Source organism: Elephas maximus, chromosome 6 (assembly GCF_024166365.1).
Source record: "Elephas maximus indicus isolate mEleMax1 chromosome 6, mEleMax1 primary haplotype, whole genome shotgun sequence".
Taxonomy (NCBI): Eukaryota; Metazoa; Chordata; class Mammalia; order Proboscidea; family Elephantidae; genus Elephas; species Elephas maximus.
In genome coordinates this window covers 42,258,672-42,547,029 of record NC_064824.1, presented here as the reverse complement: position 1 = coordinate 42,547,029, position 288,358 = coordinate 42,258,672, and positions in this window count along the sequence as shown.

Here is a 288,358-nt window from a genome sequence, read left to right as displayed (position 1 = left end):
TTTGTATAGGTCTTTTACATCCTTGGTAAGATTTATTCCTAAGTATTTTATCTTCTTGGGGGCTACTGTGAATGGTATTGATTTGGTTATTTCCTCTTCGGTGTTCTTTTTGTTGATGTAGAGGAATCCAAGTGATTTTTGTATGTTTATTTTATATCCTGAGACTCTTCCAAACTCTTCTATTAGTTTCAGTAGTTTTCTGGAGGATTCCTTAGGGTTTTCCATGTATACGATCCTGTCATCTGCAAATAGTGATAGCTTTACTTCCTCCTTACCAATCTGGATACCCTTTATTTCTTTGTCTAGCCTAACTGCCCTGGCTAGGACTTCAAGTACGATGTTGAATAAGAGCGGTGATAAAGGGCATCCTTGTCTGGTTCCCGTTCTCAAGGGAAATGCTTTCAGGTTCTCTCCATTTAGAGTGATATTGGCCGTTGGCTTTGGATATATGCCCTTTATTATGTTGAGGAATTTTCCTTCCATTCCTATTTTGGTTAGAGTTTTTATCATAAATGGGTGTTGAACTTTGTCAAATGCCTTTTCTGCATCTATTGAGAAGATCATGTGGTTTTTATCTTTTGTTTTATTTATGTGATGGATTACATTAATGGTTTTTCTGATATTAAACCAGCCTTGCATACCTGGTATAAATCCCACTTGATCAGGGTGAATTATTTTTTTGATGTGTTGTTGGATTCTATTGGCTAGAATTTTGTTGAGGATTTTTGCATCTATGTTCATGAGGGATATAGGTGTAAAATTTTCTTTTTTTGTCATGTCTTTACCTGGTTTTGGTATCAGGGAGATGGTAGCTTCATAGAATGAGTTGGGTAGTATTCCGTCTTTTTCTATACTTTGAAATACCTTCAATAGTAATGGTGTTAAGTCTTCTCTGAAGGTTTGGTAGAACTCTGCAGGGAAGCCATCTGGGCCAGGACTTTTTTTTGTTGGAAGTTTTTTGATTACCGTTTCAATCTCTTTCTTTGTTATGGGTCTATTTAGTTGTTCTACTTCTGAATGTGTTAGTTTAGGTAGGTAGTGTTTTTCCAAGAATTTATCCATTTCTTCTAGGTTTTCAAATTTGTTAGAGTACAATTTTATGTAGTAATCTGATATGATTCTTTTGATTTCATTTGGTTCTGTTGTGATGTGGTCCTTCTCGTTTCTTATTCGGGTTATTTGTTTCCTTTCCTGTTTTTCTTTAGTCATTCTAGCCAATGGTTTATCAATTTTGTTAATTTTTTCAAAGAACCAGCTTTTGGCTTTGTTAATTCTTTCAATTGTTTTTCTGTTCTCTAATTCATTTAGTTCAGCTCTAATTTTTATTATTTGTTTTCTTCTGGCGCCTGATGGATTCTTTTGTTGCTCACTTTCTATTTGTTCAAGTTGTCGGGACAGTTCTCTGATTTTGGCTCTTTCTTCTTTTTGTATGTGTGCATTTATCAATATAAATTGTCCTCTGAGCACTGCTTTTGCTGTGTCCCAGAGGTTTTGATAGGAAGTATTTTCATTCTCGTTGCATTCTAAGAATTTCCTTTGTATAACCCAGTCTTTTTTCAGGAGGGTATTGTTCATTTTCCAAGTATTTGATTTCTTTTCCCTAGTTTTTCTGTTATTGATTTCTAGCTTCATTGCCTTTTGGTCTGAGAAGATGCTTTGTAATATTTCGATGTTTTGGATTCTGGAAAGATTTGTTTTATGACCTAATATGTGGTCTATTCTAGAGAATGTTCCATGTGCGCTAGAAGAAAAAGTATATTTTGCAGCAGTTGGGTGGAGAGTTCTGTATAAGTCAATGAGGTCAAGTTGGTTGATTGTTGTAATTAGATCTTCCGTGTCTCTATTGAGCTTCTTACTGGATGTCCTGTCCTTCTCCAAAAGTGGTGTGTTGAAGTCTCCTACTATATATGTGGAGGTGTCTATCTCACTTTTCAATTCTGTTAAAATTTGATTTATGTATCTTGCAGCCCTGTCATTGGGTGCATAAATATTTAATATGGTTATGTCTTCCTGATCAATTGTCCCTTTTATCATTATATAGTGTCCTTCTTTATCCTTTGTGGTGGATTTAAGTCTAAAGTCTATTTTGTCTGAAATTAATATTGCTACTCCTCTTCTTTTTTGCTTATTGTTTGCTTGATATATTTTTTTCCATCCTTTGAGTTTTAGTTTGTGTCTCTAAGTCTAAGGTGTGTCTCTTGTAGGCAGCATATAGATGGATCGTGTTTTTTTATCCAGTCCGTGACTCTCTGTCTCTTTATTGGTGCATTTAGTCCATTTACATTCAGCGTAATTATAGATAAGTTTTTAGTGTTGTCATTTTGATGCCTTTTCATGTGTGTAGTTGGCCATTTCATTTTTCCACATGCTTTTTTGTGCTGAAACGTTTTTCTTAGTAGCTCGTGATATCCTCATTTTCATAATGTTTAACTTTGTGTTTATTGAGTCGTTACGTTTTTCTTGGCTTTTTTCTTGAGTTATGAAATTGATATTCCTTTTTGTGGTTACCTTTTTATTTACCCCTATTTTTCTAAGTAAAAACCTAACTTGTATCCTTCTATATCGCCTTGTATCACTCTCCATCTGGCAGTTCAATACCTCCTATATTTAGTCCCTCTTTTTGATTATTGTGATCGTTTATCTATTGATTTCCTGTTGTGTGTATTATTTTGTTTATTTATTTATTTTTTAGAATTAGTCTTAATTTGTTTGTTTTTGTGCTTTCCCTATTTGAGTTGCGTTGATATCAGGACGTTCTGTTTTGTGACCTTGTATTGTGCTGGTACCTGATATTATTGGTCATCCGGCCAAACAATCTCCTTTAGCATTTCTTGCAGTCTTGGTTTAGTTTTTGCAAATTCTCTAAACTTGTGTTTATCTGTAAATATCTTAATTTCTCCTTCATATTTCAGAGAGAGTTTTGCTGGATATATGATCCTTGGTTGGCAGTTTTTCTCCTTCAGTGCTCTGTATACGTCGTCCCATTCCCTTCTTGCCTGCATGGTTTCTGCTGAGTAGTCTGAACTTATTGATTCTCCGTGGAAGGAAACCTTTCTTTTCTCCCTGGCTGCTTTTAAAATTTTCTGTTTGTCTTTGGTTTTGGCAAGTTTGATGATGATATGTCTTGGTGTTTTTCTTTTTGGATCAATCTTAAATGGGGTTCGATGAGCATCTTGGATAGATATCCTTCGTCTTTCATTATGTCAGGGAAGTTTTGTGTCAGGATTTCTTCAACTATTTTTTCTGTGTTTTCTGTCCCCCCCCCCCCCCCCCGTTCTGGGATTCCAATCACTCACAAGTTATCCTTCTTGATAGAGTCCCACGTGATTCTTAGGGTTTCTTCATTTTTTTTAATTCTTTTATCTGATTTTTTTTCAGCTATGTTGGTGTTGTTTCCCCGGTCCTCCAGAAGTCCCAGTCTACATTCTAATTGCTCGAGCCTGCTCCTCTGACTTTCTATTGCATTGTCAAATTCTGCAATTTTATTGTTAATCTTTTGGATTTCTACATGCTGTCTCTCTATGGATTCTTGCAACTTGTTAATTTTTCCACTATGTTCTTGAATAATCTTTTTGAGTTCTTCAACAGTTTTATCAGTGTGTTCCTTGGCTTTTTCTGCATTTATCCTAATTTCATTTGTGATATCTTTAAGCATTCTGTAAATTAGTTTTTTATATTCTGTATCTGATAATTCCAGGATTGTATCTTCATTTGGGAAAGGTTTTGGTTCTTTTGTTTGGGGGGTTGGAGAAGCTGTCATGGTCTGCTTCTTTATGTGGTTTGATATGGACTGCTGTCTCCGAGCCATCACTGGGAAACTAGATTTTCCAGGTAGTCGGCTAAAAGAAAATGCAGTCAGATCCCTATCTGAATTCTCCCTCTGGCTCCGGGTATTCGGATGTTAATGGGGCCGCCTGGGGAGGGTGGGGGAGGGATCAGAGAGCTAGGAGTGTAGCACCACAGAATATAGAGCTGAACACCGCATTCACGCTCTGCCCCCGTTCGCCAAAATCCGGGCGGGACGGGTCCCCAGCTAGGATGCTGCTTTCCTTGCTCAGAGATCAGTCACCTCCTCCCGGGGACTTCTCCCTCCAGTGCAGCACCGCTCGCGAGCACTGGGTGGGCGTTTCCCGCACAAAGGGGTGGGCCCGCCCCCAGGGTCTATTCAGGCGATTATAATTGGGCCCCGTGGTCACGCCCCGCCTGTGCGCGCCCAAATCCCAAAGGGACGACTTCCGGGTTGGGACGCTGCTTTCCCCGTTCCGGAACCCGTCACTTCCTCCCGGGGACTTCTCCTTCCATGTGCCACACCTCTCACGCGAACTGGGTGGGCGTCACCCGCACGGCCAGGTGGGCCCGCCCCCTGGGTCAATTCCGGGGAATTAAAATGGACCCCGCGCTCACGCCCCGCCCACGCCCGCTCCCAAATCCCAGCAGGACGGCACCCCGTCTGGGACGCTGCTTTCCCGGCTCCGGGAGCAATCACTTCCTCCTGGGGACATCTCCTTCTGGTGCGCCACACCTCTCGCGCGAACTGGGTGGGCTTCACTCGCACGACCAGGTGGGCCCGCCCCCTGGGTCAATTCAGGGTAATAAAAATGGACCCCGCGCTCACGCCCTGCCCGCGCATGTGCCCAGATCCCAGCGGAATGGCTCCCCGTCTGGGATGCTGCCTTCCCCGCCTCGAGACCAGTCACCTCCGGGGATTTCTCCCTCCGGTGTGCCGCGCCACAGGCGCAGACTGGGTGTGCGTCCTCCTGCACGAACGTGTGGGCCCCACCCCGGGGTCACTTTAGGGAAATATAGTTGACCGCCCCCCCCCCCCGCTCGTGCCCCGTCCGCCTCTCGCCTAACTCCCGGCGGGACAGCTCCCCAGCTGGGACACTGTTCTCCCCACTCCCAGATCAGTCACTGCCTCCCGGGTGCTTCTTCCTCTGGCTGCGCCTCTACGCCGCCCGCGCCAACCAGCTAGACTTCCTCCCAGGATGGGTTCGGGGGGGGGAAGGGGTGGGCCCCCTTTCTGTGCCATCTGCCCCCCTGGGCTCTGCCCCAGATCGGGCTCCAAAGGTCACCTGCCTGGTACGCTGGCTCCTGGTTCTGAAAACGGTCGCTGTCTGCCTGTATTTGTTCATTTTCCGTCTCTAAGTCTGTGCTTGTTGTTCAGAGTTTGTAGATTGTTATGTATGTGATCGATTCCCTTGTTTTTCCAAGTCTTTGTTGCAAGAGGGATCTGCGGTACCGTCCACCTAGTCTGCCATCTTGGCCCCGCCTCCCTCGGGAAACACAATTTAATCCATAACCCTAGATGTTACTCGAGTAACTGGATCTCTATACTCAAAGCTGATGGTACCCAGCTACGACTCCAGACTATCACCTCCCCCAAGGGCAGAGTGGGGTATAATCATGGCACGGCTGCTGTCTATTCACAGGGCAATGGTGAAAACCTCTAACTCAAGGGAAGCTGACAGTGAGAATACACCAAGGGGAAGTAACAAGTGAGGCACAGGGAGGCAAAACACACAGGAGACAACTGTTACTGCCACTTCTGACTTGGCTTTGTCTAGTCATCTATATGCAGCTACTGGTTCCATAACTCCTTATCTAAAACCCTTGGTATAAGATGTATCTTGGAAAACAGATTTTCCCACTTAAAAAAGGTAATTTGGTGTATGTGCCATAGATGATTTGGTTTCCCCAGTGGAACCTGAGCAGTATCCTGTAAGCATATTCACACAAAGTAGGATCATTAAAGGCTATGAATAGCCTATTGCCAGTTTAGGTCAGGTTTTGCTATGAAATCAATTACTTTTTCCCAAAATGAGCTCACATGGGGTCACCTTGCCACTAAATGAGTTACAAAAAAAGTTTTTTTTGTACTTTAAAGCTGTTTTATTTCAGAATTGAGGAAAAGAGTTGTGTCTAATATTAGATATTGCCTGTATTTACAATTATCTGTACTTAACAATATGTTGTGTTATAACTTGAGGTGAGTTTTAAGAATTAATCACTAAAAGGTATGTACAAGATTATGGAGGATTTGAAATACCAAGGTATCACACAACTATGCAAAGACATTCGGCTATGTGGATCATAACAAATTATGGATAATATTGCATAAAATGGGGATACCAGAGCACTTAATTGTGCTCATTAGGAACCTGTATAGATCAAGAGGCAGTCGTTCAAACAGAACAAGGAGAAATTGTGTGATTTAAAGTCAGAAAAGGCATGCATCAGGGTTGTATCCTTTTACCATATGTATTCAACCTGCATGCTGAACAAATAATCTGAGAAACTGTACTATGTGAAGAAGAACAGGGCATCAGGTTTGGAGGAAGGCTCATTAACAACCTGCATTATGCAGATGACGCAACCTTGCTTGCTGAAAGTGAAGAGGACTTGAAGCACTCACTGATGAAGATCAAAGGCCACAACCTTCATTATGGATTGAACCTTATCATAAAGAAAACAAAAATCTTCACAATTGGACCAATAAGCAACACCATGATAAATAGAGAAAAGATTGAAGTTGTCAAGGATTTCATTTTACTTGCGTCCACAATCAACACACCTGGAAGCAGCAGTCAAGAAATGAGACAGCGTATTACATTGGGCAAATATGCTGCAAAGATCTCTTTCAAGAGTTAAAAAGCTAAGATGTCACCTGGAAGACTAAGGTGCACCTGACCCAAGCAATGGTGTTTTCAAACACCTCATATGCATGCAAAAGCTGAACAATGAATAAGGATGACTAAAGAAGAATTGATGCCTTTGAATTATGGTGTTGGTGAAAAGTACTGAAGATATCATGGACTGCCAAAAGAATGAACAAATCTGTCTTGGGGCAAGTGCAGCCAGAATGCTCCTTAGAAGCAAGGATGGCAAGACTTTGTCTTACATACTTTGGACATGTTGTTAGGAGGGATCAGTTCCTGGATACAGACATGTTTGATAAAGTAGAGGGTCATCAAAAAAGAGGAAGACCCTCAAAGAGACGGAGTGAGGCAGTGGCTGCAACAACGGGCTCAAGCATAACAACGATTTTGAGGATGGCACAGGACCTGGCAGTGTTTTGTTCTGTTATACGTGGGGTACCTATGAGTTGGAACCAACTTGATGGGACCTACCAAGAATAGTCAATTGAAAAAATTAGAAGTAACTAAAACAATCAAACTCTATTGTATTTTGAAAGTCTCAACATTCTGAATTGTTTTTGTTTTTGGCTCTGATTACTTCCTGTGCTTTTAAAGGGCTATACTTAAAATATTGGGCTGCTCAGAATTATGTATTTACTGTGACTGCTAACTCATTACTTCTTCATCTCACATGAGTAGCACCATCTCATTTCAGAAATAGACTGCACAAGCTGATCATTCTGAGAAGAGAGATCGTTTCTATTGCATTCCATTTTTTTTTTTTTTTTAAACAGCACCTTGTAATAGTTGGGCTTATTGCATTGAAACAATCTACTCTAAGGGCACTGTTTGTATCAAAAGCCTTCTCTGCATAATGTGAAAGTTTCTCCAATTGTGAACAGCACAGTAGTAGTAGTTAGGGCTTTATTACTTAGTTCTAATTTGTATTGATGGCCTAAAAAAAGTAGCATGCTTTGCAGTTCTATGAAAGAAAAGATTATAAATGGAGATTAATTATAATTTTGCTAGCTCAGTACTTGTAAAACTAAAGCAATTTATATTCTTTCTCTTAATGATCTCCATTCCTGATTGCAGTAATGTAATCTAATTGTGATTATGATAGTATCTGAATCATGTGGGCCTCAATGTGATTGAAACTACTCTTTGCATTAAAAAGTAATTTTGGAGTAATGATGAAAAGTTACTGTGGAAAATTGGCAAGCAATATATTTTACTCTGTATCTTAAGTTTCTGCTTTCATTTTTGATTAGATCTCAGAGCATGGATAAGTCTGATATTATATCAAGGATTTATTACATCAAAGCCTTATCGATGATAAGTATGAGTAACAGGGATAAACATGATATTGAAAGAGCAGTGCTATGGGTGAGTCAGGCAAGTAACTGAGGATTTAAAACACTAGGATAAGGTTTACTGAAAATAGAAACCAAATAAGGTGGGGGAGGGTTTAATATTGCTCAAGATATAATAGCTGGCTGAAAGAAAACCTGTGTGTGTTTTAGCTGACACAGCAGATACTGTTTGGATAGACATTAAGGAAAATAAGGATCGTCAGGTATTTTGTGAATGTTGAAATACACCTCCAGGGCATGAAGAGAAAATAGAGCAGGAAATGTTTTTCTTCTAGATAAAATATCTTTTCAGGGTTGAAACTTGTTCAGGAAACAAAGTACATATCACATTTGTACACAGTTAAAGAAAATAATTTGTGAAAGCATGCTCTAGAATTTGAAAGACAAGCAAATAAACTAATGTTTGAAAAACACGTACTGTTGAAACACCTAAACATGCAGCCATTGTGAAAATTGAGCAGTCCAAGGGAGGTTTCCCTGGTTAAAAGATATTTTGGAAAGAATGCAAAACCACAAAAGCATATGTATCAGAACCTCAGAACGCATGATGAATTTGTGGGAGAAAATCATAATTATAAAAAGGTAGTGATGCATTTAATATTCATTTAAATTATGAAGAAAGGAGAAAGCTAATATAATTTTAAAAAGAACAACCTAAGCAAAATCCTATTTAAACCATCCAGAAACAGATATTAAATACTAAGAATTGAATTGATAATAGATACAAAAAAGAGAGAAGCTAGCTAACAAAAATCTGAAAATATTTGAAGCACAGATTAACTCTTTTTTGTGGTTGTTCTTTCTATATGTATATATATAATAGAAAATATTTGCTAATCTCTCTAGTTGTGTAGCTGAACTAAGACCACCGCAGAAACAACCAAGCCAAAAAAAAAAAAAAACCCGTTTGCGTGGAGCCGATTCCGACTCACAGTGACCCTATTGTGACCCTACAGGACAGAGTAAACTGCCCCATAAGGTTTCCAAGGGGTGGCTGGTGGATCCGAACTGCCAGGTCTTTGGATTAGCAGTCAAGCTCTTAACCACTGCTCCGCCAGTGCTCGCCCGCAGAAATAACCTCCCCGTAACTGTGATTCCAGATGTGAGAAAGCAAGTCTTTCAAACCATCATCTCAGGGTACCACGGAAGAAAAAAAGGGGTGAAAAATAAAAAGGTAAACAAAGAATTAAAAAAAAAATTACAAACTTATTTTGTAGTTACAACTGTCAGTGAAAAAAAAAAATCCTCCATCCTTCAAGTCTGTGAAGATGCATTTTAAAAAAGCCTCTTGCAGCACTGAAGTGAGTGGAGAAGGAACGGAATCGCCTACATAAATATGGCTCACTGTTGCTAGTGGTAAGAAGTGCATTAACTCCTTCAGACTACTAGTGCCCATTTACCAAATTCCTCTTCTTCTTCTTCTTTCTTTCTTTTTTATTAGTGCAACAAATTGTGCTGAAGAAGTAATGCAACTCCATGAAGTGCATCATTTACTCCCATTCTGTCTTCGATGCTTATGTACAGATAAGTACATCACCTTTTGCCATTTTGTAGACTCTCCCTTTAAGGGGAAAACACTGTGAAATAGATATTCTCCAGGCTCAGTCAAGAAAAGAACATCTTGGGCTCCTATGGTACATTACAGCCAGTTATAATAGACCAGGGAGGGAAGCGTGCCTCCTGCCATAAGGACTGTAATATGATGACCCTGTGAACACATAGATGCATCAAAGGGCAATGCTGAAACCGTTACCGTTTTTCTTTCTCAGGGAGAGTACAGCTGTAAAAATTTCCAAAAGAGACAAAATGCTTATTTCTTTCCATGACGCTGGTGAATTTATATCCTAATACGGAAAGGGGATGAGTCTGCTCCATATCATTTCCACATTCTTGAATGAATCCCAAAGTATTCTAACTTCTGGAGAGAAAATCGATTTTTTTTTTTTTTAATGTTGAACTATGGGTCTGTTGGCCACACTATCTTTGTTAGCTTCTCTCAGAAGAGCATGACAATGTTCTGTAGTAGAACAGTTTTAGATTCTTGGGTGAAGACTCTAGATATATTAGACCTGATTGCAAGCTGTTGGTTTGGTCCAAGTCTTGGTGAGAAGAGCTCAATTATTTTTCACACTCTTAGCAAATGGTTATTAAGTAAATGCCTGCTACTGACAAACACTGAAATAAACAACAAGGAAATAAGAGTGAACCTTCCACACCCGGGCACTTTCTTTCATTGCCTACAATTCAGTGGGGAATATATCCCATTGGGTCCAGCAGTGCACCTTCATTCAGTCAATGCCGTGATGTAACAGTAGAATTGGAGAGCAATAGGAAAACACAGAACAGGCATATCTAATTTTCTGTTGGGGTTAGGAAGACTTCCCAGAGAAAGGGCCTGGATAACTTAAAACCTTAGTGGACACTGGAAAAAAGTTCAAAGTGAGTCCTCTGTCTATTTCTGCATGGTTTCTACACTCAAGAGAGAGTGTAAAGAAAAGGTTTTAACATGGTGGGTAGCTATACAATCATAAAAATAAAAAAAAAATACAATTTGTTAAATGAGACTGCCATGTGTGTTGGTTCTCAAGAGGACGCAGTGAGAAAATAAAAATGCAATTCATTGTTTTATACCTTGCAGTTTCTCCTAGACTTCAGCTGCTTTTTTTTTTTTTCTTCCTCCAGTGACTTAGTGACTGCTTTTTTGCAACATTTCTCCTGAAAAATTAGTTAAGGCTATTGGCATATGGAAGCCCTGGTGGTACAGTGGTTAAGAGCTATGGCTGCTAACCAAAAGGTCAGCAGTTTGAATCCACCAGGCATTCCTTGGAAGCTGTATGAGGTAGTTCTACTCTTTCCTATAGGGTTGCTATGAGTCGGAATTGAATCGACGGCAATGAATTTTTTTTTTTGGTGTTTATTGACTTGTAGCATATTTTGTGAGAAATGATAAGTTAATTAAATTTTCTTTATTAAGGCAGTGATGCTTAGCCCTGGCTGGACTTTTGAATCACCAGGGAAGCTTTTCAAAAATGGTGTGGTCCACTTACACTGATTAAACCATGGTATAGGAGAGCTGGCCATGTAATTTGAATGTTTTAGCATACAGAAGGACTACATGTGCTTGTCCAATGACAGCAATTTATTCACTTTTAAGATCTCGGATCAAGGCAGTTGCCAATGGCAAAGTAAATAAATTAAGTCTCTGTAACAACAGAAGGGTGGTAGTGTTAACATCTGTTCTTACCTGCTCCCTTTTGTTCAAGATCATTCTTTAGTAATCTTAGGTCTAACACGGGTTCCGAATGTGTCTCACAATTTCTCTTTATATTTTGACCAGGTTATCTTTTCATAACTATCATAGCTAAGGATTTACTTAGCACTGGGTAATAATCTCTCTAGTTTGGAAATCAAAACATTCAGTGTTTAGAGGTAGGTGGAAAACTGTAAAGTTCATAATTTTAAAAGTCTATATAGTATTTGAGTTTCAGTACCAAAGACTATGAAATCATGCAATACATTTGATAAATCAGATTAATAATGATTACTATTTATCAAAAATCTGTACCAATTACTATCTGGATAATTTTCATGCATATAGCTTCATTTAGTTCTCAGATACTGTTGGCCTTATTTAATGTACAAGGAAGTTGTATCTCAGAAAAGTTTCACAGTTTGTTGACACCACACAGCTTATGTGAGCTGGTATTCAGACACAGGGTATGTCTGACACCAGCGCCTATACTCGTCTCAGCCTGCCATACTGCCTGCCTCTTTAGAGAACATTGAAACAGTCTTTGGAAAAATCATGCAAAAATTCCTTCAAAAGCTAGGCCATCTCTCTATGACCAGGGACATATAACTGTAGTTATAGTTATAGAACAACCCGGTTATGTTCGACAACAGCCCATGAAAACAAGACCTCTTAAAGCGAGATTAATGCCATCAAATCCTTTCAACTCAGACCTACACCTGCTTATACAATTGGCCTTTCACATAGCAGTCGGTAAAATCCAGCCTCAGGAGAGAGAGACACAGGCAGTATTTATATTGCTGTTGAAAGTTTCACGGCCTTCAAACCACACAGGTTGGAATTGGATTTGAAAATCTGTCTCCTGACTTCTTTTGAGGAATCACTAATCTTCCGAAGGATGCCGTGCTTGCTCTGCACGAATGGTTTGGCTAGAGAAAGTGGTTATGCTGTGGTCGCTGAAAGAGGCTAAGTTGTTTTCTTCTTTAGTTAGAACAAAAAGATTGCTTGCCACATTGATGCTGTTCACAATCAATAATGGAAAGAGGAGAACACTTCCTTAGCCTTTAGAACAGTATAGTAGAATCCTGACCCTATCATTTTGACTTCTAAGAGGACATGTACAATAAGGAGAAATGGCTAAATAAAAGATTGAATTAAACATTCTCTTGATCTTGTAGACGTAGGTCAGGAACAGACGGCCAGAGCTGCCCCACCATTATTTCTCAACAAATGGGGGGTAAGCTATGGCGTCAGAGATGCTACTGTTGGCATTTTAAGTTAGTCACTGTTTAAGTTGTTTAAGACCAATCTCTTTCTGTATTATTTTACTGCAATATCCTAATTCCTACCTAGTTGATATTTTTACTCCTAAAACAAATACCAGGTAGGTGTTTTGATAAAATTTAGATACCAGCTGCTGAGAAGGATAAAGCATTAGGAAAATTTACATTACTAATGCTTTATCCTTCTCAGCAGCTGGTGCAAATACTAGAGTTAACTAATGCCCAAAATGCAGACATACATGGTAGGTTACTGGAGTCTGAAGAGCTATGTAATGATTCCATTTAACATTTTTTTTTTTATCTTGTTTTGTTAATAGACAAAGTTGTCTTTTTCATGTGAAGAGATGTAGCTTAAAGTACTTCCCAAAGTGGCAGAGTTGCAGGAAAAAGCCTATTGCCAAAGGCCAGTTTCTTAGCAACAGCACCCTCTCAATGTGTCACAAAGTCTGAAACCCTTTGGCCTCTCAAAGGAAGTTCCTTAGGTGTCTTTTACACATTGAATGCTTTGTGATAGTCGAGGCCTGCTGGCTGTCAACTCCGTCCCTTAAGGGAACTTGACAGATCTTAAAAAAAATCAATTTTAAGCTCACATGCCCCAGTGGGTGCCAAAGCCACTTCAGAGAGCCTGAAAGATGGCTGAGTCGACAGGATTTGACTTCAAGAGGTAGAAAGGTGACAAACTCTATCATGAGAAAGGGGCAGCTCGGGGCCTCAGAGGCCTAACCTGCTCCCAGGATCTGGGGCCTAGTGTTGTATTGAACCTATTTATCTCTTTCATGGACCTAAGGTACCACAGGGAAAGAAAAGTTGTTCAAAAAATGCTGGCAGAATTCAGGGGTGTAAATGATGAATTACTTTTCATCAGCTGAAAGGAAACATACTCCGGAACAATACTGAAAGGGAGCAGGAGCGGCTGACCCCCTGCTTCAGAGCAGCCAATATCTTCATTCAAGAAGACAACCATGAAATTACACAGAAAATGGGATTGTCATGAACAGCCCCTTGAAATCTCAGTATACAGTCATTACTGCATGGGAAAAAGCCTTCATCCACACATCATAACTTGTAACAGACAAGAAGGGGAAAAAAAGAACAGGGAAAAAAAGGCTTGGAGTTTCCAGTAGGAATGTGGAAAATATTTGTTGATTCAAACTTCCCCCCGTAACTTGTCCAATACTTTTACATTGCTTTAACAGTATATTTAACTTTATGCTGAGTGTTGATTTCTTTTTATGAGCTCTTTTGGGAGGGTTTGTATAAACAATTCAAAGAGGAGTGGCAAACGGAGAAAGAACTATCATTATATTCATAGGTCTTCATTCTATAAAATGATAATTCAGTGAGCCACTATAAAATGACCCCAAATTTTTGCTTAACTGATATTCTAAAACCCAATGCTATATCTTAACTATGATAGGACTTAATTAAGTTATCTATTCAACTGCCAATCTTTGAAGGGTCAACTAATTTTCAGGCCTATATTAGAAAAGTTTATGTCAGAATATAGAAGAATACCTCAGAATATACATACATGTAAATATGTATACATATATGTTTTAATAGAGTATAAAATCTTCAGTATCCAAAAACATTTAAGTAAAAATATTGCAGTTAAGTATTTTGTTTGTCATTCTGGCTACTTTCTCCAATGAGTTTAATGAAGATTGCTCTAGGCTTTTTTTTCCTTGAAACATTACTCATTGCACTATTTTCTTCCTCTGTGTTCAGTGGTTCAAATGACTACCGTAATTAAAATACAAACTACAGATTTTGTCACAAGTGCAGTCATAGGTAAAGGGGGACTATGACCAATTCATGAAGCACATTTCTTTCTGCAGGTGATAGCTAGAGGAAAGCAGATTACAAAGTGCCTCCGCTCAACCAGTAAGTTGATAACTTCTTGAAAACTACTGTTTGGGGTTCTGGGGAGTTCTTCATAGCCGTCTACCTATCTGTGTCCTTTACCATAAAACCAAAGCCAAACCCCTTGCCCTCGAGCCAATTCTGACTCATAGTGACTCTATAGGACAGCGTAGAACTGTTGCATAGCGTTTCCAAGGAGCACCTGGTGGATTCAAACTGCTGAACTTCTGGTTAGTAGCCGTAGCTCTTAACCACTAGCCACCAGGGTTTCCTTCTTTACCATTGTCTGTGTTAAACAAAAATAGGTAATTTATATTGATTGGATGAGGAGTACTTGTTTTTCCTGCCTATTTATAATTACCTTAAATTAATCAATTTAGACCATAAAACCAACTGAAAAGAGAGAGAATTCCCCAGCAGAGCACTTCAGTCAAGACAGTTATTTCCCAAGAACAACATTCCTTGCACTGTGTTCTTTAGTATCTAAGCAGGTATAAAAAGCAAAACAACCAAACCCTGTTGCAGTCAAGTCGATTCTGACCCATAGTGACCCTATAGGACAGAAAAGAACTGCCCCATAGGGTTTCCAAGGAGCAGCTGGTGGATTCAAACTGCTGATCTTTTGGTTAGCAGCCAAGCTCTTAACCACTGTGCTACAAGGGCTTCAAGCAGATATAAGCCAAAAAACAAACCTGTTGCCATCAAGTCGATTTGAACTCATAGCGACCTATACCAAGCAGATATAGATGGTAGGTATATCATTCAAAAGCTATCTTGTGAGTTACTATGTTTGGGAAATGCTGCCCTGCTGTAGTTGAAGGGTTGAGTGAATTCTGTTTAGTAAATTCCTACTCAGGGGTGTGAGATATAAGGAAGTTTCTAAGGAGTGAAGGAAATGTCTTATGCACTGGAAGCCAGGCCCTGAATCAAATCTGTAAGTAGAATGACTATGAGATCATCCTTAACCTTGCAAGTTAACCACTGTGAGCGCAGTAGCTGACAAAATACAACCATGTTCGAATGGTGATGGTTTTCAGAGCCCAGGGCTGTTGCAGCTATTCCTACTATTTCAGTAAATGCAATTCCCTGAAAGATGTTAAAAGGAGTTTGGAGAAAAAACAGATTCTACCCTAATTGCAGAAGCATTTCTTAATGTAATTGAAAAGAGTTCAGGACCTTACTTTTAAGGATTACGTGATGAGAACATGGGACTAACCATTCACTTCTCTAGCTTATTTGTAAACTCTAGGCAAAGACAGTGGTTTTTTTTTCCTTCTCTGTCATTACTCCTGTTTTATTTTCCGTGGAGCCATACCACTGAAAAACCTCATCTAGAACTGTGTTTATATAGTTGGCATTAGAACTGAAGAGAAAAGGTATAATAGTTTGATTTGACCCAACTACAATTTTCAAAAGTTAGATTAAATCATATAGTCAAATCTGGATAAGCAGAATTTCCCTCTCACAGACTTGGATTGTTTGTGAGGATACAACAAAACTTTCTCTAATATTTCGTGTGTGTGTATGTTTGTGTTTCCATGTGTGTGTATGTACACGGACACACAAGTTATAAATTCAAAATCATTTCTCTTCTTTACCGCTATTTTATTCTCCCATGCTTTTGCTGTGTGTGTAAACTTTTCATCTCTCATGGCAGTATTATATACTATTCCTAGCATATTTTGGCATTTAATAAATATTTATCACATTGTTTATTATATCATCAAGGCAGTTTTGAGCCTATCATGACTGTGATGATTCTAAAATATTGTTAACATCTTTCATTTGACGATTGTAATTCAAAACAGTTGAATATACCCTTCTTGCCCTACATTGAAAAATTAAATCTAAAATTCATTCACGAAATTTTTTTTTTGTCACATGTATAGCTCCATGTGTTCACCTAGATTATCAATTGTTGCTCATTTGTACAAAATGAAAGCAAAAGTATATCACAACTGTGCTCTAATAGGATTATTAAATAAGTAAAATCCTCCAGAATGAATACACCTTCTAGCATATAGCCCGGCTGATATTAAGTTAGTTTTAACATTTGTTTTTCATCCCTCTAATTAATTTTATAAAACCAGGTTAGAGAAACCAAAATAAAGTTTTTCTGGCAGATAGGAATCCTGTTTACTTTCCAAATCTGAACTCAGCAGGTTAAAGTAATTGGGCTGCAGAAAAGTTCCTCCATTCCTATTTCCAGCTGGTGATACACAAAAGGCAGGAAGTTATCTCATTAATGGGGCACCAGCTTTATGCAAATTATAGTAACAAAAAGGCTTCCCTTCATACTTTTTCATAAATTACCTAATAAAGTGGGAATAAATGGCCATATTCAAGAGCCTTTGTTGTATTTTTAGCACAAGACTCTTTCTGTTACTGCAAATATGACTAAATGTGCCTTGTTCAAAAGGGGTGTTTATGAAATAAGGCCACTCAAAAGCTTTTATTCCTTAACAGCCTTCAGTTACTTTTATGGCACAAAATTAACATAATTAGTCACAGAGAATAGATGACATAAGCAGCGTGCCATGCACAAAGGGGGAAGCAGTATCTAAGGAAGGTATTTTGAGAGATCAAAAATTTTCAAAGTGCTTAATACTAGAAGGTCCTTTTTATTTGTGCACAGCCTTAAGATACTTTTTTTTTTTAACTCCGTGAAATTCACATAATGAGATGCAGTAGACAGATGACATTAGCGATGTGCCATTAGAAAGAGGTCAGTTTCCTCTGAAAGACAGTCACTGTCCCTGCTCATCATTAATTTGCAGCTTCAAAGCACTGAACATATGATAGCCTGGCATGTTAAGCAAGTTGCAGTTATCTTTAAATAACCATTTTTTCCAGTTATTAGAAGCTAAAGTTTTTAAACTACCGACTGAAAGTAAAATTAAAACACGCAGCAGTATAAGGGGGAAAAAAAAGAAGGAAAGAAAGAAAAGCTGGAAGAAGGTTAGGAAAAGAAAATCAAATATATTTTAAAAATGAAGTTGGTGTGGTATTTCCTAGGGGTGGTCAGCTTTAACTCCAGTGTCAGAGTTTTGGAGGTAGTAAAGGGCCTCAAATATCTAAGCTCCAGCTAGCAAATGAAACAAATCGGAATTATTGGTTTCTGAGACCTTATGATGGCACATATTTTGAGGCTAAAAAGCCAGTTGTGTGGTTATTTATAATTCTACTGAGGGAGAACAAGGTTATTTTGAAGCCTGAGGGCTCTATGAGGTAGGAGGCTAAAAAGGGTTAAGAGCACTTGTGTTCCTGGTACATGGGTACTAATCAAATAAAAATGCATTGAGAAATATATCAGATTATTTTCTGATTTCAAAGAGAAGATCAATGAGAAAACATAGATACTCAAAGAATTAAGACTTTGCATTCATCCGAGTTCAAACCTTTTATTGTGAGACATCTTCTGTTTTAATTTATTTTTAAATAATTCAGTTTTTGAATAGGAATGCATACTTTTGGTACAAGATTCATAATATCCACAAGGACACACAGGCTCTGATGTTTCCAATTCCTGTACAGTTTCTTTTTCACTTGGACATTCTAGAAGCATTACATAGAGATTAAAAAAAAAAACCAAAAACAAAAACCCATTGCGGTCGAGTTGATTCTGACCCATAGTGACCCTATAAGACAGAGTAGAACTGCCCCATAGGGTTTCCAAGGAGTGCCTGGTGGATTTGAATTGCTGACCTTTTGGTTAGCAGCTGTAGCACTTAACCACTACATCACCAGGGTTTCCACATAGAGATTAAAAACAAAAAACCAAACCCAGTGCCGTCGAGTCGATTCTGACTCATAGCGACCCTATGGGACAGAGTAAAACTGCCCTGCTGAGTTTCCAAGGAGCACCTGGCAGATGTGAACTGCCAACCCTTTGGTTAGCAGCCGTAGCACTTAACCACTATGCCACCAGTGTTTCCACATAGAGATTAGCTACTTTAAAAACATTCTGATTTATGATTTCATCTCCCACCATCCAAAATAAATTCAGTCGTCATAATCTCTGGTGAGCACATGGTGACTGTATTTTTTTGCATTGTTTTTAGCTTGCGTGTCAGTGGAGGAGCAAGGCTGAATGGCACTGGGTGAATAGATATGAGCAAGGAAATGGCAAGCAACCTTTACTAAGCACCTCTGAGTTATAGTGACTATCCAATGTGTTTTCACATCTGCAGGGACATTTCACTAGTGTTGTTGTTGGGTGCCTTCCAGTCAATTCCAACTCATCGTGACCCCACGTGACAGGGTAGCACTTCCCGTAGAGTTTTCTTGGTTGTAATCTTTATGGAAGCAGACTGCCAGGTCTTTCTCCTACAGAGCCACTGTGTGGGTTCAGCCACCAACCTTTGGATTAGCAGCCAAACACTTCACCATCTGTGTCACCAGGGTTCCTATTTGACTATTAGAAGTATTATTTTTAAACATTGTCTAAATTGGTGAAAGGCATCTTTACAGTGCCTGGTTACTTGGGAAGGGGCATGTTTGAGGGGAAGAGGACACAGAGCCAAAGCTCCATGAGGGAAGTGGAAGCAGAACCCTGACTCAGCGTCATCATGCAGCTGGGCTATGGCAGAGGAGATCTGACAGAAGAACAAAGTATTAAGGAAGATTAACTCAAACTGTACTTTTTTCTTTTTTCCTAAAAGTTGGTTTTATAAAACATAATCTGCTTTTGTCTGCCTTGTTTTATTACCTTCATTTAGTTAATATTTAACTCTTATTTCTGTTTCATATGATACATTCTTCTATATCTTTGCTGCTGCTTTTCTAGAATCTTGCTGGAAACATTGACGCCAGAGGCACACAATGCTACATCTCAAGTAGTTTAAACAAAATAAAACAAAACCCTTTGCTGTTGACTCGATTCTGACTCATAGTGACCCTAAAGGACGGAGTAGAACTGCCCCATAGAGTTTCCAAGGAGCGCCTGGTGGATTCAAACTGCCAACCTTTCAGTTAGCAGCTGTAGTGCTTAAGCACTACGCCACCAGGGTTTCCAAGTAGTTTATAGTTGAGAAAATAAATGCCAGCAGATGCACAGAGAAGTGTTTGATGCTACAATAATAGGGAAGCTCTGAGAGATTGTTTCTATCTTGTTGCATCCCAGAAGGCTTTATTGAAGAATGACTAGTTCTCTAGAGCTAACAAAACTTAGACATACGTTCAAACGAGAGGAGCCTGGATACTTGAATCATAAATATGATCCGTGGTCCATGCAGGGCAGGTTAGGTACAATACTGATGAAGTTGGAAGTTTACTCAATTGATCTGAGAAATCTGGGATATTCCAGCACAGGCACTGTGATATTAATGGTGGTTAACAGTTGAAAAAGTGAATAATCTCAGTTTTTGCTGTTATTTAAAAACGGAATCTGGTAAAAATTCAGGCTGATTTAGACTATCTTTAGGCATTACTTTAGACTAGGAAGAAAACCTCATGGCGTAGTGCTAACCAAAAGGTCAGGGGTTCAAATCCACCAAGCACTCCTTGGAAACTACGTGGGGCAGTTCTACTCTGTCCTGTAGGGTCGGTAGGCATCAGAATTGACTCAACGGCAACAGGTTTGGTTTGGTTTTCAGTTTTAGATCAGCAGAGTAAATTAAAAAAAAAAACAACTTACCTTTACTGAGTACCTACTGCATATTGGACACTATACTGGGTTGGAGCCCTGGTGGTGCAGCAGTTAAGAGCTCAGATGCTAACCAAAAGGTCAGCAGTTCGAATCCACCAGCCGCTCCTTGGAAAGCCTATGGGATAGTTATATTCTGTCCTGTGGGGCCTTCATGAGTTGAAATCTACTCGACAGCAACAGATTTGTTTTTTTTGTTTATACTAGGTACTTTGCAAACATTTTCCCCTTTAGCCCTCATACCAATTCAATGAAGTAGATATTTTTATCCCTTTTTTTTCAGATGGGAAAAATGCAGCTCAGAAAGGTTAATTGAGTTGTTCAGCATCAGATAGCTTAAGAAATACCAGCTGAATTCAAATCCAGTTCTGTCAGTTCCAAGGATTATGGCCTTTTCCATTACACTATACATAGGGATTGTACATTTAAGTAACAACAGATTAGAATTCATCCTCACTTCCTACTCACTTCCAAGGAGAGCCCTCAGGAATCCAAGTAACTGAACTTCAATGACAAGACAGGACATTTGGATAATATAATATTAGAATTTTCAGAGACTCGTTTATTAATAGATTTCACATTCAGTTTTTCACCAGTTGAAAATGTCAGATGTATTTTTAAATATAATTGATGACACAGACTTTCCTTTAAGAATCTCAAACTACTAAATAATAAGGAATACATTTGCATGGCAAAAAATAAACAAAAACAACCAAAAATCCCCCAAAATCCATATCTATAATATATATTAACTGAAGAAAAATTCCTATTGAGTTCAAATATTATAATTGCCTTTTTGCCACTGTTCTTATCTGTGAAAAATTCGGTAGAATAATTACGTGTGTTTAGCTATATGTTAAAAAAAAGCAATAGTGGTTAATACTATATTTTTCTCTTGCAAAATGAATTCCATCTGCTTTTATTAAGGAGAATAGTTAGAGTAGAATGAGATACTTATTAATCTAGCTGGTCTAGGTAAGGTCTAGTTCACTCTAATTAAAAAGCTGAATTTCTAAGGAATTGAATGCATACAGACACACTGAGAGTGCCTTACGTTTTACACTTAACATTTTATTTTTATCCTGAGCTTTATATATTGTTATTTTACGTACATGTTAATAATATGCAAGCTGATGCTTTGAGAATTCTGAGATGTGGTTAATGAAGAGAAACTGCACCATAAATTGCATTCAAAATACGCAATCCATGCTGATGTAATTTTTTTTGAACTACAGTATTTTGCAATAAACATTTTTTAGCTTATTTGGATTTATTCTCTATTGTTTAGAAAAAAAAAAAGTTCCATCAGGCACCACATGCTTACAACTACACATAGAAATGGGCAATCTTCTTAGCTTAATAAGATCCTTTGGATAAAAATAGATTTCAGATCTTGTGCTAAGAGAATACAAATACTGATGAAACTGCACACTAATGTTTTTCATAATTTAAAGTTTGTCACATGGTATAATGCACTTGCTCACTTTCCCCTGAGCTCTGCCAGAAGAAGCACAGTGCCTTTGCCCGTTTGTGATCAATTGAGACCGAATGCTCTACAAGGTATTCTGGTAACTGTAGTTAACTGAAAACATTTTTCTTTCAAATGCATTTGTTAAAACAATGCCCAAAAGAGACATGATATTCTGGCGACTGTCAGAGTTCTGATGCTAAACCCCGCATTTTTCAGAGGGCTGTAACTGGCAATTTGGCCATTTCTAAATGGCACCATCTGTAACGTAGCCTGCAGGTTTACACAAACTGAGATGCTGTCGCCATTTAGGGAAGTGTATCTTTTAAAGATATCATGCAAACCTGAGTTAAGAAAGCCATGAAGGTAGTAGTTCTTTTCACTGATTTTGATTTCAAGCTGACCTGTCAATCCTAAAGAAGGTATGCTCACAGTGGGTAGGAGAGAGTGGGACCATTTTATCTCAGAATGGATTATTTTACACTTCTGCATGTTATACTGTCCATATTATATTATTTGTATTTGGGAGTGTGGGGGGAGATTGCCAGGAAGGAAATAAGAAAATATTCTATCTTTTCCTTGAGAAACTAAGTATTGTTTGGATCGTAGGCCATCATGGGAGGCAGAGGCTAAAATCCTGAGGGACACGGACATGTACAGGCGATGAAGGAAATGGGGCATTGGCAGCCTGGGGAGCAGTGCCCAGCTAACACAGGCAGCGAATTTGCAGCTCTAGCAGATGGCTGCTATGCCCCATGTTGCGAGCTGGCCCTATATTTTTTCAAGAAATGTCAGAAATATGGATTTTTTAAAACAATAGAAGATGGTTTAATGTTTAAATGTTGGCAACATGTTCACGGTTCAAATAAATTTAAACCTGTGCGAGTCAAACAAAACACTTGTATAAACCAGATTGGGCCAATTCACCTCAGTTTGAGAACTATATTTCACACCAGCCAGGTTTCAATGCCTTCTTAAACAAGCCAAAAAAAAAAAAAAAGCTGAAGAGATAAAAGAGGTAGGGAACAACCAAATATAATATTTTTAGGTTAATTAATCTGTTTCAGTACACCCAACTGCTTCTACTCTTTCAAATACATTGACTACTTTTAAATTATTCCAATAACTTTTTAATGTTCAATTCCCTTTTAATGTGTGTTTCTATAATTTATGTGTTCATATGCTAATGACATCATAGGCCATCAATACTTTTTATTTGTAAGATTGCTGTTGTTGTTTTGTCGTGTTTCTTGAGGATGGCCACAATCCCTGTATTAGAAATCACCATGGAGGAATTAAAATCACTAATTCTGAATAAAGTTACCCAAAAAACTCATTGTCATTGAGACTATTTCCACTTATAGTGATCCTATAGGACAGAGGAGAACTGCCCCATAGGGTTTCCAAGGCTGTAAATCTTTACAGAAGCAGACTGCCACATCTTTCTCCTGTGGTGCAGCTGGTGGTTTCAAACCGCCGACGTTTTGGTAATCAGTGCTTAACCTCTGTGCCATGAGGATTCCTTGAAAAAAGCTAAGGAACTGATTAATAAATGCATGTATGTATATTTGTGAAAAGGTTATTTTATAGAGACCCCTCTGGAAACTGAACAAAAGAAAGTGTTAGTTATTGGTAGATAAGCTTCAAAAGAGAAATTAATCTGTGATAACTGAGGTCAGATTTAGGTAGTTTCCAATATCCTAAACCGGTTGTGTAAAAACCGAAGTGATAAAATGGCACCGTGTCCAAAGTATCCCCAAGGAGAAAGCAATGCAGTTTTGGAGAACACAACACAATGATGAGAGTCTTCTTTCCTTAAAAAAATACATATGCACATATGTGAATACACAGGATTTCATTTTATATATTTAAAAATGAAAAAAAGATAAAAGCCTATTAAAGAGCGTGATTTATTATACTGAACGTAAATACCAAAATTGATGCATTTTATATTTACTATTAATGCAAAGGTTCTTATTATCCTGTATATTCTACAATTTCGCAAAGTGTGGTCTTTTTATTTGGAACAAATGTATCAGGCCAGCATATCAAATGACAAGCTCCCTGATAGGAATCGGTTTCCACCTTAAAATCATTGGTTTCTTTTGGTTTTGTTTTAAATCTAAGTGTGTTCCTTATCTGCCTTTTTTTAATAAATGCCTGTTGCCTAGTATGTTTCCCTTAAAAGCCTGGTGATAGCTGGGGTAAGAAAAAAAAAGAACAACAAAAAACAAAACAAAAAGTGCATGTACTCTTCACTGAGGCAGAAAAAGCTCTGATCGTAATGTTTCCGACCAGAACAGGGTCACCTACACTTAAATTTTCTGTAAACAAATAAGTGCTGAGACAGCACATTGACTTCCCTAGTGCCTTTTTTCCCCTAGTAAAATCAGTTTGAGATAAATTGCAAAATAAATAAATATCAAATAACAATTCCCATGACTAGTATCTGAACTGAATTTAATGATTATTATGAAGACAAAGCTGTGATAGGCCTCTGTGTAGAATGCTAAAAGGGTACACTCTGGAATGGTTTTAGATTGGAACCATTTTAACAAATGAATATATTTCTTAAATTGCTGCATCAACTGGCCCTACTATCTAATTATGGCCAGCAAGAAGGGCTACAGATTAACTATTCCAAAGCTTAAGCCATTATTTTCAGTTGACATTCCCCAACATTCAGTTAATAAACCCAAAAAGCATTTTGCTCCTTCAATATTCTAGGTTTCCATTTTGCAATTGGTTGAGACTGTAACAGGAAGTTACTTGTATTGCTCCAAATTAGAAATTCCCTGAGGACTGTGTTCAGACCTTATGGTCTTGTTGGCCATCAATACTTTAATCACTTTCTAGGCTAAAATTATCATGGCCCTGTTTCTTAGAGTACAACACTGAGCCATGTATCACTCATTATTTCAAAATAATTTCTTAAGAAGAGAATCTCTAAAATATCCATCCTATAACCTACATTCCACAGAGACGGAATGGCATTGAGAAAGTGTGAACCTCCAGACCCACATAGCTGCTTTTCGAAGCATGTGCCTCTATACTTACTCGCACACAGCAGGGCAGCACCCCGGAACTTGTCAGAGAGAACAATCTTGAACTCACATCTTCTCGGAAAGCATTTTAGAGAAACACAATATGTAAAAGTATTTATGTAGAGCATAGAAACATGCTTCAGACATCTGAGATCTATTTTAGTATTAGGTCTGTCCTTTGGAAAGCTGTGTATCTAGCAACATTAAATGGGTTTTCTGGTAGATTTACTTTTGGCATTTTGTCTGCTTATTTGGAGGGAGTTGTTAAAAGGTTGCTATAAAACTTGGAACTATAGTTCTGGGAGAAAGATATGGCAGTCTGCTTCTGTAAAGATTTACAGCCTTAGAAACCCTTTGAGGCAGTTCTACTCTGTCCTACAGGGTCTCTATGAGTCAAAATCCACTCAAGGCAGTGGGTTTGCTTTGGTTTTGATTTTGCATTACACAGTCATCTTTATTTAATAGCCACCGGAGAAATTTCTCTCTGCCAGGGGGATACACTTGTGTTTTACCTAACCAACACTGATAACATTTCCCTTATCTCATTGGCTACTAAAATGTTTAGAGCTATATATATATGGTCTACCTCTAGGAAATGTATGGGACTTCATGATGCTCCTGTACTTTAAACTTTGCCTTAATTTCTTCACCTAATTTTAGGGTATTCATCTGGTTGTATTGCATGTTTAGACACTGCCTTGAGTCTTATTCTGAACACTGTGGAGTTATGAAAATTAGTTTATAATATTTTCCTTTTGCTATACCACTTTTTTTTTTTTTTAACTGTGTGGATCATAACAAATTATGAATAACATTGTGTTCACGAGGAACCTGTATGTAGATCAAGAGGCAGTGGTTCAAACAGAACAAGGGGATATACTGTGTGGTTTAAAGTCATGAAAGGTGTGTGTCAGGGTAGTATTCTTTCACCATACTTGTTCAATCTGTGTGCTGGGCAACTAATCTGAGAAGCTGGACTAGATGAAGAAGAATATGGTATCAGAACTGGAGGAAGACTAACACCTTGTGTTATGCAGATGACACAATCTTGCTTGCTGAAAGTGAAGAGGACTTGAAGCACTTACTGATGAAAATCAAAGATTACAGCCTTCAGTACGGACTACACTTCAACATAAAGAAAGCAAAAATCCTCATAACTGAACCAAGAAGCAATGTCATGATAAACAAGGAAAAAGATTGAAGTTGTCAAGGATTTCATTTTAAATGTATCCATAATCAACACCCATGGAAGCAGCAGTCAAGAAATCAAGGGACACATTGCATTTGGCAAATCTGCTGCAAAAGACCTCCTTAAAGTGTTGAAAAGTAAAAATGTCATCTTGAAGACTAAGATGTGCCTGGCCCAAGCCATGGCGTTTTCAATCACCTACTATGCATGTGAATGCTGGAAAATGAATAAGGATGACTGAAGAAGAATTGAGGCCTTTGAATTGTGGTACTGGCAGAGAATATTGAATATACCATGGATTGCCAACAAAACAAAAAATCTGACTTGGAAGAAGTACAACCAGAATGCTCCTTAGAAGTAAGGATGGAGAGACTATATCTCACTTACTTTGGACACGTTATCAGGAGGATCAGTCCTTGGAGAAAGAGGTTATGCTTGATTAAATAGAGGGTCAGTGAAAAAGAGGAAGACTCTCAATGAGATGGATTTACACAGTGGCAGCAATTATGGACTCAAGCATAACAAGTATTGTAAGGATGGTGCAGAGCCGGCAGTGTTTTGTTCTGTTGTACATAGGGTCACTATGAGTTGGAATCAACTAGACAATACCTAACAACAACAACATACCACTTTTGGCAGACTATGGGTCACCTTGAAGACTAAGGTGCGCCTGACCCAAGCCATGGTATTTTCAATCGCATCATGTGCATGTGAAAGTTGGATAATTAATAAGGAAGACTGAAGAAGAATTGATGCCTTTGAATTGTGGTGTTGGCAGAGAATATTGGATATCCCATGGACTGCCAAAAGAATGAACAAACCTATCTTAGAAGAAGTACAACCAGAATGCTCCTTAGAAGCAAGGATGGTGAGACTGCATCTTACATACTTTGGACATGTTGTCAGAAGGGATCAGTCCCTGGAGAAGGACATCATGCTTGGAAGAGTACAGGGTCAGTGGAAAAGAGGAAGACCCTCAGTGAGGTGGATTGACACAGTGGCTGCAACAATAAGCCCAAGCATAACAAGGATTATAAGGATGGCGCAGGACCAGGCAGCGTTTTGTTCTGTTGTGCATAGAGTCTCTATGTGTCAGAGCCGACTCGACAGCACCTAACAGCAGCATGAGTTGAAAAAGGCATCTCCAAAAACCTTTTGAAAGTCCAGGTTCGTTTGTTTGTTTAATTAAAAACTAGTTCAGTGTACTTCTTAATCATTAATTATCCCTTCACAGACATTTGTAAAAACACAAAAATAACCACCTAATTCAGGCAAAGGAATAAGAGAGATTTTACACAAGTAACCTAATCTATAAAACGTAAATAATTCAAACAAGTAATTTTTTTAATTTAATGTAATACCTAACAAACTGTGCCAAGTAATTGCTTGATTGATTCTTCTCTTATTTGTATAGATGTCCTTTTTTGCAACTACTTCGTAGTTATTTCCAAGAAGATATCTCTTTTTAGTCTCTCAATTTCAGGGTGTCCAGGAACTGACCTTGTGGCCTCTCCATCCCTTCTCCAGCTGCTCTCCTGTATTATTGTCACCTAGCTATGAAACCTTATAAGGAAATCTTTAACTTATATTTGTACTTGCTCTATATACTCAACCAGTTGTGAACAGATTCTAAGTCTCCAAAGAGTTAAACATTCATCTTCTTTTCCTCATTTTCAATATGACTATTCTACTCTAGGGCATCACTACATTTGATTGCATGTTTAAAAACATTATGGCTTTATCCAAGGAAAAGAATCCCTCTTAATTAGCTCAAATATAAAGGATAAGCAGTCACTTAAAGATATGTAGAAGTAAGCTGGGAACTGAGGAAAAGTGAAACCAGGTCAATTGTGGGCAGGATCTGAGGCACTGACATGGAACAGTCATCACTCCCTTTAGCTTTCCTTCTTGCTCTTTCCTCTTTAGAATTTAGGCTCCACTAACCTTCTATTACTGAATCACTATACATATCACTACAAAGTGCTTTGCCCTAGCCTTCAGTCTGTATGATTTAGTCAGCTTATCATTATTGAACATTGTCATTAGGTTTCTTAGTTAAAATTCTCAAGAAAAGGAATTTAATTGACCCAAGTGAATGATCTTAAGTTCCTAGCCAGCTTGATATTCTTTTTGGTTGAAATTGAGTCATTTCCAACTCATGGCAACTCCATGTGTGCAGAATAGAACTGCTCCATAAGGTTTTCAAGGCTGTGACCTTCCTGAAGCAGATCGCCATGTCTGTCTTCCAAGGTACCTCTGTGTGGGTTTGAACTGCCAAGCTTTCAGCTAGTACTTAAGCACTTAATTGTTTGTGCCACCCAGAGACTATCCTCTAAAAATGACAGTCCCAGTTTTCAGGCATCTTGATGTGAGCAGTTGGTTCAGTAGACCCAACTCAGCAGATTTTGTGGTTGGCGATGAGGTTAGTTGAAAAGGAATGGAGAGTGTAGAGCACGAACAACTACAATACCATTACAACATATAGCAATGTATAATGTGCAATGTATACGAACTCCAGGTTTTTCTCACTTCACTCTAATGTAGAACTTGCTTAACATGCAGTTTTGAACAAAGGTATGACCTTGTTTAGTAAAACTTTGCTGAAGATTATTCAAAAGGGATTGTAGTAGTACATTGATAGGGAACTACCGGAAGCTCAAGCTGGATTCAGAAGAGCATGTGGAATGAGGAATATCATTGCTGATGTCAGATGGAACTTGGTTGAAAGCAGAGAATACCAGAATAATGCTAATCTGTGTTTTATTGACTGTACAAAGACATTCGACTGTGTGGATCATGACAAATTATAGGTACCTTTGCAAAGAATAAGAATTCCAGAACACTTAATTTTGCTAATGAGGAATCTGTGCATAGACCAAGAGACAGTCATTAGAACAGAACAAGGGGATACTGCATGGTTTAAAGTCAGAAAAGGTGTACATCAAGGTTATGTCCTTTCACCATACTTATTTAATCTGTATGCTGAGTAAATCATCCAAGAAGCTGGAATATAGGAAGAAGAACTGGGCATCAGGATTGGAAGATGACTCATTAACAACCTGCATTATGCAGACGACATAGCCTTGCTTGCTGAAAGTGAAGAGGACTTGAAGCACTTACTGATGAAGATCAAAGGCCACGGCCTTCATTATGGATTGAACCTTATCATAAAGAGAACAAAAATCTTCACAACTGGACATATAAGCATATCATGATAAATGGAGAAAAGATTGAAGTTGTCAAGGATTTCATTTTGCATGAATCCACAATCAAGGCCCATGGGAGCAGCAGTCAAGAAGCCAACCAATTTGTTGCATTGGGCAAATCAGCTGCAAAAGACCCCTTTAAAATGTTGAAAAGCAAAGATGTATCACTTTGAGGACTAAGGTGTACCTGACCCTAGCCATGGTGTTTTCAATCACCTAATATGCATGCAAAAGCTGGACAACGAATAAGGAAGACAGGAGAAGAATTGACGCCTTTGAATGATGGTGTTGGCAAGGAATATTGAATATACCATGGACTACCAGAAACACAAACAAATCTGACTTGAAAGAAGTACAGGCAGAATGGTGAGACTTTGTCTCATGTATTTTGGACATGTTATCAGGAGGGACCAGTCCTTGGAGAAGAACATCATGCTTGATAAAGTAAAAAAACAAAACAAAACGCAGTGCCGTCAAGTTGATTCTGACTCATAGCGACCCTATGGGACAGAGTAGAACTGCCCCATAGAGTTTCCAAGGAGTGCCTGGTGGACTCGAACTGCCGACCCTTTGGTTAGCAGCCATAGCACTTAACCACTACGCCACCAGGGTTTCCAGGTAAAGTAAAGGGTCAGTAAGAAAGAGGAAGATCCTCAGCTAGATGGATTGACACAGTGGCTGCAACCACCGGCTCAGGCATAACAATGATCGTGAGGATGGTGCAGGACTGTGTGGCATTTCTTTCTGTTGTACATGGGGTCTCTATAAGTTGGAACCAACTCCACGGAACCTAACAACAACAGCATGCCTTTGTTTAAACACTGTAGTAGTCAGGTTGGAGGCAGTAATAAATAATTCCAAAATTCTAATGGCTTGCAACAGACATGTATTTCTTGCTCACTTGTTCACCTTACAAGTGGTTGTCTGGTATTCTGTGTGTCTTCTTATATCATATCCATACTGAAGGAGAGCCACTATTTTTGACCTAATATTTTCATGGAAGAGGAACAAAGAGCAAGAGAGCTGATAGAAATGTGGGATGTCTCTTTAAGCTTTTACTGCTTTCAGTACGCGTTGGCCAGACCATATCATATAGCTAAACCCAGTATTGCTGTGGTTGGATGTGAATTTCTATTGGGAAGGTACATTGAGTCACCTGGTTGCAGATGACAGTGTATAATCCATTTATAGGCATGGATGACAGCAAGTAATGGGGGACAATACTACAATCTACACATAACTACAACAGTGACTCACAATTCACATTAATAAAATTAAATTCTTCCTTTGAGTGGTTTTTAAAATATTGTGTAGCACTTTGAGACTCCTTGGACATGCTGTGGTGAGGGCCAGAGAGGTTGAGAGGGGCAAGCCTCCCATATATAGGAGCTCTACTTTTAACTGTTTTATACATCAGAGCCCTGTGTAAGATTTGATTGGGAAAAAACAATAAGTTTCTTCACATTCAGAGAGAGGTTTAAAACCATTTTCTTTGCTAGACAATCCAGACCATTTCTCATAAAATGTTAATTTGGGTTTCAAAATGTATCTTCCCTATTAAGTATCATTCATTATACTTCCACTTAACTACTTATGATTTCTTCAATATATCACCTTTTCTTTTTCCCCCATGACTTTCTTCACACCATCCTATTCACATAGACTGTTGTTGTTGTAGATGGTGCAGATGGTTAAGCACTTCATTTGACTACTAGCTAAAATATTGGTGGTTTGAACCCACTCAGAGACACCTCAGAAGACAGCCGTAAGACAGCCATTGTGATCTGGTTTTGAAAGACCACAGCCTTGAAAACCCTATGCAGCAGTTCTACTCTGCACACATGGGGTTGCCATAACGTACACTCTAAATCAAACCAAAAAATCAAACCCGTTGCCATCGAGTCAATTCTGACTCACAGCGAGGCTGTAAATCTTTACCGAAGCAGACTGCCACGTCTTTCTCCCAAGGAGTGGCTGGTGGGTTTAAATAGTCGACCTGTAGGTTAGCAGTCAAGCGCTTAACCACTTGTTCCACTAGGGCTTCTTAACATAGACTCTAACCCCCTTTAAAGTAAACACTTTTCACTCCAACATCAATGCTTTACAAATCTCGTTTTAAATATTTTGGTAAAAATATTACCTTAAATCTTTTGTAATAGTTCAGAAGATTTTAGAAGTATACTAGATTCATCATAAGTATAATGCATAAAATCTAAGAAAGATAAGTATATACTTTAACACCTTTTAATAATTGGCTTTTTTGTCTTAGTTGCACAGGGAATGTCACATAAAGTTAAATTCTGCATGACTGGCATTCTGTCTCTCTCGTAGCTCAAATATCATGTTGCTGAAGAGACCTTTCCAAGCCACAAACTAAGGTACCTGCCTTCTTGCTCCTTTATATGCCACCTCACTTAAAGCAATGTGTCCTTTTATTTGTTTATCTCCCTTCCCCACCACTCTATTACCAACAGATCAAGGAGCTTCTCTGCCTCACATACCACTGAATCATTCATGCCAGCACCATACTGGACACACTGTAGAGATTCAGTGGTTATTTCTTGATTAAATAAATAGAGAAGAAGTAGCATCAGATATCAGCAAATTGGAACATAGGCAAAAATTGGGTTGTCAAAGAAACAATTCGACAAAGCCAGTAACTGAGTATTTCACAATAAATCTTAATTATTAATGTAATTTAAAGTAATATTTTGGGGAACAATAACATTTTTAAAGGGTAATTGTACAATCGCTAAGATATTAGGGAGTTGATTATAATTTAGATGAGAAGTTATTTTTATTACCTACAAATATTTTACATCTATGGAAGAAAATAACAAAAATAGTACCAACCTTCAATATATAAATCAAATTAAATATTAGAGTTTATTTTTTCTCTCTCCCTTTAACATTTAACATGTTCCACCTCCAAAAAAAAATACATATATATAGATATATAGACTATAACAATATATAAGCATATTATCATTAGTTGCATTTATTTAAATCTATTAATCTCTATGTGTATGTATGACATTATAAATACCATTAAATAGATAAATTGTCTATTATTGATTCTAACAAAGAGGGGTGTCACAGTAAATTTTGGGGAAGAAAATCTATGCCTTTAGTCCTGTATCCTTTTCATGAATCTAGCTCATTGATGCAAAATATTAAACCATTGAACAAGAAAATAGATTCTATGCAAGAGGTAATTTCTGTAGAGGTAGGAAATTTATAGGACTAAAGTCTAAATTGTCTGAGGACGAAATTCAAAGTAACCACTAAAGAAATCACAGGAGGATTTGATGACTCCCCAAAGGAAGCTGTAAAGCAGAGCAAATTATGTAACACTCCTTTGAAAGCTAACGAGAATTAACCGTGGAATAAAAATTTCCAGAAGTTTGGTGTACGTGTCATTTTTTGACTGTTTTCCTTTATCAAAATTACCAAATAGCTAAGAAGGTTTGTGCGTGTGTGTGTATACAATGCTTTGAATATCTCGCGTTAATTTTAAAATAATTATGCCTACCTATGGTTTTTTTTTTTTTTTTTATGTGTAGGAATGTCTTTTTGGACAAGCATGTTAACCCAAAATGTCTCATTCCTTCTGAGTTTAATAAAATAAACTCAAACTGAAAGCAAAAATGAGCACAGCAACAGGTGGAAGGCAGTGGCATTTGCTATTTGAAGAATATAAAATCCCTTATTGCATATCCCATGCCCCACTGTCACTCTTTTCTTCCTTGTAATTTATATGTTCAGATGATAAAAGTTAAGGTTTTTATATTATCAAAAAAAATACAAATTTTTAACTAAATTTGAAATTAAAATTGTGTCAAAGTGACTATAGTTATTGTTTCCCCCCTTGCCCTTATTTGGCACTGCTCAAAATGATTTAGAAGTATTTTCGATTTTATGTACAGTATATGCCAGTAGGTGGTGGTAGTATTTTCTACAAGCACTACAATGCTATTGCCATTAATAAATAACCCCAAAATAGAAACCATTTTCAGGTCTTCAGAAACTCCTAGAGCTTCAGAGGTAAGCTCTCCCAATTTGTATTCCCAGCTTCTGTTTAAGGGCAAAACTAGGCATTTTAATCAGAGCATCAGATTTTTTTTGGATGGGTGTCAGGGAAAGTGTCTAATAAATTTGGGAGGCTACAGATTTAATTCCACAGCATTGACCATTACATTTTTCTTTTCTAACAGATGCCAGGCATTAAATTGGAAAATTGAAATTGAAGATAAAAGGTGAGTTATGCAGAACCAGCTAGTGGGTGATTTTAACCAGATTTTCTCCTTTATCATGGCTCATTTGCATTGTGAATACCCTGAAAAAGACAGCTTTTGTGGACTCTGCTGTGTTTGTTGCCCCCACAATATGATGGTATTCAAAGGGTCTGATTGTGTATTCAGATATCACATACATATTGCCCAGGGTCTGGGATTTCCTGTAATTCTGAACGATAAAGATTCTTTCCTGTTGAATGTACAATTCCCCTATTGTCTTTGCATATGTGAAAGGTCACCTCTGTGGGACATATACAAGTAGGGAAAGCCTGAGAGATGTGGGGATGCAATACTTAAGCAGGAAATAACAGAAAAAAAGATGGATTTACTAAGGGAGGAGGGAGAGAGGTGATTCCTTCCATAAAGAAGCCAACCTTAGCCTGAAATAGGATGGTTTGGAAAGTAATCTGGGGTTTATTCTGAACTGCATTTTTAACGGGTTTTCCTAACTTAAATTTAATCCCACTTTCAGGAATAGAAAATACCCCTTCTAGCACGCATTCCAATTTTATTTTTAGAAACTAGAAGCTGGAAGAATGTACAGAGATACTATTCACATTTAGAAAACCAAGATCTCTTTAAACCTGGATCTAAGGGTAGGAGGAGAATAGAGCCACGTCACTCTCTTAGTCTGAAGCTGACAGCCTGACAGCCTCAACTTTATCTGGAAGCTTCTTAGAAACGCACAATCTCCCCGCCAGCCTCCCACCCCAACTCTTCAGCCAGAATCTGCAGTTTTGTGGATTCCCAGGAGGACCTGAATGCATGTCAAAGTTCGAGAAGCACTGATTTAGACCGTTTCTTCACGGGACCTACTTATTTAATTTTTTCTGAAAACGGAGATAGCAACCACTGGTGGAGTATTTATGCACCAGAAGCGGGGCATCCCGTCTACAGCATGAACTTCAAGCATTCCTGGTTCTGCTTTTCCTATCTTAACTCTAGTTAGAGGTTCTGTTTGTACTGGAATGAAGCATTTATAAACAAACAAATAAATACATATATACGTAAATACATAAATAGATACATAAAGACGGGACAGATGGCCAAAAAGGGAAAGAAAAAAAAAAAAAATCAGGAGGGTACTGCAATTTTAAGGATGACCGAACTTTAAAGATCATTTAGTTCCTTGGTTCCCCTGTCTAGGCAGCCGCTGGCAATGTTCTTACATAGTATGCCTCCATCAGGACTTGGTGACTAAAGTGTCCTCAAACACTTTGCCAGTAAAAACCGGTGTTGCAGTGCTTTTGAAGCTGAAAGCAAAAGACCACATAAATTAAGCACCAAAAATCTGGAAATGCGGTTTCGGCAGCAGGATAAAAGATAATGAAGCTTGTGGGCTACATTTTTTAGTAGTTCTGCAAGGTTTCCTGATTCAATAAGTTTGGAGATGTTTGAAATATATTAGCTGCATTTTAAAGCCATTTTAGTCAATTATTACTATCGCAAATGTCCATCTTTTTAAAAAGTGAAAGAAAAAAAACATTGTCATTGTATTACTTCCCACTTTTAAACATTTTGAGCAAAAGAAATTCAATAATGATTGATTGTATTCCAGTTTTAATAGCCTACATGACATAACAATGTCCCCAACATTTTTACCAAAAACATTAACACAACTTTAAAAGTTATAAAGTTTATGTAGTTCACTCATTTTTACTCATCAACAACAAAGCTTAACCCAAAGCTATTTTGCCTAAAGTATCAAGAGAGATTTAAACAAGTTGGAACAAACACACTATATTCTAGAACCGTGTGTGAGATGGTGCAGGTAGAAAAGAAATGCAAACAGTACCTGTTGTCTAAAATTTGAACAAAATGTTTGCAGTGATACTCAGTTCTGAGTTTACATGCATCATCATTGAAAGGTAGAGAGCTGCTTTCTAAAAAGAACTTGGGTCATTGGGAATGCTTTAAATTGGTCGTTTTACTAAGTGAAAAGATTATTGCAGTGGAAACATTCTTGGTTTTCCAAAGAGTCTTTAGGATTGGTGGCTAACACCCCAGGACTCTCTTCCTTATGGATTTTCTTAGTGGCCACCAGCATAGAGTGGTACCATTCTCCGCCTGCACAATCCTTCATACCTTCTCTACAACGGCTCTTTATAAATAACCAAAGGGACTGCAGTTCTTTATAAATAGTCCTCTATAAAGAAATCCTTCTGAAATTGTCAGATGCTAAGTGTGTCACATGTTTCATTTTGAAACCCTGACTGATTCAGGAGTAATGAAAATAATTTAAAATAAAAAAAGTTAAACCAAAGGCATTAAGGTACCAGGTCAAAACTGGAAACAAACTAGCTTCCCTGAGAATTGCTAGGTTAGGATTGTTTGAGCAGTGAAACCAGACTTCTAAGGAGTGTCATAGTTCAATTCTGTCAGCCTGAGGACTAAGAATGCAGATTTCTTTAATATTTCACCCTGGATTTGACTTAACATTAGTTCATGAAACATACACAGGACCAGTGACTTTTCACAGCTCTGCCTCTTTTTCTACTTTTTTAAAGGCAAGGCCAAGACAGAACAGAAAAGTAGAGATCAGGTTACTTTATAAACTCCTACATGTTATCATTGATCAAATATTATTCAAACACGTTTTTATTTTAATGTATTTTATACATATCATGCAATGAAGCCCTCAGCAAAGTAATTTTGAGAAAAAAAATTTTTTTTTGAGAGGGGAAAATAATTATCTACAGGAAGTATCTCCTTGTTAAAAAAAAAAAGTATATGTAAATATGTGTGTGTGTATATCGGTGTGTATATATAACCACCGCATGTGTGTGTATATGTTGTTAGCTGACATGGAGTCGACACCCAACTCATGGTGATTCTATGCAAAACAGATCAAAAAACTGCCAGTCCTGCACCTCCCCGTGATAGGTTGTGCACGGGAAAATTGTGATTTGCAGGGTTTTCATTGGCTGGTTTTGGAAGCAGATCACCAGGTCTTTCTTCCTAGCTCATTTTTACCTGGAAGCTCCACTGAAGCATATTCAACATCATAGCAACATGCAAGCCTCCACCGACATGAGTGGTGGCTGCGTGAAGTGCACTGGCCAGGAATCAAACCTGAATCTCCTACAAGGGAAGTGAAAATTCTACCACTGAACCACCATATATATACTTACATTACATATGTGTGGACACACATATACATATCTAAAAAACACACACACAAAGGTATATATTCATTCATTCGTCACACATCTTTTGAGAGGTACTACAGCTCTATACTAAGTTCTCTAGTTTGAAGATGAGTAGATAACCTCCATTTACAGAAACTTGGATAGTCAACCTTGATAATGTGCTCTTAGAAACTAAGGCAAGGGGAAGAGCAGAGTAACTCCTAATTAACACTTGATGATTAATGTAGAAAAATTCCTAGCTGTGAATTCTCTCACAAGCACTGTTTATCATTCAAACATTTTAACTTCATTATTTTACATCTTAAATCCATTTTGGTCTTCAAGAAGATTTTCTTTAAATGTATACACCAATGGAGATTATTAAACTTCACCAGTTAACACATTCTCACAATGATCTAATGACAGGGTAAACAGTCCCTATGACAATAAGTCACCAGGTATACCTCTGGGAGAAGACAGGCTTGGTGGGAGATGAGAGTTAATGCCCACTAAGTAAAACTTGACTTCTTCGCAGGATAGCCTGGGTCTAGAGCTGTGAGTATCTGAAACCCTAGTAGAAATTCTCTATGAAAAACTTAATTAAATGGATATGGAGCTCACTTTAAAGTTTTAACTTGGAAAAAATGTTGTAATTATTCTGTTCTTTAATCTCATGTTGAGGAGGTATAACCGCAGGGACACTCTTTGGTGTGTCCTCCCTAGGCCCTTTGAGTAACATCTGTCCCTGAGCCCATGAAGCTGGAATGGGCATCTACAAAGGAAGTGGAGGAAGCCTGGGGGTGGAATCATGAGATTGTGAGTAAGGTAGGCAGGCCTAAAAAGTCACTGTGCAAGAAACAATAAAGTCATAGAACTGGGTGTTTGAGCAGTACGTTGTGTGGGAGTAGGAGAAAAAGAGCCTCTTTTCTTGGTCAGGAACCAAGTTACCACTTTTGCAAAGACCAATTGAATCATCTGATATGAAGCAGTTGTTGCTGCTTTTGGGGACCGCTTGCCTTTTTCACTCAAGGTTTAGCTTATATTCTGCTTCATGGGTTTAGAAATAATAAAACGGAGTTTAAACAACAAAAATATTCTTCCTTGTCCACCATTGTCGACTCAGTTCTCATACCATGTCCCTTTCGGTTGGACTAACTACCTTTTTTTTTTTTCTTTTCCTTTCTCCATTGCCTTTTTTCCTCTAAGAGAAGGAAGTGGTAACCCTAAAGAAAGAGTATTACATCGAAAACTCATACAGATTCAGAGAACAATTAGAAGGGAACCCCAACTAATCGTTCCCCTACTTTGGAGAGGTATCCATCAATTGCATCATTGTCAGATATTTGAGAATGCATTTTTCCCCAGAATTATGTATGAATCCCAGCATACAAAAATTAGCGATTACACAACCATAGCCCTTTCAAAATTTTCCTATCTTCTTCCTAAACAGAGCTACATTTGTTAAAACTGGAAAACATGATGTCAAAAAAAAAAAAAAAAGAATGAAAGAAAAGACATTTCATTAATTATAACCATTTAAGGGTGTACTTTTTTACGTCCTCATTTATATTCACTTTGTTATCATATGACCATGGATGTAAGCACACCTTAAAAACATGTCTTAAACAATTTTTTTTTTTTAATTTTGGACTCTAATTACAGGTATTTGAAAAATATAAAAAGAAAAATAAGAGAATACCACATAATCCTACTCTTTGAGAATGCCACTGTTAATATTTCGATGCATTTTTTCAAATGTTTTAAAATTATCCCTATGTAACTTTTAAAGCCTAATGGTAATTAAGGTACATGTGAAATTTTATAAGCTTATATTCTAATTTATATGATTTTTTATAAACATTTATTTTATTGTACTTTAGATGAAGGTTTACATAACCAACTAGCTTCTCATTAAACAGTTAGGACATATATTGTTTTATGACATTTGTTAATAACCCCATGACATGTCAACACTCTCCCCTCTCTACCTTGGATTCCCTATGACCAGCTTCTCTGTCCCCTCCTGCCTTCTAGTCCTTGCCCCTGGGCTGTGTGCCCTTTTAGGCTTGTTTTTCTTTTAGGGGCCAGTCTAATCTTTCGCTGAAGGGTGAACCTCAGGAGCGACTTCATTACTGAGCTAAAAAAAGTGTCCAGGGGCCATACTCTCGGGGTTTCTTCAGTTTCTGTTAGGCCAGTAAGTCTGGCCTTTTTTTTTTTTTTTTTTTGAGTTAGAATTTTGCTCTGCATTTTTCTACAGCTCTGCCTGGGACCCTCTATTGTGATCCCTGTCAGAGCAGTCAGCGATGGTAGCTGGGCACTATCTAGTTGTACTGGACTCAGCCTGGTGGAAGTTGTGGTAGTTGTTGTCCATTAGTCCTTTGGACTAATCTTTCCCTTGTATCTTTAGTTTCTTCATTCTCCCTTGCTCCTGAAGGAGCAATACCAGTAAGGCATTTTAGACGGCCGCTCACAGGCTTTTAAGACCCCAGATGATACTCACCAATAATTTATCTGATTTTTAAATATTTTCTTTCATTTTGTCAAATATTTGAGAATCAATTTAGTTGAATTCAACCAATTACTCTTTTTATGACTGGGCATTTTGGTTTTTTCCAGGGGTTTCCTTTTATAAATAATGTTAGTTACCTAGTGCTGGGTAACAAAATACACCACAAGTAGGTGGTTTTAAAGAATATAAATTTACTTTCTCACAGTTTTGGAGGCTGTAAGTCCGAATCAGGGCTATCTAGAACCCTAGTGGCACCTTGTAGTCCCTTGGCATTCTTTGATGTTTGTCTTCACCCAGTGTGGGTCTCTGTTCTGCTGTTTTTATAACTCAGGAGTGATTAGGTTTAAGACCCGCCCCCCTTCCAACTCTTGTGTGAATGAGTTAACTTAGCAAAGCAAAACACTTATTTCCAAACAGGACCATATTTACAAGTAAAGGACTTAGGATGTCAACATGTGTTTTTGAGGGACACAGTTCAATCCACAGCACTGTATTTCTTATTTTGTGAATAGACTTCTTATTTTTTTGCTTAATTTTCAATTGGACAGTGGTCTTTTTAGTGAATTCAACATGCTTTCTATATATTAAGAATACCATCATGCCTGTTATATTTGTTGTAAAATATCCTATAGTTATTTATTGTTTACCTTTAACCTTTTACATATTGCTTCGGTAGTTGGAAATTCCATTTTATTTCACAGAATATATTCATTTTTCCTTGTGAATTCCTCCATTTCTTATATGTTCAGAAAGACTCTAAAGAGTAACAGATTTTATATTAATCTAAAATCTTTCTATTTAAGGTTTTAATTTAACATTTTAATCAATCAGGAAGTAATTTTAGTATTGAGTAATACAAATACAAATATGTGTTATCAAGAAATATTTAACTAATTGTCCCTGAACCATTTAGTAAGAATTCAAGAGGGAAACTATTGAACCAAATGCCACATTTATCATTTTCCAAATTCTTATATACACTGATTTTTTTTCCTCATCTCCAAATCTGATCTCTTGATCTTCTCATTGATTTTACATATTATTATATTTTATATATTGGTATATATTGATGTTGAGTAATACCTTTCAGTATTTTATGGCTCATGTATTCCTCATCTCTATTTTTATAATAATATAAAATAATATAACTCACTCATAAGAGTGAGTTTTTTTATGGATATGCTTAAGAAACCAAAAAAAAAAAAAAAAAAAAACAAACCCACTGCCATCCAGTCGGTTCCGACTCATAGAGACCCTATAGGATAGAGTAGAACTGCCCCATAGAGTTTCCAAGGAGCGCCTGGCAGATTCAAACTGCTGACCATTTGGTTAGCAGCCATAGCACTTAACCAATGCGCCACCAGGGTTTCCATATACTTAAGATTTTTTAAAAATTTCTAAAATAAATTTGATTATAATAGGTCTTGTTATTCAGAAAAACTTTCTTCCATTTACTCAAATATATTTATATTTATTTTATTTTATTTCAGTAAGCTTTTAGAAAGTTCTTCTTATGGATTCTGCAATTTTCTTATTAGGTTCACAGATTTTTTGTTGTTGTTATACATTTTTTATATTTTATAATAAGTGTGTGGTAGCTTTTTTAAAAATCTACTTTTTGCCTGCCTTTATTAAATTATCTTGCATTTGGTTAGTTTTGATGACAAAAAGCAAAAAAAAAAAAACTCAAGCAAACAAGCAAAAATAACATTTATTTAGCACTTATTATACAACAGGAGCTCTGCTACTACAGTAATTTTTATAAACCTTGTAAATCATGAAGATAAATATCCCATTTTATTTTCTATGAGTAAATGAGACTTGAGGATGTTAAGTGTCTTGCCCATCTCACAAGGAGATATGTGGCAGAAATGATAAAAAATATTAAAATTAAAGGAATAAAAAATATAAGGAAAATGGACAGATTTTTAAAATTTTTTTAAATAAGGTATAGGATTGCGATGAGTCAGAATTGACTCGATGGCATGGGTTTGGATTTTTGGTTTTTAAGGAGTCACTGGCTTGTGCAAATGGTTAAGTACTTGACTACTATCCAAAAAGTTGGTGGCTTGATTCTACCCAGAGGTACCTTGGAAGGGAAGCCTGGCAACCTACTTCCATAAAATCAGACACTGAAAATCCTATGGAGCAAAGTTCAACTCTGACACATGAGTTGGGTCACCATGAGTTAGAATCAACCTCATAGCAACAGGTTTTTCTTGTTGTGGTGGTGGGTCGTTGGTTTGTTTTTGGCTTATGAACCTAAAGACTCCATGAGTTTGGAGGTCCTATTTTATCCTGTGTGATTCTCAGAAGGGGCTCAATAAAAATTTATGTAACAAATTAAAGAAATAATGAATTCTCATAAATTGTCTGTGTAGGCTAGTAAATGTAATGATTCTATCTTCTCCTTTCCTGAAGTAAAACTTATTATTTCTGCCTCAGATTTTTTGACATTACCAGAATTTTAAGTTATAGTATAGGGAATGGATAGTTCTGTCTTTTACGAAATATCTCTTTGAAATCAGGGAATTTTTCTTTTCCTTTCTTCCTTTCCCTTTGTTTCCTTTTTTTGCGTGTGTGTATGTTTTTCTTCAAACATTTTTATTTTAAATTGAGGGTCTACTAGACTTCAGGATAAAAAGTCAGAACCAATTACTGAACTTGGCCTAAGCTATTTCAAGTCTAATGATGGCGATTTCAACCTGAGGTCAATGCCTTGAAGGTGGGCCACAACTTCTCTGTAAGTAAGCGGAAAGGCTCCTTTCAGTAAAGGAATCTTGTGTTTAGGAAGTTGCATTGTTGTTAAGTGTTTTCAAGTTGATTCTGACTCATATCGATCCCATGTGACGGAGTAGAACTGCCCCACAGGGTTATCTTGGCTGTAGTCTTTACAGGAACAAATCACCAGAAGGGTGAGTAAAATGCTCTAGAGATGTGGAGTAGGTGAGGACTACAAATAAGTGTAGGTGAGGACTACAAATAAGCCAGTGAATTGCTCGATGGTAATATGTGATATTACCCAGCACTAACACATGGCGATGAAGTGGTTCACAGCTTGGCTGCTAACCAAAAGGTCAGCGGTGGAAATCCACCAGCTGCTCCTTGGAAACCCTTTGGGGCAGTTCTACTCTGTCCTATAGGGTCCCTATGAGTTGGAATCGACTTGATGGTAATGGGTTTTTTTTTTTTTTAACACATATGCATGGTGCATTTAATTATAGTGTGTGTGTGTGTGTACTATGATTATAGAGTGCCCACATAGCCTTTCTGTTTTATTTTGTATATTTTTTAATAATTAAATTTATATTTTAGGATAACAAATTTTGCTATGATCAAATGTGTAACTAACACAGACTTCAAAATTAAACTTTAGAAAAGACACGTCAGTGAAGTTGTATGTCCATTGTCACTCAACAAGCCAGTAAATTTTGAGTCTGGAGTCAGAACTCGTGTTATTACAAATTTCCATCCTGATACTTAACCCTCTGAAACTCACAACCATATTGTTTATAGGGGGAAAGAAGGCCTGCTGTGGGGCTCCTGGCCCATAAGGAGCTTTTTCTGTGTACTGTGGAGAGCCTCCCTATTGGCTTGCAACCATTCCCTAATGCCTGGGTCCCAGAAAGGGAAGCAGCTTAGGACAATACCTTTGCCATTTTAGCCTATCTTTGTGAGTTAGAAAATAAAATCATATTTGAAAAGACCTCTGTGAATGCTGTTATAGAAATAGTCTCTCTGGGGGTAGGCTGGGGCTGAAAGGGGCAGGTTCCTGGAACATTATGGGGGCCTAATGATATGTCTGTGATATAAAACAGTTTCTGATATTTTCCAAATGGGTGATTGTTAGTGTTTAAGTGATTACAGCAGTGATTTAAGCCAAACTAAATATTCTCTTTCTAAGGTATACTTCAATTCATTCTAATCCCTCTTCATCCAAACTTGTCCAATTCTGATACTTATTCTTATGTGGGTATTTGATCATCAAGGCAAAACTTACCAGGTGAAAAGAATGCAGAAAAGCAATAAATAAATAAGCAATACAAGCAAAGCTGTGTAGCTGGTAGGAGGTGGGGGGCAGGATTGATTGCGAGCGATCTAAGAGAAAACTGACACATTGGACTGGGCATCAGGCATCATTTCTTGCCAATGAAATTTCTACAGTTGCGGAATCATCTCTAAAAAGAAGCAATTGAAACCTCTCACCTCAGCCACTTACAATTGCACCTAATAAAGCTTTTGAGAATTCTGTGCTGTTAGCAAGGCCTGATGACCTAATAAGTCCAGTCCACTGATTCTGTGACACTCTTGGCAAGATCTACTCATGGAACAACTTCATAATCAAATCTAAGACACCCTGCAAGCACTATATAAATTCGTGTCTACAATTTTTGGATGACCATTCTAACTCATTTTTGTATTTGTAAAAATACTTTTCCCTCACAAAACCAAGTGCTCATTTATCACAGGTGAAAGAAATGATTTGAAAATATAATATGAAAACAAAACAGTGATTTATCAAAATATTATATGCAGCAACACTGATGCTCGCTTTTAGTTGTAGGGGTTGTTATTTCAAGGCTAAAAAACCATGTCAGAGACCCCATTATTATTTTATCAAAATAAAAGTGAAAAAGTAAAAAGAAAACACTCTAAGCTGACAATTTACATGTCATATCAACATGATGTGATTTAAAACAGATGATCTATTAAATACTTAAATTAGACTTTACAAGCAAATAACCAATTCTACATCAGCTTTAGCATTGCCTCTGGCACCTTTATAATATGAATATCTGAACAAAATTACAAGAGCATCCTTTTTGGAGCCTGGGAAACTTTAACTCTTTGACATTCAAGGCTAGGACTTCCCGATGTGAAATGTTAGTACTAATACTTGATATTAGCCTGATTGACGGAGCCTTGACAAGCTCCTATAAAAAAGCTAAGTAGGCAGCTCCTCCCTTTTACCAACTATCAATCCCCTTTCTAAGTCCTTTTATGTTCTAAATTAAACCTGGGGATTTCCACCTTGACTTTTTTAGTTGCAATGAGAAATGACATGCCGAAACTTTACTGCTAACGTATCACGTGGGAAAGACTTTGGTTTCTGTAATCATATGCTTGGAGCACTGTAGAGAGCTTCTAAGCGTAAAGGAAAGGAAATTGGAAGGAGGAACTGAAGATATTTTACTCCTATGAATTAGCACAACTATAGATTTATAGCCTACACATGTGTTTTGTTTTTACTGATGGTTGTAACTAGGGACACCTGTAAGACAGAGCCAAAGGGGATGAATTAAAAATAAATGGAAGAAAAACGTAATAATAAGCTGCATGTCAGAGCTGATTCAGAGCCTGGTATGTGAGACTTTAAAATTCCCTTTTCCTGGAAAATGTTTTATCATTTAGCTTATGTAATTTAGCAGAGAGTATGAAAGCTGAAATATAACAACATTTTTAAAAGGTTCTTTCAGTATTTCCAACGGAAATGTTGAGCTAAGTGTAGAATTTGTGGGATCAGTTAGCTTATAAATAATGATCCTTTATGCTGGCATTGGGAAATCCCTGTTCCCACAGCTAGTTCAATAAAGCAATTAATATCAATAAATGCTGAAGAAAGCAAATCTCTATTCACTTTTGTCTGGATTAGTTAACATGAGAAAAATCCTCTCTCTCTCCTGGAGTATTTAACCTTCTCATAGGCAGACATTCTAATGAAAGGTAAATAAAGTATGTTTTTGACATATGTTCCTCTTCTCAGACATGGCCTCTTTCTTATAGGATGATTGACCTTTCTCCTCCCTCTAGAAATTTTCAACATGGTTTTCTGTTTAGACCAGGATCTTTTGTCAAACTTGTCACTATACCATAGCATTTTTTTTTTCTATCATGCCTAAATTTAGTTCCTGTTTGGATGAATTTCATTAACAGAAACATAACTTCCAAAATTCAGATGTAATATTTCTTTTTCATTGCATAGAGATTACACATTCCGTGCTCACTGGTACTCACAATGTACAGAGGATGAGAAGGCAATTTTTCTGTGACATTGCATGTATTACTGGAACTCTTAAAACGATCTACACAATGAAAAAAAATGCTTTGTCAAAGCAAGGCAATGGGTCAGGTTTAACTGACCTCATTGAAAGACAAAGATTTGTACATTCAAACTTTCATAGATCAGCATTCAGTAAACTAATGTCACGAAACAGCCCTGAATTTTCATTGCATTTGGCTATGTTATTTCAGATTTCACACACAAGCAGTAAAAAGTTTAAAAGACATTATCCTGTAGTTCCAAGAAATGTGGTAATAAGGTAAGGGTTGAAATGCATTGTTGGCATAAGAAACCCATGGCTCAGGCTTGATTTATAATGCACCCAGTTTTGTCAGAGTTGGCCTAAGTGAGCTCTTTCTGACAGTTTGGTGATAACATACTGCAAGAGTTGAAGCTGCCAATTCTTACACCTTCATTATACTGGCAAAGAATTCTAAATCAAGATTTCAATATTGCTACAATACAATAATCCTTTGCTGGTTCCCTAAAACTGGCAGACGCATTCTGTCTGCTTACAAATTTTAAAAAGGATAGATAGCTATCTTTTAATGCACTTATTTTTTTTTTTTATATGAATCCATGCACATGTTCTTATTAATTTTATATATGCCAGAGTATACGGTTAAAATCTATGGTGAGATGCCAAATCACCAAGTCATAAACAAGTGACAGTTCAGCTTTGGAGTGGAGAAACCAAAATCCAAACCCGTTGCCGTCGAGTCATTCCAGTTCACAGTGACTTATAGAACAGAGTAGAACTGCCCCATAGGGTTGCCAAAGAGTGGCCAGTGGATTCAAACTGCAAGCCTATAGTTAGCAGCCAAGCTCTTAACCACTGCACCACCAGGGGCTCCTTGAAGTGGAATAGCCATCTCGAATCAGTGCCTTAAAATTTAAGAACAAAAACATAAGCAATATTATTGCTTCCAATACAGTAGATTAACACTTCTTGCCATCCTCTCCATGGAATATGAATAAGAAAGATGCAAAATTTCTCATAGTAATTACATTGAAAAGTTATTTTACAGTAAAGCAAGTAAAGTGTTTTCACAAAAAGCTGGCTTTTACTTTGCAATATTAAAAGAATACACATGACGGAAGAAGGAGTATTGGGGGAAAATTAGCCAGTATGGGAAAATGAGAGGATTTTTAGATTTGTCATTTTTCAGCTTTCCCATAGTAAACGCTTTTAAAAAAGTTTTTGTTTTTAAGCCAATGAAAAAGCTTAAATTAAAATATTTTATATGTAAATTCAACCGTGTTCAAAGGTACATAATATTCTGAATGAACTGTTTATCAAGGGATTAATAATACATTAAAGCACAGTGTGTATTATTGAATTTTTTTTTAACCTAATTATAGATTAACACGAAGTTGTACAAAAATAATATTGAGAGGTCCTGGGCACCCTTTACCCAGCTTCCCTCGGTCGGAACAACTTGCATAACTGTTATACAATATCACAAGCAGGATAGGGAAATTGACGTTGATTCAATCCACTGATCATATACAGATCTCCCCAGTTTAATTTGTACTTACATGTGTGTGTCTGTCTCTGTGTGTATTACCTCTATGCAATTTTATCACGTCTAAGTTCATGTATCAACTACTAAAATCAAGATTGTAAAGAACTGAATCACCATAATTATCCCTTATGTTGTCTTTTTATAACAAAACTCACCTCCTTTTACTATTCTTATCCCGCTTAACCCATGGCAACTATTAATCTGTCTTCCATTTATAAAGTTGCCTCATTACAAAATCTTCTGTAAATGGAATCACATAGTAAGCAAAACTTTGATATTCCCTTTTTTTTTCACTCAGCAAAATTTACTTGAGAATCATCCATGTATCAGTAGTTTATTTCTTTTTTCTTTATCTGAGTACTACTCTATCGTATAGACATACTACAGTTTGTTTAAGCATTCACCTATTGAAGAACACTTTTTTTTTCCCTCAGTTTTTGGCTGTTATGGTGAGTGTACAGAGATTTCCGATTGTCTTTTTGTTATTGATTTCTTTTTTAATTCCATTATGCTCAGAGGACATACTGTGCATGATTTCAATTCTTCTAAATTTGTTGATGTTTATTCTTTAGCCCATGATATGGGTGCTTGAAAAAATGTTTATTTTGCTGTCTTTGGGTAGAGTGCTATATATATGTCAATTAGATCTTGTTGATTAATTGTGTTATTCAGATTGTCTATATCCTTGCTGATTTTCTGTCTATACTTTTATCAGTTGCTGAGAGGAGGATGCTAATGTCTCCAACAATAATTGAGGAATTTTCTATTTCTCCTCCTAGCTCTATCAGTTTTTGTCTCATGTTTATTGAGACTTTCCTATTCGGTGCATACACATTTAAGATCATTATATCTTACTGGTGGACTGACACTTTCATTATTATATAATGCCCTTCTTTGTAATCCACTGATTTTCTTTCCTCCAAAGTTTACTTTACCTGATATTAACACAGCCACTCCTGCTTTTTTGTTTGTATTAACATTGTCTTGTTTTCCTGTGAGTTACGCGAAGATTTTTTAAGGATCCCATCTTGATTTATATATTGAGTATTTCCCCTTGTTTAGTTTTCTTAGTGGTTGTTTTAGATACTTCGATAGGCATATGTGACCTATCACAGTCCACTGGTATCAACATTTTATCACTTTGAAGTGTGGAAATCGTACTTTCAGTTAGAACCATTTACCGCTTCCACTTTAAATTCCATTGTCTTGAATATCAGATGGTGTTATAATTTTTGGTCCAGTCATCAAATATAATTTATAAAACTCATGATGAGAATCTCAGTCTATTGTATTTACCCTTGTTTTTGCTTTTTCTCTTTTTCATCCTTCTTGATACTTCAAGATTCTTTCTTTTCTTTTCTTTCTTTCTTTCTTTTTTTTTTAATGTTTGAAGAATTTCTTGCAGCCATTCTCCAAGTGTACTTCTGCTAGTGGCAAATTATTTTACTTTTGCTTCATCCGGAATGTTTGTATTTTACCTCCATTCCTAAAGGAGGGTTTTGTCAAATAGAGAATTCACAGCTGACAGATCTTTTCGTTCAGTACTTGAATGATGCTGTGACACTTCCTTTTGGCCTTCATGATTTCAGGTGATAAATCTTCTGTCATTTTAAATTAGTATTCCTTTGTAGAAAATGTGGTATTTCTATCATGCAGCTTTCAATTTCTTTCTTTGTGATTAATTTTCAGAAGTTTAATTATGATGTTCCTTGGTGTGAACTTCTTAAGTTTATCTAGTTGTCATTTCTGTTAGCTTCTTGCACCTGTAGGTTATGTCTTCCACCAAATTTGGGATAGTATCAGCATTATTTGTTCAGATACTCTTTCAGTTGCACTTACTTTTCCCTCTCTTTTTGGGACTCCAATATTACCAATGTTGGATCTTATGTTATTGTCTCGCAAGTTTCTAAGGCTTAGTTTTTTTTTTTTTTTTTTTAAAGTCCATTTTCCTTTTCTTAATCAGGTTATACATCCTACTGATCTGTCCTCCAGTCAGCTGATTCTGTTTTCCATCATCTATACTATTGAGCACATTAAGCAAGACTTTTTATTACTGTATTTTTTGTTTTTTTAAATTCTATTTGATTTCTTTTATGACAATTTCTTTGATAAGTTTTTTTTTTCTCTTTGTTTCAAAGGAATTTTAAATTGCTTGCTGAAACATTTTTATGATGGCTTCTGTAAAATCCTTGTCAAATAATTCCAGTATCTAACTTCTCTTTGTTTTGGCATAGGTTTATTATCTTTTCTCATTCAAGTTGGGAGTCTTCTGGTTAATGGCATGTTTTTTTTTTTTTTTTTTATTGTTTTACTGTATCCTAGATTTTTTGACTTTTTTTTTTGGAGGGGGGGATCCACTGGGTCCTACTTACATTTTTTATTTTACCAGGCAATCACCTGTTTAGGTTTAGCACACAAGTCTTTGTCTACTTTTGTGGACTCTGATTCAAATGGTAATTTAATTTACAATCTCAGTTGGTGATATTTAGGAGCCCTGTAGATGCAGTGTTTAAGTGCTCAGCTGAAAACTAAAAGGTAGGCAGTTTAAACCCACCAGCCACTCTGAAGAAGAAATGTACAGCACTCTGCTTCTTTAAAGACTACAATCTTGGATGGTCTACGGGGCAGTTCTACTGTGTTCTATAGATCGCTGTGAGTTGTGATCAACTTGACTATAATGTTTGTTGATATGTTGGCCCAAACTGTTTATCTGTTGCTACTGTAATTCCCACTGGCCCCTGCTCATGCTACGCATGTTTATTCTATCCAGGATATTAGGTGTCTTTTAGAGGGATAAGAGAATCTCTGGCCTGCAAGGACAAAGTGGTGTCCCTGGATAGGCCATCTGTTTTGGTAATAATCCTCTTCCTGGTGCTACCCAATCATCTGGTGTCTCTTGGTGGAAGAAGTGAGTCTTAGGGCTGGTGGTAAAAGGAACAGTTTTGCTAGCTTCCCATTATCAGTGGAGTTGTAATGGATCTTCCTTGCTGGTGTTGCCCAACTAATCTGGAGTTGTCGACAGGTCTATCATTTAATCCAGAGGAGGAATGAGCCTACCTAGTCTGCTTTCTGCTGTTAGGTTGGTGGTTAGAAAATGCTAGGACTAAATCATCTTCTTTTGTTGGGTGGTGGTCATAAGATGCCCTGTTTTTTTTTTTTGGTTCTTCCAGGCTTGGAATTTCTAAGCCATTTTCCTTCCTCTCCCTACCCTTCGGAGTCTTCTTTTGATTGTCTATTGTATTATATGCAGGGTTTACAGTCGTACTTATAAGAGAGGACCACAACAAGATAAGCCTATGCCATCTTATATGGACAGGATGGAGCATGGATTGTATTTAAAAGACCCCCCCAAGAAAGCTGATAAACAGCATATCCCACAGTGTGTAGGGGAATCGTAGAAATAAAGGAATATGGAGAATAATAGATGGAGGAGACAAGGATAGGTTTGATGATAAGTATGAAAAACAGTAACTGAAAACAATATTTCAGCATCACAAGCAATCTGTATTATAAACAGAAAACAGCCAACATATTACATATATAAAGGGTAAAAGGAATCAGAGACTAGATAAGTTGACAAGTGTCAAGATAGTAGTAATGTACTACTTGTGCTTGTCTCAGTTCACATTAAAACCCGTTGTCATCAAGTCGATTCCAACTCCTAGTGACCCTATAGTTTTTCTAAAACCTTAAAAGCATGATCAGAACAAACTAAACAGAGGTAGCTTCCAGTGCAAAAAAAAATTTGTTGGGTTATGTAATTTTTGATTATTGCCACAATTTCAAAAATGAAGATTCTAAACTAACTAAATAATTCAACAGACTAAGAATACTATAGATAACACTAAAGAAAAGAATAAAATTGGAAATATATATAAAACACACATGATGGCTTTTAATAAATCTACAGAAATTAAAATGAATAGGGCTTAAAATAGACAAATGAAACAAAATAGATAGTCCGGTCAACTTTTATATTATAAAGGTGGTACTACAATTTAATAAGGGGGAAAAAAAAACTTTAATAAATGACATTGGGTCAATTGCACATTCCAATAGAAAACATAAAAAGAATCTTGAACAATATCTAAGAGCATATTCAAAGATCAATTCCAGATGGATCATAATCTAAATTTAAAAGGTAATACACTAAAGATAACATAGGAAAATGCTTTCATGAATTTGAGGCAGGCAAAGATGTCTTAAACAAAATAAAAATAGTAACTACAAAGAAAAAGATTGATAATTTGCACTAAATTGAAATTTAAAACTTTTGTTCGTGATAAGACAATGCTAACAGTCAAAAAAGGCAAGCCACAGAGTGGGAGAAGAAATTTGCAATTCATGTATTCAACATTGGACTGTTATCCAGAATATATAAAGGACTCTTGCAAATTAAGACAAAAAAAGACAGAAGACCCAATTTAAAAATTGTCAAAAGGCTTGAACAACACTTTACAAAAGAGATTGTCCAAATTGTCAATAAGCATATTAAAAGTTGTCCAACTTCATTATTCATAATGGAAATTAAAAGTAAAATGAATTACAATATACACCCACTAGAATGGCCGAAATGAAAAAGATTGAAAATATCAAATGATGGCAGTAATGTGATGAAACTGGAATTCTCAGACATCATATCTCAAAGCATAAATGAATTCTATCATTTTGTAAAATTATTTAGCAATACCAATTAACTGCTGCTATTCATGCCATATTTGTTCTGATTCCAAAGAAGGGTGACCCAAGAGAACTAGAAAAATATCAGACAATATCATTAATATTACACGCAAGTAACATTTTGCTGAAGATAATTCAAAAGCTGTTGCAGCAGTACATAGACAGGGAACTGCCAGAAATTCAAGTCAGATGCAGAAGAGAATGTGGGACAAGGTATATCATTGCTGATGTCAGATGGATTATGACTAGAAGCCCAGAATACCAGAAACATGTTTACCTGTGTTTTATTGACTATGTAATGGCATTCAACTGTGTAGATCATAACAAATTATCAATAACATTGTGAAGAATGGGAATTACAGAACACTAAATTGTGTTCATGAGGAAACAGCATTTAGAACAAGAAGTAGTCCTCTGAACAGCATAAGGGGATACTGTATGGTTTAAAGTCAAGAAAGGTGTGCGTCAGGATTGTATCATTTCATCATAATTATTCAATCTTCATGCTGAGCAAATAATCGAAGAAGCTGGACTATATTAAGAAGGAGGTAGAATCAGGATTGGAGGAAGACTCATTAATAACCTGTGATATGCAGATAACACAACCTTGCTTGCTGGAAGTGAAGAAGGCTTGAAGCACTTACTGGTAAAGTTCAAAGACCACCATCTTCAGTATGGATTACACCTCGACATAAAGAAAACAAAAATCCTCACAACTGGACCAATAAGCAACATCATGATAAACAGAGAAAAGATTGAAGTTGTCAAGGTTTTCATTTTACGTGGATCCAGAATCAACGCCCATGGAAGCAGCAGTCAAGAAATTGAAGGACATATTGTATTGGGCAAATCTGCTGCAAAAGACCTCTTTAAAGTGTTAAAACGCAAATATGTCACCCTGAAGACTAAGGTGTGCCTGACCCAAGCCATGGTGTTTTCAATCACCACACGTGCATGTGAAAACTGGACAATGAATAAGGAAGACCAAAGAAAAATTGATGCCTTTGAACTATGGGGAAACCCTGGTGATGTAATGGTTAAGTGCTACAGCTGCTAACCAAGAGGTCGGCAGTTTGAATCCACCAGGTGCTCCTTGGAAACTCTATCAGGCAGTTCTACTCTGTCCTATAGGGTCGCTATGAGTCAGAATCGTCTCGACTGCAGTGGGTTTGGTTTGGTTTTGTGTTTTTGAATTATGGTGTTGGTGGGAATATGGAATATACCATGAACTGCCCAAAGTACAAACAAATCTGTCTTGGAAGAAGTATTGCCAGAATGCTCCTTAGAAGCGAGGATGACAAGATTTTGTCTCATGTACCTTGGACATGTTATCAGGAGGGACCAGTCCCCGGAGAAGAACATCATGCTTGGTAAAGTAGAGGGTCAGCAAAAAAGAGGAAGACCCTAAATAAGATGAATTAATTCAGTGGCTGCTACTATGGGCTCAAGCATAACAACTATTGTGAGGCTGGCTCAGGACCCGGTGGTGTTTCATTCTGTTGTACATAGGGCTGCTATGAGTTGGAACCAATTCAGTAGACCTAACAATAACAGTAGAGATGGATAGGTTTGGTTACTTTGCACTAACAAATAATCCCAAAACTTCAGTGGCTCCTATGTGGATAGTTTACTGCTTTATGCTATATGTCCTTTGTGGGCTAACTCATTTACTCAGGCATGTGGACTCTAAGTGCTCTGTCTTGACATGATCGTCCATCATTGTCATGCTGAGGGTAAATCATGCAATGCATCTGAAACTGTTCCCTGGAAATGACCCAAGTCACTACCACTGATTTTCTTGGGGCAAATCACTCTGCCATACCTAACGTCAAAAGACATGAAGACAAGACATGAGAGCCTCCAAAATGCCTCCATAGAAAATCAGCTAGAATATTTTTGAACAGTCCTAATGATAACTTTGGGTCACAACAAGTAGGATAGTAAAAAGTCTTATCCTAAGTCTTTTGTTCAACAAAATGAGACAACGAAGGTAGGCTAGAGAAGGAAATTTAGTCTCAGAGCAGTGAGAGAATATGGCAATGTGAAATAAGCCTAACTGACAGAGTTGCTAATTCTGTTTCTGAGCCTTCCTTTCATACATCTTTTAAAAAATAATGTAGCTCACTGTTATGTCTTTCACGCACTTTAAAATGAGATCTGTAAAACTGATGTTCCTCTGGCTGTCTATGATATGTTATCCATTGTTTTGTTTCCCTCAGCCCTCCTCCCTCAAATAGTCATAAAATGGCCTGGATTTAAGGGTACCTTTTGTTTTTTTGTATTTCAAGCTGGAGCCCTGGTGGCACAGTGGTTAACAGCTACAGCTGCTAACCAAAAGGCCAGCCATTCAAATCCCCCAGGTGCTCCTTGGAAACCCTATGGGGCAGTTCTAGTCTGTCCTATAGGGTAACTATGAGTCGGAACTGACACAATTGCAGTGGTTTGGTTTGTTTTTTAATGAGTCGAAATCGACTTAACAGCGATAGGTTTAATTTTTTTGTGTGTTTGTTTTTGTGTACCAGGCCACCTTGCTTTCACAGGTACACATTTATCTTTGCAGTTACAAAAACTTTGGGGACCTTAAGTGACCTTTCCCGTGAATTATTGTCAGTATTAAAGAAAACAGTATTTTCTTGCTCCTGGAAAGAATGTGCTTAGCCTGTTCGGTTGAAATGGGCCAACCTTATGATGAGTTAAAACTTTTACCCCAAAAAGTGATTTTTAAAAACAAGTAAATACATTGCATTTCCCTCATGTTCTGCGTTAGTTCTGCAGTGGAACTTTAGCATCGCCCCGAGTCTGTGACTATTAATCCCCAGCTTGAAATGACAAGACAATCAAGTGCTTGAAGACTGATTCAGGAACAACTCTTCTTAGGGTTCCATTGAACTTTATAATTTCAGGAGTAAAAGACAGGGTTACGCAACCTGAAAACACATCACTTCCACATTTAGAAAATAATGCCACATACCGGGAATATCCACACTGTCTATACCCCCTTTTCTTCCAAATAGCTTATAAGAGATTAAACTCTGCTACTTAATCAATCACAATTTGCTAATGATATCAAAGTGGCAGATTCAAGTGCACTTTAGATCATCTGAACAGCCTTTTATTTTTCATGTACTCCTTTTGTCTGGTGTAGAATAACCTTTAAAACTCTGTCTCAACCTCTCTTCAGTGAACAGACAGAGACTAATCACAAATGGGAACTGATTGCTGCTCAGCAAACTTGAAATAAAATTCAGATCTAAAGCTTTATATGCAGAAAAGATGGAGTCCTCTTATCTCATATCGGACATGATTGCAGCCTCTCCCCACCCTTTGGCATCTATTACCGTATTAAGGACGTCCTTTTGGACAGGGGAAGAAACTGTACATTAAAATTTTGATAGCCATATTAGTTCTACCAAATACTTCTTCAATTTTTGTTTTACCTGATTTAACTGGTCACTAGCAGGATCTCTCTCTAGCTGCTATTCTATAAACCTGAAAATAACTTTAATGTCTAGAATGTTCATGCAAAAAAAAAGTTGATTAATTAGTGGTTGTTAAGTTTCTTGCTACTTTTCAGAAACACATGTCCAGACCTCTCTGTCATGCCCTGTACCAGAATTTGTATACAAGTTGCCTCTGGGGTATTTCAAGCCTACAATAGCTTCTAGTTAGCCTGCAAATATTTAAGCATCTTCCAAGTATACACGTATACACACATATTAATCTTCTAAAATTAATCATCCAGGAAATTTCCCATAACCATGCAGATTTTTGGTGTCTCTTGAATAGAATCTAAAACATTCCTTTGAAGAAAATGCTTATCTTATGCAGTGGCTGCCCCCTTAAGCTAGAGCTTATGTGTTCCTGTTTTTCCCATCTAGCCCTCTTCACTCATGAGTGTTTTCTTTCCGACCTCTATAAGCATTTAATTTGTCACTCCTCTTCTACAATAAAATTACCTGTTGGTCAGTAGCATGCCAAAAAAGTTGAACAGTTTTCGACCCAGTATGGAGAACTGGAATTTTGTACTTTGCCTAATTGGGATGGTACAATATAACATTTAGAAGATGATGTGCTTTGAAAGTCCTAGAAGGCACCACAAAAAGAGATGGGCTGTCAGAGACTAAGGTGCATAGAAAGGACCAAAAAACTCATTTCCATAGAGTCAATTCCAACTCATAGTGGCCCTAATGGACGCAGTAGAGCTGCCCCATAGGAGCACCTGGTGAATTTGAACTGCTGATCTTTTGGGTAGCAGCTGTAGCTTTTAACCACTATACCATCATGGTTTCCAAAGAAGGGACAGATGTGCCTTATTTACTAGTACACCAAGGACAGAGAATTGAAAGATTGCCTTCAAATATGAACACCACAAAGAATGAATGCACTGATTTGTTGTAGAGTTGCTTTTCACACGGGCAACTCTGTGTTAAAGACTTCAGAAGGAGTAAATCCTTACTGATCTTATGAAGTTAATGATCCTCAGGAGATAATAGCTAGTTGAAATATTATAGAGTAAGATTGCAACTGGCCAGTATTTAACTTTGTTGTTGTTAGGTACCATTTAGTTGGCTCCTACTAAAAGGACCCTATGTACAACAGAAGGAAACACTGCCTGATCCTGTGCTATCCCCACAATCATTGCTATGTTTGAGCCGATTGTTGCAGCCACTGTGCCAATCCACCTGTTGAGGGCCTTCCTCTTTTTTTCTGATCCTCTACTTTACCAAACATGATATCCTTCTCTGAGTACTGGTCTGTCCTGATAATGTGTCCAAGTGTGAGATGAAGCCTCACCATCCTCGCTTCTAAGGAGCACTCTGGCTGTAATTATTCCAATACAGATTTGTTCATTCTTCTGACAACACCAATATTCTTCAAAACACCATAATTCAAAGGCATAAAGTATTTAACTAGTGTCATTTAATATTCAGAAAATAGAAATGAGAGAGATTTGATTCCTTGTCCCTCTTTCTTTCCTCCTCTTCCCACTCCTGCCAACTAGGGCACTGCTGTTGGCAACTTTTCAGCTAGCCAAATCTATCCTAGCTCACATTCTGGATATCTCTGATCACTGTTTATGATAAAGCCTCCCTCCACCTCGTTTAACCTCTTCCTTATTCTCATTCCCGAAACATTCTGTGCTTCCTCTACTTTTGGCTACATTTTTCTCTATTCTTCTTTTTCAAAACCTTCCTATCCTTTGAAATAGAACCCTATAGTAAATCAACATCTCAGCAGGCCTGGCTACATAATTTACAGGGCCCAGTTCCAAATAAAGATATGGGATCACTCATTTAAGAAACAGGTAAAATTTCAGTGGAAGGTACTAAAATATAAAGTTTTTTCTTTTAAAAATATTTTATTATAAACAGTAACCTAGGCAATTATGTTACATTAGTGAAAGCATTTGTTGTTGTTAGGTGCTGTTGAATCGATTTTCAATTGCAAAATAAACTATGATTTTGATATCATAGTTTAGCATAATACAGTAGATACTTTACTAATGTGATATCTTGATTGATTGTAGTATTTTTCAGTCTCATTTTTCTTGAAATTCATATATGTATAGCTATTATTGCAATTTAGATGAATATTTACAGAACAAACTAGCTTCTCATTAAACAGTACACATATTGTTTTATGACATTGGTTAACAGCCCCACGACATGTCAACACTCTCCCTTCTCGATTTTGGATTCTCTATAACCAGCTTTCCTGTCCCCTCCTGCCTTCTAGTCCTTGCCCCTGGGCTGATATGCTCCTTTAGTCTCTTTTTGTTTTATGGGATTATCTAATCTTTGGCTGAAGGGTGAATCCCAGGAGTGACTTCATTAGTGAGCTAAAAGGGTGTCTGCTGGCCATATTCTCAGAGCACCATCCTCACAATTGTTATGCTTGAACCCATTGTTGCAGCTACGGTGTCGATCCATCTCGTTGAGGGTCTTCCACTTTTTAGCAGTGTAATGGTTAGGGACCTAGATTCTTGAATTAGATAACGTGTAAAATCCTGATTCTTCAAATTGATTAGGTTCAGTCTTATTTATTTAAACTAAAAAAAAAGCTCATTTTTTTTTTTGCATAAGCCAAAGTAAGAAAAAATAACAAAGATCCGATGTCATAAGGATGTTGAAAATATTAAATGAGACAAGTGGATACTTACCAAAGTGCCTGCCATATAATAAAACCTCAATAGTTATGAATTACTACTATTGTATGTCTTAAAAATCTAGAGTTAACCATATAGTCGTACTCCTCATACTTTGTTATAACAGCCTGCCTACTTGTCAGAATCCCTCCACTAAACTATAAGCTCCTCAAGGGTTAGAAAGGTAACAAAGTCACATACATTTATTCCCATCAATTTGTAAATGAATTGATGTTTGATTGAAGGAAACTCATATAAATTAGTTATAGAGTTCTCCATCTCTGGGAAATTTCAAGTATTGGCTGGATAATGACTTAGGAGGATATTTTAAAAAGGAAATTGAAGTAGATAAATCATTAAATATCTACCCCATGCCTTAACATCTGTTAGTAGCAACAGTTTTACAATCAAAATGTTTCAAAGCAATGACACTGAAACATTGCAAGAGTCTCAATTATCTAAATTGTCATATTATTTATAGGCTACTGGGTATATTAAAGCAGGAAAGTAGATTAACATACTTTATGAAATCTGTCAACATTGGTTGAAATCAGTGTTTTTCCCTTAACATTATATTCTCCAGAAAAATTAATTTACTTTATGTTACCTTTTCCAAGTATTTTAGTGTATCAAACACTACTATACCCAGGTAGAGAAATCAGAGATTTCAGATTAGTTTAGGGAGGATAATCTAATGGAAAGTTTTATTTATAAAAACAGAAAAAAAATCTACAAACAAAAAATTATATTGATAACCGTTATTAATAGTTACAATTTTTAAAGAGAAGCTCTGGGTCATAACTTCCTAAATAGCAATTTATCAATTTCCAGGAATATCTTCCAAGATATTTCCTGATTCTCATACTACCATAGTTGAACCATTCTTAAAATCCAGGTTACTAGGTATGTGTTTTTTCCTAACCAGAATTTTATATCACAAATGACAAAATCTTTTGTGATATTAGACCAAATCCATATCAATATTGCGGGAGAAACATTCCCCATTTGTGCAACATTTCTACTAATTCTGTAAAGCAGTGCTGTTCATTTGAAATTTCTGCAATGGTGAAAATGTTCTAAGTGGTCCAATGTGGTAGCCACTCGGCACTGAGCACTTGAAGTGTGGCTAGTGCACCTGACAGATTGAATTTTATAATTCTAATTTAATTTAAATAACCACATGAGGCTAGAAGCTACCATATTGGACAAGGCAGTTCCACAGAACATTCTCGTATTCTGCAATGGTGCACAAATTGATAGATATTTCTAATCTATTTTTATATTGCATCTGAATCTTATTTAACTGTTAGGTTTTTTCACATGCCGATCATGGCTCAAGAAGAGTAAAACTCTTTTCAAGATGCCCTTTTTGTAAACATGAATTGCCATGGAAAGAATCAGTGGTGGGTTTTTTCACTTCCATGAAATGTAGCTGGCTTGCATTATAAAAAAAAAAAAAAATTTTTTTTTTTTGCTTGCATTATAGCTTTTAATCATTTTTGTACAAAAAGTGTGGCATGATATAAGATAACATCATTGCATGTGTTCATAAGCTTATATTATGCCATCAGTTTTAATTGTTTATCTAAGAGAAACAGCTATCTTAAAAATGCAGATTAAAGTACTGACGTTAACACTCTGTTGGCATCCATTCTACTGGTGCTCAGGTGCCACTTCTGTAATTTCGTAAGAAACACAAATGATGAAAACAGAAATGTGTCAAGAAAGAGGAGTATGAAATAAAATTGATTAAAAAAACATACAAGCTACAACTCTGGCATTGCTGGAGCTGATGTTTCCTCACTTGGGAAAAATATTTATTAGATATCTTACAGGATACTATTTGTTAATGAAATTGAATTAAGTAATGCTTAAGTTTTGAAAATCATTCAAGTTATCTCATTAGCCTTTTAAAGCATGTATCATTAGTTGAGTATAATTTGTATAGTTGGTTTACAACTTTTTCAATAAAAAATATATGCATACTGATAAACTAGAAGAATAGTTATTTTACTATCTTTTTTTATGTGTATAACATCCATCACCATTTCAGATGTTCAAAGAAGTGAAGCTAACACTGAGGAGTCTGGGCAATTCTAGATGTTTTGTCTTTAGACAGAATAAACAAACTCTATGATTCAGGATATTAATGTTATGTTCCCAACAGAACAAGCATACTCCTCATTGATGTATATAATGTAGCAAAGCAAATGATATATTTTATCCCTGAACAATGCATTTTCAATCTATAGGATTCTTTTTAAATATTATTTTTTAAAAGACAAAATACATATTAAAACAAGAAAAAAATTGGAATGCATAGCTGTTTAGTTTCTCATTAATACTTAACTGTTGGAATTTCTTTCTTTTAACATGATTTCTATCCTGCCTACTTTGACAAATTATTTGAAGCAATTTAAATTGAAGTACACAGAAAATACAATTGTAAAAGTAGAAAGCTAAAATTTAAAACCACAAGAGTTGGGGAAATTAAATATTCCAAGAACTTAGACTAATGCAATTACTGTAATTGAGCATTAAATTCTTCTCAAAGCTTTCTGGAAGTAAAAATATTTCAAAAAAATGAAAAAGGAAACCCAAAATTCCACAAACATAGAGGGTTATAGATGGTTACGGTATTGGAGTAAAAGAGGATGAGTAATTTGACTTTTATAATACTGTCTTTGTTTGATATTAAAATATACACTAGTCTGTGACAATAGAAATCATGTTTTTCTCAAACCCAAATTCTGAAAGTAATTTATTAGTGATCTTTGCATAAACAATATTGAATAATATAATGGAACATTTCCTTAATGGTGCATTTCCAGAAGATGCAAGGATGTGCTTTCTATGACCATTTGATTTGAATGTTTTATTCTAGGGAAGTGAGCTAGTGATGTCCAGGTATATGGATTTCTGGTTCTGAATTGATTTATCATGAGCTTAAAAATTAAAAGAAAAATGAAGTTAGCAAGTATCTCAGCTATTCTTTTTCAAATATAGATTCCCTAACTTATAGTTTCAGCAGGAACATTGTGGAAGTTCAAGACTGAACTGTAGTAAAACTCTGGAGTCATATGCTGTGTGGTAGACTAACAATATGTCCACACTTTGAATACTATGTATGATAGTTACAGTATCTACTCTGCATCATGAAATTGAATACCTTGAATTATTTCATAGAAAGATGAAAACTTATTTTACATGTATGGAGGAGTTGATTACAAAATCCATTCAAAATTGACACAAATAGTCTCCAGGAAATAGTACTGGATTTGCTAGATTACCTGAATAAATTTTCACTTGAAAAGTGAGATTTCTACATTGTGGAGCACAGACTAAATTAATTCGTCCAGGAAAAATTGAGAGCAGGTATGATTATCCACTGTGACCCCTAAATTAATTAATAGTATTCATTGGAACCAATCAACCAGTAAGTCCAAAGATGAAGGAACTGAAGATTTTTACCAACTTCTGCAGTCTGAAATTGACTGAACACGCAATCAGGAGGCACTGAAAATTACTGCTAATTGGAAAGTGAAAAAAAGAAGAAACGGTAGCTGGAAAATATGACCTTGGTAATAGAATGATGCTGGAGATTGCATGATTGAATTTTGGAAGACTAGCAACTTCTTCATTGCAAATACCTTTTTTAACCAACATAAACAGCGATTTTACACATGGACCTCGACAGATGGAATACACAGGAATCAAATCGACATCTGTGGAAAGAAATGAGAGAAAACCTCAATATCTTCATTTAGAACAAGGCCAGGGGCTGACTGTGGATCAGACCATCAATTACTCATATGCAAGTTAAAGTTGAAACTAAAGAAAATTAGAACAAGTTCATGAGAGCCAAAGTACAACCTTGAGTATGTCCCACTTGAATTTAGAGACCATCTCAAGAAAAGATTTGACACGTTGAATGCTAATGACCAAAGACCAGAGGAGTTGCAGAATGACATCAAGGACATCATACATGAAGAAAGCAAGAGGTCATTAAAAAGACAGGAAAGAAAGAAAAGATCTAAATGGATGTCGGAAAAGACTCTGAAACTTGCTCTTTAATGCCAAGTAGCTAAAACAAAAGGAAAAAAATGATGAAGTAAAAGAGCTGAACAGAATATTTCAAAGGGCTGTTCCAGAAGACAAAGTAAAGTATTATGATGACATGAGCAAGGACCTGGAAATAGAAAGCCAAAAGGGAAGAACACACTCAGCATTTCTCAAGCTGAAAGAACTGAAGAAAAAATTCAAGCCTCCTGTTGCAATACTGAGGGATTCTATGGGAGAAAATATTAAATGACTCAGGAAGCATCAAAAGAAGATGGAAAGAATACACAGAGTCACTATACCAAAAAGAATTAGTCGATGTTCAACCATTTCAGGCGGTAACATATGATCAGGAACCGATGGTACTGAAGGAAGAAGTCTAAGCTGCACTTAAGGCATTGGCAAAAACAAGGCTTCGGGAGTTCATGAAATGCCAATTGAGGTGTTTCAACAAACAGATCCAGCACTGGAAGTGCTCACTCAACTATGCCAAGAGATTTGGAAGACAGCTACCTGGCCAACAAACTGGGAGAGATCCATATTTATTCCTGTTCCCAAGAAAGGCGATCCAACCGAATATGGAAATTATTGAACAGTATCATTAATACTATATGTAAGCAAAATTTTGCTGAAGATCATTCAAAAGCAGCTGCAGCAGTAAATACACAGGGAACTGCCTGAAATCCAAGCAGGGTTTAGAAGAAGATGTGGAACCAGGGATATCACTACTGATGTCAGATGGATCCTGGCTGAAAGCAGAAAATGCCAGAAATATGTTCACCTGTGTTTTATTGACTATGCAAAGGCATTCGACTGTGTGGATCATAACAAATTATGGACAACATTGTGAACAATGTGAATTCCAGAACACTTAACCGTGCTCATGAGGAATCTGTACATAGTTCAAGAAGCAGTTGTTGGGACAGAACATGGGAACACTGGATGGTTTAAAGTCAGGAAAGGTGTGCATCGTGATCATATCCTTTCACTGTTCCTATTCAATCTGTACGCTGAGCAAATAGTCTTAGAAACTAGACTATACGAAGGAGAATGGGGCATCAGGATTGGAGGAAGACTCATTAATAACCTGTGTTGCGCAGATGACACAATCTTGCTTGCTGAAAGTGAGGAGGACTTGAAGCACTTACTGATGAAAATCAAAGACCACAGCCTGCAGTATGGATTACACCACAACACTAAGGAAACAAAAATCTTTACAACTGGACCAACAAGCAACAACATGATAATTGGAGAAAAGATTGAGGTTGTCAAGGATTTTATTTTACTTGGATACACTATCAACACCCATGGAAGTAGCAGTCAAGAAATCAAAAGATGCATTGCATTGGGCAAATCTGCTGCAAAAGACTTCTTTGAAGTATTGAAAAGCAAAGATGTCACCTTGATGTCTAAGGTGCACCTGACCCAAGCCATGGTGTTTTCAATCACCTCATATGCATGTGAAAGCTGGACAATGAATAAAGAAGACTGAAGAAAAATTGATGCCTTTGAATTGTAGTGTTGGTGAAGAATATTGAATAGTCCATGGACTGCCAAAAGAATGAAAAAAATCTGTCTTAGAAGAAGTCCAACTAGAATGCTCCTTAGAAGCCAGGATAGAGGGACCGCATTTTACACACTTTAGACATGCTACCAGGAGGGATCAATTCCTGGAGAAGGACATCATGCTTGGTAAGGTAGAGGGTCAGTGAAGAAAAGGAAGACCCTGAATGAGATGGATTGACACAGTGGCTACAGCAATGGGCTCAAGCATAACAATGATTGTGAGGAAGGCACAGGACTGGGCAGTGTTTTGTTCTGTTGTGCATAGGGTCGGTATGAGTTGGAACTGACTCAACGGCACCTAAAAGCAATAACAACATTCATTGAAATATCTGGCATTTGCCTGGTTTTATAAGAACTTAATGAATATGTATTCCCAGACCAATGATTGGAACGATGCATAAAACAACAACAAAATATTGCTGTCAAATCAATTCTGAATCATAGCGACCCTAGAGGACAGAGGAGAACTACACCATAGGGTTTCTAAGGAGTGGCTAGAGAATTCAAATTGCTGACCTTTTGGTTAGCAGTTGAATGTTTAATCACTGTGCCACCAGGGCTCTAATTAGAATCAAATATCACTCTTTCTTTTATTTTCTCCTTTGTCATTTGAAATAGCTCACCTGGAATTTTCAATAGAAAGATAAAAATCTTCTTGGAGAGTATAATTTGTTCTATGGATATAAGAGAAGCTTGGCACCCAGGGAATTTCATGGATTTATTCATTTTTTCTCATTTGTCAAAGGCTGTGCTTTAACACAGGGCATTGGTGGTTCAGCGGCAGAATTCTCGCCTTCCATGCAGGAGACCTGGGTTTGACTCCTGGCCTAACGTACCTCATGCATAGCTAACACCTGTCTGTCTGTGGAGGCTTGCATATTGCAATGATGCTGAACAGGTTTTAGTAGTGGAGCTGCCAGACTACGATAGATTGAAAAGGAAGGCCTGGCAGTCAATTTCCAAAGATCAGCCAGTGAAAAGCTTACAGATCACAACTGTCTGGTCTGCAACTCATCATGAAGATGGCATGCAGGACCAACCAAGTTTTCACTCTCTTGTGCATGGGGTCACCATGACTTAGGGGCTTACTAGGCAGCAGCTAATTACAATGACAACAGACTTCAACAAAGTCGTAACATTCATTAATACAGAATTCTTTTCATCTTAAGAAAAATCGTAACTTTGTACTTCTCTCACAACTGAGAAAATACTCAAATTCATGAATTTGCTATCAATTTACCTCTAGGTATTTGTTTCTCTGTGTCTCAATAACATTAGCTATGTACTCCTGTTGTATGATATTTATTATGCTTCATTTTATTAGATTGTTCATAAATTATTCTTTCAACCTTGGCTGCAATTTGGAACCAATTAGGAAGCTTTAAAAATACTGGTGTCTGATTTAATTGGTCTGGGGTGCCATCTAAACGTCAGCAATTTGAAAAACTCTCCAGGTTATTCTAATGTGTGGCCAAGTTCACAATTTCTTCTCCGGACTGTAATATTCTTGAGGATCAGTGCCAAGGTTAACTCATGCTTGTATTTGCTTAACACAGTGCTTGCAATGTGTATTTAACCTTAGAACATGTAATATTGGATGGTATCCAACAGTGAAGACCCAATCATGTAGTTAACCTCACAAAGTTATCCCAAGTCTTTTTAAGGAATCATGTTTTTGCTATTCTCAAGTAAAACTTTAAGTTTACCTCTCAGCAGTTTAGATCGCCTTTATTAGGATCAAAATTGTTTCCTGGTTTTTCCTCTCATGGACAAAACAGAAAACAAGAAAAAATATATGATTTCATACTATCTATAATAACAAATATTAAATACCATGAATAAGTTCTCCCATTTAAAAAAAAAAAATACCCTTTTCCTTTTTAGTATGAGCTTACTTAATGTCTCATCCTTCTGTATTTATGTTACAATTAAATAAAATAAATTACCTTCCCAAATGTCATACACAGAAGACTGGCCTACTCTAAAGATAATTTCTTGTCTGTATAAATCAAACCAAAACCAAACTTGAAAACTTTAAATCACTGGTTCTCATCCAGGGACATTTAGCAATGTCTGGAGACATTTGTGGTTGCCCCAACTTGGGAAGTAGTGCTACTGGCACCTATTGGGTAGAAAACCAGCCATATTGCTAAACGTCCTACAATGCACAGGACAGGCCCTGACAACACAGAATTATTTGACCTCAAATGCGAAAAGTGCTGAGATTGAGAAATTCTGCTTTAAATGCAAATAAATTAAACATAAACATTTTTAAATGTGTTACAGTATCATTTTTCCATGATTAATTCCATTCTATGAAAACAAAAATCGATGAAATGTCCTAGATTTATGTTTACCAGAAGTGCAGAAGTATTAATGTATCAGAAATAAAAATCAAAATATTCCGCAGAGATGGAAACATGGAAGTGAGTCAGAACTCTCTACCAGTAAAACAAAAACTCACTAGTAGCTTCATGTTTTACTCTAGTGAAATGCAAATTTCAATACCAGGCCTGACCCTGGATATATTGTGAGATTTGGCACCGTTCTGTCTTCTTCTGTCAGTATACCTTCTATTTTCAACAGAATACCATTATTCCCAGGTATTCATTCATTCATAAATTTTTACTTCATTGCCTGGGTGTTCCCTACTACCTTGTTCATTGCCCTGACACTGGAACCTTCCACTAAATCATCTGTCATTTATCAATCTACTAGCCATAGCCAGTCTATAAAGTATCTTTTCTCAGAATATTAATGTTTCAGATGATTTCCCTTAGGTGGGTGGTGTGGTATGTTACTCTGATCCTGCTTTCAAATGGAGCTTATTCCACCAGCTGCCAAGAGAGTTGGCTGTTGACTGCTCAAAGTAGAACCTCTGTGGGAATTGCTTTTCCTGGGGCAGCCCTCATGGAATGAATAACAAATGAGAGACTATAAAGGCCTGGCCCCTTTGACTCAATTTAGGACAACTCTTGAGGGATCTTCCCAGTTCCAGGACTCTCTGCAGGATTGGCTGATGCCTCTCTTATTATTTGTCATAGTTAAACTTCTTTCTCTACCCAATACTGACACCTTTACTTCCTTACAGTGTTGTTCCTGAGAGGACTCCCAATAAAATTCCTGCTTATACATGCTAGTTTGTTTGTTTCCTGGAAAATTGGCCTAAGATGGTGATACATTGAAATGGAAGTTGGCAACTGTATTGACTTTTGACTTGTTGGCACGAGAACCTTATCACTAGTGGTAGACTGTAGGGTGCAATTGTTTTTGTGGTGGTTGTTCTTTTTCTCAAGACGAAAGGATTTAATTCAGATAATTAAATGCTTACAAAGCTATTGGTAGGGCTCAGGAAATAAAGGTCAGGAAAAGCTATAGATAGCTTTTTTTTTTTTTGACCATTCTACTGTTATTTATTGATTTATTTTATTGTGCTTTAGATGAAGGCTTACAGAACAAATCAATTTCTCACTAAGCAATTAATACACGTATTGTTTTGTGACATTGGTTGCCAACCCCGTGACATGTAAATACTCTCCCTTTCTTGACTTTCAGTTCCCCATTTCCATTCATCCAGCTTTTCTGTCTCCCCCTGCCTTCTTGCCCATTTAGTCGCCTATACATGGTTGAGCTACCAAAACCAAAAAACCCAGTGCCGTCCAGTCGATTCTGACTCCTAGTGACCCTATAGGACAGGGTAGAACTGCCCCACATAGTTTCCAAGGAGTGTCTGGCAGATTCGAACTGCCAACCCTTTGGTTAGCAGCTGTAGCACTTAAGTGCTTATAAATGCTAGTTTGTTTGTTTCCTGGAAAATTGGCCTAAGATGGTGATACATGGTTGAGCTACATGTATTGTTTATTTTATGGGCCTGTTTAATCTTTGGCTGAAGGGTGAGCCTTAGCAGTGACTTCAGTACTGAGTTAAAAGGGTGTTTATGGGGGCCATAATCTCAGGGTTTCTCCAGTCTCTGTCAAACAGGTAAGTCTGGTCTTTTTTGGTGAGTTTGCATTTTGTTCTACATGTTTCTCCAGCTCTGTCCTGGACTGTCTATTGTGATCCCTGTCAGAGAAGTCAGTGGTGGTAGCCAGGCACCATCTAGCTGTGCTGGACTCAGTCTGATGGAGGCTGCAGTAGTTGTGGTTCATTAGTTCTTTGGACTAATCATTCCCTTGTGTCTTTGGTTTTCTTCATTCTCCCTTGCTCCAGGTGGAGTGGGACTAGTGGAGTACCTTAGTGTAGTATGCAATTTTTAAAATATTCTTTGGTCAGATTGAATATTAGTGAGGGAGAATATAGTGCCCAATGCAATATCACAGATGTTTGAAAGAAACTGATGAAGTATTAAGCCTAAGGGCTTTGGAATTGGAAATCTTTTGCTAAGTGCATCAGAGAAAGACAATAATAGGCTGACAATGAGGGTTGGCACTACAGGCAGTCCCAGAGTTATGAATGTCTGACTTATGTACAACTTGTAGTTACAAATCAACCCCAATAAGGCCTATTTTATTAAAAATTCAAGGTACACACAATGATTCATAATAACAAATGGGCACTACTTTGTGACACAAATCAAAACATTATTATTATTACTGTATACTATGTTAATGGTGTTTTACTGTATCTGGAAGTGTTTATTTAAAGTTTTTATGTATAGAAAGGTACACTATACTATATACTAAGACAAGTATTTGACTGACTGACATTAGATACGAACTGTACCTAGCTGTTACTACTAATGTACAAATTTGACTTAAAGGCAGACTTAGGAAAGGAACTCTCTCATAATCTGGGGACTGCCTGCTTATAGTAAGACAGTTATCTGTGGCAGCCAGAAGGCAGAACAAGCCAAGCATCAGGCCCAGCACTTACTTCTACAGTAGAACTACCGAGAATGGCAAATTCTCAACTCTAGCAAATCTGCTACACCAGGATTAGAGCCCTAGTTTGAAAGCAGTGAGACTGAGATTTAGAATGGTGACATCTGGGTTGATGCACCTTAAATCTCAAAACCTTCTGAACATTCTGGGGCTACAGAAATAGCTCACTATCCAATTAAAAGCTAACTCTCCTCCCTTAGTGAAAACAATGTAGAGGCCTCTGCTTTGCATTACAACATACCCTTTTATCAGGCAAAAAAAAAAAAATTTTTTTTTTTTTTATGGCCCATCATCTTTTCTCTTGTCCAACAGACAAGATAATGTATCCCAGCCAGAGAGGTTCTGGGAGCTGCAGGTTCTAGCCAACAAGTAGCCAGGAAAGTATATATACGACCAGACCCTGAAGGTGCTGGGTCAAAGGGTACAGAATACAAAGCTGTATAAAGGAGAGATTATCCATATTGGATCACTCTTCCATGATATAGCATTTAACATGCTGGCAAGGACTTAAGGAGATGATGCTAATATGTCAGTAGGATGTCTGTGGGAAGCGTGGGAAAGCAATGGCCCATGCCAAGTGAAATACAGATGCTGAACTGCCAGGGCATAAAATGAAGGAAAAAATGGAAAAACTCAGAAAAGTGGGAATGCTGAAGTGGATGTATTATATAAGGCCAGAAAGTTACCAATTAGTTGATTGACTCAAGGACAGCCAAGGTCCCAAATGAGGAAGGACCCTACAACACTATGGAAACTCTCTATAGTAATGATTCTTTTATTCCTTCCATAAAGGGATTTATGACCATTTATTTTGATACCCGTATGATGGGAAAAGGGAGATACCCAGACATTTCAAGCACCATTGAACACAGGGTCTAAGTTGACATTTATACTCAGGGACATGAAGCATCACCAAGGGCTCAATGTTAGAGCAGGAGCATATAAGGATGAAATGATAAGCCCAGATTTAGCTTACAGTGGGCCTCCTTGGTCCACAGACACATTCAGTGTGTATTTCCCCAGTCTCCAAATGTGTAATTGGAATGATCACAGCTATTCTTAAAGAGAACCTCCACATTGCTTCATCGACTTATGGGATAAGAGCTATCATAGGGGAGAAGACACAGGGAAAGCCTCTGAACCTGCATCCTTCTCCAACCAATACTGTACAACAAAAATAATATTGCACCTTGGGTACAATTACAGAGATAAAGTTATCCTTAAAGGCTTAACGGAATCAAGGGCGATGCTTCACTCACTATTTAACTTACCAGTCTGTCCCTTAACAAAAGCAAATGAATCCTAGCAGAATAAAGTTGGCTACTGCAAATAACAGAGCCCTGGTGGCACAGTGGTTAACAGCTAGGCTGCCAACCAAAAGGTCAGCAGTTCAAATACACCTGCTGCTCATTGGAAATCCTCTGGGGCAGTTCTACTCTGTCCTATTGGGTTGCTCTGACTTGGAATTGGCTCAGGGCAATGGGTTTGGTTTGTTATTTTTTTACTGAAAATAACCAAGACGTACCTGTAGTTGCAGCTATGGTGTGGAACATATTTTTTCTAGAGCCAGTTAAGGAGAAAAATGTGGCAGTCTGTTTCAATAAAGATTTGCGGCTGTTGTTATTGTTAGGTGTCGTCGAGTCAGTTCCAACTCATAACGACCCTATGCACAACAGAATGAAACACTGCCTGGTCTTGAGCCATCCTTACAATCATTGTTCTGCTTGAGCTCATCATTGCAGCCACTGTGTCAATCCACCTCTTTGAAGGTCTTCCTCTTTTCCACTGACCCTGTACTCTGCTAAGCATGATGTCCTTCTCCAGGGACTGATCACTCCTGACAACACGTCTAAAGTATGTAAGATGCAGTCTCGCCATCCTTGCTTCTAAGCAGCATTCTGGTTGTATTTCTTCTAAGACAGGTTTGTTCATTCTTTTGGCAGTCCATGGTATATTCAATATTCTTTGCCAACACCACAAATCAAAGGTGTCAATTCTTCTTCAGTCTTCCTTACTCATTGTCCAGCTTTCACATGCATATGACGTGATTGAAAATACCATGGCTCGGGTCAGGCGCACCTTAGTCTTCAAAGATTTACAGCCTTGGAGACTCTATGGAGCAGCTCTACTCCATCCTCTAGGATTGCTATGAGTTATAATTGACTCGATGGCAATGGGATTGATTTTAGAGCCAATTAACGACCTGGGGTTCAAGGTATATGACCAGTGATCTGGAAGATGCATTTGTTTCCATCACTGTGAGAAAGGATGCTGAAAAACGAAAAGTCCACTTCATGGCTTAAAAGCCTATGTGTGATTTTCAAGGCCTGACCATAGGCAATTACAAACATCTTACATGGAAGACCATGGGGGAAAGGCGCCCACTCCAACAGACTTGATGTAGGGCCAATTCATTGCAGTCTCTAAAGGGAGTCAGCCAAGACTCTGTCACTCATCCTACTCTGGCCAGCCATGCTTTTTCACATATCTGCATCCCTAGCCCAGCTGCCTACACACAGAGGCCTATTTATTGGGACCTTCAGCTGAGGCCTTCCTCAGTGACCACTGCTGAAACCCCCTTATCAGAAGGAAGGGAGAAGTAGGCCTTGAAAACACCTTCCCCCATTTTGACATAGTACTCAGCAATTTTTCAGCACTAGCCCTTCTCTCTGGTCCTCTCCCAAGCCCTGGAGCCCTTGAAACTTCAAGAGCCTTTTCAGCCTCTGCGGTGAGATGGTCCCCAGATCGGGGTTGATCCACTTTACCCTAACCCAGGAACCGTTCATGACTTTTCTGTAAATCTAAATCTATTCTAAAATTTTAAAAAAAAGTTTATTTAAAAGATTAAAAATACTAACTGTGGAAGGGCCCACTCTGGAGACTGACATTTGATTTAAAGATCTCACTCACCAGCTCTCATTTCAGAACTATTACTTCCCAAGACCAATAGCATATCCTTTCCTATTCCATTGTTCAATAACCCTTGTTTTTTCAACTCTGGATGATTCAATGTGAATCCAATTTTTCATTGTTTACTTTTGATACTTCTTTCAACTCATAAACCTAGAATAAAAGGCCTGAAAACCAAACCCATTGCCATCAAGTTGATTCCGACTCATAGCAACCCTGTAGGACAGAGTAGAACTGCCCCACAGGGTTTCCAAGGACCGGCTGGTGGATTTGAACTGCCAACCTTTTGGTTAGCAGCCAAATGCTTAAACCACTGTGCCACCAGGGATGCAAACCTAGAATAGCTGAGTATAAACAGAGATAGACATATAACTAGATCCACAGAAAGAAATACATGCAGTTACAGACAATAACACATTTACTTATACATATACGACCTCAGTTTTGGGGTTTAGAGAAGTGAGTGAGTGAAATATTTTGAATATAGGTATATGATCAGTCATTTACTTATGGTGAAATTTTTATGTTACTTAATATTTTTCAAATTTCATTTTCTTATCTGAAAATGAGGTTGATAATATCTACACAGCAGAGATATGGGCAGTTTTTCCTCTTTCTCACTCCTGTCACTAGCCACAGGTACTGACCCTTCCAGAAAGGAAGGAAGAAAGGTCAAGTGTAGAGAGATTTTATAATTTAGAACCATATAAAGATGGCTTCCACTGTATGTGTCTGAAGACATTCAGAGCTGATTTTGCTATGCACACTCTTGGTTCTTCAGAGTTTCTCTTTTGGATGTCTCTAAATTCAGCTTCTTGACTTGATCAATGATTCTCCTTAAGCCGAATGCTCTCGTTCTCTGCCAAGTTTCTGCACCCAGCAATATAACTCACAGTATTTTATATCTAAGTCTACTTTCTCTGGCATCTTGACATCTTGGACTTTTAAAATAACCTCAAGTCAATATTGCCAGTGGGGATTCCCATCTTTTCCCTGGGGAGACAGATTTTGAATGGGTGTAGGTACTTGACACAGTAGCTCTTTCCTCTGTGCCACAGTATGCTTTATCTTCTCAGGTATAAACCAGGCACTGGTTCACTGGGAACGTAACTGAAGACCATATTCCTCACTCTCTGAGTGGTTTGACTCAAGCCCATCTCACCTGGTATGCAGGGAGATGCAGGAACCATCCGACTTACCAAACCATCCCGTGGAAAGGCATAGAAGAGAGCTCTACCGTCTTGTAGCTTTTCATCTCTCAGTGTAAGTGAGGGAGCCCCATAGTCAACTAAAGTTTATCTACTTTGAAATTCTTCATATGGTCTATCATCTTCTTTGTGATACAATCTTATGGACTCTTGGTGCCTAAGCACTAACTCCCTATTTAACATTCTGATTATTGTTGCAGTTTTGTGCTGTCAAATTGATTTTGACTAATATTGATCCTACATAAAAGAGTAGAACTGTCCCACAGAGTTTCCTAGGCTGTAAACTTCGTGGGAACAAATTGTCAAGTCTTTTATCCCACAGAGTGGCTGGTAGGTTTGAACCATTGACCTTGTGGTTAACAGCCGAGTTCTTAATTATTAAGCCACCAGGGCTCCTTTAACATTCTAGTATAGGTATTATATCCACCACCCATCTGTTAGTTTGTCATACTGTGGCGGCTTTTGTATTGCTAAGATGCTAGAAACTATGCTATCAGTATTTCAAATACCAGCAGGATCATCCAATGTGGACAGGTTTCAGTAGAGCTTTCAGACTAAGACAGACCAGGAAGAAAGTCCTGGTGATCTAATTCTGAAAATTAGCAAATGAAAACCCTGTGGGTGACAATAGAACGTTGTCAGATATAGTGCTGGAAGATGAACCCCCTAGGTTGGAAGTCACTCAGGATACATAATGACAGCAACGATAGACTTGAATGCACCAATGATTATGTAGATGCAGCAGGACTGGGCAACATTTCACTATGTTTTACATGAGGTCACCATGAGTAGGAGTCAACTTGATGGCAGCTAAGAACGAACAGCCATGCATACTGTATAAGTGGCCGTGCAAACTGGAGAATGGCAAGGTACTTTCCTTAGTGGGACTTTATTAGTACTCACTTATGTATGAGGGTGAGGTCTTGGGAATTTGGGGGACAATGTAAGCAATTTTGGGCCTGTTATGAGTTAAACGGGACTTTCTGTACTAATGTGAAGATTTCTCAAAACATGTAAATTTTTTAAATAAAATTTAAATTCTAAAGAAAAAAAGTTGACAAGTACAATTTTTAATAAAACGGATTTGTAAGTTGAGAACTTGCTCAAATTGGTGACTGACTTGTGACCGAAAATCTCAAACAATGACTTTTCACCTAGTGACACATAATTTCTAGATGCCTGGTTTGAGTCACGGGTGCAAACTGTGGTTTGAGAACAAATTGTTGACTTTTGAGAAATCTGACAGTTAGTCCTTGTCTACTAACAGGGACAGATTACCCAATAAGCAAGGTACTTACGGGTTTACTTTCCCATAGGAATAAATATAAAATAAAAATTGTATTATTTAAATGCTGCATGAAAACAGATAACTTATTCATATTTTGTATGATTCTATCTCAAATTACCCTGATCTAAATTTACACAAAATATGAGCCCATTTTATGTATATGAACAAGACAAGCTTACAGATGTGTGTCTTAAACACCTGAGGTTAATAGTTGTTAGCTGGTTTGTTTCTTAGCAGATATTAGTAATGGTAATCTCTATATGACTAATTCCAAATAAAAACAGGAGTGTTTTCTAGAGTCTAACTGTGTGAGAAATGAGATTGAATTCAGGGCACACATAATTCACCAAGCTAATCTGCTTTTAGTTATCTCCAAAGTGAATTAAAAGTCTTCCTGATTTCCAAGTTGTGAGCTTAGGGCCTGTAAAAAGGGGAAAGTCAAGTCTTAAATTTGCTTCCAATGTTGATGATTTCATCAAATATCTCAGGGAGGGCTGGGTGCTGACCTCAGACTCTGGCAGCCAAGCACAGAAAGCTTAAAAGAATGCCTTAATTCCATCAGAGTACGTATTTTTCAGTCGGTTAATATTTTGCAGTAAACCAATTTTCAGCTATTAAGACTTCCTTTTTTTCTCTCTCTCTCTCTCTTTAAGTTAGCTAATCATCAGGAAGCACTGACTTTCATTTGGAATCTGTTTGCATTGATTTTATTTCCTCTGGTATTATCTCAGACCCAGCTTTGGGAATTGATGTGGGAGGCAGCTGCCATGGAGAGTTGCTGGAAAACATAGCCTCCATCTTCCTTCCAGGTGTTCCCCCTTCACTCTTCCTTGGGGTCATGGAGTTAAAAATAGGAGGGTAAATGCAGACAACTGGGACCATACTCCTACTCAATTTATGTAAATAGACAGAACTGGGAATTGGCACTGGTTGTATCAATTAGGAAGTGGTTCTTCATATTAAAATACACTGATTTTTCTAATGTAGGTATATTGAAGTATTTTCTCCTTGAGTTTGAAATCCTTTTCTGAACCTCATCCTTGCTCTAATGGTTTAGAATTTTCTCCTTTATCAATCATGTTCAGAGCCGTGGTGGCATAGTAGTTAAGTGTTCAGCTGCTAACTGAAAGGTCGGCAGTTTGAATCTACCGGCTGCTCCTTGAAAACCATATGGGACAGTTCTACTCTGTCCTACAAAGTCCCTATGAGTCATAATTCATTTGACAGTAATGAATTATCAATCATGGTCACAGCAAGAAACATATAGTAAATTTAAAATGGTATAATTGAGAACAGTTTAATAGAAAGAAGAGGATTAAGAAAGTCAGGTAGGGATATTGAGGCACCCTGGTACCTACAAACAACAGGAAGTCATTGCTACCTCTAGACTTGAAGGAGAAAATGGAGGGAACAGTGTTACTGTTCAATGAGAGATGGAACCATGATACAGTGTCTCCCTCCCCGCCTAGTGGGGAATAACCAACATTTTTCTTCTCCCTATCTCCCCATGTCCTGCCTCTGTCTCTGCTTTTCATCCCCAGTGGCTGAACTCAACTGGAATCCATGGAACAATAAACAAACAAGCAAACAAAAAGAACAACAACAAAAAAGCCCACAGGAAAATGCTGTTCATAGAAGCCAATCTCACAGGTCATAGAGCAGGGCAAAAGAAGACAGAGAAGGAATCTGAGGGGGCAAATAGAGAATAATCAGCTCACCTGCCTTCTTGTTGATCTCAAGTCAATGAGTGCCTATTGTCTTGGTTTCCTAGGGCTGATGTAACAAACAGGATGGCTTTGAAGAAGAGAAATTTATTGTTTCACAGTGCTGGAGGCTAGGAGTATGAATTCAAGGAATTAAGTGGACATTGCTGTGTGTTCTCTCTGGAAAAATTTCTCCTTTGTTCCTTCCAAGTTCTGGTAGCCCCAGGCCCCTTGGCATTTCTCGGTTTATAAATGTATCTTCACATGCCCTTTTCTCCCTGAGTGACTCTGTCTCCTTGTCTTCTGTTCTCCCCTTTTATAAGACACCACTCAGAAGGGATTAGAACACACCATACTTTGGTATGACCTCCTTAACTTCATTGATAACATCTTCAGAAAAAAATCATATTTCCAGGTACAGGGTTTAGGGCTTAAACATATCTTTTTGAAGCATGCGATTCAATCCATAAAACCTGTGAATTCCCTTTATCTGGCACTCTGATCCTTTCGGTGGCTTTTCATCTCAAAGCAAGGTCGGTCTATTCATTAATTCTTTTACTGATTGATTGCAACTACTCTGTGTTCTATACTAGGACTGGGAATGCAAAAAAAAAAAAAAAAAAAAGCGGATAAACTCCGTAATCATTGATAGCTTATGGTTTATGCTCGTGAATGGTTTAAGCGCAGTTTGAATAGGGAAGCACTACTACTTCTCTCTCAACCAGACACCTCCACATCAGCCCATTTTGTAGCCAATTCTCTTTGTTAGCAACTTCCTCCACTCAACCCCCATTTCTTCACATGAGCACTGCCCCACTCACTATAAAAGATAAATTCCACCCTCAAATACACACACTCACATACACACGTGCACAGACACACAGGTTCTTTAGAAATCAAAATACAATACAATGTTAAGGCAGCCAATTATAAGTAAAATGAGAAAAAATGGTGAAAAAGAAAATATGAACCTTTTGGTTCTTTTCAATTTCCCCAATATTAGTGGGAAAAATATAAATATGAATACACACGCCCACACATGGCCATGCACATAACCCTAGGAAAAATCTGAAGGCAAAGTTTCAGTAAGTATTAGTAGATATGGGAGACCGTAGTCCAATTCTTTGCCTATTACATACATTTTTTAATGCACTGGCAGAAAAACCTACATCCAAGATCCTTATTTGGAACTACCCAAATCTATCAGTCACTGATTGACTGTAACCATGTCTTACAAGCTGCTAGAACCACTCCTACTTCCACTACCAAAAAAGTGCTGGGGGAGAGGAGAATGGGACATTCAAAAACTCCCATCCTGCCACACAATAGAAAGGATTGCTGTTGAACTCCAAAAACATTTTTCCATAGACACATTGTTTACACAACACAGCTGCTGGAATGACTTTGATGACGGGAACTTATTAAGGCCTTTGGGCAATGATGAAATGTGTTGAAATCATGATGTCTGTTTGCTCCCCTTGATTGACGCTCCATCACCAAATCTTTGCTTCAGGCATACTAAGGCTTACACAAGTTTAGTGGACTGAACTGCAAGCCTACCCCCACTATAAAAACAGATCCATCCCTAGTTTAAAAGCTTTCAGTGTCTTCTCCAGCCTCAGAAATAACACTTAAACTCCCTGAGAAGTACATAAGGCTTCCATGTTTTGGATCCTGCCTCCGCACCACTCCCTGCTGGAAACAAACGGTAATTACCCAATCAACACAAGTTATTTCTTTTCTCTCTTCCTATTTCTTTGCTCGAAATTCTACTCTATCCTTAAAAATTCCACCTTGTCTTTAAGACTTGTCTTAGGTATCACCTCCTCCATGAAGGTTTTCTTGACATCTACCCAGCTCAGCTTTATTGGTTTTTTAATTGATCTCCGATGGCACATTGTGTTTTCTTTTATCAGTGCTCTGAGCACATAACATGCTAATGGAGCCCTATTCCACTACCAGAGGCCCTGCTCTATCCCAGCCTGCTTCCTATAGGCTTCATTGTTCTGTCATGTGTCACACGTAAACTCAAAGTTTAGCCACTTGGGTCTGTGTCTTCTAGGATAGATTCAACCACACTCAACCTTTCATAAGTGTAGTAACTTTTCTAAGAATTTAAGGGGCTTCAAAGAGGAATATCTTTTTCCAACAACATAAATGGTGACTATACATGTGGCCCTCACCAAATGGAATACATAGGAATCAAATCAGCTACATCTGTGGAAAGAGATGATGGAAAAACTCAATATCATCAGTCAGAACAAGGCTGGGGGCTGACTGCACAACAGATCATCAATTGCTCATATGCAAGTTCAAGTTGAAGCTGAAGACAATTAGAACAAGTCCATGAGAGCCAAAGTACAACCTTGAGCGTATCCCACCTAAATTTAGAGATCATCACAAGAATAGATTTGACACATTGAATGCTAATGACCGAAGACCAGAGGAGTTGCAGAATGACATCAAGGACATCATCATACATGAAGGAAGCAACAGGTCGTTAAAAAGACAGGAAAGAAAGAAAAGGCTAAAATGGATATCAGAAAAGACTCTGAAATTTGCTCTTGAATGTCGAGTAGCTAAAGTGAAAGCAAGAAATGAGGAAGAAAAGAGTTGGACAGAAGATTTCAAAGGGCAGCTCGAGAAGACAAAGTAAAGTATTATAACGACATGTGCAAAGACCTGGAAATAGAAAACCAAAAGGAAAGAACGCTCTCAGCATTTCTCAAGCTGAAGGAACTGAACTAAAAATTCAATTCTCAAGTTGCAATTTTGAAGGATTCTGTGGGGAAAATATTAAATGATGCAGGAAGCATATGAACAGGAACTGATTGTACTGAAAGAAGAGATCTAAGCTGTACTGAAAGCATTGGCAAAAAACATGGCTCCAGAAATTGACAGAATACCAGCTGAGATGTTTCAACAAATGAATATAGAGCTGAAAGTGCTCACTCATCTGTGCCAAGGAATTTGGAAGACAGTTACCTGGCCAGCTGACTGGAAGAGATCCGTATTTATGCTTATTCCCAAGAAAGGCAACCCAACTGAATGCAGAAATTATCAAATAATATCATTAATATCTCACACAAGTAAAATTTTGCGGAAGATCATTCAAAAGCAGACTTTGCAGTACATCAACAGGGAACTGGCAGAAAATTCAAGCCAGATTCAGAAGAGGACATGGAAAGAAGGACATCGTTGCTGATGTCAGATGGATCCTGGCTGAAAGCAGAGAATACCAGAAAGATGTTTGCCTGTGTTTTATTGGCTATGCAAAGGCGTTCAGCTGTGTGGATAATAACAAATTGCGGATAACTTCACAAAGCATGGGAGTTCCAGAACACTTAGTTGTGCTCATGAGAAACCTGTACATACAATTAAGAGGCAGTCATTCGAACAGAACAAGGTGATACTTTGTGGTTTAAAGTCAGGAAAGGTGTGTGTCAGGGTTCTATTCTTTAACCATACTTGTTCAATCTGTATGATGAGCAAATAATACAAGAAGCTGGACTATGTGAAGAATGGGGCATCAGGGTTGGAGGAAGACTCATTAACAACCCGTATTGCGCAGGTGACATAATTTTGCTTGCTGAAAGTGAAGAGAGTTGAAGCACTTACTGATGAAGTCAAAGACCACAGCCTTCAATAAGTATTACACCTCAACATAAAAAAAAAAAAAAAAAATAAAGAAGGCAAAAATCCTCACAAGTGAACCAATAAGCAACATTATAATAAACAGAGAAAGGATTGAAGTTGTCCAGCATTTCATTTTACTTGAATCTAATATCAACGCCCATGGAAGCAAAAGTTAAGAAATCAAATGACACATTGAATTGGGTAAATCTGTTGCAAAATACCTCTTTCAAGTGTAACAAAGCTAAGATGTCACCTTGAAGACTAAGTTGCGCCTGACCCAAGCCACGATGTTTTCAATCGCCTCATGTGCATGTGAAAGTTGGACAATGAATAAAGAAGATGAAGAAGAATTGACTCCTTTGAATTATGGTGTTGGCAAACAATATTGAATATACATGGACTAGCAAAAGAACAAACAAATCTGTCTTGGAAGAAGTACAGCCAGAATGTTCCTTAGAAGAAAGGATGGTGAGGCTTTGTCTCATATTTTGGACATGTTATCAGGAGGGATCGGTCCCTGGAGAAGGACATCATGCTTGGTAAAGCAGAGGGTCAGCCAAAAAGAGGAAGACCCTCAACAAGATGGGTTGATGCAGTGGCTTCAACAATGGGCTCAAGCATAACAATGATCTTGAGGATGGGCAGTGTTTCATTCTGTTGTGCATAGAGTTGCTATGTGTTGTAACCAACTCTGCAGCACCTAACAACACCACCAAAGAGGAATGTGAATCCCTGGGTGGTGCAAAAGGTTAACACACTAAATTGCTAAATTGCCAGATTGAGCCCAGCCAGAGGCCACTCTGAAGAAAGGCCTGGCAATCTACTTCTGAAAAATCAGCCATTGAAAACTCCATGGAGCACAGTTCTACTCTGATACACATCAGGTCTTTGTGAGTCGGAATTGACTTGATATACTTTTTTAAAGAGTAATGCATCACATGACTCCCTGCTATCCCTCTTCAACACGACAGTGAACTACTCTGCCTCAGTTACTGCTGTAGCCTGCCTCCCTACCATGTGCCCCTCCCAGCTGTAAACAGATACCTGAGGACAAGGACAATTTATTTCACCTACTGATCTCTCTTCTAGGAAGTAGCTCTGCCAGTCTGGCCTGCCTTCTGCATCACCCAGAGGATTCTGGTAACCACAATTTTCTCTCTCTGTTGATGTTTTTATTTCTCCCAGAAGACCATGAATTCCTTGAGGGCAAAAATTATGTCTAATGTTTCCTTATATTCCCAATGTCGAGCATAGTACATAGCAGATAGTGGATCCTAATAATGAAAAAATAGTATTATTATAGGAGAAAATGATTTTTGAGCTCCAAACCGCTACTTAAAATGGACTTTTGGGTCTTAACCTCTTTGGCCATTTGAGAATGCTATGTTTTACAGTAGGAGAGAGGAGAATCACTGCCTTTCCTGGGGACTTCAGGAATCTCCTTAGCCACAACTATATCTTTTCCAGTTACCTTCCAATTGAAGATTCCTTTATATAACCAGAACTTTTGAGGGATACATATTCTGAATATATGTACTAATTGTATTGTTTATCCTCAACTTTAATGAGAATCTTGAAATTATCTGCAGTTCACAGGAGCTTTTACTAAAGGGAATAAAGAGGTAAAGTTTGTGTTATATATCGTCAGTGCTTTTCTTCAAATTTCCTGTCTTTGTTTTTCTCTAGCTTCTCCATTTCTGGGTTTATCATGAGTACTCAGAGGATTTTTAGACTGCAACTTCAAGAAACCCCACAATATCTTATAACACAGGCAATCTCCTAAATTTGCCTTATATATAGTAAGAGCAAGTATTGAAAATATGCATCAACTGATAGATATATCAAAGATGAGAAAAACAAGACTTTGTTTAAATATATTATCACATATACAATTTATTAGCCAATTTATGAATAATAAATTTAATATAAAAAAGTAGATAAATTTTTTTTTTCATTTACTTGAGAGCGAGACATAAAAAGAGAGTGATATATGCTTGGGGTTTACAGTGGGAATTAATTTAGTTATGAATATAAATAGTAAAAGCTTTATTGAGCACCTGCTTATTCATGTTGTTGTTATATGAAGAGAAATTAATTTTTTTAATTACTATGATTTATTGGACATGTGATAGGCGTCAAATGCTTATATAAAGCCTCCTCGGATGCCGTGAGCTTAAAATCTTAATAAAAATGTAAAGAAGTTGCAGAGCAGAAAAATAAATCTGCATTTTTTCTAATGCCATATTTAATAAAGGTCAAAGGGGGTGGTAAGTTTCCAAAAGTAAACCAGATTTCTAATACCTAGGAGAGAATGCTTCTAAATTCTTACTTTTCTTAACTCACAAAACCCACTTCATGTTCAAACTCCACGTGGCTTCATAATCACCAACAATAATTTCAGCTGCCTGAAACAGTATTGTATTCTGAATGGAGTATTTTTGTGACTAATTCCTGATAAATTCCTCCAAAAAGATCTATTCTTATTTTGAGTTTGATTTCATATTGAATTATTATTATTTTTTTTTTCACATCCAAAATAAATACTATAACTCATGCTTGAGAAACGAATCCAGTGTGGAGGTGCTTGATGAGCTCCTTGAATAGACCTGGTAAACCAGTAACTGGATTTTTTACTCTGCCTTAGAGGGAGCTGAATGTGAAATCACCGTTCCTGGTCTGGATCATACAGACTGGAGAAAGGTGCACAACTTAATACAAAGGATAAGATGCCCATTCAAAGGACTGGGCTTTGGAATGACTTGACCACTGTATTCTGGGCACATTTTGTCATGGCAGGAGCTCTGCCAAGCACATTATTATGATTTTTTTCCCCCAAAGTACCAAGCATTTCTGCATTATGAAATCTCTACAAAATTCCACGAAAAGTTACTTCTGTAAAATTAGACTCCATACTTCTGTACAGCTATAATACCTGGCAGCTTCTCTAACCCTGGGAAGCTAATAAAGCAAGCTACAACTACAACTATACTGGCTGTCAAAACCGTGAGCATGTTCTGGAAACGGCTGTGTGCTGCTGCTCTCATCACAGAAAACAGACAGCTCACCGGTTTTATTACCTGTGTAGTCTCAACTAGCAGGATGTTGCTAAATAAACAGTCAGAACAGTCGTTTATTACAGGCGCTCCTTATGTGCCTTGGTAGAAGCAATTGGTTTTTGTTTTCCTTTGCTAGAATCCTTGACCCTCTCAGCCAGGATGACTACGCAGTGTTAAACGAAGAAATCACTACTGTGCACTTTAAGCATGCTAGGGTTCAGTCAACAAAGATGAGCACAAGTGGCCTGTAAGAGCCACTCTCCCTTTTACCTCCTAGGAGAGTAATATGCCATCTTGTGAACTAGAAGTGTCCCTAACCGACACTGAAAATTAAAGATGAATGTTCTGCATATCAGCTGTAATATAAATCACTCTGTTATCCTCTTCGTTTGTAGAGAAGATAACTCTGCTTCATTTGCTATAGGGCAGTGGATCTTTCTGGCATCATCCCCAGCTCCGTGCCATTCTGGACTGTGTCCAAAGTCAACAGCTGAGCAGCATGATGTAGCCTATGATTCAAAGACCCAGGGCAGAAGGGAAATAATTCCCCAACGCCACTTCGTCTTCTCTTACTTTTTAACATAAATAAATCAACATCCTCTGAAAGATATTTGACTGTGTAGGTAGTAAATTTAAGAGGTTTGCTTCCTGTGAAGATGAAACAACTGATATTACGCCCTTTACAAATTGGTCACTGTTGAGAGAACCATGCGTTTCAAAAATTATTTTTAAGGTACACATCTGGAAAGAAAAATCACTGTTATCAGAATGTTAGGTTTGCCCACCATGGATTTTTTTTTTCCACAAAATATCTTTTTTTTTTTTTTGACTACTCTAAAAATATGGGTGCCTTAGAAAGTGAAATTGAAAAAAAAATTACATTTTGCTAAGTTTTGTATATTTCATTCATAAGGCTTAGCAAACAGGTTTTAAGATGTATAAGTAAGTTTCAATGCATTTAAAATGAACATTAACCTGGAACATACAAACCTGCAGCGAACCAGCTTTCTGTCTGTGCTTGAGTAATCTATATTGGATTAGACAAGGTACGTATAGCCCAATTCATGATTCTTACAAAAAGCTGACATTTAGTGATGGAAACATATAGGATCCATTGCTCCTTCTTACTCTAGAAAGGAAAATGACTCTTAAGTTCACTTTGAAAATTATAAGACACAAAAATTTTAGCATTCTGAAGACCCCTCCCCTCCTTCCTAATTTTGAAAAAAGATAGAGTATTGAAGAAGAAATCTTACTTTATGGTCAATTGTGCTCAACAGGATCTAGGGCAAGGATTCTCAATCTTGGCAGTACTGACATCTTGGGGTAGATTATTATTATTATTTTATTTTGATGAGGACATCATGTGTACCGTAGATGCATAGCACCATCCCCTGGCCTCTATCTCCTAGCTGCTGTAGTGCCTCTTCAGTTGTGGCAATCAAAAAAAGTCTCCAGAGATTACCAAAAGTCCCAGGTGAGAGAGGTAAAATTCCTTCTGGTGGAGCATCACTGCTAGAAGAAGGAAAATGGGCCAGCAACCTAACAAATTCTGATGAGCACTTCTCCATTCTTATGTAGCCTAATCCCTGCTGTGCAGCGGTGTCACTAGGGTCGATGTCACACCGGGTGTGCGGTGGGTCAGCGAATCCCCTGCATCGGGTCTAGCGCCAGGCGGCGCAACCCCGCCCCTCCTGGCCCTCCCGTTCCCCCGTCTCCCACGACTCCTGCAGCTTCTCCCAATGGCCAAGGCGGAGATCCTCCTATCTGCTCAGTGGCCTGGCCGCCAGCACCCTGAGTGGTAGGTGACTGCGGGGGCAGGGCGGGGTGATGAGTTACGGCACTGGGTTACACCAACCGTAGTGACTGGTGAGTGATGAAGGGGTGACAAGTTACCGCACTGGGTGACAGGTGACACCAGCCCTAGTGACGCCACTGCCTTTGGCCTCTCCCGTGGCAGTGCTGGCTCGCCCACTGCCACCGACCCAGATCCTGTGGTCATGTTGATGTCACCCCCTCTGACAGTGTCACTAGGTGTGGTCCGCACCCCCTACAACCCTCCTAATGATGCCACTACTGCTATGTTGACACTATTGAGTCTTCCAGTATTGAAAAGGTGCTCTTTCTTGCATATCTTACCGGTTATTCCTGTACTGTGTTTGGCTTCCCATTTACTTAATTTTCTCTTCTTTCATGTCAAACAATGAATCCATAAAATTAGACTCTAGATCCTTTCTCTTTTTTTTCTTCTCTCATCCACCTGGTAATTTCATCTATGATCATAGTTGCTTAATAGTGCTTCATTTCTAGTTCAGGTTTTCCTAGGCTCTAACTTCTCACCTATGTTCTGGAAACTATGCATTGATACTTTAAATCCATTGTCATTTCCACATACCTAAAAATGATCTAATTTCTCCAAATCCCTTTCTGCTCCCTGTTCACTTCACTATTATTGCCCTCTCCCATGTCCGGATGTCTTTGGTATTAAAATAGGGAGTTGTATCTTGACTGGATAATATCAAACCTGGTGCCCATAAATTCAGTTATATTTCCTGTCCAGTCATTTCTACCTTTCAAAAGTCCCTCATATGAACATTCTTTTTCTAGTAACCTCTGAATCTATTTTAATCCTTGCTTATGTTTTAACATTATTTTCCCAATTGTTCCCTGACAATTCCTGTCTCTCCCTCTCCACATAATTCCACAAGAGGATCCTTCCTAAAGCATAATTCTGATCCTGTTATTTTCTTGCTCAAAACTAATTTTAGTTGCTTCCTCTGCTCTAGATAACTAGTATCTCCACAATCTAGTCCAAACCTTTTGTTCATCCTTACCTCTACTAGTTTTTGTCACTCAATCCCCATATCATCTCTACCGTATTTTCTTTCCACATGCAATAGAAGACCAGTGAGTGTTACATGAATACCATCTTTTTCCCCACTTTGTTATCTTTGCCCAAGCTCTTTCCATTGGCAGAGATATGTTTGTCTCTCTCCCTAAACAATTATACATAAGTGTCAAGATTCATGTCATGATAAAACTTCCTCCAGATTCCCAGAAGATAATAATCCTTCCCTCTTCTATCCTCACCTAATTTCAACACTGTGTATTGTATCCATACACACGCATGCTTTTTTCCTGTATTAGAAAGTGAGTTCCTTCTGTTTTCTAAAGTACGTAGAAAAATGTTTTGGTTATGTTCTTAGTAGGTAATCAATTCATATTTGTTGAAGCTTGTTTTTATCAGGAAGGCTGGGCTTGCTTGGGCCTGGCTTAATTATCAGTAGGAATATGATATTACATGTGAATATTTATTCAGTGGCATATTTTCCCTAAAATTCTAAAATTTTTTTCATTGCACTTTAAATGAGGGTTTATAGAGAAAATTAAATAATTAATACACATATTGTTTTGTGACATTGGTGGGCAACCCTGCAACATGCCAACATTCTCCGCTTCTCAATCTTGGGTTCCCCATTTCCCTTTATCGAACTTTCCTTCCCCTTCTGACTTCTTGTCCTTGCCCCTGGGCTGGTGTGCCCATTTGATCTCATATACCTGCTTGAGCTACACGTGTTATTGTTTATTTTATGGACCTGTCTAATCTTTAGCTGAAGGGCAAACCTCAGAAATGACTTCAGTACTGAGTTAAAAGGGTATTTTGAGGCCATACTCTCGGGGTTTCTCCTGTCTCTGTCACACCAATAAGTCCAGTCTTTCTTTGTGAATTTGAATTTTGATCTACATTTTTCTCCAGCTCTGTCTGGGACCCTCACTTGTGAGCCTTGTCAGAGCAATCAGTGGTGGTAGCCAGGCACCATCTAGTTGTGCTGGACTCAGTCTGGTGGAGGCTGTGATGGTTGTGGTCCATCAGTCCTTTGGACTAATCTTTCCATTGTGCCTTTGGTTTTTTTCATTCTCCCTTGCTCCAGACATGGTGAGACCAGTGGAGTATCTTTGATAGCTGTTCACAAGCTTTTAAGACATCAGATACTACTCACCAAAGTAGAATGTAGAACATTTTCTTTATAAACTATGTTATGCCGATTGAGATAGATGTTCACTGAGACCATGGTCCCAGCCCTCAGCCCAGTGATTTGATTTCTTAGGTTGTCTGAATGTGTCTATGAAGCTTCTATGACTTTGCCTTGATCAAGTTGTGCTGACTTCCCCAGTATTGCTTGTGGTCTTACCCTTCACCAAAGTTACCACTTATCTATTGTCTAGTTAGTGTAAAGGAAACCCTAGTGGTGTAGTGGTTAAGTGCTATGGTTGCTAACCAAGAGGTCGGCACTTCAAATCTGCCAGGCGCTCCTTGGAAACTCTACGGGGCAGTTCTACTCTGTCCTATAGGGTCAGGGTCGCTATGAGTAGGAATTGACTCGACGGCAGTGGTGGTGGTAGTTAGTGTAAATACTTAAATTTTTGATGACAAATTGTATTTTCCACAAATGACCACAGAAATATTTCAAGTCCCACTTGATCTTTTAGAACCTTGCCACTTCCTTATCAAGAAGTGGGGTCTATTTCCCCTCCCTTTAAAATTGGGCAGGGTTATTGCCCCAGTGAAAAGAATGCAACACAAGAGAGGTGGCATGACTTCCAAGGTTAAGTCCTAAACGCCAATATGGTTTTAGCCCAGCTCTCTTTCTCTGGACACTCACCCTTGGAGCCCAGCCACTCTGCTGTGACAAAGCCCAAATTAGCTCATAGTAAGAGACCTCTCACATGGAGAGGAAACAAGTTCCCCAAGCTACAATAAGCATCAGTCACCAATCAAGTCTTGTGAATGAGGGAGCCTTCAGATGATTTCTCCAGCGCCTAGTCTTTGAGTTTTCCTGCTGAGGCACCACCGGACATAATGGAACAGAGAGATCAGCCATCCCCATTCTGACTCATGCAAATTCTTGACCTATAGCATAAATGGTCATCTGAGAATACAGTGTCTTAGGGAATTTATTACACAACCATAGTAGCTGGAACATACTTCCAAATAAACATAGCAAGAAATAAAATCATCATTTTTAAAAAAATCTACTAATTTATAGAAGATGAGGCTGCTCTTCCACGGAGAAACAGTTTCTACAGTGTATTACAGTGGGGAAGATGGACAAGATGACAAACAAATTGTTAGGAGCTGTCAGTACAGGGAAGAATAAATGCAAATTATAGCTATGGTTTAAAAAAAAAAAATCCACCTATTCATTTAAGTATGATAATGTTAGGCCTATAAACGATGTAAAAATTTAATGTGCTACCAACTTTTGAGAGAGTTTCTAAGTGGAGATACTTTGCAAATTCAGACTAAGAAAGGCACGGCTTTAGTTACAGGCATAAATCCCAAGAGAATGATTTTCAGGTAAATGTAAAGAAAAAAAAAAGTTCTCATCACTGTTCAATTCTCAGAGTTAGTTTTATGCAGTATTGCCTTTCATACAGATCGCTGGTATACATTTACTCTGAAGAAACATGTTGATCTTTTAAAGACCTACCACCAAGTTCTTCTAGCATAGTTTCTGATCAACTAACTGCCTTTTTATTACGGATTTTTGGTGGGTTGAATTCTTTTGGAGCAGTAGTCCCATTGGCTTCCCTGCTCTCATTTCTAGTAATTACTGAGGTGTTCAGTTTTAGAGTCTATGAAATTCAGGTATTAATTCATTTAATCTGAACAAGAACTCCATGGGATAGGTACATTAGCACTGCCCCCACCCTCATTTTCAGAAGAGGAAACAGAGTCACAGGGATTATATATACATATATATAAATACATATGTGTGTATATATATGCATGTATATATGTGGTCGCCAAGAGTCGGAAACGACTCGATGGCACTAGTTTTTTTTTTTGTTTGTTTATATATATATATATACCCACTGCTGTTGAATCAATTCCAACTCAGAGCAACCCCATAGGGTTTCCAAGGCTGTAAATCTCTATGGAAGCAGACTGCAACATCTTTTTCTTCAGAGCTGCTAAAAAAAAAAAAAAAAAAACCCCGTTGGCGTTGAGTCTATTTTGACTCACAGCGACCATATAGGACAGAGTAGAACTGTCCCATAGAGATTCCAAGGAGGGCCTGGTGGATTTGAACTGCTGACCTTTTGGTTAGTAGCCAAACTCTTAATCACTGTGCCACGAAGAGCTGCTAGTGGTTTCAAACTGCCAACGTTTCAGTTAGCAGTTGATTGCTTTAACCACTGTACCATCAGGGCTCCTTATATATATACATAGAGAGAGAGAGAATATATATACAAAGAATATATATATATATTCTTTATGTATGTTTGTGTGCTCTTTGTTAGTATAAACAAATATACCCATACACACACACATATATACACAATTATATACATAGAATAAATATAGCTGTGTCAAGTTTTTTTCTGGAGATCAGCTATACCATTATTTAACATATTTTCTTCTTTGTTTTACAGAGTATATAACCCAGTTCCTGTCTAATATTTCTCTTCCCTGAAATGCCCATTTTTCTCCTGAAATGGCCTTTGAGTCGAATGTTCTAGCTGAGGAGCTCGCTGTTGTAACGGTTCCCACAGCCATCAGTACATTAGCTACAACTGCTGCTGTAGCCATTGCCATTTAAGCTTCTCCCAGGAGAGTTCAGATGAAAAAAGGAAACTGTTAGTACTAAGTGTGTGCCAGGTTTGAATATAATCTCTAAGTACATTCTTACTGAGCCTAGAGTGAGAATGTTTTCTCTTATTTTTCAATGGGCGAAATACTATGTTACAGAATACAAAATTTGAGCATGTTGTAATAAAAACGGTATTACAATAAAAATAGAGAAATGAAAAGGTAGTACAAATAAAAAGATTTCATTTGAAACACTCATTTTAAAATAGGCTCTTGTTTTCCTAGGTTTAAATACTAGGAAGCAAACCCGAAAAACCAGACTCACTGCTCTCTTGTCGATTTCGATTTATGGTGACCCTACGGGACAGAGTAGAACTGCCCCAAAGGGTTTCCAAGGCTGTAATCTTTATCAAAGCAACAGACTAGCACTTAGTTCTCCCATGGAGCAGATGGTGGGTTCTAACTGCCAACCTACTGGTTAGCAGTGCTTAACCACTGCTTCTGCACTGGGAAGAAAGGAGGCAAAATCCAATTTAATTACTGAACATGGACTTTTCCCAGATTGTTTTTCCCTGACACCAGGTAACAAACATACTTGTTATATCAAGCAAGGAATTTGTGCTTCATTCAAAATGAAGATTTTGATAAACTGGAATGTTATCTTAACATTACCTCTTTTTAAAGCCATATATATTTGAATATAAACATGTACATATACATATATAAATTTCTTTGTCTATTATTACCTCTAAATATTTTATTCTTGCATACTTTAGTTTTGCTAAAGGTTGTGTTTCAAAGTTGCAAAGGGGGAGGGGCCATGTAAATCCTTAGCAGAAAAAAAAAAACCCTGAGAGTTGTGCAAGTCTTTGGAAATTAAACCCTTTATCTTCAGAGTGTGGAGTTATTGCTTCTGAACGGGAGAGTTAAAGGCTGGAACCTGCTGCTAAACTACCCTGCTCAGTATGTTTGTAGGTGCAGTTTAAAGGCAATCTAAGTGGATTCCTCCTTGTTTTTGTGCAAATGGGTGATGCCTCACAGTCAGGATGGTGAAGTCTGACATATTCTACAGAGAGGAGAGGCTGCAAATTGTGTCAGCTTGAGCACAATTGGGAAAAGTATAATTAGAGGCAACCAGAAGAACTGAAAAAAAAAAAAGTAAAGCATAAAATTGTGACTACAGATTCTTATAAAAAGAGCAAAACCAAGTGTAAGCCCTCCTAATAATACTCAGCACAGCCACCACAGCCTCCTGGAATTTGAAATCAGAAATTATTATAGCAGAGTAAACCCACACACACATGACTTCAGTTGCAACCCTAAAGTCTCACAATCCCACTCATCCATGCTTGTATTTATCAACTTGCTTATGCAGTCAGTAAACCAAAGTGAGTATTGCTACCCTCTGACAATCTGAAAGACCAGTAGTCAAAGTCTTTTTTAAATCAAAAAGGTATTATTAAAAGCAATATTGAAAAACCTAATGAGATGGGATAAGGTAAATTCTTGGCAAATTAATAAATGATGGGTGTGTTTTAAGATCCCTGGGTGGCACAAATGGTTTGTACTTGACTACCAACCTAAATATTGCTGGTTCAAACCCACACAATGGCACTGTGGAAGAAAGACCTGTCCATCTACTTCCATAAAAAAAAAGTTATAGCCAAGAAAACCCTAAGAAGCAGATCTACTCTCTAACATATGAGGTCGCCATGAGTTGGAATTGACTCAGCAATATATTTTTAAAATACTTCCATTGGGTTTAGTGCTTCTGGCATATTTATTATTAGTGTAATGTGCAAATATAATATTAAAGGAATTGTTTTCTCCTAGGTAATACCACCTCTTATGAAGAAGAGGTTAAAAAAAAAAAAAAAAAGAACTTTGTTTTATAACTCTTACCAATCTCTCACGAAATTTTCCTTTGTTCTCTTCTTATTTCTCAAAGTTGCAAACTCAAGAAAGTTGATGAATGAGTGTTTATGACTGGAAGTGCAATCAAACTGAAGAAATATTGAAAGACAGTAGTGAACCATTTCAAGGAATTATATTCTTTAATATAACCCTATTGAGTGTACGGTTAAGTTAGATTGATAGCATCGATGGCCTAAATGGCCTGAATTCTTCATCCATAACTGTATCCACACCCTTTGCCCTGTATATTTGTAATTCAATTAAGACTGTTTTCTAATTCCCCATTCCTTACTTCTGAGCATAGACGTGCAATTTACTTTAGCCAGCAGGATGATAGCAGGCTTCGTACAAACAGAGGCCTGAAAAATTGCTTGTACATTTCTTTTTCCCCCCTCAGAAGCCTGCCACTTCAGGAGAACAAGCCTGGAATAACTTCTTGAAGGATGAAAGAGCAGGTGGAACAGAGCTGAACCATTCATGTCAACAGGCTCTTCGATCAGCCAGATCCTAGCCTACTCAGCAGCTGACCACAGATGCAGAGATGAGCAGAATCCCTAGCCTACCTGTAGACATTTAAGAAAGTACAAATGGTTGCATTAGGCCATTTAAGTTTGGGGATATTTGTTAAGCAGCAATAGCTAACTCATACAATATTTCAACAATTTTACACTATGTCTTTAAAAGCAACATCATTTATAACTTTAATGGGGAATGGGTTTTGGTCCATGCAAGGTACCTCTTTAAAAGCATTAAGATATTAACATATATCATCTTCACAATCTGATAAGATGGGCAGTACTAAAGTCAACATTTTAAAATGAGAAAACTGAGACACAGAAAAGTTAAGTCATTTCCCAAGATCACACATCAGGTAAGGCCCATCGTTACACCCAGGCAGTTTGGTTCCAGAGTATGGAGTCTTAACCATTAAACCACACTGCTTTTCCAAGAAGACCCCCACTTTCCTGGTAGAACCTACCTGTTTCACACGTAGGCTGGGGTTATTGCTTCATTTATTTTTCAAAATTTTCTTCAATGTGACCGATTTTCTACTGCTCCTAATATTTTTATATAAGACAATGAGATAGATCTTTTAATTGTTTCCTAGCATTCAAAATAGTCCAACAAATGAATAAACAGCATTTAAAATAATTGGCCAATGTCTTCGTTACCTACTACTGCTAAAAAAAAACAGAAATACTATAAGTGGATAGTTTACCAAAGAGAAATTTATTCTCTCATAGTCTAGGAGGTTAGAAGTCTGGATTCAGGTTTTCACTCTCTGTCGGCTCTGGGGAAAAGTCCTTGATCTAGGAGCTTCTCAGTGCAGGGACCCCAGGTCCAAAGGATGGGCATGCTGCTGGCTCTTCTTGCTTGGTGGTAGTAGGTCCCCCGCTCTCTACTGGCTTCTCTCCTTTTGTCTCTTGTAAGATAAAAGGTGATGCAGGGGCCACACCCCACACCTCAGAGAACTCCCCTTACACTGTATCAGGGCTGTGATCAGAGTAAGGGTGTTATATGCCACCCAAATTCTCTTTAACATAACCTAATCTTGCCTCATTAACCACGGACAGATATTAGGATTGACAACACATCGGATAACCATGTCAGATTACAAAATGGTGGACAACACCACAATACTGGGAATCATTGCCTAACCAAGTTAATAGACAATTTGGGGGACACAATTCACTCCATAACATCCAGGACATTGAATGAAGACAGCCTACATTCCTACTTTAGCATCCTATGAATATGAACTTATCATTATATAAAAAGAAGAAAATAATGTCAATTCATTAAATGCTTCCCTTTACAAATGTTTAACATTTATATGAGAGATATAAATGTTAAACATTTTTTAAAGGAAAATATTTAATTTCATCAACATTATTTCCCTCTTCTTTTTACTTTTTTTTTTTTAAATTCAATCACTTTTGAGAATGAAGCTAGACCAAGTATCCTATCACAGGCTAGGCAAGTGTTCTCTCCTTGACAGGACTCAGAGGCCAAGCAGCAGTGAACCTCAACAAGCTCCCATCAGGGAATCAGACAGGAAATCCTAACACCTGACTGACTCCACCTGGTCACCCTAACTCGTTCCAGGCACAGCGGAGGTGATTTACAGGATATCATATTCAATTCCTGTGCAGGGTCTATTTCATTGCTCCAGGGATTTTGCCCTCCCCCACCACCCCTACAACTGACTTTCTGAATGATTATTTCCCAATGTTTCCAGGAAGATATTTACTTACACCTTGCAATATTGGTAGGAGATAGTGAAGAAAACATTAAAATATTAACTGGGGAAGAGGAGAAGAAAGATTCTGTATTTTAAAAATACAAAATGAATGGGTCTGTATTTTGGGAAGAGACCAGTTGTGAAGAACTGAGTTAGAGCTTCAGAGTCAAGTGACAGTTGATTATACCCTCCTATTTTTTTTTTTTTTTAATTCACTGCAGTGTGGACTACAGAGCAAAGGGACCAGCACTGGATTTAAAGGGCAATAAGTACAGGCCAAATAAAAAGAAATATTTTCTTACACAACGTATAGTTAACGTGCAGAATTTCTGGCTCGGGGGTCATTTAATTAAATAATCTACACAAGTAATATTAGATAATTTTATGACCATTTCAATGCTACAAAGTGAATATAGTAAAGGTAACTCAACCCTGATTCTTCAGGCATAAGTTAATTATAGAAGATAAGAAGACTTTTCTTTCCAATTGCAAATAGCACTGGCCACCCAGTAAACCCTACTGGCTTCCTTATGAGTAACAGGAGAGGAACTTGGAATAACCTTTCCTGTAGTTATAAAAGACTGACCTCTATTCAAGCTACAATGTTGATGCCAAAAGCCTTAGTGGTTGAATCTGTATTAGCACAGTTTCGGAATAACTGTTCTTTTCTATTATATTTTATATCGAAGTAAAGGTTTATAGTAGGAAAACCTACGAAAGTGAGGGAAAAATAAATTAGAGAATTAAAGGTAGATATGAACAGTTTTAATTATGCACTAAAAAGATAGAGTTTCATAATTCCCTGCTACCCAGAATTTAGTATATTTTCTTACAGACAGCTTTGGTCATTAAAATATCAGGAAACTACTTTTAAAAGGAGAATGAGGGGATACTAAATATTCACTAATGTCAAATTTAATCAATAAATAAGCAAACTTTCATTACAACCAACGTTTATTCTTGGTATTGGGGCACAAAATAAAAAAGGGGGGTTCATCTTAAATTGTGTTTTCAATACTAAAAAAAAAAAAACACCCAGTGCCCTCGAATCATTCCAACTCATAGAGACCCCATAGCACAGAGTAGAACTGCCCCACAGAGTTTCCGAAGAGTGCCTGGTGGATTCAAACTGCCGACCCTTTGGTTAGCAGCCGTAGCACTTAACCACTACACCACCAGGGTTTCCTTTCAATACTCAGGGAAGTATATATACAACGAAACGATTCCAATGCAATGTTCTAAATATTGCAAAGAGAGGGTGTATCTAAGGCTTTGGATCACAGAGAAGAAATTGGTAAGGCAAGCCATGTTCTAGAGAGTATGAGTAAGAGCTTGTCATTCAGACCGGGGTAGTCCAGGCAAAGTTAACTACAATTTCATAAACCTGGCAAGGGGAGAGAATACATCACATTCAAAACATAGCCAATAGTACAATGCAGCTAAATCATATTGCAAATGATAGGGAATTGATAATATTCACCTGAAAAGGTAGACTGAGATAAAATGTGAGAATATTTGCTTTCTGAAGAAAATAATATAATCTTATCTGTAAACTAAACCAAAAAACCAAACCCACTGAGGTCGAGTCGATTCCCACTCATAGTGACCCTATAGAACATAGTAGAACTGCCCCGTAGAGCTTCCAAGGAGTGCCTGGTGGATTCGCACTTGGTTAACAGCAGTTGCACTTAACCACTACGCCACCAGGGTTTCTAATAGTAAACTGGAATGGTGAATATTGCTGACCTGTCACTTTAAAAGGCAACTCTGAGTAGTTGTTTAAAATGTGAGAACTTTTTTTTTTTTTTACTAACTCAGTTCCCTTCTGCTTTAGATCTTCTAGCAGTAGTAATTTATAAACTAGAAGATCTAAAACAAAAAGGAACTGAGTTAGTAAAAAAAAAAAAAAAGTGTTCTCACATTTTAAACAAGTACTCAGAGTTGCCTTGCAAAGTGGCAGGTCAGCAATGTTCACCGCTCCAGAATTGTGGAGTGGCATTGCCAATAAGAGAATCTAGGATAGCTACACATGTGTACAGTGTCTACACAAGAAGCTAAATCTGTGATGGATATATGGCTATCAACTTCTGGGCAAGAAAAATAAAAGGAAGGATGGATTATGGGTCTTCATACAATTGCTGAAAATTAAGATAGTTATATATATATAAAAAAAAAAAATCCTCGGAGGGGCAATGATCACAATGAGTTGAACTGAACTGGAATGAGTCACTGAAAGTGCTTTGTGTTTTTTCATACACTTTCATACCCTACATACTGCCAATAAATTATTCCTTTGCCAGATACTATCCTTTCACCACACCTATTCAATCTGTATGCCGAGCAAATAACCTGAAAAGCCAGAGTTTGTGAAGAAGAATGGGGCATCAGAATTGGAGAAAGACTCATTAACAACCTGCAATATGCAGATGAGACAACCTTGCTTACTGAAAATGAAGAAGACTTGAAGTACTTACTGATGAAGATCAAAGACTGCAACCTTCAGTATGGATTACCCCACAACATAAAGGAAACAAAAATCCTCACAACTGGACCAGAAAGCAAAATCATGATAAAAAGAGAAAAGATTGAAATTGTCAAGGATTTCATTTTACTTGGATCAATAATCAACACCCGTGGAAGCAGCAGTCAAGAAATCAAAGGATGCATTTCACTGGGCAAATCTACTGCAAAAGACCTCTTTAAAATGTTGAAAAGCAGGGATGTCACCTTGAAGAATAAGGTGGACCTGACCCAAGCCATGGTGTTTTCAATCTCCTAATATGCATGTGAAAGCTGGACAATGAATAAGGAAGACCAAAGAAGAATTGATGCCTTTGAATTATGGTGTTGGGAAAGAATATTGAATATACCGTGGACTGCCGAAAGAACGAATAAAACTGTCTTGGAAGAGGTACAGCCAGAATGCTCCTTACAAACAAGGTTGATGAGACTGTTTCACATACTTTGGACATGTTATAAGCAGGGTCAGTTCCTGGAGAGGGACATCATGCTTGGTAAAGCAGATGGTCAGCGAAAAAGAGGAAGACCCTTAATGAAATGAATTGATGCACAGTAGCTGCAGCAATGGGCTCAAGCATAATATTGTGAGGATGGGGCAGGACCGGGCAGTGTTTTGTTCTGTTGTACATAGGGTCGCTATGAGTCAGAACTGATTCGACAGCACCTAACAAAAATGAAGACTTAGACATTTCTCAAAATACGTGCATGACAGTGCATTATGGATTGTTTTGAAAGTTCATTATAAGGTATTATCAGAAGAAAGGGAAATATACGAAGAATTATATAGTTCAAATGAAAAGGTAAAAATTAATCATAATTATGAGTCATCAGAAAGAGTATAAAATATTACAGACTATAAATGTGTCTTAAGTCTGTGATTATTATTTTTATAAGTAAAATTATCTGTAATTTTTCTCTTTGGTGAAGTGACCTTGATTTAATTATTATTAGCATTTAACATAATTTGTAATTAAATTTTCTTTTTTATGTGTTTCTTTGTATAAGACATGAAACAAAAAATTAAGGGCAGGTTCTGAGTATCTCCATTGTTTAATTGCATCACATTTGTATCTTTTAAGATTCTATATTTGGAATCCTGTTGTTTAAAAAAAAAATGGAAGCTTTTTCCTGATGAGAAAATCAAGTGCAGTCAGATGGTCTCCTATGAAGGAGAAAGTCATGACATTTTAGCAAACTGTTTTGCTCTCTTTACCTACCTCATCTTTTTTGAAGCTTTGGCTTGTTTCTTTGTTATACTCAAATAAACAAAAACATCCTAGAGCTATGTGTTCAAATAAAGCTTTGACTATTTGGCCTAAAATATATACATTTATTCCAGGGCTTCAAACCAGTTCGTTCCTGTTCAAACCCCTGCTAATTTGCATTTCCATCCCAGATATAATGAATTAGATTTACGGTTTAACAGGATCCCCAGGTGATTCTTATGTATAAAAAATTTTGAGAACCGCTGCTTTACTATGGTTCTCAGAATTTGTTCCTAACCAGCAGCATTAGCATAGCCTGGGAACTTGTTGGAAATGCAAATTCTCGGCAGGAGTTAGAACTGGAATGAACTGGTTCAAGCCCTGATCTATTGTCCTGCATGAAATGAGCCCTATCTACATCTGTGAGCCCTGGTGGCCCAGTGGTTAAAATCTTGGCTGCTAACCAAGAGGTCGGCAGTTCAAATCCACCTGCATCTCCTTGGAAACCCTATGAGGCAGTTCTTCTATTCTATAGGGTCATTATGAGTGGGAACTGACTGGATGACAATGGGTTTGGATCTATAGCTATAACTTATCTACTGGGGTAGTTTTCTGTAGGTAACACATAAGCACGTTTACCCTGGATTATCAATTTATGCAATTGTTTAAAGCCTTTCCCTTCCTCTTATTTTATACCAACTCGTGAAAATAGGTACAAGCTTTCATATTTATCTCTACAACCTAAAAGCATGGTCCTAGAAGGCTGAAATTTAAAGTGTCTAAGAAGATCATACAAAACAAACAAAAAATACAAGTCTCATTTACGAAGCAGAAATCACATTCACGGAGAATAAGTTTATATGGGAATAAGTGTTTTTAAGAGCTCGTCCCTACTCCTGCGTCTGCTGATTGTCATGCTTAGAATGTGCTGACCATAAATACAAAAAAAAAAAGTACTTATAGAAAACTCACCAATTGTTCCTTTTAAGCATAAGTGTAAAATTTACAGTACCCACAATCGTTCTCTTTTGACTGCCTGTTTCTTTTTTTTTTCTATTTAAACAGTGGATGCCATTAAAGAACACAATAAGGTTATGTAATGGAATTTAAACACACTTTATTGCAACAATATAAGTTCCATATACAGTTATAAGCAATATGGCTATACTTAATAATTTTACATTACAAGCATAATTGTGGTATCAGATTAGTAATTTTCACAAAGTACTTGCATTAGAAATGTGTATGATACAATATATTTCAATTCTCAGTGGCACAGGAAGATAACAATTTGTTTAATAGGAGAACTGGGGATAGAGTTATGCAAAGCTTAGACTCCTAGTCACAGAGTTTTAAAGCTTGAAGAGACCTTAGAGATCAAAAAGCCCAACAACTTCATTTCATAGAAAAGAAAGTAGAAATAAGGGAAGTTATTTTTTTTTTATTTGACTTGAACAATGCAACATAGAAAGTTAGCAACAAAGCTAGAATAAAACCCACTTTCACTTTTTCAGAACTGGGAAGGGAAATTGTCGAAGAGATTTAGATTTGGAAGTCTCACACCCAGAAATGCTACTCGAAATCATTTGGTTGGACACAGTCACTAAAGAAGTTAAGGGGAGGATCACCCCAATTTATAGGTGCTGAGCAGAACCAGAAAAGCAGACTGCTGGTAAAATGAAAAGAACACAGCAGAGTGTGGGATCATACACACCAACAGAAAAATAAGGGCTAGTTACGTACCAAGAGCCGCTACAAAATAAAGCAACAAACGTTAGTTTATGTGACCATTGGATGTAGCAAGGTGGGAGTCTTCACTGGTTTCCCTGACAAGTGAGCTTTGGTGGGGTAGTTAGGATGCACGTCTGATTGCAGGCAATAGAGGTGAGAAAGTGCTCAAGAGGATTTTCTATGGCAGGAGCTGCAGGGAAATGCAAGGTTAAACAACGTATTCATTAAACTACTTCTTCAAGATTGCACTCTCAGTAACAAAACCAACAATCAAGTTTACATTTCTTTGGGAAAGTGGCTTGAGGTTTCTTACAGGGGTCAAACGCACTTTTTTCGGTTTATGTGTTTTTTGTGGGGGTGGGGGAGTCATTGTAGGTTAACTGCACATCCTAGAATGAAATTGGTGCTCAATTCATAAAATGTTGTGGATCCCAGAGAGTGGGGAACGAAGCTCTTTTTTATTCTCCATTCTGCCTTAACCTAAAAGACCTGGCAAAACCCTCAGAAAACAATCCACGCTTCTCCTACCAAAGCCCTCCCTAAGACATTCCACGTCTAAAGCAGTCCACCTTAAAGACTGGTTTCCTTTAGCAGGGAGCTCATCAATATCTGCCCAGCCTCGCTGGCAGCTAGGAGGCCGGTCCATTAATGAAATGTTAATGACTGAATTAGACCTGTAATAACTGGAGTAGGATGCACTGCTGTGAGTCCATTAGCATCAGCAGAGCCTGCTGAGGAACAAGTAAACACAGCACACAATGAGAAAACTTTCAGGCAGAGGAGTTGAAAGTGTTACACAGGTGTTTTCAGATGGAAAATGACATTTCCCTGAAACAGGATTAGTTTATTTAGTAAAGCTAACCCCATTAGCCACATTTCTTCAGACACAAACGATGAATACCAGATGAGTGACGTACTTATTCAAGAGTGTTTTGGCTTTTAAAATTCCAATATTGCACAATTGTTTTTGTAAAATTTTTTTAGGATAGCATATTTTTCAGGTGCCAATTATTCCAACACTACTGTCCTTTTTTTACTCCTGTTTTGTTATTTTTCTGGTTGGTTTGTATTTTTCTTATACTCCCGTCTTTTAAACTTTCCTTGATTTAATGCTTCAGGTGAACCCTATAGCCTTTTCAATACCAGGTAGACATTTTCAAGCAGGGGAAAATATAGAGAGATTGAAGACAGGTTTTTCACTTTGATTAATATATTATGATCGTGCAATTCACTTCTGAGATGTAAATATAAATCACATGGTATATAAAGTGTAAACTGTTATGTATTAGCATCTAGCTCAGCTTAATAATGTATTGTTCTTGCAATAAGCTTGAAGATTTACCATTTATATTTAAACATAGATTGTAATTCAATAATACTTGAATTGTAGCAACTTGATGTGAATCAAAAATAATTGCTGTCTCAAATTATTATAAAAGACAGACTAGAAAGGCTAATTCTATTAAATTTCTTTATTACATCTACTGCCAGTCTTATTACTGTCCCATTTTCGTATTGGGATCCCTAACCACAGTTAAAAATAATATATATATATGGCTTGAGGATTGGACCTTAGGATATAGTAAGCATACATTTTAGAAATAAAAAGCTACAAAAATCATTAGCGGCTTTGTTAAATAAAGTGTTACTATATATCAAATAAAGTAGTTCAATAACGTATATTGCAGCTTATGTTTAACCTCAAAGGTTTTTCCAGGTCTTCAGTTCTGAATATGCTGATAACTAGTCGAGCGATACTAGGCAAGTCTTTTAATCTTTCAGGGATTTTTTTTTTTTAATCTTTGTAATAAAAGTTTTATAAAAGATAATATATGTAGGTATTTAAACTGTACACTTATATAAACTTAAAATTTATATAATTATAAAAGTTTCTGATATATTAAAAATAGAGGCACAAACAAAGTTAGGAGATGAGAGAGAGTGGAAATAAAAGGAGCATTAAAAACCTATCAGCTCTTATTTCTCTCAGTATATTCCTAGGAGTGTGATTGCGGGATCATTCTTTATCATTGCATAGTATTCCACTGTGTGTATATACCATAATTTGTTTATCCACTTTTCTGTTGATGGGCATTTAGGTTGTTTGCATCGTCTTGCTATTGTGAATAGTGCTGCAATGAACATGGATGTGCATATATCTATTCGTGTGACAGCTCTTAAAGAATGGTAAAGAACAATGATGAATCAGTGAAACATCTTACAACATGGATGGTTCTGGAAGGGGTTATGCTGAGTGAAATAAGTCAGTCACAAAAGCACAAATATTGTATGAGACCATAATTATAAGAACTCAAGAAAAAGTTTAAACATACACAAAAAGGATTCTTTGATGGTTATGAGGGTGGGGAGGGAGAAGGAAGGGAAATCACTAGCTAGATAGTAGACAAGGGTCAACTTCAGTGAAGGGATGGACAACACACAATACAGGGAAGTCAGCACAACTGGACTAAAGCAAAAGCAAAGAAGTTCCCTAGATACATCCAAACACTTCCTGGGACAGAATAGTTATGGCTGGGGCCTGGGGACCGTAGTTTCAGGGGACTTCTAGATCAACCGGCATAACATAGTTTTTAAAGAAAATGTTCTAAGTCCCACTTTGGTGAGTAGCATCTGGGGTCTTAAAAGTTTTCGAGTGGCCATCTAAGATACATCTATTTGCTCCGTCCCACTCGGAGGGAAGGGGAATGAAGAAAACCAAACATACACACACACACACACACACACACACACACACAAATCCCAAAGGACTAAAAGACCAAATGAACCAGAGACTCCACCAGCCTAAGACAAGAACTAGATGGTGCCTGACTACCACAAATGATTGCCTTGACAGGGAACACAACAGAGAGTCCCGGACAGAGCAGGATAAAAATGTAGAACAGAATTCAAATTTATATTAAATAAAAACAGACTTAATGGTCTGGCAGAGACCAGAGGAAACCCTGAACCTATGGCCCCCAGTCACTCTGTTAACCCAGAACTGAAACTATGCCCGAAGCCCACTCTTCAGGCAAAAAATAATACACATGAGGAATTTGCTTCTTAGTTCAATCAAATACATGAGACCAAATGGACAGCTCCTGTCCAAAAGCAGGATGAGAAGGCAGAAAGGGACAAGAACTGGTCGAAGGGACACAGGGAACCTGGAGGTGGAAAGGGGGAGGGTGGTGTCACATTGTGGGGATTGCAAGCAATGTTGCAAAACAGTATGTGTATAAATTTTTGAATGAGAAATTAGCTTGAGCTGTAAACTTTCACCTAAAGTACAATAAAAAAAATATGTATATATATATATAATCTAACTCTTCCCCACAGAAAAGGAAAAGACAAATCAGAGGAACACAAATTCACAGAAAAAAAAAAAAAAAAGCCTACATGAGTACAAAATAAATATTTTAACAGAATTCACAAAAACAACAAATCGTAAAACATATTTGTTTGAACAAACTGTACTCTAGTATGGCCCTTAAAAGATCAGATTTGGAAGGGACAAATGAAAATATTAACATATTTCTTCTCTAAAACCTAATTGTGGGTTTACTATGCAAATTATTTTATCCTTGATTTACATGTTTTGGCTAACTTTAGACCTTAAAACACACAGACACACCAACTTGAATCTTGAAATCTTTGTCAGTTTTATTTCATTTTAGCTTTGCTATCCAAGATCAAGGAAAAAAAGTTCTGCACAGTATTTTCAAATAGCAAGTGGGACACTTGAGTTGAAATCAGACCATGCAATGAATTGGCCTGTAAAGATGAGGTCAATGACAAACAGTAACACCTGACAAAAAGTATCATTTTGATTATAGCTAATGGAATGGGCTTCCTCATTCAGGACCTTCAGAATCTGTAACAGCGCTTTACACTTTCAAATGAATAAGAAAGAGAAATCCATCAAACACAACTGATACACTGAAAAATAAGAATACATAATTTACAGATAATCTATTGAAGGTATTCTCTGGAAGAACTAAAGATCATGTATGGTATATACTGGTAGCAAAAACACCATACACCCACACAACACCCACTGCCATCGAGTCAATTCCAAAATACCATATGAAACCAAAAAAACAAACCTGTTGCTGTCGAGTCAATTCTGACTCATAGTGACCCTATAGGACAGAGTAGAATTGCACCATAGGGTTTCCAAGGAGGGCCTGGTGGATTTGAACTGCCAGCCTTTTGGTTAGCAGCTCTAGCTCCTAACCACTACACCACCAGGGTTTCCAAATACCATATGAATTGCTACAAAATTATTTTGCCTTGTTGTTAGGTGCCATTGAGTCAGTTGCAACTTATAGAGACCGTATGTACAACAAAACAACACTGTCCAGTCCTGCGCCATCCTCACAATCATTAATATGCTTGAACCTACTATTGCAGCCGCTGTGTCAGTCAATCTCATTGAGAATCTTCCTCTTTTTCTATGACCTTCTACTTTACCAAGCATGATGTCCTTCTCCAGGTTTTTTATCTACTTTACCAAGCATGATGTACTTCTCCAGGGACTGATACCTCCTGATGACATGTCTAAATTATGTGAGATGCAAACTTGCCATCTTTGCTTCAAAGGATCATTGTGTTTGTACTTATTCTAAGACAGATTTGTTTGTTCTTTTGGAAGTCCGTGGTATATTCAGTATTCTTCTCCAACACCACAGTTCGAAGGTGTCAATTCTTCTTTGGTCTTCCTTATTCATCGTTCAGTTTTTACATGCATATGAGCCAATTGAAAATACCATGGCTTGTGTCAGGCACACCTTAGTCTTCAAGGTGACATCTTTGCTTTTCAACACTATAAGGAGGTCTTTTGTAGAAGATTTGCCAATGCAATGCATCTTTTGATTTCTTGACTGCTGCTTTGACGATAGCAGATCCAAGTAAGAAGAAATCCTTGACAACTTCAATCTTTTTTCTGGCTTATCATGATGTTGCTTATTGGTCTAGTTGTGAAGGTTTTTGTTTCCTTAATGTTGATGTGTAATCCATACTGAAAGCTGTGATCCTTGGTTTTCGTCAGTAAGTGCTTCAAGTTCTCTTCATTTTCAGCAAGCATAAAGCAGGTTGTTAAAGTGTCTTCCTTCAATCCTAATGCTTCATTCTTCTTCATATAGTCCAGTTTCTCAGATTATTTGCTCAGCATATAGATTGAATAGGTATGGTGAAAGGATACAACCCTGGTGTACACCTTTCCTGACTTTAAACCACGCAGTATCCACTTGTTCTGTTTGAACCACTGCCTCTTGATCTATGTACAGGTTCCTCATGAACACAATTAAGTGTTCTGGAATTCCCGCTCTTCACAATGTTATCCATACTTTGTTATAATCCACACAGTCGAATGCTTTTGCATAGTCAATTAAACATGTTTCTGGTATTCTCTGCTTTCATTCAGAATCCATCTGACATTAGGAATGATACTCTGGTTCTGTGTTCTCTTCTGAATCCTGCCTGAATTTCTGGCAGTTCCCTGTTGATACTGCTGCAGCAGCTTTTGAATGATCTTCAGCAAAATTTTACTTGTGTGTGATATTAATGATAATTTCTGCATTTGAGGGGCCACCTTTCCTGGGAATAGGCATAATTATATATCTCTTCTAATCACTTGACCAGGTAGCTATCTTCCAGATTTCTTAGCATAGACAAGTGAGCACTTCCAACACTGCATCCATTTGTTGAAACGTCTCAATTGGTATTCCTTTAATTCCTGGGGCCTTGTTTTTCACCAGTGCTATTCCCCCTTTCCTGGAACAGTATTCTTCAGGCAGCTAAGTGATTATGCATTAGCCCTTGTTGTAAAGAAAGTGTAATTTAGGAAAGTAAAAATCTTAACTAAATTTTAGTCCAGAAACCTCAGTGATGGTTCTCTCCCAGAGTTCCTTCTGTGTTATTAACACTTTTAGAAAATCTCTCTAACTCAGTATGTTATAAATGGAGAATAAGCTGTCCCAGCTAACCAAACAGCTGCTTCATTTATTCATACATTCTTTCTTTTATAAAATTACATTAAGCACCTACCATGTGCAACTGTTGTTAATCTCCTGCTCACAAAAATTTTAAAATCCTGAGGAGGGGTCCAGGTGGTGGGATAGACAGACACCTCTGGTGAGTCCTCTTAAAACAAAGACCCCAAAAAATAAGTGAAATGGTTATATTTATGACAAGCTGGGGACCCTGACAGAAACCCTGGTTGCATAGTGGTTAAGTGTTACAGCTGCTAACCAAAAGGTCAGCAGTTCGAACCCACCAGGCACTCTTTGAAAACTCTATGGGGCAGTTCTATTCTACTCTATAGGGTCGCTATAAGTCGGAATCAACTCAACAGCAGTGGGTTTTTTCATTTAGGAGCCCTGAACATCAAAGGCAAAGTTAGAAAATGGACTGAGTGGCAGGAGAAGGAAGAGACGGCTCAGAAGCAGAGACGAGTTACCAGCCCTGAATCGCCATGAGCCCTCAGGCACCATTTCTGGAAGCAGATGCAGCAGGCTTGTACTAGGGTTTTGCCATAGTTTCCTTAGGGAGAAGCAAGCAGCCGCACAGCCTACTCACACCTCCAGAACCAGAGAGGAATGGTGCTCTTGGCAAAAGCTGAGTACTTGCATATGTTTTACCAACCCCCTGCCCCCAAACTGGCATCTGTGGCTGTTGATTTTGCTGGGCCTGAGATAGGCCCTGTTGAGCACCTAGAACCATGCTCCAGTCCTTAGAAAAGGAAAAAATTTGCAGTTGGGGGAGAAGATAATTTGTCAGCTCCACTAACCTGGGGAGCTCAGGACGGAAGTGGCTCCTGTCCAGGCATATATGGTCTGTGGACCTTGAGTACCTTTCCCCCTTGCACGGACCTGTGTGGGCCTATTTCAGGAGAGTAGGCCTTGTTGGCAGACTACAACAGCTTCAGCTGTGCAGTGGAGAGGTGGGTGTTTGATGGTTGACATTGCTTTGCCTATTACAAAGGGTCCTTACCTAGCCAAATTGGGGCCTAAGGACTGGTAGCTCCACTCAGGTCACCCAGCCACCTGCAACAGGGGTCCAAGGATAACTGGTGCCTCCCAGTCCTTACAACTAAAAACTTTGGGTGCCCATGGTCCATCTGCAGAACCCACCCACTTGTATGCTCTAGTGCTGTAGGAATCAGGGACACACTTTCCTCAGAGACACATGGGGGATGATTCTCAGTCCCCTGCCTTATTTAGAGTGTGACCCCCTGCTGCAACGAGATACCGGTACCTGCACCAATTGCCCCTGCCCTTCTAAGACTGTAGGAGAGAGCCTGTACCACACATTTAATGAGCAGCTACTTGGACACCTGAGCTGAATCCATACAAGAAAAGTGAATGGACTGCCAGGCTGATATGACTGTTAACAGCTCTGGTCATCTGGTGACAGGATGTCAGAGCTTCAAAGGTGAAAATAATCAAGCTAGCTCACTCAAGCAACCTATCCAAGCATATCAAAACAAAACAAAGCAAGAAGCTAGGATACAGTGAGCAAACATAAAATAAATACATAACTTATAGATGGCTCAGAGACAATAGTCAATATCAAATCACATAAAGAAACAGACCATGATCACTTCCACAAGCTCTCAAAACAAAGAATCCAGGGATCTTCTAGATGAAAGTTCCTTCCTGGAATTACTGGATGCAGAATACAAAAGATTAATATACACAACTGTTCAAGACATCAGGAAGGAGATCAGGCAATATGTAGAACAAGCTAAGGAACATAAAGATGAAGTAGTTGAAGAAATTAAAAAGGTTATTCAGGAACATAATGAAAAGTTTAATAAGCTGGAAGAATCCACAGAGAGACAACAATCAGAAATACAGAAGATTAACAATAAAATTACAGAATTAGACAACTCAGTAGAAAGTCAGAGGAGCAGAATTGAGCAAGTGGAAGGCAGAATTTGTGAACTTGAAGATAAAGCACTTGGCACCAATATATTTGAAGAAAAATCAGACAAAAGAATTTTAAAAAATGAAGAAAACTTAAGGATCATGTGGGACTCTATCAAGAGCAATAACCTACGAGTGATTGGAGTAACAGAACATGGAAGGATAACAGAAAATACGGAGAGATTTGTTGAAGATTTGTTGACAGAAAACTTCCCCGATATTGTGAAAGATGAGAAGATATCTATCCAAAATGCTCATTGAACTCCACATAAGGTAGATGTTAAAAGAAAATCACCAAGACATATTATAATTAAAATTGCCAAAGCCAAAGATAAAGGCATAAATGAAAAGTTACCTACAAAGAAGAGTCAATAAGAATAAACTTGGACTACTCGGCAGAAACCATGCAGGCAAGGAGGCAATGGGATGACATATATAAAGCATTGAAGGAAAAAAATTGTCAGCCAAGAATCATATATCCAGCAAAACTGTCTCTCAAATATGAAGGTGAAATTAGGACATTTCCAGATAAACACAAGTTCGGGAAATTCAAAAAAAAAACAAACAAAAACTACAAGAAATACTGAAGGGACTTCTCTGGTTAGAAAATCAAAAATATCAGGTATCAACCCAAGACTAGAACACTGGAAAGAGCAATCAGATGGCAACCCAGACAGGGAAAGCACAAAAATAAATCTAGATAAAAAAAGCTCAAAATGGGTGAACACGGATGTTATTATGTAAAAGAAGACAACATTAAAACAACAAAGATGCACTAAGAAATGCAGAATTAGATTTTTCATATGGAGAGGAAGGCAAGGTGTTATAAAGAAATAAAAGTTAGGTATAAATTTAGAAAAATAGGGGTAAATATTAAGGTAAACACAAAGGAGACAAACTATCCTATACATCAAAATAAAATATAAGAAAAAAATAGAGACTCAGCAGAAACAAAATAAACAACAATGAATAAGAGGAAAAGGCTACATATAAAGATAAATTGCTCAGCACAAAAAATTAGTGGGAAAAAAAATGTCAAGAACAAAAAAAAAAAAGATATCAAAATGACAGCACTAAATTCATACCTATCCATAATTATGCTGAAAGTAAATAGACTAAATGCACCAATAAAAAGACAGAGAGTGGCAGAATGGATTAAAAAACATGATTTGTCTATATGCTGCCTACAAGAGACACAATTTAGACTTAGAGATACAAACTAAAACTCAAAGGATGGAAAAAAACATATCAGCAAATAACAATCAAAAAAGAGCAGGAGTGGCAATATTAATTTCTGACAAAATAGACTTTAAAGTTACATCCACCACAAAGGATAAGGGGGACACAATATAATGATTAAAGGGACAATATACTGGAGGACATAACCATTTTATACTGGAGGATATAACCATATGGAATATTTATGCCCCCAATGACGGGGCTGCAAGATACATAAAACACACTCTAACTGCATTCAAAAGCGAGATAGACAGCTCCGCAATTATACTAGGAGACTGCAACACGCCACTTTCGGTGAAGGACAGAACATCCAGAAAGAAGCTCAATAAAAATACAGAAGATCTAAATCTCACAATAAACCAACTTGACTTCACGGATATACACAGAAAACTCCACCCAATAGCAGTCAAGTATACTTTCTTTTCTAGTGCACATGGAACATTCTCTAGAATAGACCACATATTAGGTCATAAAGCAAGCCTTAGCATAAAGCAAGCTCCTTACAAAGCATCTTCTCTGACCATAAGTCCATAAAAGCTGAAATCAATAACAGAAAAATCAGGGAAAAGAAATCAAACACTTTGAAACCGAACAATACCCTGCTCAATAAAGACTGGGTTATAGAAGACATTAACCCACTGCTATTGAGTCGATTCCGACTCATAGTGACCCTATAGGACAGATGGAATAAAGAAATTCATAGAATCTAATGAGAATGAAAACACTTCCTATCAGAACCTTTGGGACACAACGAAAGCAGTGATCAGAGGTCAATTTATATCAATAAAAGAAACACATCCAAAAAGAAGAAAGGACCAAAATCCAAGAATTATCCTTACAATTTGAGCAAATAAAAAGAGAGCAACACAAGAAAGCCTCAGGCACCAGAAGAAAACAAATAATACAAATTAGAGCAGAACTAAATGAAATAGAAAACAGAAAAACAATTGAAAGAATTAACAAGACCAAAAGCTGTTTCTTTGAAAAAATTAATAAAATTGGTAAACCACTGGACAATCTGACAAAAGAAAAACAGGAGAGGAAGCAAATAACTCAAATAAGAAATGAGATGGGTGATATTACAACAGATCCAACTGAAATTGAAAGAGTCATAGCAAATTACTGTCAAAAATTGTACTCTAACAAACTTGAAAACCTAGAAGAAATGGATGAATTCTTAGAAACACATTACCTACCTAAACTATCACAAACAGAGGTAGAACAATTAGAACCAAAACGAGAGATTTAAAAGGTAATAAAAAAAACTCCCAACAACAACCACAAAAAAACCCTGGCCTGATGGCTTCACTGCAGAGTTCTACCAAACTTTCAGAGAAGAGTTAACACCACTACTACTAAAGGTATTTCAGAGTATAGAAAATGATTGAATACTTCCAAACTCATTTTATGAAGCCAGCATATCCCCGATACCAAAACTGGTAAAGATACCACAAAAAAAGAAAATTACAGACCTATATCCCTCATGAACTTAGATGCAAAAATGCTCAAGAAAATTCTAGCCAATACAATTCAACGATGTATCAAAAAATAATTCACTATGACCAAGTGGGATTCATGCCAGGTACACAGGGGTGGTTCAACATTATAAAAACAATTAATGTAATCCATCACATAAATAAAACTAAATACAAGAATCACATGATTTTATCAACTGGCACAGAAAAGGCATTTAACAAAGTTCAACATCCTTTCATGATAAAAACTCAGCAAAATGGGAATAGAAGGAAAATTCCTCAACATAATAAAGGGCATTTATACAAAGCCAAGAGCCAACATCATCCTAAATGGAGAGAATCTGAAAGCATTCCTCTTGAGATCGGGAACCAGAAAAGGAAGCCCTTTATCATCACTCTTCTTTTTCGGGGGGGGGGGGGGGCGGAGGGGCTTTAACAAAGAAAAAATTATTTCTTCACAGTAAAGTAGGCTAAAAGTCCAATTTCAGGGCATCAGCTCCAGGGTAGGTCTTTTTCTCTCTGCTCACCTTCTCATCCATCTTCCCCTGGACTAGGAGCATCTCTGTACAGGAGTTACCACGTCCACAGGACACGCTCTGCTCCCCGCACTGATTCTTCCTTGGTGGTATGAGGTCCCCCACTCTCTGCTTGCTTTCCTTTCCTTTTATCTCTTATAAGATAAAAGGTGGTGGAGACCACACCCCAGGGAAACTCTCTTTATATTGGATCAAGAATGTGACCTTAGTAAGGGTGTTACAATCCCACCCTAGCCCTCTTTAACAAAAGACAATCACACAATACTGGAAATCACTGCCCACTCAAAATGACAGACATATTTTGGAGGGGACATAATTCAATCCATGAAAGCAGTCACGAGTTGTGGTTGACTTAACAGCAGCTACCCATTTAATCTAAATGCTTTTGTCACCACTCTTATTCAACATTATGCTAGAGGTCCTAGCCAGAGCGATTGGGCTAGATAAAGAAATAAAGGGCAACGAGAATGACAAGGAACAAGTAAAATTATCTCTGTTTGCAGATGACATGATCTTATACACAGAAAACCCTAAAAAATCTTCAAGAAAACTACTGAAACTAACAGGAGAGTTTGGCAGAGTATCAGGAAACAAAATACACGTATAAAAATCAGTTGGATTCCTCTACACCAATAAAAAGAACATCGAGAAGGAAATCACCAAATCAATACCATTTAAGGTAGCCCCCAAGAAGATAAAATACATAGGAATAAATCCTACCAGAGATGTAAAAGACTTATACAAAGAAAACTACAAGACACTACTGCAAGAAACCAAAACAGGCCTATGTAAGTGGAAAAACATACCTTGCTCATGGATAGGAAGACTTAACATCGTAAAAATATCTATTCTACCAAAAGCAATCTATAAGATACAATGCAATTCTGATCCAAATTCCAATGGCATTTTTTAATGAGGTGGAGTAACAAATCACCAACTTCATATGGAAAGGAAACAGGCCCCGGATAAATAAAGCTTTACTGAAAAAGAAGAACAAAGTGGGGAGACATGCTGTACCTGATTTTAGAACCTATTATACCGCCAGAGTAGTCAAATCAGCCTGGTACTGGTACAACATAGACCAATGGAACAGAATTGAGTATCCAGACATAAATCCATCCACATATGAGCAGTTGATATTTGACAAAGGCCCAAAGTCAGTTAAATGGGGAAAAGACAGTCTTTTTTAATAAAAGGTGCTGGCATAACTGGATATCCATCTGCAAAAAAAAGAAACAAGACCCATACCTGACACCATGAACAAAAACAAATTCAAAATGGATCAAAGACCTAAATAGAAAATCTGAAACAATAAAGATCATGGAAATAAAAATAGGGACAACGTTAGGAGCTCTAATACATGTCATAAACAGTATACAAAACATTACTAACAATGCAGAAGAGAAACTAAATAACTGGGAGCTCCTAAAAATCAAACGCCTATGATAATCCAAAGACTTCACCAAAAGAATGAAAAGATTGCCTACAGACTGGGAAAAAGTTTTTAGCTATGACAATTCGGATCAGTGTCTGATCTCTAAAATCTACATGATACTGCAAAAACTCAACTACAAAAAGACAAATAACACAATTAAAAAATGGGCAAAGGATATGAACAGGCACTTCACTAAAGAAGACATTCAGGTAGCTAACAGATACATGAGGAAATGCTCACAATCATTAGCCATTAGAGAAATGCAGATCAAAACTACAGTGAGATTTCATGTCACTCCAACAAGGCATTAATCCAAAAAACACAAAATAGTAAATGTTGGAGAGGCTGCGGAGAGACTGGAACACTTATCCACTGCCGGTGGGAAAGCAAAATTGTACAACCACTTTGGAAATCTGTTTGGCCCTTCCTTAAAAATCTAGAAATAAAACTACCATACGATCCAGCAATCTCACTCCTTGGAATACATCCCCGAGAAATAATAGCCTTTACACGAACATATATATGCTTATCCATGTTCATTGCAGCACTGTTTACAATAGCAAAAAGATGGAAGCAACCAAGGTGCCAATCAATGGATGAATAGATAAATATATTGTGGTATATTCACACAATGGACTACTATGCATTGATAAAGAGCAGTGATGAATCTGTGAAACATTTCATAACATGGGGGAATCTGGAAGGAATTATGCTGAGTGAAATTTGTCAGTTGCAAAAGGACAAATATTGTATAAGACCACTTTTATAAGAACCAGAGAAATAGTTTAAACAACGAAGAAAATATTCTTTCATGGCTACAAGAGGGGGGAGGAAGGGAGCAAGTAAGGACGGGAGGGAGAGGGGTACTCACTAATTAGATAGTAGATAAGAACTACTTTAGGTGAAGGGAAAGACAACACACAATACAGGAGAGGTCAGCACAACTGGACTAAACCAAAAGCAAAGAAGTTTCTTGAATAAACTGAATGCTTAGAAGGCCAGAGTAGTGGGGCGGGGATTTGGGAACCATGGTTTCAGGGGATATCTAAGTCAATGGGCATAATAAAATATACTAAGAAAACATTCTGCATCCCACTTTGGAGGGTGGCATCTGGGGTCTTAAATGCTAGCAAGCGGCCTTCTAAGATGCATCAATTGGTCTCAACCCACCTGGAGCAAAGGAGAATGAAGAACACCAAAGACACACGGTAACTATGAGCCCAAGAGACAGAAAGGGCCACATACACCAGAGACTACATCATACTGAGACCAGAAGAACTAGATGGTGCCTGGTTACAACCGATGACTGATCTTACAGGGAACACAACAGAGAACCCCCTGAGGGAACAGGAGAGCAGTGGGATGCAGACCCCAAATTCACGTAAAAAGACCAGACTTAATGGCCTGACTGAGACTAGAAAGACCCCAGTGGTCATGCTCCCCACACCTTTTGTTAGCCCAAGACAAGAACCATTCCCAGAGCCAACTCTTCAGACAAGGATTGGACTGGACTATGGGATAGAAAATGATACATGTAAAGAATGAGCTTCTTGGATCAAGTAGACACATGAGACTATGTTGGTATCTCCTCTCTGGAGGGGAGGTGAGAAGGTGGATGGGGTCAGAAGCTGGCCGAATGGACGTGAAAAAAGAGAGTGGAAGGAAAAAGTGTGCTGTCTTATTAGGGGGAGAGCAATTAAGAGTATACAGCAAGGTGTATATAAATTTTTGTATGAGAGACTGACTAGATTTGTAAACTTTCACTTAAAGCACAATAAAAATTTAAAAAATGATAAAAAATTTAAAATCTAATAGGACATATTTATTCATGCATTTATTATCCAGCAAATATTTACTGAGCCTCTACCATATTCCAAGCACTGTTTTAAATGTTATTGTTGTTATGTGCCCTCACATTGAGTTTTGACTCATAGCAACCCTATGTACAACAGAAGGAAACACTACCTGGTCATGCGCCATCCTCACAAATCGTTGCTATGTTTGAGCCTATTGTTGCAGCCACTGTGTCAATTCTTTTCATCCAGGGCATTTCTCTTTTTTCCATGACCCTCTACCTAACCAAGCATGATGTCCTTTTTCAGGTACTGGTCCCTCCTGATAATGTGTCCAAAGTACCTGATGAAGTATAACTGTCCTTGCTTTCAAGGTGCATCCCGGCTATAGTTCTCCCAACACAGACTTGTTCGTTCTTCTGGCAGTCCAGAGTATATTCAATATTCTTCACCAACGCCACAATTCAAAGGCATCAATTATTCTTTGGTCTTCCTTATTCATTGTCTAGCTTTCTTTCACATGCATATAAGTTGATTGAAAATATCATGGCTTGGGCCAGGTGCTTCTTAGCTCTCGAAGTAACATCATTGCTTTTCAACACCTTAAAGAGGCCTTTTGCAGTAGATTTGCCCAATGCAATATGTTTAATTTCTTGACCGCGGTTTCCATGGGTGTTGATTATGGGTCCAAGTAATATGAAATCTTTGACAACTTAAATCTTTTCTCTGTTGATCCTGATGTTGCTAACTGGTCCAGTTGTGAGTATTTTGTTTTCTTTGTATTAAGATGTAATCTATAATGAAGGTAGTAGTCTTTCATCTTCCTCAGTAAGTTTTTCAAGTTCTCTTCACTTTCAGCAAGGATGGTTGTGTCATCTGCTATATTGCAGATTGTTAATGAGTCTTTCTCCAATCCTGATGCTGCATTCTTCTTCATAAGGTTCAGCTTCTTGGGTTATTTGCTTAGCATACATAATGAATAAATATGATGAAAGGATACAATCCTGATGCATGCATTTCCTGATTTTAAACCGCACAGTATCCCCTTGTTCTGTTCGAACAACTGACTCTTGGTCTATATACAGATTCCTCATGAGCACAATTAAGTGTTCTGGAATTAAGTGCTCCAGAACACTTGTTGTTAAATAAAAAAAAAAAAAAAAAAAATGTTAAGTACTAGTACATAAAAGAATGTGGCTAGCCTTCCTCCTTGGTTCCTGGAGGAAACCTCTAAATCCTTGGAATTTCACAAGTGGTAAGAGTGTCTCTTTTATTTGTGGTGGGCCCTGATGGTTTATGCTAATGAGGTGACTCATGGTGGGCCCTTGATAGTTTGTATTAGTAAGATGACCCAGGGTGGGGACTAGCCATGCTAGAGATACCAACCATGTGATTAGAGAGTTGGAGCATTAAGCCACACGAAGATGAAAGAGGGACTGGAGATTGAGTTCAATAGCATGGCTTATGATTCAATCAATTATGCCTATGTATGAAACCCCAATAAAAACTTTGGATGCTGAAGCTCAGGTGAGTGTCTGGTCTGCAATACTCTGCTTATTGTCATATTAATGTGCCATGAGGGTAACATATTTGGAGGACAAGGAAGCTTCAAATTTAGGATCCTTCCAGACCTCCTACTGTGCTTCTCACTCTTTGACTCGTTCTGTTTTGTATCTTTTTACTATAATAAAATTGAAAATTGTAAGTTTAGTGATTTCCTGAGTTTTACGAGTAGTTTTAGTGAATTATCAAATCTGAGGGGATAGTGAGAACTCCCAAATTTGTAGCAGCTACACAGAAGTGAGTTGGCCTTTGGAATCTCTAAATTTGCAGCTAGTGTCTGAAGTCAGGGCAGTCTTGTAGAGGACTGTCCCTTAAATCTGTGTAGTTTGCCTGATATACTGCAACTAGAGATACAATATGAAGAAAACTATCAGAGTCCCTACTTTCATGGAGCTTAAATTCTAGCTGTGGAGAGAGTAAACATCAGATTAAATGTCAATAAATAAAGCACATTTAATCTCAAAATGATAGGTATCAAGGGAAAAAAAAAAGCAGAGTGAGTCATTACAGAGTGACAGAGGTCACTATTTTAGTTAAGATGGTCACTATTTTAGTTAAGATGGTTGGAGAAGGCCATTTAGAGATGACGCTTGAGGAGAGACCAGAATAACATATTGGGAAAGAGTATCCAAGGCAAGGACAAAGCAAGTGCTGTGGACCTGAGGTTCCTATAGACTTGGCATATTTATGGAAGAGCAATTGGAAGAGTGTGGCTGCAACGGAGTGAAGGTAAGTTGGGAGTCTATTAAGATACAGCCTGTTAAGCAAAGGCAGAAAAGCCATATTAAACGTTTGGGGATTTTATTGGAAGTGAGATTAGAAGACACAGGCCACATATCATGTTTTCATTGTATAGTCCTTTAAATGCCATAAGAGCTAAAAATAAATCAACATGGAAATTAAAAAGAAAGATGACAGACGGTCTGATTTCACTAGGAATGTAGAGGTATTTATGAGTTGGAATCAAATCAATGGCAACAGGTTTGGTTTTGGGTTTGAGGAGGGTCAAGAAACAGTAATCAAAAGGAAACGATGACCACATTGGGCTGGTGATAAAAATGATAAAATCTTCATAATCCAAGGGTTTTCACATGGACTTTCTAAGCTATTCGACAATGTAACACCATCTCATACATATATTATTACTGTGGACTATTGTCAGGTTTATCATGGCTTGAGGCACAATCTTCATAATGCCTTCATTGGTCTCGGAAAGAGAAAAGAAGAACCTAGTCCACTGCATACTTGGCAGGAACAGAATGTCAAGAACGCAGGACAGAAGGCAGAGACTGGGAAAACAAGTTACTTCGCCAGATTTTAACCTGTATGCCTGTCATTTTCCAGAAACTGCAATGTTTTCTGCTTTCTGTCTCTGAAATTTTTAACCCAGGGGAACTTCTCATTTGATCACAGGGGCAGGAACGATTCTTTATCTGGTTAAGATTTACACTACCCAAGTTCATATTTACTTGTCTGTCCTGTTGTAGCCTGCCTACTGTAACAAGTACTTTCCAATTGCTCTGTTGTTTCTCAGATTCACATTTAGCCTCCAATTAGACTTTATTTTGTAAATGTCTCCCATTTCCTATTGATTTCTTGAGCTTGCTGGTTTATACTTTGTGAAAGGGAGCGGAAAGATTGTATTTTTCCCTCCAGGTTAATTCTACTCAGCTGAACTTGTCAGTGGTGACTGTGGCTGTGTTTTTAATCAGAATTCAAAGTCTGCAGGCATTGCAATTAATCAACTGGTTACTAAAGATGTGACTACTGAGTTATCGGACATGCTGGTTGTGTTCCTACTGGTAAGATATTTCAAAAACACTCTCTCAAGAAGTCAATCAATATAATTGTTTAAATATGAAGAGAAGTTCTTGGGTGAAGTAGACACAGATGGTTTTTGCATTCCACTTGAGTTACTTCCTATTAAAAAATATTTTTTTCTTACTTTTCCCCACTTTGCAAATTTAAGTTTAAAGTGCCTAATGCCTGCTGTCTTCTTCGTCTGTGTTCTCATTCGCACCTTCTAAATTCCACCTGAATATAAACCCAGTTGATTCTTGCTCCTATAAACAAATCATGTAGTTAGAGCATCTACTGAGAATAAAGAAGCTACTGAGTAAGGCCTTTAACGACAAAAACAAGGGAAAAATTCTCCCTCTTATGCCAAAATAGGTAGGCACTGCACAGGTCTCTCAACATGGAAAATGAGGAGGACAAAGCATACAGAACAGGATGAAGAGGAGATTTTTCACATTATGGACTAGGTGGCTTCAAGCTGGATGTGAATTGCAATCCTCCCACAGGAGTCCAATGATGTTTTGTTTGTTCTGTAGCATATTGTTTTCCTAGAGTTGCCATAGCAAAGTGCCACAAACAGGGTGGCGTAAAATATCAGAAATTTATTGCCTTACAGTTTTGGAGAAGAGGAGTCAAAATCAGGGTGTTGGCAGGGTTGGTTCCCTCTGGAGACTCTGAAGGCAAATCTGGCCCATGCCTCTCTCTTAGCTTTTGGTGATGGCCAATGACCCTTGGTGTTACTTGTCTTATAGATGCATCATTCCAATCTCTGCCTCTGTTCTCACATGGCCATCTTCCCTCTGTGTCTCTCTCTGTGCCACTTCTCCTCTTTTGTAAGGACACCAGTCAGATTGGATTAGGACCCACCCTACTCCAGTATAACTTCATATTAACTTAACTGAAAACATCTTCAAAGACTCTAGTTCCAAACAAGGCCACATTCACCAGTACTGGCGGTTAAGACATCAACATGTCTTTTTTGGAGGGAGGGATACTATTTAATCCACAACATGCACCTTTGGGCAAGTGGGACAAATTCTAGAAATGGAAGAAGGAAAGGTAACAGAAAAAAATCATATTGTCTCCAAGCAGGATTATTTTCCCTGTTTCATCTTTACAAACACCCAGACTCACCACAAACTCTGAGGAAAGGAAGGACCAAACAATTGCTGTGCTCTTACTTTCACTGGTTTCCTTATATGGACAATTTCATTTTATCTTCACAAATCCCTGTGAGTTAACATCAATTTTCACATGAAGAAACTAATGCTCTGGAAATTAACCAGTTGAGATTTGAACTGAAACCTACACAGCTCTAAAGACTAAGTCCTGCACATTAGGCTGCTGTCTATGGGGTAGTTTTGCAATGTGAGTTCCTGGGCCCTGGTCCCAAGTATTCTGACTCAGCTGGTCTGTCGTGGGTCCCTGGAGTCTGTATTTTTAACAAACTTTCCATACAATTGCAATAGCCTCTCAGAGAACAAACAGCTCATGCCAGTGTGCAGAAGGCAAAGAACCCAAGTGTAAAGGCAATGCATCAAGCACAGCATGTTATGAATAAAAGAAGTTATTTTGCTGAATTGCCAGAACTGCATCTTCAACCCTGTAGGGCAAGACAATGCATGAATATGCAATTCCAAAGGGAAAAATATAAATAAGGGTACCCCGTGACTATGATAGAGAGCTCTATAGGGACTACCTTAGAAGGCAGAGCAAACAGAATGAACGCTGAAGGTTTCAAATGGAAAATAGCTCCCTGGCCAAAAGAGGAAAGAGTGGACTTAGATGAGGTAACCCAACCCACTCCCGTCGAGTCAATTTCGACTCATAGCGACCCTATAGGACAGAGTAGAACTGCTCCATAGAGTTTCCAAGAAGCACCTGGCGGATTCAAACTGCGGACCTCTTGGTTAGCAGCCGTAGCACTTAACCACTATGCCACCAGGGTTTCCCGATGAAGTAAAGAGACATTAAATTGCCTTTTCTCCTTTCCAAGGTCAGTGACTTTTTAGCAGGTGGGGAGTAAAGGGACCACCATAATACCAGACCAATGAAATGGAGCTGATGCTTTGTAGAACAGCGAGATCAACTAGCTTATTATGAAAACCAAAAACCAAACCCAGTGCTGTCAAGTCGATTCCGACTCATAGCGACCCTGTAGGACAGAGTAGAACTGCCCCATAAAGTTTCCAAGGAGCAGCTGGTGGATTCAAACTGTGGATTAGCAGCTGTAGCTCTTAACCACTACACCACCAGGGTATCAGGCTGAGTTTTAATGCATTCATTGAAGTTCCTGAAACTGCTGGGAGGCTGAACATAGAAGCAAATGGAGTTGCAAGGCCTTGCTTGTCCATTGAAAAAAAGAAAATAAAGTTTTGGAGGTTGCAGGGGTTGTGAAATGATTATGGATTTTAACCTAGGAAGCTTTAGTATCTGCATGCAATCCTTACTTCCAGATGGTTACATGATACTTTCTTTCATCTAAATTTTATTAGACGTATGTGGACAGGGTACTTTTGCTGTATTTCAGTTGCTTCTGTGAGTATTCGGAAAGGGGAAGTGCCTCAGCTCTCTCTTTACAGAGCCCACTCATATTTTTACTAGACGACCTTTCTAGCTCTCTCCAGGGCAGAAACTACACCCAGCAGAACAAATGGTAGAGTAACTCCAGGTCAATTGGGCAGGGATAGACAGGGACTTATGATAACACCAAAGTCACGGCCATGAGAATTCTGTGACAGCAGTCCCCAACCTTGCCTGCAATTAGCATCACCTAGGAAGCTTTTTAAAACTCCACTGTCTAAGGAGCACTTAAGGCAAATTAAGTCAGAATCTTTCACAGTAATAGCCAGGCATCAGTATTTTTGAAAACTCCCAAGGTAATTCCAATAAACAGCCAAGCTCTTTCTCTCAGAGTTTAAAGGCTTTATCTATACCTTGTAATGTAGAAAATTGAATTTAAAGAAAACTATACCTTCAAGTATACAGTAAGTAGTGATATATTTGCTTTGTAAGCCAGAATGTATCCATGCATCTGATTATTTTACTTCTTATTTAATGCTTGTTTCAAAAGTCCAAAGTTACAGATGTAAAATGATCTTAGGTATTGTCCAAGAAGAAACATTTTGACATTCAAAAGCTTAACTGACAATGCACACATGACGTTTTGTTGCAACTAATACCTAAATGTAACATCTCTCCTGTATAGGCAATTCAGTACTATGAAATTTGAAATAAAAATAAGTTAAAAAAAGTTCTCAGTATTAATAATCATTAATTCAGCCCCAAATCTTGGATCGACAATGCCTTAGTTTCATAACATCACAGAGAGAGAGATTCTTTTTAACAGTGACTAATATTTGAAAGCACCTACTCCATTGAGATGCTAAAATGATTTCTATCTCTATTTTAGTGTTTAGGGTAAATGACTATTGTGAGGGGCCAGATAAAAGATAACATGGTCTCGACTGGAATTCATAACAACTCTTCTGTCCCTTGGGATGTCAACTTATTAGTTACTCTAGGGTCTTTGATGTTCAAATATCTTATCCACAAGGCAAGGGAAGTATTCCATTTAGGACTTTGAGACCCTTAGGTATTGCAAAAAGTTAAAGAGAAAACAAATTTAGATGAGTAGCCAGGAGATACGGTAATTAAGCCCAGCTCTTGAGTTAACAAGTACTATCTTGAGCAAACCACTTTACCAACCTTTTTGACATTAATTATTTTATCTGTCCGCTAAAGTATTTGGACAACACTAAAGGGCTTAGCCCCTTCGTACATGAACTTCTTATGGCATATATTTTAGATCTGTGACCTACAGAAATAATTGCATTTGGAGAAATTTGATGGTGATTCATTTCATTTGTTATAAATCAAATGTGGGATGAATAAACAAGTTATGTAGGATTCCCAGAAGAGATTGGAAAAAAATGAAATCTTTCCTGTAACTGTTTTTTATAATTGCAGGTTACACAAATTTCCATATTATTTCAGTTGAAGAATCTCTGCTCAACATTGATTGAAAGCATGCGGATTACATTAAATATGTAAGTTCTATGAAATGAAATAATACATAAACGTAATTAAAGATCCTGGTGTGTGTTTTTGGATAAAATATTGTTTTGCTGCAATAAAAAAGAAAAAAAAAAAACAAGCTGGGTCCAAAACTAAACAAAACCCCAAACACCAAAAGCTGCATAAATCACAGCTTAAAACCTGACTAGTAACAGAAGGACTAGATCCATGTGTATAAACTGATGGAGGTGTGGTTTCCAAAGCCGCTCAATCTACTTGTATACACAGAGCTTGAATTTATTGAGGTTTGCAGTCCTGGCCATTTGCTTCTATGGCTCAAGCTTTGTTTCCTTGAGGGTTTCCCAATCTGTCTCCTCTTGAGCAAACCACATGATATGTGTACTTTTTATCTAAGCCATTTGCATTCCTCTTAATCTTTCTCCTTTTAAGGTAAAACTCGTAGCCATCAGGTCAATTCAGACTCATAGGACCCTATAGGACAGAGTAGAACCATCCACAGTGTTGCTGAAGAGTGGCTGGTGGATTCGAACTGTTGATCTTTTGGTTAGCAGCCTAAGCTCTTAACCACTGTGCCACCAGGGCTCCTCTTTTAAAGTAAGTTGGATTTTAATTCATGTTAGTGCCAATAAAATTTGGCATACTCTTATTTTGGGACATGAAATTTCTTTCCATGTAGGTCTTGTATAATAATTATCTCTACCTATTGAAAGACAGAATAATTGGATTTAAAGGCTCACTAAAAGGTCATCCAATCCATCTCCCTGGTTTCACACATGTATACCACTGAACAGAGAATTGAGCTTCCCAAAGTTGTCTTCACTTCACTGAAACAATCGATATGAGATTTATCTAATCATTTTAACAGGATGCCACTACTTACTTATCCGTAGTACCTAAATCATGGTCAGAGGTATTGGATCACATAGAATGACATCAAGGCACACAGAAAACAGCTCTTGCATTGCTGTTTTGTCATCTTGACCCATATTACACAAGTGGGAGTTATGCTGACATGTGATTCACATTTTCTGATATGCGCATTTTCTCAGAGACAGTCTGTGCACTCTGTGAATGTTAAACTGATGTTGCACATAACTTGGGTGTTCAGAAGTTCAGCTTCATATATTCTGTTGATGCTCTGGGTCACAGTTCTTGGAAGGGCCTCTATTTACAGCTATCGGACAGAAAAGGCACTCTTTCCTACACGGTGCTTTATTGTACACATGCTGAAGAATTTGATTGATTTTTTTCTATGTTTACACTATTCTATTGAGGAATCTGCTATTCCATACCTATTAGGACCCAGGAGCAAAATAGTGTTGATTTTCAGACATGCTTTCATCTAGGGCTGCAAGCAGAAAATCAAAGGTTATATATCCTCTCTTTCCTCATATCTTAATCCAACTCCTCTCCAAAATTTGCATCAGAAGATATCATAAAGCCTCTTAAATAAAACATATGTGATAAAAGCATGCATGCAAAAATTTAAGTATTTTTATTGTCTGTCATTTATTGGACTTATCATTTCCATGGAAAGAATATCCATTAACATAGAAAAAACTTTCAAACTATTTACTAGTATCACAGATAAAAGTTAAGCAGTTTATCTCTTAAGAAATTTACTCAAAAAAATGTGCTGATGGTTATGGCCAAGAGTTGAAAGGGGGCAAAACAAACAAACAAAGAATATGTGTGTGTGTGTGTGTGTGTGTGTGTGTGTGTGTGTAGAGCAGGGTAAGGCTGATCCCATGATGTTAGGATATTGGGCCATATCTGATGATAAAGGACATTTGTCTGAGGTAAAAGAAGGAGCTTGGCTCTGAGCAGCTACCATTTTTTTAGCTCAAACTATTTGTTCTTTACTGGTATTTTTTTTTTTTTTTTCTCATGTATTTCCATTTCTAAGTGTATTTTATTCTTCAAAGCTCAGTACTTGTGACCTCTTCCATAAAACAGTTTGGCTGGTGTTTACAGGCAAAAACAATACATTCTTCCTCAATACTCCCTTATGCTTTATCTGTATTCTTTTCGTATTAGCTCCCATTTATGGTTTTATTTTTGCTTGTGCATTTGTTTGTATGAAATGCTCCTTGAAAGAATATCAATAATAATAAAATAATCCTTATTTCATCTCATTCATCTTTGTATCCTCCATAGTCCCCAGCAGAATACCTTGAATAGAGTAGATACTTAATGAATATTTTTGAACAAATGAAAGGAAAAGAAATAGCACTTTATTCTTTGTAACAATGAGGCAGTGCCTTTATTGCGTTCCTTGATATTCTGTTTCCAGCCTAAAAGTGGGAAGAAATTTTACCCCTCATTTACACCTGTTCCAGCATTTGGCCGTCAACTCAAGTTAAACAATGGGTTCTTCTGAACTGAGAATAACTTAGCTTTATTCTCTGGTGTCCTCAGAATCCTGAACTAGTTTGCAAGTTTCCTAGGATTCCATGAGATGGGCAATATCAGTGGAATCTTACAGAAAATCTTCACAAGTATTTTAGGAAATAAGCCTATAGAAGAAACAGCTGCAAACATCTGTTAATAATCAGAACATGGAATGTACGAAGTATGAATCTAGGAAAATTAGAAATCGTCAAAAATGAAATGCAACACATAAACATCAATACCATAGGCATTAGTGAACTGAAATGGACTGGTGTTGGCCATTTTGAATCAGACAATCATATAGTCTACTATACTGGGAATGACAACTCGAAGAGGAATGGTGTTGCATTCATTGTCAAAAAGAATGTTTCAAGATCTTTCCTGAAGTACAATGCTGTCAGTGATAGGATAATATCCATACATCTACAAGGAAGACCAGTTAATGCGACTATTATTCAAATATACTCACCAACAACTAGGGCCAAAGATGAAGAAATAGAAGATTTTTATCAGCTGCTACAGTCTGAAATTGATCGAACAGGCAATCAAGATTCATTCATAATTACTGGTGATTGAGATGCAAAAGTTGGGAACAAAGACGAAGGATCAGTAGTTGGAAAATATGGCCTTGGTGATAGAAACAATGCCAGAGATCAGATGATAGAATTTTGCAAGACCAATGACTTCTTCATTGCAAATACCTTCTTTCACCAACATAAACGGCGACTATACACATGGACCTCACCAGATGGAACACACAGAAATCAAATTGACTACATCTTTGGAAAGAGATGATGGAAAAGCTCAATATCATCAGTCAGAACAAAGCCAGAGGCCGACTGTGGAACAGACCATCAATTGCTCATATGCAAGTTCAAGGCGAAACTAAAGAAAATCAGAGCAAGTCCATGAGAGCCAAAATATGACCTTGAGTATATCTCACCTGAATTTAGAGAACATTTGAAGAATGGATTTGATGCATTGAACACTAGTGACCGAAGACCAGAAGAGTTGTGGAATGACATTAAGGCCATGATACATGAAGAAAGCAAGAGGTCATTGAGAAGGCAGGAAAGAAAGAAAAGAACAAGATGGATGTCAGAGGAGACTCTGAAACTTGCTCTCGGACATCAAGCAGCTAAAGCAAAAGGAAAAATTGATGAAGTAAAAGAACTGAACAGAAAATTTCAAAGGGTGGCTCGAAAAGACAAAGCAGAGTATTTTAATGACATGTGCAAAGAGCTGGAAATGGAAAACCAAAAGACAAGAACATGCTAGGTGTTTCTCAAGCTGAAAGAACTGAAGAAAAAAATTCAAGCCTCGAGTTGCAATAGTGAAGGATTCCATGGGGAAAATATTAAATGATGCAGGAAGCATCAAAAGAAGATGGAGGGAATACACAGAATCATTATACAAAAAAGAATTAGTTGATGTTCAGCCATTTCAAGAAGTAGCACATGATCAGGAACTGATGGTACTGAAGGAAGAAGCCTAAGCTGGTCTGAAGGCATTGGTGAAAAACAAGCCTCCAGGAAAGGATGGAATATCAGTTGAATGTTTCAACAAACAGATGCAGTGCTGGAGGTGCTCACTCGTCTATGCCAAGAAATATGGAAGACCACTTTCTGGCCAACTGACTGGAAGAGATCCATATTTATGCATATTCCCAAGAAAGGTGATCCAACCAAATGTGGAAATTATAGAACAATATGATTAATATCACATGCAAGCAAAATTTTGCTGAAGATCATTCAAAAATGGCTGCAGCAGTATATCGACAGGGAACTGCCAGAAATTCAGGCCAGTTTCAGAAAAGGACATGGAACCAGGGATATCATTGCTGATGTCAGATGGATCCTGGCTGAAAGCAGAGAATACCAGAAGGATGTTTACTTGCGTTTTATTGACTATGCAAAGGCATTCGACTGTGTGGATCATAACAAAGTATGGATAACGTCGTGAAGAATAGGAATTCCAGAACACTTAATTGTGCTCATGAGGAACCTTTACATAGATCAAGAGGCAGCTGTTCGGACAGAACAAGGGGATACTGATTGGTTTAAAGTCAGGAAAGGTGTGAGCCAGGCTTGTATTCTTTCATCATACCTGTCAATCTGTATGCTGAGCAAATAATCCGAGAAGCTGGACTATATGAAGAAGAATGGGGCATCAGGATTGGAGGAAGACTCATTAACAACCTGTGTTATAAGGATGACACAACCTTGCTTGCTGAAAGTGAAGAGGACTTGAAGCACTTACTAATGAAGATCAAAGACCACAGCCTTCAGTATGGATTGCACCTCAATATAAAGAAAACAAAAATCCTCACAACTGGACCATTGAGCAACATCCTGATAAACGGAGAAAAGATTGAAGTTGTCAAGGGTTTCATTTTACTTGAATCCACAATCAACAGCCATGGAAGCAGCAGTCAAGAAATCAAAAGACGCATTGCATTGGGTAAATCTGCTGCAAAGGATCTCTTTAAAGTGTTGAAGAGCAAAGTTGTCACCTTGAAGACTAAGGTGAGCCTGACCCAAGCCACAGTATTTTCAATTGCATCATAAGCATGTGAAAGCTGGACAATGAATATGGAAGACCAAAGAAGAATTGATGGCTTTGAATTGTGGTGTTGGGGAAGAATATTTAATACACCATGGACTGCCTGAAGAACTAATAAATCTGTTTTGGTAGAAGTACAGAATGCTCCTTAGAAGCAAGGATGGCAAGGCTACATCCTACACACTTTGTACATGTTGTCAGGAGGGATCAGTCTCTGGAGACGTACATCATCCTTGGGAAAGTACAGGGTCAGCAGAAAAGAGGAAGACCGTCAATAAGGTTGATTGACACAGTGGCTGCAAAAATGGACTCAAGCATAACGACCACTGTGAGGATGGCACAGGACCGGGCAGTGTTTCGTTCTGTTATTCATAGGGTCGCTATGAGTCAGAGCCGACTCGATGGCACCTAACAACAAGAACAACAACAACAACTCTGAGCTAGGTCAGGTAACAGAGGTTCACCCACAGGACTAATGAAGAAAGAATAACTAGGATTTCTACTTTGTCAACAATGCAAACAATAGACCAGCAGTACTCAACATACACATATGATTATGAATGTAAGTGCCTGCCTTTGTTCCTCAAGATGTCTTCCCTGTGATCAATAATATCATTGATTCTCACTGAGTTAATTACCAACGGGATCCGAGAAACACGGGAGTATTTTACTTTGCAACATCTTAGGTTAGTAAAGTACAACATTAACAGAGGTCTACCCTATTAAAATGTGAAGAAATGTTATCTATACAGCATACTCCTCTGAGGCACTTGAGATTTTGGTCCTGGCCTACCATAGTCCTCATTTAAATTTTTGCCAAAACTCCCATGCTTAGACATTGTTAGAATGTGTTTAAAAGAATAAATAAGATAAAAATACAAGGTAAAGATTGACACATTTGACTAAACAAAAGTTTTTAATGTCTTTACCTCATAAGAATGATTACAAAGCTAATGGGTTATTAGGATATTGGGATAAAATATCACATGACAGAGCCTAAACCATTACAATTGCAAAGCATTTCTACAAATCAACAAAAAATATTTTAAAGTTGGCAGAATACTAATAGGAAATTCTCTGAAAAATATTAGAAATAGCTAAGATACTTATGAAAAGGTGATCGATTTTAGTGACAAATTTAACTTAAAAAATCTTTTTTGAAACTATCAAATTGACAAATATTTTAAAGTTGTCATGGTGTGGTATTGTGGTGGTGGTAGTCACTTTCTTATACTGTTAATTGGGTAAATAGCTAATTATAGACATCTTGAAGAGAAATTTGAAAATAACTCCTAAAATAACTTCTTTGACCTAGCATTTCTACTGGTGGTACTTTTTTTCTATATAAATACCACCATAATAAAGCTCATTTTTAAGAGTTTATTTCAGTGGTATATAAAATAATAGAAAATTTTGAAGAGCCAAGTGTGTATCAGTGGCAGAAGATTAAGGGAATTGAGCATATACCCATGTCATACATGAAAATGGTGTATGGATATGTGGATACATACCCTAACTTTATCTAAAAGAATGGGCTAAACATGTTGAATATATTGTTATGTGAAGAATATTATGTTGAGAAAAAGTATAAATAGTATGATACCATTTTATGTAAAAATCAGGATATTAGTAATATTTAGGGAATATAAAAATTGAAGAAATATGCATAAAAAATGCATAAACCTGTTGAAAAAGGATTGTTATCATGAATTAGAGTTATTGAATATATTTGATTTCTAGGATATGCTTTTCTATTGGTAAAATTTTGCACAAGTTTGTATTATTTGTTTTAGTCTGAAAACAAAATAAACTTTTGTTCAAAGAATGCAAATAACGTCTATCTAACAAAGAACTGTGGACATTCAAATTAGTCCAAGTCATTAGAGAAATCTACTTGAAAACTACCTTTATGTACACTTTATGAGTATTGGTAGCTTAATTCATAATTTCTCATGTATTAATCTGTGGTAAGATGCCTAAAACTACTACTAAAGAATCAACATAATGCTTACTGCTTATGATTTTAACACTTAATAATACTTTTTTTAATCAAGAAAGTATCATGTTGTTTAATGCTCTCCTTATAAAATTATTAAAGATAATTTCTCACATTGAGTAATAAACCTAAAAATACACTGGGTCCCATGATAAAATCTTACTTCCTTGGAAAACTAATTAAAATAATTCTAAAAAACACAAGATCCAAGAAAAGACCAATGTTGTCCTTTTCCAAATCTTTCATAATGGTTACTCTTTTTTTTGGCTTGCTAAATTTTTAATGCATTTTACCCTAAACATTAAGAAAAAAATAGAAATTTAAAACCTATATGTATTTTATAATAAAAGACAATTTTAATTTCACTCTCCCTAAAATTGCTATGCTACCAGAAGCCAAAAAATCAGTGGTTGAATTTTAAGTTGGCAGAGGTTATTACGGTTCTCTAGTAGACGTAAGTTCATTTTGCCTTTAAGATTTCCTTTGTAATTTGTCTGTGAGTAACACATTATTCTGTCTTTTATTCTGCCAGGCATTAGATACAATAAAAATGTTTGACTTATCGTTTTCCTCGAAAGGATTCTATAAGACTCAAAAAATATATTTAAAAATATGTAAGATGAATCCAATACTCTGAATTCAACACAACTTCAAAAAGTAATAAAAATAATTTGGTATTTAAATTGGTGATAAATATGTCAATTACTTTAATGCTTTTATAGTCTATAGTGGAAAAAAAAAGTTACCTTCCATATATTTAATGCTTTGTAACCACAAGATAACTAGTTACTCTCATTTAAAAAATTCTGTCACTGAGACCGTACAAATATAAAGTGTAATATAATTTCTATTGGGTAGCATTAACCTTTACTCAATCATTGAACAATGAGAAATATTGGGCTGTTTTTGTTAAGGATTAAGAAAACACTTTTTGAAGCAGATAAACATTTGTCCCTGCTGGAAGCTTCTCCAGCAGTAATGCATCATTTTGCCTGACCAGCCCTAGAAACCTTGGAAAGACAAAATATGTACATGTTGGTTGTTAAGCATGTGTGATATGTTTTGCTTCGTCACCTGGCAACCAAAAGATTTTTGGACTTTGCCAAAATCCAAACTTTTGAGAATCTTAAGCTGCTTAATTTTTATATTCATAAAATGTAACCCAAGGTATGTTTTTCTAGGAGAGCTAATTGTATTTTTTGAGCGTTCGTAGATTTTTGCCAAGACATGAGTTTAACTTACTAGTTAGGCATCTTGACTTCAAATCAGATGAGCGTCCATGGTAGTATTCGGACCTGCATGAATGGTGAGGGATTTAAAAAAAAAAAAGAAATCACATCAATTTCATGTCTTTATCGTGTCTTGATGTAGCCATGAAAGTAGAATGACCACAGAGAGGAGAATCAGAGGATGAGTGTTCTAATCTTGCTTGGCTCTGTTATGTAAACCAACCAGGAGACTTCAGAAAATCTCATAATCCCTCTGGTCTCCATTTCTTCATTTGTAAATCAAGAAGATTCAGTGAAAAAGCTCATAGAGTCCTCAAACATATTTGAGGTGAATATTCCCTTTTTAAGGAGAGGACTGTAAAAGATTTTCTGTCTAGTGGCACATGGGTAGATAGGTCTCTTATTTTTACCTACCTACATCAATTCTTGACCTCACATTCCAACCACAAACCCTCCAGCATACCCTGAAAATTACCTAGTACTTCTGGAATATAAATTCTGCTGAAAATTCATGGAGGTATTTTAAAAGTTTTACAAAGTATTTCTATATCCATTGTTACTGTTCACTCTCAAGGATACTGGATCATTTTTCTTCTTATTTTTTAAACTTGTCAGTTCTCTCCCTTATTCCATTTTCAACATGTGCAGAGATAAGCCACACTACACTACTCCAATTTAATTTGGCTACCTGGATTTTCATAAACGATGGCCCCTGCTGAAAGACTAAACCAAATTGAGAAAGCAATCGATGATTGTAATTGACAGTGCTATAAATACCATCTTGATAGCCTCTGAAATAATACTTCAAATAAGAGTGAATTGTTCCACTATCTTTATCAGTGATGTTATATCACTGACTGTGATAGTCTAAAGATATGGGGCCAATGTGTAAATATTTGTCACTGGAGACCATCAGCCTATGGCAAAATAGACACCAGAGCACTACATAATTTGTGTTTGCTCAGAGAAAGACTATTCAGATTTTTATTATCCTAATGATAAAAAAATTGCTCTTGCTACTTGTTCAGTACAAAGGGAAAATATTCTTAAATGCTAAAACAATAGTGGCTTCTTTGGTGAGTGATATGCCACTTAGTAATAATGCAGTACATTTTGAACAGATCTGTAGTTTTTCAAAGACAAACATCAGATAGAAAGAAAAAGGTTATGTCACCTTCACCCTTGCAGCACTGTCATTTATATGCTATCAGCTCATTAAATTCACATTAGGATACTCCATGGGACTTGAGTTGCTATTAGTGCACCTAAAATGGCATAACAAAATCTCAGTTCACTTTAAGAGAGATGGCATTGTGACATTTTGTATTTCATCACTGAATTATTACAGTCTCAGATGCATTCTGCTGCGATGGTAATGGAAGGAGGAGTACAAGAGAGGAAAGCTGTTCATTTGTTGATCCCCTGGGAGAGAAACGCCAAAGTTTGATTTAAAAAAAAGAATTAAAACAAGTGAAATAAAGCATTAACAATTTAACCCCTGTATCAAGGCTGAAAATTGCAAGTACAAGTAAAGGCAAATATTACATTTTGAGATAGACTCTGGGGAACTTAAGGTAAAGTGAATATATGGAATGACTTAGGAACTTGGTTGGTAGCAGGTTTATGCTCACAGGTGTATGAACTTCTGGGTGGCAAACAATGTTACCTTTACAAAGTACTTACTAGTAGCACACACTATCTTTTTTCTATTACATTCTCATCAGTTACATCCTTGTGAAAAAATATGGGTAGTCTCTCAAAGGTAAATACTTCTGTGACAAATGTTGTGAATATTACTAGTTCTCTTTATGATAGATAATAGAACTTCTCACAATGACAAACAAAATCTTATTGTCTCCTATTCTGACCTACATGCTTCTATCCAAGATCTCATGAAACAATTTTAGCACTACTTACAATGACAAATTATGTATTCATACAAATTAGAATCACCAGGATGCGTGAAATAGCGATGCTTTGCCTATGATACCAGTATTAGTATTTGTCCCCAAAACCAGAATTTTGATGTATATCCAACTTTTTTCCCATTCCCGTCAGGTCAATTCCAACTCATAGCAAGCCTGTAGGATAGAGTAGAATTTCCCTATAGGGTTTCCAAGGAGTGGCTGGTGGATTTGAACCATGAACGTTTTGGTTAACATAGTTCTTAACCACTGCCCACCAGGGCTCCATATCCAACCAGCAGAAGTAATGTGAGTACATGGGGCTGATATAATATGCTCATCTTCTATTAAAAAACAAACAAACAAAAACATTGCCTTAAGTAAATCTCGACTCATAGTGATCCTGTAGAACAAAGTAAAACTGCCCCATAGTGTTTCCAAATAGTGGCTGGTGGATTCGAACTGCTGACCTTTTGGTTAACAGCCTGAGTTCTTAACCACTGTGCCACCAGGGCTCCTATCCTCTATAGAAACAGAGAAATAAACATGTCTGTTCATTATGAGATGCAATCATGCAATAGCACAAGCATGCTCTTTTAAAGATCACTTGGTAGTGATTGAAACAGAATTTGAATATGAAAAACAAGATTGATTTTAAATCTTTATCTTGTTTTGAATGCTTCCTAATAAATATCACTAATGTTTTATGACTGAGAGTTTATATTATATCACTCATTGTACAATACTTAAAACTGTATTTGTGCAGACACTAGGCATAATTATTCATATAAAGTAAAAACAAAAATAAATATATGAAAATATCATTACCTGCTGCTTGTTAGGAGATTTGGTATGTAACTGCAGCTCTGTTGCTAACTGTCCAGTTGGCAACTCCCTTGAATCCCCTAGGCCTTGTTTTTCTCACCTAAAAAATGAAGGGTTGGAATGTTGTTAGTAGCCTTCAAGTTGACTCTGACTCGTGGCACCCCATGTGTGTAGAATAGAACTCCTCCAGAGTTTTCAAGGCTGTGACTTTTCAAAAGCAGATCTCTAAGTCCGTCTTCCTGGTCACTTCTGAGTAGGTTCAAACTGCCAACCTTTTGGTTGGCAGTCTTGCAAGTAACTGTGCCACCCAGTGATCCAAGGTCAGGCTAGACAATTATTAAGATTCCCTCCAATTTTCAACATCTGTGTGTTGTAGGAGACAGAGTAATGTCAGGAAGACAAACTCAATGGGAAGCTGAAGTATTAGTCTTTGCTTTGCTTCTAACAACCTAAGAGACCTAAATAATCCATTTATTTACTTCTGGCCTGTGATGAATTGAAATGTGCTCCCTCCCCACCCACAGATATGTCGAGGTCCTAATCCCTGGTATCTATCTGAATGTGACTTTCCTTGGAAATAGGCCCTTTGGAGGTTTTATCAGTTAACATGTTCTTTTGTGCAGTTGAGTGAATTTTGACTCATGGTGGCATTATTAATCAGAGTAGAAATTCCTCATAGGGTTTCCAATGAGGTCATACCAAAGCAGGGTAGATCCTAATTCCATCTAAGCGGTATCTCATAAATGACAAAATCCCCAGAGACCGATATAGACAGAAGAAAGATAGCCATGTGACAATGGAGGCAGGTGTAGCTACAAGCCAAGGAACGTCAAGGATTGCCAAGAACCACTGGAAGCTAGAGAAGAGGCATGGAACAGTTTTTCTCTCAGAGCCCTCAGAAGGAATCAACATGACAGATACTCTGATTTAGTCTCCTAGCCTTCAAAACTGTGTAACAATTAATTTCTGTTCTTTAAAGCCATTTATTTTGTGGTATTTTCTTATAGCAGTCCTAGGAAACTAATACCAGGCCTTGGTTCCTTTCTACACAAAATAAGGCAAAAGACTTTTTTTTAATCTGTAAAATATCCTTAGATATAAATTTCTTTGACTTTGTGTTTCTTAATCCCTTGCAACTCTATCACAATTTTATCACGTGATATTGGACAAGGTGCTAAATCTAATAGAATCCCTGCCATTCTCCAGGGAGATTACATTTAATTTTCTAACTCACTCTCAAGAGTTTAGAAAACTTTGCTTAATATGATCCCAAATAAATGGCTACAACTAAGTCAGCTAGAGACAAACTTGTAAGGCATCTAGGCTTACCCTTGCCTCTTTAGTGCCACAATCCACTACAATGCTTTAGTCTCTTCGCCCACCCCAGTTGACTCACGAGATGATCTGCCTAACACACGTAGTCCATGACCATCCTAATACAATAAGGAAATGAGAACTACACAGGATAAATGAGTAATTCAAGGTCACAAAACAGAGGAGATCACAGCTAAGGCCAAGTCTCATGATGTTCAGTGCATTACTTCTCCAACAACTGTCTGAGGAGTCAGGGCTCTCACATAGTCTCCTTTTTCAGCTTTCACATGATGGACAGCAGGGTAAATTCTTTCACGGAAATTTGAATTAAGCCCAAAGTAAATGGTTTTTTTGAATTGCTAAATCTGTAATGGCAGGTTACATAGAATCAACAAGGATTGAGGGAGAATTTTTCAAGGGAAGCCAATTCACTTCTGGTATCCTCTGCAACTGGGGTGGTCACTTGTTTGGCCTAAGAACAAGACCTGAACCATATTCAATGTATTCAATACAGCCTTGGAGTTAACATTCTAAATCTTTTCCATATTTATATCCCCAAGCTAAATGCAATGCCTGGCATAAGGTAGACATAAACATTCTGTATTAAATCATCAAGTATGACCACCTTTGAAATCTTCCAGTGTTTGCATTTGGGTACTCCTTAATTATGCCTTTTTAAAAAAAAAAAAAAAAAAAAAAACTTATCTTGGTATAAAGTGTCAACATCAAGCAGCAACAGAAAGCATTAAGATAGAGTCTATTTTTTTAATTAAAAAAATCCTTTAGTAATATGTATGTAACAAAAAAATTTCCATTTTTAAATGTTTAATTCAGTGGCATTAATTATATTCACCATGCTGTGCAACCATCACCATGACCTATTTCCAGAAGTTTTTAATCACCCCAAGCAGAAACTCAGTGACTCCTAAGCAGTAACTCCCCATTCCTCCCTCTTCCCGTACACTGAAAACCGCTAATAAACATTTGCCTCTCTGAATTTGCCTATTCTAGAGATTTCATATAAATGGGATTATATAATATTTGTCTTTTTTGTGACTGACTTATTTTGCTCAGGATAATGTTTTCAAGGTTTATCCATGTCATAGCATTTATCAGAACTTCATTTCTATTTAAAGGTAAATAACATTCTACTGTATCTATGTGGAAACCCTGGTGGCGTGGTGGTTAAGTGCTATGGCTGCAAACCAAGAGGCTGGCAGTTCAAATCCACCAGATGCTCCTTGGAAACTCTATGGGGCAGTTTTAGTCTGTCCGATAGGGTCACTATGAGTCGGAATCAACTCAACGGCAGTGGGTTTGGTTTTTGTTTTTTTCGTTTGTACATATCACATTTTGTTTATCCATTCATAGGTTGATGGACACTTGGTTTGTTTCCACATTTTGGCTATTCTGAGTAATGCTGCAATGATAGGCTGTACTTTGAGATTATGCTTCTTAAACAGAAAGTACCCTAAAATTTATGAATATGGTCATCAATTGTCAATTTTTGAATTGAAGCTGACACAATTCAACACACACACACACACAAAATCAGATGAGCCATTTATAGAAGTAACTCTCCTTAAGAGGCTATTTTAAATGTCTTCATGATGAGGTAAACTGGGCTCCAATGATTCAGCAAGAATCCTATGGAACTTCCCCAAACCCTACATGGGGAGACTGTACTCAGACATGTAACTGATGAAAGATAACCTAAAATATAATTAATTGTGTGAAATATGATACAAAGAAATACTGTGACAGAATCTTTGGTTAATTAATAACAAACACAGATTTTTAAACAAAGTAAACACAAACGGAGGCGAGGCCAAGATGGCTGAGTAGGTAGAAGCTACCTTGGATCCCTCTTGCAACAAAGACTCAGAAAAACAAGTGAATCAATCACATACATGACAATCTATGAACCCTAATCATCAAACACAGATCTAAAGAGTTGACCTGAGTGACAAGAGAAAGAAAAGCTGCACCCTGAAGCAGTGGCCACCTCTGGAACTGGAGTCCTGCTCCACAGTCTTGAGCCCTCCTGGCTCCCTGGTGCTGAGTGGCGGGGCTGAATGCAGCTTGCTGAGGTGGGGCAGGCACGAGACACAGCCCTAACCCCTAGCCCCCTGGGGTAACCTTGGTAACGACTCAGCCAGTGCAAGAAGGCTGCACGCTGACACAGCTAACGAGAGAACAAGCAACCACGGGGAAGGAACGACGGTTTTCGGAGCCTGGAGCCAGCGTCCCAGTCAGAAAACCTTGGTGCCGGGCTTTGGACTGGGCACAGGGGATCTGAGCACGGCTTCCTGAGACGGTGCAAACATGGGATGCAGACCTAGCCCCCTGAAGTGACCTTGGGGGGAGCCCAGTCAGGGCAGGTAGGCAGCACAAGGACACGGCTGACAGGAGGAGAAGTCACCGGAAGGCAGCAACTGGTTTTGGAGCCTGGAGTGTGGCATCCCAGCCAGAGAACCTTGGCACTGGGCTTTGGACTGGGAGTAGAGGAGCTGACCACAGCTTCTGAGACAGCACAAGCATGGGATGCAGGCCTGACCCTTGGGGGCAATCTCACCCAGCCAGAGCATACAGTCTACACACCCCTTGGGAATCTCAGATAAAATAGTCACCACCAAGCAAGATAAATAACTTTGTCTATATTGCTGGGTGCTACTCTTTCCTATCTATCTGATCCCGCCCCTCCCTGCAGTAGGCGGCTTCATTAACATTGGAATTTCCTGGGCCAGGGAGTGAAGTGCTCTGCCATTTTTTTGTTTTTTGTCATTTCCTAACCCATTCTCCTGGCCTGAGAGAAGCAGCTGCTAAAAACCCAGGGAACAAAAATCCTTCCCTGACTTCCCTAAATTGGAAAAAAAAATATAGAACTAGATCCTACAGGAAACAAGGTGGCTATTATAATGCAAAGGCAATTCTGATAGAGATCTGACTGTAATTGTTTTCCAGGTCTGATATCTCTACCTATTCAACAGAGCCCTCACTGATCCACAAAAGGGAACTGAGGGCTGAAGCTCCACCCAAACCACCTAGCCACCTGCCAAAGGGGTCTGAGGATATTGACACTTACCAATCTTTAGAGGTACATGCATTGGGTGCCTAAGGCACAGCTGCAGAGCCCACCTACCAAAGTGCATTAGGAATAGGGATATACCTACCTCACTGGAACATGGGGGAAGTCTGTCAGCATCCTGCCCCCCTGGAGTGTGGCCCCTGCTGCTACTAGAATCTGGTGCACACAACTATCACCACTACTCCTCTAAGTGAATAGGTGACAGTCTACACCACACACTTGGTGATACAAAATCAGGCTCTATTCAAGAATAGTGAATGGACTCTTAGGCTTATACATCTGGTAACAGCCCAAATCACCTGGTAATAAGACATAAGTGATTCAAAGGCTACAACAATCAAGACAGCGCAATCTAGTAGCCTTTCTGCATATATTGAAAGAAAACAAAACAAGATAAGACTCAGTGAGCAAATATAAAATAAATCATTACAATAAGTTATAGATGGCTCAGAGACAGCAGTCTATATCAAACCACATAAAGAAGCAGACCACGATTGCTTCTACAACTCCCCAAATTAAAGAATCAAAATCCTTCCCAAATGAAGATACAATCCTGGAATTGCCAGATGCAGAATATAAAAAGCTAATATACAGAATGCTTCAAGACATCAGGGATGACCTCAGAAATGAAATAAGGCAATCTACAGAAAAAGCCAAGGAACACACTGATAAAGCGGTTGAAGAAATCAAAAAGATTATTCAAGATCATAGCAGAAAAATTGCTAAGCTGCAAGAATCCATAGAGAGATGCATTCAGAAATCCAAAAGATTAACAGTAAAATTACAGAATTAGACAACTCAGTAGGAAGTCAGAGGAGCAGAATTGAGGCATGGAATGCAGAGGGGGGAGGTGGAGGATAAGGCAATTGACACCAATATAGTTGAAAAAAAAATCAGATAAAAGAATTTTAAAAAATGAAGAAACCCCAAGAATCATGTGGGACTGTATCAAGAAGAATAACTTGCGAGTGATTGGAGTTCCAGAACAGGGAGGGATAACAGAAAATACAAAGAAAATAGTTGAAGATCTGTTGGCAGAAAACTTCCCTGGCATCATGAAAGACGGAAGGATATCTATCCAAGATGCTCATCGAACCCCATATAAGATTGATCCAAAAAGAAAATCACCAAGACATATTATCATCAAACTTGTCAAAACCAAAGATAAAGAGAAAATTTTAAAAGCAGCCAGGGATAAAAGAAAGGTCTCCTACAAAGGAGAATCAATATGTTCAGACTACTCAGCAGAAACCATGCAGTCAAGAAGGCAATGGGATGACATACATAGAGCACTGAAGGAGAAAAACTACCAGCCAAGGATCATATATCCAGCAAAACTCTCTCTCAAATATGAAGGTGAAATTAAAACATTTCCAGATAAACACAAGCTTAGAGAATTTGCAAAAACCAAACCAAAGCTACGAGAATTACTAAAGGAAATTGTTTGGTCAGAAGATCAATAATATCAGATACCAACAAAACACAAGGTCACAGAACAGAGCATCCTGATATCAACTCAAATAGAGAAATCGCAAAAACAAATTAAGATTAATTTTAAAAAGAAAAAAAAATGCTCAAAACAGGGAATCATTGAAGTCAATATGTAAAAGATCACAATAATCAAAAAGAGGGACTAAATATAGGAGGCATAGATCTTCCACATGGAGAGGAAAACAAGGCGATATAGGACGATACAAGTTAGGTTTTTACTTAGAAAAATAGGAGTAAATATTAAAGTAACCACAAAGAGGTATAACAACTCCATAACTCAAAATAAAAACCAAGAAAAACATACCAACTCAGCAAACATAAATTCAACTACTATGAAAATGAGGAACACACAATTTACAAAGAAAAACGTCTTAGCACAAAAAAGTAAGTGAAAAAATGAAATAGTCAACAACACACACAAAAAGACATCAAAATGATAGCACTAAACACATACTTATCTATAATTACACTGAACGTAAATGGACTAAATGCACCAATAAAGAGCAAGAGGGTCTCAGACTGGATAAAGAAACATGATCCATCTGTATGCTGCCTGCAAGAGACACACCTTAGAGTTAGAGACACAAACAAACTAAAACTCAAAGGATGGAAAAAATATATCAAGCAAGCAACAATCAAAAAAGAGCAGGAGTAGCAATATTAATTTCTGACAAAATAGACTTTAAAGTTAAATCCACCACAAAGGATAAAGAAGGATACTCTATATTGATTAATGAGACAATTTATCAGGAAGATATAACCATACTAAATATTTATGCATGCAGTGACAGGGCTGCAAGATACATAAAACAAACTTTAACAGAACTGAAAAGTGAGATAGACACCTTCACAATTAGAATAGGAGACTTCAAAGCACTACTTTTGGAGGATAGGACTTCCAGTAAGAAGCTCACTAGAGACACAGAAGACCTAATTGCTACAATCAACCAACTTGACATCATAGACTTATACAGAACGCTCCACCCAACTGCTGCAAAGTATACTTTTTTTTCTAGTGCACATGGAACATTCTCTAGAATAGACCACATATTAGGTCATAAAACAAACCTTTGCAGAATCCAAAACATCAAAATATTACAAAGCATCTTCTCAGACTATAAGGCCATAAAAGTGGAAATCAATAACAGAAAAATTAGGGAAAAGAAATCAAATACTTGGAAACTGAACAATACCCTGCTGAAAAAAGACTAGGTTCTAGAAGACATTCAGGAGGGAATAAAGAAATTCATAGAATGCAAGGAGAATGAAAACACTTCCTATCAAAACGTCTGGGACACAGTGAAAGCAGTGCTCTGAGGTCAATTTATATAGATAAATGCACACATACATAAAGAAGAAAGAGCCAAAATCAGAGATCTGTCCCTACAACTTAAACAATAGAAAGCGACCAACAAAAGAATCCATCAGGTACCAGAAGAAAACAAATAATAAAAATTAGAGCTGAACTAAATGAATTAGAGAACAGAAAAACAATTGAAAGAATTAACAAGACCAAAAGCTGGTTCTTTGAAAAAATTAACAAAATTGATAAACCATTGGCCAGACTGACTAAAGAAATACAGGAAAGGAAACGAATAACCCAAATAAGAAACGAGATGGGCCATATCACAACAGACCCAAATGAAATTGAAAGAATCATATCAGATTATTTTGAAAAATTGTACTGTAACAAATTTGCAAACCTAGAAGAAATGGATGAATTCCTAGAAAAACACTACCTACCTAAACTAACACAATCAGAAGTAGAACAACTAAATAGACTCATCACAAAAAAAGAGATCAAAAAGGTAATCAAAAAACTTCCAAGAACAACAAAAAAAAGCCCTGGCCCAGACAGCTTCACTGCAGAGTTCTACCAAACTTTCAGAGAAGAGTTAACACCACTACTACTAAAGGTATTTCAAAGCATAGAAAATGACGGAATACTACCTAACTCATTCTATGAAGCCACCATATCCCAGTTACCAAAACCAGGTAAAGACACCACAAAAAAAGAAAATTACAGACCTATACCCCTCATGAACATAGATGAAAAAATCCTCAATAAAATTCTAGCCAATAGAATTCAACAACATATCAAAAAAATAATCTACCCGGACCAAGTGAGATTTATACCAGGTATGCAAACAAAAAAAAAAAAAAAAAAATTTTTTTTTTTATGCAAGGTTAAAAAAAAAAAAAGAATTTTTTTTTCTTTATGCAAGGTTGGCTCAATATTAGAAAAACCATTAATGTAATCTACCATATAAATAAAACAAGAGACAAAAACCACATGATCTTATCAATTGATGCAGAAACGGCATTTGACAAAGTCCAACACCCATTCATGATAAAAACTCTCAGCAAAATAGGAATTGAAGGGAAATTCCTCAACATAATAAAGGGCATCTATACAAAGCCAACAGCCAACATCATTCTAAATGGAGAGAGCCTGAAAGCATTTCCCTTGAGAATGGGAACCAGACAAGGAAGCCCTTTATCACCGCTCTTATTCAACATTGTGCTAGAGGTCCTAGCCAGAGCAATTAGGCTAGACAAAGAAATAAAGGGGGTCCGGATTGACAAGGAAGAAGTAAAATTATTTCTATTTGCAGATGACATGATCTTATACACAGAAAACCCTAAGGAATCCTCCAGAAAACTACTGAAACTAATAGAAGAGTTCGGCAGAGTCTCAGGTTACAAGATAAACGTACAAAAATCACTTGGATTCCTCTACATCAACAAAAAGAACATCAAAGAGAAACTCACCAAATCAATACCATTCACAGTAGCCCCCAAGAAGATAAAACACTTAGGAATAAATCTCATCAAAGATGTAAAAGACCTATACAAAGAAAACTACAAAGTACTAGTGCAAGAAACTAAACGGGATCTATGTAAGTGGAAAAACATACCTTGCTCATGGTTAGGAAGACTTATAGTAAAAATGTCAATTCTACCAAAAGCCACCTATATATGCAATGCACTTTCGACCCAAATTCCAATGACATTTTTTAATGTGATGGAGAAACAAATCACTAACTTCATATGGAAGGGAAAGAAGCCCCGGATAAGTAAAGCATTACTGAAAAAGAAGAAGAAAGTGGGAGGCCTAGCTCTACCCGGTTTTAGAACATATTATACAGCCACAGTAGTCAACAGCCTGGTACTGGTACAACAACAGGCACACAGACCAATGGAACAGAATTGAGAACCCAGGTATAAATCCATTCACGTATGAGCAGCTGATATTTGACAAAGGCCCAGTGTCAGTTAATTGGGGAAAAGATAATCTTTTTAACAAATGGTGCTGGAAAAGCTGTATATCCATTTGCAAAAAAAATGAAACAGGACCTGTACCTCACACCATGCACAAAAACTAACTCCAACTGGATCAAAGACCTAAACGTAAAGACTATAATGATAAAGATCATGGAAGAGAAAATAGGGACAGCATTAGGAGCCCTAATACAAGGCATAAACAGAATACAAAACATTACCAAGAATGACGAAGAGAAACCAGATAACTGGGAGCTCCTAAAAATCAGACACCTATGCTCATCTGAAAACTTCACCAAAAAGAGTAAAAAGACCACCTATAGATTGGGAAAAAAATTTCAGCTATGACATCTCCAACCAGCACCTGATCTCTAAAATCTATATGATTCTGTTAAAACTCAACCACAAAAAGACAAACAACCCAATTAAAAATTGGGCAAATGATATGAACACACACTTCACTAAAGAAGATATTCAGGAAGCTAACAGATAGATGAGAAAATACTCTCAATCATTAGCCATTAGAGAAATGCAAATTAAAACTACAATGAGATTCCATCTCACTCCAACAAGGCTGGCATTAATCCCAAAAACACAAAATAATAAATGTTGGAGAGGCTGTGGAGAGATTAGAACTCTTATACCCTGCTGGTGGGAATGCAAAATGGTACAACTACTTTGGAAATCTATCTGGCGTTTCCTTAAAATGTTAGAAATAGAACTACCATACAACCCAGAAATCCCACTCCTCAGAATATACCCTAGAGAAATAAGAGCCTTCACATGAACAGATATACGCACACCCGTGTTTATTGCAGCTCTGTTTACAATAACAAAAAGCTGGAAGCAACCAAGGTGTCCATCAGTGGATGAATGGATAAATAAATGATGGTATAGTCACACAATGGAATACTATGCATCAATAAAGAACACTGATGAGTCTGTGAAACATTTCATAACATGGAGGAACCTGGAAGGCATTATGCTGAGTGAAATTAGTCAGATAAAAAAAATAAGGACAAACATTGTATAAGACCACTATTATAAGATCTTGAGAAATAGTATAAACTGGGAACACATTCTTTTGTGGTTATGAGAGGGGGGAGGTAGGGAAGGTGGGAGAGGATTATTTACGGATTAGATAGTAGATAAGAACTACTTTAGGTGAAGAGAAGGACAATACTCAATACAGGGGAGGTCAGCTCAACTGGACTAGACAAAAAACAAAGAAGTTTCTGGGATAAACTGAATGCTTTGAAGGTCAGCTGATCAAGGGTGGGGGTTTGGGGATTATGGCTTCAAGGGACATCTAAGTTAATTGGCAAAATAAATTCTATTAAGAAAACATTCTGCATCCCGCTTCGAAGTGTGGCATCTGGGGTCTTAAATGCTAACAAGCGGCCATCTAAGATGCATCAATTGGTCTCAACCCACCTGGATCAAAGGAGAGTGAAGAACACCAAGGTCACAAGATAATTATGAGCCCAAGAGACAGAAAGGGCCCCATGAACCGGAGACTTACTTCATCCTGAGACCAGAAGAATGAAATGGTGCCTGGCCACAACTGATGACTATCCTGACAGGGAGCACAACAGAGAACCCCTGAGGGAGCAGGAGAACAGTGGGTTACAGACTCCAAATTCTCATAAAAAGACCAGACTTAATGGTCTCACCAAGACTAGAAGAATCCCGGCGGTCATGGTCCCCAAAACTTCTGTTGGCCCAGGATAGGAACCATTCCCGAAGACAACTCATCAGACATGGAATGGACTGGACAGTGGGTTGGAGAGAGATGCTGATGAGGGATGAGCCACTTCTATCAGGTGGACACTTGAGGCTGAGTTGGCATCTCCTGTCTGGAGGGAAGATGGGAGGGTAGAGAGGGTTAGAAACTGACAAAATGGTCATGAAAGGAGAGACTGGAAGGAGGGAGCAGGCTGACTCATTAGGGGGAGAGTAAATGGGAGTATGGAGGAAGGTGTATATAAATCTATATGTGAGAGACTGACTTGATTTGTAAACTTTCACTTAAAGCACAATAAAAAATATTTAAATAAATAACTAAACAAATAATACACAAAAATAAATGAAACTGCAAACAAAAAAAGTAAACACTAAACTGTCAGTGTTTATTCAGCAATGACTCAGAAGGAGGGTATTCTGCTGGTTGTGATGATATTCTTACCTTCTTGGCAGGTGTAAACCTGAAATGCAGAAGGATGCATCAATTTACCATGACAGAACGCAGTATTTCCTATTATCATCCAATTCCCTTTGTTCCACCTCTTGACTTAACACCAAAAAAAAAAAAAAAAAAATGATCATATTTTGATTTCCCAGGAAGACTGTTTTCCTGGGAAGGAGCACCTACTTGCCAGCTGATGCAAGTATTCTGTTACACAGTCAGTGCATTTCTCAGTGTAAATGAATAAATTGGCATTCTGGTTTATAAATCTGTTTCCTATAAGCTTATTTAGCATTAATAAGTCCACTAGAGCCTGACTATCCTAGCATAACTGATAAAATAGTGTTCCTGACTAGGCAAAGCCAAGGTCGATACCCTGGGTCTGAAGTAACTCCAACGAATGTTACGTATTTGCCCTGCGCTTTTGCTGGAAATAGCAATTCAGCCAGCCTCTCTCTTTACTCTTCGTAATTGCAAGTAAGAACAATCTCTTAGGATGAAGACTCTCAAAGTGAGCAAGACTAGTGTACACCATACCCACCTTTCAGAGATTCACAATGTACCTTTGTATAATAATGGATTGTAATAAATAAATCCAAGTCATGTTGTACAACCCAGTATTTCTCAATACCCTACCTTTTTTCATGTGACCCATATTAAAATTTCTGGGGATGGATGATTGGGCATCCTGCCCCAAGGATATTAGAGTTTAAGAATCCTGAAGAGGGATTTCCTTCTCATTTGCATCTAGATGGAGTCCTAGGAAGGCAAATGGTTCATGCACTTGTCTGCTAACAGAAATGTTGGAGGTTCAAGTCTACCCAGAGGTGCCAGGGAAGAAAGGCTTGGCAATCTACTTTTGAAAAATCAGCCATTGAAAACCCTATGGAGTGCAGTTCTACTCTGACACACATAGGGTGGCAATGAGTCAGAATTGCCTAGACAACAACTGGTGGTTTGGTTGCATAAACATAAAAATAAAAGTTTCTCAGCATGTAAATGCCAAGAAGATAATATCAGACAATTTAAGAAGAAAGTTAGTTTCAGAAGGAACTGCCTTCACATTCATTCACCTTTTTAGATTCCTTTTTTGTAAGAAGCCCCATTTCAGCAAAGAACCCAGAATGTAGTATTTAGGGTAGCTGTAAAACATCAGTTAGGATGGTTTTGGCACCAAACTTTATTAAAGCTGAAAATGTACAAAAATCAGTCACACCTTACTGTGTTTGAGCCCAAGGGGGCAGTCAATAAATATCACCCCTCTTCCCCATCAGAATTCTGAAAAATAATGAAGAAAAAGAAGGGGCAGAGGAGGCCCAATTATCACCTTACTTACTTACTCATAGAGGTCAGGTGGGAGGCCCTTGCTTAGTGTGAGAGCCATTGGGACCTGCCTATTGAAACAATCTATTTAGACTGAAATTACTCAACTAGGCCTGGTCTACTGGACTGGGCCAACTTCCCAGTTTTAGGGAGTAAAGGAGTAGAGAAGAATATGTTCTTGCTCCGGAAAGAAAACTACCAAGAAGAGAGGAGTGGAGTTCTATGAGAATGTTTAACTTTTCCCAAATTTGTGGAGTGAAACGATTCCATCTGGGGTGGAGTGAGAAAAGGGTCGGAAGAGTATCCCTCCACAATGAAAGAAAAATCGGGAATGCGTAATATGAATTTCCTCTTAACATACTATTTTCAGTAGTACATACATAAAGTATAAAACCTGACATAAGCATTAAAAGTAAGAAAAACAATGCTTCTAAGATTGAAGCAAAAGAGCCCACTCTGGTGGCACAGTGGTTAAGAGCTTCGCTGCTAATCAAAAGGTCAGCAGTTCAAACTCAGCAGCTGCTCCACAGGAGAAAAATGTAGCAGTCTGCTTCAGTAAAGATTTATAGCCTTGGAAACCCTACTGGGCAATTCTACTCAGCCTTACAGTGTGATGGTTAAGGTTGTGTGTCAGCTTGGCTGGGCTGTGAGTCTCAGTGGTTTGGTAGTTATGTAATGATGTAATTTTGTAGTTATGTAAACATGTAGTTATCCTCCATTTTGTGATATAATGTAATCATCTCCACGATGTGATCTGATGTGATCAGCCAATCAATTGTAAGGGGAGTTTCCTCATAGATGTGGCTGGCATCCAATATATATGGATGTTCTTGCAAAGCTGGCTGGCTTTTGCTCACTCTGGATTCTGCATTCAGCTCGCCATCATATGACCTCTGGTTCTTGGGACTTGAGCCAGTGGTCTGCTGTATTGCCTGCAGATCTTGGGAATTGTTGGCCTCCACAGCCTGTGACCCAGAAGCCTGCCATCTGAACTGCTGATCTAGGGCTCTTCAGCCCTTGAAACTAGTGAGTCAGGAGAAGTCTCCAGCCTGGTGCCTGACCCATGGACTTGGGACTTACCAGCCTCTACAACCACATAAGCGATTTTCTTGAGCTAAATCCCTGCCTCCCCTCCTCTCTCTGTCTCTGTCACTGTCTCTCTGTCTATATATACAAGCTTCACTAGTTTTGCTTCTCTAGAGAACTCAGCCGAAGACATTTGGTCCTGAGGCTGGCTCTAGAGAAACAAAATTGTAAGGATGAATTTTCTAAACTGGTTCTCAAGTCTGGTTAGTCTTAAAGATATTGATGACTCTGCTTCCAGTAGCAAAGAGGGCAGTGCTAATCCATAGCATGAGATGACAAAGTAAATACACAAAATATCACCACCAATTGATCAAATATTTGTGAGAGATTGATAGTTTTCTACAATTTTGTCAGAATGAGATGTATAAAGAAGCTGGTTGGTTGGTCCTATTTTCACTAAACAAAGTGACGAAAGAAAGAAACGAGCTCAGGGCTTCAGAGTCACAACACAAGCACTTCATAAATGACATCAAATTTGCCTTTTATGTCCTGAAAGAAAGCTTTATCTCTTGTAGAAATAGAGCTGATATTGCTGAAAACCAAACCCAGAAACTTATCAAAATATTGGCTAGATTAAAATGCCAGTTGAATTCCCAACCTCAAATTGTGTCTGAAGTTAAAGTGAGGGCATTGACTGGAAAGAAATGGGATCTTAAAACTTGGAATGGGACCATATGGCCAATAATCAAGAAGCTGCAGACACTGAACCCCTAAATTCTGTTGAATCACTCCTGCCAACAGCACCAGCCCTCTCACTCCCAGCTGAAGAGATTACTCCATTTTTGTCTGCTAAGCCAACCTACCCAGTAATACCATTAGTCCCTCAACCTCCGTCTGATGAAATTGATTCAGCTGTGTCTCAAGACCCTTTGACTGAGATATACCCTGGGGCAACATCTGAATCATTGTCTGGAGAGGCAGTTCAGTCATTGCCTGAGGCATTGCCTGAGACAAATGCTTTATAAGACATTGCTGAATATACTCATAACACGTCCCCACCATCCATTTTGGCTTCACAATCTATAAGTAGACATAAGCCCCAGTGAATTCCAAAAGGTGAACAAAGCATGACCCAGGAGGTGGTATGCTGCACTCTAAAATAAAAAAAATTTTTTTTTTTAAATAACTACTTTATTTTTCTAATATGTACAAGCAGAAACCTGGGGAATATGTGTGGGAATGGCTATTAAGGGTGTGGGATAATGGTGCAAGTAACATAATGTTGGATCAGTCTGTGTTTATTAATATGGGCCTACTAAATACACATTCTTTATTCAATGTTTCAGTTCACAAGATTAGGAGAGGAACTAATACTTTATTTAGTTGGTTTGCTAAAACATGGATTACATGGGCTTACTCTAAATCAAGCTGAAGTACTGGGCCTATCTGGGTATACTGCTGAAGAAGGTTTCCAAAGGTTTGGGGAAATTGGCATGGTAGAGTAGATTTACTAGGTTAGACTCATAGTCCCACACATGGAGTGCCTTTTAACATAATGGTGAGGAAGAAATATGTAAAAGGAGCCCCATCATCCTTAAAGACTGCTGTGATTGCTATTTTATGCAAGTCATATTTGACAATGGAAACTGCCTTAACTGAATTAAAACACCTAACTACAGTGGGGCTAAGTGGGCCCCGTGGTGGTAGGAGCCAAGTGGTAGTACTCAACGGACAAAGACAATGTGGGCATGATTAATGTAATGAATACCAGAGTCAAAGTATAAACAAGAGTAGTCTGACTCATATAGATATGTAACTTGCCTACTTAGCCATGGTGTCCTTACGAGTGAAATAGATGGGAAATGTATTAAATTTTACTTGATCTGTATCAGTGGAAGAATCTAGATCAAGTGAATGGCAGCCTATCTTGAATCTCCAGAATAGTCACAGCCCCTCAATCAATTCTCACACTTGAGCTAGTTGGCAGACCCACAATCACCTGAATGAAATTTACACTGTTATTCTTTCCTCCAGCTTAGCCCAAAGTGATCTACAGCATTTTACAAGGGTGACTGTTCATTGGGGAAAAGAAAATAATGAGACTTATTGGGGATTATTGGATGCTGTCTTTGAACTAATTTGAGGAGACCCAAAATGTCACTGTGGCCCACCAGCCAGAGTAGGGGCATATGGAGGTCTGGTTATTAATGGAGTCTTTGTCCAGATTCATCTCTCCATGAGTCCAGTGTGTCCCCGAACTCATTCTGTAGGGATTACCCCGGTTCCAGAATGCATAATTGTGTCAACTGACAGAACTCCCACATTCCCACATTCAATCCCTGAAAAGTAGATTAAGGGCTATTATGCTAGGAAAAGCCAAGTGAAAGCCATTAGAACTGCCCTTACGTAGGAAAAAGAAAATTATAAAAGCAATACCACATTCCTGGAGGGATTTCAGAGATTACTGCCACCATCAAGGACCTGAAGGATACCAGGCTTGTGATTCCCAGCGCATCCCGATTCAACTTTACTATTTGGCCTGTGCAAAAAAACAGACTGATTTTGGAGAATGACAGTGAATTATCATAAACTTAACTCTGTGGGGACTCCAATTGCAAATGTTGCTCCACATGTATTTTCATTGCTTGAGCAAATGAATACACCTCCTGGTACCTGGTATGCAGCTGTTTATCTGACCTCATCTTTTTGTCAATTACAGTTTTTTTTTTTTTTTTAAATTTTTATTAAGCTTCAAGTGAACATTTACCATTCCAATCAGTCTGTCACATGTAAGTTTACATACATCTTACTCCCTTCTCCCACTTGCTCTCCCCCTATTGAGTCAGCCCTTATAGTCTCTCGTTTCGTGCCAATTTTACCTTCTTCCCTCTCTCTCTATCTTCCCATCCCCCCTCCAGTCAAGAGTTGCCAACACACTCTCCTGTGTCCACCTGATTTAATTAGCTCACTCTTCATCAATATCTCTCTCCCCCCCACTGACCAGTCCTTTTCATGCCTGATGATTTGTCTTCGGGGATGGTTCCTGTCCTGTGCCATCAGAAGTTCTGGGGAGCATTGTCTCTGGGATTCCTCTAGTCGCAATCATACCATTAGGTGTGGTCTTTTAATGAGAATTTGGGGTCTGCATCCCATTGGTCTCCTGCTCCCTCAGGAGTTGTCTGTTGTGTTCCCTGACAGGGCAGACATCGATTGTGGCCGGGCACCAACTAGTTCTTCTGGTCTCAGGATATTGTAGGTCTCTGGTTCAAGTGGCCCTTTCTGTCTCTTGGGTTCTTAGTTGTCGTGTGACCTTGGTGTTCTTCCTTTGCCTTTGCTCCCGGTGGGTTGAGACCAATTAATGTATTTTAGATGGCTGCTTGTTGGCATTTAGGACCCCAGGTGCCACAATTCAAAGTGGGATGCAGAGTGTTTTCATAATAGAATTGTTTTGCCCATTGATTTAGAAGTCCTCTCAAACCAAGTTCCCCAGACCCCAGCCCCTGCTTCGCTATCCTTTGAAGCTTTCATTTTATCTCGGAAACCTCTTTACTTTTAATCCTGTCCAATTAGGCTGACCTTCCATGTTTTGAGTGTTGTCTTTCCCTTCACCCAAAGCAGTTCCCATCTACAGATTGATCAATAAAAAGCCCTCTCCCTCCCTCCCTCCCTCCCTCCCCCCTTTGTAACCACAAAAGTATGTGTTCTTTTCCGTTTTTTCTATTTCTCAAGATCTTATAATAGTGGTCTTATACAATATTTGTCCTTTTGCAACTGACTCATTTCGCTCAGCATAATGCCTTCCAGATTCCTCCATGTTATGAAGTGTTTCAGAGATTCGTCACTGTTCTTTATCGATGCGTAGTATTCCATTGTGTGAATATACCACAATTTATTTACCCATTCGTCCGTTGATGGACATCTTGGTTGCTTCCAGCTTTTTGCTATTGTAAACAGAGCTGCAATAAACATGGGTGTGCATATATCTGTTTGTGTGAAGGGTCTTGTATTTTTAGGGTATATTCCGAGGAGTGGGATTTCTGGGTTGTATGGTAGTTCTATTTCTAACTGTTTAAGATAACGCCAGATAGATTTCCAAAGTGGTTGTACCATTTTACATTCCCACCAGCAGTGTATGAGAGTTCCAATCTCTCCGCAGCCTCTCCAACATTTATTATTTTGTGTTTTTTGAATTAATGCCAGTCTAGTTGGTGTCAGATGGAATCTCATCGTAGTTTTAATTTGCATTTCTCTAATGACTAATGATCGAGAGCATTTTCTCATGTATCTGTTGGCTGCCTGAATATCTTCCTTAGTGAAATGTGTGTTCATATCCTTTGCCCACTTCTTGATTGGGTTGTTTGTCTTTTTGTGGTTGAGTTTTGACAGAATCACGTAGATTTTAGAGATCAGGCGCTGGTCGGAGATGTCATAGCTGAATATTCTTTCCCAGTCTGTAGGTGGTCTTTTTACTCTTTTGGTGAAGTCTTTAGATGTGCATAGGTGTTTGATTTTTAGGAGCTCCCAGTTATCTGGTTTCTCTTCATCATTTTTGGCAATGTTTTGTATTCTGTTTATGCCCTGTATTAGGGCTCCTAGGGTAGATCCTATTTTTTCTTCCATGATTTTTATCGTTTTAGTCTTTATGTTTAGGTCTTTGATCCACTTGGAGTTAGTTTTTGTGCATGGTGTGAGGTATGGGTCCTGTTTCATTCTTTTGCAAATGGATATCCAGGTATGCCAGCACCATTTGTTAAAAAGACTATTATTTCCCCAATTGACTGACACTGGTCCTTTGTCAAATATCAGCTGCTCATAAATGGATGGATTTATATCTGGATTCTCAATTCTGTTCCATTGGTCTATGTGCCTGTTGTTGTACCAGTACCAGGCTGTTTTGACTACTGTAGCTATATAATAGGTTCTGAAATCAGGTAGAGTGAGGCCTCCCACTTTCTTCTTCTTTTTCCGTAATGTTTTGCTTATCCGGGGGTTCTTTCCTTTCCATATGAAATTAGTGATTTGTTTCTCTATTCCCTTAAAGTATGACATTGGTATTTGGATTGGAAGTGCGTTGTATGTATAAATGGCTTTTGGTAGAATAGACATTTTTACTATGTTAAGTCTTCCTATCCATGAGCAGGGTATGTTTTTCCATTTAAGTGTGTCCTTTTGAATTTCTTGTAGCAGAGTTTTATAGTTTTCTTTGTATAGGTCTTTTACATCCTTGGTAAGATTTATTCCTAAGTATTTTATCTTCTTGGGGGCTACTGTGAATGGTATTGATTTGGTTATTTCCTCTTCGGTGTTCTTTTTGTTGATGTAGAGGAATCCAAGTGATTTTTGTATGTTTATTTTATATCCTGAGACTCTTCCAAACTCTTCTATTAGTTTCAGTAGTTTTCTGGAGGATTCCTTAGGGTTTTCCATGTATACGATCATGTCATCTGCAAATAGTGATAGCTTTACTTCCTCCTTACCAATCTGGATACCCTTTATTTCTTTGTCTAGCCTAATTGCTCTGGCTAGGACTTCAAGTACGATGTTGAATAAGAGTGGTGATAAAGGGCATCCTTGTCTGGTTCCCGTTCTCAAGGGAAATGCTTTCAGGTTCTCTCCATTTAGAGTGATATTGGCCGTCGGCTTTGCATATATGCCCTTTATTATGTTGAGGAATTTTCCTTCAATTCCTATTTTGGTGAGAGTTTTTATCATAAATGGGTGTTGGACTTTGTCAAATGCCTTTTCTGCATCAATTGATAAGATCATGTGGTTTTTGTCTTTTGTTTTATTTATGTGATGGATTACATTAATGGTTTTTCTGATATTAAACCAGCCTTGCATACCTGGTATAAATCCCACTTGATCAGGGTGAATTATTTTTTTGATGTGTTGTTGGATTCTATTGGCTAGAATTTTATTAAGGATTTTTGCATCTATGTTCATGAGGGATATAGGTCTAAAATTTTCTTTTTTTGTAATGTCTTTACCTGGTTTTGGTATCAGGGAGATGGTAGCTTCATAGAATGAGTTGGGTAGTATTCCGTCTTTTTCTATACTTTGAAATACCTTCAATAGTAATGGTGTTAAGTCTTCCCTGAAGGTTTGGTAGAACTCTGCAGTGAAGCCATCTGGGCCAGGACTTTTTTTTGTTGGGAGTTTTTTGATTACCGTTTCAATCTCTTTTTTTGTTATGGGTCTATTTAGTTGTTCTACTTCTGAATGTGTTAGTTTAGGTAAGTAGTATTGTTCCAAGAATTTATCCATTTCTTCTAGGTTTTCAAATTTGTTAGAGTACAATTTTATGTAGTAATCTGATATGATTCTTTTGATTTCATTTGGTTCTGTTGTGATGTGGTCCTTCTCGTTTCTTATTCGGGTTATTTGTTTCCTTTCCTGTTTTTCTTTAGTCAGTCTAGCCAATGGTTTATCAATTTTGTTAGTTTTTTCAAAGAACCAGCTTTTGGCTTTGTTAATTCTTTCAATTGTTTTTCTGTTCTCTAATTCATTTAGTTCAGCTCTAATTTTTATTATTTGTTTTCTTCGGGTGCCTGATGGGTTCTTTTGTTGCTCACTTTCTATTTGCTCAAGTTGTCGGGACAGTTCTCTGATTTTGTCTCTTTCTTCTTTTTGTATGTGTGCATTTATCGATATAAATTGGCCTCTGAGCACTGCTTTTGCTGTGTCCCAGAGGTTTTGATAGGAAGTATTTTCATTCTCGTTGCTTTCTAAGAATTTCCTTATTCCCTCCTTGATGTCTTCTATAACCCAGTCTTTTTTCAGGAGGGTATTGTTCATTTTCCAAGTATTTGATTTCTTTTCCCTAGTTTTTCTGTTATTGATTTCTAGCTTCACTGCCTTGTGGTCTGAGAAGATGCTTTGTAATATTTCGATGTTTTGGATTCTGGAAAGATTTGTTTTATGCCCTAATATGTGGTCTATTCTAGAGAATGTTCCATGTGCGCTAGAAAAAAAAGTATATTTTGCAGCAGTTGGGTGGAGAGTTCTGTATAAGTCAATGAGGTCAAGTTGGTTGATTGTTGTAAGTAGGTCTTCCGTGTCTCTATTGAGCTTCTTACTGGATGTCCTGTCCTTCTCCGAAAGTGGTGTGTTGAAGTCTCCTACTATATATGTGGAGGTGTCTATCTCACTTTTCAATTCTGTTAAAATTTGATTTATGTATCTTGCAGCCCTGTCATTAGGTGCGTAAATATTTAATATGGTTATGTCTTCCTGATCAATTGTCCCTTTTATCATTATATAGTGTCCTTCTTTATCCTTTGTGGTGGATTTAAGTCTAAAGTCTATTTTGTCAGAAATTAATATTGCTACTCCTCTTCTTTTTTGCTTATTGTTTGCTTGATATATTTTTTTCCATCCTTTGAGTTTTAGTTTGTTTGTGTCTCTAAGTCTAAGGTGTGTCTCTTGTAGGCAGCATATAGATGGATCGTGTTTTTTTATCCAGTCTGTGACTCTCTGTCTCTTTATTGGTGCATTTAGTCCATTTACATTCAGCGTAATTATAGATAAGTAAGTTTTTAGTGCTGTCATTTTGATGCCTTTTCATGTATGTTGTTGGCCATTTCATTTTTCCACATGCTTTTTTGTGCTGAGACGTTTTTCTTAGTAGCTTGTGAGATCCTCATTTTCATAATGTTTAACTTTGTGTTTATTGAGTCGTTACGTTTTTCTTGGCTTTTTTCTTGAGTTATGGAATTGATATTCCTTTTTGTGGTTACCTTTTTATTTACCCCTATTTTTCTAAGTAAAAACCTAACTTGTATCCTTCTATTTCGCCTTGTATCACTCTCCATCTGGCAGTTCAATGTCTCCTATATTTAGTCCCTCTTTTTGATTATTTTGATCGTTTATCTATTGATTTCCATGATTTCCTGTTGTGTGTATTATTTTGTTTATTTATTTATTTTTTAGAATTAGTCTTAATTTGTTTGTTTTTGTGCTTTCCCTATTTGAGTTGCGTTGATATCAGGACGTTCTGTTTTGTGACCTTGTATTGTGCTGGTAGCTGATATTATTGGTCATCCAGCCAAACAATCTCCTTTAGCATTTCTTGCAGTCTTGGTTTAGTTTTTGCAAATTCTCTAAACTTGTGTTTATCTGTAAATATCTTAATTTCGCCTTCAGATTTCAGAGAGACTTTTGCTGGATATATGATCCTTGGTTGGCAGTTTTTCTCGTTCAGTGTTCTGTATATGTCGTCCCATTCCCTTCTTGCCTGCATGGTTTCTGCTGAGTAGTCTGAACTTATTCTTATTGATTCTCCCTTGAAGGAAACCTTTCTTTTCTCCCTGGCTGCTTTTAAAATTTTCTGTTTGTCTTTGGTTTTGGCAAGTTTGATGATGATATGTCTTGGTGTTTTTCTTTTTGGATCAATCTTAAATGGGGTTCGATGAGCATCTTGGATAGATATCCTTTCTTCTTTCATGATGTCAGGGAAGTTTTGTGTCAGGAGTTCTTCAACTATTTTCTCTGTGTTTTCTGTCCCCCCTCCCTGTTCTGGGACTCCAATTACTCGCAAGTTATCCTTCTTGATAGAGTCCCACATGATTCTTAGGGTTTCTTCATTTTTTTTAATTCTTTTATCTGATTTTTTTTCAGCTATGTTGGTGTTGTTTCCCTGGTCCTCCAGAAGTCCCAGTCTACATTCTAATTCCTCGAGTCTGCTCCTCTGACTTTCTATTGCGTTGTCAAATTCTGTAATTTTATTGTTAATCTTTTGGATTTCTACATGCTGTCTCTCTATGGATTCTTGCAACTTGTTAATTTTTCCACTATGTTCTTGAATAATCTTTTTGAGTTCTTCAACAGTTTTATCAGTGTGTTCCTTGGCTTTTTCTGCATTTATCCTAATTTCATTTGTGATATCTTTAAGCATTCTGTAAATTAGTTTTTTATATTCTGTATCTGATAATTCCAGGATTGTATCTTCATTTGGGAAAGATTTTGATTCTTTTGTTTGGGGGGTTGGAGAAGCTGTCATGGTCTGTTTCTTTATGTGGTTTGATATGGACTGCTGTCTCCGAGCCATCACTGGGAAACTAGATTTTCCAAGTAGTCAGCTGGTGCGCTGGCTCCTAGTTCTGAAAACAGTCGCTGTCTGCCCGTATTTGTTCGTTTTCCGTCTCTAAGTCTGTGCTTGTTGTTCAGAGTTCGTAGATTGTTATGTATGTGATCGATTCCCTTGTTTTTCCGAGTCTTTGTTGCAAGAGGGATCCGCGGTAGTGTCCACCTAGTCCGCCATCTTGGCCCCCGCCTCCTCAATTACAGTTTTGAAGGGGCATCAGAAGCAATTTACCTTCAACTGGCAAGGCCAGCAATGCACCACTGCTGTTCTACCTCAAGGTCATATCAACTCTCCAGCCCTATGTCATAATTAATCCATAGGAAACTTGTTCACTTTTCCCTTCCACAAGGTGTCACACTGGTCCATTACATTAATGACATTATACTTATTGAACTTAGTAAGGGAGAACTGTCAATGATTCTGGACTTATTGGTAAAATATTTGCATGCTAGAGTGTGGGAAACTAATTAAAATTCAGGTAGCTTCCACCTCGGTGAAATTTCTAGGGGTCCAGTGGTGTAGGACATATCCAGATATACCTTCTAAAGTGAAGGATAAGTTATTGCTTCTGGCTTCTCCCACAACTAAAAAGGAGGCACAATGCCTGGTAGGCCTCTTTGGCTTTTGGAGGCAACATCTCCCTCATTTGGGTGTGCTACTCCAGCTTATTTATCAAGTAATTTGAAAAACTGTTAGTTTTGAGAGAGGCCCAAAACAAGAGAAGGTTCTGCAACAGGTTCAGGCTGCTGTGCAAGCCCCTCTGCCACCTGAGCCATATGATCTGGCTGAACCAATAGTGCTTGAAGTGTCAGTGGATGATAGAAATGCTGTTTGGAGTCTTTGACAGGCCCTTGTTGGTGAATCAAAGACAGAACCTTAAGATTTTGAAGCAAGGCCCTGCTGTCTTCTACAGTTGTTTCTCAACTGTCCTTTTGAGAAACAGCTTTTAGTTCGTTACTGGACCTTAATAGAGACTAAGTGCTTAACCCTGGGCCACCAAGTCAGCATGCGGCCTGAACTGCCCATCATGTACTGGGTGTTGTCTGACCCACAGAGCCATAAAGTTGAATGTGTGAAGCAGCGCTCTATCATTAAGTAGAAGTAGTATATACAAGATTGGGCACAAGCAGGACCTGAAGGCACAGGTAAGTTGCATAAAGAAGTGGTCCAAGTGCCCATGGTCCCCACTTCTGTCATATTAACTGCCCTCTCCCATTCTGCACCTGTGGCTTCATGAGGAGTTCTTTATGGTCAGTTGACTGAGAAAGAGAAAACTCATGCCAAGTTTATAGATGGTTCTGCCTATTATGCAGGCACCACTCAAAAATGGACAGCAGCAGCACTACAACTCCTTTCTGGGATCTCCCTGAAGGACAGTGGTGAAGAGAAATTCTCTCAAAGGGTAGAACATTAACAGTGAACCTGGGTGTTCACTTTGCTTGGAGGAAAAATGGCTAGATGTGTGATTGTATACTGATTTATAGACTGTGGCCAGTAGTTTTCCTGGGTGATCAGGGACTTGGAAAGAACATGATCTACAAAATTAGAGACAAGGAGGTATCGGGAAGACTTATTAGATACATTTCTCTGAATGGGCTACAGAAGTAAAGACATTTGTGTTTCATTTGAATGCTCACCAAAGGGTGACCTTGGCAGAGGATGATTTTAACAATCAAGTGGATAGAGTGGTGCTATATATAGAAACCAGCCATCCTCTTTCCCCATTCTCTTTCCTCATTCCCAATGGGCTCATGAACAAAGTGGCCATGGTGGCAAGGACGAAGGTCATGCATGGGCTCAGCTGGTTTGGTTACAGCCACTGCTGAGTGCCCAATCTGCCAGCAGCAGAGACCAACACTCTTTCCTTAATATGGCACCATTCCTCAAGGTGATCAGCCAGCAACCTGGTGGCAGGTTGATTACTTTGGACTGCTTCCATCATGGACAGGGCAGCATTTTGTTCTTACTGGAATAAAAACTTATTCTGGATACAGATTTTCTTTCCCTGCATGTAATGCTTCTGCCAAAACCACCATCCGTAGACTAACAGAATGCCTTATCCATCATCATGGTATCCCACACAGCATTGCCTAGGATCAAGGGACTCACTTCACAGCAAATGAAGTGGGGCAATGGGCCCATTCTTATGGAATTCCCTGTTCTTACCATGCTCCTCCTCATCCTAAAGCAGCTGGTTTGATAGAACAAAGGAATGGCCTTCTAAAGACACAATTATGGCATCAGCTAGGTAGCGATATTTTGCAGGATTGGGGTAATGTTTTCCAGAGGCTGTATATGCACTAAACCAGTTTCTAATACATTGTGCTATTTCTCCCATAACCAGCGTTCATGGGTTCAGGAATCAAGGAGTGGAAATTAGAATTGTACTACTCACTATTACCCCTAGTGACTCACAAAATTTTTGCTTCTTGTCCCCATGACCCTATGCTCTGCCAGTCTAGAAGTCTTAGTTCCAAAGGGAAAAATGCTCTCACCAGGTGATACAACACTGATTCCATCAAACTGGAATTTACATTTGCCACCTGACCACTTTGGGCACTTCATGCCTCTGGATCAAGAGGCAAAGAAGGGAGTTAGTTTATTGGCTGTTATAATGGATTCCAGTTAGCTAGAGTGAATCAGATTGATATTGCATAACGGAGGTAAAGAAGAGTATGTCTGGAATACAGGAGATCCTTTATGACATCTCTCAGGACTACCATGCCCTGTGATTACAGTCAATGGAAAACTACAGCAACTTAATCCTGACATAACTATAAATGGTCCAGACCCATCAGCAATGAAGGTTTTGGTCATCCCACCAGATAAAGAACCACAACTAACTGAGATGCTTGTGAGGGAAAAGGGAATATGGAATAGGTGGTGTAAGAAGGTGGTTCTAAATACCAGTTATGACCAGTTGCAGAAACAAGGACTGTAATTAACGAGTATCCCTTTTCTGTATGTGTGTATCAAATATTTTTGTTTTCTTCACTTATAAAACCTAATATATAAACAGGGTGAGCATGTTTTCAGTTGTATGCAGGTTAGTTGCATCATGTTAGGTGCAAGTATTACTTTGTAATTGTATTTATTTAGAGACTGTGTATGGTTTAAAGAGACGTGTAGAAGTGCCAAGTTGACAAAGGTTGGACTGTAAGGGTTAAGGTTGTGTGTCATCTTGGTTTTGCCATGATTCTCAGTGGTTTGGCAATTATGCAATGATGTAATTTGGCAGTTATATAATGATATAGTTATCCTCCATTTTGTGATATAATGTAATCACCTCCATGATGTCATCTCAAGTGATCAGCCAATCAGTTGTAAGGGGAGTTTCCTATATCCAGCATATATGAACGTTCTGGCAAAGCTTGCTGGCTTTTGCTTGCTCTGGATCCTGCATCTGGCTCATGATCATCTGACCTCCATTTCTTGGAATTTAAGTCAGCAGCCTGCCATATTGCCTGCCATTCTTAGGATTTGTTGGCCCTCATAGCCTGTGAACAAGCACCCTGCCTTCTTACCTCCAATTCTGGATTTGTCAGCCTCCGCAGCCTGTGATCCAGCAGCCTGACATCTGACCTGCTAACCTTGGGCTCATCGGCCCCTGCAGTTGTGTGAGTCAGGAGAATTCTCCTGCTTGATGCCTGTACCACGGACTTGGGACTTGCCAGCCTCTACAAAGGCGTGAGCCATTTCCTTGAGAAAAGTCTCTGTCTCCCTCTCTCTCTCTATGCTCTACTGGCTTTGCTTCTTTAAAGAATGCAGCCTAAGACATGTGGGGTAACTATGAGTCGAAATACACTCAACTGCAATGGGTTTTTTGGTTTAAGATTTAAGCATAGTATACTCTGCCTAGAAAACAGAGGTGGCAGTAATTAGTTCAGTCTACAAGAAGATTACGTAAATATGCTTATAAAAAAAAAAAAAACTTTTTTTTTTAGCCAGTCTGAAAAAAAAAAAAAAAAGACTAACATTGAATGAGATAAGAACTTTTAAGGAGCTACAAAGGTAAAGGGACTATTCTTCCCACTAGTCTGAAACAATGGGATTTAAGTGATATGTTTTAGTATGTTTGGCATACCGTTTGTATTTATAGTATATATATACAATGTAATATATATAAAATGACATTTATTCTGCTTTCAAATCTTTTGATGAGATCACTTGTGTGCAAATTAGTGTTTGTTAAAATTTGAACATTTAGCATCCCCCACCCTAGTGCATGTTTCAGCTTAAACTATTGTTTTTTTTTTTTTAATTAATCAAAAGGTCAGCTTAAATAGGAGATGGACAGATGATTTTTAAAAATGAATGAAATTACAAATTTGCTAATAATTTCATTAATAGTAACTGATTGTCCTCCATGTGCAATATATATTCCTTTTAAACTTATACATCTATATGTGTTTACTCAATAACCATTTATTAGGTCCATAATTAGGCTCCTGGTGGTGTAGTGGTTAAATGCTCAACTAATCAAACGGTCAGCAGTTGGAACCCACAGTGGCTTTGCAGGAGAAAATACCTGATGATCTGCTCCTGTAAAGATTTCAACCTTGAAAACCCTAAGGGGCACTTTTACTCTGTCATATAGGATGTCTATGAGTCAGAATTGATTTGAGGGCACACCACCACCACAACGATTGTAACATGCTCTGTGCTATAATTTAGGACTCAAAGTCAAATATAACACAGTTTTTACCCTCAAATAGATTTGATTTTCCTAGGAAAAGAGTGAATCATTGATTATCAGTGTGAAAGACAGTCGTATAATGGCATGTACAGGGTAGGTTAGGCTTGGAGACCACAAAGGCTAGCCAGTGGTTCTTGAACTAAGGCTCTGGTTTGTGTGATTTTAGGCATGCATGCATGTATGTATACGTGAATGTATTTTTCTTAAGTTGGATTTTTATGAAATTTCAAGCTTATGGAACAATTTGGGAGTAAATTAGAAATGTCATATCTCTTTACCATAAATATTTTAATGTATATTTCCTAAAAGCAGGAACATTCTTTTACATAAAACACTACAATTATCAAAACCGGGAACTTAAAGACTGATACAATACAGTTATCTAAATTATAATCCATAGCTAAATTTTTGTCAGTTGTCCTAATAGTGTGGTATATTTATATTTTCTTCAGTCTAAGACCACACCAAGATCCACTCAAGTGTCACACCTTGCAATTAGTTGTCTATCTCTTTAGCCTCTTTTCTTCAGTCACTGTCTATCTTGATCTTGGCATTTTTTAGGAACATGGGACCATTATTTTGTGACTCGTTTTGGGTTCATTTGATATTTCACATAATTAAACTGAGATCATGATTTTTGGCAGAATCTCCACAGGAGGGGTGATCCTATTTAGAACAGGAGATCATGCTGGAGTAGGGTGTCTGTTTGTCCTAATCCCTCCTGAATGGTGTCTGATAAAAAGAGCAGAGCTGACACAGAGACACACAGAAGAGGATGGCTATGTATGTGACAATACAGACAGATGAGTCTAGAATGAGTAATGCCAAGGATTGTCAGAAGCTGATAGAACTAGAAAAAAAGGCATGGAACAGTTCCTCTTTCAGAGACTCAGAGGGAATCAACATGGCCGATACCTTGATTTTGACTTTTATCCTACAGGTCCATGAAACAATAAATTTCTGTTCTTCAAAGCACTAAGTGGCTAAGACAAGATTTGTTGCACTTTCCAGAAAGAATATAATATTCATTTACTCCAATATTTGATCATTTGGCTAAGGAGCTGTCTATTAGGTCTCTACATTGTGAAGCACTATTTTTCCATTTGTAATCAGGAAGCATCAAATATTTCGGCAGAAACAACCTGGACAGTTTCAGATTTTTTTTTTTTTAATACCTTTTTCCAGTTTCTGGCTATTATGAGTAAAACTGCTATAGGGAGTGCAAGAGAAAAGTTGGTATTTATAGTGTCTGGTCATTCAGAGTCTTCACTGATAAGAAGAAAATAAATGACAAGAGAATCCAGTTGCTGCCCAGTCAATTCAATTCATGGCAATCCATGTGTGTCAGAGTAGAATTGTGATTCATAGGGTTTTCAATGACTAATCTGTTGGAAGCAGATCACCAGACCTTTCTCCGAAGGTGCTTCTGAGTGGACTGGAATCTCCAACATTTTGGTTAGCAGCCAAGTATGATAATCATTTGTACTACCAAGGAACAACGAGAAGAGAATAAATACCCTTTAATTGGGAAACAGTTTGGGTCATGGATTCTTACTTAGATATGTTAGAATATATTTGGATTGAAGAACCAGAATAGGCAATCCAAAACTTTCTGGCCCTGTGCCATACTCACAATTGTTGCTATGTTTGAGCGCATTGGGTTATTTGTTTTTTTGTTGTTGAGTTTTTGCAGTATCATGTAGATATTAGAGATCAGGTGCTGATTAAAAATGTCATAGCTAAAATCTTTTTCCCATAACATGTTTTCCTAAATTATTTTAATCTGGTTATCTGGTTTCTTCTGCCTTTGTACATTGTAAAAACAACTCTTCTTATATAAAAACAAACATTCTTATGCAAATCATTTTGCCTATGTAATTTTGAAACGTTCACCTCAAATCTTCAGAATAAAAATTAGAAAACCACTTTTTGTGCTCAAATAAAAAATGAATGTTTATTTCATCAAAAATTATGGAACAATCATTTGTTTAATAAATGTATTAAGGACTTACCATCTATAAATCATGTCAAACATATCTGTAGATAATATTTTATGAAAGATAAATTGTGCTGTGTCTAATTCACAAGGACCATGTTCCAAACAGCTGAGAGGTGACTGAATTTAAATATTCCACATAATTGTATTAAAAACAAACAACAGCAACAGGAAAATAAAAACAAGCAAACAAACAAATAATGGAGAACCTAGAAATATCACTTTGGAGAAGTTAGTGAAAGTTTAACTATGGGCACAACAACACATGCAAATTTAAGCCAGATGGGATATCCCAGAAGTTTTACTATTATCTGGGTTGGTAAAAGCTCTAGCAAATACATCTAACTGCTTACTTGAGGGGATTTAAAATATTTATTTTATTCCATTGAAGCCTTTGGGTTTTTTTTACTATATTTTGTTCTAGGCAGTCTTTCTGAAACATGTCTCACACATTCATAGTGTATTAGAAAACACAAGGTAAGACGAACTCCTTTGGCTAGGGAGCTAGCAATAATTAATTTTTCAATGGCAGGCAAATGAAGAAAATTACCTCTCCAAAGAGTCTTCTATCTTGGAATACCATAACAATATGTGGTCATTAAATGGGCTTTCTTCATTAAATTATTTGTGATGCTCTCCAGGCTGTTGACATACCAAGAGAGTTGTGCCAACCATTTTAAAATAGGTGTTTTATGGATTTAATATATGTTGGACATTCATGGTTGTATTTATTTTACTTAATTATAATTTCTTTGAACTTTTGGTCTGATAGTTTTAAAGGGAAGGTCAAAATTTGAAACTTTTAGTGAAATAAATACATTTTCCTAGTAATATATTATTTTCCCGGAACAGCAAATATGCTTCTCAAAATAACTCACTTAATTATGGGTTTTTATAATGATCAACAGTATTTTTCAGTAGTTTTGAATTAAACTACTGAAAAACAAGTCCATCTATATAGATATCAACATATCTAACATATGCACAGACACAGACATACATACAAATTCAACAAACACATTTGAGTCCTTACTGTGAAATAAATTGAAATGTAAGAACGAACACATCTGTTGTGGTATCACCCTCATCCACGTTATACTATAGCGGGGATATGCAGGGCATATTTTCAATAAGTAAGAGACACTATGAAGAGAATAGGGGAAAGCCTGAGTAAGGAGATTTATATTGCAATACTTGTTTATTCACCTATAAGTTCCTCATAATGTATACTCTTGCTTTTCCCACTAGTCACATTTTAGAAATAATCTCTCCTTTTCCAACCAAACTCAATTATTGTAGTTTTCCAAAACTATGATATTTCACACTTCCAGACAGGTGATTTTTCCACCTAAAGGAATCACCCTGTCAGAGCCTTGTTCACCATTTAAGACTCAGATGTCACTGTCTGGCCATGACAGAGGAGTTGGTAATGAACTTTTCCTCCAATTAAAAATACATGTGGCAGGTGTTTTCAGACATTGGACAACAGGCAACATGGGAATCTGATTTTAAAGAGAAGAGAAATGCACAGTGAGCCCCAGTGCCACCCCAGCTTTCTGCTGGGGGGCTCTTGACTGCCTGAGCAGAGGGAAAGGAGCCAAGGTGAAGCGGAAAGAAATCAGTGTTCCAGGCTGCTGAAGTGAAGTGGTTGGCATTTTGGGGTTAGGGTTTCTGACAAAACAGGGCTGAGCTGTGAGTAAAATGCTGAATGAAGTTCTTTAGGCTGAAAGGAAACTATCCTAGATAGAAGGTTAGGGTCATAAGAAGTTATGAAGATCATCGATCAAAATAATAAACATAGTCATGCATCAAATAATGTCCATTCAGGCATTATCTTAACACATATATGCCCATGGTCCTATGAGGTTATAAAAGAGTTCAGAAATCCCGATCTGAGAATGGGATGTAGCAGATGTAACTGGAAGTAGGAATGCAACAGTTTCCTGCATTCACATGTGTATCTCATGTCTCTTGCATACAAAGCAATTGGACTGCCAGGAGTATAATGGTTCAGCGCATTATAACCTATAATACATATGTCTTGATAGTCACTATAAACACCGATGTTACTGCCTTATGTATGCACTGTACTGTACTTTCGATTATTATTTTAGTGTGAACTTTCCCTACTTACAAGTAAAAAGTTGACCATATAACAGCGTATGCTTCAACTCCTTGGCGGCAGCATCCAATCTCATGTATCGCGCATCTCTTGAGCGTTGAAGCGTTACATCTCTGTTTAATTTTCTTTTCGAAAATGTTACCATCAAGTGCATCATGGTTCCCAAATGCAGCAAAAACAGTGCTAGTGATAGCAGCAGCAAGAGGCAAAGGAGAAGCATCGATTTGGAAGTAAAACAAAAGGTTATTAAACAACACAAAGGTGGACAATCAGGGAATGCTACCGCTCGTGATTTAGGCACATTCACATAACATCCAAATCACATAACTTCCTATTTCACAGAGCGAATCATGGACGCTAAGTGATGCCTGACTGTAGAGTATTTCTCAATATTTGACTTATTCTATTTTTTTATTTCTATGTGTTCTGCCCTCGCAATGAACATAAACCATGTGAAGGGAGGAAATTTTGCCTTTTTTTGTTCACTGCTGTATCCTTAGTACAAGAGGGTCAGACACATACATTGTAAGTGTTTAATAAATATTTATTGAATGAATAATAAATTCCACTGAAAGTTTCAAGATAGGGAAAAAAACAAAAATAAATTCCACTGAAAGTTTCAAGTTAGGGAAAACACAAGGTAAATTAAAATTAAGACCCCAGCTCTGCTCCTCTATGACCCTTTCAGATCAACTCTTCCACACTTATCACTTCATTCTCAATTTGACTATCCCTGGCCAAAACATGATTGCCAATAGCCTCTGGGACATCATGTCTCCTTGTCTTCATCCAGTGGGAGAGAGGGAAAATCACTCTTCCATGTTTGGAATGAAATTCTTCTTTTCCAGTGTATTTGGACTGTAGTATGTCATGAGTCAACCATGGCATAAAAACAGTCACTCTTGGAGTGTCATGAACTGAATGAATTGAGCCTGGTTCCTGAACCAATCACTGGCTTGGGTGTGAAAACAAATTAACTGATTAGTCTAGACTGATCAAATTAACATCTGGGACTAGAAATGAACTCAGATTTCCCTGAGTCACATAGTTTAGAGGGGGACTAACCAAAAAAGCCCATTGCTGTCGAGTCGATTCTGACTCATAGTGACCCTACAGGACAGAGTAGAACTGCCCAATAGAGTTTTGATTGCCTGAATAGGAACCCTTATTTCCATGCCTTAAGCAGAATTTTGGAGCCCTGTTGGCACAGAGGTTAAGAATTCGGCTGGTAACCAAAATGGTCAGCAGTTCGAATCCACCAGCTGCTCCTTGGAAACTCTATGGGGCAGTTCTACTCTGTCCTATAGGGTTGCTATGAATCAACTTGAAGGTAATGGCAATGGGTTTACCTGTACTCTAATTCTCTTGTTTTGATTTATGATTTTAAATTACTAAACTTAAATCATGTGAGTTAGTTATATTTCATACCAAAAAAAATTAATATCTTAGAAAAAATAGATAACATTTCTGACTTCTTGTTAAACTGAAGAAAAACTAGTTTCTATTTTTTATGTTACTCATTTGCGATGTCACCATCTAGTGGCAAGTTCTTCCCATTGCAAGCACATAGTCCCTAGAGCCCAAGAAGAATTTCTACACCCACATGGCTAAGCAATGTATCTCAGTAATCCATCATTAAAGATGTGGTATCATGGTTTTGATTGCATAAGCAGCAATGCACAAGTGGTCATATTCCTCCTGGATTTCTAAATCAAGAACTAATAACTGAGTACAGGAGTTATACTGTATGATTACATTAAATAATTAGCAGAAAAATGAATAGGTGGTGTATACATATTTTTTCTTTTCTTTCTGCATCATTCATATTGACAAAGTGTCACACTCTTATTTCTATGAAGAGAGATTTTATGGAGTACTCATCAGGATGGATGCTAGGAATAAGGGTAGAACTCTGAATGGCTTTTCCAATTCATAGACTTTAGAAATTCTGCTTACCTTTATAACCTGGCAGAGAGAGTTCAGTATGTGCCCCTTTGCATATAATCTACACCTATTCCTTGCCTTTACTTATGTTCCTATCATCTCTATTGGAATCTTCCTGATTAGCAGAAACTTATTCTATGGAAAGAATATCACCTCTTTGATCCTACAACGCAAAATGTTTCCTTCAGCTAAAATTTAAGATGGACTCAGGGTCAGTCTGCTTATAGTAGAAGTCAGCAGTCACCTACATGTAGGGGAGTTTGAAGAAGGTACAGATATATTATATTAGCACTCACATTAAGATTCCATCGTTCCTGAAATTTCACTACCAGTAACAATTTACCATCTGAATTGATTCTGACACATAGCTACCCCATGTGTGTCAGAGTAGAACTATGCTCTGTAGGATTTTCAGTGGCTTAATTTTCACAAGTAGATCGCCAGGCCTTCCTTTCAAGGTTCCTCTAGGTGGCTGGAACCTCCAGCCTTCCAGTTATAGTCCAGTGTGTTAACAAATTGCACTACCCAGGGATTCCATTGTGCCTGAAATTCCACTAGTAAGGCTTAACTCCCACAAGCTAATGTCTTCTGCTTTTCAGGGATCCCTTAGTGCTGATTTCATTGAGTCTAAGATGCCATCAATTACAATACTCAACATTATTCTATGTATGACTAAGGGAAAAAAAAAATGCCAATTTAGCTATGACACGCCATCAATTGTAAGATGTATCACAATTTCAAATATGTTATCTTATGTTAAAAATATTTGAATCCTTGAAATATAGTAAATGAATAAAAGAGAGAATTGGGACTGAAGAGTATGGTAATATTAATTGAACATTTTAGCCTTCAAGTTAACCAACTAAAGCAGAGCCCTGAGGAAATGAAACATAGGGTAGATATGTTTTGATAGAAGAGGAAGAAGAGAAAGATAAACTCCAACTCCTTCCGAGGTTGACTAAACCTAGCTTTATTTAGACCATACAATCGCCTTTGAACAACTTCTCTTAGCAATATTTATTTAAAGAGGTCACTATTTGAAGTTAGCATACTGAATTCCATAGCTGTTGACCCTTTGGAAAAATAACTGACTCTGAGAAAGGTTAGGAAAGGTGGGAAAAGTCTATGAATAAAAACTTCTCCAGCTAGAAAGAGGTCAAAGTACTACTCGATCAAAGACACAGATGAAATGCAGAAGAATGAAGATAAAGGTAAAATAATGAGCGCCGGAACCACCAATAAAGGGAGAAATGCTCTCTTAAGTGGCTGGGTGTGACTGCCCTACCACGGAAGAGCTCTCAGAGGTACTGTTGGAAGGACTTAACTCATTCCAACCAGTAGGAAAGAAAACAAACCGAACAGAGCAGATGCTGAGTTTCAGTTCTAAAAGAGGCAGGCTTACACTGGATGTCAGAGCTCAGAGTAGAAGTATGGCAATCGACTCCTTTTTCTACTTGACCTTCATCATATTAGGTTCTACAGTTGCTCAACTTCTCTTCAACTCAGAGTAAAATGAAAGAAAAGTAACCTAGAAATTACCCCGTCTGTCCCTCCTCCCCAAAAAATCTTTGAAGTGGATTGAGGCTAAGGGCAAAACAGGGTGTTATATAAGGTTGTGTTTCAAGGGAATAACTATGTCCAATACTAGAAAAATTACACATTATCTACACGGTATCATTTGAGAGATTAGGGAAACATTTCCTACCCTTAAAAATGTCCTCTCAGCATTCTGAGTTTTACTGTCAAAGAATAATTCATTTGAATATATTGAATGCGTATATGGTCAAAACAGGATGAAAATTTTCTAGATACGAAATATTACATACCTCATCAGATTCCTAAATAGGTAAACCAGCTGCTGTGGAGTTGACTTCAACTCATGGTGATCCAGTCTGCGCATGTCAGAGTAGAACTGTGTTCCACAGGGCTTTCAATGGCGTTTTTTTTTTTTTTTGAAACAGATCGCCACACCTTTACTTCCAGGTGCTCATACGTCCAACCTTTTGGTTACCAACTGAGCACATTAACCATTTACAGCACAAAGGGGCTCCCCTTGGTAGGTAGGTTTGTTTTATTTGATAAGTTTCCCAGGAAATTTGGAAATAATGTACCATAACTACATACCCTGTATAATCCTAGGAGGTAAGAGTTGTGGGCGGAGGTAGAAGGACCTTGGCTGCGATCCCATCAGTGTATCAGCATTCTTCCCCTTTCCTTTATGCTCTGGGTTCCCTGTGCACATTCGCCCATTTTTCCTGTTCCTTTCTGCCTTCTTGTCTTTGATTTTGGGATAATGTTACCCATTTGGTCTTGCTTACTTGCTGAACTAAGAAGCATATTTCTCTCATGTATTATCGTTTGTTTACAGGCCTGTCTAATCTTTGGATGAAAGGTGGACTTTGGGAGTGGCTTCAGTTTTGAGTTGGCAGAATATCTGGGGGCTGTAGTCTCAGGGGTTTCTCCATTCTCTGTCAGTAAGTCTTTTTTTCGTGTGTGAATTTGAATTTTGTTCTATGTTTTTCTCCCACTCTGTCTGGGACCAGCTATTGTCATCCCTGTCAGAGTGGTCAGTGGTGGTAGCCAGGAAGCACCTAGTTCTTCTGGGCTCAGGCTGGTGGAGACTATGGTTTATGTAGCCCATCAGTTCTTTGGGCTAAAATATTCCCTGTGTCTTTTTTTTTTTTCATTCTCCCTTGCTCCAGATGGGATGGGACAGATAGATGTATCTTAAATGGGCCCCTTGAAAGCTTTTAAGACTCCAGACACTCCTCAGCAAAGTAGGATGTAGAACATTTTCTTTATGACCTATGTTATGCTAATTGACATAGAAGTCCCCCAAGACCATGGTCCCCAGCCCTAAAACCCAGTAACTTGGTCCCTCAAGATCTTTGGATGTGTCTGTGAAGCTTCTATGACTTTGCCTTTGTCAAGTTGTGCTGACTTCCCCTTTATTGTGTGTTGTCTTTCCCTTCACCAAAGTTAACACTTGACTACTATCTAGTTAGTGATTTACCCTCCCCACCTTGCCCTTCCCTAACCATCAAATTTTTTTATTTTCTGTATGTAAATCTTTTCTTGGAAATCCTGGTGGTGTAGTGGTTAAGTGCTACGGCTGCTAACCAAAGGGTTGGCAGTTCAAATCCACCAGGCTCTCCTTGGAAACGCTACGGGGCAGTTCTACTCTGTCCTATAGGGTCGCTATGAGTAGGAATCGACTAGACGGCACTGGGTTTGGTTTTTTTTTTTTTGGTAAACCTTTTCTTGGGTTTTTATAATAGTGGTCTTTACGGTATCTGTCCTTTTGTGATTAACTTATTTCGCTCAGCATAATGCTCTCCAGATTCACCATGTTGTGGGATGTGTCGCCTATTCATCATTGTTCTTTATCATTAAATAGTATTCCATTATGTGTAGGTACCACTACCCATTCATCTGTTGATGGGCACTTTGGTTGTTTCCTTATTTTTGCTATTGTGAATAATGCTGCAATGAACATGGGTGTTCATATGTCTATTTGTATAATGGCTCTCATTTCTGCAGAATATATTCCTAGGAGTGGGATTGCTGGATGGTATGGTATTTCTATGTCTAACTTTTTAAGGAGGCACCAATCCATAGTGGTCGTACCATTTTACATTCCCATGAGCAGTACATAACAATTCCAATCTCCCTACAACCTCTCCAATATTGGTAATTTTCTGTTTCTTTGATTAGTACCAGGACTGCAGGGGTGGGATGGTATCTCATTGTAGTTTTGATTTGCATTTCTCTAGGGGCTAAGGATTTGGAGCATTTCCTCATGTGTCTGCTGGCAGCCTGAATGTCCTCTTTGGTGAAGTGTCTATTCATATCCATGGCTGATTTTTTAATTGGATTATTTGTCTTTTTTTTGTTAGAGGTGTTGAATATTCTATAGATTTTAGAGATTAGGCGGTTGTCAAATATGATGTAGCCAAAAAAATTTTTTCCTGCCAGTGAGTTCTCTTTTTACTGTTTTGGTGAAGTCTTTTGATGAACATAATTGTTTAATGGATCTCCTAGCTATCTAGTTTATCTTCTGGGGTTTGTGCATTGTAAGTTGTGGTTTGTGCTTTATTTATTCCATGTTTTAGGGGCCCTGGTGTTGTCCCTATTTTTTCTTCCTTGATCTTTATAGCTTTTGGTTTTATATTTAGGTCTTTGATCCATTTTGAGTTAGTTTTTGTATATGGTGCAAGGCATGGGTCCTGTTTCATTTTTTCACAGATAGACATTTGGTTTTGCCAGCATCGTTTGTTAAAAAGATTGACTTTTCCTTATTTAGTGGACTTTGGTCTTTTGTCAAAGAGCATCTGAACTTAGGTGGATGGATTTATGTCTGGGTTCTGGATATTGTCCCATTGGTCTGTGTGTCTCTCCTTGCACCAACTGTGGGCTGTTTTTGACTACCATGGCTGTATAGGAGGCTCTGAAATCAGGTAGCTTGAGGCCTTTTATTATTATTTTTTTTCTTCTGCAATAATGCTTTGCTTATCAGGGGCCTCTTTCCTTTCCATGTGAAGATGGTGATTAGTTTTTTTTTTTTTTTTTATCTCATCGAAGGCTAGTGTTGGTATTTGGATCGAGATTGCATTATATCTGTAGGTACCTTTGGGTAGAATTGACAGTTTCACAATTTGAGTCTTCCTGTCCATAAGCATGTATATTTTTTCATTCATGTCAGTTTCTTTTGGTTTCTTGCAATAGTGTTTCATACTTTTTTTTTTTTTTTGTATAGGTTTTTTTACATCTCTGGTTAGATTTATCCCTAAGTATTTTATCTTTTCAGGGGCAACTATAAATAATATTGTTTTCCTGACTTCCTTTTTGAAGTTCTCTTTGTTGGTTTATAGGAATCTAACTGATTTTTGTATGTTGATCTTGTATCTTGTTACTCTGTTGAATCTTTCTATTAGTTCCAGTAGTTTTCTTGTAAAATTTTTGGGGCTCTCTATGTATAGTATTGGAGCCCTGGTGGCATAGTAGTTAAGAGCTCGGCTGCTAATCAAAAGGTCGACAGTTCAAATCCACCAACTGCTCCTTGGAAACTCTATGGGGCAGTTCTACCCTGTCCTATAGGGTTACTATGGGTCAGGCTTAATATCACCTTACAACAACAACATGCAAAGTATCATATCATCTGCAAGTAGGGAAAGTTTAACTTTTCCTTTCCAATATGGATGTCCTTTATTTCTTTTTCTTGGCTTATTGCTTTAGCTAGGACTTCCAGCACAATGTTAAATAGGAGTGGTGAAAAATGACATCCTTATCTTGTTCCTGTTCTCAGGGGGTATGCTTTTAGCCTCTCTCCACTGAGAATGATTTTGGCTGTTGGTTTTGTATAACCAAAAAAGGAAAACAAAATGAAACAAACAAACAAAAAAAACCCATTGCCTTCAAGTTGATTCTGACTCATAGTGACCCTATGGACAGAGCAGAACTGCCCCACAGGGTTTTAAAGGAGCAGTTAGTGGATTCAAACTGACAAACTTTTGGTTAACAGCCATAGCTTTAAACCACTGGGCCACCAGGGCTACATATCCTTTATTGTTTTGAGGAATTACCTTTCTATTCCTATTTTACTGAGTTTTTATCAGGAATGGGTGTTGGACTTTATCAAATGCCTTTTCTGCATCAATTGAGGTGATCATGTGATTCTTCTGTTTATGTGCTGCATTACGTTGACAGATTTTCTAATGTCGAATCATCCTTGCATAACTTGTATGAATCCCACTTGGTCATGATGTATTATCCTTTTGATATGATCCTGAATTCTATTGGCTAGAATTTGTTGATAATTTTTTGCATCCTATATTCATGAGAGATATTGGTCTCTACTTTTCTTTTTTTCTGGTGTCTTTGCCTGGCTGTGGTATCAGGATTGTGCTGGCTTCATAGAATGAATTCAGGAATATTCCTTCATTTTCTATGCCATGAAATAGCTTGAGTAGTACTGGCATGAGCTCTTCTCTAAATGTTTGGTAGAATTCTCCAGTGAAGATGTACAGGCAAGATTTTTTTTTTTGGCCGAGAGTTTTTTTTTTTTTTAATTCCCTTTTCAATCTATTCTCTTGTTATGGGTCTGCTCAAATTTTCTATCTCCATTTGTGTTAGTTTAAGTAGGTAGAGTGTTTCTAGAAATTTGTGTATTTCCCCTAGGTTCTCAAATTTGTTGGAGTAAAACTTTATTCTGTTATGATCCTTCTTACTTTGTTGGGTCTGTTATAATGGCCCCCATCTCATTTCTTATTTGGATTATTTGCTTCCTCTCCTATTTTTTTTTTTTTTTTTGTCAGTTTGGCAAGTGATTTGTCAATTTTGTTGATCTTTACAAAGAACCAACTTTTGGTCTTATCGATCCTTTCTATTGTTTTTCTGTTCTCTATTTCATTTATCTGTGGTCTAATCTTTATTATTGCCATTCTTCTGATGTCTGTGGGCTTTTATTGCTGTTCTATTTCTTTTTCTTTTATTTTTATTTTGCTTTAAGTGAAAGTTTATGGACCAAGTCAATCTCTCTTACAAAAACTCATATATACCTTGTTTTTTATACACTACTCCTAGTTGCTCTCCATCTAATGAGACAGCACACTCCTTCCCTCCACTCTCTATTTTCGAGTCCATTCGGCCAGCTTTTGCCCCCCTCTGCCCTCTCATCTCTTCTCCAGACAGGAGCTGCCCACATAGTCTCATGTGTCTACTTGATTCAAGGAGCTCACTCTTCACCAGTGTCGTTTTCTATCCCATAGTCCAGTCCCATCCCTGTCTGAAGAGTTGGCTTTGGGAATGGTTCCTGTGTTGGGCTAACAGAAAGTCTGGGGACTGTGACCTCTGGGGTCTTTCTAGTCTCAGTCAGACCATTAAGCCTGGCCTTCTTACAAGAATTTGAGGTCTGCATCCCACAGCTGCCCTGCTTCCTCAGGGATTCTCTGTTGTGTTCCCTGTCAGGGCAGTCATCGGTTGTAGCCGGGCACCATCTAGTTATTCTGTCTCAGGCTGATATAGTCTCTGGTTTATGTGGCCCTTTCTGTGCTCTTCTCTTTCTATTTGTTTGAGTTGAAAGGTCAACATTTTGATTTTGGTCTGTTCTTTTTTGATATGCGCATTTATTGCTGTAAATTGACCTCTGAGTACTGCCTTTGCTCTGTTGCAAAGGTTTTGGTGTGAGTGTTTTCATGCTCATTTGATACTAATAATTTTTTGATTCCTTCTTTTATTCCTTCTATTACCTAGTTTTTTTTTTAGCAAGGTGTTATTCAGTTTCCATGTATTTGATTTTTTTTCCTTTGCTCTTCATGTTAATAATATCTGCTTTTATGATATTTATGATGTTGGAATCAGAGAGAATGCTTTGTATTATTTTGATATTTTGGATTTTATTGAGAGTTGCTTTCTTGGCCTAAATCTTAGTCTATTCTAGAGAATATTCTTATGTGCATTGGAAAAGAATGTACACTTTGCTGCTTTTGTGTGGAGTGTTCTATACATGTCTATGAGGTAAAGTTGGTTGATTTTCACCTTTAAATCTTATCTTTGTTGAGTTTCTTTCTAGATGTTCTGTCTTTTACCAACAGTGGCATGTTGAATTCTCCTACTGTCATTGTGGTACTGTCTATTTCTCTTTTTAGTGCTGTTAGAGTTTGTTTTATGTATTTTGGAGCCTTGTGGTTGCGTGCATTGATATTTATTAAGGTTATGTCTTCTTGGTGGATTGCCCCTTTAATCATTATATAATGGTCTTCCTTGTCTTTTATAGCTGATTTTGTCTTAAAATCTATTTTATCAGAGAATAGTATTGCCACTCCTGCCCTTTTTTGGTTACTGCTTGCTTGGTATATTTTTTTCACATCCTTTGATTTTTAATATGTCTGTGTCTTTTTGTATCTTTGTGTCTAAGGTGTGTCTTTTGATAGCTCATGTTTTTTTTTTTTTTAATCTATTCTGGCACTCTCTGTTTCTTTATGGGTACATTTAAGCATTTACATTCAGTTTGATTATCAATAGTCTGAGTTTATTTGCTGTCATATTGTGCTTTTTTTGTGGTGCTGATGTTTTCTTTGTTCCTCTTACTTTCCTGTGCTGAGTTCCTTTTGTTTGTGGATTTTCTTTTCTTTTGTTATTACAAATTTTGTGTTTACTGAGTCTTTATGTTTTTCTTAATTTTATTTTGATGAATAAGTTGTTAATTTTCTTTGTGGTTACATAGAAATTTACCCTTATTTTCCTCAGTTTGAACTAGTTTTTTATTACTTGATATTGCCTTGATTTCCTCTGTATTTGAAAGTTCTATACCTACACTGTTTATTGTTTTGATGTTGTTGCCATTTACAGATTGATATCTCTGTTTCTCTGTTGTAAGCCTTTTAGTTTTATTTTATTGTTGAGAGTTCTTTACCTACGTTAGTATCTGTTTAATCCTTTCTTGTGTCCAAGACTCCAGTTGTTGTCTGATGTTGTTGGTTCTGTAACTGAAGGACTCCCTTTAACATTTCTTGTAAGTTTGGTTTGGTTTTTAAGAGTTACCTTAATTTCTGTTTATCTGGAAATGCCCTAATTTTGCCATTATATTTGAGAGAGAGGATAATTTCTGTTTATCTGGAACTGTCTTAATTTTGCTGTCATATTTGAGAGAGAGGATATATTATTCTTGGTTAGTGTTTTTTTTTTTTTTTTCTTTCTTTCAAGGTTTTAAATACGTCATCGCATTGCCTTCTTGCCTGCATAATTTCTGCCGAGTAATCAGAGTTTGGTCTTATTGTCTCCCCTTTGTAAGTGAATTTCATTTTCCTTGAGGTACTCTCAGAAGTCTTTCTTTGTCTTTAGTTTTGGCAAGTGTGTTTATATGTTTTGGTGACTTTCTTTTGGGATCTGTGCTATATGGGGTTCATTGAGCTTCTTGGATGGTCAGCTTTTTGTCTTTCATGTTATTTGGGAAGTTTTCTGCCAGCAAATCTTCAATAATATTCTCTGTATTTTCCATTTTCTTCCCCTGTTCTGGAATTCCAATTATTCACAGACTTTTGCTCTTGATTGTGTTCTACATAATTCTTAGGTTTTCTTCATTCTTTTCTCTGATTTTTCTTCAAACAAAGTGGCATCCACGGATTGGTCTTCAATCTCTCTGATTCTGTCTTTCATTGTTTCAAATTTGCTCCTAAAACCTTCTGTTGAGTTGTCAATTTCTGAAATTTTGTTGTTTATCTTTTGGATTTCCAGTTGCTGTTCTTGTTTGTTCTAATTTTTTGTTTATTTTGACATTTTGATCTTGTACTATTTTCCTGAATTCTTCTCTTTCTTTTTCTGTTTTATCCATGAGTTTGTCTATATTTTCTTGGTTTTGTCTGTATTTACCTTGATCTCTTTCCTAATCTCTTGGAGAGCCCTAAATATTACTCTTTCGAATCCTATATCAGGCAGTTCCACTGCTTTTCTTCTACCAGTAGGTTACTTGCTGTAGCCATCTTGTTGTTTTCTTTTTTTAATACATAGCTTGATATTGTCTGCTGTCTCTCCAAGACACTAAGGTATTATTTTCTTTATTTATTGATTGTATGTTTGTTTTTTTCATCCTGCTCTTTTGTTTTGTTTTGCTATGTCAGGGCGGGTGGGCCCTGCATGTTTTACTTCTTGCTCTTCTGTGATCACGATAGCTCTCACCACCTTGTCCAGTGGGCAAAGCAACAGCAGACAGGGTGAGCTCACTTTGCTGTGCACTTGTTTGGTGAGGGGCAGATGAGGGCAGACTGGGCAGACAGTGCCTGCCTCTCTTTGTTGGCCCACTAGTGTGGGAATATTCACAGCCCCTCACCAGTTGGGTGTGGGTGTTGGACAGGGAGTGATACAGGCTCACTTCTTACTGTTCAGTAGCTGATCAAGTGGTGTAAGGAGGGGCAGTGCTGGCCTGGTTCAGTGGTGAGCCTGAGCACTGGGGATGCACTAGCCATGGTGGCGTGTTAGGTGCTGGCAGGAAGGGGCGAGGTGGCATGTGGGGTAGGTGGAAAGGAGAAAGAAAAGAAGGAGTTGAAAAAAAAGCTGTGTGGCAGGAGGGGGTAAAGCCAAATGGGGGTGGGAGGGGCTTGTATTGTGGAAGCCAGTGGAAGCGGCTCCTGGGATGGGGAGGTTATTATTGCTATTCGCCAGAAGGACGAGGGATGGGAACACATGTTTCTCTAGTTACTCTAAGTGCTCTGTCTCTTTTTGGGAACTCCATGAAGTTGCCTTTCCATAGTTCAGAAGGGATCTCCACTCTTTCTGTTTCCTCATTTCTATTTTCCATCAGCTTCTTCTTCCATTCAGTGTTTGATCTAGTTCTTTATCTCTTCTTTTCATGCTTAGAGTTCCAGAATTGCCATTTGTATCTGTTTTCCTTAGTTTTTCGGGTCTTTGCTGCAGAGGGATGATATAGTGCATCTGTTTAGAGTGCCATGTTGGCTCCACCTTATCATTTTTTTTTTTTTTAGTTTTCATTATTGCCTTTTATTATCTGATCTTTATTTGTCTTTGGAGGTTGGCATGAGAATGATGACATCAACAAATTATGAGCTGCAACATCATATGTAGTACACATTACTAAAGATAAGATGTACAAAAAGAAAAAGGACAGCTGTACATAACTTAAATATGTCATTAAAGGGGGGTTACCTGTACTCAGTACTTTATATATATAACTTCTCAATTCTTGCCAGAGCACTGTTGCATAGGTATTATTATCATCCTTGTTGTACATAAGGGGAAATTGAATCACAAAGATGTTAAACAACTTACCAAAGGAAACACAACCAGTCAGTGAAGAAACTGGGTCACTACAATTCACCTCACCTCCTGTTTGTATAATACAACATCAAGATATGCGGAAAGAAAAAAGAATGGTGTGAAAGACAACAAAACTAACTGTACATGCATGACTTTTTTTTTTAGATTAGCCCATAAATTTGTAAACATTTTTTGATTTTTAATAAAATCAGCTGGTTTTTTACAGACTAAGCTTCCATTTACTGAATATTTGTGTTATGCTCAGAAAAAAATGTATGAGATGGATATTTTAATAACTTCCATCTCGGGTTCATAAACCTTGTACTTGATAGAGACAGAACTCTAGTCTATTTCTTTTGATTTCAGATTTTGTTCTTTCAATAAACCACACCACCTCTGGTGCATGTTTAACCTAGAGATTTTTAAAGACCTTATGAGCTGTTTTAAAATATTTGCTTTTAATATTGAATGGAGCAAGAATGTCTCCTATCCTTCCTACTGCCACTCAGTTCCACAGTGTTACCCTTGGCACATTTTCTTATGATTCATGAATATAATTTTTAATATCCAAATTCTATGGAGCAGTGTTGTCTTTATTATCTACACTTAATGCAAAGTTGATGGCCAGCACTCACTGTATCATCATGGATATTAATGTATTAATGTTATTAACAAGCTGAACTTTTCTTTTGCAGAATAAGTTATGCTGGAGAGTTAGTTATAAAGTTATGCACGGTACCAGGGGAATTATATAGGACCTACATGGTATTATTTCAAAGATTATGGAAATATTTCCTGTCCTTGAACATTAAAATTTTCAAGAAATATAGGTCCAGTAGATAGAGTCAGAATACAGTATCCAGCAGACATTTCTTTATGCATTCATAAATGCTTTTTGAATACCCTATGGGCTACGTGCTGTTGTAGGTGCTGGGAATAGAGCAATAAACAAAATTTTCAAAATCCCTACCCTCATGGAACTTACATTCAAGTAGAGAGAGACACACATAATGAGATAAATAAGTAAAATGTATTAATTATCACCGAGAAGTGGAGGGGGGAGCAAGGTTTGGCAAACTTTTTTCCGTAAAAGATCAGCTAGCAAATATTTCAGGCTTTGTGGTCCTTCAAGCTTCTTTAAGAACTACTCAGCTCTGCCACTGTATCACAAAAACAATCACAAACAAAGGTAAGTAAATGAGAGTGGCCGTTCCAAAAACAGACAGTAGTAGGATTTGGCCAGTGAGCTGTAATTTCCTAACTCTGAAATAGAGAAACGACAGAGTATAGAAGGGGTTAAAGAACAGGGTGCAGGTAGTCTCCAACATATCACAGGGTTCTGTTTCGAGGACTCTGTCGTAAGTGAGTTCTAACTTAAGTCAAATATCTCTTTTTATTTTTCCAATTTTCACTATTATTACATGAGTACAGATAATAAACCCAAAAACCAAACCCACTGCAGTCGAGTCATAATAAATGGTAATAATTCATTATTATTATCATTTATTATCTGTGCCTGTATAAACCCAATCTTTATTTGTCTTTGGTAGCTATAAACATTACATATAAACTTAAAAATATATTTTAATACATATATACATGCATAAAAATACACAAAACATGAAAATTTATCTCAATGATGAACAAGAGTTGGACAATATTGCATTTTGTCAGTTGTGGTAATAACTCCACTTGTGGAAGGTTCTGGTCCATTTGGACTATCCCTGGGAATGGGTTAGTATTTCTAGTGAGAAAATTACTGGAGTTATCTGTACGGTGCTTTTTTTTCTTCATGTATTTCGAGGTAACATCTCAGTGCTTCCTGAATCTGCTTGTCAACTTTAGTGAAGCAATCAGGATTTGGGTCTGTGTTTTTAAGCAACTGAAGCTCCTGCCTGATTTAGTTTAGAAAAAACTCCAGCTAATCCTTTCACTTTAAATTTTTTTGACAACTTCTCTCCTTTCTCTTCCACATTATTTCTTTCTTCTTCAGCATTTCTTTACTCTTCAAAATGCATTATGTCCTGATCTGTCAGTTGCCTTCTTCATGATCTATGAGCTATTCCACATTGGCAGTAACAAATTCTAAATTCAGTGTTCTTGCCATATGGGTGATTTTTCCACTGGCCTCTTCCATCATATTATTCTGATCAAATGTTGGAGCGTGTTCACATAACTCAGTAATTTTTTTTCCATATTTCCTGCATCCATTTTCATATCACTTCCTCCAAGGAAGATGTACTAATGACAAGATGTACAAAAAAAGTGCAGTCATAAGTGCAGTTCTTCATAACTCAAATACATCATAAGATGGGGACTATCTGCAAAGAAAGCCTCACTGAGATTATGACATTTAATTAAGAAAATGATGGAGTCAATCATCTGGATATTCAGGGGATGTGCATTCCAGGCAGAGGAAATAGGAAGTGCAAAGGCACTGAGGCAGGAGCTTGCCTTCTGTGTTCAAAAATCAGGAAATAGGCCAGTGTGGTTGTAGAGTAGAGAAAGGGGAAGTGAGCAGGTATATAACAGAACATATGGTCTGACAATGCAGGGATTTAGTAAGGACTTTAGCTTTTATTCTGTGTAAGCTAGGACACCATGAAGGATTTTGAAAAAAGAAATATCATGATGTGTCATGTTTTAAAAATAATCTCTCTGGCTGCTGTATGAACAGACTGAAGGAGGGCAAGCAGCAAGAGGAAGGATTAGGATGTGCTTGTAGTAACACATGTAATAGAACATGGTGTCTTAGACCACAGAGATGGTAGTTGAATTTATGGATTAGTTTTCGGTTTTGGATGGACTTGGAAGATATGCTGTTGGATTGGATATGCAGTGTGAGAGAAAAAGAGAAGCCAAGGATATGTGTTTTGACTTCAGCCACTGGGACAGGAGACAAAGAGGAGTGCAGGATTTTTTTTTTTTTTGAAGGGGTGTCACATATCAGTAGGTCAGTTTTGAGCACGTAAAATTTGGAAATGTCAAGTATGAGGTATCTGTTAAGATAAAGAGAATGCATCGATTGATCGCTGGGCTCCTCAGTACCTAGCCAATACCAGTGAGCAGGTATGACAATGGGGAAGTAGAGTCCAGAATTTCTTTTTCCATATCAAAATTTGCATAGAGTAGTGTCTTAAGCACCACTCTGGGATTTTTGAAGTAAGGCATATGTACATGAGACGTAATCTTGGCTCTGCAATTTAATGGATATGCAAGCATAGATTATCATTTATTTCCTATCTGCTTTAATATTCTCAGTTGTGAAGTGGGGTAGTAGTACCAAGCATGAGAAGTCAGTAGAATAAAGGAGATAATGAGCAAAAAGCACTTAGCATGATCTCTGGCAAATAGTAATGTTCAATAAATATTTGACATTCTTATTATTATCAGTAATGGGGAAGAGTAAGTATGCTTCAAACCCAATGCCTTTAATGTATGAAAAAAAAAGAATACTCATTTTAAAAGGTATCCAGGAATATGCAGAATCTGGAATGCATTAACAAACCCCTTTGGCTCTACAAAAATTGTGACCGAAGAGTTTATTCAGTGATTTTAGGAGAAGACAAAGATTCCTGTATTACTGAAAATATTTACTTGTTGCATTTTCACTCATTGAAAATTCAAGCCTTCCAAACAGGCTCATTATTACTTTTTTTAAAAAAAATTATTATTAAAGGTAGGTTAGATTATTGATGAATAATTACTAGCATGGAAGGAAGGAAAGAAGGAAGGAGGAAGGGAAGAAGAGAGGGAGGAAGGAAGGGAGAAAGGATGGTGGACAAGACGGTCCAGTGAAGAAGAAACAGATTTCTGAGTATTGCTCTACCCCGCACCTAAAGAATGACTTATATATACATGCATTTTTACAGAGCTTCCTTCTTCTCAATCTTCTGTCTCAGATTTATCCTATATAAGTTTGTAACTGATATCCTGGGTGATAAAACATGACATATATATTGTCTTATCTTCAGTACAAGCAATCTCTTGTAATGACTTAATAAAAAAAAAAGAAAAACATGAAAGCTACTTTTCATGAAACATCTAAGTATTTGTATCTCCATATATTAGAAGACATTAGTAATGTTATTTTCCTTTATAAACTCCTCATTTCCATATAAAATATAGTTTAGTCACATAATGCACAATATTTGAGTTGAAGCCTACTTATTCAAAGGATTTTTAATGACAAAACTATGCAAAGATGAAATAGACAACTGCTGAAATATATGTCGTTAAGCCACATGACTAAGACAACTGGGCTTCCCTGGGAAGAATCTGGACTAGAGGATGGGTGGTCTGTTTTTTTTTTTCCCAACCTCAGATGGCCCATGGTTTTCTCTGAATGATAAAGTATCTCTCATATACAGATTACTAAAGATACAGCAGAATAACAACCTCCATACTTGGTCTTGGCCCAGTCGTACTATAATACTAACTCATTGCCATCTAGTCATTTCCAACTCATAGCAACCCTATAGGACAGAGTAGAACTGCCCCATAGGGTTCCCACAGCTGAAATATTTATGGAAGCAGATCACCAGATCATTTCTCTCACAGGAGTGGCTTGTGGGTTTTAACCACTGACCTTTCGATTAGCAGCCAAGTCCTCTACTACTACACCACCAGTGTTCCTTATTATCCAATTAAGATACTAGCTTACCATTAATATCTTAAAAACAAACAAACAAAAAAGACCCTTTTAGGAAACTGGAAAAAAAGTAGAGAATACTGGGGGAAAAAAGTGTTTAGGATTCTGAGTGATGTTGCTTTGAATTTCTAGCTTCATGACTTATTATATTAGCATGTTATTTAACATCTCTGAGGCTTAGTTTTTATAGTTATCAATTAATTGTAACATATTGAAATTGAATGGAAGGATTAAATGAAACTACAGAAGTGAAATCCATTGTAGAAAGTAGTATTCTGTTCCATTGAATGATGAGTTATCATTCATTTTATTTAAGGAAATAGTTACCATTATTCTTATTTATGGAATATTATAAACCAAGGTTGGAAATCTAGGCCTAATAATTAAATTAATATGCATGCTAACCACTGTATTTGTTATAGCATTTTGAATAGGTTAAAGTTTTATTTCTTCCCAAGAAAATATTCCAGTATGATTATTTCTCAAAACTGGAGATTCCAATCATTACACACCTAACTTACCATTAAACTCTGGTCTGTTGCCCTTTCTCGCCAAAAATGGATGAAACCACCATTGACTTACGCAGAACAACATTTTAATTCAATATTTCTAATCTTATATGTAGGAGCCCTTGTGGCCCAATGGCTAAGTGCTCAGCTGCACTTTGAACCCACCAGCTGCTCTGTGGGAGAAAAGACATGGCAATCTACTCCCATAAAGACTAACCAAACCAAAAAACCAAATCCAATGTAGTCGAGTATAGAGACCCATAAAGATTAAAAAAAACAGCCTAGTAAATCATATGAGGCAGTTCAACTCTGTCACACTGGGGAGCTAAGAGTCAGAATTGGCTTGATGGCATACAACAATGGCAACAATCTTATCTGGATAGAAATTAGAACCTATGGATATAGAGCGTCTCTGTACACATATTCAAGGAAGCATGTGGACTACAGAGGAGAATTTTGTTCCATGATCAGATAACTGTGCATACGGTGCACAGAGTTATAAATATACATATATATTTTTTCCTTTTTTTAACAACAACAAAAAAAATCGTTTCATACCAAACTTCAAGTGAATGAGACAGTCAATGACAATTTACCTGTTCCCAAGTGCTGGAAAACAAAACACCAAACAATGGCATTCATAGAAAGATTAACATTGGATAAGAATGGGACAATAAAATTAACCACTTTTTGCACATATTCTGCTACATTCACTTCCATGTATTATTAGGATAGTCCATTACCTGAATAGTTCTTTAACCACAGTCTCAATTTATTTATTTTTTCCTTTCAGATAGGAAAAAAAAAAAAAATTCTAGTGGAAATTTCATTTGTAACATAATTTAATTTTGGGTTTTATTTTTGATTACAGGCAGGGTTTACTTTGATGCTTTCAAATGAATTTCAAAGACTATATATTCAGTTAATTTTCAAAGCAGAAACATACTGAAACTTTTATCCCACTTGGTAGGCAGCCATCCCTTAGTTTTATCCAAGTTTTCCCATGAAAATGCCAATCGGGAATAAAACTGACAAATATATTCAATCAAAGAGGGAATTTTTTTTTGCTCTTAAGTTGCAAATGGCCTCATTAAAATAAAAGCACCACCTCAGGGATTGCATAAAGCAGAGTATTGGTACCTAAATGGTATTTATGACCAAGCTAAATGTAAAGTGAATTAAAATTTAAAGGATTATAGTCAGGTAGGCCACAGGCATCTGTAGAGAAATGTCCATTAAGAAGATGAAAGAACCAGCATTCCCTGGTGACAGGCACATGTCAGGTTAGCGGTCAGCCATCCCTATATATATATATACACTTAGTGCTGACGCAAATGAGAAACACATTGCCCAGGAAAGAAAGTACTTAAGAGATATTTATTTTAGACTAAGAATAAAATTATGAAACTAACATTTTGGAATTTATATCCATCATTGTCATCAAGTTAAAGTCAAAAGAATGGGGAAAATAAGATGTGGGCTGATAATAAATATTATCACATATGTGTTTATAGACCCTGTATACACTCCAACCCACAACTGTATTTATAGAATCAGCCGAAAGCATCGCCCTTTAAGAGTGTCATTTCGTCTGTAGTGCTGTCACCACAAAGAGGTGCTGCTGCTCAGCTACAAATAAAAGCTTGTTTAAAAAAATTTTTTTTTGAAATAGCCTCTAGGGTTCCAATACACCAAGATACTCATTTCTTTCAAGATGTGAAGGAGTCACAAAACCAGTCACCATTTTTATCATTTTCAGGGTACACTGCACCCTATGCATGCAACATATCCCTTTTGTAGCTGCCTCATCAAAATCAAACCTTCTTTTAAATGGTTATCAAATGCTCCTCAGCAATGATGCATGGACTCGGATAATCTGAGCTCTTCATTAAAACGAACCACCTCTCCTCTCCTCCCTTCCCCTCTCCTCCCCTCCCCTCCTCTCCCCTCCCCTCTCTTCTCCTCTCCTCTTCCTCTCTCTCATCTATTGCATGAGAAACACCCACCACTAATGTTCATATAAACTACATTCAGCACAGTTACTTGGGAAATTCACTTTGGCGTTTGATATAACAAAAGATGGTATAAGTTGTTTATTGCAGGGTTCTCCTTCTCTTCATTTCTTCAGAATCCAAGCATAACTATCTTCCACTCTACTGTTTTAAACACATTTCAGAGAGAACATTTATTCCTACCAAGTTTGAAACTCATATTCCCTAGGATCCAGGGCTTCCAACTCCACTTTTAAACTAACTAGTCATTAATGACTAATGATCCCCAGATGTACCAATTCCCACGCTGAAGCTCCTTTCAAATCTAGATTTGCATTCCCACAAATACTGAAAAAAAAAAAAAAGTGGTGTTTTCCAGCTGAATTTTGCCTTGGAACGGAAAGTGTTTTATCATAAGTAAATGCTATTTGGGTAACCTTCCTTGTCTTTATGATGAAAGCAATCGAAAGATGCTATTTTCCTAGTTATGTATCTGTTTTCAGTCCACAGCCCTTTACATCAATATACTTATTTGGTGGATGAAATCTTTGAAAGTCGGAATATGAGTCGAAGGGTGACTCTGTTACTGTCAGTTGTCGTCAAGTCGATTCTGACTCCTGGTGCCCCCCGTGTGCAGAGTAGAACTGCACCATAGGGGTTTGAAGACTGTGACCTTTCAGAAGCAGATCACCAAGACTTACTTCCAAGGTGTCTCTGGCTGGGTTTGAACTGCCAGTCTTTCTGCTAGCAGTTCAGTGCTTAACCATTTGCACTACCCAGGGATCCCTAGGGTGACTCTAGAATCACTATTTCCCTAACCCAGGACCTTCTAGTTTGCCCTGCACTCGCACAACCTTCTCAGCTTTCTCTCTCTACTCTTTGTAAATTATCTCAACCAAATCCCAGATCATGTATCTGACTATCAACCCAGTGACACAGGATATAACATAAAAACGTGTTGTAATGATCATCTTTAGAATAGGATTTGGGGTAAAAATGTGATAAACTGATTGAAGTAAAGTGTGCTAGGTAAATATATTGGACATCGTAGTGTAATGGTATTCAGCTATATGCATCCCTTCCCTAATGGAATCAGCTTTGCTCTTCCCTGAAGCATGCTGGGGATGAATTCAGGATGGACTTGGGCTAAGATAAAAGGCCAGGAGTGGTATGACCGGGCCAGTGGCCAAGGCCGAAGAATGCCTTAGCAACAAGAAGGAAAACATCTGGGCCTGGACGTGAAGTCCCTGGTAACACTGACTACCCAAGGATGTGGGAGAAAAACGATGAGCCTTGATCCAGCCTGGAATGGTATATAAGCTTCAGTCCCTTGCTAGGTGGCTGCAGAAAATACTCCAGCCACCTGTCACTGGAGAGCAGCTGCTTGACCGTGTAAGTTTCCCTGAATAAACGTATGAATCTGGAAAGGGCTATGTATCAGTTCTTTGGATTATCTGCCAGGACACACAGCGAGGGTCTTTCCTTGCTGGGGCTGTCCCCCGACAACACGTATCAGTAATTCCTGGAATGAAATTAGGTGTCTAATGAGAAAAAAAAGTGGGAATAATACAACTGGGGTACTGCATTGGAGAAACAAAAGGTACTCCAGGTCAATTAGAGAAATAAAATTGGAATAATGAGATTCCAGCCAATAGGGGGGAAAAATATTGGTCCAATTTTTATAAATAGTGTATAAATTTTACAAATCTGTTGTTTTATGATTCTAGAAAAAATATTCTGCCACTTAGTTTCATTACACGCTTAAGTACCTCTTTCCTGAGATAGGAAACCCTGGTGGCGTATAGGTTAAGAGCTATGGCTGCTAACCAAAAGGTCCACAGTTTGAATCTACCAGGTGCTCCTTGGAAACCCTGTGGGGCAGTTCTACTCTGTCCTGTAGGGTCCCTATAGTCAGAATCAACTCGACGGCACTGGGTTTGGTTTCCTGAGGCCTGGCTTCTATGGCTTTACCACAGTACCCTGCTCTCAGCTTTGTTGGCTAATGAATATTAATTCAAATTATCAAAATAATGGTTAAATGAAGTGTGTGTTTCCTTCCTTCAGGGCCTGACATTGTAATATATGTAAAGAAGTTCTCAAAACTGAAAAAAGAAGAAAAAGCCAAATTAATTACTATCAAGTGGATACTGACTCATGATGACCTTGTGCGTTACAGAGTAGAGCTGCTCCATAGGGTTTTCTTGGCTGTAACCTTTTTGGAAGCAGTACCAGGACTTTCTTTGGGTTCACACCTCCAATCTTTAAGTTAGTAGTTAAGCACAAACAATTTGCAACACCCAGAGACCTAGACTAAGCAAATAGCTTCATCTTAAGAACTTCAGGTGGAAAAGCTGGGCAGCAGTGAAAGTAATTTGACACTCCAATCAAATACCATTTGCCATTGAGCTGACCCTACTTATGGTGATTTTTACCTCATGACGACCCCAAGTATGTTAGAGTATAACTTTCAGTGGCTGATTTTTTCAGAAGTACATCATCAGGCCTTTCTTTCTAGTCACCTGTTGATGGACTCAAACCTCCAACTTCTTGGTTAGCAGCTGAGCGCATGCAACCTTTGCATCACTCAGCAAACCTTAAACCATGCCCCATGCCGCTGACTATTCCTCCTGGATGCAGGGTTTTTGCTTCCAACTGATACAAACCTCAAGACATGCTCAGACACTGCACACTACTCTAAATTATTCCCTCTTAAACAGGCTGTCACTTCAGTATATGCTTTAGTATTTTTGTTCCAGAACTCATTTTCACTAAATAAAAGGTCCTTGAGAAATATCAGAAAGAATGGTGAATATATTTAGAAACAAGGGGATTTCTTAATGTGTTTTGGCTGTGTCAAAGCATGTGTGTTCAACAGGGAAATTTTTTCACATACTCCCATCCCACACTTGACTCTTGAGGGAGCAATCTCAGATGGTCTCATTAGAGAGATGTTAAATTTGGGCTAGTGTTTGACTTTGGCCTGTCATCTCTAGAGATTGTAATCTGAATCAGGTAAATTGGTTGGAATCTATTTCTTTATCATTTCTCCATCTAAAGTGTGTACTAAAATGGATGTAATGCTACACCTAAATAGAATGGGTAGTAAGAAAAGATCTTCCTCTGCTCATAAAAATAGTAGAACCCACAAACACCTAAGAAGAGCCTGCTCTAAAACATCTCTGTACAATTTAAACTTAAATCAAGAGGCTTAAACTTAGATTCTGTCAGACTAGGAGAAAGGAGGAATTCCAAGTATGAGAGAGTTCTCCACCAAAATAAATGTCCTTACTAGGTCTTGTGGGAATTCAGATTCAAGCTCAAGCTGATCTGTAAACCTTGAGGGTCAGAGGTTCAAGGGGAGAGGAGAGATGGTCATGTTCAGGTCATATATAGTTCGTCACCATTGTCCTATTTAAAAAATGTCAGGCATTTCCTCTTCATACCTAAGCAAGAGTCTAAAGAACCAAATGTGTGATTAGATCTTTAAAAATCTCAGCAAAAAATTAATTTGCCTCTGAGTTGAAAAGGACAATTAAAAAATGAGAGAAATCTAAGGGGGAAAAAGGAGTCTCTGTAAGTGTCTACCATTTTGTGCATATTTACAGACTAGTCAAACATACTCATATACATTATATTACAGGATGATGCATATCAGGGAAGACTCTGTGTATGTGTGTGTACACCTACTACATAATCAAGATGTTCTATAATTTCTAGCTGCTATAAAATACTACTTGGAAATGAGCTATGAGCTACACTTTGCTGCTACTCAAAGAAGAACTCCAGATCAATTTTATTTATTCTTGTCAATGCCATATTAATATTCTTAAAGTAGGAAATAATATGATCATCCTTTACATATATAGGAAGAAAATTTGTATCTTGCAATGAATCAGAAGTCCTCAGCATTTTTGAACTAGAATTGGCTGCAAAAATATCTACCAAATTGCTTGACACTTTATCGTCTCTCAATGCCCAGTGATTGGGAAGTGTTTTTCCCTGTATACAATCTCTGTGCATGGTACTATTGTCTAAAAACATATCTTTAAAATAGAGAGTAATTATTATTAAGATTGCAGCAGGAGGAGTAAACATGTTCCTAATGAAAATACTAATGGAATCTGATCCTGAAATAGCAAGGAAAAACCATATTATTTGTTACCACGTTTTTGAAAAAACAAAACCTGAAAGGTGTTAAACAAATGAACAAACAAAATAAAGTAGGCAATGTGTAGAATTCAGTATTCAATGCTTCCCTCCCAAAGCTGTGAGTTTGGATTGACTAGGGCACACCTGGATTTAGCCCCAAGGTTTGGGGTCCATTTCCAGGCCAAAACCCAAGTTTCCAGTTCAGGGCTCTTGGATTCCATTACGGTTCCCCATGAATCAGCCTGGGCTAATTCAGTCTTCAACAATCAATCACTCTCACTCTATTTTGTGAGTGGAAGTGATTGATGGATCTTCGCTGGTCATGGCTGACCTAGATGTGGGAAGCAGACCTGAGCACGATGCCTCATATGTGAGTGGCTTATTTGGAATCAGTCAGCTGCAGGGAACTCTCCTGTGTCTTTCCCGCCTTCTTTCCCTTGGTAGACATGTCCTTCCTCTATGTTTTCTTGTTTAAGCTATTGCCAACCTCTACTTCCCCTCACTCTCAGAAAATATCTGTATATCTGCACCCCTGTACTCTTTTTCATAGCTTTTAGATTTCATAGCCTTTACGTTTTTTTCACAAAATTCAATTATTATTATTATTTTGTTTATTCTTCACCTTTTTGAATCATATTTACTACTTTATCAGTTGCTCTTTTTTCTCTCTCCCAAAATCTGGGCTTTTAATGTAGGAGCTGTCCTTCTTCCTGTCCTTTTCTTGTACAATTGTTAGAGAAGAAAAAGGACAGAAACCTAATTTGAATTGCCTTTCTCCTCTGACGTTGTTCTTTTTGAGCTAGGGGAAAAAAAAAAAAAAGCTAGAAAGAGAAGAGCAGCTTCCTGATTTTATAAATTAATATGTTTTGTTTGCTGTGTTTGCAGCTGGTTATCTTCCATTCTTGGGAATATTTGTGTTGTATTTCAGAGACAATGTACCATTTTGTAGATGTTATCATTATAGCCTTTTAACTCAGAATTACCGCTGCTATTACAGTCACTAGGACTCTGGTTGCATAGTGGTTAAACACTTAGCTGCTAAGCAAAAGGTCAGCAGTTCAAACCCACCAGCCGCTCTGCAGGAGAAAGATGTGGCAGTCTGTTTCTGTAAAGATTAAACCAAAAACCAAACCTGTTGCCATTGAGTCGATTCCGACTCATAGACCTATAGGGTGAGTAGAACTGCCCCAGAGGGCTTCCAAAGAGCAGCTAGTAGATTTGAACTTGCTGCTGAGTTTTTAACCACTGCACTACCAGGCTTCCTTCTGTAAAGACTACTGCCTTGGAAACACGCTGGGACAGTTATCCTCTGTCCTATTGTGTTGCTATGAGTCAAAATCCATTGGAGAGAAATTTTTTTTTTTTTTTTTTTTAAATTACAGCCACTACAAGGAAACACTCTCCCACTAGTTTTTCTGATAAGAAGCCACCCATAGCCTCATACTTCCCATGGTCCAATAGCTGGGCTGAGACATTTGCAACAAGGATTTTCAAAATGAGGCTAGTAATGTACACAGTTTTCAGGGTTGTTATTTTACCCCCAAATCACTGAAGTTGTGAAAACTCTTATGAAAAATGAATAGAGAAGTTATAAAAACTTACAAACACAAGGCAAACTGAAAAGCAGTCTTTTCATCATTTGGTGAAGAGAAAAAGGGAGAACCCGCTCTTCTTTCCTGTCTCACGGCAAATCATGTTTCAGGAGTGTGGCCACATCACTTGCTTATGAAATTCTTGACAAGTCCTTTTAAAGGAGAAAGCACAATTTCAGTGATAACTCAGAGAAAAGTGGCTAGTGATTATCCTCTAAGTTACAAATGAAAGGACTGTCATTATTTAATACGTAATGGATATTCATTTATCCTTTCAAAATGAAGGATATGAATGGATGCAGGTTTATGAGACATAAGAATTTTAGGAAGAATATTATAAGAATATATTTGCGTGCCTTTTAAGAATATATATGTGTATATATATATTTATGTGTAAATATATATGTGTGTGTGTATTTTATATATATATATATATATATACATGCACATATATATACACACACACAAAATCTTCCCAAAAAACAAGCCCATTGCCGTTGAGCTAATTCCAGCTCATAGTGACCTTACAGGACAGAGCAGAACTGCCCCATTGGGTTTCCAAGGAGCAGCTGGTGAATTTGAACTGCCAGCTTTTGGTTAGCTGCCCAGCTCTTAACCACTGTGCCACCAGGGCTCCACAGGAGAGGTAAGGAATGAATTCATAGGAGTTAAGGTTTTGTTCAGATAAGGACATGAAAACAGATTCTTTTCTAAACTTGGTCAAATGTCTTTGTAGAAGGAAAGATTTTTCTTGAGGGACTTTTAGAACTTTATGATTTTGCTTAAATCAAAATAAGATAAAACCATTTTTAATCCCTTTTTTCTTTTCTCGTTTTTGCTGGGAAGTACAAAGGTGTAGTGGACTATACAACATGGTTATTGTTAACTGTAGTTGAGTCAGTTCTCAACGCATGACAACCCTATGCACAATGGGGTCAGGCTGCTGTGATTTGTACGGTCTTCATTGATTGATTTTTGGAAGTAGATTGCCAGGCCTTTCTTTCTCTTCCAGCGTAGTCTGGAAGCTCTGCTGAAACCTGTTCAGCATCCCAGTAACACACAAAGCTACAATGACATGAATGGGGTCTGTACATGAGGTGTATTGGCCAGTCATGGAACCTGGGTCATAAATTAAAAAAGAAGAAGGATAAAGGAGTCCACGTTCCCCTTGTCTGTCAGTATTTTCAGTGTGGAATGGTCAGTCAACCCAGTGGGCTCCCTGCATTGGGCTGTGGTGAGGGAGGAAGAACAGGCAGTGTGGCTGACAGCAGATTTTACTAAGTGGCAGTGTGATGTATTGGCCCCCCTAAGGGGCTCAGAGCGGTTAGGACAATTCTTCACACCTAAAGGCACTCCCAGGGCCCTGGTGGTGAAGTGGTTAAGATCTCAGCTGCTAGCCAAAAGGCTGGCAGTTCATATCTACCAGGATCTCTGTGGAAACCTTATGGGACAGTTCTACTCTGTTCTATAGTGTTGTTATGAGTCAGAATCGATTCGATGGCAATGGGTTTTTTGTTGTTGTTGTTAAGGGCACTCCCAAGAGTTGCCTTGTCCTTTTCCCTCTTGAAGGGAAGGATGACTTGGCTGTGCTGGGCCACAGCTAGCAATGCAGCATCAATAGTCATTCTTTTACTCCTCATGGCCACAGCACTGTCACCGAAGCAGCGTTGTCCAAGCCATGGCTGAATCACAAAATATACCCCTTTGCTGTCAGCTGTGACACCAACCTTGAATTGAGAGCTAGACTTACCCTCCGGCCATAAGAATAAGAGAATTTGGGAGTGGAAAGGAAACCAGATTTCTTCCATCATATTTGAAAGACTATATTGCTACTTCCCTCCCAGATAGGTAAGCACATTGTTGTTAACTTTCTTATTGACGAATAAAACCATCTTTTGAAAGTATAGTCACTAAAAGTATATGTGGCTTAAGCAGAGACCAATCTCATGGTTCTTAACTGAATAAGAACCAAGGAAGTATCTGGGTAGTTTTATATTAATATCTGTACATCAGAATGTGTGTAGTAATGGTATTTGGTAAGATTATTGTTAAGCAAGGAATATGCTGGGAGATATGATTGCTTTCACGCTAGGGATAGGCAGATGTGTACCAAATGTACATAAATATCTGAAAGCAGATAAGAAAATATTGGCCTTGCTTCAAATGAGATGGAAACAAAGATAGGCAAGAATTATTTATTAGAAATGGAGTGGAAAAAGATCAGGGCCAGGTATGTTGAACCTCCAGGGTCTGTAGTTATAAGCAAATGAACAGTAAAATTTTAGATGGAAGTTATCGAAATGTTGCCGCGCTTGGTTAAATAAACACTTAATGAAAGTATATGAGAGTTTAAAAGGTAAAGATGTTGCCCATTATTACATACAAAGAAAGGGTAATCGAGCAAATTTTGAAGAGCTTATCCCCGTTATAATTGTGAAGCAAGTTCAGTCAAACTTGGATTTCTGCATTAATGGGCTTAAATCCAGATTGTGGTATTCTTTCACAGTCCGAATAGTTGAAAACAAATTTTATGAACAGAATGCACAACACTGAAGGGGCAAATGAGTGGTCCTTAAAGTCAGGCATGGCACAGCTGCGTTGGGTAAAATTTATCACCTTTATAAAACATGTCCACAGTGTGTTTTGATGATATATTCAGTCATTAGATTGATGCTCTTTATAATAGGGGTCCCGGGGTGGTATAAATGGTTAATGTGCTCATCTACTAACTGGAAGATTAGAAGTTTGGATTAACCAAAAGATGCCTAAGAAAAAAGGCCTGGCAATCTTCTTGTAAAAAAAAAAGCCATTAAAAACCTTATAGTCTTAGTCTGGCTTCTCCAGAGGAGCAAACCTGTGAAATGTATATATGAATATATAAAAATTTACCTCAAGGAAATGGCTCACACAATTGTGGGCACTGGTAAGTCCCAAATCTGTGGGACCAGCAGCAAGCTGGCAATCTCTGCTGGCTCCCAGAGCCATAGGGGCAGGTGAATCCAAGATCTGCAGGTCAGGCGGCAGGTTAGAGAGTTCTGAAGGTTTATGTCACAAGAACCAGAAGTCAGGAGACAGGAAGAGAGCAGGGTCTATAGAATGAATAAGCTTGACCAGAACATCCTTTTAAATACTGGAGGCAAGCCATGAGAAAACTCCTCTTTCAACTGATTGGCTGCTCATATCAGACCACAAAATGGATTAAAAAAAAAAAAAAAAAAAACCACTGCCTTTGAATCAATTCTGACTCATAGTGACCCTATGGGACAGAGTAGAACTGCCCGATAGAGTTTCCAAGGAGCACCTGGTGGACTTGAACTGCTGACCTCTTGGCTAGCAGCTGTAGCACGAAACCATTATGCCACCAGGGTACCAGACTAGGTGCTCTTCCATAGATAATGTAATCACAAAATGGATAATGATTACATTATCTATGGAAGAACACCTAGTCTAGTGTCTGCCAAACCACTGAAAATCACAGCCTAGCCAAGATGACATGTAAGATTAACCATCACACCTGTGGAGCATAGCTGTATTCTGATACACACGGGATCACCATGAGTCAGAATCAACTCGACAGCAGCTTCTTTCCTGGTACTCTTATAATGTGATCCTTGGACCCCAAAAGATGTTGGTCTATCCTACGTATATGTAGAAGATAAGAAGAAAAAGAAACTATTTAAAAAATTGAACAGTCTCAATTTCCTAAAGGCTAAGGATTAGTTCAACTTGTTCTGAGAATAATACTGGAGAGCACCCTTTAGTTACAGAACTATTAAGAACGCGTCAATGTATTGTTAGTGAGAAAAACTCTGAATTCACCACTGAACTGAATGCAGGTGTTCAAATGGAGAAGCTAACAGTTGTGTTTGATAATGAAATTTGGGTATAAGTTTAGCAGAGCTTCCGCAACCCTTGTAACCTTAAGGAAAATGTTTCTTTTCTTTGTATGGATTTAGATTATCCTGAGCCTGTATGATGTTGTTTATTTTGTCGTAGTGTTGCTCAAATCCTCCTGGCCTAATATTTGCCTCTAACTGAAAGAAGGATATAGAAAAGTTCTGGGATAAGATTGTCCCACTTTGGTATAGACTGGGATATTAAGACTCTGAATATTGAAGTCAAGATGGACTAACTCAGATTTTAAAATATATTCTGCTTTTTTGAAATATTTCTGGGGCTACTGTCATGCATCAAAAGAGCAAATATTTCAACTACCAATTGTTTATGGACAAGGTCTACCTGATGATAAGAAATAAGGACTTGAGAGGTAGGCTTTAGAATGGAGTTAATGGTAAATTTTGCCTCTTTCTGTAACCTCTTGGGGTTGAAGCTTGAGCAAAGGGAAATACAAGTCAACTTGAGGGCACTTCCACTGGCTAGAAACCAAGACCATCTTAAGACTTTCTAGGCTGCATTTCCATGCTATTAGTATGAAGCCTTCATGAAATTTGACCTGGTCTTTGTAGTTCTACAAGGAATTAAATGATAGGCTTGGTCCAGCCTTGGGACTGAGTAGCAAAGGAGAAAGCAATGTCTCCTCCCTTAAACTCAGATTGAGGCAGCAGAAACACAGCACCTCCCAAAAGAGAAGTTACCTCTGGAAGATTCGTGGTAGCAGCAGCAGCAGGTAGAAAGTGAAGAAGCGAGGGAGAGACGCCATGACAATGTCCGTTCTTGATCTCCACATGGCAGTTCCAGGAGGAACCTATCCATGTTGGTAGGGGTGCTTGATGGGGCTGTTTCTTATTATTTAAAGGTAGTGGAAGCTGGAACCATTGGATTTGGACAGAAATCTGACCACGTCTGTAGTTATTTTGTGACCATGCTTGTAGTCAACTTGGTAATACTTAGGAAGCAGAAGTTACTGGTTTTTTTTTTTTAAAGGTAATTACTTCCTTTTTGGTTTTAGCACAGCTATTATAACAGGCTTCTCAACTGATATGTATATTCAAGTATGTGCCTGAAGCCAAGTGTGCTAGTCATGCGAATTTGCTCTGCAGGTCCGAGGACTTCTAATCGTCTTCCTGAGCTTATTCTGATTTCCAGTGATAGACCGTCTGTTTGCCTCAAGTATGTATAGCCTAAGCATGGCAAGCAAGCATTATGAGACAACAGGTTCCTTTGTGGAAAAGTTGCAAACTCGGAGAGCTGCAAATCATGTTTTTTTATAAATTCTTGTATAAACTAGACATAAAGTACAAAGAGTTGCTGGAGCTCTGCTAATCAGGCCATTTGAAAAGCAGCACTTTGAAAAAATCTCAAGGAAGACATTTTATTTCCCTGTATCTACTCCTAAGTGCATGCTCCATAAAATTAATCAAATTCCAGCTACGCCAAAATCTGTCTGGCATTCCCCAGATAAGGATCAAATGTATCAGAGGGTCATTTGGACTCAAGCAGAAAATGTGGATGCTTTCTTAGAAATGCAGAGAGTTCAGATTGTTGCTTATGGAAAACCACAGGTAGTACTGCATTTTAGGCAACCACTGGGTGTGCTGCTTGCTTAGTCTTCTTCTGGCTGATGATTGATGTTCCACTTTGAAGAGCTAAGACATATGGTACAGATGCTATTGCCATGCTCAGGAAACTGGCCAAAAGTAGTTAGTTTTCTAAGTTTACTCAGAAAGCCAGTAGCAGAATTAGGTGAAAAAGTCTCATATTTTATTACTATACTAAAGCAAGAACACCAGAAGAAATAATTAGACGGTTTCAGTACAAGGCCTTAAATTGGTCATTTTTATTCTTTTGTTTCCTTTTTTGCCCTTCAAGAAATCAAAAGACGCATTGCATTGGGAAAATCTGTGGCAAAGGACCTCTTTAAAGTGTTGAAAAGCAAAGGTGTCACCTTGAAAACGAAGGTGTACCTGACCCAAGCCATGGTATTTTCAATAGCATCATATGCATGTGAAAGCTGGACAATGAATAAGGAAGACCGGGGAAGAATTGATGCCTTTTGAACTGTGGTGCTGGCAAAGAATATTGAATATACCACGGACTGCCAAAAGAATGAACAAATCTGTCTTGGAAGAAGTACAACCAGAATGTTCCTTAGAAGCAAGGATGGCGAGACTATGTCTTACATACTTCAAACATGTAAGGAGAGATCAGTCCCTGAAGAAGGACATCATGCTTGGTAAAGTAGAGGGTCAGCTGAAAAGAAGAAGACCCTCAACGAAGTAGATTGACACAGGGCTGCAACTCTGGGCTCAAGCATAACAAGTGTAAGGAAGGCACAGGACCAAGCAGTGTTTTGTTCTGTTGTGCATATGATCGCTATGAGTTGGAAGTGGCTCGAGGACACATAACAACAACAACAATGCTGTCTTTTATGCCTCTTTGTAGCTCACAAATAGACTTATTAATATCTGAGTCCTTATGTTTTAGAAACTCGTTCATAAACTTCATTTCTTTACTTAGTTTACAAATAAAAATTCTTTTTAGGGGCTCAAGATCAGGGGGATGGGGAGTAAAGAATATTTTTTTTGCTCCCCGGCCTAATGCTCACTGATTTGTGATGCAAGCAACTAGATAATCTAGGTGTGGTTATGTTGTATGTTCTGATCCTAGTGTCTGCCCTTATTGGACTTTATTTTTCCTTTAGCACTCATGAATGGTAGCAAATGGTTTTTTCTTTATAAAACCAATTCAATAAGAGTTTAGAAAACAAAGAGAAAAGGCTGTGAATCTGTCTTCCCAGTTTTAGACTGTTATCTTTTCTGATTTTTCTCATTTTCTTATGATAAAACAGAACTAAATTTTATTTTATAAAAAGGTGATTTTAGGTCTTTTTTTTTTTTAACCCAAAACACATTAAGTTCTTTGGGTGCTTAAGAGTGCATAATTACAAATATATATCATTAAAGCAAAGCTATATTAATTAATATGAAGCTGCCCCAGGGCCTAGTAGTTTCTGGAAGCTCCAGCAAAACTACTTAGAAAACCCTTTTTTTCTTTGTCTAAACATGCTGATTTCTTTCTTCAATTTTTATTTTGTAACTTAACACAAAGTACATTTTGGAAACACACGCAGTTTGTGTAATGTAAGTCAGGCTCCTAAATTAAGTCAGGCTTCTAAATAATAAATAATAATAGAGTACAAATAATCACAATAGCTATGATTCTATCATTAACACACTTTTTTTTTTCCTGGATGATATACAATATTTTATAGTTATTTTAAAACAATGATTAAGATACTCATTTTTATTAAATATTATTTTCTCAAATATGTGCAACTTCTTCAAAATTCAAAGCAAATGTTTGTATGAACAAAAAAATTGAATTGAACTTTCTCTTAGATTATATTTAATGTAAGGAGGGAAACACAAGTCTAAATTCATGGACTGTGTGAATTAATATGCATTTTAAAAATAAATTCAGTTTGATATTTTCAACTACCATACTGCAGTTGATTTTATGGCCGCAGCTCCTTCACATTCCCATAACTAACCCGTATCTCCCATTAGATTCCTAATACACCAAAAAAAAAAAAAAGATAGACACATTAATGGATTTTATGTCATGAAGTAAGGTAGACCAACAAAGAATCTCCTAGTGGAAATTTAGGGTGCTACTTTAATGACTAAGGAGACCTCTTGGCTCAAAAGTTAAGCATATGGCAGCTAACTAAAGGCTGGTGGTTCAAACCCCCCCAGAGACTCCACGAAAGAAGGGGCTGGCAATTCCACTCCTGCAAAGATTGAAGCCTAGAAAACCCTATGGGATAGCTCTGCTCTATCACATGGGTTTGCTAAGAATTGAAAATCGACTTGACAGCACCTAACTAACCACAGCAATGATTAGGTAAGTGCCTTGGGTATCTAGTGCTGCTATAACAGAAATACCACAAATGGGTGCCTTTAACAAATAGAAAATTATTTTCTCACAATTAAGGGGGCTGAATCCGAATTCAGGGTGCTGGCTTTAAGGGGAAGTCTTTCTATCTCTGCTGGCTCTAGGGGAAAATCCTTGTCTCTTTTCAGCTTCTGTTTCTTGGTTCCTTGGAGATCTCATGAGGGGTGTCATCCATATTTCCCCATCTCTGCTTGCTTGCTTGGTTGCTTGCTCAATTTGCATTTTCTATATCTGAAAAGAGATTGATTTAAAACATACCCTACATTAATGCTGCCTCATTAACATAGCAAAGAAACCCATCCCAAATGGGATTATAACAATAGGTATAAAAAAACCAAACCAAACCCATTCAATTGCAACTCATAGCAACCCTATAGGACATAGTAGAGCTGCTCCATGAGGTTTCCAAGGAGTGCCTGGTCGATTCGAACTGCTGACCTTTTGGTGAGCAGCTGTAGCTCTTAACCATTAACACCACTAGTGTTTCTAACAACAGGTATAGGGGTTTTGATTTAAAACATGTATTTTGGAGGGGACACAATTCAAATCATAACAGTAAGCATAGTTTATAATAAGTATGTTAAAATGAAAAAAAATGGATATTTTAAGAGGTTTCTCAGCCTCAGAACTATTGACCCATTGGGCTGAATAATTCTGTGTTGTGGTGGCCTGTTCTGTGTATTGTAGGATGTTTAGCAACATCTCTGGCCTCTACCCATTAGGTACCAGTAGCATCCCTCCACCAGTTGTGAAAACCAAAAGATGTCTGCAGCATCGCCAAATGTCCCCTCGAGGGGAAAACCATCCCCAGTTGAGAACCGCTGTTTTAGAAAATGCTAGCAAAGAATTTTCATCCTACATTAAATATTTTAGTGTCCCTTCTGTGTAAAGTTTATTAATTCACTCAGCAAACACATTTCTCCCTGAAACATATAAAACCCGCTTAGCCCAGACTGAGTGAATTATCTCAATTTCCAAATTGATACAGTCTAAATTAATTCATTTTAGTGTATAAACTTAATAAACACTGCATTAACCAAAGGTTCAGAAAAGTTTATAATAATTTTTAGGCCTCTATCAATCAGCTCTAATTAGGATCTCTTAGTCTAAATAAAGCTTTGGAAACTATGTTATAATTTGTAAAACAAAGAAATACAAGGCAAAATGTTAATTCTGTTGTGGCTCAGCGTGTTTACCCACTAGTCATTCTTGACTATTATCAGATAGAGTAATTGGCTAGCTTGTGTAACTGTCATATTTCCAACAAAAACTAAAACAGTTATTGTTAAGGGAATATCTTTAGTAAGAGTATGCTGGGAGTTCAATGAAATATGTGTCATTTCTACTGAAATCAGCCAAGGGGTTGGAAGAAATCGTGAGAATGTGAATGAAATTAGAAGAGGAGTTGGGAAGAGTGTTGAGGTTGGTCATGTGAACAGCAGAAAATGTTGCTTTTCTCAGCTTCCCTCCTTTTTCTTGTGTCCAAAACAAAAGCCTGAGCTCATCTCTCTATTTCCCAGCTGTAATTACTTCCTCTTTTTCTCTGAATAACTTCACTGGCCCTCTATCTTTACAAGTAACTCTATACTTTTGTCTTTAACTCTAAATGCCTATATAGGCCATCTGCCAACAGATTCTTACATGCCTGTACTATTTTTTATAATCTCTTTATTGAGTTTTTTTCTAATTTCCCCTCTTAGTAATCTTAACATTATCAGCATTCAAATTTCAAAAGCACAGAGCTACTTACTTATTTACTAGATATTCTTTTTGACATTATAACAATAACTAAAAAGATTTGAAACCACTTACGTCTTAGCTCCAGTTTTTCAAAAAGCTTGGTGTAAGAGAACTGGAATAGACCTTGGGGACCATCTACTACAATTTTCTACCTAATGGGAGTTTTAAAAAAGTCATATGGATATGTATTCAAATTCTACCTTCATTTAATATTAGATGGGTTACCTTGAACAGGTTTTTAAGTTTTCTGGTTCTAAATATAAATGTATTAAATGGAAATAGTGTTCCAATACTATAAGAATTTATGAGATAACATATTTAATTACCTGACACACACACCATTATTGATAAATATCTATTTCCCTCTTATTAATTTCATTGGTATAAACCCTACAACAATATCCTCAACCGGGATTCCTTATTCACATGATAACACTTTAAATTGAATTTAAAAATTTTTTGATTAGGTAGCATATGCCTTGGTTAAAATTTAAAATAATGCAAATATATATTCAGTGAAAAGCAAACTTTTTCACTAGCAACTACTGTTTCCATTTTTTATGGAGCCAATTACAGAGAGTCTACACTCAAATGAACTCACGTATACATGTCCCTTTTTGACACAAGTTGTAGTATACTATGCATACTGTTCTGCACTTTGAATTTAACATGATAGCAATTTAAATTTTCAAGGTTCTTGTATTGTCCCTCATTTTTTTTTAAGGAATGAATACCAAGTTTTTCTAATTTACATGCATCCATGTGTGTATGTGTGTATATATGTATATGTGTGTGTGTATATATATAAAAAAAAAACCAAAAACCCCACTGCCGTCGAGTTGATTCTGACTCATAGCGACCCTATAGGACAGAGTAGAACTGCCCCATAGAGTTTCCAAGGAGCGCCTGGAGGATTTGAATTGCCAACTTCTTGGTTAGCAGCCACAGCACTTAACCACTACGCTACCAGAGTTTCCACACACACACACATATATATGTATATGTATATATATATACATATATATATATAAAACCAAACCCACTGCCATCGAGTCGATTCTGACTCACAGCAACCCTATTGGACAGAGTAGAACTGTCCCATAGAGTATCCAAGGAGTGCCTGGCGGATTCAAACTGCCGACCTCTTGGTTAGCAATCATAGCACTTATCCACTACGCCACCAGGGTTTCCATATATATATATACTAGCCAAACAAGTTACTGTCAAGTGCACTCTGATTCATGGTTACCCCAAGTGTGGAACTGCACTTCATAGGGTTTTCGAAGCTGTGACCTTTTGGAAGCAGGTTGGCAGGTCTTTCTTCTGAGCCTCCTATGGGGGTTTGAACTGTCAACCTTTCTATTAGTAATTGAGCAATAAACCATTTGCATCACCCAGGGACTCATAGGGCCTTGGGTGGTGCAAACAGTTAAGCTCTCAACTACTAGCTGAAAGGCTGGCAGTTCAAACCCACCCAGAAGTGCCTTGGAAGACAGGCCTGGTGTTCTGCTTCCAAAAGGTCACAGCCTTGAAAGCCTCATGGAACAGCTCTAATCTATGCATATGGGCTCACCATGAGTAGAAATGGACTCAAAGGGTGTGTGTGTAGTCTCTGGGTAGTGCAGATGGTTAATGCGCTCAGCTGTTAACCAAAATGTTGGAGGTTGGAGTCCATTCAGAGATACTTTGGAAGAAAAGCCTGGCAATACATTTCTGAAAAAATCAGCCATGGTAAACCCAGTGGAGCCCAGTTCTACTCTGACACACATGGGGTCACCATGAGTCAAATTGACTCAGCAGCAACTAACAGCAACATATGTGTATGTATACATATATATTCATGAGAGTGTGTGTGTGTGTATCATTACCCTGGTCATTGTCTCTAGACATATACTTTTTTGTATGTGATCTTAATCTTAATGTCCCAAACTGAATCCTATCTTAAAAGATTCAAACCACTATGGATCTATCATCTTAATCCCCTGTGTTTCTGATGTAACAATTTGTTAATAAATACAATATTGTATTTAGGTAGTATTACAGACTGAATTTTGTTCCCCAAAAGTGTGTGTTGTAAATCCCCTGGTGTTATAGTGGTTAAGAGCTATGGCTGCTAACCAAAAGGTCAGCAGTTCAAATCCACCAGGCGCTCATTGGAAACTGTACGGGGCAGTTCTACTCTGTCCTGTAGGGTTGCAATGAGTCGGAATCAACTTGATGGCAATTTTTTTTTTTAATACCTGTTGGTATAATCTCATTTAAGAATGGGTTTTCCTTGTTATGTTAATGAGGCAGTGTTGGTGTAGGGTGTGTCGTAAGTCAATCTCTTTTGAGATATACAAAAAGCAGATTATGCAAGCAAGCACAAATGGAGGAAAAGACACATGACACGTGATCACCAAGGACCCTAGGAATAGAAGCTGAAAAGAGACAAAGACTCTGTCCCAGAGTAGATAGGGAAAGAGAGACTTCCTCTAGAACTGGTGCCCTGAATTTGGACTTCTCGCCTAATAAACCATGAGAAAACAAATTTCTATTTGTTAAAGCCACGCACTTGTGGTATTTCTGTTGTAGCAGTACTAGATAACTAAGATAGTGTTTGGTACTGAGGAGGGAAGTACTGCTCCAACAAATTCTAAGAATGGCACAAGGGGGAAGGAGATCTAGATCAACAGACAAAGGATGATTCCCATGAGGCAGAGGTCAGATATGCCTCTTTTCTCTGCCATCTTTACCAGTTCTGATACTAACTGTCCCTCCTACAGCACTTTCTACTTTTCTGCTGGGTTCGATAATTCATTGCAATGGCCACACTGAACTCACAGACAATATTCACAATCATGGGGTTTACTAAGGAAGTAACAGCTTACAATTCAGGAACAGGAACACTCAGGATACAGTCCTTCCATCAGGACAGCCTCTTTTCAGCCATATTCACAGGCATGCCTTGGCTTCTGCCCTGCTCAGGCAAATGGTAACAAAGCTCTTTTAACTCTGCCAATAAGTGCCCCAAGGTACCCTATTCTGCTAGTAAACTTTGGGAAGAAGACGCTCAGCTCTAGCTCTGTGAGTCAACAAGCCTAAGTCCACCAAGTGCCTGGAGGCACCCTACTCTACCAGCAAGCCTCCTGCCAGAAGTCACTCAGCTGTTCTCTTGCTCAGGTCAGGAAGCCAACCTTGCAGTCTCCTGCTGATCTCCTGTTGGTCTTCTGACAGCCTCCTTGTTCTGCTGTCTCTACTGCTGTTGTTTCTCTGCTGCTTCTTCTCACTGTCTTGTTGTCTTTGGTGTTATAGCTCTCTGTCTTCTGCTTCTAGGAGGGTTTCAATGAAGGGATCCCAGGTCAAAGGATGCCCTCCACTCCTGGCTCTTCTTTCTTGGTGGTGGTGAGCTCCTCTCTCTGCTCTGAAAATGGCTCTCTTTTAAAACTAGCAGGAGAGCAAAACTGACCACTCCCCTTGGTGGGCCACAATTACCTTATTTGCACAGTCCTACCCAAGTAATTGGGTTACAAGACAGTGGTGCGAAAGGCCACGCAAGAGCGATTAATCACACTGCACAAATATCTGAAATGTGGAAGTGATTTGGAATTGGGTAATGGATAGAAGCTGGAGGAATTTTCATATGCTTCATAGTAAAGCCCTAGTTTGCATTGAAGAGACTATTGGTAGAATTATAGACATTGAAGACAATTCTGATGAGGGATCAGGAAGAATTGAGAGCTGTAATAAATAGTTCTATTGTCATGAACAGATGTTGTTAGAAATGTGGAGGTTAAATGTGCTTCTGGTGAGATTTTAGAAGGAAATGATGCACATGTGATTGGACATTGGAGGGAAGGTGATGCTTTTTACGCAGTGGCAAAGAGCTTGTCTGGATTATGTTCAAATATTTGCTGGAAGGTAGAACTTGTAAGTGATGAATTTGGATATTTGGCTGAGGATACTTCCAAGCAAGATCTTAAAAGTTTCTCCTTGCTTCTTACAGTACATGCGGGAGGAAAGAGATGGATTTATAAATGAACTTTGCAAAATAAAACCAGAACTTAAAGATTGGAAAACTCTGTTGTATAAAGGCCACATGCCCTAAAACTCTCATCATGGACTTGGTGACTCAATAATTTGTTAAAGAGATTAAGTCTGTGACTGATGGATCCACTCAACCACCAAAGCAAAAATTCTTAGACTGAAAGGGCAACAGACAGTACAAAATGAAAGAAAACTGCCAGACTCTTGGAATTCTACAGGCAAGAAACAGGCCAGTGGAGTGATCTGATTCTAAACATCTGTTGATCTCCAAGAAAAGAAAAAGACCATCCCTGCAGCAGTTCAGAGGTCTGCAGAACTACTGGAAGAAGCACGGGAATCATGGCTGCCTTGGCTGGTTGGAGCTATGGTCTCCTAGGTTTCAAAGTTTGGAGCCATGGCCATTTGGGTTTTAAAGAGTTAGATATCCACGAACTCAGTTCAAGGGTGTAAGGCTGCTGTTTGGGTGGGCAAAGAGGATGTGGCCACTGCCCAAAGTTGAAGAGGTGGGGCTGCCATGCCCAAAGGCCAAGGAATGGAGTCTTTTGTCAAAGTTGAAGGGGCTGGACTGCTATTACCCTACTGAAGTCCAAGGGGGTGAGATCACCACTCAGATGGACCTGGAGAATGGAGCAGCCCAAAGTTAAGGAGGCAAAGTTGCCATCCCAGTGGCTCTGGAAGGTGGGACTGAAGTCTAATGCCAAGGGGCCTCCCCCCCCGAATCCAGAGAGTATGACCACAACCCAGTCTGGAGGGTGAAGCTGTTGCCCAAACAGTCCCTCAGAAGAGAGGATTGCTTTCAAGCCTTGAGCTTGAGATTTGTTCTACTGGATTTTGGACCTGCTGGTGCCTGTTATCCCTTCTTTGCCTCCATTTTTTCCCATCCGTAATGGAAATGTCTACCTTGTGCTTGTTCCACTATTATACTTTGGAAGCAGATAATTTGTTTTCTAGATTTCACAGGTTCACTGATAAAGAGGAATTTTCCCTAGGATGAAATATGCCGAAAATCTCACCCATATTTGACTCAGGTGATTCAGAAGTTGAGATTTTGGATTTGGAATTGGCTTAGGACTTCTGGGATGATGTGACGGGATGAATGTATTTTGCATGTATGAAGGACATGGATTTTGGAGGGGGTCAAAGTTGGATTGTTATGGATTGAATTGTCTCCCTCAAAAATATGTGCTATAAATCCTAACCCATAAACCTGCAGATATAATCTCATTTGGGAATGGGTGTTATCTGTTATGTTAATGAGGCAGTGTTAGGGTAGGCGTGTTAAGTCCATCTCTTTTGAGATATGAAATGGGAAATTAAGCAAGCAAACTAGCAAAATGAAGGGGAAGATTCACACCACATAATAGCCAAGGAACCTAGGAATAGAAGCTGAAAAGAGATAAGGGCCTTACCCCAGAATGAACACAGAGAGAGAGAGCCTTCCCCTAAAGCCAGCAGCCTGAATTCAGATTGAATTCAGAAAATAAAGTTTCTGTTCACTAAAGCCATCTACTGTGGTATTCCTGTTACAGCAGCACAAGATAATTAAGACAAAAGCCATCATGACAAGATTTATTACATCTACAAAATAATAACATTAATGCAGGCAATTAGCAATAATCTATCTGATAATCACATGGCCACATTCTTTAGGGCATTATAGTCAACGGAAGTCACTAGTCATTTCATAGCTCAGGTACACCTGAGTGTTCTGCATTAAAAAAATAAGTGCTTCGTAAAATTATTTCCTCCCTGTCATGGACTGAATTGTGTCCCCAAAAATATCTGTCAACTTCGTTAGGTCATGATTCCCAGTGTTGTATGATTGTCTGCCATTTTGTCATCTGATGTGATTTCCCTATGTGTTGTAAATCCTATCACTACGATATTAATAAGATGGATTAACGACGGTTATATTGATGACATCTACAAGATTAGAGAGTGCCTTAAACCAACCTCATCTGAGAGATAAAAGACAGAAGCAAGCGGAGAGTCATAGGTACCTCGTACCACCACGAAAGCAGTACCAGGAACAGAGCACGTTCTTTGTATGGGTAGGTTCCCGTGCTGAGAAGCTCCCAGACCAAAGGAAGATTGATGACAAGGATCTTCCTCCAGAGCCGACAGAAAGAGAGACTTCCCCTGGAGCTGACGCCCTGAATTTGGACTTCTAGCCTATTAGACTGTGAGAGAGTAAATTTCTCTTTGTTAAAGCCATCCACTTATGGTATATCATTTATAACAGTACTAGATAACTGAGACACTCCCTATTGGTAGACATGAAAAAAAGATTCTCTCTTGTAGCAGTAAGAATGATTATGAAGAATTTCTTATGGGCTTTGGGGATAAAAGTAACTTTTTGAGAAAATGCTTTTGTTTAAATTAATTGTTTTTGTTTTAAATTATCTAGAATGATACAGACTAAGCTTTGTGTGTTGCTTTAGCTGACCTCGTCTATTTTTAAATTAACTCTTATTCGACTCACCACAACGTGTGATTGAGCCATGTACATGATAAGAAAACTTTAAAATAACATAGAGAATTACCTGCTTCTCAAATTTTTCATCTAGAGCAAAGGCTTGCAATCTAATGTATAATTTCCACTAAAGAAAATACCTATAAATTTTGTGAAATATTAAAGTTGTATATGTGGGTTTTTTGTTTTGTTTTGTTTTTAGGTACTCATAGATTTCAGCAATTCTCAAAGAAGTATAGATGAAACAAATGAAGTTAAAAGCCAGCGGTCTCTATTGATAATCTTATTTAGACAGGAGAGTCAAAAAGAGGAAGTGGTTCAAAGTTCTAGCCACATGTCTGGTAGAGACTGGAAAGCAGATTTCTAAAGAATGCAAACAAAATACTGTGGAGAATAGCTTTATTTTTGTTAGATTGGGATCAATGTTAGAAATAGAATATTGGTATAAACGATCAGTGCTTCTGATGAGAAATTCCTTTCAGAATCGTAGAAGGATTGTTTTTGTTTGGTGCCATCATGCCAACTCCAATCGATGGCAATCTCAAGTACAATAGAACGAAACTCTGCCCAGTCCTGTGTCATCCATACAATCACAGGCATGTTCTAGTCCATTGTAGTGGTTGTTGTATCAGTCCCTCTCACCAAGGGTCTCTCACACCCTTGTTGTCCCTCTACTTCATCAAACATGATGTCCTTCTCCAGTGATTGATCCTTCCTGATAATGTGTGCAAAGGTTTCCACTAGCCAATTTTTGACAGTAGATTGTCAGGCCTTTCTTCCTAGTATGTCTTTATCTGGAAGCGCTACCAAAACCTGTCCATCATTGGTGATCCCACTGATATTTGAAATACTGGCAGCATAGCTTCCAACATCACAGTAACACACAGGCCACCACAGTATCACAAATGCACACATAGATGGTAGCTAGCAGTGGTCGGGTCTTAAAAATACATAAATGAAGGAGAAGGGTTGTGCTATACATGGTGAGAAATAGGCTTCTCCTGAACAGGTATTCAGAAATACCTTCATATACCTTACCTGGTTAAAACCAAGAGAACCACTAGCTATTGAGAACACATCAGAGGACCTTAACTAAAATAATGTCCCAAAGCAGACAGCATCAAGCGGCAGAGGTTACAGTAAAAGACGGCTTTGGAGTCCCAGGGCCTGGAGAATTTCTACTTCACCTGTCATAACCGCAGGAGGCTGAGGCCTATGTTGACCATTATCATCTAAGTGTGATGAAACATTACCATGTTTTTTGTGGCACAATGAACACAGTGCATCTAACACAGTTTACTATACACACATAATATTTTCTCATAATTCTAAAATATCATAGCAGGAAGTTTCACAAGTCTAGAATAGTTTTCCCTTTTTCTTTGTGTGTCAGAAGAAGGCCCAATCAAGTTAAGTTTGTCAAGATAAGGAAAGGTGTCCAGCAGTGTTGTAAAACAAAATAATTCACGACATTGCATACACAGTTTCTGCTTGTTCTTGGTACCTGGATCATGAGAGGTACTCTGGGTAAGTGATGCAGCTCACTGTGACCACAAAGTCCAACTTGGAAAGATCCCATATACTTGTACCACATTTGGTAGTGGAGTTTCTTCTCCCTGAAACCCCTTTTACTTTTGTGACTCTTCAAAATTAACAGTATCCTGGCAGTTCTGCAAGGAAGTCCAATTAAAAGATGCCAAAAAAACACCATGACTATTTCTTAACATCAAATACAAGTCAAACCTGAAACTCAGTGCATTACTTAAATCAGCTATGTTTAGTGTTTGGGATAAGATTTGATTTTATCCTTTAATTTTTACAAACTAAAAATCTACTTTTTAACTCAAAATCAGAAAGCGGTACAAAGAGGTCACTACAGGGGAAAGAATTTTTTTTTTTTAAGCTGTCATTGTTGACTTTATATTTTTTCACCATGGGAGGGCTTTAATAACTGCATGGCTTTGTTGATAGCATGGCCGTGTTTGTATTGGTCTTTCTTCTGAATACCTAGGCAAGGCCCTTTCATCTTACTCACACATCGCTCAACCTTGGATCAGTGCCAAATTCTCCACCTTCATGAATGATTAACTCATGCTGCCTGTTGCTAAAAATGTGTGCACTTGTTGGCAGATGATATTTATTTTGGACAGAGTGAGTGCAGACCTAGGCTGTTTGATCGGGAAATACTGGTGCATAGTCTGTATGGCCACATGTTCCTGAGAAGAGATGGCAGGCCAGATCCTCAGGTTTCCCCTCATCTCCCTTGGCTCTGTCAAAGGAAGAGAGTTTTCAATTCACTTTATCATTCACAAGTTACCTCCAACTCAGCCTTGTCATTGCGATTCGTCACACTTATACTGTATCCTTTTATGTGCTGTATCTTACTGAAGTCTCCACACACCAGCCTGGTGCCACAGGGTACACGTCGACAACAAAGATCTCAAACATAGTTTAAAAGGAAACACCATAAAAGAGAAAAATAACGGTCACGGTTGCTACTAGAGGCCCATTCCCACAAACCCCGCAGGTTTTCTAACTTAAACCATAGCTAAATTACAAGGGCAGCTATCATCTCAGCTGCTTTAGGTATGAGGATATGTATTCACGCCATGGTGCTATCTTTTTTCTTCCTCTCCTTCTTTTATAACAGGGCCCTTCTATCTAAGCTTCTAAACTTATGGGTAAAGGGAATATAGTTTCTTTGTCTTCCCTTAGCTCACCGGTGGAATTGATAAAGAGCAGATGGAGCAGACTGCCTAGCCACCAGAAGAGGCAATAGTTCTGCCCTCTGCCATGTAGTAGGGCCACATCACCCATCTAGCAGATTCCCACACCTCAGTTGCTGTTAACTTTATCCTAATCAATTCTGGCATTCCCAAGCTGCATGATTCATGAGTGCATGTCCTGAGACTGCACAAGACTCACCTGGGGAATGGGTTAGAAATTCAAGTCTCTGGGAGCCCAGCCTTGGAGATGCGCACTCGGTAAGTCTGGGGTGGGTTCTGGAAGTCTGTTTTGAACAAGCAGTCCAGATGATGCTGATTCACTGCCTGGTTTAAGAATTCCTGGGTTGTTTTACAGCATCTTTTCAGATTGTATAATCCTGGAAATATAGAGGTATGGTGACACCAAGTAACAGCCTCTCTTGTTTCTGGTGGGAAGCAGGAGAGACAGGAAGAAGACTATCATGAATGGGGCAGAGAATGTAAGGGATGTACTAGGTGCTCATATTTAGTTCTCTTAAAACCCCTAGAAGTACACTTAATTACTCTAATGATGGGAAAAAAGAAAATTTACTCCTTTTTTATATCTAAATTAGCTCTGAGATGAGTTTTTAAGGGCTTTCACCTAGTTTCCCTGGTGTGCCCACTTTGCTGTAAAATGTAAACAGCAGTGTGTCGTGTCATGCACAGTCATCATCGTTTTTTATTGCTATAGAAGATGGTTCATTACATCCGTATTATTGCTCAGTGGTAGAATTTTTATGTTCCCTGTGGTGACCCAGGTTCCATTCCTGGTCAGTGCACCTCATGAGCAACCACCACTTGTCTGTCAGTGGACGCTCATATGTTGCTATGAGGATGAACAGGTTTCAATGGAGCTTCCAGACTAAGATGGATTAGGGAGAAAAACCTGGTGGTCTACCTCTGAAAATCAGCCAATAAAAACTGTATGGATCGTAACAGTCCTAACAGTCCAATCCCCTCGTTCCAGGGATCACCATGAGTTCGGAGCCAACTCCATGGCAGCTGAGAACAGTAACATCACTACCGTAAGAAATTTAGAAATTTTTAAAACAAAGGATTTATTTTATCACAGTTCTATAGGTCAGAAATCTAGGTGGGCTTGACTGGTTCCTTAGCTTCGTGTCACACGAGGCTAAAGACAAGGCATCAGCCAGCATGTGCTCACATCTGGAGGCCATGAGGGAGAATTTCCTTTTAAGCTTATTTAGGTTTTTGATGGAAATTGCCATCTTGTGGTTGTGGGGCTGAGGTTCTGGGATCCTTGCAGGCTGTCAGCTGGGAGCCCTTCTCCACTCTTTCAGCACACCTGCATTCTTGTCACGTTTCCCTCTTCAACCTCAAGCAAACAATGGTGAACTATTTTAATGCTTTGACTCTTTCTGACTTTTTCTTCTGCCAGATATCTTCTGTCTTCAGCCAGCAAAGGTTCTAAGGGCTCATATAGTTGGATTGGTGGCACCTGGATAATTCAGGAAAATCATCCTATTTTAAGGTCAGCTGATTAGTAAACTTACTTACATCTGCAAAGTCCCTTTTGTAGGTAATAAAACATAAATAACCATGGGGTGACACCAGAGAGCAAAGGTCCCAGGGGTTAAAATTCTGTCTACCATACAATGAACTAGAAACTTTTTTTTCATCAAGATCCTCTTCCATGTAACACTGATAAGTTTATAGAATTGTATCATTATCCTAAATATATAAAGAGTGAGCACAATGGATCTTTCTGGTACCTGGCTCATATTAAATATATAATAAATATATGTTTTGTTTTTAATTGAGCAAATGGTACATATTAACTTTGGAAGGAAGAGTAGTTCAACATAAAAAGAGTTAAGTAACCAAGCTCTCACACGTCTGGTCCTCTTTTTTCATTCCTCATCATGAAGTCTATTAAACGCTCTTAATTTATTTAGGAAGTATTTTCAAATGCAGCAAAGCAGGTAGAGACCTACATTCTCTCATGGACTTCTAGGACAATTTTTCTGCCTTCTTTAAACCCTCTTTCCATTCTCATTCTTTAAAACTTTAAACACAGGATCTTTGCTACATTCCAGTTACAGCTGGTATGAGGTGGCTGGGAAGGGGATTATGTTTTCTTTCTTTTCAGTGTAAAAATCTTTTGGAAGGGAATGTAAGGCTGAGCTTGCAGAACAGTTAGTGGACAGATCTGTCCCAGTGATTAGCTCTGAGGGTTCACGGGACTGTGTAAGGTGCAGACTGGGTAGGAAACTGTAGTCATGTACCCAGTGAGAGCCTGGGGAAGGAGACATGCCAGAAAGGGGTTACCTGGTCATGGTGGTGTAACAGCCTTTGGGGGGAAGAGGAGAGAGAAGGAAGACAGTTACAAAGATCAACTGCTTCATTTATTGTTAGGATCAGCTGGAATTACGTTAACATACAGCTCATCATTTTCAGGTTAAAAGCAAAGGGGGGAAACTCCAAAAGCACATTCTAAGTGATCTTTCAGAATAAATTAGCACTCCAGAAATGGATGGAGGGATGATATTGGGCAGCAGGAACACATTCCCATAATCCTTTTATCTTCTCGTTTCTCCCTCCTCAAATCCCCACATTCTTCAGGTACTACCTTGAATTGTCTGCACTTGGGTCCTCAAGCTGACCTCACTCAATTCACCCTAAGGTGCTCCGAATTTAGACCGATAAAAACTGGTTTCTGCCTATGGCTGAGGTATTTCTCATCCTCCTATAGCTGGAAATGATAACAAACAAACGAACTTTGTGTCCAACTCAGTCACAACCACGTTCAGATTTGAATGGCTAGTGCAATCATATCCTAAATTAGCTATTGAGAACCACACCTCCATCTCCATACACTATCAATGTTCAATGACCTGGTGAGAGTGGTTTGGGTTTTATATCAAAATTAGTATCAATTTCCTGGGATAAATTTGACTTGAAACTTGGTGGTAAGACTATCAGCAGCTATTTAATCAATGGTTTCTCATTTTATTTTAAAGAGTAAGCTCATGGTCCAGGTAAGTGGGAGTTATATTACTTTGCTCCACAACCAACAGAGATGTGGACATAGGTTAGTGATTAACAAAAATATGTAATGGTAATTATGAATGTTGAATACCAATGAGTATAAGGAATATACAATTATCTCATGCACGGTCTTTGCAAATATGCAGGCAATAGTGATCATTTTGGGTCATCTAGTCTTATGAGAAGGAGCCCTGGTAGCACAGTGGTTAAGTGCTGAGCTGCTAAATGAACAGTCGATTGTTAGAACCCACCAGCCCCTCTGTAGGAGAAGGATGTGGCAGTCTGCTTCCATAAAGGTTTACAGCCTTAGAAAACCTATGGGGTAGTTCTACTCTGTCCTACAAGAGTTGCTATAAGTTGGAATAGACTTGGTGGTAATGGTTAGTCTTATGAGCATATACAAGATATATATGTTCCCTCCTATTTTATTTTCAAAATGGAAGAAAAAGTAAAGTCACTTAAAAGTGGAATGGTAGTGGTGAAGAGATGTTTTTAATATATTGTTTTATTTTGAACATTTTGTTTTTTCCCAACCAGCAATACAAATCTATTCTACTTTCATTTCTTTAGTGGGAAAAAGTCTTATTAGAAAAAAAAAAAAAAAGGATAATGGTAAAACTAAGGAAAGCAATTAGCTTTGTATAAAACACAATGTACTGTAGTTGTGTATGCAAACTCTAAATAAGGCTTTTTAGTTTAGAGCAATGGAAACACTTATGCCAACCTAAAAATAACTTTCTTCTCATTACTTTGAGCCCACAGTCCGAAACACCTAGAAGGACAACAACAACAAAAAAAAGCCCATAAATGGTTTCATAGGTGTCCTGTGGAGAGGTTGAATTGTATGTTTTTAATTATCTGCATTAATGTCTCCTGGAAAAAGTGTCCAATAACAATGGTTTCTCAAAGGTAATAATACTCCAAAATAAGCTCCACAATAATCATTGAGCTGTGTAGTTTATAGGAGGTTTTTGAAGCAAGGGAACATTTTCTAATTATCTGGCAAATACTTCTAGAATACATGCAAACTTTGCTGTTGAATTTTATTCTTTAGGTTGTGAGGTTATACCTCATCACATATAATGCATAGTGCAGCTAATGTGAAATATGTCTGTGTAATGCATGATACTTAAATAAACACACGGATGAAGGATCATTGTCACACAGTGGAGAATGACAATGCCTACTTGGGAATATTTAAGTGTCGCCTGTAGGGTCCATGTAACCCTATAAAATATCTCCGAAATCACCCCCTACCTGGGTGCATAAGATGATTATGGTTTCATTCTTTCAGGATAATTTCTTTTCTTCTTCCTAAATTTAGTATCAGTTTAGAGCAATCCTTTAAACTCTCACTCATCACTTGCATTATAATAGAATAAGTCTATAGATCATTTCCAATCTGAAAGTCAACTTCTATGCCCTGATGTGGATCACATTTTAGAAGGAAGTGGAAGAATGGGGAACTTAAAAACATGAATAACTAAGGATGAGGCAATTTCAAGCCAAATAAAAGCTGCAGAAAGTCACTAGTTACGTGAGGGACAGAAACTTAAAGGGAAGATAGTGAAGAGAGAGAAGAAAAGTCCTTTTGCTACTTCAAGATTTACCTAGTAATGAACCTTCTCAAGTAGTGAAAAATCATGCTCCTACTTCCTGATAGAAAATTTAATAGTTTTGCAGTATAATACAAAATATCTTTATTTTGACTTGGTCTGAAATCTGAAAATAGCTGACTAAAAATAATTTCTACTACTTTTTTTTTTTTATTAACTTTTATTAAGCTTCAAGTGAACATTTACAAATCCAATCAGTCTGTCACATATAAGTTTACATACATCTTACTCCGTACTCCCACTTGCTCTCCCCCTATTGAGTCAGCCCTTTCAGTCTCTCCTTTCGTGACAATTTTGCCAGCTTCCCTCTCTCTCTATCCTCCCATCCCCCCTCCAGACAAGAATTGCCAACACACTCTCAAGTGACCACCTGATATAACTAGCTCACTCTTCATCAGCATCTCTCTCCCACCCGCTGACCAGTCCCTTTCATGTCTGATGAGTTGTCTTCAGGGATGGTTCCCGTCCGGTGCCAACAGAAGGTCTGGGGAGCATGGCCGTCGGGATTCCTCTAGTCTCAGTCAGACCACTAAGTTTGGTCTTCTTATGAGAATTTGGGGTCTGCATCCCACTGATCTCCTGCTCCCGGTCTCTGGTTCATGTGGCCCTTTCTGTCTCTTGGGCTCTTAGTTGTCGTGTGGCCTTGGTGTTCTTCATTTTCCTTTGCTCCAGGTGGGTTGAGACCAATTGATGCATCTTAGATGGCTGCTTGTTAGCATTTAAGACCCCAGACGCCACATTTCAAAGTGAGATGCAGAATGTTTTCATCATAGAATTATTTTACCAATTGACTTAGAAGTCCCCTCAAATCACGTTCCCCAGACACCCGCCCCTGCTCCGCTGACCTTTGAAGCATTCATTTTATCCCGGAAACTTCTTTGCTTTTGGTCCAGTCCAAATGAGCTGACTTTCCATGTATTGAGTGTTGTCTTTGCCTTCACCCAAAGCAGTTCTTATCTACTGATTAATCAATAAAAAACCCTCTCCCTCCCTCCCTCCCTCCCCCTTCATAACCATAAAAGTATGTGTTCTTCTCAGTTTTTACTATTTCTCAAGATCTTATAATAGTGGTCTTATACAATATTTGTCCTTTTGCCTCTGACTCATTTCGCTCAGCATAATGCCTTCCAGGTTCCTCCATGTTATGAAATGTTTCACAGATTCGTCACTGTTCTTTATCGATGCGTAGTATTCCATTGTGTGAATATACCACAATTTATTTACCCATTCATCCGTTGATGGACACCTTGGTTGCTTCCAACTTTTTGCTATTGTAAACAGAGCTGCAATAAACATGGGTGTGCATATATCTGTTTGTGTGAAGGCTCTTGTATCTCTAGGGTATATTCCGAGGAGTGGGATTTCTGGGTTGTATGGTAGTTCTATTTCTAACTGTTTAAGATAACGCCAGATAGATTTCCAAAGTGGTTGTACCATTTTACATTCCCACCAGCAGTGTATAAGAGTTCCAATCTCTCCACAGCCTCTCCAACATTTATTATTTTGTGTTTTTTGGATTAATGCCAGCCTTGTTGGTGTGAGATGGAATCTCATCGTAGTTTTAATTTGCATTTCTCTAATGACTAATGATCGAGAGCATTTTCTCATGTATCTGTTGGCTGCCTGAATATCTTCTTTAGTGAAATGTGTGTTCATATCCTTTGCCCACTTCTTGATTGGGTTGTTTGTCTTTTTGTGGTTGAGTTTTGACAGAATCATGTAGATTTTAGAGATCAGGCGCTGGTCTGAGATGTCATAGCTGAAAATTCTTTCCCAGTCTGTAGGTGGTCTTTTTACTCTTTTGGTGAAGTCTTTAGATGAGCATAGGTGTTTGATTTTTAGGAGCTCCCAGTTATCGGGTTTCTCTTCATCATTTTTGGTAATGTTTTGTATTCTGTTTATGCCTTGTATTAGGGCTCCTAGGGTTGTCCCAATTTTTTCTTCCATGATCTATATCGTTTTAGTCTTTATGTTTAGGTCTTTGATCCACTTGGAGTTAGTTTTTGTGCATGGTGTGAGGTATGGGTCCTGTTTCATTCTTTTGCAAATGGATATCCAGTGATGCCAGCACCATTTGTTAAAAAGATTATCTTTTCCTCAATTAACTGACGCTGGTCCTTTGTCAAATATCAGCTGCTCATACGTGGATGGATTTATATCTGGGTTCTCAATTCTGTTCCGTTGGTCTATGTGCCTTTTGTTGTACCAGTACCAGGCTGTTTTGACTACTGTGGCTGTATAATAGGTTCTGAAATCAGGTAGAGTGAGGCCTCCCACTTTGTTCTTCTTTTTCAGTAATGCTTTGCTTATCCGGGGCTTCTTTCCCTTCCGTATGAAGTTGGTGATTTGTTTCTCTATCACCTTAAAAAATGACATTGGAATTTGGATCGGAAGTGCATTGTATGTATAGATGGCTTTTGGTAGAATAGACATTTTTACTATGTTAAGTCTTCCTATCCATGAGCAAGGTATGTTTTTCCACTTAAGTATGTCCTTTTGAATTTCTTGTAGTAGAGCTTTGTAGTTTTCTTTGTATAGGTCTTTTACATCTTTGGTAAGATTTATTCCTAAGTATTTTATCTTCTTGGGGGCTACTGTGAATGGTATTGATTTGGTTATTTCCTCTTCGGTGTTCTTTTTGTTGATGTAGAGGAATCCAAGTGATTTTTGTATGTTTATTTTATAACCTGAGACTCTGCCAAACTCTTCTATTAGTTTCAGTAGTTTTCTGGAGGATTCCTTAGGGTTTTCTGTGTATATAATCATGTCATCTGCAAATAGTGATAACTTTACTTCCTCCTTGCCAATCTGGATACCCTTTATTTCTTTGTCTAGCCTAATTGCCCTGGCTAGGGCTTCAAGTACCGTGATAAAGGGCATCCTTGTCTGGTTCCCGTTCTCAAGGGAAATGCTTTCAGGTTCTCTCCATTTAGAGTGATATTGGCTGTTGGCTTTGCCTAGATGCCCTTTATTATGTTGAGGAATTTTCCTTCCATTCCTATTTTGGTAAGAGTTTTTATCATAAATGGGTGTTGGACTTTGTCAAATGCCTTTTCTGCATCAATTGATAAGATCATGTGGTTTTTATCTTTTGTTTTATTTATGTGATGGATTACATTAATGGTTTTTCTGATATTAAACCAGCCTTGCATACCTGGTATAAATCCCACTTGATCATGGTGAATTATTTTTTTGATGTGTTGTTGGATTCTATTGGCTAGAATTTTGTTGAGGATTTTTGCATCTATGTTCATGAGGGATATAGGTCTATAATTTTCTTTTTTTGTAATGTCTTTACCTGGTTTTGGTATCAGGGAGATGGTGGCTTCATAGAATGAGTTGGGTAGTATTCCGTCATTTTCTATGCTTTGAAATACCTTCAGTAGTAGTGGTGTTAACTCTTCTCTGAAAGTTTGGCAGAACTCTGCAGTGAAGCCGTCCGGGCCAGGGCTTTTTTTTGTTGGAAGTCTTTTGATTACCGTTTCAATCTCTTTTTTTGTTATCGGTCTATTTAGTTGTTCTACTTCTGAATGTGTTAGTTTAGGTAGGTAGTGTTTTTCCAAGAATTCATCCATTTCTTCTAGGTTTTCAAATTTGTTAGAGTACAATTTTTCGTAGTAATCTGAAATGATTCTTTTAATTTCATTTGGTTCTGTTGTGATGTGGTCCTTCTCGTTTCTTATTCGGGTTATTTGTTTCCTTTCCTGTTTTTCTTTAGTCAGTCTAGCCAATGGTTTATCAATTTTGTTAATTTTTTCAAAGAACCAGCTTTTGGCTTTGTTAATTCTTTCAATTGTTTTTCTGTTCTCTAATTCATTTAGTTCAGCTCTAATTTTTATTATTTGTTTTCTTCTGGTGCCTGATGGGTTCTTTTGTTGCTCACTTTCTATTTGTTCATGTTGTCGGGACAGTTCTCTGCTTTTGGCTCTTTCTTCTTTTTGTATGTGTGCATTTATGGATATAAATTGGCCTCTGAGCACTGCTTTTGCTGTGTCCCAGAGGTTTTGATAGGAAGTATTTTCATTCTCGTTGCTTTCTAAGAATTTCCTTATTCCCTCCTTGATGTCTTCTATAACCCAGTCTTTTTTCAGCAGGGTATTGTTCATTTTCCAAGTATTTGATTTCTTTTCCCTAGTTTTTCTGTTATTGATTTCTAGTTTTATTGCCTTGTGGTCTGAGAAGATGCTTTGTAATATTTCGATGTTTTGGACTCTGCACAGATTTGTTTTATGACCTAATATGTGGTCTATTCTGGAGAATGTTCCATGTGTGCTAGAAAAAAAAGTATACTTTGCAGCAGTTGGGTGGAGGGTTCCGTATAAGTCAATGAGGTCAAGTTGGTTGATTGTTGTAAGTAGGTCCTCCGTGTCTCTATTGAGCTTCTTACTGGATGTCCTGTCCTTCTCTGAAAGTGGTGTGTTGAAGTCTCCTACTATAATTGTGGAGGTGTCTATCTCACTTTTCAATTCTGTTAAAATTTGATTTATGTATCTTGCAGCCCTGTCATTGGATGCATAAATATTTAATATGGTTATGTCTTCCTGATCAATTGTCCCTTTTATCATTGTATAGTGTCCTTCTTTATCCTTTGTGGTGGATTTAAGTCTAAAGTCTATTTTGTCAGAAATTAATATTGCTACTCCTCTTCTTTTTTGCTTATTGTTTGCTTGATATATTTTTTCCATCCTTTGAGTTTTAGTTTGTTTGTATCTCTAAGTCTAAGGTGTGTCTCTTGTAGGCAGCATATAGATGGATCGTGTTTCTTTATCCAGTCTGTGACTCTCTGTCTCTTTATTGGTGCATTTAGTCCATTTACATTCAGCGTAATTACAGATAAATAAGTTTTTAGTGCTGTCATTTTGATGCCTTTTCATGTGTGTTGTTGGCAATTTCGTTTTTCCACATACTTTTTTGTGCTGAGGCGTTTTTCTTAGTAAATTGTGAGATCCTCATTTTCATAGTGTTTGACTTTATGTTAGTTGAGTCGTTACGTTTTTCTTGGCTTTTATCTTGAGTTATGGAGTTGTTATACCTTTTTGTGGTTACCTTATTATTTACCCCTATTTTTCTGAGTAAAAACCTAACTTGTATCATTCTATATCGCCTTGTATCACTCTCCATCTGGCAGTTCAATGCCTCCTGTATTTAGTCCCTCTTTTTGATTATGGTGATCTTTTACCTATTGACTTCCATGATTCCCTGTTATGTGTATTATTATTATTATTATTATTTTAATTAATCTTAATTTGTTTGTTTTTGTGATTTCCCTATTTGAGTTGATATCAGGACGCTCTGTTTTGTGACCTTGTATTGTGCTGGTATCTGATATTATTGGTTTTCTGACCAAACAATATCCTTTAGTAGGTCTTGTAGCTTTGGTTTGGTTTTTGCAAATTCTCTAAACTTGTGTTTATCTGCAAATATCTTAATTTCGCCTTCATATTTCAGAGAGAGTTTTGCTGGATATATGATCCTTGGCTGGCAGTTTTTCTCCTTCAGTGCTCTGTATATGTCGTCCCATTCCCTTCTTGCCTGCATGGTTTCTGCTGAGTAGTCTGAACTTATTCTTATTGATTCTCCCTTGAAGGAAACCTTTCTTTTCTCCCTGGCTGCTTTTAAAATTTTCTGTTTATCTTTGGTTTTGGCGAGTTTGATGATAATATGTCTTGGTGTTTTTCTTTTTGGATCAATCTTAAATGGGGTTCGATGAGCATCTTGGATAGATATCCTTTCGTCTTTCGTGATGTCAGGGAAGTTTTCTGTCAGGAGTTCTTCAACTATTTTCTCTGTGTTTTCTGTGTCCCCTCCCTGTTCTGGGACTCCAGTCACCTGCAGGTCATCCTTCTTGATAGAGTCCCACATGATTCTTAGGGTTTCTTCATTTTTTTTAATTCTTTTATCTGATTTTTTTTCAGCTATGTTGGTGTTGATTCCCTGGTCCTCCAGATGTCCCAGTCTGCATTCTAATTGCTCGAGTCTGCTCCTCTGACTTCCTATTGCGTTGTCTAATTCTGTAATTTTATTTTTAATCTTTTGGATTTCTACATGCTGTCTCTCAATGGATTCTTGCAACTTATTAATTTTTCCACTATGTTCTTGAATAATCTTTTTGAGTTCTTCAACAGTTTTATCGGTGTGTTCCGTGGCTTTTTCTGCAGTTTGCCTTATTTCGTTTGTGATGTCCTGAAGCATTCTGTAAATTAGTTTTTTATATTCTGTATCTGATAATTCCAGGATTGTATCTTCATTTGGGAAAGATTTTGATTCTTTTGTTTGGGGGGTTGGAGAAGCTGTCATGGTCTGCTTCTTTATGTGGTTTGATATGGACTGCTATCTCCGAGCCATCACTGGGAAACTAGTTTTTCCAGAAAATCCGCTAAAAAAAAAATGTACTCAGATCTCTATCAGAGTTCTCCCTCTGGCTCAGGCTATTCGGATATTAATGAAGCCGCCTGGGGAGGGTGGGGGAGGGATCAGAGAGATAGGAGAGTAGCACCTCAGAATATAGCCAGAGTTGCTTGTCTTGCTTGGAATGACTATTATATCTGAGATGTCCGTGGGGCGCGTCGCCTATGTGTGCTGGCTGTGTGGTGATTGCCCCCGGGGGGTCTGGCCCGCTGGAGTCACAGTCAGATTCTCTGCTGTCAGCCCCACGCCCAAAGTCAAGGTTGCCCTACTGGGACGGTGCACTTCCGACTGCAAAATCAGTCGCTGCCTCCCGGAGACTCCCCGTCCCGCCAGCCACGTCGCTGCGCCGCCACTGAGAACCGGCTAGGCCCCCCCCCGGGGTCAGCTCAGGCGAGCGGAGCAGCTCCCCACGCCTGCGCCGTGACCGCGCGTCCCGGCTGGGACGCCGCTCTCCCCGCTCCAAGACCAGTCGCTGCTCCCGGGGGACCTCCCCCACCTGCTGCATCGCCACGCCGCCGCGCAAACCAGCTGGGGCCCCCCCGGGCTAGTTCAGGGGGGTGGAGCAGCTCTCCGTGCCTGTGCAGCAACCGCACGTCCCGGCTGGGACACCGCTCTCCCTGCTCCAAGACCCGTCACTGTGTCCCAGGGACTTCTCCCACCAGCTGCGTCGCCATGCCGCCCACGCGAACTGGCTGGGCCCCCCCCTGGGGTCAGTTCAGGGGGGTGGAGCTGCTCCCCACGCTTATGCCGTGCCCGCGGCCTGCCAAAATCCCGGTGGGAAGGTTCCCCGGCTGGGACGCTGCTCTCCCCACTCCAAGACCAGTCACTGCCTCCCGGGGACTTCTTCTACTACTTTCTTGAGCATAGTGCTGCCCATTTTGCATACTTACCCAGAAAGGACCAAAGTCAGTTCTTCTTGAATAAATAGGTAATAGGATACTTTCAGGAAACCCTGGTGGCATAGTGGTTAAGTGCTATGACTGCTAACCAAAAGGTCAGCAGTTCAAATCTGCCAGGTGCTTCTCGGAAACTCTACAGGGCAGTTCTACTCTGTCTTATAGGGTCACTATGAGTCAGATTCGACTCGACGGCAGTGGGTTTGTTTTTTAGTTTAGGATACTTTTAAGGAGCTCTGTTGGCACAGTTTTTAAAGTGCTTGGCTACTAACCAAAAGATCAGTGGTTTGAACCCATCAACTGCTCCGTGAGAGAAAGATGTGGCAGTCTGCTTCTGTAAAGATTTACAGCCTTGGAAACCCTATGGGGGCAGTTCTACTCTTTCCTATAGGGTTTCTATGAGTCAGAATTGACTTGATGGCAATGGGTTTGGGTTTTGGTTTAGGATACTTCTGATTCAGTATTTTGTGACAGGAACTAAATGAAGCCATTGGCATATTTATATTTTCTACAAGGAAAATATTCAAAGACATATGGAGCATCAAAAGCAGACAGAAGAAATACAGAGTCACTGTATCAAAAAGCATTGGTCAAAGTTCAACCATTTCAGGAGGTAACATATAATCAGAAACCTATCATACTGTTATAGGTTATAGGTGTTTATAGGTTATAGGTGTTATAGGTGGTTAAGAGCTACAGCTGCTAACCAAAATGCCGGCAGTTCAAATCCACCAGGTGCTCCTTGGAAACCATATGGGGCAGTTCTACTCTGTCCTATAGGGTCGCTATGAGTCGGAATCGACTCGACGGCAACCTTTTTTTTTTTTTCTTATCATACTGAAGGAAGAAGTCCAAGCTGCACTGAAGGCACTGGTGAAAAACAAGCCTTCTGGAATTGACAGAATACCAAATGAGATGTTTCAACATCAGAATGCAGCACTGGAAGTGCTCACTCATCTGTGCCAGGAAATTTGGAAGATAGCTACCTGGCCAAATGGCTGGAAGAGATCCATATTTATTCCTATTCCCAAGAAAGGTGATTGAACTGAATGAGGAATTTATTGAACAATATCATTAATGTCACATGCCAGCAAAATTTTGCTGAACATCATTTGAAAGTGACTGCAGCAGTATATCGACAGGGAGCTGCAAGAAACTCAAACAGGATTTAGAAGTGGATGTGGAATGAGGGCTATCATTGCTGATGTCAGATGGATCCTGACTGAAAGCAGAGAAAACCAGAAAGAGGTTTAACTGTGTTTTATTGACTATGCTAAGGCATTTGACCTTTTGGATTATAACAAATTATGAATAACATTTAGGAGAATGGAATTTCTGGAATATTCAGTTGTGCTCATGAGGAATCTGTACATGGATCAGGAATCAGTAATTCAAATAGAACAAGGAAAGGTGTGTGTCACGGCTGTTTCCTTTCACCGTACCTATTGAATCTGTATGCTGAGCAAATAACCTGAGAAGCTGGACTATATGAAGAAGAATGGGACATCAGGATTGGAGGAAGACTCATTAATAACCTGCGATATGCAGATGACACAACCTTGCTTGCTGAAAGTGAAGAGGACTCAAAGACCACGGCCTTCAGTATGGATTACACCTCAACATAAAGGAAACAAAACTCCTCACAACTGGACCAATGAGCAACATCATGATAAATGGAGAAAAGACTGAAGTTGTCAAGGATTTCATTTTACTTGAACCCACAATCAACACCCATGGAAGCAGCAGTCAAGATATCAAAAGACATATTGTATTGGGCAAATCTGCTGCAAAAGACCTCTTTAAAGTGTTGAAAAGCAAAGATGTCATCTTGAAAAATAACGTGTGCCTGACCCAAGGCATGGCATTTTCAATTGTCTCAAATGCATGTGAAAGCTGGACAATGAATTAGGAAGATAGAAGAAGAATTGATAGCTTTGAATTTTGGCGTTGGTGAAGGATTTTGAATATTCCATGGAGTGCCAAAAATTGAACAAATCTCTCTTGGAAGAAGTACAACCAGAATGCTCCTTAGAAGCAAGGATGGTGAGACTATGTCTCACATGCTTTGGACATGTTATCAGGAGGGATCAGTCCCTGGAGAAGGACATCATGCTTGGTAAAGTAGAGGGTCAGCAAAAAAGAGGAAGACCCTCAATGAGACGGACTGACACAGTGGTTGCAACAATGAGTTCAAGCATATCAACAACTGTGAGGATGGCACAGGACCAGGCAGTGTTTTTTTCTGTTGTGCATAGAGTCACTATGAGTCATAACTGATTCAAGAGCACCTAACAACAACAACAAAATCTACACATCTCCATTCAAATATAGAAAATTTCATTATGTTTTTAATAACTGAACTAAAATTTCTTATAAGTCTGCACTCCCACTGATATAAAACAAATAAACAAACAGGAACCATGACAAAGCCACCTTATATTCACTCATTCAAGGAGTGTTATACCCCTTTAATTTATAAGAGTCTCCTGTGGCTATACATCCTCCACTGTGGTGTCAGTAGAGGCCATGGGGAGAACAATAATGCTTCATTCCCATCCCTTCTAGCCAGAGTGGTATTAGTTAAAATTTAATGTCGAGCTAGAGCTCCTAACCTGTCCAGCAGTAGTGAGGAATCCTTCCCCTTCCCGGGTGTCAACAGAGGCCATGTGGTGGAACCTGGACTATTACACACACTTGGCAGTAACAAAGTGGTGCTACCTCTCTCTTCTGCCAGAAAAATTTCAAAGAAAGACAGGAAAATAAATAAATAACACCCAAAGTCCCATAATATTCAAAATATTTGTTATGTTGTCATTAGGTGCCATTGATTTGGTTCTGACTCACAGAAATCCTACATACAACAACAGAACAAAACACTGCCTGGTCCTGTGCCATCCTCATGATCATTTTTACGCTTGAGCCCATTGTTGTAGCCGCTGTGTCGATACATCTCCTTGAGGACCTTCCTGTTCTTCACTGACCCTCTAGTTTACCAAGTACGATGTCCTCCAGGAACCGATCCCTCCTGATAACATGTCCAAAGTATGTGAGATGAAGTCTTACCATCCTTGCTTCTAAGGAGCATTCTGGCTGTACTTCTTTCAAGACAGGTTTGTTCTTTCTTTTGGAAGTTCATGGTATATTCGATATTCTTCACCAACACCATAATTCAAAGGCATCAATTCTTCTTTGGTCTTCCTTATTCATTGTCCAGCTTTAGCATGCATACAAAAAAAAAAAAAAAAAAAGGAGATTGAAAATAACATGGCTTGGGTCAGGCTCACCTTAGTCTTTAAAGTGACGTTTTTGCTTTTTAACACTTTCAAGAGGTCTTTTGCAGCAGATTTGCCCAATCCAATGTGTCCTTTGATTTCTTGACTGCTGCTTCCATGGATGTTGATTGTGGATCCAAGTAAAATGAAATCCTTGACAACTTCAATATTTTCTCCATTTATCATGATGTTGCTTATTGGTCCAGTTGTAAGGATTTTTGTTTTCTTTATATTGAGGTGTAATCCATACCGAAGGCTGAGGTCTTTGATCTTCATCAGTAAGTGCTTCGAGTCCTCTTCACTTTCAGCAAGCAAGGCTGTGTCATTTGCATAACACAGGCTGTTAACGAGTTTTCCTCCAATACTGATGCTGCATTCTTCTTCATATAGTACAGCTTCTAGGGTTAGTTGCTCAGCATGCAGATTAAACAAGTATGGTGAACTGAAACAACCCTGAGGCACACCTTTCCTGACTTTAAACCATGCTGTAGCCCATTGTTCTGTTTGAAGGACTGCCTCTCAATCTATGTACAGGTTCCTCATGAGCTCAATTAAGTGTCTGAAATTCCCATTCTTTGCAATGTTATCCTTAATTTGTTATGATCCAAGCATTTGAATGCATTTGTATGGTCAATAAAACACAGGTAAACATTTGAATGAAGAAGCTGTTGATATTGCAAAATTCTATCATGTGATCTGGCATCATTTCTTTCACCAGGGCCGTATTTTCCAACTACAGGTCTTCCTTTGATTTTGTCTCATTGCAATCACCAGTAATTGTCAATGCATCCTGATTACATGTTCAATCAATTTCAGATTGCAGAAGGTGGTAAAAATCTTCAGTTTCTTCATCTTTAGCCTTGGAGGTTGGTGCATAAATTTGAAGAATAGCCATATTAGCTGGCCTTCCTTGTAGGCGTATGGATATTATCTTATCACTGACAACATTGTACTTCAAGATAGATCTTGAAATGTTCTTTTGATGAATACCATGCTGTTCCTCTTCAATTTGTCATTCCCAGCATAGGAGATCATGATTGTCTGATTCAGAATGGCCAGTACCAGTCCATTTCAGCTCACTAATGCCTAGGATATCGATATTTATGCATCCCTTTTCATTTTTGATGATTTCCAATTTTCCTAGATTCATATATCATACATCCACATTCTCACTACTAATGCATGTAAAATATTCTGATTTTTTTTCTGCTTTTGTGGCTGTATTCACTCTTTATTTCATAATTAAAGTTTTTATGCATGACAAACATCTATCACATTAAATAAGACAAATCAGACCCTCTGCTTTGAGTATATCTGGAGTTTTTTTCCAAAATCTTTCATTTCTTAATATATTTCTCTCTTTCTTATCTAACTTTACAATAAGAAATTCTAGTTACCTTGTAATAATGCTATAAAAATTGGTGAGAGATAGTTTTTAATCTTATTTTGAAAATTATTAAACTAGCATACAACACTGGTTGGTATTTTTTTGCAAACTTCATAACCTAATTGTCCTGAATTGAATTATGTCCCCCCAAAACTGTGTGTATCAATTTGACTGGGCCATGATTCCCAGTACCGTGTGGTAGTCCTCCATTTTGTGTTAAAGAGGATTACGGTGGAATTGTAACATCCTTACCCAGGTCACATTGCAGATCCAATGTAAAGGGAGTTTCCCTGGTGTGTGGCCTCCACATATTTTATCCTTCAAGAGATAAAAAGGAAAGGGAAGTGAGTGGGGCGGGGGGAGGGAATCATACAACCAAGAAAGCAGTACTGTGAACAGAGTGTGTCTTTGGACCTGGGGTCCCTGCGAGGAGTAGCTCCTAGGCTATGGGAAAATTGATGAGAAGGTAGACAGAGAGAGAAAGCCTTCCCCTGGAACTGATGCCCTGAATTTGGACTTTAGCCTACTTCACTGTGAAGAAATAAATTTCTCCTTGTTAAAGCCATCCACTTGTGGTATTTCTGTTTTAGCAGCACTAGATGACTAAGACACTAATCAATTATGATTCAGAGCTGCTTTTCACCTAGTGGTCTCTAGTATATTGCATAAAATAATTACTCTAATATTTTTTATTTTAATAGTAATTTTCAGGTAACATATTTAAACAGTAACAAAACACACTCCTTTTCCTATTCCTTGAATACTCAAGCTGTTTTAGAGACTTCCTGTACATATCTCCAGAGCCCTGGTGGCACAAAGTTAAGCTAACAAAAAGGTCAGCAGTTGGAACTCACCAGCAGCTCTGTGTGGGGGTAGGGAGGAGGCCTTGTAATCTGCTCCTTTAAAGATTACCACCTAACCCCTATGGGAAGTTCTACTCTGTCCTGAAAGGTCTCTATGAGTTGGAATCAACTTGATGGCACACAAAAACAATAACAATATACATATCTAAAAACCAAACCCGTTACCATCGAATCGATTCTGACTCATAGTGACCCTATAGGATAGAGTAGAACTGCCCCATAGAGTTTTCAAGGAGCAGCTGGTGGATTCAAACTGCTGACCTTCTGGTTAGCAGCCATATCTCTTAACCACTGCACCACCAGGGTTCCATCCTAAGTGGTAGCAAAATTCTATAGCTTCGTCCATCGCAATCCCACTTTTCTCACTTTTTCTCTGGACCTTGGGTCATGTCCCTCATTTGATTATTTGATTCAAGTTCCCACTTGATGTGAAAGTTGTAACTAGATCCTTCTGTATGCCCACAATGATCTTTCAAATGCAAGGCTTTCTTTCTTCAGAACTCTCTGTTACTCAGTCTTCCAAGGTGAAAGCCCATCTGTCTTAGTTCCCAGTGCTGCTATAGCAGAAATACCAAAAGTGGGTGGCTTTAATGAAGAGAAATATATTCTCTCACAGTTTAAGAAGCTAACTCACTGCGTACAGTTGACACAAGATGACCCTGGAGGCTAGAGGCCCAAATTCAGTGTCCGGCTCTAGGGGAAGGCTTTCTGTCTCCCATTGGGCTCTGAGGGAAGATCCTTGTTTCTTTTCAGCTTCTATTTCTTGATTCCTTTGTCATCTTTCTGTGACATGGCATTTATCTTCCTCATCTGTGCTTGCTTCCTTCTCTGTGCCTAATCTGCTCTTTTTATATCTCAAAAGTTATTAACTTATAACACATCCTGCGCTAATATGTCCTCATTAAAATAACAGAAAACTCTATTGCCAAATGGGATTACATCCACAAATATAAAAGAAAAAAAAATTTTTTTTATTGCCAAATGGGATTACATCCACAAATATAGGGGTTATAAATTATAATACATTTTTTTGGAGGGGACACAATTCAATCCATAATTCTGTGTTCTCCTAGGCCATGAGTACCTAGGAGTAAGATCAAAATAACAACAACATTAAAAAGTATTTTGAAAGTTGTATGCCACCTGACCAAAGGGAGCTTTAGTCTACATAAAAGTTTCTGGCAAATAATTTCGGAAGTCCAGGAGGGTGGAACTACATATTTCTTGTTCAGAACTGTATCCCTAGATATAGTATATTGCTTGGCACAGAGTAGGTGTGTAGTAAATATATATTATCTGCCTGCTTTGCTTACCACCAAGGAAGGCTACTACGTATGTATCCCAGATGTCATCGAGTAGATTCCAACTTAGAGTGACTTCATGTATGTTAGAGTAGAACTGTGTTCCTTAGGGTTTTCAATGGCTGAATTTTTGGAAGTAGATTAATAGGCCTTTCTTTCAAGGCATCTCTGGGTGGACTTGAGCTTCAAACTTTTCTTTTAGGAACCAAGCATGTTAACTGTTTGAACCAGTTGGGAGGCCTGACTTAAAAAAATGATTCAGGCCTATCAGAACCTCTGTGGAGTGTAAACTAAGAAATACAGAATCAATATACCTTTTAGTGAGGATAAAATTGAAAGATCATAATGTAGACTGGTAAGGAAGGACCCAGTGGAGCATATATTAACTGTGGTTATCGTTACAAAAAAATTGTTACAAAGTAATAACAATAAATTATTTTTAGGATGATTGACATTTCTTAAACACTATGTGTTCTAAAAACAAACAAACAATGTGTTCTTCCTCATTTGATCTTTATAAGAATCCTATGAGAAAGGTACAGTTATTATTCCTTTTTACAGAAGAGGACATAGAGTTTCATAGAGGTGAGGTGGTAAGTCCAAAGTCAAAAGTGGTTGAGAGACCTAGGATTCAAACTCCAGTTTTTCTCATGGGAATACTGAGCTCTTAAACTATGAAGTACTGTATGAGAGGAAACTAGCTGGTGGTGGGATAAAAATAAAAAGGACTTCACAATGTAGACAATAAGTCAAAATGGGAAGCCTTACAGAGAAGATACCTAAGTTGAGGTCTTTATATTTTCCCAGGATTCAGACTTTGCAAAACCCTACTAAAGCTTTTGCTCTTGAACATTCAAGAGATCTCATTGTTTTTTTCATAGCACATAAGGGAATTTATTGGGGACTTTGGTGGGTCTGGTTGATCCCCTTACAACATAATTGTTTTGTGCTGTGGAGTTGATTCCAACTCACCACTACCTGTGCAACAGAGTAGAACTGCCCCGTAGGATTTCCTAGGCTGAGGGCACCGGGTTTTTTGGGTTAATCTTTAGGGGAGAAGGTCCCGAGGTCTGTTCTCCCATGGAACCACTAGGTGGGTTCAAACTCTTAATCTTTTGGTTAACAGCCAAGCATTTAACGATTGTGCCACCAAAACCAAAACCAAACCTGTTGAAGTCTAGTCGATTCTGACTCATAGCGATGCTACGAGGTCCCTTTAAAAAATCAAAACTTGAAATGACACATAAGATCTTTATTATAGAAAGTTTAATTACCCTGCCAAATAGGTCCATGATTGTCTTATTGTGCTAAGGAAATACTTCTCCCAGCTACTTCATCCATCTACCATTTCCCTTTCTCCTGGTCTGGATCTTTTCAGTGATATCAAAGCTGCTATAAGGTCCCCAACCCTAAACTGTCAACAATGGTCTCAATTTTATCCCGAATCATCAATGCCTGCCATAAAGTCTCCAAGACTCATCACAGCAAAAATACTATCTCCAATTCTTCTGCATTCCAGTTGTCAGCTGATCCACTGCTCAGATGTTGTGACATTTCATGCTCAATAGGAACCCTGAATAGGGAAAAGCATCCCACACCCTCCCCTCCTCTTGATCTCACTAGGACAGAGCTTGCAAAGTGCTATTGCCTTGGGCTTCCAAAATCTTTCAGAGATTCTAATGAAAGAGCTCTTTCAGCTTTTAGTCAATCTTTGTAATCTTCCCCCCTTCCCTGGGAGCGAGGCATGAGGCCAACAGAGCCAGAGGACAATCTGAGTGACCAATACCCAAACCAATGCAGGATTCAAAATTTCCCCTTTCCTCTAACACTGACCCATTGTCTTTGGAACACACTTGGGATTATTTTTTCTCTATATTATATATGCCAGTATAAAGATCAAAGGCATTCAAGGTTGAGTCCTAAGCTGCATTTTAGATGGGAAGAATGTGGCTTAAATGAAAGGTTAAGAGATTCTGCTTCTATCACGACAGATAGTTGGAGCAAAGACTAGGAATCTCACAGGTGAAGCCAGTTTGGACCAGATCCAGAGGTTCTTAAAAATGGTTTTAGTAATGGAACCCCATTTTTCCCGTTAAATTGTTATGAAGAACTTCAATATATAAAACATTTAGAAACACAGTTTGGCAATATCTTTTCTGTATCAGCAGTTTCTTCTTGCTCGCCACTAAATACCGTATTCTAGTAGGGACTACTCCAGTATGAAGAATTAGAATAAGAAAGAGAATATAACATTTAATGGGATATTATGATACATAGAAGCTCTGGTGGTGCAGTGGTTAAAAGCTCTGCTGCTAACCAAAAGGTTGGCTGTTCAAAACCAATAGCCACTCCTTGGGAACCCTGTGGGGCAGTTCTACTCTGTCCTATAGGCTTGCTATGAGCTGGAATTGACTCAATGGCAACAGGCTTGGTTTTTTGTTTTTATGATACACCAAGAGTCATGTACATTACCACAACTAATCTTTATAAAGCCCCTCTTACGTAGAAGGAAATTGAGACACAGAGAGATAAAATAATACTGAACACACAGCCTTGGCCTTCTCTTAACCTCATACTCAATGTCCTGAGTTAACTATACACAGAACATACTAGCATTTTACAGTAATTAATTAGTATAAAACTAACTTCATTTTAAAAGGTAATAACTTTATTTATATGGCATATGAATAAAAATTTTATTTTTAATAAGCCAAAAATGCAAGGGACATTTCAAAATAATGTATTTGAGATGTAAATAAGTCACATATGTGTAATTCCATTTAGCAGTATTTGAATTTTAAATGTATAGCAGGAAATTATGTTTAAGTGTATATGCTTATAGACCTGAATTATAAATCCTAATTTTCAAATATCTTGTTTATTTAATATATATATATATTGCTTGTATAATACTAGAAGAAAAAAGTGGCATGAGTAAAATTCATAAATTCTGAAAATAGGAACTTAAAATCTGTGTCACTACAATTTCTACTTAACCTAGTATACTTAAGGGTCAGAAAAATACTAAGTTACTTTGAAAACTAGATTCTAATCACCAAAATTGCTTAGCAGGTATTTTAGAATGTAGGAAAAACTCAACTAGCATTGAGCTTCTATTATATGGCTAACTGGGTAAGTAGGAATTATATCTAATATTATTCCAAAGCTCCCCACTTGCCTTTCTAGTTCTACTCTAATGGGTATGAATTCCTAATTGACACTTCAAATGCAAGAAATTTTCACTTTTATAGCCCCCAGTTTTCAAAGCTGGTGAGAAGTCCGATAGCATCCTTGTTCCAGGAGCTGTTGCTCCTTCTAACTTGAGTCATCCCAAACCTGGAGCTTTGGCTGATTAAGAAAATGGTGGGAGTGGGAGAACACCCCTGGCTGTTGATTGCATTTCTGACATATGACACCACTGCCTATTACTAGATTCATGAACCCTAGGTGGCCTCACGGTTGCTTTTCACAATAGCTTTGTTTGCAATTTAACCACAGTTGAACCTGATCATTGACCTCTTCCCTAGGAGTCTTGATGTCCAGCTTCCAATGCGCCCAGAAACCAGTCTCCGTTTTAGGTCCTGACACCACTTCGTACGGTCTGGAAAGAATCTGAATTTAGGTTTTCTTTTCTTTTTTTTTCTTTTTTTGAAGTGTATATTATTTTGAGGAATATTTAAGGAATAGACTATTAACTAGAAATCAAAATTGGTTATGAAAATATTTACTTAGAATGAGAAAATTTCTAGCAAATTATGAATTGGGAAAAAAAAATTCTAAAAATTAGAACAAACCCGCAAGAGACTATTGAGGTATAAAAGTGAAAATTTGTTTAGACTGAGGAAAGGATTTCTAACAAATTACAAATTGAAAAAGAAAGACTGACAAATAGACAAACCTAAAAATATCAGTAAAATAAAGTAATTCTTTTATTAATTGACTGGCTGACCCACCCTGTAATAATGCTTTTTTCCCTACACTGTTTGATTGAATGCATATTGATCACTTCTTCACATGCTAATGATTTTTATGATATTTTGTGACCATTTCTAAGTATTGAAAGGTAATTTGGTCTTTCCACAAGAATGGCTGATTAAAACTTGATTTTTAGTACAGTAATAACTTTAAAATTTTATCTGAGCATCACGACTTAGTATTGTTATGCAAAACTTTAAGATTGTTGCTTTTGATTTTCCACAGAAACATCTCTGAACGTTTCAAAGCTTGCTTTACATTCACCATTCTCCTAACTCTGGTGCTGTGTTGTTGTAGGACATGTTCGTGCTGCGACACAGTCTGTGGCCCTTTTTCTCTATGGCTAAAAAAAAAAAATGGCATAAGACTGAGTGAATTGATAAGATAGGTGGCAGAAGTATTCCTGGAAGACAATCCTATACCCGGATTCATTAAAAAAAAAAAAAGTTGTCTTCAAGTCGATTCCAACTTATAATGATCCTATTTAACTGTATTTGACTGTCAATCACATCAATATACCTACTAAGCCCACACTCAATGTAATCTCAACATAATTTCTTCTTAGTCAGATCCCAAACATATCCGTGGTCCTATTGTCATTTAGGAAACCCTGGTGGTGCAGTGGTTAAGAGTTACTGGCTAACCAAAAGGTCTGCAGTTCGAATCCACCAGGCGCTCTTTGGGAACCCTATCGGGCAGTTCTACTCTGTCCCATAGAGTCATTATGAGTCGGAATCGACTCTATGGCAGAGGGTTTTTTTTTTTTTTAAATAGCCATTTAGACATGAGCCCACATTAGAGGAAGTATGAAGGAAAAGAGTGGTAAATGCCACCGGCCTTATCTGAAGGCAGTGGAATTTTTTTACTCCTGAAAAAAATTTAAATCCTATGATCATGTAAACAGATTCATAGGGTCTTGGAAGGGGCCTTTGTATACGAGGATTATGAAAACCAAGATTTATTATTTCCAAATAAAATGCCCTGATCCTAATTATTCATTCTCTTTAGAAATTTTTAAGTTCTTATCTCCCCTCATTCTTTAAATTCTTCATATTTCACTAAATGTTTAGATTTCAGTGGGGAGTGGGGGGTTTGAACTAAAATTGTCCACTAGACTAATATTTAGGCACTAGAATTTACTTGGTTCATGGCCTAACTCTGTGCTTGGTTGAGTATTTAACTTTAACTACCAATGAGATAAAAAATGTTTGAGAAAAAAAATGTTATGCTATTGAGTCACATAGTGCTAAGTCAGCTCATGCTTTCTCTTGACCCCGAATTCTTTCCGTTGAAAGTAACAGAAATTTATCTCACACCAGTTTAAGCAAGAGGTTTATCATAGGGATATTGAGGCAGCTTACTGAATTAAAGGAAAAGCTGGGAGAACAAGGGAAAACCCAAGAACATCAGGAATAGGAACCAGAAGCTCAACACTGCTAAAACTACTTGTCTCTCAATTTCTTTTCCTTTCTCTATCGCTCTCTCCATCTTTCAGTTTTATTAGTTACTTTGATTTTATTCTTTATACAGGAAGATTAGCTTTCACCCACTTGTAGAGAAAAAAAAGCACTAGTAGCCCTAGAGACAGCTTTCTACTTGGATGATTCTGAAAGATACAAAAATAGTCTCTTCTAGTTTTACTAAAATTAAAAATTCTATAAATGAATTGATTGGGTTGGGTAATGCAACCACCCTTGGAAGGTGAAGTGCTACAGGGAAATATGCTCATCCCCACCCTACCTACATCTTGTACTGACCTCGATGATCAGCATGGTCTCAATGTGCCCTATGGTCACCACTATATTATACACGGAATGGGCTAAGGGTTGAAATTTATAAATATCTCAGCCTCATAATAAAGAATCCATAAAAACTGTATTATTTCTCACCTTTTTTTGTCTCTATATTTCTTTTCATGACCATAGTCTTTTCAGGTTAAGCCAAATGCTAAAGAGCATGCACTCTCTGTCTACCATTTAATTCCAAAATGCATAGTTTCTTTTTGGGGCCATCTTAACTGAAGTTACAATTTTTTTCCAGAAATCATGTATCCATTTCTCTGTGTCCTTTACTTTAAATACAACATATGTGGTTCTAGAATTTAAATTTTGAACAAATATTTTCACGTTGGGAACTTACATTATAGAAAACCTTGCTGGACAATGTGTCAGCATCATTAGTTAACATTCTGACCTTATGGTTTTGGTTAAATATTTATCTACAAGCCTAACTGTCATGACAAATTTATCCTTTGACTTATTTACGGTAATTCTTTTTTCCCTAGATTTTCTCTCCATAAATGCATTTCTGGAAGGAGAAACCAGATAAATATCACCAACCATTGTCTTAGGCTGGGTTTTCTAGAAAAGCAAAACCAGTAAAGTGTATAAATATATAGAGAGATTTATATCAAGGAAATTACTCATGAGGTTGTAGAGGCCAGAATGTCCGAAGCCCACGGGTCAGAATAGGGGCTTCTGCTGATTCGTTTAGCCCCAGGGGCCTGCGAACCCAAGATCGGCAGGTCAGAGAGCAGGGCTCTTGCTCACATGCTGTGAAGATGAATGAATCCCGAGATCAACAGGCAAGACCACAGGTAAGCTGCTAGCTTGAGTACCAACAACCAGAGGTCAGATGAATAGGAGCCAGCTGCAGGATTCAGAGCAAGTAAAAGCCCAAGCCTTGCCAGAATGTCCCCTTATATTTGATGCAGGCCACACACCAAAGGAAACTCCCTTTCAACTGACTGTCTACTCACAAAAGATCCAATTATGGAGATGATCACATTACATCAAATCTCGTCACGGGAATGATCACAATGTTATACAACTGTCAGTCTACATCATAACTGCCAAACCACTGAGAATCATGGCCCAGCCAAGTTCATATACAAACTTAGCCATTAATCACAACCATTAATAGGTGTACTTTTTCAATCTCTTCTTATTGTTTCAAACTGTTACAACACTTTTATTCTTTTACAGCTATCATGGTGTGGGGGACAGGGTTCAATGTACAGGTTCTATTCCTTTAGAGTTCTTACAGTTTTACATTATAGCAAGTAAGTGTGGGATGAACTGAGCGGTAGCTTTTAAAATGTTAAGTAGTACCTCTTGAAGTCTTGTTTACTCTTTTAAATATTTTAAGTTTACCCACGGGTAATTACAATTAATGATGATTGTTATTCTGTTAAAGTATTTTAAAAAGTATGAATAATAAAGCAAAGCAATAGCTAATAATGTGTATCCAAAGCGGAAAAGCAATTTTTATATGTTCTTCATACATGAATCTTAAAGAATATAATTCAAATGGCTTTTCAGGAACATATTTTAATAATCATTCTGTCTCCTGACATTTCCTCCTGAGGAATTGCATTCTATCCTAAAACAGACAAAATAGATGGCCTTAGAAAGAATCTTGTCCTTCTTACTAAAAATCCAAAAGACGTGACATAAAATGAATCTAGGAAATGAGCTAAAGTACACGATTAATCCAGAGTAGGTGCTATTTCTCATAGTTTTAGGCATCAGAGAAAGAATAATGTCTTGGGAACGAACTGGAGCTTCTGTTATCAATGTAAAGGTAATAATGGTATAGAACAGCTAAGGAATATGTCTACCACTAGAGGGTAATGATAATATTTACCTCTTGAGTTACTGTATAGATGAAATGAATTAACATATGTAAAGCAGTTAGATTCATGCCTGAAGCATACTAAGTGCTCAATAAATTTCTTTCTTTCTTTTCCTCATTCTGGTATAGAAGGGGTAGCAGGGACTGAGTTTACCTTCCTACCTGAAACATTTTAACACACACACACATACACACACCAGATTAAATATATGAAGCAATGGTTTTCAAGGCACTGAATATCAGGCAATAAAGGACAATGATCCCTGAGAGATGAGAAACAAACAATTTAGCCCCAGTTTGCTGGATTAATTTTTTGTGGATACAACACAGGAAGACAGGACTGAGAAACAGGGTGGAGCGCTCCCTGAGTGGAGGGGACAGAGCTCGGGGTTCAGGTAAACCCATAATTCATAGTTAAAGTTTAGAGTACAGAATACCAGAAGGGGAAATCTGCACAGAAGGAGAAGTCTAAGCATCTGCAGAAGCTCCTTCATCAATATTCAGCAGATCAGCCTGTGCACGCGAAGAAGCTACTGAAGTCTGGAGAAAGAACCATCTAAAAGGATTAGAAGGAACACTGCTGGGTGTATATATTGGTCCAGGAACATTGCCTGTTCCCACAAGACAGTCTGGAAAAGCTTGTAACTCACAGGGCACTGAGTAGAGTACTCAGGAAGGTCTTGCTTCAGTAAAAAAAAAAAATTAGCAGGGAATAATTATCCCTGAGTGGACACTCCTCCAGACTTCACTAATGAATCATAAAAGCAAGACCTGGAAGGATCTATTTTTTTCTTTTTTTCCAAGTAAGTAAACTGCATCTAGAACAAAGCTTAAGAAGATTTAAAGGAATGAAAAAATATCCAGCATCCTACAAGGTAAAATTTACAACGCTTGACATCTGATCATGGATTAACAGGCAAGCAAAGAAGCAAGAAAACACAGCATTTGCTGAGGAAAATAGCCAATCAATTGATACTGACTCAGAATGGACAGAGCTATAAAAATTAACAGGAATGAGATTAAAACGGTTTTTACAAAATGAACAACCAAACAAAAAGAGTTATCAAAATTCCATCTCATGTGTTCAAAATGGAAGATACAAAAATACACAGATTCAAACTATAGGAGTGAAAACTACAATGTCTGAGATGAAATACCTACATGGGATTATTCACAGATTAGACATTGCTGAAGGAACAATTAGTGTACTTGAAGACTTAGCAATAGAAACTATCTAAAATGAAACACTGGGAGAAAAAAAGAGAATTAAAAAAAAAATGAAAAGATTACCAGTGAACAATGGAACTTGGAGTTTTTGAATGAGAGGAGAGACAAAAAAAGTATATTTGAAGAAATAATAGTCAAAAACTTTCCAAAGTTAATGAAAATTATAAAACTACAAATTCAAGAAACTCAAAGAATCCAAAGCACAGGAAACATGAAGAAAAGATACTAAGGCATATAATAATAAAGTTGCTCACAACCTGTTATGAAAAGAAACTGAAAAACAGCCAGAAGGAGAAAAAGACGTTATGTACAGAGAGACAAAGATAAGCATGACATTAGATTTCTTGTTGGAAACAAAGCAAGAAAGAAGACAGAGGGTCAACATCTTTAAAGGACTGAGAGGCAAAAATTGTCAACCTAGAATTGTATAACTGGCAAAAACATTTTCCAAAAATGAAGGCAAAATAAAGACACTTTCAGACATACAAAAGCTGAGCAAATTCATCACCCAGACTTGCCTTAAAAGAAATGTTAAAGCAAGTCCTTAGGACAGAAGAAAAACGGTATTGGGTAGAAATCCATATATAAGCCAAGAATAAAGAGAACTAGAAATGGTGACTCTATGGGTAACGCATGTTTTCTTCCTTACTATTTAAATATCATTAAAAGATAACTGATTTTTAAAAAATAAAACTAATAGCAATGTATATATACACATATATAACATGAAAAATAAAATGCATGACACAATTGTAATGGTCCTCTAGAGATTCTAGAGACTATTTCCAGCATTAACCCTCCTTCTAGAATAATGACCCTAGATGAAGTCCTTGTACGCAAATTTTGAATTATAAAAATGGGAATGAGTACACCGCTGACACTTTGAGATCTTTGATATATTATCAAATATGTTGTTCAAGGGTCCTTGATAGTCTCTTGATTTCTAAGCTTAATAACTGAATCTCTAAAATAGCATTGAATTTGACCAACAAAATACATGATATTAATACAAATTCTATGGTTTGATTTGCCTCTACTGAAGTCTAGAAAAATAAGGGAAAGAATACTACACTTTAAATGACAGCCCCCCAGATATCATCACAAAGATGTTTTCCTCATGTCCTAAATCACAAATATGTAGAGAAAGAGATCAAATAGAGCAAAAGAGGGGAAGGATTTTACTTTTGAACAGTTGCACATGGAAGATTATAGGCGTACTGGAAACTGTACAAAGGCCTTGCAATTATAGCTTTATCTACCTGTATATTTTCAAAACCAAGTAAAGTTACCACTCCAAGGGGGAATTAAAAAAAAAGCATAATAGTAGGTTTTTTTTTTTTTTTTTTAGCTATATACAAATGATAAAAGCAAAGACATCAAAGTGGGTAGCCTTTCAATTCATGCTCAATTAGAATAAAAGTTTGGTTGCTGTTTTAAACATTTATGACTAACTGTGACAGGCTCTCAGCTTTGCAAACGAGATGATTTTCAATTGACTTTTGATCTGACTGACAGCTCCTTATACACTTCAGTGTTCGTTTATAACACACGAGCCCACATCTGAATACACATGTGACTAATTAAGGACTGTTTATGGACTATCCACGTACATTTAACACAACAGAATGAAGGCCTTTTTAAAGCACAGGTCATGTTTTTAATGAAATAGAGTTAATTAACAAAGGTGCTTGACCTATTTTTTATATCATTATTTTTTTTTTCAATGAATAAGATCTAAAGCGTGATTTACAAGCTTATCTGATGAGGCATATTAGGTCACTTTAAAAGCTAATATTGTGACTACAAAACAAAAGTTATTAAAATATTTTAACAATTGGATTAAGTATAATAAACCAATATTGTAGTCAAGACCCTGGGTCCTAATTTCCCAGAATTTTGTGTCAGAAATATGCTAAGGAGCATAATATATAGGGTTTTAGAAGATTGACTTTGGAACCAGCCGGTCAGGTCTGAATTCCAGTTCTGCCACTTATTAGCTGGAGAATCTAGGCAAAGTTACTTAATGTCACTGAGTCTTAATTTCCTTATCTGAAAAATGAGAATAATAATAACACCTACAAGAACATTGTAAGAATTAAATGAGTTAACATGATAAAACATTAAAAGAGTGGCAGTGCGTGGGAAATGCTCAATAGTTGCTATGTATTATTTAAGAAAAAAAAATGTGAACTGCTTACCTTATGTTTAAATGTGAAGTGGAAAGGCTTAATCCACACATAAGGGTGATTCTGTAACAGGAGATTCAGAAAAGCCTCTTAGAAGTCAGCTTCATTAGTAAAATATAATCAATTTAGAAGCATCATTGCTGCAAAACTCCAGTATGTCAATTTCAAGTGTGAGATCTCTGAAAAAGGAGACTACCCGTGGATCCTACAATGCAATAATGTGAAGGTCACCTAGGAGAGACTGCTCATAAGGATTCACCATCCCATGGACTGTAGGAAGCCCCAGCACTTCTCCAAAACTCTCCACTGATATTTGGGATAGCAGTGGTGTTCACGTTTCCTCTAGATACGTTTGAGTTTTTGCTTTGACTGAATTCATTTCATGCCCTGACGCCCAGTCATTTTTCCATACCGTATCACACAGTAATGGCTTTACTCCTAGCATTCTTTTGGAGCGCACATCACATCCCCTAAGCCCATGTCAGATTTCAGTTGTAGATTGGTGGACTATTTGGCCTCACCGGAAGTCGGCAGTGTCCACCTCAGGCACCCACATGCAAGTCACCACAATACTACAAACTATACTAGTTTATAATATATGCCACCAATACTGGGTAATAAAAAAAAAAAAAATACTGGATATTAGGAGTTAAAAATCAGGGTGTCAGCCATGTGTATTCTTTCTGAGGTTTGAGGGAGAATATGTTCCATGCCTGTCTTCTAGCTCCTGATGATCACTGGTAATTCTTGGCTCCCCTTAGTTTGCAGTTCCAATCTCTGCTTCCATCATCACATGGCCCTTTTTCTTCTGTTTCTGCCTCTTCTCCCCTTTTATAAGGACACCACTGTGATTGGATTAGGATCCACCTTACTCCATTATGACTTCATGTTAACTGATAACTTCTTCAAAACCCTTATTTCCAAACAAGGTCATGTTCACAGGTATCTGGGGCTACGGCTTCACCATATCTTTTTAAGAGGTATGACTTTAATCCATAACATTTTGTTGCTTATTCCTAAGCAATGATATCTTAGATATGTTTGATTTGGTTCTCTTTTATAAAATACAGTTTAAAATAAATGTGCAGCTGTTTCATTTTTTTTAATGATAAAACTCCCCATGCATTGTCTGAACTCATCTCATGAACCATCAGTGATTAGCTTCTTATACTTTGGGAAACATTGTAATAAGGATTATAGTAGGTGAAAGATGGGGTACAAAATAATAAGTGAAGTTGAAGATCATCTTTACTTAATTTTGCTTAAATTCATAGAATTCCAGATTGTGTGGGTATTACTAACTCTTTACTGACTCAGAAAAGCTTCGCTCATTTTTAGAAATATACCATGACCATGACCAGCAATGTAGTGATTTTACCAGGCCTAGGTAGTAAAATCTATAAACCCTAATGGCACAATGGTTAAGAGCCATGGCTACTAACCAAAAGATCGGCAGTTCGAATCCAACAGGTGCTCCTTGGAAACTCTATGGGGCAGTTCTACTCTGTCCTATAGGGTCGCTGTGAGTCAGAATCAACTCGATGGCAATGGGTCTGGTTTTTGGTATGTAGTAAAATCTATAGAGTTGTGTAAGTTCTGACTTGCCTAGACTGAAAATCCTTAGCGAACATCTCAATGTTATTTAGCATATACTTTGAAATCACCCCTTCCATAATTCCTTCATTAGGTTTAGGATTTTCAAACATGAATGCCTCTTATTCAAAGCTTTGGAATTTCTCTCTCTTTTGTAGACCAAAGCAAGCGAAACAGAGGGAAAGTGCTTATTTGAATTATTTCCTTAATTTTATATAATACTCAGGTGACATTCTAGCAACGTGTACTATGAAGTATCCATGTAACTTCCTCAGAACCTTCAATGGAAAGTATTCAATATCTAAGAATATAACACTTTCATGAATAAAATAATACTTCCTTGTCCTGTAAAATACAACTGGCAGCATTCCTTTGTAGGTTCTTCTCAAACTTAAGCATGGGTCCTTGACAGTTCTAGTATTCTCCTTAAATATCTTACTGAAACGTACTTAAACTCTGTAACATCTTATAATGGTTGGAAAGCCTTTTCTTTTTAAAGTTTGCAGAAAAGCAAGTATTAACAAATATTAACATTAGCTGCTGTTTTAGTGTTTTTTCCCTAAAGGTTGATCTTCCACTAGATCTAATATTTAAATTCATTTTAAGGCACAGGTACAGCAGATTACCTGGTGCTATAATGCAGATTTTGCAATAAAAGGCTATGTGGGTAGCTATGTCTTAAGAACAAAAATTTTCACTGCTCAGTCATTATCAGGATCAGGTTAACAATAAAAAATTTGCTCCTTTAAATATCTGTAGACTCAAAAGTTCTAAAATTAATAAAAATAATATTGTGCCCATATAATTTTAGCTTGTGTCTTAATTTAGCAATACTCAATAAATATTTATATATTAATTTAAAATTATAATTAAGTCCATGATAACACAAATGAAAATAATATAAAAGACCACACATTTTGGAGTTTCAATGTTTTATCTTGATGCTGCCATCATTCTCACTCATCATTAACTATGGTGACACAGTATTTAAGAGGTTGGCAGTTCAAATCCAACATCCACTGCTTGGAAACTCTATGGGGTAGTTCTCCTCTATTTTATAGGGTTGCTATGAGTCAGAAATGGCTTGATGGCAACGAGTTTGGTTTTAGTTTGCTTACCGGTGAGAAGGAGGCCCTGGGTAACGTAAATCTTAACGTATTTGACTGCTAACTGACAGTTTGGTGGTTTCAGTCCACCCAGAAGTGTCTCAGAAGAAAGGCCTCGTGGTTAACTTAAAAAAGATTAAGTCACTGAAAACCCTACGGAGCAAAGTTCTACTCTGACGTACATGGGGTTGCTGTGAGTCAGAATCAATTCAATGGCAACTGGTTTACCAGTGAGCAGGACAGGATGAAGCATCTATCTTCTATTCCAAACTTTCCTATGGCACCTGGTTCCATGATTTTACTTTCTTTTATTTTTGAAGTCATGATCCTGGTACAGGAGAACTATCAGAGTAAGTGGGAATATATTAGCCGTATTACTTCCATTAGCAGTTAGAGCATATCGATCACAGATCTTATCTAACACTAAGCCTGGAAAAATAGGTTCCCTAAGTAAGTAATTCTTAGTTTTTTCCTTACGGAAATGTCAGAGGTGTACTTTTAGTTTTTCATCCTCAGTGCTGTCAACTGAGCTGTACAGTATTTTTTAATAATCAGGATTACACAAATACCCAGAGTAATTATGTATGAAATTATTGGATACTTACTCATTCATGCCTAGAACTGTGCTGGGAATTATGAGAAACACAAGGGACATAAGGCATCCCCCTCCTCTATGGAGTCTACAGTCACATTACAAAGGTTAGGTAACATGGGGACAGAAACAGAACATATCAACATTGACTGCATTTGGAGAGAGGTAGGCATTGAAGAATTAAAAATCAGGATTTGGGATCATGCTTTCTTTTGAAAATTTTAGTGCTGCTAATTTTTTAATTTAAATATAGGGTTTAACTATCGGGGAATCTAAGGGATAACTCATTCTAGTTTTATAAATTTACTAATGAGACATGCATTATAGCTTTATAAGTATTATTTGCAATGTCTAACTTTGCCAACAAAAAATATACAAATATTTGATTATACCTTGGGATAGAATACATACAGACACAAAGGTGAGCAATCCGCTAAAAAGAATACTGGAGATTAGGTGTGAAAGCTAGTAGTGCCCTTTTCAAAACTGTATGCAAAATAGCAGATAATTTCTCTAACAAATTGCTTTTAACACAATTAGTTTCACTAAATTAGGAATTCTACCAGAATTTCATTTTTAGGTAGAATGAAATATAAAATATATAAAACCAAAAAACCAAACCCACTGCTATCAAGTTGATTCCGACTCATAGGGATCCTATAGATCAGAGTAGATCTGACCCCATAGAGTTTCCAAGGAGCACCTGGCAGATTCGAACTACTGACCTTTTGCTTAGCAGCTGTAGCACTTAACCACTATGCCACCAGGGTTTCCAATAAAATATATAGCCATCATTTAACCTTATCCATTATTACATACAAGATCTTTGCATACATACATATGTACATACCTACACACAGATTACCTAATTATCATACAAGGTCATTGAGAGACTTTCATTAAAGATATTTAGAGATCATGAGATTTTATTTATCCCCTCAATATTACAGTACTTAACTAAGTAAAGTATTAGCTTTTATCCATTAATTTTCCTATCAAGCTAAGGGGTTTTGAAATATGACCACTGGGTAACTCACTAGTTTTTATTCATTTATTGTCCTATCAAAATAGTGGATTTTGAAATTTCACCTTTCTTTGGCAAAACTGGTGTTAAAACAAGACTTGAGCAGAAATTGAATTGCTTTAGCACTAAAACAGGCAGATGCATATCAGATGTGTATAAACATCTAAATATAGATAAGGAAATATTGACCATATTTCAAATAAGATGCAAAAAAGATATTAAACAAAAATTTATCAGAAATGAAATGAAAAAAGATCAGAGCCAGATATGTAGACCCTCAAGGGCCTCTGATCCTAAGAAAAAGCAATTTAACTTTAAAATATTCCATGAAAATGACCTCATTCCTATGGTAGTTCTTAAATATACAGAAATATTAAACGTTTGAATTGTAGAAAAGATTTTGTTCTTCTATAGTATCTGATAATGAGAAGGCATTAAAGTACTTCCTTGGGAAATATTTCCTCTTCTCAAATGCAAGATTAGATATGAGTAGGTTCACCATGGAGTCGTTCACATTTGAGCTTTATAAAGGGAGAAATACTTGGTTGTCTTGATCAAGGTTAAACCTGATATCTGAAAGGAAGAAAGAGAAAAAAAAAAAAAGTGTCAGACAGCCTGGAACAAAGCAACACATTTTATGAGCACATTGTGAGTTCTTAACTAACATATAATAACTGAATTAAATAGGTTAGGATTAATTATTCCAATTCTTCTCAACATAATCTAGAGAATTAGAAGATTAATTGTTCTAATAACCCTCTTTTTAATCTAGGATATTAGAATCACCTGGGAAGCTTTCAAAGTATAGATCTATCTTCTGATATTTGTTCATCCAGTATTTATTTAGCACTTATTATGTTTGAGTCACCATGATGGGGGACTCAGATGAACATAGATGATGACTTCATCCACAGAGCTCAGTAGTAAGACAACAAAAAAAGACAAGAAAATTAACCAATATAATAAAAGTTATACAATTTAAAAACAAGGAGTTTGGGAATATAAAGACATCTTATAGAAAAGGGAACTTCTTATCTAGCTTAATTTAGGCTCGGTATTCAGAAAACACTCTCTAGAAGTTAAAACACATTTATTAGGTGGTCAAGAGGGGACAGTGTTGTATCAGAGAGGCTATATATGTCAAGAACCATATGAGAAAAATATACATTGTACTCAGGTAAGTGTGAGTAGGTCTATAATGCAAAAGTAAAGCACTCTGCTTGGGTTATATTTTGCTTCATGGCAAATCAACCTGGAACTTGATGAATTAAGTGATAATTTATTATTATTATTCATGGTTCTGTGGTTTGACTTTGGCACAGTTGAGCTGGTCTTTGCTTGGGGTGTCCCATTCACTTGCAGTCAGATAGAAGCTTGGGGAGCAGTCATCAGAAGACTTACGGGGCTGGACATCCAAGATGGCTTCTGCAAACACAGAGCTGGAGTCATCTGTGCTCTTCAACAAGGCCTTTGTCTTCAGCAGAGAAGCCTGGACTTCTTGCCTGACAGTGCAGGGCTCCAAGAGGGAGTGTTCCAAAGGCAAACATTTGAAAAAAAAAAAGCTTGAAGAGAGGGGAAAAAATTGCCAGTTTTCCTAAAGGCTTGTCCCCACATTTGCATGGAGTCACATCTGCCACATTTTCATTCATCAAAGCTGTCACAGGGCAACCCAGATTCAAGGAGGTAGAGTAGGGTCAGCTACATGGGCTGGCAACCTTTGGAGCACACACAGCCCCATGCTTAGAAGGGCTTCACACTTGGTTTAATGCTCTACTGTCATCATCTTGAAATGCTTAGTAAATTTTGAACAAGAGGCCCCACATTTTTATATTGCACTTAGTCCTGAAAATTCTGGGACAGAGGACTAGGCTTCACTTCTCAATGGAGAATGGCAAATACAGAGAGGAATGGAATTGATGGTGGCTGTCTTTGGAGATAAGTTGTTGTTTTGGGTGCCCTTGAGTTGATTCCAACTCATAGCAACCTCATGAGACAGAATAGAAATGGCCTTTAGGGTTTCCTAGGCTGTAATCTTTTTTTTTAATCTTTACAGGAGCATATCGCCAGGCCTTTTCTCCCATGGAGCCACTCGGTGGGTTCAAACCCCCAACTTTTTACTTAGCAGCAGAACTCTTAACCACTGTCCTACCATGGCTCCTTTGAGATAAGCTATCACAGCATAATTAAAGGCAGAAAGCCTCAAGATGGAATGGATGGCAGCTGGTTTATAGGTATATGACACTACAATGGTCCAGGTAAGTAAATATCAGGATCTGAATTACGGTTGTATTAATGAGGCTTGAGGGAAAGTTCTGAGAGATGTTTTTGAGGAAACTGTAAATAGCAATACACTTATTAGCACATTCTTTGCTGCTTTTTCTCATAGTCATCCTAGATACCCTACCCATTGCACAGACATTTGACTATAGAGGAGTACCTATAGAGGACAGTAACATGGGCTTTGGACTCAGATAAATTTTAGTACAAATTTTTATTGTGCTACTTCCTACCTGTGTGAGCTTGGGCAAATTCCCTTAGCTCTCTGAATTTCAGTTTTTTCATTCGTTAAATGAGAATCATGGCATTTGCATTTAACTCATTTAACACGTATTTTTTGAGTGCCTATTATATGACAGGAGCCCTGGTGGCACAGTGTTAAACGTTCAGCTGCTAGCCAAAAGGTCAGCAGTTCAAATCCATCAGTTGCTCCTTGGAAACCCTATGGGGCAGTTCTACTCTGTCCTATAGAGTTACTAAGATTTGGAACTGACTCGACAGCAATGGGTTTGGTTTTATTATATGACAGGCATAATACTAAAAGCAGTGGATAGAAAAATACTTATCTAAACAGACAGGTTCTCTTCCCTCATGTGACATATATTTCAAAGAAAAAAAAAAAATAGTTGCCGTGAGAGAGAACAGGGAATTTTTTTTTTTTAATGTGGCAGAAATAGTGGAATCTCCATACCACACCTGGCTCTTAAAAACCCACATAGGACCCTCACTTTCTGCTGAAAGAAAAAGACTCTGAAGATTTAGAGGAGGAAAGACCCTTAAGAAGGAAGGAGGCTTGGCCTCTGAATGATTGCAGGGAGCAGGGAGCTATCATTGACCAGCACTGAAATGTGATGTGAGCCAGGAATGCCTTGTTGCATTAGAATGCTGAGTTTCTTTTGTCTGTGCACGTGCGCGCGCTCGTGTGTGTGTGTGTGTGTGTGTGTGTGTGTGTGTGTGTGTGTTAAATAGCAGTTAGCCTAACCTTAGTTGCACCAATTAGGAGAGACTTCTCTGACAAAAGGGATTTTTAAGTTGAGATCTTAAAGGTGGGAAAGAGTCATCCTGGAAAAATATGTGGCAGAATGAGGGAAAGGAGTACAGAGTACAGCACTGGAAGGAAAGAACAAAAGTGAAAAAGGCAGAAAAAAACTTGGTAGATCAAATCAAAGAAAGTCAGTGAGGATGGAGCATAAGAGTGAGGTGCACATTGGATAGAAATTGGGTTAGAGATGTAGGCAAGTTCATTCAAGGTCATATTGAGGATTTCAAATGTTAGTTCAAATAATAGAGACATTTAACAGAAGAACATGATACAGGTTTCATTGTAAGGACAGGAATGCGGCTACTGTGTAGATAATGGATTAAGGATAGATGTTGGTGAGAGAGAAAAAAAGTAAATCAGGTAGTGCACTATTGCAGTAGGCCAGGGATGAAATGGAGGCTGGGAGAAGAATGTTGTGCAGAATATTTTCAGATTTCCCTGTCCATGGCCTTGTTGACTTAAAAATGCTGACAATAATATGTGACATCAAGGAGCTTCTTTGCTTTCTGGCCTTCAGTTTGGTTTGGCTAATGGGCAATAACAGCGTGAGAGAGGAGGGTGGGAGAAGAATAAATGTGAGCTCACCCTTCTTGGTTTGACTTTTTCTATCCCTCTATCAAAGGGCACAGCTCAAGTCAGGCAGCTTTCTCTATTGAGCTACGCTCTCTGGTTCCTTGTAACTGTCTCCTCCCTTTTTCCCTTCAGCCTAAAGTGTTAAAATTTCTTAGTGCTCCTAGCCCTGGGGTCCTGGCATATTTCTTGCTGTTTTTCATAAATCTCATCATAACTTTTAAATGATGTCTTGATTAAACTATCCTTTTTAAATTACCCACTCTGAGGGGGTCACTTGTTCCTGCCAGGAGCCTGAATGCTAAATGCAGCAGTATGGAGAAGAGGTATGGGACATTTGGGATATGCAGAGGGCAGGACTTAGTGATGGTTTAGAATTGGAGGCTGAGGAAGAAGGAGATATTGAGGATGACATCCAGGTTTCTGGCTTAACCAGTAGGTGAATGGAGGTACTCTTTGTCAGAGATGGGAAGACTTGTAGGAAATCTGTTTGGAATGAGAACAGATCAGGAGTTCAGTCTGGGCCCTACTGAGCAGAAATGTCCATTAGACAGTTTGAAATTAGTCATGAACTTAGAAGAGAAGGCTGGGAAGCCGATACACATTCTGTAGTGGTGAAAGGACCATTGGTTTACGGGGTACAGAAATGAACAAAATGGGCAGGGTTTTGTCCTCACCGAGGTTGTGGTCTACTTTGAGAAATAGACATTAAAGAAATAGTAAACTACAATGTTAAATCAACGCAACACCCAAAATGTACAGGAAAGGATAAGATAATAAAATGAGAAGAAAATCTATTTTAAAGGTTGAGAGAAATGACAGTTTAAACTACACCTCAATGGAGACATGTTGAGGAGGTGAAAAGAAGGAAAAAGAATGTTTCAGGAAGTTGAAACAGTATTTGTTTGCAATTTCTGTGGAGAGAAGGAACTTAGTTCATTTGAAAAACTGAAAATTGGCCAATGTGGCCGAAGATTAATGAGCAAAGGAGGAAAAGGCCTAAGATTAGGTTGCTGAGGTTGATAGAAGATCAGATTATTACATCGTGCTAAAGATGGGTCTGTTAGGCTCTGGCTACTAGGATTCCATTTGCTACCCAGAGATAAAGCAGCATAACTCTAATGCAAATCCTAAAATGACCTCAGCTATCATGAAATCTCCCCTATTAGGGCTTATCTTATGCACATCAGTTAAATTGGGATATTCTGTATTATTCAAGAGATTTTATAGTCAGGCAAATTGACTAGTCTATTATGTAGTTTAGGAAACCCTGGTGGCATAGTTGTTAAGAGCTACAGCTGCTAACCAAAAGGTCAGCAGTTAGAATCCACCAGATGCTCCTTTAAAACCCTATGGGGCAGTTCTACCCTATCCTATAGGGTCAGTATGAGTCGGAATCAACTTGATAGCAATAGGTTTGGTATTTGGTTTTTTTTTTTCAGGTAGTTAAGCACTTTTAGGTACGGGTATTGATAACAAAAAGAACATATTAGATATATTAAATCACACAAAAAACAAACACGTACAACTCTAATATTTGTATATGTCCTTATACCTTGAATGGAACTTCATAAACTGGAAATTATTTGTGTTTATGTTCCCTTGACTCTGTGTGAATTATTACATGTTCGAACCAAAACTATCATATGGAAACCTTGGGAAATGGAACCCCATAGGTTACTCTAAGCTTGCTTTGAAAACCTTCACTAAGGCTTTAACATTAAATTTAAGGATCTAATTTTCTTAGTAGAGGCTAGTGTTTTCACTAGTTTAGTGAAATGTGTTCATAGTTTAACCCCAGGCACTGCAGTCACTTGCTCTGGTATAGACTCCAAATACACAATGAATGAGTTACAGCTTCATTCAAAGATCACACATTTCTTCTTCAAATATAGAGAGAAGTAGAAATATTTTAAATGAAAACTCTTATAGAATACTGCTATATGCCAGACACTGCTCTAAACTCTTTGTATATATTAACTTATTTAATCCTTGTAACCATGCTATAAGGCAGGTACTCTTATTATCACTATTTTAGAGATGAGGAAGCTAAATCACAGGTGGTAAGGTAACTTGCTGAAAGAGTTGCAGTTACATGAGACACTCTTGCTTTGGAATCCCCAATCAGAGCTCTCACTGTTTTGTGCTTCTTTTAATTAAAAAAAAAAAAAAAGCGTCCTTTGGATGCGTGCAAACTATGATTTTGTTGAAGGTAAGGTATCTAAAAACGATTGAGTTAGTTCCTTATCAGTGATCTTTTCTTGTATGACAACATCAAAGAATTTACAAAATTATGCATGCTATAGAGATTCAAGAAACTGGTTATTACTTCTTATAATTAGGAATATTTCATTACACTCAGATAAAGTGATCTTCAAATTTGTATCTTCTCTAGTCCAACACCTGTAGAATTGAATATAGTAATGATTTTTAAGCAGTTGCTAGTTCGGCCTAAAATTTGTTGACGAAGCCAAATGGAATATTTACTCTTACTAGAGTGAAATTAACTATCTTTAACATGATGGGGATAAATATACAAAGGAAAAAAATTATCTATCTATATATCTATCATCTGTCTATCCCACACACATTTCTTTTAATGTTAGAATCAAATAAAATTTGAGTTTCATGAAAATCTAAGATATTTGGCTACTTTATTAAAAACAAAAAATTCTGATAATTTCCTAGAGTTGTTTCTTAATTTTAAAATGACTGTGAATACCATGAGTATATAAAGTCCATTTTGTAAGATGTCTGTTCAAACTGTCAAGGTGATTTGTTTTGAGAAGTACCTGAAAGTCTATATGCTGCCCACTGTTTTAATAAATCTGATTGTTCCATGTATCATCAAGTCACTTCACCCAATTTGGACTATTTGGACAGTTTCAATATATATAATTATAAATTTTACTTTATAATAAATTATTATAATTGAACTCAATGAGGAAATGTTAATCACTGCTAAAGAATGATTTAAAAAAAAAAAAAAAACTCAACAAAGCATAGATTTTAAGTATCCCAACAATATAATTACACACTTTTAGGTATACGCTTCCAGGTATGGTTCAAAGTATATTGCCACTAAATGCTGATTTGTCATTTAATATTTCCCTTTTTATTTTGTAGCTGTTAATATAAATATACTATCTAGAGAAACAAGGATTGGCTGTTGTTAAAGAAGTCTTTAGTAAAGGTTGCTATCATTTGGAGGTTCTTTTCTATGAAATATTTTGGTTTTCAGAATTTAATTCTAGGATAAAGTGTCAAATATGACGGTGCCAGCTACATAAATACTAACTCCCTACCCCCAACGCAATTTCAAAGAGCAACTCAGGTGAGAGTAAATAAATAAATAAAAGGTTTGGTTAATGTCAGACATTTGCTTTGAACCATGTCATGCAGAACTCCTTCCATTTAACAACAAAATTTGCATTGACATATGAATGATGTATAATGCAGTATAATTACTTACAGCGTCTTTGAAAAGAGAAGCCCCTTTTTTTCCAAGTGATTTAACTTTGAAAAGGAATTACTTCACATGCCCTACAAATACTATTAAAAGACATTTTATGAGGCTTTTTTTCTGCATATTTCTACACATGGACAGACTATTGTGTGTTCTAAAACCTGTGTTTACATGACACAGTTTTATGGTCCAGTGGGCAAACAGTACTTAGTCCTAAAATAACATCACAGTAATGACTACAGTGAAGACAGCAAGAACACTCCACCATTATTATCCATATCAGACTGTACCAGATGGGGTATCTGTGGTTGAATGCTGACAGTGGTGAACATTGAACAACTGTTTCTGGTATTTTTGTGTACTCTTAGGCACAGTAATATTGCATTCAAAATAAGCAGTAACTAAGCTGTTTCACTTGAAGATGTGTATATATTTTTTCCAACTGAATTTAGTGGAGAAAGAAATGACACAGAAAATTGAAAATGAGTTACATTAAGTGGGACTTAACCAAATTTCACTAAGTATAAACAGTTTCACAACCTCAACAGCAATGATATTTTTGGGTTGGATCATTCTTTGCTGTATGAGGCTGTCCTGTGTATTACAGGATGTTTAATAGCCTCACCTAGATGACAGTAATCCTCCTCACTTCAAGTTGTGACAAATAAAAATGTCTTCAGACATTGCCAAGTGTCCCCAGGAGGGCACATTTTTTCCTGCTTGAGAATCACTGATATAAGGGAATAAATGCACACATGCTCTTCTAACCAAGTAAATTATGCTACTTACTAGGCCAGAATTGGTTGACCTTCAACCATTTCAGGAGTTATCATATGATCAAGAATGATGATACTGAAGGAAGAAGTCCAAGCTTCACTGAAGGCATTAATGAAAAACAAGGCATGAGGAATTGACAGAATACCAACTGAGATGCTTCAGCAAACAGATTTAATGTTGGCACTGCTCACTCATCTATGCAAAGATATTTGGAAGAATCTACCTGGCCAGCTGACTAGGAGAGACCCATATTTGTGCCCATTCCAAAGAAAGGTGATCCAACAGAATGTGGAAATTATTGAACAACATTATTAATATTACATGCAAGTAAAATTCTGCTGAAGATAATTCAAAAATAGTTGCAGCAATGCATCCATAGAGAACTCTCAGAAATTCAGGGTGGATGCAGAAGAGGAAGTGGAACCAGGAATATCATTGCTGATATCATATGGACTTTGGCTGAAAGCAGAGAAAACCAGAAAAATGTTTACCTGTGTTTTATTGACTATGCAAAAGTAGTTGACTGTGTGGATTGTAAATTATGAATAACGTTGCAAAGAATGGGAATGCCAGAACACTTAAATGAGCTCATGAGAAACCTGTACATAGAGCAAAAGGTGGGCATTAGAACAGAAGAAGAGGACACTGCATGGTTTAAAATCAGGAAAGGTATGTGTCAGGGTTGTATCCTTTCACTATATTTATTCTAGTATACTGAGCAAATAATCCAAGAAGCTGGAGTATATGAAGAAGAATGCAGCAACTTCTGCTATTCAGGTGACACAACGTTGCTTGCAGAAAGTGAAGAGGATTTGAAGCACTTACTGATGAAGATCAAAGACTAACTCCTTCAGTAGAGATTACACCTCAACACAAAGAAAACAAAAATCCTCTCATCTGGACAAATAAGCAGCACCATGATAAATGGAGAAAATACAGAAGTTGTCAAGGATTTCGTTTTGTTTGTATCTACAATCAACCCCCCGGAAGCAGCAGTCAAGAAATTAAACAGGCATCTTCCAGCCAACGTGGTGCTATAGACGGAAGCACCACTGCATCCTTTCATAGCAAAGATCTGAAAAACTAAGTAAAACAGAGACAAACATCAAACCTTGAGCCCTAAGTGTCAAATGAAGAGACAAAGAACTCAGCCAAGCACCAAATGGAATAAAAATTAACTGATGGAAAAAAGAGAGCAAGGAATAATATGTGCGGAGGTCCCCTGTTAACTACAGCAGCACAGATTTGCCATCTTGGACTCCTGCTGGAGATCAGCAGACGGAGAATACAGGAAAGCAGCTTCATGGAGCTCACAGCAGGAGATGGGACACCCAGTAACCAGAGATATACACTTTCCCACCCCCTGTCCTTCTCCCTCCTGTTGCTCAGCCTCCTCTGCTTCCCACTGGCTACTGTCTCTTGGCCTTAAGCACCAGCTTTGGCATGTTGCAGCTGGGATTCGCCCTGCCCACAATGACCAACTCCCAGAGTGCCATTTGTTTGTTGCTTGTGTTGCTTTTTTCTGCTTCTTTTGGTTTCTTCCGTGCCTCTCACCACCTCCCCATCCTTTCTCTCCAGCACCTGGCTCCGTGTGCCATCTTTGCTTCTTCTTAAAAGGCTGTGAAGCACTGCTTGACTGGGGAACAGCTTCCTCAGCCTGATCCCTGGGGTTTTTATTTTATTTTATTGCTTTGTTTTGTTTGTTTTTCTTTTTCTTCTCAAGACTTGGGAGCCCCTTCTAGCCGGGCTGTACTGTGTGGCTTGGGAGCCAATTTTGCAGCATGTGATGTCACACTGGTGGGCTCCCTGGGGGCACTTTTTTTTTCTTTTTTACCTTTTGTCTTTCTTCAGTTCTCTATTTCCTATCTCTCTACACTTATCTTCTTTCCCTGTCTCCTGAATACCTGGCTCTGTGTGGTATCACTACCCCTTCTAGTGAAGCTGTACTGCACGGCCTGGGAGCCATGTCCCCAGTTTCACAGCTGCACCAGTGAGATTCCTGGAGGGTTTTCTTTTTTCTAATATTTATTTCTTATTGTTATTTTTCTTTTTCCCTTTTTTTTTCCCCCTCCATTTCTTGGTTTCTTATCTCGCCATTCCAATGGCAAACTCCCTTAGCACTTTTTGTTTGTTTTTGGTTCCTTTTTCTCTCTCTTCTCTTTTCCATGCCCGTTTTAGCTCCACACATCACAACCTTCCACCTCCTATCTGCCTATCTGCATCATGCACTGAACATCACACCTCCAAGCAGCACAAGCATGACCTATCAGAACCTGCCCTGCACTGATTCCCAGCCCTCCCTGTTGACCCTAGTATGTGCCACAAACAACCTATCCCATCTGCTCCCCTTCAGCTGGACCTGCCCTGCTGTACCATAGCTGAGCAACTGGCCTGACGACTGCACAAGGAGGTGAAAAGTATTGTACCCACAGATTAGCAAATAACAATGAATGTATAGCCCACCTGCTCAGACATAACTAAATTAAAAAAAAAAAAAGAGGGACTAAACAAACAAATCTATAATCAATAAATGAAGAAAATAACTACTGAATGTCCCAAAGACAGCAGGCAAAATCAAAACACATTAAAAAAAAAAAAAAGGACAGGATGATTTCAGTAGGCTTCCAAAATAAAACATCAGGTGACATTCCAGTAAAAGAAAAGGCACTAGAACTACCTGATAGGGAATTCAAATCTCAAATATTCAGAGTTATCTAAGAGATGAAGCAAAATGCAGACAAAAATGAGAAAAAAAAATTGACAAATTCATGGAAAAGGCAGACAAATTCATGGAAAATACAGACAAAAAATGGAAGAATTCAGGAAAATAACACAGGAACAAAATGCCAAAATAAATTCACAACTAGAAATCATACAAAAACAACAGCTAGAAATCCAAAAGATAAAAAACAAGATTTCAGAAATGGACAGTGTCATAGAAGACCTATGATGGAAATGATGAAATGGTGGAAGACAGGATCAGTGACGAAGAAGACAAACACTTGGATACAACTCTGTATGAGGAAAATTCAGAAAAAAAGAACAAAGAAAAATGAAGAAACCCTGAGAATTATGTAGGATACAATCAAAGGCAAAAAATATGATTGATCAGAATTCCAGAACAGGAGGAGAAAACGGAGAACACAGAGAGTATCATTGAAGAATTGTTGACAGAAAACTTCCCTTATATCATGAAAGATGAAAAGCTAACCATCCAAGAAGCTCAATGAATCCCGTATAGGCTAGACCCCAAAAGAAAATCGCCAAGACATATCATAATCACACACGCTAAAACCAAAGACAAGGAAGGAATCCTGAGAGCAACTGGAGAAAAACAAAAAGTCACATTCAGAGGAGAAACAATAAGACAAAGCTCTGATTATTCGGCAGAAACCATGCAGGAAAGAGGGCAATGGGACGACATATATAAAACCTTGAAAGAAAAAATTGCCAACCAAGAATAATATATCATGCAGAACTCTCATTCAAATATGCTGGTGAAATTAGGATATTTCCAGATAAACAGAAATTAAGGGAATATGTAACAACCAAACCAAACTTACAAGAATTATTAAAGGGAGTTCTTCAGTCTGGGAGCAAACAACATCAGACCACAGCCTGAAGCTAGAATGAAAATTGCACCAGCCAGATACCAACCTAGGAAATGAACTCTCAAGGAATATCCAAAACCAAAAGAAATTATGACAGGGAACTAGAGAAATTAATCTGTAAATGAAAACAACATCAGAACAATTCAAGAGGGAATAAACAGTGTAGGTATAGAACTTTCTAATGAAATGGAAGGCAAGGTGGTACCAAGTAATAATAAGAACCAAAAAACCAAATGTGTTGCTGTCGAGTTGATTCTGAAGTATAGCGACCCTATAGGACAGAGTAGAATTGCTCCATAGAGTATCCAAGGAGCACCTGGTGGATTCAAACAGCTGACCTTTTTGGTTAGGAGCCTTAACACTTAACCACTATACCACCAGGGTTTCCCAGGTAATAATAGACTGGTTCAAACCTAGGAATATAAGAGTAAGTTTCAGGGTAACCAGAAAGAAAGTTAACAAATCTACTGATCAAAATAAAGAAGAAAAACGTAAAGTCTCAGTAAAAACAAAATCTACAAAAATGAAATAAATTAAAAAAAAATCCACAAACAAAAAGAATTCAGCACAGGAAAGTAAGAGGAGCAAAGAAAATGTCAGCACCACAAAAAAGCATTACAAAATGACAGCGTTAAACTCACACCTACCAATAATTACTCTGAATGTAAATAGCCTAAATGAACCCAGAAAGTGACAGAATGGATTAACAACAACAAAAAAAAGATTCATCAATATGCTGTCTACAAGAGACATACCTTAGAAATGAAGACATAAATTTAGTAAAAATCAAAGGATGGAAAAAACTATATCAAGTAAACAGCTACCAAAAAAGAGAGGGATGGCAATACTAACCTCAGGTAAAATAGACTTTAAAACAAAATTCACCATAAAAGACAAAGAAGGGCACTATATAATGATTAAAGGGAAGATCTGTCATAAAGGTTTAACCACAATAAACATCTATGCACCCAATGACAGGGCTCCAAAATACATAAACTCTAAAAGCACTGAAAAGAGAAATTGACAATTCAATAATAACAGTAGGAGACTTCAACACATCACTCTCGGTAAAGGACAGAACACCTAGAAAGAAACTCAACAAAGATAAAGAAGAGCTAAAGGGCATAATCAGCCAACTTGACCACATAGACATATATAGAACACTACACCCAACAGCTACAAAGTACACATTCTTTTCCATTGCACATGGGACGTTTTCCAGAACAGACCACAGCTTAGGCCACAGAACAACCCTCAACAAAATCCAAAGCACTGAGATAATACAAAGTATCTTCCTTGACCACAATGCCATCAAGGCAGAAATTAACTACAGGAAAAGCAAGGAAAAAGAAAATCAATTATATGGAAACTAATTAACACCCTGCTTAAAAACCACTGGGTAATAGACGAAATCAGAGATGAAATAAGAAAAAATCCCTAGAATCAAATGAGAATGAAAACTCATTATACCACAACCTTTGGGACACGGCAAAGGCAGTCCTCAGAGATCAATTTATAGCAATAAATGCACACAACAGAAGAGAAGAAAGGGACAAAATCCACACATTAGCTACATAACTCAAACAAATAGAAACAGAACAGCAAGGAAAGCCCACAGACAACAGAAGAAAGGAAATAATAAAGATCGGAGCAGAAACAAATAAAATAGAGAGTAGAAAAACAATAGAAAGAATCAACAAAATCAAAAATTGGTTATTTGAAAGGATCAACAAACCACTGGTCAAAATGACAAAAGAAGAACAGAAGAGAATGCAATAACCCAAATAAGAAATGGAATGGGGGACATTACAACAGACCCAAATGAAATAAAAAGGATCATAACAGATTATGAAAAACTACACCTCAATAAGTTTAAAAGCCTAGAGGAAATGGGCAAATTTCTAGAAATACACTACCTACCAAACTAACACAAAATGATGTTGAAAATCTGAACAGACCCATTACAAGAGAAGAGATTGAAAAGGTAAAAAAAAAAAAGACTCCCAACAAAAAAAATGCCCTGGCCCAGATGGCTTCACTGGAGAATTTTACCAAATGTTCAGAGAAGAGCTTACACCAATACTACTGAAACTATTTCAGAACATAGAAAAGGAAGCGATACTTCTAAATTCATTCTATGAAGCCAGCATAACCCTGATACAAAAACCAGGCAAAGACACCACAAAAACAGAAAATTACAGACCAATATCTCTCATGAATATAGATGCAAAAATTCTCAACAGAATTCTAACCAATAGAAAATACAGTATCATATAAAAAAATAATACACCATGACCAAGTAAATCTAACCAGGGATGTAAAAGACCTGTACAAAGAAAGCTACAAAACACTACTTCAAGGAACCAATAGAGATCTACATAAATGGAAAAATATATCATGCTCACAGATAGGTAGACCCAGCATTGTGAAAATGACAATTCTACCCAAAGTGATTTACAAATATAGTGCAATCCTGATCTACATACCAACAACATTCTATTAAGAGATGGAAAAACTAATCATTATCTTTATATGAAAAGGGACAAAGCCCCAAATAAGTAAAGCACTATTAAAGAAGAGGAATAAAGTAGGAGGACTTGCACTACCTGATTTCAGAATGCACTATACAGCTAGGGTAGTCAAAAGAGCTTGTACTGGCACAATGACAGATACATTGACCAATGGAACAGAATTGAGAGCCCAGATGTAAATCTATCCACCTATGGTCACCTGATCTTTGACAAGGGTCCAAAGTCCATCAAATGGGGAAAAGACAATCTTTTTAACAAATGGTGCTAGCAAAACTGGATGTCCATCTGCAAAAAAAATGAAACAGGACCCATACCTGACACCATATATAAAAGCTAATGTGAAATGGAGCAAAGACTTAAATATAAAGCCAAAAACTATAAAATTCATAGAAGAAAATATAGAATCAATGCTAGAGGTCCTAATATATGCCATTAACGGGATACAAACCAACACCAACAACACAAACTTCAGAAGATAAGCTAGATAACCAGGATCTTGTAGACACTTGTGCTCATCAAAAAAGTCATTAAAAGAATAAAAAGATAACCTACAGACTGGGGAAAAATTTTTGGCTATTACATATCAGACAAAGATCTGATCTCTAAAATCTACGAGAAAAGTCAACACCCATACAACAAAAAGACCAATAATCCAATTAAAAAATGGACAAAGGAAACGAACAGACACTTTACCAAAGAAGACATTCAAGTGGCCAACAGACACATGAGGAAATGCTGATGACCACTAGCCATTAGAGAAATGTGAAATAAAACCACAATGAGATACCTTGTTACCCAGGCGTTACTGGCAAGAATGAAAAAACAGGAAATAAGAAATGTTGGAGAGGCTGCAGGGAGATTGGAACTCACACATTGCTGGTGAGAATGCAAAGTGATATAGCCATTTTGGAAAATGATATGGTGCTTCCTTAGAAAGCCTAAAAATAGAAATACCTTATGATCCAACAATCCCACTCCAATGAATATATCCTAGAGAAATAAGAGTCGTCACACGTGAATAGACACATGCACACCCATGTTCATTGCAGCATCGTTCACGATACTAAACAGATGGAAAAAACCTAGATGCCCACCAGCAGATGAATGGGTAAACGAACTATGGTACATACACACAATGGAGTATTAAGCAATGATAAAGAACAACAATGAATCTGTGAAGCATCTCATAACGTGGATGAATCTGGAGGGCATTATGCTAAGTGAAATAAGACAATCGCAAAAAGACAAATATATGAGACCACTACTGTAAAAACTCACGAAAAGGTTTACACACAAAAGGAAACAATCTTTGATGGTTACAAGAGAGTGGAGGAGTGGGGATGGAAAAACACTAAATAGACAATAGATAAGTGGTCACTTTTGTGAAGGGTAAGACAATACGCAATACTGGGGAAGCCAGCACAACTTGTACAAGGCAAGGTCATAGAAAATTCATAGATACATCCAAACTCCCTGAGGGACTGAATTGCTGGGCTGAGGGCTATGGGGACCATGGTCTCAGGGAACATCTAGCTCAATTGACATAACATAGTTTATAAAGAAAATGTTCTATTTTGGTGAGTAGCGGCTGCGGTCTTAAAAGCCTGTGAGCAGCCGTCTAAGGTACAACACTGGTCTCACCACTTTGGGATCAAGGTAGAATGAAGAAAACTAAAGATACAAGGGCAAGATTAGTCCAAAGGACTAATTGATCACATCTACCATGGCATCCACCTGACTGAGCCCAGTGCAACTAGATGGTACCCAACCACCACCACCGACTGCTCTAAGTTAGAAAGCAAAATTTAAACAGGGGTCAAAATAGATGGTCCCAGACAGAGCTGGAGGAAAATGTAGAACAAAATTCTAACTCACAAAAAAAGACCGGACTTACTGGTCTGACAGAGACTGGAGAAACCTCAAGAGTATGGCCCCCAGGCACACTTTTAGCTTAGTAATGATGTCACTCCTGAGGTTCACCCTTCAACCAAAGATTAGACAGACCCATACATAAAACAAAACGATACTTAAAGGGTACACAACCCCAGGGGCAAGGACTAGGAGGCAGGAGGGAACAGGAAAGCCAGTAAAAGGGAACCCAAAAGCAAGAAGGGAGAGTATTGACATGTTGTGGGATTGTTAAGCAACGTCATAAAACAATATGTGTCCTAACTGTTTAATGACAAACTAGTTTGTGCTGTAAACCCTCATCTAAAATACAATTAAAAAAAAAAAAAGAAATCAAACAACTCATTGCATTTGGCAAATCTGCTGCAAAAGACGTATTTATAGTGTTCAAAGCAAAGATGTCAGTTTGAGGACTAAGGGTCGCCTGACCTAAACCAAGAATATTGAATATGCTAGGGACTGCCAGAAGAAAGAACAAATCTGCCTTAGAAGACGTACTACAAGAATGCTCCTTAGAAGCAAGGATGGTGGTACTTTGTCTCAAGTACTTTTGACATGCTTTCAGGAGGGACTAGTCCCTGGAGAAGCACATAATGCTTGGTAAAGTAGAGGGTGAGCAAAAAGGAGGAAGACCCGCAACAAGATGGTTTGACACAGTGGCTGCAATGATGAGCTCAAACATAGCAAGTATTTTGAGGATGATGCAAGACTGGGCAGTGTTCTGTTCTGTTGTACATAGGGTCACCAGGAGTTGCAGCTGGCTCGAGGGCATCTAACAACACTACTTCCTTGGCCTTGTCAATACCTGATTATTACTAGTTTTCAGATAGAAGATATAATGCTTTTCTCACATCATGCTTCATCTACACTTTTTTTTATTTCTCTCTCTGTTTTTATTTTGCAGTCATTGCTATAGTATGCAAGCATTTTGCCATTTTTTTTGGTCCAAAATATTATTTCATATATTTATATGGATGACAAGAAAATAAAACGAGGAACACTAAGGGACAAATAATACAAGGACACATCTTTTAAGAGAAAGATCTCAAATGTCTGTTGAGGTGGGGAATCAGGTCTTGCAGCCCCCACTGAGCCATGCATGGGTCCTGGAGACCTGTGGCTCTGGGCTGATTCCTGCCCAGTATTATGAATAAGATCTTGACTGAAGAATATTTCATAACAAAAGCTGCTCCCTTCTTGAATCACTGGGCATTTCAGTTACTTTTCTCATCTTGTCATGTTTCTGAAATAAAGGCTGCTTCCAGGAAATCAGGTAGTTGGGAGGAAGAAAAGGGCAAGATTATTTACCACATCACTGATTATAAACATGACTTGAATTGTAATAATAAACAGAAAAGAATTCAGAATCCCAGCTTCTGCATCATTGTGAGTGTCCACCAGTGGGTCTAATTATCATGCTAGAACTGTCAATTCTGTCACTAGGTGTAGTCAGGGATTCATTGTTTCAGTTAATCAAATATTCTGCTTTGCTGCAAGTAGCCGTATATACATGAATTATCAATTTTTAAATTGCTAGAATATAATAAAAAGTCTGCTTATTATTTTTTTCTGATGTTATTTAACCTTTTTTCTCTGATAATTTAAAAAGTATTTCAGAGTGTTTTGTTTGCTTTAGGGTTATCATTATAAATCTAAATTATCAGTATTCTATGAAGAAGTGCCTTCTGATAAGGATTTCTGGCTGAGATAATGCTAGGAAAAACAGCTTTTCACATTCAGTATTGGCACTGAAATGTTGATAAGCACTAAATGAATACAATAGCAAATATAATAGTCTCCATTATACATGACATCCTGTATAATGTACATTACCTAATATTATAAACATTCAACAAATACTAAAAATAACAAATTTTAGTTCTTTTATAAATTCTTAGTAAGTGACCTCTATGTAGGAATTGTTTTGCTAAATATCACATAATACATGGTAAATTGATAAAAATAATTTAACTGTACTCCAGAAAATGCAAGTTTAACACTGGAAATTGTGATTTTAATACTGCACTGATTGTATGTATTTTTCTTTAAGCAGAATTATTCAATATGTGAAATAACTACCTGTCTTTCTTAATTTCTCAAGATTTTAACGTTACAAAACAATTTGACATATTCACTTAGGTTAATCAAAACTTTTCTGAAACTACAAGTGGAAAAACACAAAAAAGGCCTTAATTGATCAGAAAAGAGGATGAGACCTGTTTGGATGAACAAACATTAATTTCTTAAATAAATTTGTTGTGAAGAGAAGTAGCTATTGAATAGGCTTGGTCAATATCTAGATATACTTTAATTTTTAATGACTTTTTCTTTATGGTACTTAAAACATTTCTTTTATGGATGGGGAACAAAAGAAGAATCAGCCTGCAGTTAATTCTTATAATTTCATCAGCTGGTAGCAGAGGACTAGTCTCTTAGTGGATAAAGAGTTAGCTTTATATTCCAAAGGACAACTTCAAATCCTGTTAAGGTTATATTTTTATTAAAATTTCCATTAATTTTTCCATCGATGTGATTATAGATTAATATTAATTAATTCTCACCATTTTTTGAAAGAAATAAATGGAGCCATATCTGATTCAAAGTTAAACAAGACACACTACTCAGGCTTCCTTGGTAACCCTTTCCTGGGATTCAGAATTGGTTGGGGAGAAAGGGAATAAGATATCTTTAATGGCATTTTATTGAACTTAGCAATTTAAATGGCCTACCCTGATTTTTGAAGATATCAAATTACCATATGGATGATGTCTTTCTTATCAAATTTGGCTTTATTGTTTACTAAGAAAATGACAAAGGAAATTCTTAATGTTGGGTATAGTACTTACACGTATGAGTCGCTGATATTAATGAGAATTCTAGGCTGAGGTTTCTCTGTGCTAAAAACTGCTACATTGACAAATAGATTAATATTATCCAAACTGACAACAGAAACCCCTAGAATTGCTTCTTTAGAGTTGTAATTCTTTATTATGGCTAATGTATCCCACGAAGAGCTTTAAATTCATGCTCCTTGGGGAATTCTGGGGTATTAAGGTGGGCCACGAGGTGTCCTACTTGCATTAAGACTTTCTAAAACTCTCAGGAGAATGGGGAAAAGACTTGGGTACCAATGGGTTCACTGGACAAAAACCTTTACAAATAGATGTGTGACAAACTATTATAAGCTTCTCGGAGAGAAGGCTATTCAATGTGGGATTCAGGCTTAGCCTAACACTCTAAATTTTAGCAATTAGTTTGAGTGTTCCTTTTTTTGAAGTACTACAAGACCAAATAAAGTTTATGCTCAACCTCATTCTCATCATCTAACTGTCATGGTAGGTTTACATGGGAGCATTCGAGGATTTAGAGAGTGGTGCAGGGCTTAAGCTTTGGAGCCTGGCAGTATGATATTAAAAAATAAAGGTAAACTCTAAGTACCAATACTCCTGTATATCCTGCTGGTCTCTCTCTGTCCCTCTTTAAACTGTAAAGTGAAAGCAGATATTTATACCTTTAGAAAAAAAGATACTGTGGGAATATATTAAAATATAATCTTGAATATGATAGATCAGGGAAGGCTCCAAACACCAGAATATTTGTATTAAATATTTTTGATATTTATTGAGATGCTTTCACCATGTGAAAGTTTTTAAACTATTATTTTTACCAATAAAATTAAGAACCAAGGTTTATTGGACATTTCTTTGGTGTCAGGCACTGCCAGAGATTTTAATCTCATTAAAAACACACAGCCACTCTACCAGAAAGGCATTATTATTTCTTTTTTCCATTTCTTTAAAATAATTTTTATTGTGTTTTAAGTGAAAGTTTAAAAATCAAGTCAGTCTCTCACATATAAACTTACATACACCTTACTACATACTTCCACTTACTCTCCCCCTAATAAGTCAGACAGCTCCCTCCTTCCAGTCTCTCTTTCGTGACTGTTTTGCCAGTTTCTAACCCCCTCTACCCTTCCATCTCCCCTCCAGATAGGAGATGCCAACATAGACTCAAGTGTCCACCTGATGCAAGTAGCTCACTCCTCATCAGCATCTCTCTCCAACCCATTGTCCAGTCCAATCCATGTCTGATGAGTTGGCTTCGAGAATGGTTCCTGTCCTGGGCCAACAGAAGGTTTGGGGACCATGACCGCCGGGATTCTTCTAGTCTTAGTCAGATCATTCAGTCTGGTCTTTTTATGAGAATTTGGGGTCTGAATCCCACTGCTCCCCTGCTCCCTCAGAGGTTCTCTGTTGTGCTTCCTGTCAGGGCAGTCATTGGTTGTGGTCAGGCACCATCTAGTTCTCCTGGTCTCAGGATGATGTAGTCTCTAGTTCATGTAGCCCTTTCTGTCTCTTGGTCTCATTACCTTGTGACCTTGGTGTTTTTCATTCTTCTTTGATCCAGGTGGGTTGAGACTCATTGATGCATCTTAGATGGCCGCTTGCTAGCGTTTAAGACCCCAAACGCCACACTTCAAAGTGGGATGCAGAATGTTTTCTTAATAGAATTTATTTTGCCAATAGACTTAGATGTCCCCTGAAGCCATAGTCCCCAAACCCCTGGACCTGCTTTGCTGACCTTCGAAGCATTCAGTTTAATCAGGAAACTTATTTGCTTTTTGTCCAGTCCAGTTGTGCTGACCTCCCCTATATTGAGTGTTGTCCTTCCCTTCACCTGAAGTAGTTCTTATGTACTATCTAATCAGTAAATAAACCTCTCCTGCCCTCCCTCCCTACCCCCTCTTGTAACCACAAAAGAATGTGTTCTCAGTTTAAACTCTTTCTCAAGATCTTATAATAGTGGTCTTATACAATATTTGTCCTTTTGAATCTGACTAATTTCACTCAGCATAATTCTTTCCAGGTTCCTCCATGGTATGAAATGTTTCACAGATTCATCACTGTTCTTTATTGATGAGTAGTATTCCGTTGCATGAATACACCAAAATTTATCCATTTGTCCATTGATGAACACCTTGGTTGCTTCCAGGTTTTTGCTATTGTAAACAGAGCTGCAATAAACATGGGTGTGCATATATCTGTTCATATAAAGGCTCTTATTTCTCCAGGATATATTCCGAGGAGTGGGATTTCTGGGTCGTATGTTAATTCTCCCCCATGTGTCTGTCAGTTTGTTGTACTGTGGGGGCTTGTGTGTTGCTGTGATACGGGAAGCTATGCCACTGATATTCAGACACCAGCAGGGTCACCCATGCAGGACAGGTTTCAGCTGAGCCTCCAGACTAAGGCAGACTAGGAAGAAGGACCCAGCAGTCTACTTCTGAAAAGCATTAGCCAGTGAAAACCTTAGGAATAGCAGCAGAACACTGTCTGATATAGTGCTGGAAGATGAGCCCCCCAGGTTGGAAGGCACTTAAAAGATGACTGGGGAAGAGCTGCCTCCTCAAAGTAGAGTCGACCTTCATGACATGGATGGAGTAAAGCTTTCGGGACCTTCATTTGTTGATGTGGCACGATTCAAAATGAGAAGAAACAACTGCTAACATCCATTAATAATCAGAACCTGGAATGTACAAAGTATGAATCTAGGAAAACTGGAAAATGCCAAAAATGAAATGGAACGCATAAACATCGATATCCTAGGCATTAGTGAGCTGAAATGGACTGGTACTGGCCATTTTGAATCGGACAATCATATAGTCTACTATACTGGGAATGACAACTCGAAGAAGAATGGTGTTGCATTCATCATCAAAAAGAACCTTTCAAGGTCTATCCTAAAGTACAACGCTGTCAGTGATAGGGTAATATCCATACTCCTACAAGGAAGACCAGTTAATACGACTATTATTCAAATTTACACACCAACCACTAGGGCCAAAGATGAAGAAATAGAAGATTTTTATCAGCTGCTACAGTCTGAAATTGATCGAACATGCAATCAAGATGCATTGATAATTACTGGTGATTGGAATGCGAAAGTTGGAAACAAAGAAGAAGGATCAGTAGTTGGAAAATATGGCCTTGGTGATAGAAACAATGCTGGAGATCGAATGATAGAATTTTGCAAGACCAACGACTTCTTCATTGCAAATACCTTCTTTAACCAACATAAACGGCGACTATACATATGGACCTCGCCAGATGGAACACACAGAAATCAAATTGACTACATCTGTGGAAAGAGACCATGGAAAAGCTCAATATCATCAGTCAGAACAAGGCCAGGGACCGACTGTGGAACAGACCATCAATTGCTCCTATGCAAGTTCAAGCTTAAAGTGAAGAAAATCAGAGCAAGTCCACGAGAGCCAAAATATGACCTTGAATATATCCCACCTGAATTTAGAGACCATCTCAAGAATAGATTTGACGCATTGAACACTAGTGATCGAAGACCAGATGAGTTGAGGAATGACATAAAGGGCATCATCCATGAAGAAAGCAAAAGGTCACTGAGAAGACAGGAAAGAAAGAAAAGACCAAGGCGGATGTCAAAGAAGACTCTGAAACTTGCTCTTCAGCATTGAGCAGCTAAAGCAAAAGGAAGAACTGATGAAGTAAAAGAACTGAGCAGAAGATTTCAAAGGGCCTCTCAAGAAGACAAAATAAAGTATTATAATGACATGTGCAAAGAGCTGGAGATGGAAAATCAAAAGGGAAGAACATGCTCAGTGTTTCTCAAGCTGAAAGAACTGAAGAAAAAAATCCAAGCCTCGAGTTGCAATAGTGAAGAATTCTATGGGCAAAATATTAAACGATGCAGGAAGCAACAAAAGAAAATGGAAGGGATACAGAGAGTCATTATACCAACAAGAATTAGTTGATATTCAACCATTTCAAGAGGTGGGATATGATCAGGAACCAATGGTATTGAAGGAAGAAGTCCAAGCTGCTCTGAAGGCACTGGCGAAAAACAAGGGTCCAGGAATTGATGGAGTATCAATTGAGATGTTTCAACAAACAGATGCAGCACTGGAGGTGTTCACTCGTCTATGCCAAGAAATATGGAAGACAGCTTCCTGGCCAGTTGACTGGAAGAGATCCATATTTATGCCTATTCCCAAGAAAGGTGATCCAACTAAATGTGGAAATTATAGAACAATATCATTAATCTCACATGGAAGCACAATTCTGCTGAAGATCATTCAAAAACGGCTGCAGCTATATATAGACAGGGAACTGCCAGAAATTCAGGCTGGATTCAGAAGAGGACATGGAACCAGAGATATCATTGCTGATGTCAGATGGATCCTGGCTGAAAGCAGAGAATACCAGACGGATGTTTACTTGTGTTTTATTGACTGTGCAAAGGCATTTGAATGTGTGGATCATAACAAACTATGGATAACATTGCAAAGAATGGGAATCCCAGAACACTTAATGTGCTCATGAAGAACCTTTACATAGATCAAGAGGCAGTTGTTCAGACAGAATAAGGGGATACTGATTGGTTTAAAGTCAGGAAAGGTGTGTGCCAGGGTTGTATTCTTTCACCATACCTATTTAATCTGTATGCTGTACAAATAATCTGAGAAACTGGACTGTATGTAGAAGAATGGGGCATCCGGGTTGGAAGAAGATTCATTAACAACCTGCGTTACGCAGATGACACAACCTTGTTTGCTGAAAGTGAAGAGGAGTTGAAGCACTTACTAATGAAGATCAAAGACCACAGCCTTCAGTATGGATTACACCTCAACATAAAGAGAACAAAAATCCTCACAACTGGACCAATGAGCAACATCATGATAAACAGAGAAAAGACTGAAGTTGTCAAGGATTTCATTCTAGTTGGATCCACAATCAACAGCCATGGAAGCAGCAGTCAAGAAATCAAAAGATGCATTGCATTGGGCAAATCTGCTGCAAAGGACCTCTTCAAAGTGTTGAAGTGCAAAGATGTCACCCTGAAGACTAAGGTGCACCTGACCCAAACCATGGTATTTTCAATCACATTATATGCATGTGAAAGCTGAACAATGAATAAGGAAGACCGAAGAAGAGTTGACGCCTTTGAATTGTGGTGTTGGCGAAGAATATTGAGTATACCATTCACTGCCAAAAGTACGAACAAATCTGTCTTGGAAGAAGTGCAGCCAGAATGTTCCTCAGAGGCAAGGATGGAGAGACTGTGTCTTATATACTTTAGACATGTTGTCAGGAGGGATCAGTCCCTGGAGAAGGACATCATGCTTGGCAGAGTACAGGGTCATCGGAAAAGAGGAAGACCCCCAATGAGGTGGATTGACACAGTGGCTGCAACAATGAGCTCAAGCATAACAACGATTTTAAGGATGGAGCAGGACAGGGCAGTGTTTCGTTTTGTTGTGCATAGGGTCGCTATGAGTTGGAACCGATTCGGTGGCACCTAACAACAGCCACATGGTAGCTCTATTTCTAGCTTTTTAAGGAAACACCAGATCAATTTACAAAGTGGTTGAACCATTTGACATTCCTGCCAGCAGTGTATAAGTGTTCCATTCTCTCCACAGACTCTCCAACATTTATTATTTTGTGCTTTTTGGATTAATGCCAGCGTTGTTGGAGTGAGATGGAACCTCATCATAGTTTTAATTTGCGTTTCTCTAATGGCTAATGATCGAGAGCATTTTCTCATGTATCTGTTATAACGTGTATCTGTTAGCTGCCTGAATATCTTCTTTAGTGAAGTGTGTATTCATATTCTTTGCCCAATTTTTATTTGGGTTTTTTGTCTTTTTGTGGTTGAGTTTTAGCAGAATCATACAGATTTTAGAGATCAGGTGCTGGTCGAAGATGTCATAGCTGAAAATTTTTTCCCAATCTGTAGCTGGTCTTTTTACTCTTTTGCTGAAGTCTTGAGATGAGCATAGGTGTTTGATTTTTAGGAGCTCCCAGTTATCTGGTTTCTCTTCGTCATTTTTAGTAATATCTTCTATTCTGTTTATGCCTTGTAGTAATGTTTTCTATTCTGTTTATGCCTTATATTAGGGCTCCTAAGGTTGTCCCTATTTTCTCTTCGATGATCTTTATCATTTTAGACTTTTATGTTTAGGTCTTTGATCCATCTGGAGTTAGTTTTTGTGGATGGTATGAGGTATGGGCCCTGTTTCATTTTTTTTGCAGATGGATATCCAGTTATGCCAGTACCATTTGTTAAAAATACTATCTTTTCCCCAGTTGACTGACACTGGGCCCTTGTCAAATATCAGCTGCTCATATGTGGATGGATTTATATCTGGGTTCTCAATTCTGTTCCATTGGTCTGTGTGTCTGTTGTACCAGCACCAGGCTGTTTTGACTACTGTGGCTGTATAATATGCTCTAAAATCAGGTAGAGTGAGGCCTCCCACTTTGTTCTTCTTTTTCAGTAATCCTTTACTTATCCGGGGCTTCTTTCCCTTCCACATGAAGTTGGTGATCTGTTTCTACAACACGTTAAAAACTGTTGTTGGAATTTGGATTGGATTTTTTTTTTTTTTTTTTGGTAGAATAGACATTTTTACTATGTTAAGTCTTCCTATCCATGAGCAAGGTATGTTTTTCCACTTATGTAGGTCCCTTTTAGTTTCTTGCACTAGTACTTTGTAGTTTTCTTTGTATAGGTCTTCTACATATTTGGTAAGATTTATTCCTAAGTATTTTATCTTCTTGGGGGCTACTGTGAATGGTATTGATTTAGTGATTTCCTCTTTGATGTTCTTTTTCTTGATGTAGAGGAATCCAAGTGATTTTTGTATGTTTATCTTGTAACCTGAAACTCTGCCGAGCTCTTCTATTAGTTTTGGTAGTTTTCTGGAAGATTCCTTAGGGTTTTCTGTGTATAAGATCATGTCATCTGCAAATAGAGATACTTTGAATTCTTCCTTGCCAATCCAGATGCCCTTTATTTCTTTGTCTAGCCTAATTGCTCTGGCTAGGAGCTCCAACAAAATGTTAAATAAGAACGGTGATAAAGAGCATCCTTTCCTGGTTCCCGTTCTCAAGGGAAATCCTGTCAGGCTCTCTCCCTTTAGGATGATGTTGGCTGTTGGCTTTGTATAAATGCCCTTTATTTATTGAGGAATTTTCCTTATATTCCTATTTTTCTAAGAGTTTTTATCATGAATGGGTGTTGGACTTTGTCAAATCCCTTTTCTGCATCAATTGATAAGATCATGTGGTTTTTGTCTTTTGTTTCATTTATATGGTGGATTACATTAATTGTTTTTCTAATATTGAACTAACCTTGCAGACCTGGTATAAATCCCCCTTGGTCGTGGTGGTTTGTTTTTTTGATATATTGTTGAATTCTATTGGCTAGAATTTTGTTGAGGATTTTTGCATCTATGTTCATGAGGGATATAGGTTTGTAATTTTTTTTTTTTTTTGTGGTGTCTTTACCTGATTTTGGTATCAGGGATATGTTGGCTTCACAGAATGAGTTAGGTAGTATTCTGTCATTTTCGATGCTTTGAAATACCTTTAGTAGTAGTGGTGTTAACTCTTCTGTGAAAGTTTAGTGGAACTCTGCAGTGAAGCTGTCCGGGACAGGTCTTTTTTATGTTGGGAGTTTTTTGATTACCTTTTCAATCTCTTTTTTTTTTTGTTATGGGTCTATTTAGTCGTTCTACTTCTGATTGTGTTAGTTTAGGTAGGTAGTGTGTTTGTAGGAATTCATCCATTTCTTCTAGGTTTGCAAATTTGTTAGAGTACAATTTTTCATAGTAATCTGTTATGATCCTTTTAATTTCAGTTGGGTCTGTTGTGATATGGCCCATCTCATTTCTTATTTGGGTTATTTGTTTCCTTTCCTGTATTTCTTTAGGCAGTCTGGCCAATGGTTTTTCAATTTTGTTAATTTTTTCAAAAACACAGCTTTAGTCTTTGTTAATTCTTTCAATTGTTTTTCTGTTCCCTAATTCATTTAATTCTGCTCTAATTTTTATTATTTGTTTTCTCCTGGTGCCTGATGGATTCTTTTGTTGCTTGCTTTCTATTTGTTCAAGTTGTAGGGACAATTCTTGATTTTGGCTCTTTCTTCTTTATGTATGTGTGCATTTTTCGATATAAATTGACCTCTGAGCACTGCTTTCACTGTGTCCCAGAGGTTTTGATAGGAAGTGTTTTCATTCTCATTGCATTCTATGAATTTCTTTATTCTCTCCTTAATGTCTTCTATAACCCAGTCCTTTTCGAGCAGGGTATTTGTTCACTTTCCAAGTATTTGATTTCTTTACCCTGATTCTTCTGTTATTGATTTCTACTTTTATGGCCTTGTGTTCTGAGAAGATGCTTTGTAATATTTTGATGTTTTGGATTCTGCAAAGGTTTGTTTTATGACCTAATATGTGATCTATTCTAGAGAATGTTCCATGTGCACTAGACAAAAAAGTATACTGTGCAGCTGTTGGGTAGAGTGTTCTGTATAAGTCTATGAGGTCAAGTTCATTGATTTTAGCAATTAGATATTCCGTGTCTCTATTGAGCTTCTTGCTGGAAGTCCTGTCCTTCTCTGAAAGTGGTGTGTTGAAGTCTTCTACTATAATTGTGTAGGTGTCTATCTCACTTTTCAATTCTGTTAAAGTTTGTTTTATGTATCTTGTAGCCCTGTTATTGGGTGCATAATTATTTAATATGGTTATATCTTCCTGGTCAATTGTCCCTTTAATCATTATGTAGTGTCCTTCTTTATCCTTTGTGGTGGATTTAACTTTAAAGTCTATTTTATCAGAAATTAATATTGCTACTCCTGCTCTTTTTTGATTGTTCTTTTCTTGATGTATTTTTTCCAACCTTTGAGTTTTTGTTTGTTTGTGTCTCTAATTCTAAGGTTTGTCTCTTGTAGGTAGCATATAGACGGATCGTGTTTTTTTATCCAGTCTGAGACTCTGTCTCTTTATTGGTACATTTAGTCCATTTGCATTCAGTGTAATTATAGATAAGTATGAGTTTAGTGCTGTCATTTTGATGCCTTTTTGTGTGTGTTGTTGACAATTTCATTTTTCCACTAACTTTTTTGTGCTGAGACATTTTTCTTAGTAAATTGTATGTTCCTCATTTTCATAGTAGTTGAGTTCATTTTTGCCGAGTTGGTATCTTTTTCTTGGTTTTTGTTTTGAAGTATGGAATTGTTAGACCTCTTTGCGGTTACCTTAATATTTACTGCTATTTTTCTAAGTAAAAACCTAACTTATATCATCCTATATCACCTTGTTTTCCTCTCCATATGGAAGATCGATGCCTCCGGTATTTAGTCCCTCTTTTTTGATTATCGTAATCTTTTACATAATGAATTCAATGATTCCCTGTTTTGAGCATTTTTTTCTTTTTAAAATTAATCTCATTTTATTTTTATGATTTCCCTGTTCAAGTTGATATCAGGATGTTCTGTTCTGTGACCTTGAGTTGTGTTGGTTTCTGATATTATTGATTTTCTGACCAAAGAATTTCCTTTAGTAATTCTTGTAGCTTTGGTTTGGTTTTTGCAAATTCTCTAAGCTTGTGTTTACCTGGAAATGTTTTAATTTCACCTTCAGATTTGAGAGAGAGTTTTGCTGGATATACAATTCTTAGCTGGCAGTTTTTGTCCTTCAGTGCTCTATATATTTCATCCCATTGCCTTCTTGCCTGCCTGGTTTCTGCTGAGTAGTCTGAACTTATTCTTATTGATTCTCCCCTGTAGGTGACTTTTCTTTTATCCCTGGATGCTTTTAAAATTTTCTCTTTATCCTTGGTTTTGGCAAATTTGATGATAATATGCCTTGGTGATTTTCCTTTTGGATTAATCTTTTATGGGGTTCGATGAGCATCTTGGATAGATATCCTTTCATCTTTCATGATGCCAAGGAAGTTTTCTGCCAACAGATCTTCAAGTATTCTCTCTGTATTTTCTGTTAACTCTCCCTGTTCTGGAACTCCAATCACATGCAAGTTATTCTTCTTGACAGAGTCCCACATGATTCTTAGGGTTTCTTCATTTTTTTTAAATTCTTTTATCTGATTTTTTTTTCAACTATATTGGTGTCAATTGTCTTACCCTCCAACTCCTCCACTCTGCATTCCAATTCCTCGATTTTCCTCTTCTGACTTCCTATTGAGTTGTCTAATTTTGTAATTTTACTGTTAATATTTTGGATTTCTGAATGCTGTCTCTCTATGGATTCTTGCAACTTATTAATTTTTCCACTATGTTGTTGAATGATCTTTTTGATTTCTTCAACTGTTTTATCAGTGTGTTCCTTGGCTTTTTCTGTAGATTGCCTTATTTCATTTCTGAGGTCATCCCTGATGTCTTGAAGCATTCTGTATAGCAGTTTTTTATACTCTGCATCTGGCAATTCCAGGATTGTATCTTCATTTGGGAAAGATTTTGAATTTTTAATTTGGGGATTTGTAGAAGCAATCATGGTCTGCTCCTTTAAGTGATTTGATATCAACTACTGTCTCCAAGCCATCTATAAGATATTGTAATGATTTATTTTATATTTGCTCACTGAGTCTTATCTTCTTATTTTGTTTTGTTTCAGTGTACCCAGATCGGCTACTAGATTGTGCTGTCTTGAATGTTGTAGTCTTTACATCACTTATGTCTTATTACCAGCTGGTTTGAGCTGTTACCAGATATATAAGCCTAAGATTCCATCCAGTATTCTTGAATAGAATCAACGTAGGTGTCCTGATTTTGGGTCACCAAGTTTGTGGTGTAGACTGTCACCTATTAACTTAGAGGAGTAGTGGTGATACTTGTATGCACCAGATTCTAGTAGCAGCAGGGGGTCACACTCTGAGGAGGGCAGGATGCTGACAGCCTTCCCCCACGTGCCAGAGATGTAGGTGTGTCTCTATTCCTAGAGCACTTTTTTGGGTGGGCTCTGCAGCTGTACCTTAGGCACCCAATGCTTGTACCTCTAAAGATTTGTAGGCGTCACTATCCTCAGACCCCTTTAGCAGGTGGCTAGGTGGTTTGGGTGGAGATTCAGCCCTCTGTTCCCTCCTGTGGATCATTGAGGGCTCTGTTTAATAGGTAGAGAGGTATCAGACCTCAAAAACTTATCTTTACACTCTCTGCTAAAACAATTACAGTCAGATCTCTATCAGAATTGCCTTTGCATTATAATAGCCACCTTGTTCCCAGTAGGGATGAAAGCCAAAGACTGTGGATCTCTTATGCTTGGCTGGAGCTGGTTCTGTATTTTTATTCCACTTTAAGGAAGTCAGGGAAAGATTTTTCCCACCTAGGTTGTTAATTGCTGCTTCTAAATCAGGCCAGGAGAGTGGGTTAGGAAAAAAAAAAAAAAACACAGAGGACTTCACTCCCTGACCCAGGGAATTACAATGTTAATGAAGCCACCTGGGGCAGGGAGGGGAGGGATCAGATAGATAGGAAAGAGTAACGTGTGGCAATATAGACAAAGTTATTTATCTTGCTTGGTGATGACTGTTTTACCTGAGATTCCAGAAGGGCATGTAGCCTGTGTGTGCTGGCTGGGTCGAGACTGCTCCGAGGGTCAGGTCTGCGTCCAGTGCTTGTACAGTCTCAGGAAGCCGTGATCAGCTCCTCTGCTTCTAGTCCAAAGCCTAGCACCAAGGTTTTCTGGCTGGAACACTGAACTCCAGGCTTCAAAACCAGTCTCTACTTCCCCGTGATTTCTCCTTCTTTCAGCAGTTTCATTGTGCAGGCTGCATGTGCTGGCTGGGTTTCCTCCAAGGTTACTTCAGCGGGCTAGGGCTGCATCCCATGGTTGCGCTGTCTCAGGAAGCCGTGTTTAGCTCCTCTGCACTTAGTCCAAACTCTGGCGCCAAGGTTTTCTGACTGAGATGTTGGCTCCAGTCTCCGAAAACAGTTGCCGTTTCCCCGTGGTTTCTCGTTCTCTTGTCAGCTGTGCCAGTGTGCAGCCTGCTTGCGCTGGCTGTGTCTCTACCAAGGTTACTCCAGGGGGTTAGGGGTTAGGGCTGTGTCCTGTGCTTACCCCATCTCAGTAAGCCACAATCAGCTCCATCACTCTGGCACCAGGGAACCATGAGAGCTCAAGGTTGTGGCACAGGACACCGGTTCCAGAAGCAGTCGCTGCTTCAGGGCATGGCTTTTCACTCCCCTGTCACTCAGGTCAACTCCTTAGTTCTGTGTTTGATGGTCAGTGTTCATAGGTTGTCATGTATGTGATCTATTCACTTGTTTATCTGAGTCTTTGTTGCAAGAGGGATCCGCAGTGTCTTCTACCTAGTCAGCCATCTTGGCCCCACCGTGCTTTTTCCATTTTTAAAACAAGTAAATTGAAATTTAGAGAGGTTAATTAGTAAATATATATATATATATATATATATATATATATATATATATATATATATATATATATATATATATATATATATATTTGGAAAATAGCAGAATCAAGGAATTGCAATCTCAGAATATCTATTAAGAAGTTTTAAAATTATTGATTGTGTTGGAAAGGTCATTGAAAATAGTATTTACATAGAAGTCCAAAAAATTGCAAATACAGAGGTGGGGTCAAAATGGCAGACTAGTCAGATGCTTTCTGTGAATTCTTTGACAGCAAAGACCCAAATAAACAAGTGAAATGATTATGTTTACGACAAGCTAGAAACCCTGAACATCAAAGGCAAAGTTAGAAAATGGACTGAGAGGCAGGGAGAGGGAGAGATGGTTCAGAAACAGAGAGGAGCTGCTGGACCTGAATCTCAGGAACCCTCAGGCTGCAGTGGGCTGGTGGTAGTGTTCAGCTACAGTTTTCTCAGGGAGAAACAGCCAGCCACACAGCCTACTCACACCTCCTGAACCAGAGAAGAATGGCACTCTTGGCAAAAGCTAACTACTTGCGTATATTTTACTGCACCTTCAGCCCTCAAGCCAGCTTCAGTGGCTATTGATTTCCCTGGGCCTGAGATAGGTCCTGTTGCTTTTCCTGGGCCTTTCTCCCTGTCTTGGAGAAGGAATAAATTCACAACTGGGGAAAAGATAATCTGCCAGCTCCACTAACCTAGGGAGCTCGGGACAGCAGTGGCACCTATCCAGGCATAAATGGTCCCTAGACTTTGAATAACTTTCCCTCCTGCATGGACCTGTGTGGGCCTATTTCAGGAGAATAGGCCCTTGCTGTCAGACTGCAACTGTTTGAGCTGTGTCCTCACCTCCCACATCAGGGAGCTGAGGACCAGTGGCTCCACTCAGGTCACCCAGCCACCCGCGACAGAGGTCCAAGGATAGCTGATACCTCCCTGTCCTTACAACCAAAAGAATTGGGTGCCCAAGGTCTGTCTGCAGAACCCACTGATCTGTGCACTATAGGGAACAAGGACACGCTTTCCTCACAGACACCTGGGGGATGGTTGTCATCTCTCTGCCTTGTCAGAGCATGAAATCTGCTGCAACCAGACTGGGGTACCTACACCAATCATCCCTGCCCCTCTAACACTAGGACAGAGGCTCTACCACACACTTCATGACAAACTACCAGGACACCTGAACTGAATCCATACAAGAAAAGTGAATGGACTCTTAGGCTTATATACCTGGTAACAGCTCTAACCATCTGGTGATAGGACATGAGAGCTTCAAAGAAGAAAACAATCAAGCTAGCTCACTCAAGCAACCTATATGGACATATCAAAACAAAACAAAGAAGGAAGCTAGGATATAGTAAGAAAACATACAGTAAACTAATACAACAACTTATAGGTGGCTCAGAGACAACAGTCAATATCAAATCAAATGAAGAAGCAGACCATGATCACTTCAACTAGCTCTCAAAACAAAGAATCAATGGATCATCTGGATGAAGGTGCCTTCCTGGAATTACCAGATGCAAAATACAAAAGATTAATATACAGAACTCCTCAAGGCACCAGGAATCAAATCAGGAAGGAGATGAGGCAATACGCAGGACAAGCCAAGGAACACACAGATAAGGCAGTGGAAGAAATTAGAAAGGTTATTCAAGAACATAACAAAAAATTTAATTAAGTTGCAAGAATCCATAGAGAAGCAGCAATCAGAAATTCAGAAGATTAACAATAAAATTACAGAAGTAGACAACTCAATAGAAAGTCAGAGGAGCAGAATTGAGCGAGTGGAGGCAGAATTGGTGAAAATGAAGACAATGCACTTGGCACCAATAGATTTGAAGAAAAATCAGATAAAATAATCTTAAAAAAAAGGAAGAAACCCTAAGAATCATGTGGGACTTTATCAAGAGAAATAACCTATGAGTGATTGGAATACCAGAACAGGGAGGGATAACCAAAAATACAGAGAGAATTGTTGAAAATTTGTTGGCAAAAAACTTCCTTGATATCATGAAAGATGAGAAGATATCTGTCCAAGATGCTCATCAAACTCCACATAAAGTAGATCATAAAAGAAAGTCACCAAGACATATTGTAATCAAACTTGCCAAAACCAAAGATAAAGAGAGAATTTTAAGAGCAGCTAGGGATAAAAGAAAAGTCACCTACAAAGGAGAGTCAATAAGAATAAGTACAGACTTTTTTTTTTTTTTTTTATTCAGCAGAAACCATGCAGGCAAGAAGGCAGTGGGATAACTTATATAAAGCACTGTAGGAAAAAATTGACAGCCGAGAATCATATACCCAGCAAAGCTGATCTAAAATACGAAGGTGAAATTAGGACATTTCCAAATAAACAGAAGTTGAGGGAATTCATAAAAACCAATCCAAAACTACAAGAAATACCAAAGGGAGTTCTCTGGTTAAAAAATCAATAATATCAGACATCAACCCAAGACTAGAACACTGGACAGGGCAGTCAGATGTCAACCCAGACAGGGAAATCACAAAAATAAATCAAGATAAAAAAATGCTCAAAACAAGGAAACAGCAATGTCATTATGCAAAAGAAGACAACATTAAAACAATAAACAGGGATTAAGAAATGTAGTCATAGATCTTTCATGTGGAGAGGAAGACAAGGCAATTTAAAGAAATAAAAGTTAGATTTAAACTCAGAAAAATAGGGGTAAATATTAAAGTAACCACAAAGGAGACTAACAATCCTACACATGAAAATAATTTACAAGAAAAAAACACTCAGCAAAAACAAAATCAACTACAACAAATAAGAGGAAAAGACAAAGTATAAAGGTAAACTACTCAGCACAAAAAATTAAGTGGGAAAAAGAAACTGTCAACAGCACACAAAAAAAGACATCAAAATGACAGCACTAAACTCATACCTATCTGTATTTATGCTCAAAGTAAATGGACTAAATGTACCAATAAAGAGACAGAGAGTGGCAGAATGGATTAAAAAAAACATGATCCATCTATATGCTGCCTAAAAGAGACACACCTTAGACTTAGAGACACAAACTAAAACGCAAAGGATGGAAAAAAATATATCAAGCAAACAACAATCAAAAAAGAGCAGGAGTGGCAATATTAATTTCTGACAAAATAGACTTTAAAGTTAAACCCACCACAGAGAACAAGGAAGGACACTAATTAATGATTAAAGGGACAATATACCTGGAGAATATAACCATATTAAATATTTACACACTTACAATGACAGGGCTCCAAGATACATAAAAGAAACTCTAAAAGCATTGAAAAGTGAGATAGACAGCTTCACAATAACAGTGGGAGCCATCAACACACCACTTTTGGTGAGGGACAGAACACCCAGAAAAGAAGCTCAATAAAGGCATGGAAGATCTTAATGCCACAGTCAACCAACTTGACCTCATAGACATATACAGGACACTCCACCCAACAGCAGCCAAATCAATACCATTTACGGTAGCCCCCAAGAAGATAAAGTACTTACGAATAAATCTTACCAGTGATGTAAAAAACGTATACAAAGAAAACTACACAACACTACTGCAAGAAACCAAAACAGGCTTGCATAAGTGGAAAAGCATACCTTGTTCATGGATAGGAAGACTTAACATTGTAAAAATGTCTATTCTACCAAAAGCCATCTATAGATAGAGAAACAAATCACCAACTTCACGTGGAAAGGGAAGAGGCACCAGATAAGTAAAACATCACTGAAAAAGAAGAACAAAGTGGGAGGCCTCACTCTACCTGGTTTTAGAACCTATCACACTGCCAAAGTAGTCAAAACAGCCTGGTACTGGTACAACAACAGATACATAGACCAATGGAACAAATTGAGAATACAGACATAAATTCATCCAAATATGAGCAGCTGATATTTGACAAAGGCCTAAAGTCAGTAAAATGGGGAAAAGACAGTCTCTTTAACAAATGGTGCTGGCATAACTGGATATCCATCAGCAAAATAGTGAAACAAGCCTCATACCTCACACCATGCACAAAAACCAACTCAAAGTGGGTCAAAGACCTAAATATAAAACCTAAAACAATAAAGATCATGGAAGAAAAAATAGGGACAACCTTAGGAGCCCTAATACATGGCATAAACAGTATACAAAACATTACTAACAATGCAGAGGAGAAACTAGACAACTGGGAGCTCCTGAAAATCAAACACCTATGATTGCAACACTTATACACTGCTGGTGGGAATGTCAAATGGTACAACCACTTTGGAAATCGATTTGGTGCTTCCTTAAAAGCTAGAAATAGAACTACCATAGGATCCAGCGATCCCACTCCTTGGAATATATCCTAGAGAAATAAGAGCCTTTACATGAACAGATGTATGCACGCCCATGTTCATTGTAGCATTATTTACCATACCAAAAAGATGGAAGCAACAAAGGTGCCCATCAATGGATGAATGCATAAATAAATTATGGTATATTCACACAATGTGATACTGTGCATTGATAAAGAACAATGATGAATCCGTGAAAAATTTCATAACATGGAGGAGTCTGGAAGGCATTATGCTGAGTGAAATTAGTCAGTTGCAAAAGGACAAATATTGTATGAGACCACTATAAGAACTTGAGAAAAATAGTTTAAACAGAGAAGAAAATATTACTTGATGGTTACAAGAGTGGGGAGGGAGGGAGAAAGAGGGGTTATCACTAATTAGATGGTAGATAAGAACTATTTCAGGTGAAGGGAGAGAAAACACACAATACAGGAGAGGTCAACACAACTGGACTAAACCAAAAACAAAGAAGTTCCCTGAATAAACTGAACACTTTGAAGGCCAGCGTCGCAGGGTCAGGGGTTTGGCAACTGTCATTTCAACATCTAAGTCAACTGGCCTAATAAAATCTATTAAAAAAACATTGTGCATCCCACTTTGGAGAGTGGTGTTGGGGGTCTTAAACTCTAGCAAGTGGCCTTCTAAGATGCATCAATTGGTCTCAACCCACTTGAAGCAAAGGAGAATGAAGAACACCAAGGACACAAAATTATGAGCCCAAGAGACAGGAAGGGCTACATAACCAGAGACTATATCAGTCTGAGACCAGGAGAACTAGATGGTGCCTGGCTACAACCGATGGCTGCCCTGATAGAGAACATAACAGAGAACCCCTGAGGGAGCAGGAGAGCAGTGGGATGCAGGCCTCAAATTCTCGTAAAAAGTCCAGACTTAATGGCCTGACTGTGACTAGAAGGACCCCTGAGGTTATGGTCCCCAGACCTTCTGTTAGCCCAAGGTGGGAATCTTTCCCAAAGCCAACTCTTCAGACAGGATTAGACTGGGCTATGGGATAGAAAATGATACCAGTGAAGAGTGAGCTTCTTGGGTCAAGTAGACACATGAGACTACGTAGGCAGCTCCTGTCTGGAGAAGAGATGAGAGGGCAGAGGGTGTCAGAAGCTGGCCGAATGGACATGAAAATAGACAGTGAAAGGGAGGAGTGTGCTGTCTCATTATAGGGAGAGTATTTAGCCAGGAGTATGTAAGTTTTTGTATCAGGGTATATATAAGTTTTTGTATGAGAGACTGACTTGGTTTGTAAACTTTCACTTAAAGCACAATAAAAATTTTTAAAAAATTGCAAATATGTCAATTCTCCATATCATAAATTGGAAGAGGGGGTGCAGAGTTGTCCTGCAGCCAGTATTATTACATAAAGACTAAAATGTGCTAGCAATCCATAGATATTCCCCATGCAAAAGGAGTGGAAAAAAGACCATCGTGCACAATTCTCCCCAAACACATGCAATCCATATGGGGCCTTGGTGATCCTGAGCTGGGGGTTCAGCACTTTTTCTTAAGATTGGGTTTCATTGTGCTAACAGTGTGCTGGCTTAGTGCCCACTAGTGAGCAATTAAGACTTTGTGCTTGCCTGCATTTTAGTAGCTCTCCCCATGAAGCAGGCAGCCACATGGGAGCAGAAGCTTTGCCAGCATGGGTCACGGTCTGGGAGCAGCATCAGTAGAGCTTCTATTCTCTAAGGGCTAATAGCCTTCTGGGAAGTTGAAGAGAGGATGGATGATTGATTGACTGTGCCTGTGAAAGAATATTAAGAAGTGAACTGTTAAGAAATGGAGACTCTAGTGAGATATCAAAAGTGGAGTAGGAAGAAGAAAGCAAAACGCTACCAAGGAACCTAAAGAAAAAATGGGTGAGAAAACCACTTCATAAAATTAAGAAGTGGAGAGTTAAGTAAGTGGGGACAAAAACTGAACTGCAGATGAGAGTTCCTTACCATCGAAATTGGACCACGCTCTCATTCACCTTATTTATTTGTTTCTCTATCCATTTAATAACCTACACACCTATGCTGAGCACCTAAAATATGCCAGATACTGTGCTAGGGCCTAAGGAGGTGAAGACGAATGAGACATCTTCACGTGAGGATGAGTAAGGGAGAGAAGAAGCAGAGCTACCATCTCCGTCAGGTTCCATCATGTGCCATTTGCTAGATTCTGGTGCAGTGGTTAAGAGCTTGGCTGCTAACAAAAAGGTTGGCAGTTCAAATCCATCAGCTGCTCCTTGGAAACTCTATGGGCCATTTCTACTCTGTCTTATAGGGTCACTATAAGTCAGAATCGACTCGGCCGCAATGGGTATTTTTTTTTAAATACATAAACGGCATTTCCCTGAGTGGCGCAACATCTCAGCTATACTGCTTCCCTCTCTTTATTCTGTGCCTTGAAAGGACTCATGACTGACTTTGGCCTCAGGTGTGGCACCTAAGAAAAATTAGCAAGCTTTATGCAAAGATGAAATAGCTTCCTTGGGAGGGGACAAACTTTTCATTTCTAAAAACAAAATAGGCTCAATCAGGGATTTTAAATCTGATTAATTTTTTTTCAAGACATCGTGGGCATGATTTTAGTAGAGATTTCTGGTCCTTGCTCCAGGAAGTTTTGGTTCAACAAGTGTAACCAGACTGTTTCTCAGGATGTACACGTGCTCTGAGTAATTCTGAAAAACTCAAATCACAGACACAATATTTCTCTTCTTCCCAATAGACCTTGTTAGATTAAAATTAATGAACAACTGTCTCTTCAGATATATCTTTCACATAACCTATATAAAAGTCCAAATTTACTCTCAATTGTTCCTTAAAATATTAATCTGGCCACTTAAACCAGCAATTTTATTGGTGCATTAAAAAAAAAAAAGAAAAGTCCATACATTATTTTCAGGGATATATCACGGCATTAACTAAAGCATAACTATATTTAATTAGCAATTTGTACTTTTATACTATTTGGAAATTAGGCCATAAACTAAGTTTATATTGAGCTCTAATCTTATTACTGGCTAGGTGTCTTGACTCTATGGGTCTTTGGACAACCTGCAAAAATTATAACTTTATGAAAGTCATAGTCTGCATTAAACAGAGTCCTAAAACATTTTCAACATGCTCAAAAATCTGAACAATAGGAATTATTAGATTTAAAAGGATTTTTATTGGTGATATAAACCTTTATAAGTAATATTTTGCAGAAGATCATCCAAAAGCAGTTGCAGCAGTACACCAACAGGGAACTGCCAGAAATTCAAGCTGGATTCAGAAGAGAACGTGGAACCAGGGATACCATTGCTGATATCAGATGGATCATGGTTGAAGGCAGAAAACACCAGAAAGATGTTTACCTTTGTTTTATTGACTATGCAAAGGCATTCAACTGTGTAGATCATAAAAAATTATTGATAACACTGGGAAGAATAGGAATTCCAGAACACTTAATTGTGCTCATGAGGAACCTATACATAGACCAAGACATAGTCTTTTGAACAGAACAAGGGAATACTGAGTGGTTTAAAGTTAGGAAAGTTGTGTGTCGAGTTGTATCCTTTACAGTACTTATTAAACTCATATGCTGAGCAAGTAATCTGAGAAACTGAACTGTTTGAAGAAGAACGTGGCATCACAATTGGAGGAAGACTCATTAACAACTTGTGTCATGCAAATGACACAGCTTTGCTCGCTGAAAGTGAAGAGGACTTGAAGCACTTACTGATGAAGATAAATGACTACACCTTTCAGTATGGATTACACCCCAACATAAAGAAAACAAAAATCCTCACAACTGGGCCAATAAGCAACATCGTGATAAATAGAAAAAAATACAGACATTGTCAAGGATTTCATCTTACTTGGATGCATAATCAATGTCCATGGAAGCAGCGCTCATGAAATCAAAGGACACATTGCATTGGGCAAATCTGCTGCAAAAAACCTCTTTAAAGTATTAAAAAGCAAAGATGTGACTTTGAGGACTAAGGTGGGCCTGACCCAAGCCGTGGCCTTTTCAGTCGCCTCATATACATGCAAAATCTAGACAATGAATAAAGAAGACAGAAGAAGAATTGATGCCTTTTGATTACGGTTTTGGCAGAGAATATTGAATATACCATGGACTGCCAGAAGAACAATCAAATCTGCCTTGGAAGCAGGATAGCCAGAATGTTCCTTAGAAGCAAGAATGGTGAGACTTCGTCTGAAGTACTTTGGACATCTTATCAGGAGGAACTAGTCCCTGGAGAAGGGCATTATGCTTGGTAAAATGGAGGGTCAGTGAAAAAGAGGAAGACCCTCAACGAGGTGCATTGGCTGCAACAGTGGACTCAAGCACAACAAGGATTGTGAAGATGAGCAAGACTGAGCTGTGCTTTGTTCTGTCTTACGCAGGGTTGCTGTGAGTCTTAAATGACTCAACAGCACCTAACAGCAACAAAATCTTGTTTAAATAAAATATTATGTAAATTCCTGATATATCAAAAGATAAGGCTGGCCCAGGTCAGTGCAGAGGAGGGATGAGAGTCCAAAGCTGCCTGTTTTGCCAGCATGGTAGCTACTGTAGGAGCTCTAACTCAGAATTCTGGGGCAACACAGAACACAGATGGAAAGCAAAGAGTACCCCATTTGTAATTGCTTTTCCAAGTAAATTCCCACCAATTGGCATTATAATGGATTCCAGTAGATATATATGCTAATCCCTAACTGGTAATGCATTTGAGTTGTATCCTCCTCAGTGTCTGATCCAAGTTAAGGGACTGTGCACATATAGTGGGTGTGGAGTCAGTTCCCACTGATGGTGACCACATGTATGTCAGAGAAGAACTGAGCATCATAGGGTTTTCAATGGCTAATTTTTTAGAAGTAGATTGCCAGACCTTTCTTATGAGGTGCCTCTGGTGAACTTGAATCTCCAACCTTTTGATTAGCAACCAGACGTGTTAACTGTTTATACCATCCGTGCATGAACGTACTTGTCAAACCCAACAAGGGTTGAATCTCTAATCTCTGCCGGTCAAATTACCTCGAACAGGTTAGTAAAACTTTCTGAGTCTTCCTTACTTTACCATACAGTGAGGATAAAAAATGCCTACCTTACACTCTGGATAGGTTGATTTTTTGCAATGAGACTGGCTCACAATATTCTTTTCTTGCATTCTTGTGAACAAGTCAGAGAAGACTTTAGAAAATTGTTCTATCTCCTTCAGGTCTATCAGAGTTTATTCCTTTCATTTTTTTATGCTAAATATACTCACTGTAATACACAAGAATCAATAACAGGTTTGTATAAGCAAGGAATTGCCACTATTTCTATCATGGAGCTGAGGAGAACATTTTATTAAATTCCAAGTTCTCAAATGTGTTGGTCACACTTTATTTTACAATAATTATTTATCATGGTTTTCAGATATGTTTGTCTATTAAGGATCACATTAGACATATTTTGTTATAAATCACTGCATTTTCAATATGCTCAATCAAAAACACATTTCCAGACAGGTGTATCTGGAGGTCAAAAAAAAGAACGGGGTGAAACTGTCTAAATATGAAGTCGTGCGTGTGTATGTGTGTGCCCTATTTTCCCCTAGGGATTACAGGGAAAACAACAATAACAATAATGACAATGACAACAAAAACAACTGTGAATTCCCCACAGGTGAGAATTCCGTCTCATTTTTGAGATTTATTTTGCAACTGTAGGATTGCTTAGCTAGCACAGCTTGGTTGTTGCTATTGAGTAACCTGGTGTCCATCCCAACTCAGAGTGACATTATAGGACAGAGTAGAACTGTGCCGTAGGGTTTCCTAGGCTGTAAATCTTTACGGGAGCAAACGATCAGATCTTTTCTCCTGTGGGGCCACTGCACAGCTTACTGCATTTCCGAAGTCTTAGGCCCAAAGGAGCAGTATGAGATGTGCATGAGACGACATACCTGGGATGTATACAGCTTTTATACAATGACCAGGTTTTTGTGAAACTTAAATGCAATACTAGTGTAGCCTGATGCAATTTAAATAATTTAAAGATATTTCTTCCAAGTAGGATATCACTGCCTGTTTAATAAAATAGTTTCACATTGGGAGGAAAACTCTCCTGAAGTCTCCTCTACTAATGTACTTCGCAGGGATTTTGCAAGCACCTACTGCAGAGAAGCCAACGTTTTATTTTGGCAAGGGGAGCTTTGCAGAAATATTTGCAATGTTTTGTGCTAATCCCTCCACGAGTCACTTTGGCGTGGCAAATGTTTGTTCTAGCAGACTTTACTACAGTTACAGAGTACATCAATCTGTTGTTTTAACCTTTTGAAAACAACTCTTGTGTCTTCTTGAAGGAAATAAAGAGTCATTGATGAAACCTTTTAAGTTTTCAACCTCTTTGCAATAAGGTGCCTGGGAGAGGAATCAGAACGTTACCTTAAGGGAATGGATTAAGGGAATTGAGTGTGTCTCTGCTTACTTTCTTGACTCATCGCTTTACGAATATGAGGGACCTAAAAAGTAAATGGTGGTCAGAAAGAACAAACACATTTATTAGAGCAGTTCGAAGACTGTTTTGATGTTTGCCAAGTTCCTTCTCAATAACATGTTTGGCAGCTACCAAATGACATGGCCTGCCCAGAGTTGATTTTGATGAAGCCTCTGGGATGTGTTAAAAAGTAAAACAGAGCAAATCACGTACTGGAAAGCATAACTCAATCAAGGAAAAATGTATGATTAAGGGCGACATGGGCAAGGAAATCTTTGCCAGAGCTCAGGGTAAATATTTGTATCAGTGTGAAGAGAAAGCTTCTTGACGCTGATGTCAACCAGCTGGAATTTTCATTGTTTATAAACTTTTGTTGTTAGAGTTGAGCTCTGGCAGAAAAGGTACCAAAGAAAGAACAGTTTCCCAGCATGAACGTTTTAATTGTGATAAGGCAGCTCGACCAGATAGGAAGGCAAAGATGCGAAGTTTCTGAAACTTTTCCCTTCCAGAATTATCTTGCCAAGAAAAAAAAATTTTAAAAACATTTTGCCTTAATTCCCACCTTGATAAAATCCATCAGGATTAGCAAATAGACAAGATTTTGCTTTGTTTTGTTCTGTTCTGTGTTGTAAGAGTTTATGGCTTCTTTTTCCTTAGCAAAATGATCAGGAAATGAGAAAGAAATCTAAACTGATCCAGTGCTCTTTTTTTTTCTACAGAAGAATATTGTCATTTGAACCAGATATTTTAATGACTGAAAATAAATTATTGGCTTGGTATTAAACCTAGTTTTTAAAATAGTGTCCATTAACTTCACATACTAAGCTATATATATATATATATATATATATATACACACACACACATATATGTATATTTTAATCTCTTTGTAGGTCATTGTATATTTTTAAACCGAATAGTTTAGCTAGTTAAAGGATTTGGGGGAATTTGATTTAACTCACCAACTATATGTTTTCTCTTTTTTTAAATATTTTATTGTTGCTGAGAATATAAACAGCACAGACATATACCAATTCATGTTTCTACATGTACATTTCAGTGACATTGATTACATTCTTCAAGTTATCAACCATTCTTAGTCTCCTTTTCTGAGTTATTCATAAACCATTAAAATAAATTCACTGCCCCCTAAGATTCCTATCTAATCTCTTGAGTTGCTGTTGTCAATTTGATCTCTTAAAAATAGATCTTAAAACAGCGTAATGCTCAAGGCAGTCTTTACTATTTAAGCTAAACTACATATGGAAATCCTGGTGGTATAGTACTTAAGTGCTATGGCTGCTAATCAAAGGGTCAGCAGTTCGAATCCAACCAGGCACTCCTTGAAAGCTGTATAGGGCAATTCTACTCTGTCTTATATGGTCGCTATGAGTCGGAGTCACTTTGAAAGCTACGGATTATTTTTTTTTTTTGGAATTGTTTGGTTTTAAAAATGTTTCAGAGGATATTTTTGGCTTAAGGTTTAAAGATTATCTCAGGGCAATAGTTTCAGGGGTGCATCCAGCCTCCATGGCTTCAGAAAGTCTGCATCCATGAGAATTTGAAATTCTGTGCTGCATTTTTCTCCTTTTGATCAGGATTCTTCTGTAGAATCATTGATCAAAATGTTCAATAATGGTAACCAGGCACCACCCAGTTCTCGTCTCATGGTAAAGGAGGCAGTTGTTCATAGAGGCCATTAGCCACATATTCCATTTCTTCTTTCTATTTCTGACTCTTCTTCTTCCTCTGTTGCTCTAGGCAAATAGAGACCAATTGTTGTGCCTTGGATAGCTGCTTGCAAGCTTCTAATGCTCAGGCACTAGCTGCTTGCAAGTCTTTAGCATTCGGGCACTACACAGCCAACTGGGAGGTAGAAGAGAAGTGCTAAACACGTTATTAGACCAATTAATTGAGATGTGCCATGAAACTTTGACCCTAAACCTCCAAACCAAGGAACCAAATCCCTTTATGTGTTTGGCTGTACATAAGCAGCCTCAGCAGCTACTTTTTTTTTTTTTTGATCATCATTGTAAAGATACCTATCACACAACTTTTGCCAATTCAACTTTTTACAGGCTTACAACTTACTGACAGAAATTAGATTAATTGGCTGTACAACCCTGTGCTTAATCGATGTGATTTTTCCATTGCTGTCATCTGAACTCAGTACTCCATAAGTAATAATCCCCCCTTTCCCCCTCCCACCCCTGGTAACCGGTAATAAACTTTGGTATCTATACATTTGATCTTTCTTGTCTTTTTATATAAGTGACGTCATGCACTATTTATCCTTTTGTGATTTACGTATGTCACTCAGCATAATGTTTTCAAGCTCCATCAGTAGAGCAGCGTTGTGTTCAGACTTCGTTTCTCTTACTGGATGAGTAGTTTTCCATTTTATGTATGTACCACATTTCTTTTACCCATTCATTCGTTGATGGGCATTTGGGTTGTTCCCACCTAGTGCTGTAATGAACGTTGGTGTACAAGTATCTGTTTGAGTCTGTTTTCAATACTTTTGGGTATATATCTATGAGTGGTATTGCTGGATCGTATAGTAGTTCTATTCTTAGATTTTCTGAGGAATCACTACATTTTTTTCCACAATGGCTGTACTATTTTGCATTTCTACCAGCAATGGCTACAGGTTCCCATTTCCCCACATCTTTGCTGACATTTGATATTTTCCTTTTATTTTATTTTTTAATTAAATCTTAACCATTGTAGCCCAAAAAACCCATTGCTGTCGAGTCGATTCCAACTCATAGCAACCCTATAGAACAGGGTAGAACTGCCCCATACAGTTTCCAGGGAGCACCTGATGGAGTCCAAATACTGATCTTTTGGTTAGCAGCTGGACCATCATAAAAAAAAAAAAAAAGAGCGAAATCAGATTTCATTGTGGCTTTGATCTGCATCTCTCTGATAGCTGATGATGTTGAGCACCTTTTCATGTGTTTGATGGCTATTTGAATGTCCTCTTTGGTGAAATGTCTGTTCAAGTCGTTTGTCCATTTAATGATTGGGTTATTTGTCTTTTTATTTTTGTCAAAGTTTTATATTATTTTGATTATTAGATTCTTATAAGATATATGGGTTTCTAATATACTATCCCGTCGGTAGCTCGTCTTTTCACATTTTTGGTAAAGACTTTTGATGAACAAAAGTTGTTAATTTTTGTGAGGTCCCTTTTATCTATTTTGTGTTTTGCTGTTTGTCCATTTGCTATGGTTTTAGACAACCCATTGTAAAAGCTAGGTCTGACAGTGTTGCCCATACATTTTCTTCTAAGAACTTCATGGTTTTAGTTTTTACTTTTAGGTCCACATTTCTCCTAACTTGACAACTTCACCGACTATTTCCAAAAAGGATATCTGTCTTTTCTCACTAAGTTACGTTTTGTTGTATTTTTTTAGAACATTGGAGGTAGCCAAAAGTTATAAATCAAGCAATATCATGAGGACGTGGGCTTTTATAAGAATTTACAGTAGTTCAGTGCAAATAAATCAACTTTCAGGCAAAGAATGAGAGATTGTTAGAAACTGAATTCTAGAATTTAGTCGTTCTCCAAAAAAATAAGCACATAACTGGTGCCCGTATTGGCAAAGAGAGGGCACCCTGATCTACACCATTTTCAGAGATGGGCTTCTGCCAGAAACCTTACCTGCAGCATGGCTAGTCTCTAACAAGCCTCCCTTAGTGTAGTCTGGAAGCTGTCGATGTGAATTTCTTTCAGTGAGGGAGTGTGGAGAGTCACGGGACAAAATATAAGGGAACTCCAAGTCCTTATCAAAGTTGATTCTTTCCTTTAATAATTGCATATTTAAATATAGTTCAGTCTGATTGACTTAAGACATAGTGCAATGAAACCTGTTTTTCAGAAGGCTTCACTGCATCCATTAGAAAGGCAACCAAATTTAAGAGGCTCTCCACTTGAATGACTTGAAGGCCAGCTCTGAAACCCAGAAACAGGACACATTGTAAACATAACCACATTACCCAGCTGCTCTAAGAATAGAAACCTAGCCCCTGCTGGTGTAATTAAGAAATCTTTGCTTCCAGTCCCTGGACTTTAGAGACCTGGATCACTAGCTAATTCCAATTTAGAATGCTTTTTTGATAAGGATTTTTGTAAACTAAGAAGTAAGCTGAACATAAAGGCTTTTCATTATAGGTTTCTAAGCTACCTCACCCCACTTGTAGAGTCTGTGTTACACTGGCCAATGTACCAGCCTTTAGAGGGTGGCTCTGTAGGCTAGCAATACACCGATGGTATATTTTCAGGAGCCAAATAGATGTGGATGACTCCTGTCTGAAGTGTGGATGTTTCTGCCCTGTTACTGTCAATTCTCATTCTGTGATACTCAAGGGACATAACAAAACAACAAATGTAGGTAGAGCCAGAAATCCTTCCAGGTGGAAGCCCTGAGCTCAGACACACTTAGGTTTTAGTTACACTAAGTAACACACAGATATGACCAACCTGTGGAGGCTCTGAAGACAGCTGAGTGATACCTTTCTTATTCCCTTCCTACCTCTCAATGACAGGACGTTCTCTAGGTCATTCTGTGTTGTGGATTGGGACCCTCTGGCATTATATTTTAATTAAATGGTCGTATTATTAATGCGTGAAAATCAGTCACTGCAAATGTTGAGCTAACCATTTTTCATACATAATGTGTCCATATCAACATTATAACAGCCATACACTAAAGATTTACAGGGTCACTTTTAAAGAAGAAGCCCTGATAAATATTTGTGTTAAAGATTCTTGGGATCATATTAGGGGACTAAGAGGTCAAGTCTCATTACTGATATTTTTTCCGTGCTGTGTGGTGGTACAGAAAGCACTCCAAATCTGTTTGTAGGTCCATTCTAGAGGTTCAACAGAGAAAATTATTCATTATGTATTTATCGTATTAAAAAAAAAATATTTTGCTGTCAAGTGAACCCTGACTCATGGCTACCTCATGTGTGCCGGAGTAGAACTATGCTCCCTAGAGTTTTCAAATGCTGATTTTTCAGAAGTAGATTTCCAGGCCTTTCTCCTAAGGCACCTCTAGGTGGATTCAAAAGTCCAAGTTTTTGCTTAGCACCTTAGTGTGTTAACCATTTGTATCACACAGAGACTCCATTTATTTTATTTTTTAATGTGTATTTAATGTTACATTAAAAAAGGACGGGATTCAGAATTTTTTTTTTTTTAATGCCATTTCTTTTGCTATTCTAATCTCTCTCTCTGTTTTCATAACTGCCACTTTATCTCTTGGAAATTCTTCCCCTCACTTCAACCTTATGTTACTATGGAGTTACCATGCTAATGTAATTTTTACCTGTCACCTACTTGCATTTTATTGGTCCAAGTTAAGAAAATTTGAGTACTTCCTACAAATTTGAGGCAAGAATAAGAAACTCCAACTCAGTTTGGATGCTCTCTAGGATGGAGGAGATACAAACATCAGGCCTGTGGGTAACCTTGTGCTTCT